The sequence below is a fragment of the Gambusia affinis genome, linkage group LG04 (assembly GCF_019740435.1).
Source record: "Gambusia affinis linkage group LG04, SWU_Gaff_1.0, whole genome shotgun sequence".
Classification (NCBI taxonomy): domain Eukaryota; kingdom Metazoa; phylum Chordata; class Actinopteri; order Cyprinodontiformes; family Poeciliidae; genus Gambusia; species Gambusia affinis.
Genome location: NC_057871.1, coordinates 19167518 through 19434439, shown reverse-complemented (window position 1 = coordinate 19434439; position 266922 = coordinate 19167518). Strand labels below are relative to the sequence as shown.

The window sequence follows — 266922 nt, the reverse complement described above, 5'->3', positions numbered from 1 at the left end:
CTTATAAAGACACTTTTTGTGTTCTTTAATGGCCATTAGCACATTGTGGTAGGACAGAAAGGCCTCTGGCTGAGCCTGGAGGAGAGACTGAAGGCAGGTGAGCCGAGTGAGGCAGGAGCCTGAAGCTGCACCTCAGAGGAAATTAACTGTTTTTATCACTTCTCTGCTGCACGGACGCATCATGAAAAGAATAGAAAGCCTGTAATGTGAGCTCCAAATCAGCGTTGGTGTAATCATGAGTCATACTTTCAATTGTTTTTATTTATTAATTTTTTCTTACCAAGAAATGTCTGAATCATCAAGAGATAACTACAAGCAACTCGTCCGCAGCTTGTTTCTGGTAGAGGATGGGTGAAGAGAAGGTCAAAAATGTTGAATTGTGAAATATTTCCCACTACTACAGCTTGACTTATAAAGAAGTGGTCTTGTGAAAAAGTATTTCCCCCCCTTTTCCCAATATATTTTCTGTCACACTTAAATATTTTAAAAAGCAAACGCATTTTGTTAGAATAGATAAGCTGAGTGTTTTAAAATAGTTATTTCATTTCTTTCAAAGAAATAATCCGTGGACTGGACAGAGAAAAATTGAACATTTTGGAGGCTTACGGTCCCCTTACCTCTTACGGTCAACTCTATTTTGGTTATGCAAGAAAACCTTGCTGGTGAAGCACACCAGCAAGGTGACCGAAAGAAACATAATGGAGGTTTTATAGTGGCCCAGTTAAGGTCTAAAGCTAAAACTGTCCATTCATGCTGAAAACCCTTCTCTGTGGTGAAAAGAAACCAATTCTCAAAGAAAAGTGGGTCAAATTTCTCCTTGGTGACTCAAAAAACTGGTTTCCAGTCAGAGCAGAGGCTTGACAGCAGATGATGCCACCAAAGATGGCACAACCAGTTACCAGATCTTAAATCATTATTTGAAAACTTCCTTTTATATTTAGTTTGGGGAAAAATAAACAGTTGAGACACACACACAAAAAAGAATCAAGGATGCTGAGGATGCTGTGTTCTCCTGTCACCTTCTTTGCAAAACTTTAGCAGAAAAGGACAAAACCAGAGAACGCCTCAGAGCTGCCGATGTTCATTTGGGCCGACGTTAACTCTCTCCTCCCCTTCTTAAACACTTGTCGACTTCATGAAATGAAGCAGAAGTAATGTCTCTCCTGTGTCTTTGGCAAGGTCTTCCATACTGGAAGCTCGATGACCTGGAAGTGGCCTGTAGTTGTGGTGAGTCAGGTAGAGGAGACGCTCGTCGGGGGCAAAGAGATGGCCGTTCCCTTAAGGAGAGGACAGCTCATTGCCTCATGGAAACCCGAACACCGTTAAAGTCCTTTCAGACTGCGTCGATTAAATAAGAAGCAACCTTTGGGACGTGAGGAGAACCTCGTGTTCCCATCAGTCCCTTCTCCTCCTGCTTCCACCCCTTCGTCGTTAGCAGGACGCCCGTGGGAATTGAGCCGCCTTGTGCATCTAATCGTTTTAATGAAGACATCTTTTAATCAGTGCGTTCTCCGTCTGTAGCTTGAAGATAGTGCCAAGCAGCCTCGTAGCGACGAGAGACCTTTAGCACAAGACATGATGACTGCTGAGGCCAAATGAGCGTGGCAGGAAAAGACAGTTGGACCAAGCTGTCCCCTCGGGCTGACGGAACGCATATGGAGCTGTCCTTCCCACTTCCCCTCCATCCACACAGATGCTTTATCTCCATGCCATTCTGTAATAAGAAAAAAAAAATTAAAAAGCAGTGGGAAGTGGGGCAATTAAAGCTTATCTGATTTTACATGCTCATTTAATTTGTTAGTAGGGCCGGCTGTTTTGTCAGCCGCTTTGTTTTGAGTGAAGGACAAAACGATGATGGTGATGGTGCTAATTGAAAGCTTATGTAAGTCAGCACATAGCGTTATCTCAGGAACATGAAACATCTGCCGATTTGTATGATAATCATTTTTGGTTTGATGCAGATGATGCAAAATCCCATTAATGAACATCAGATGGGTTCATCAGAAGAAATCCTTAAACTTCTGCAGCTCAGACGTCCCTGTAGCTGATTTCCTGTTTGACGCTTAGACCAACAACGGTCAGTATTTGCTAACAACGTTCGTCTAATGGAGTAATCAAAACTGTTGGGGCTTCAGATTAAAAGATGTTGATGGTAAACAGTGCGTTGGAGAAGCATTTTCTCCTTTAATTGCTGACTAAAACCTCAATGTATTTGATTATTGTGGAAGATAATTACAAATAATAGATAGCTTCACAGCTACCGTAGTTAAATTCTGGGATAGTAAAAAAAAGGCCTCAGAAAAAAAAAAAATAATTATCCACATCATCCAGAAACCCCATCTGGAAACAGTGGTGGCATCATCATGCTGTGGGAGTTTATTTCAGAGTTGACGGGAAGATAGATGGAGCTAAATACTGATCAATACTGGAAGAAAACCAGTCAGAAACTGTAAAAGACAGAGTAAAAACCATGGAATGGTTTAGATTGATGCCAATTAAAGTCTCAGATTGGCCCAGTCAAAGTCCAGAACTAAATCGTAATGATTATCAAAGCAAAATTTAAAAGTTGATGAGTGAGCTGGATCTTTGTTGCTCTAAATTTGAAACTCAATGCACAAGACCTTCTGCTGAAATTGCAGTGAAAGATGATAAAGTATCGACTCGGGAGAGCAGAAATACAAAGGCCATCTTCACATTTCAGGTTTTTTCATTAGTAAATTTCAAAACCATGAATTATTTTCATTTCAGGTCACTTTGCTGCATGTAACCCATAGATACATTCAAGTCTTGTAATGAGACGAGAGAGGAAAATGTTTATCCTATTTTGACACACCGTTTAGTTTATGCTAACGCATCTTTTCACTTTAAACAATACAAGCAAAGATTCATATAGTAATTCTTTTGAACAATAAGGCCCTTATTGTATTGGGTAACAACCTGAAGCTTGCTTTTTTTATTATCTAGGTGTGTCAGTTCTTGTTCTGGGTACGACGGAGAGTCTGCTGCAGGAACTGTTGTGTTTTTATCTTGCTTTTTTCCTGCTGTGTAATATTTGCTTCTAGGATTTACTATAATCCATTCTTCCCACTGTGAGTGAAATGAACTTAAGCCACATCCTTCAACACAAGCCCAGGGCCTGATCAATCTACCCACAGGGATCATCGGATGCTTCTGACACTCTTTTCATGACTCACTGAAGGTTTTTGCACTTGGCTGCCTGAAAGCATGTCACAATGTCTTTCGTGGACTTTTCCACTTTATTTAACCAACATGGTGTCAGTTTGCAAACATCAGCTGATACGAGACCGTCACTGTCACTGTTAGGGAAATTATTTGAACTCTGCACGTTTACTTTTTCATACAAAACACAAAAAAGTTACAAAAATTTGATCTGCTTACGTAAATCTAACCTTATGCAAAAATGTACTTTCTATTAACATTAAACTCTTTAGACAAAATGGGAAGAATAACTTTTACCTTAATGGTCACTGATGATCTAAAAGCGAAACTAGAATGTAAAAAAAATAAGTAATGTTTCAGATTTTCGGCAAACACTCTTGTGGATATGAGCAAAAGTCATTTTGAGACGCTACGTTAAATAAAATGAATCAAATTTATCCTCTCTTACATCTCTCCTCCGGCCAGAGATTACATCTGGGTTTAGGTTGGTTCCAATTGTCGGAACCAGGGAGCAGAGCAGCTCCGGCCCCTGAGCTGGGGACGTTGAGTCCTGAGTCTGACACTGACCAAGAGTTCCTCTTTGTGTGAAAATAGGAGAAGTGAATGTAAGATGGCAGAAGGCCAGCGTGTGGAGGATGTGGGTACACCACATTTTCATTTCCCTTACTCAGTTGCTCTAATGGGCCAGCTGCGGTGTCAGTGTGGCAACAGCAGGCTTGAGAAGTTTCAGGAATCACACAACAGATGGATCAAAGCGTATACATTCCCCACCGAGTGCACAAGACTACACGAAGGCTAACTAATAATTAGTCCGATTTGATTGTCGTAAATAATATTTCATGCTAGTTTAAAGCCAGATTTACCTCTTTAAACAGCAATGCTATTAAAGCAGTAGTCCCTTTTTAACCAGTTGGCTTTATTTTTATATTAAAAAAAGTTTTGACCACATGCTTGTTGAGGAGCAACAACATAAAGGGATAGTTTTGGGGTGGGATTCTGTGGAGAGGTTATTAACAGTCAGCGGCTTACCCGAAGCAGTTTTCTGAGCAGCTTCCGTTTTAAGAAAAACATTTGCTTTCTTCACAGATTGGACTTAATAATTAGTCAGAGTGAGAAACAGTTTCACATCAGACTTTAATGGTTGGTAAACAGCTTCACTCTCATTAATCTCATTCTGATTCATACCAATTCTTTGTTTTAGAACGTTTGCTTGAGACAGAGCATTTCAAAGTGCTACTGCTTTTGTTTGCAGACTGTTGTCTTGGGCAGGAGAGATAACATGAACGCAATGTTTCTAAAATCAGCTTATACAGAGGTCAGATGTTTCCCAGGAGTTTAATTCTTGTTATAGGAACCAACTATCTATAGTTTTTTATTTGTTTGTTTTTTGTTTTTTTGTAATATGTCTATTATTAATAAATGTAATTTGTTTTATTCTTACTCTGCTCATCAAGCCTGGGAATTGGTAAGAATTGAATTTTGCCGATTCCATTATCAATACCACATTGATTCAGTTCCTTATCAATTCTCAAATTGATTCTCATTAAGTTAGGAAATACACTTTTTAAGCTCTTTAAGATATGTATCATTTCGTGTTTGAAATTAAAGCCATCTTAAAATAATAAGACTTTTTTTTCCCCCGTCCAGCATAATTTAAAAAAAATTTAAATTATTTATATATTTATTAAAACTGAATTAAGTAACTTTCTGACATCTAACATCTTTCTGATGACATGGGACATCGATGGAAACGTTAACAGTTTTATTTTTTGTATTACTGGCCACAAAAACAGCACACTGAACAGACATTTCTTAGCAGAGGGTTTTGGCTCACATTATTCTACATAAGGCAAAAATGCGTTTTGTGACACAAAGGGCATCCACAGAGCGAGAAAGACAAACCACTGCACTCGCGCTTGCAACAAGACGTTCTTGTGCATGTCTGCAATGCTTTTAAAGCTGATCGTTTTCGTTATTATTCATCGGGATTACAGCGAAGCATGTATGGATGCCACGGAGGATTTCATTAAGCACAATTTTTTTCACCATTCATTCTTGCTGCTTGGCATGTCTGCAAAATTCCTCCACACGTCCCGACGTTCCGGAAAAAAGATAAAAACTAACCCCCACAAATCAGACGTTTATGTGCTGGAGCTGTGAGAATGTGAGCCCCATTCACATGAGCTCAAATTGTAACATTAATCACAGAAGCTGGTAAATGACTTGGCTTGTTTACTCCTGAAATGCTAGATGAGAAGCTGTGGTATTGGTTTGAGGTTAAAGCCTCACTTCAGCCTACACAATTTCCCAGCAGGTAATTTGAATGAGAAACGGTAGCTATGTTTATCTTTCAGTGCAAAGAGGCGAGAGTTATTGTTAGATATGTCACTGATATAGAAAATAGAAGTTAAAAAATAAAGAAAACTTGGGTTGCCTTAATAGGGATTTCAAAGCTAAATAACACATCCAGGAATTAAAGAATAGAGATGGTGAAGAAGAAGTCTATTTGTGTTTGCTGTTGGAAACCTGAAATACAGTATTCAAACACTTGTACAATAGATAAGGGAAGCACACACACACTTTCTAAGTAATACAAAAAAAAAAAAAAAAAACATCTGTCCAACAATAATATTTATTACATCATCTGTAAACTTCATTTGGTCTCAGTCTCATTTCACAAGTTCATCTTTTGTATTTTCACCCCTGGTGAGAAGCATGTTATCTGAAAACATTGGAAGAGTTGTGAAAATCTATATATTTGAGCTGATAAACAAAAATTCTGCGTATTTTCATGGCAGCCAGCAATGCTTTCAGAGTACTCTACTTTCAAGGTGGGAGGTTCCTTATCTTAATGCTCTTTGGTTTTGCAGAGGGCATGGAAGGCTGCGTGCAAAACCGAAAACAATTTCCAATTCGCAGCACTGAAGTGAGGAGCCTAACTCTAAACGATAAACAAAAAACCCCCCAAAAAAAACAAGTTAAAATGTGATTAAAGTGCCACACGCTGGAAAACAAGCAGCTTAAAACTAAAAATATGACATTTACTTGTCAAAGCAGGTGTTAAACAGAACAGCAAATATACAAGGAGTAGAATTTTGGCAAAATTTAAGAATGGGTCGTAGGTTTTAGGCAGAGTTGGTAAAGCAAGTGTGGAGTTTTCATACTCAGATACCAAAACCAGGAGTTGTTTGTTTGTGTGCTTTGAAACTGGTCATAACTCCATCGTTTTTACACAATTTATCTGTTGAATGGAGAAAAGAAAAGTATTTTTTTGTCAATGATTACATCCTTACATACTGTTGTGATTTATCCTGAAGGAAACTGGCTCCAGCAACAGGAAGTAGCCTCTTGATGTAATTAGTTTGAACTTTGGGTTCTCCTGCACAGAATGTGTCACTTCCTTTCCTTTGTCCATTTTTGGTCTGTTGAGGTTAGGGAAGAGTACGGAAGAGGATCAGGGCCATTTTCTCAGAATGTTTTGTTTCAGTGGCCTTAATCTCCCTCCATAGTTTAGGTTGTCAATATAGATGTCAAAGACAAAGCTAAAAATAATTGTTTTACCTAAGTTCAAATTTGGACCATAGACATAAGAAACAAATCAGACATGAAAAACTAAACCGAAAAGCTAAAATAATAAATGTAAAACTTTTTTGAAAAAGTTCATTTGTAGTTTTAAAATCAAGTTTTATATTAAGTTACTGTCAGTTCTATTGTGCTATATTTCTTTCCTACACCTAACATTACAATTACATACAGATATGCAATCAATTTTTCGCATTTTTTTTGGGGAAAAAATGGGATTTGTGCAGTTCAGACTGATTGTAAGTTAGAATCAAGCTATTCTTGCCTGCAGTGTGAACATAGCCTTAGATTTTTACATCATTAATTGGTGTTACTAAGCAACAAAAGTTATCCAAAATTACCTTCTGGTTATATTTTAGCCTGGAATTCATAATATTTAGCAGAACTACTTAGCATGGATATCCAACTATCTAACCAGCAGAAACTCAACGTTTAGTAGGTAAACTAAAAGTTGGAAGTTAGTTTAGTTACTATTGGACTAAACAAAAGGCTCCAAACCAGATTCATGAGAAAATTAGAAACAGCTTGGCTATGTGGCAAAGTGGCATAAGTACAATCTGTAAAAACCAACAGCTAAAAGCAGGGAGAAAGTAAACAGAATGATGACTAATCCCAAACAGGTGGGACCAAAGCAATGGGAGAATCAGCTCAACACCAAGTATTACTGGACCAAAGCAGAGACAGGAAACATCAGAAAACAAGAAAACAATCACACACACAGAGACTCTGAAAATAAAAAAAGACACATCAGGAAAACACATCCGTCCATGATCTCACATCCAGTTGAATTTAGTTCCAAGATGTTTTGTGAAAACCATTTGGGGTTTTTTTTTTTCTATGAGAGCCAGATGACTCTCATAATGAATGCAGATCATGACCCTGATCAAATTAAATAATTTGACTTATAGGCGTAACAAAACCGCTAAAAGCCAAGACACCACCTCAGTCTGACTCTTGAGGATCCCTCTCATACCGGAAATCCCTCCAGCAACAACACAGGAGAGTCCAGCAGTGAACTCAAAGCTACAGCTTACCATTTCTTGTTTTACACTTCTGAACTCCAACCACAGGTAAGTGCAGTTTTTTTTTCTTTTGTTTATTTTTGTGAGTAAAAGATGTTGGTTTGTATTTTTCCCCTAAAGTGCATGTGTTTTACCTTTCCACTGTGTCTCACTCAGGAAATTCCCATCAAATTGCTCCAAGATATATTCCAGGTCATCCCACCTGATTTTCTGTCAGATTGGATGCTAATGTGTCGTGGTCTTTATCCTCAGAGGTAGAGTAGCTTGAGTAACTATGCATCCTTTGTCTATACTCAGTAATAGAAAATTCCTCTAACTCATCACTAGTGAGAGTGGGCACAAAACATCTTGCTGGTGGGTGGGGATTTACCTTTGGTCGGTACAAAGAGCATGCAACTGCAGTCAGGCTCATGTAGCACCCGAAGAAACTGGGTCCAAAAGACCTAAAATACGAAATGGCCAGCGGCTAACTTCCCTGCTGCTGCTGAAGATTAGCGTTCCAACAGCATCATCCTGCCACCACCATGCCTCCCCATGGGGATCCTATGTCCAGGATGAGGGGCAGTCACATTTTTTTAGCCAAACATAAAACTTTGAATGTTGGTCAAAGGGTTTAACTTGTGATTATTTGGTTTCATTGGACTAGAACAACTTGCTGTGTTACCTTTAGGTTCCTCTGAGGCCCTGACAAACAAAAAGATTTACACAGGAAGTACACCACCAATGTAATAAATATATAATAACAGTAATACATAATGTACCATAGATATATAAAGCCCTAAACCTATAACACAGGCTCTATAGGTGCCTTTGCTGTGGTTGTGCCAGCCACAACATACTCTACTTTCTTATTTTAGTTTGCTTATCGAGGAGGCAAATCAACACAAACCTTGCGCTGTTTCAGCTGCTGCCACTTTTACCCTCCTAAACACTGAAAAACAAAATCACTTTGACTTGCACTGAGCCACGCATGTCGCCTCTTACTTTGCTGCTGCGGCACAGTGTGTACTTTATGGGAAATGTTTACCAAGACGTGCAGAGCAGTTACAGGGAAAGGACAGTTTTTCTAATTGTGTGGTTACTGGGAGATCAGTGGTGCAAGTGTGGTGAAACTGTGTGTGGGCACACGAGGCGCAACCCGACGCTCTCACTGTCACTGGCGAACACCGAGACTCAGCACTTCTACTCTCCAAAGCTTCCTGGAAATAAAAGGCAGCAGATATGCAGAGAAGTGGATGCTGTGATATGGCCGCCTTCATTGCCTCGAGGGAGACCGGCAGAGTGCAAGTTGGGTGAAACGCGAGCAAATTGTGAGGCGGAGGGTGAGGGGGGGCTGAGGGGGGCATTTCCATGGTTGAGTATCTGACATGGGAGATCTCCAAGAATCCGTTTACCACCCACATGTTGATTTAATGAAGCAATTAGACTGTGTTATTGGTAACAACTGCACAACACAAATTAAAATGTAAATATACTGCAAATAGACTCGTATCTAGAGATCTACTTATCACATAATCTAATTCCTTCCAGTGAAAGGATTACAGTCATAATACATGCTTAGTTTATTGTTTCATTAGTCATTCAGGTCCTTCAAAATTTCATCTGCACTGTCACCAGGCTCGGTATTTACTGTTTCAAAGGCTCAGAGATGAGTGAAGCCCACTTCTATTTTATTTACCAGAAGTGGTTCACCAGACTGGGTTTTCGCACGCACACACACACACACACACACGCACACGCATACCAGCACACGCACTCACACACACACAAACTTTCCTGTCAAAGTTGAGCTCATTCTAAGAAAGTTAAGCGTGTGAGCACAATGGAGGTCAGAGGTTATTGCTTTTTTGTATTTACACAATAAGTCATGTCATTAACTAAAACTCTAAATGAGAAGTAATAAATATATCAGAAAGACATGAAGGTGGATGCCTCGGTCTTTGAATGAGCCGATCAAGCAGCTCCATCATTTACTGTATTTGCTGTTTACGACGTGCGTGTGTGTTTGTGATATTTCGGTCACTCGTTTATTCTTGGATCCTTTTATCTGAAGTCCCTCTGATGTTTCAGTCAGCATGATAGTATAGCTTTCAATAATTTTTTGTCACAGAAACGTTCAAAGGTGTTGTGCAACAGGCTGAAGGAGACGGCTTCTTTAGAAGCCAGTTTTAGCACACGTTTGAACATCATGCCCTATATTAACAAAAAGGATCATGGCTATGTCACGCGTTTGTGCACATAAAGCGCAAGTTCGGGGAATTTAGGTCAAAAGGACTAAGTTATGTGATCTTTTAGTCAGTTCTTATTGTATTAAAAGTGCAGAAAGTGTAATTTCTCATCTGGGTTTTTTTTCCGCCTGCAGAAAGGGTTGTCTGACAGCTTTTATAACTTTCTAAGAATTGCTCAGGGTTGTTATTTCAACTTCAGAGTAAATGTTTACAAGGCTCGGTTTTTCTTCTGATTAGATAAACATCGGATGGGGAGACCAGATTCAACAAATAGGCTCCCAGTTTCAGACCAAAAAAAAAAAAAAAAAACTTTAAGTATTCTTTTATTTGTTGTAACCATTGCAGCAATTCATGCATTGGGTTAGCTTCTGACTCTGAAAACCTGTTTGTTTCTCTGATTTACTTCATTAAATCCTGATTTAATGATGCTCCAATTTACATGTGTTTCTTCCTTCATTCAAGTTATGAGAAAATTTTATGCACATTTATTTCCAAGTCATAGTTTTCCTCTAGATAATGACTCTCTTGCTTTTGTTCTGGGGTTGATGCACAAATAGGCTGTTCCTCTCCTCTTCATGGACAGAGTTGTAGCTGGATTTTCCCATCTTGCATAAACTGGCATATGATTGTTTGAACAGATGAATGTGGCACCTTCAGGTACCTGAAAGTTGCGATGAGCCTGACTTATGAAGGTACACGTTTCTTTTCCTCATGTCTTGGCCGGATTTTTAAAAAAAATTTCCATGATATCACACAAGCAGTGAGCTTGAGGTGTTGCCTTAAAATAAATCAGTTTTAGCATTTTTGTTACACAATACATACCATGTGTGTCTAGACTAGCATAGGTGTCCAACTCAAGGTCTTGGCGGCCAGAATTATTTACGCGGTCCTCTTGACTGGAGATAAATATAACTTTCAATATAAAAGTTGCATTCTTAAATACTTGATCAATCAAGTCAAAACCGTTTTTATACAATGTAAAAATGTAAAATATGTTCAATGTTATTTCATTTGAAGAAGTACTCATCGAATGCAGAGACAACTATTTATTAATATTTTAACAGTTTGTCAGTTTTGTAACTACACTCTGTTGCAACCGGCCCCCTGAGGATATTCTTGATCTTTAAACAGCCCAAAATGTAAATGAGTTTGATCCCCATGATCTTAGAGCATTGTCCTCCAAATCCTCCCTCATGCCTGCAGCGTGTTTGTTTTTTTTATTTTTAGTAGTGATTATCTATTAGATCATCTATTTGTTTCTGTTCCTCAACGCTTAAACCAACAACTGAAAAGCTAAACAGCACAAAGATAAAAATCAAATGTGATGTACATATTAAATAAGTGAAAACCAAGTTTTGCTCCATTTTCTACTTTCTGTTTGAGTGTGTGACACTCCTCTTGATATAAATGACACAGATAAAACGACGTGGGCGAGCATCTTTTTCTTTGTAATATGTGATTTCCTGACGTCTTCCAGTGTGCTCACACTTGACATTCTGCACAAATTTCTGTAGATGCTTATCAGATAAATGTTCCTAATAAGGAACTAAAGTAGAAAACATGGTAGAACCATGAAGTACAGGTAAACACCACGCATGGTTACCTCACATGATGCGAAGCTGAACTCTGAACTGTTACACAAGTTGCATCTTTTATGGCCACAAAAAACGAAGAGCCCCCTTATTAAGAGAAAACATGCGTCATTTTTTTTTTTTTTTTTTTTTGGTCAAATTAAGTGAAATGAAATAAAATAAGTGGTTCTCGGGCATTATCTGTGCCGATGTGACGACCTTTGGAGATGTTTTAACCTTCATTACCCTCTTATTCGATTTGAGTCTTCGTCCAGCTCTGTACGTCACAGCTCCAGTTGTTTTAAGCTTTATTTTTATCCCTCTGCACATGTTTAGGTGAATAACCATTTTCTTTTGAATGCAACCTGCCTGACTTCAGTGGTATGTTCTCTTGTCTTTCCCTATCTTGAAGAGTACCTCATAGAAATAGGCCTCTGTGTCGCATAATATTTTAACCTCAGTGAAACAGAAAGTCGTGGGTTACGAATTTCCTCAAAAATGTAAGTTCCTGAAAATTCAGATCAACTTAAAATCTTAGTTGAACATTTATACGGTTTAAGAAGTGTACCAAAATGACAGGAGGAATAAATACTACACTGTAGCTGAAGTTTTCTACAAATTGTTATTATTGCTTTACAGGACATATGACACAGTGAGTTTATGCTGCAGCCAAAAATGTTGAATTTACTTTAGGGCTTGTATTAACATCTGACTTACATTTTACAACAAGTTTAGAGAGAAATGTTTATGTTTGGCAGATTTGTTTGTGATCTTTTTGCACTGCAGTTTATGCACAGTATAAACATGCAAGATAAAATTTCAGAATGAATTAGCTGATGCAGTCCATTTGTCCCACACAGTCAAATCGTAAATAACCAGTGTTTTTGACAAGAATGTTCCAGTGCTGTTTCTTCTGTTTGGTCTTTGGCTCTTGAGTAAATAACTTGCAAAATGCCACCAAAAAATTGTCTCTAGCAGGGAAACGAGCCCTGAAGAGGAGCTGGAAAGGCCCGGGGTATTTCTGTCTGTCACTGAGGATTTTAGGATGTCAACACTCTCTGAGGTGGTGGATTCTGTTCAGAAATCTGTAATAAAAACATCGTCGGCATGTTTTGTCACATGACTGCTTATGCTGGCATGTGCCACCTGCAGCAGAACTCAGAGTTTTCCATCAGGAAAAGTAAAAATACTGACTTTGCCAAAGCACCAAATCGCTCAATCCAGAGTCCCCCTACAGTCATTTCTCTCCAGCTCAGTTTACAACTCACTGGTAAATTCGTTCTACACTTCTTTGAAACTGACTTATCCTAAATGTTATTTAATTTCAGCTGATCTACTAAATTGGTGTGAAATTAAGGTTTGCATCGATGTGAACTGTTTGCTTGAGCTCTCACAAAGCGTTCACTCTGCACACACAGACTTTTACTGATCATCAGGTTTTGGCATAAAGAAGGTCAATGAGCAGCAGCTCCCACAGCCCCCAGTGGGTTTGGTATGACTGGTGGTTTTATGGTGAAACGTTAAGATGCTGCTGTGTAACCGTCACCAGAGAGTGAGTTCACTGGCTGATCTGAGCGCTCACCTCAGAGCACCTTGCAAAACGATTTGTACCACTTCAGCTTTTCCACATTTTCTTGCATTACAGCTGCACACCTTGATGTAATCGATCAGTATGTCATGTGATGAATCACCACAGAGCAATGCATGAATCTGAATCTGAACAAAGTGATGCGTGATTTTCAAATCTAAAAATTGTGGCTTTTACATTTGCTCTAATAACGCTAAACAATCTTGACCATGAAACGTAGAAATTTATACAACAGATTAACTTTTAACTATGTCTGCTTATTTAACTGTAAACTTTTATACTGTGGGCTGTTTACCACTGTGCCATACTGCTACCAGTAAAACTTGATTGCAATAACTGCAAGTTCTCTATCAGTCAGAAGTTGGCCAGTTTCTTAACAGTGTTCACCTGTGTGTGATTTAATCTCAGTAGTAGTTATCTAGCTTTTAGGGGAGCGATCTCAAGGGGGAAGCCATTGTTAAGATTTGTCCCCCTGTAAAGCAAAGACATGCAGGGAACGCAGAAGAAATGTAGAAGAAGGAGCTCTGCTCAGACGCCAAGATGATATATTTTGAAATGCTGTGAGTGTGAGCTGCTCATCATCCTGATTACATCATCCCCATTGTGAAGCATGGCGTTGCCATGTCATGCTGTGTGGATGCAAATTTTCAGTGGATGCTGGTTATCTTGTCAAGGTTGATTTAAGATGGATAGATTAATCTTTTTTTTTTTTTTGCCACTTTACAATTCTGAACTACTTTGAGGTTGTCTGTCACATAAAATACCATGAAAAACAACAACAACAACAACAAAATAAAAAACACAAGAAAAGTGACTAAATGTGAAAAATATCAAGATGCACGAGTCCTTTCATGAGGCGTTTCTTCATCTTGTGACCACAGTAGATGTCTTTCAGCTAATTTAGGGTTCAAATTTAATCAAAGCATACTTTAAATTAAACTCCAGCTGATTCATTTGAGCTCTGATTCTGGTATTGTGCAACACACACGGTTAATTCTTTTACATTCTAATTGTTTTTCATCTCTCTGTCAAACGTCTACTCAGACTTTCCTCGCGTTTTACATTCAAGTGCAATAACCACTAACGAATTTAATCATCTGCTTTCTATCACAGGGTTTTCTTCAGTTTCAGTCCTCCTTATCTGCCCCCCCCTCCTCCCCACCTTAAATTCTCATGAGAGTCGAGGGGAAACGGAGAGAGATGGTGAAGGGGAAATGCAGAGTCATACATAGTCATAAGAAACAAATACATATCCCCTCTGCTTCACATTTTAGCATTTCTACTCCAGACCAGCTCTGCTCGGTTTGGCACAAGCTTTCGCCGCACCACACCCAGTCATTAATAGAGACCTGTGGTGCTTTGAGATGCCGCTTCGTCTCGCTCAGACGTCTGCAGGTAGTGGAGGAGACAGGCGTGACTGGGAGAGGTCCGCCACAGCACTTTTATCAATGCTAACTGGAGTGAAACTACGAGCACACAGAGACCGAGAGGGAGCAGTTTTAGTCAGGCGACCACAGGACACTCAATTCTCCCCGGCAGTGAAACGGTTAAACTGCACTTTTGCTTTTCTCTCTCTCTCTCTCTCTCTCTCTCTCTCTCTCTCTCTCTCTCTCTCTCTGTCTTTCTCTCTGCCTCCCAGCTGTCTAGTGTCTCCAGTGGAGCTCGACGCCCAGAAATGAGGTGGAGGGTGTTATCGCTCAATCAGATTGACTTGATTGCAGCCATGAGGCAGAGATCTATGGGCTGGACTGCTTCACTGGATGACGACCTTGTCTTGTCCTCCACAGATACCTTCCTGTCCTTATCGCTCTTTCTGTCAGCATATTCCTCCTCCTACATGCGTGCGTTCATTAAGTGTGCTTTGCTGAGCATGGCGAAAGCCCTTCGGATGTTTTTCCTTTCTTGAGCAGAAGCTCTTGGCATAAGCAGTGTATTTAAAATTCAGCCCAGGGCCAAAAGCGGACCGTGTTCTGATTTTGGAAGAAGGGCGTAAAAGCGGTCGTCTTCTTCTTCTTCTCTTTCACCTGTTTCTGGGTCAGACAGCAGAGTCTCTGTGTTCTCATTGGATCATTTTATAGTGAGTCTTGACCCAGGTGACACTGACCTACAGCACATCTTATCTTATCTCCCATTATTTGTTTTATATTTCTGCTCTCACTCATTGGTTGTAAAACTGCACGTTTCTCATCTACTGCTCTGCTTATTTCTGTTTTCTGAGCCTAATAAATGTTATCCATCTAAATCAGCATTTTTTTTCCCTCCCCATTGTGCGATATTTCTTGCAATTTTTTGTTTAATAGAAAGTAACCTGTGATCTTGACACAGTTTACAAGATTTCTAAGAGTAAAATGGAGGAGAGATCCTTCAGTTTTCAAGCTTATCGGTTTCCCAGTGAAACAGACACTCTGTCTCCTTTTAGGCCTGCGATTAAAACTTTCCTTTTTGATAGAGTGAATTAAATTATCCTGAGCTACATTGATGCTTCGAAATGTTTCAGATTATCAAAAAAAGGGATCCCCTGCCTAAATGAAGGTGCTAATCTTTAGCAAAAATTGTATTTATTAAAATAAAAAAGCAACATAAACCGGTGAGCTGAAAAGTCAAAGCGTCCATTTTTAGATAAAGAATTGACTGTGATTACCAGCTGTTATTTTTAAAAGCGGATTTCAATTTTCCAGATTACTGCCTGACTTGTGGGATCAATAAATAGTTTCAACAGAACCTGCCTGACAACATGCAGGTAGCTGAAATGATGATAAGAACTATCACAAAATCCTGAAGTAAAATATCTGTCCATCAGTTTGTGGCCCCACAGTGAAGCACACTCAGGTGGGTCAGGCAGCAGCAGGGATTTTGTTCAAAGCACGCCAGCATCGTAAAGTCCTGGAGCGGCCTAGTCAAACTCTGGACTTGAATCTTGTTGAGATGTTGCAGCGTAACTTTGAATAGACCATTCATGCTTGAATGCAGTTCAGCGTGACTGAATTACAATAGAATATTAAAATCTTAAATAGCAACATAAAAGAATCGTAATCAGTTATCAAAAGCACTTTATGCTCCAGTTATTGATGATAAGGGAACAGACCTGGTTAGTTTGGAAAGTTTTTCTTAGAAAATATAATAAGGTATGTTTATATGTAGTTATTGGTGCTGTTAATATTGAGATGTTTCACTTTCTTCTCAGTAGAAAGTGGATATTCTGTGTTTAACTATGTGTCTTTCCTGGACAGATTAACTAAAATAAACGTTGCTTCCATTAACTCAATGTAACTCGCTGTCCTTTCCCATAAGGAGTAGCTACTATTCTGTGTGTGCGTGTGCTTTATTTTTATCTGACATGTTCTTCCTGTTCTCTAAACCTTGTCAGGTGACTCTTGGCTCATCAGAAGATCTTCAGAAGCCATATCTTAATATATTTGACACCTCACACACTGACACTGCATTAATTTTCCTACACCAATAACTATAGAGTGAACAAACTGTATTTAAAAATCCTCCTTCTGAAGCATAATATCACCAGTCATCATGTTATAAACGTTTGTTATCATAGTGTCTGTCTGTGCATTTATGTTCAAACTCACATAATTTGTAAATAATAATAATTTTTTAAAAAAAAATCAGTTTCGAATTACAAATTAACCACAGCAGATTTGAACTTGGACCTCCATCCATACACTTCCTATAATCAATACCCAGTTATTGTTGCAGGTTTGTGAGGAGTGCTGGGTCCTGCCTCCAGTGGTCACTGGTTGAGACACAAATCCATCCTGGACAGGGTAAACAGCCATGCACACACTAATTTGAAGGGACCAGTTAACCTCAGGGTCATGTATTTGGATTGTGGGAGGAAGCCGGAGTACCCAGAGGGATCGTACGTTGACACAAGGAGAATATTAAAACACTGTCTCAGAGACTCCTTCCTCCTCTTAGACCTTTACCGCTGGACTGAGTCACACTTCGTTTTATAGACCACTTAGCCCAAAGTGGAAAATACGATTGTGGAGAACACAGAAAACACAGCGTCAGTGCTCCATTACCACAGCACTGTCAGTAAGCACAGCAACATAACCTTGTTTCAGTGTTTGTATATACATGTGAATACTTGGAAAAGGAAGCTACAGGTGAGGAAATGTGCTAGTTATTAATATTTCTCGATTATATCTCATTGAGCATGAGCGTGTAGTGAAAATTAGGAGTGAATCATTTCCTGCTGAAAGGTCGGTTTGCTTCGTCTTTTTTCTGTCCTTCAAGTAAATCGAGATAAGACGGTTGATTTGCTTTTATCTTTAAATCAGCCTTAGTTTTCTGCCACTCTAAACAGAGCTAACGCTACCTTAGTTGAATAAATATTGTATTCTTCCTGAGAAAAGATCACATTAGATAAAGTGACATAAGCTGTTGAAATGCAAAAGGTAGCTTTTTTTTTAGAAAACATTTTTTAACACATTTGTAGAGTAATGACCTTTTTTGAAAACCAGCCTGAACTCCATTCATGCCAACGTGTGGGAGTGCAGCATCTCGTATAAATATGATTGCCACTGATTATAGCACTTCAAAAGTGCTCTCATTCATAATATGCTGAATACGCGGCGAGCTGCTAACCTCACATCCTGTGCAGCAGGAAATGCTTGATTTCCTCTAGTGAAGTGTAGGTGGGGGGTTGTTGTGTATTTTTAAGCCTGAACTGTGTTTGTTTTTTTTTGTTTTTTTGTTGTTTTTTTACACACACTGGAAGAGAGTGATTGTATTTGGGCATCTAATATGAAGATAAGCGCCTTTCCTAGAAACAGGCCTGAATAAAACTGAAGTCCATTAAGAGCATCCTGTGTGTTCTCGTCTTGAGGCTCTTTGGATGTGTTAAAATGGTGCGGCTGCATTGTGGACTATTAGTAGGATGCGGTTAGGTGTGAAGTTGTCTTATGAGCAGCGGTACGTAACGTATAGCTCATATACTGAAATTCTTTACGTTTGACGTCAGTCTGTTTTCCATCTATCTGATAGATGAAATAACTTAGAAGTAATTAGCAAAGCTGTGTGACGGTGTTGGAAAACTAATTCAAGACATGTCACACCTCCGTCTCAGACTGATGTTACAGTCACAGAGTATAGCATCACTTACATAACTTTCACTCATGTTATGACTTAATCAGGAGGAATTTTTTTTTTTTTTGGTTTTGGGCTTTGATAACAAACATGTACACACAACTTCCACCTCTGATGCCCCAAATAACCCATACAGTTGTCAGGGAAACAGTCAAAGCTCATCCCGTGTGTGTGCGTGTGTGTGTTTGTACATCTTGGAATAGCTTTGGTGACACATACGTTCGCTCACAAGCTCCAAGCCAGCAGAAACCGCCCTCCTTCACCTCCCCATTCTGTTACAACATCCATCCATCCATCCATCTGTGCACTGATCGTTTGAATCTTCGTCCATCTTTCTTCCCCTTTTAACACATTTTTTTCCTGTCTTCTCTCTCTCTCTCTCTTTCTCTCTCACTGCAAGATCTAGACTTGTTTTGTTTTTTTTCTGTCGTGTCCAATCATCACATTTTATATTGGCTTTAAATCCAACAAAAGCCGTAGCTGAAACTAATCCCTCTAATTTCAGCCGATTTGATTAAAAACACAGGAATTTGTCCTGGAATAGCAAAGTAATCTGCCAAGGCTTGTTAGTTTGTGATATCAGCATTAGCAACAGCGCTTATGAGCCATGTATGGTTTATTTTTACGGGCAGTAAAATCCCACGAGGGCGTGATGACTTCACATTGTCTCTGATTAGTGGTTCTATGTGAGGATGGGGGGGAGGTGGAAAACTCAGCCAAAACTGCTTTTCCTCTGTCCCTGTGAGCCATCTGCAACCTACATTTGTAAATCAGCACTGCTCTGCTGTAAAACTTTAATTTTCACATCTCACTGTCAAGCGAGAGGCTACTCATGTGTCATGTAAAATGCAATGTGGATTTTACAGCTACAGTTATGCCCAAGAAGACATAAATATGTCAGCGATCCAGCGTCTGTCCCCTTGTGTCAAATTAACTTTGACTCAGTGGAAAAGAAATGTCGATCCCTGGTCCTCAATCAAGTTTTATTTCTAATGAGTAACCTCGGTATCAGCGTTGCACGGTCACCTTCATATCTTCTCAACAACAACGTGTGATTTACTCACTTTTAGCCACTTGCAGAAACATCTCGATAAAAGGGAGAGATATTTAACCACATGTGATGACAGCTAACAGAGTCACATGTTGCCAAGCCTTCTTCTTCCCAAACAGGGTTTCTTCTTAAAAAAAAAAAAAAAAAGGAAGAAGTTTTCTAAGCCTAAGCCTTAAGTTTGACCTCTAAGCACCAACAAACACCACAATCTTACTATTACACAAACTCAGAGGATTATAACTAATGAAGTTCGCTAACATTTTGGCAACATTTACATGTATGTGGGAGTTCGTGCTCTGCATGTGTTGTGTGTATGACTCGTTCTGAGTCACCGCTGTCCCTCCTGGGTGCAGAGCCAGGCCAAAGAAGAAGAAGGACTCTTATGTGTGTGTGTGTGTGTGTGTGTGTGTGTGTGTGGGCGTGTGTGTGTGTGTGGCGTGTTGCAGAGAGAGAGTGAACATGTTGTTTTCATTTCTGTAAGTATCTGTGTGATTTATAGATCCCATGCATTGGTGTGTACAGTGTTGGTGCATTCCTCAGATCTGAACACCCTCCTGTAATGAAAAGCAGCTGACCGTTTCCAACAACAAACCTGTCCAAGTCTTCATCGTCTCTAAGATAATTTTCTGCTTCTGGGTCGTTCCGACGACCATCGATGTACAGAGTCTGAAAAAGGTCAGCGCATCAGTCAGTGATTGCTTCTGTTTTTGCTTTCTTGTCATGTTTAAATGTTTCAAAAGAAGAAAAAAAAATCTGACAAAAATGACTTGGGTAAATATGAAAGGAAGTTTTCAGGTATTGACTTCATTTATTCATGAAACATATGCATTCCAAACTCAGTTAGCCTTACGTAAACAAAACAAAAAAAGTGACCTCACTAAACCTGATTACTGGGTGAGCAACTCTTGACTTTCAAAACTCCCATCAACACCTGACAATAACTCACAGTGAGTATTTTCACTGGCTTCTTAAATCCTCTACATGTGGACAATTTTTTCCCTATATAAATCAAGAATCATAGCTTATCAGACTTAAGTACAGACTTTGACTAGGCCACTTCAACACCTTAAAAGGTTGTTCTTTTGGATCATTGTTCTGCTGCTTACCCAAATTGTGCCGTAGCTCAAAATAATTACCTGATATTCTACTTCAGGACTTTCTGCAGGAGACCAGAGTCTATCGTTCCACCAGTTACAGCAAAGCAACCTCCAGCCATGATACAACCACCACCGTGTTGGTGTGTTACACTTTTGCTTCATCAATCCACACAATACCTTCCCAGAAGCCTTGATGATCGTTTGGGTTTGTTTTGGGTTGCAGTGGTTTTCACCTTTGAGATCTCAACACAGATGCCATTTTTGTCTCTCTAATATTGTGATTTATGAACACAAACCCTGAGACAAGTGAGGATGTGTAGGTTTAGATGTTGTTCTGGATTCTCATGTCACCTCTTGCATGAGTCTTTACTCCTGGAGTAAATTTTGAAACCTGCTTCATGTTGACAGTTGGGTTCTTTTCAAATAATTTCTTATTTCTGTTGTTACAATCAAGTCTAATTGGCAAAGCTTGATTGAAATAATTGTTCTTATAATGTGGAATCTGGATTTACTTGCTTCATCACACGATATCCGCTTAAACAAGCATACATGCCCAAAACTATAATAACACCACATCCACCTTGTCTATGAAATTAGTGAATATTGAGTTTAAAATCTTTAAACACTCTTCACTTCATACCAAAACACTTTTTTTGCTTCAGTAATTCAGAATTACCCCTTGTTTGAAATGTGTATTAAACATTACAATGTACAACATATCTTAGAAATGGTTATGTTGTTGATCAAAAGTGTTTTAAATTCTTTCAGAAAACATCATAAAATCGCGTGTGAAGTCATAAAGTACAACCTGACAGGGAAATGTTCTGCTGTATGGGGAAGTATTGTCCTTGAACGTTCTTATGTCTGACAAATCTACAGGGTTCATACCACCAGATACACACTCATATTCATAAAAGTTATGAGTCAGCTGTCGTCCAACTTTTACCCCCTTGATCTACAGTTTCACTCTGCAGTCTAATAGGTTCTAATAATTCGCATGTTTGTCAGCGGTTCATTCAAAAGACAATAAGATGAGCGGTTTCTGGCAAGAATTCGACATATTTTGGGTCATTTTGGTCCCAGAATTAGTGAATCTCTCAAACATGTCGGAGGTTTCTGTATTTCCCATTTCAGATAACCATCAGCTTTCTGTAAAGATCAGCTGTGTTTGCAGAGTGGATATCACAAACATCTTCGCCATTTGAGATTCAGGCACTCTTTTGCACTCACTTAAATATAAATATATTGACAAAAATATGGACAAATTTTCTTTAAAATGCACAGACAACGCCTCATTTGCAATTGGCTGTAAGTCCAATTTTACAAGCTCTGTCTATATCAGAACACTCTTCACTGGATTTGTCCCAGAGTTTATTCATGGCACAAAATACAAGAAGTCCCTTCAATCAGGGCAAAGGATTTTGGGCAGTTCAGGACATTAATCTATTCTGTGGGAAAAAGAGACGCATTCCTTGCAGTGGACTTCTGAATCTGAAACGCTTGAAAACATACAAAAGTAAAGAGGGGAAACTCCCATTTGCTTCTGTGATTAATACAGAAAAATAGCTGTCAACTAGTAAGAGGAATTCTAGCGTATTTCTTGTATCACAAGCTGCTGACACATTGAGGTGAAACACATAAACAAAAGTTTTAATTATTATCTGTATGAAAAAAAAAAAAAAAAGAAAAGTGATGGTGTGGGACTTAAAACAGCATGCAGTTCTCAGCCAGCTGGTCTGAATCATGTGCCCAGGGTTGAATCAGGCTCCCCCACCGGGTGGTAACAGATTCGGCTGAAAGCTGGTCCACCTGAACTTCAGCGTGTGACTCAGTCCCACCAACAGGGGAGTTGATCGCATGGACCGGTCCCCAGCAGAGCCAATTAAGCTGTCAGCATGTGTGTGATTGGAGCGAGCCGAGCTGCGTGTGTGACTCAGGATGCTGCCTGTGAACCAAATGGAAACCCGGCATCGTTTTAGGGGTTGTTTTGTTTTATTTCAGGGGGCCCACGGTCTGCCCTGTGGGAGGAGACGGCAGGATGAAAAGAAGTAGAGAAGGTGGTTTTACTCTCACTCTGACTCTGAGCTGCACTTCTGATGTAGAGTAAAAACTTTTCCTGGCATAAGTGTAGGAAAAACACACACACACACACACACACACACAAGTGGTCTATTACACATACCAGCTGTGAATGCATTTGTGGCTTTTTTGATGAGTGTTTACGTCATCGGTTATTTGAAAAGTAAATTTGTCGTGGAGCATTTGCTTGTGTGTGTGTGTGTGTGTGTGTGGGCGTGTGCGTGTGTGTGTGTGTGTGTGCTTGAACGTTTAAAGCCTTCCCAGAGTAGTCACTTTTAGGATCATTAGCATCATTTCCCAGTGTTAAAAAGATTACCTTCAGCTGAACTGGGTCTGTCAGGTTAGCGGTCAAGCTAAATAAACACTAGCTGGAGGTCGGACCCAGGAAGACTCTACACTCATCCGTCCAAGACATGAAGGTAAAAAGCATCTAGTTGGAGACGCTCACAGAGAGAGAGCGTGTCTCAATCTATAAAGGGCTTGTTTCAAGCTGCTGCCGTGACTCACCTCTCCTTCTCCTGGTTTTACGGGAAGTGGAATGTGTTTTTAATTCTTCTCGTTTATTTTCCTCACCCCCACTCCTTCTTGCTTTGGCGAAGTCGAGGAGGGTCAGACAGTCGGCTATTGTTTGTCTTTCTGTGTGAATGTTGTGGTGTGTCTGTTTTGTTTCGTGTGCGTGTCTCAGGTTTATACCTGAGGGCTGGTAGCCTAAATTGCCCCACAAGGTGTCTGGGATGGTGGAAACAGTGAGTGTGTAATTCAGATATTATTTTTTTTTAACATTTTCTTTTTTTTTTCAAACCCATTTCTACTTACAAAACTGGCATAACTGGGCCAGCTTTAACTTTTTATGTTGTTTTTAGAGTAACTCATTGCCTGCAAGTGGAAAATCATCATAATAAATAGAAATGATCTGTCTTAATCCATAAAATGTGTTTCGCTTTGTGATAAAGTTGCTGAAGTAAATTGACTTTTTAATAATATTCTCATTTATTGAATGGGTCTGCATGGCACCTTTGGGTGTCTGGAAATGATTCCTGAAGGTGATCCAGGCTTGTGAAAATCCATTATCCTCCTTGTGACATCTTGACTGATTTCTTTTGAGTGATGACACACACAGAGAAGCAGCGTGTTCCAGGTGTTGCCTTTAAATACTTCAAGTGTGTCTCAGATTAATTTAAATGTTGTGAAATAACTTGTCGTTGTCTTAGAAGCCATAACTTTAACATAATTGGGGTTTTTTAATTAATTTTTTTTTTTACTTTTAAGAAAGATAATTAATATCTCTTAAAAAAAAACACATTTGGCAAACTGAAATGTTTCCGTTTATCGCAACTGGCCTTGTGGGACTATTTTCCCTTTAGTCACTGTATAGCACTTTAAAAGCACTTTTTGCACTTTATTAGCAAGCACTTTATTTAACACTGCATTTTAAGCATAGGTTTGCACATCAATGACAATTTGCACACAAGAAGTTTTAATTGTATTTATTAAGTACTTTTAGTGATTAGCATGTAGCTTTTTCTTCTGCTCCTCATTGACAAGTGAGGTGGTTGCCTGTGAAGGAGGACAATTGTTACTCAGCGCAATGAGCTGCTGAAAAACTGAGCAAATGTTTGTGCATGATCTGTTAAGTGTGGAGTGCTAATATGAAGTGACCCACCTGTCTTTTCTGTGTCCTCCCCAGGGTGTTTGGACAAATACTGCCCCGGGGGTCCAGACACCGTTTCCTGGAGAGGCCATTGAAAAGTGTGGAGGGGGGATTGTTTATGGGTTTTGTGGTGTTTCATTAAGGTGTAATGATAAAACATAAAATATTTATAAAAAAGTAAATGGAAATGTTTGTATTAAGAACAAGGTATTATATTTAAGTAGGTGGAGATTCTGCCTCAAATCTTCATCCTCACTGTAAGATCCATCTCAGTAGTAGGCCCAAAAACTGTGCTTTTATTTTCCACCATTCATTGTTGTTCATTGTTATGGTTTCAGTGTTGTTCCTCTTGCAACTTTGCTTCATTAAGGTTTTTCACAGATTGCTGCCCATTTCCACAAGAGAAACATGTGATTTCGTGGCAACGGCCTGTTTTACGGGAAGCGTGATCGCACATTTTATAACAGCTAAGCTAACTAAACCGCAAGTGAAAGAAAAAGTGAGCAGTGACTCAAAATAAAAGTGAAGGCAAAAACTTGGGATGTGTTGAAGTAAAAATGCCCAAAAGGCTCATTTGAACTTTGGCCTATTGGATAATGAGTAACTAGTTAGTTGTGAAGTAAAACAAATGTTTAATGAATTGACCTACTTTGACTTTTGGAACTAAAAATCACAAGTTTCCATCATAAAAAACAAATGAACAGATCTGATTGGCATTACGGGCAGCTTTAAGCAACATTCCCTTCAAGCAGACTATGAACAGCACCCTCAGCAGTAGCTGAAGAATAATAACAGTTATCATTAACCTGTGTGCCTCTAACCCTTACTTTATTGCTGCAAATGTACAGTCTTGTTCTGCCGTTGCCCTGTGGTTGCTGTCAGTCACAAACATCACCTCCAGCCAGGACCTGCTTGCTTCCTTGGAAACTTTCGGCCTATTTCTGTTTGTCTAGGGTTTTTCCAGCCAGGGGTGGCTATTTTGGTCAGATAAATACGGTGTTGTTTTGGAAGCAGAGGGAGGGTGGGGAGAGCGAGTTGCAGATGAGATCACCTCTCAAGGTTCCCTAAGCAGCAAAACAACAGGCAGCAAGACAAGACAGGAGCTGAACAAACCTGGGAACAGTTTAGTGTGCATTGAAGGTTTCAGACAGAATCTGGAGAAAACCTGCCCCGGAGTTTCTTGGAAACTGACAGAAATGTGAGAAAAATCCCTTGATGTAGTTAATCCCCTCAAGAATGAAGAATTATTATCAGTACGGAGATGCGAAAATGAAGCAAAAGCAAAGAGTCGCTGAAGCCTCTCCATCTCAGAGCATACCAGACGTGTCGGCATTTCGTTGTATTTTAACCACTTGTGTTGGGGCAAGGCCGAGGCAAAATGAGACTCACAACTTGTGGGAGTTCTTCCCAGCCGGGAAGGAGGCCACATACTACGTTTGATTTCATATTTGCATGGCAAGAATGCTCCTCGCTGCCTCACGGCCTGTCTGGTTGTCTGGTTGTGTCTGTTTTTTCAGAAGTGGGTATGACTTGTGCTGCTGATATCTCCCCATCAGAGACAATGACTAAGTGTGTGTGCGTGAGAGAGAGAGAAGGAGAGAGAGAGTGTGTTGATATGCGGTCGTCTGCAGCTCCGGCCAGGTGTGGAGGTAGACAGCCGCTTGTTCTCTTCTGCCAGGTGAAACACCTGCATGAGCTTTGAAACATAAACAGATGAAGTCAGAACCTGCTGCACATTTACTGATGCTCTCTGTTCAGCTTGGAGCTATTTGAAAACAGAACATTTCCCCTCGAGACGCTAAATTATCTCAGAGTGGCTGGGTCTTGAAGTCGCCTCTTTCCTATCTTCGCAGACTTCCTTCTTGCATTTTGGATTAATATAGTTTGTAGAAAGAGAGACACTGCAGCATTCACTGCTTAGGATTTTTTGTGTTTCACATTTTGCCACATTATAACCACAAACGTCAAATCTATTTAGTGAGATTTTATGTGGTAGACCGAAACATAAAGCAGTGCACAGTTGTAAAGTGGAAGGAAGATGACACACATTTTAAATATTTTCTGACATAAAAATCTGAATGGTGTGGCATTTGTAGCCAGCTCCTTTTGCTCTGATACCCCTACAATGAAATGTAATCCAAGCAATTTTTTTCAGGTGCTTTGGAGTTATTAGAGTTTTGCTGTGTGATTTAATCTTATTAAAAGTCCAGCTGTTTTGTGATGGCTTCAGAGAACCCTGGCAAACATCAGAAAGCAGCAGAAAGTCTCACAATATGCCAGACTTCTTCCACCTACCAACAGGCTGGGAAAGAAAAGCATTGATCAGATATAAGAGGCCAGTGGGATCTCTGGAGGAGCTTCAGAGACATACATCAAAGTCATCAGGAAAATAGTTGTGCATCGCAGCTAAGCTCATTTTCTCAGCTGAGAAAGAATTCAATACTTCCAAGAGTCAGGATGTTTAAATGCATCAGAGCTGGTGTTTCCTCGCTGGCACTTCGATATTCCAATGCTGCTAAAGCAACCCATGCGAAAAGGGGAAAAAAATAAAGAAAATATCAAAAGATCAAACATGCATTTATTTTTAATGCAAAGAACAGAAGGGCTTTTAAGGATACAGAGTGTTCCCCCCTTTTTTTTCTGCTTTTTGATTCAAATCCACAGTTAGAGTTTGTGCTTAATCCAGAAACCCAGCTGAGCTCTAAACAAGATCTGAAACCTTGGACTGAACCCCACATTAGGTTGCCAAGTCATTAATGACTCACCAGCTTGCAGAAAATGGAAGTTAGTACCTTAAGTTTAGTGTTTGAGTATAATATATCTTGCTTAATACTACACCATTGTGTTAGGGCCAAAGATGACAAAAAAAAGTCTAAAAATTTAATTTTGCTCTTTTAAAAAAAAGCACTATATGTTTACAGCTGGGTGATTTCTACTGAGAAGAAATTATTTAAGTATTTGAACAACTAAGAGCCAAAATATTAATCCAAACCACAACAGGCGGAAACACACAGAGGTAGTGACAACATGAGGAACTGACTATGAGCAGAGGAAATTCAGGACGGCTGTCTGAACGCGAAAAGGTGTGATGAGTAAACATTTATAGCCAGCTGAGGAAAAGAAAAAGGAAGCAAGTTTATCCAAAATTCACACGAGAAAATATTCACACAATGGAACAGGACACGTGGAAACCACAGAATGTAATGAACAAAACTCATGACTCGTAAAGTAGAAACCCAGAAATACCTGAACAGAGCCAAAAGAAATGCACGTGGTGAAGTGTGGGAAGCTACATCAGCTCATTAAAAGCTACCAATGGGAGTAAATCTGGGTTTTTGCTCCCAGTTTTTCATAACTTTCTGGTTTTTTTTAGGAAGCTGTCCACCACAGGAAGTGATAAACCCCTGACTTTTTGATTAGCTACAAAAGATCTCTGATGTGTTTAAGATTTTTCTTTTAGCTGTACTTGGCATGTTGTCCAACAGACTTCCTGTATTCATTTCAATAGCTGTTCCCGAATACGATTTAGCAAGAGTATTTCCACAGAATCAGATGTAGGTCATATTCGGTGGAAAACACATTTCAGACAGTGGCACCACACATCACAGAAACAAACTAACTGTGTGTTTTAAAATGAAAATGCGGCGCCAAATGCACAATCCATCCTCGTTAGAGGTAAAAATGAACTTTGGGCCAATTCACCCCTTCACTACTTATAACACTATTTCATAATTGGTTATCAGTGTATTTCTCCTGTTTTAAAAACAATGTTTGATTAATTTTCTTTATAAAAAATGTTCAAATATTAAATATGACTGACATTAATTTGATTATTATTTGATTACGCTTGATTTAAATCCTTACTCCAGTGATTGTGATTTTTGTTCAGACAGTTCACTCCTATGAAAAATTAGATTATGTCAAGCTGTCAAAGCAAGGAAATTTCAGAGACCAGCAGTTTTTAGATAATGTTTATATTATACTGAAAGAAGCTAAAACAATTGGTTCTCCAGATGTTAGCAAACCATCTCAAAGGGCAGCATAAATTGATGCCTGGGCAGAAAGAAATTTCTGTTTCAGCTGTCACTTTGGCAAATTCTCCTCCAAAGTTACAATAGGTTTCTTTGCTGCTTCTGTAGTTAATCTCAGTTTATGTGGATTGAGCAGATAGAGTTGTATTCTTTCCAATCTCAGATGATAGTTCTGATCTATATGATCTATATTCAAAGCTACATACACAGCTGTACTTCAATTATTAATTTTATGTCTGTGAAAATGCTTTGTAAATAGACTTTACTCACTCACTCACTCACTCACTCACTCACTCACTCACTCACTCACTCACTCACTCACTCACTCACTCACTCACTCACTCACTCACTCACTCACTCACTTACTTACTTACTTACTTACTTACTAACTAACTAACTAACTAACTAACTAACTAACTAACTAACTAACTAACTAACTAATTAGGTAGCTTGTTGCACCAGTTTTTTTATGGGTACCAGAGTTAAGAAGACTTTAAACAGCAGCATGAAATACTAAAGTTTTAATTGAAAGACAATTTTAAAACTGTCATTTCCCTTCCACTTCATAATTATGCTATACTTTGTGTTGGTCTATAACATTAAACCTCAATAATATACACAGAGGTCATCATGACAACATATCTTTGCTCTAAGAGCATTTCTACTTCATTATATGTTTTGTTTAAGATTTTAGAAAGGCTCAAATTGAATTCAAGAGTTACAAAAAGTGAAAACAGTTCACTTTTGAACATTTTGTTTTTGTCTGTACTCTGTGCTCTAATTGGATGCAAAGTAGCCCTCAGAAGTGCTCACGTTTCTGAGGTGTTTGTGTGCATGCTCTTTATGCATCTGCAGCTTGTTTGAGGGCAGTGGGTGGAGGGAGATGTGCCGTAAAATGAGGTCATCATCGCTGTTGATTTATGTGACAGAAACTATTATTTACACCATTGTGACTTCAGCAACATCTCCACTGACAACATGAATAATACATTTCTTCTCCACCAAAAATAAAAAATACGTAAAACAAAACGACCCAACCCCCCGCCCCCACCCCCACTTTCTCCTCATCTGCTGCTTGGGGAAGTTTACTTCATCATTACAGACGCATGTCAGCCTGGAATGAGGTGTGCTTGTGGAAGTTTGTCCCAGTTTTACTTCCGTACGTGGCAGACCCCTGCGCTGATTAGCTGCCATCTTTCATCCAGTCCAGCGAGTTTAGCCTTTTCTGGGTAATTTGTGAAATTACACAACAGGAAGCGGGAAGGAGTGTGTGTGTGTGTGAGTACGTGAGTGACTGCGCTGCACACACAGCGCCACACCCAGCGTACAATAACAGTGATTGCCACGTGCGACCGTTTCTCAACACAGGTGTCGAATTGACTCATTTCTTATATGTCGCATTCGTGAGTCGAGGCGAGCGTCAATGCATTCAGTACGGAGACATTATGCTTTGCGCTCCCAGGAACATGCTGAGATATGCCTGATTGAGAAACGCAAATAAGTGCCACGAAATAATAGTCACGGGAGTAAGTAGAGGGGGGTTCTGGATGCGCTCTTTGACGGCCAAACTCCGACAGCTTTGCTTCCCCAAGAAGCTGCGAGCCAGGCCGCAAGATCACCGCTTCCAAAGCGAGGTCAGCGTGGTCAGAGACGACGGGAAAGATGAAGAAGTGAAGGGAAAAGAGGGGGGGATGGAGACGGCAGGGTGTGGATGGGCCGGGGTGATGGGTTAGGGGACGGGGGACAGCCGTTATTGTCAGCCTCCATCAGGGAGCCCAGGGGTGACATGGAGGCAGGCAAGAGAGGAGGAGGAATAAAGAGAGAGGTCGGGGTGGGAAGTCGGCCTGAGACGAGTCACCCCTCAGCCCTGGAGTGCACATGTTTGCCGTCTCATACCATCTCTCCCCTCCCTGCCCCATCTGTTCACAATGCAGATGTGTTGGCCTGCAGCAGTGAATCCAACAACGTGTTCTTCTTGACCCCGGCTTTGGAAGATGTTTCACATGCTAACTGGGTGGGGGGGAAAGTTAGCGGAGTCTGTGCAGCATGTAGGAATGAAGATTAGGTTAAAGCTGCAGTATGTAGCTCAGTTTTTATTTACCTTTTTTTTATACTGTCTCCATTTGCTGTAAGTGCTACCAACTGTGCCATTGTGCAGCCCTCCTACCACATCACCTGTGCTAATATTGCCTTCTACAGAAATACACTGTTCCGCATCAAAAACAGCCAATCAGAGTCAGATGGAAGGTCTTAGGACTGTCAATCAGTCTTGTGTACGCTCTGCTAAATGTGGCAATGGTGGAGAAACAACTTACGATTCCAGGAAAGTTGCTTATCCACCGTCATTGGTGGGCCATGCTAACTAGCCTGGCAGGCTCTGTTGTGGTGAACCAGCTTCAGCGTAACAGAGAGCTACAGGGAGGGTATGAGCAGCATGAATATGAGAACAATTGACAGCGTTACGACCCTCTTCTTTGCTCTGATACTTTGTTCCTGACATCTGCTGTGCGTTTCTGCAGATGGACCTGGGAGCAGGTAGAAGAGCTCGATTTTAACACAGATTATCTCTATCGTACCCTTCTGTCACGAGTCACAACATAATGATAGTTTTATGTAACATTTGTATTCTTTTATAAAAGTTACATACTGCAGCTTTAATGTACCCATTTCTTCTAGACATAGTATGTAGGATTTTAATAACTACTCTAATTATAACTACTTTTTGTTTGTTTCCATGAAGTTTTCTGTCTTTACTGGCTCAAGTTTCATTCATGTCTGTTTCTTTCACAGATCTCATCACTTGTCACAGTTCCTGTGTTTTTGTTGCAGTAAGATTGGATGGGCAGATATTTGAATAGTATAATACTCAACAAAAATACTAATTGAAGACATTTTGTCCAATAAATGTTGAATCATTCAGTAAATGTGTTGATCTGCTCGGTGGAAGCACCTAGCTATTACCAGTGTGAACCCTACTTTGTCTTAAAACCTGATTTTTGTGCTGACACGATTCTTTATTAATGGTTCTGTTACTGCAAAAAAAAAAAAAAAATCCATACAAAATGTTTAGGTCATGCGCAAATGTCTGTTCTGTTTCAGTCCTGGTAATAATATCACCCGGGTTGACTTTAATAATAACCTGCAGTCACGCTGTGGAGACGCTGTCTGTCTTTGTTTTCAGATGGTTGAGAGAAAAACATGTTTTGCTGCCTCTGCCACTGCTGAAGGACTGGGGCCCAGACATAAACACTGGTGGCTGGGCAGGGAGCCTGCTGTCAGGCTGATGCTTCAGGTGGCAACCGGCAGTCAGACAGTGACCCTGGTATTTGCTATTTGAGCTCTAATGTAGAAATTAGTATCAAAATCATTTCACAGTTTGCCATCTTACAGGTACCAATTCACAGGATATTATGTTTATAAAAGTGTGACGTGAGAAAAAAATACCTGTTCTCTCTCTTTTTATTTTAAAGAAACATTTTAAAAGGATATTTGTATTGACTCTGATGCCACTAAATAAACCCTGTATGACCATCTGCCTTTAGAAATCACCTGGGGTCCGCCTGTGTGTAATTACACATTATTAACCCAGCTGCACTATTTCTGGCCTCAGAGGTTTTATTAAATAACCGTAGTTATGAAAACCAAGAAACACAGCAGAAAGATCAGGGAGAAAGCTGTGGAGAAGCTTTTCACACTTTTACCTGTAAATTACTTTAAAAATCATGCCTAATTTTTCTTCCACTTCACAATTTTGTGCTGTGTGTTGTCTTGTTCCATCGTATACCATCCGATTTAAAATGCCGTAAAGTCTGTTTTAATATCAAGTCGTGTGAATACCTTTGCAAGGCACCGTATAAAAAAAGAACCTTTTTGAAGATCCAGCAATTTTTCAGACCATGAAGTATAAAAAGAAGCTAGATCCGGCACCTTGGCTGAGCACGCCTTAAACCACTTTGTTCTTCCACCCACCGCTCATCCACTGCCAACTACAGCGATTTGCATTAGAGCGTGCATGGACCCTGGTTAATTAGATTTTTAAAGATGATCCCTTGGAAGCACATCTGAGGTGATTGTTGTCATTAAATATAACTTGGTGCAGGATTATATAACTTTCATTTGATGCCAGCAGAGGGAATAAGTCTGATAAGCAGAATATTCCTCATATTGAGCTAAAAAGTTGAAGCAAAAATCACATGTGATTCATATTTACATTTAATCTGCGATGAAGTATTCACCCTATTTGACCTAAAGAATCAAGTATGAGGAAGTTTTGGTATTAGTGTTTATTAAAATCTGACGCCTTTGGCACTACTTTAGAAATATATTAGAAAATGGAAATAATGGAATTGCAAGAAAAAAGTTGTGAAATTGAGAGAGAAAAATTAAGGGAATTACTTGGATTTATATAATTATTTGGATTTAACTTCAGATGACAGCAAATTGGATTGATTCTCCAATCACGCTTCATGGATGATTATTTGTTAATTTGGTTTAAACTTCTGGATGTGTTCGTACATTTTGAACACACTGAGACTCTAAGAATTTAAAAGGAAATAGCTTAACAACCAAAAATAAAATTTATCTACAGCATACCAAATTAAACATTTTAATTTTTTTTTTTAATCCAGGAACATAATCACAGAAAATATACCCCCTAGGAATTTCCTTTTCTCCTCTCGTTTAATAAAAAATTTTGACAAAAGAAAAGAAATCAGAAATATTTGAAAGCTAAACAACATAAGCAACAATTTGTCTAACAAATAGTTTTTATTATTACATTAGTAATTTCAAGATGAACGTTCCAGAAGTAAAAAAGGGTCTAATGAGTGATGCCAGCTGAAAAAGGAAGGCACTGCCATGTATGGATGATGACTTTGTGTTGACACAGACATGGTTTTGTTTTGGTAGCACGTAAAAATAACCAAGCATTTTTCTTACAATGATCTATGCATGAAACTGTAGTGAGATTTACAAAAGGGAAAAAAATGAGCAAGACAGATTTGTCCTCCTCCATCAAAAACAGTGAAAATTCAGACATGCACTATTTGTATTTTATCTTTCCTACCTTCTACAGCATGGTTAGCGTTAGCTTGGAGCAGCGTTTTTAGGGGTAGATGGCAACTTGTGAGAAAACCTTTAGAGACAGATGAGCATGATTGGCACATCTTGATATCCGTATGACTCTCTTATGGGAAATGTATTCAGGTGGCAAAGTTGAAGGAAGAAATATGAGGGCTGCCACTTTTATGACAATGCTTGTCAGAGCAGGAGCAGGAATGGCAACACATATTTGAATGCTGCTACAATTTAACTGTTTCACTTTGCAGTTTCTCACAAGTTCTCACTTCCTGCTGTCAAAAATCACAAGCAGATGTGGCTGACTCAGAGAGCTTTTAATCCCGGTTGTGGAGCCAGTTTGATAAGTCTCCAATCTACTGATTTCACCTGATTTCCTCCATGTCACCGGATAAATCACTAAATAATGTTTTACCTCATGAACTCCAGTTCAAGTTTGGAGATTTGTCATTAATTTCTACTATGATACCAGAGTTCAGCACTCCAGACATTACATCAACTTGTTCTGATGACTTTTTTTGAGTACACATTCTACATACCTTTATAGTTCTAGTTGCCACTGTTGGGAGCTACTAGCCTGAACCCAGTTTAAGAAGAAATATGGCTGTAAAAAAAAGTACAGGATTTCTCCGTAAAAGGAGAAGTGATCTTATTGCATTACTGACATTCTTTGGAAAAGGAAATGACTACTTTAAAAAATGTCTATATATACATTAGATTCTTGGACTGTTGCTAAATTTACAAGGCTGACCTATTCTTACAAAACAAAATAAAATAAAATAAGGAGGTGCCTTATCTTAAAGATAACCTATCATAAACATCCAACCGCTATGGACAAACGTAACATACCAAAGACATTCATTGTACTGTTCTACCGTTCATCTCGACAAAATTACGATCAGACGGATCATCAACAAACAGCTGATTCATCCTGGATCAGGCTGAAGGGATAACATTTTACTGCCTAAACAAGCCGTACAGTTTGATGGCCAGAAAGACACAACTCCTGTATCTGTTGCTGGCGAGGAGAAGAAGTCCCAGTCAACCGTCAGGGCTGACCGGCAGACACACGAAAAACAAGACAGACAAGTTCTAACACTCTGAAAGTACTTCTTCAGGAAGGAGGGTGAGCGAGACTGGGAGTGCCTGAAACAAACACACACGCAGCAGACAAAAACAAATGTGAAAAGTACTGGGTCAGGAAGGGAACACCAAATAACGGCTGGAGTCACGTGTGTGTCTGTCTGTTTGGTGGAAAGAGGACATTAGACCTTGTGACATAATGTTCAGAGACACAAACAAGACGTGGTTGTAAACTGTGTGTCTAAAAGCATTTTGTGGAAAAATCTCGTGTTAATTCACTGCAGATGTTTTATTCTTCATTTACTTGCAGCTGTATAATATTTGTCTTAAATAGGCAGATGGATGGTGCCTGTGTCTCTTCTTCAGCAAACTGGAACACCTCCCACTCATTAATTCCTGCTCAGAGAACTGCTTTTCTTACTTTTCTCATTCTGCTGGTCAATTAGTGCATATGGCGCAGCCAACGATTAATGAAAAGCAAATGAAATACAAGAAATATTTACTTGGTTCCTTATCTACACTTCCAGTCGATGGATAAGCTGCTTTAAGCAATCAAGTTTCTTCCAGGATCTTTTGAACAAAACCATGCAGAAGCAAATTCATCCAAAATTTCTCAACTGCTTCAAATATATATATATATATAGAGAGACTTTCTTTTAAAAACATGGTGCTGGGAAAACGCTGTCTTATACATTTCATGTTTTTTTTGCCTTTGTGTCACACATAAATGTCTCAGATCCTCTAAAGTATTTTTGATGTCAACACAAGAACAAACATCCGCTCGACATAGCAAGACTATGGTCCAAATCGCACCAGCATGTCCACTTCTGAATAGCTCAAAATATAGGTTTTGCAGTGGTCTAGTCAAAGTCCAGACTCGAACCCAATTGAGGTGCTGTGGCATGATCTTAATCAGACCCTTCAACATGGTTCAGTTTAAGACGACTGCAAGACGAGTGAGTCGAAATTCTTCCTCAGCGATCAAAAAGACTAATTACAGACGGATACTATTTATTATTTAGTTTATGTTGTATGATAATAAAACTAGTTTGATGAGCTGAAACCTTTAGGAGTGAAGAAGCAGGAATCTTTAAAGATGCAAAAATGTTTTAAGTGGACAGATCGGTAGCTGCTGAGGGTTCAGATGACGTTTCTACAAAATCAGGCGGTATCAGAGGCTGAATGTATTTGCATAACTGGGACAGAAGCTGCATTGACCTGTTTGTTGGAATGTGCTAAACTCCAGTTATGACACAAACGCAAGATTATTACTGACATTTTGGGTGTGTTCATTTCCAGTTTTACTTCATATTAAAGTGAATCAGACCCCACTCCCACTCGTACTTCTTGCTGGACTCGATACCCAACAAGAAATATAATTTCACCAGCCACGCTCCTTGAGTGACGAGGTTTTCAGAAAGGTGACCAAAATGAGTAGAAGAAAAAATAATTTCTGCAAACTTTCTGCAGGTTGTGGGATATTTAGCAGACAGTCCTACCTAGAGTCACAGTCATCTGTTTTGATCTGTGGGATGAGCTGCTGCGAGGAAGCTGACGGTGATGAGACAGAAATGTTCAGAAATTACAGTCTGTCAGACGGCACCTCAGAAACTGCAGCAGTAGGAGGGAAGCTTTCACACCAGATGTTCAAGCTGCTAACAGGAATCTGCCGCACTCTGTGTGTTTTTGTAGCATCTGCGATGCGCATCTCTCATCACTAAGTAAACATTCGCAGGTTTCAGATTCCAAGAAACTTATCTGACACGGTTTCCTCTCTTTCCTCGTTTCTGTTTTTGCTTCATTCACATTTTCTCTTTCCATTTCAGGAGCAACATTTTATTTTTGTTTTTTGTTTTTTTTCCACAAGTACTTCGGTAACTGTCAGCCGACAGTGCCAAACGCATACAGGCAGCCTGGCTGGATGAAACGTTACTAACATGCGAGCGCGCACAATACTTGTGGTTGAAAATGGTCTGATGGTTTATGAGGAGCAGCAGGGTAGAGCTGAGTTTCAGTAAGCCTTCCTGCTGACCTCACTACTCCTGGTTCCACAGAAAGACGCAGTTCTGTGAAATCCTCCCCCACACTTGTGTTTTCACACTTAATAACAAAAGCACAAACCTAATTTCCCCTGAAGCCTGCACTAAAACTGGAATAGATTGACCTTTGTTTGAAAATTGACGCTGAAAGAGGAAAAAAAATATAATGTTCTCGTAGAAAAAAAACAAAAACACAACATAGCTGGACAGTCTGGCTGATGGTTAATCTTTCCTGGTATGCAGAGGCTGCAGGTCTTTGAAGGCGGTCAAACGAGAACCGGGGGAACCACAGAGGTTCTGGGTCACTGAAACTGCTAATGACTAAGAAATGCAGATTAACTCATGGATTATTGTGGAAACATCACAACAACAAAGCGAGACACATCTGATGTCAAATAAACTAAATTTCATACAGCTTTCAATTTTTTTGGTGTCATTATTTTTGGTGCGAGAATGATTTCAAACGTAACTGATATATTGTTCTGTACTATTACAGAGTTTCTCTTCTAATTAAACAAATTAAACAACAACCATGAGTTTAAACTTGTACAGCAAAGAAAACAAAACACGTATGGTGTATCCCACAATACTTTGTTAACATTGGCGCATATAATTTCTGTAAACTGTTTCTCTTGTTTGTCATTGAGATTATTCAACTATCTATTTTATTAAGCTGGTTCTGTTGGCTTTAAATGCTGTGTTAAAAGCAGCACAGCATATGATTAAAATGTACTTAAAATACGACATCAAGGTCAAGAGTTGCTTGGGAATTTTATCTAACTGAGTTTCTGTGGTGTAGTTATGAGCTGTCAGTATCTTATCTATACCAAACAGAAGCTAGGAGGATTCCTACTGATTGAAGATACCGGCCCTTGAGAACAGGCTTAGAGTAAAACTGAGATCCTGGACTGAGTTCAGCCTTCTAGGTTAACTAAAATCTCAAAAAATGTCCAAGCGGTTTTAACGAATGTTGCATTTTTAGGTTTGACACTGTACCACATTTTCAAACCTATCTTATCCAAAAGAAGTGTGTATAAGAATCCACAGAATACTGTTGCCTTGAACTGGTGTGACATTTCGGAGCTTCAAGTTGTCTGAAATGGCCAACATTTACACAAAGAAGGGGGAAATTGTTGACTTCTCATTGGCAGTCGTCTCTAAAATTAATCTGAAAACTGAAGTAATCTACACACTTCAGTGCAACTCTTCCAACGTGTGTGAATGTAATGAACTCACAAACATTAGTTTTTCATATAATATATATCATTGGAGAAAAACCTGGCTCTCCTCTCAGCCTTCAAACTCTGATGTTTTCTGTTTAAAGCAGGTAGATAGATACTGACCACTATTAAATACTCTGAAAAACCTCCCTCCAGTAAGTGGATCAGTCTAACTAAAAAAAATCACTTCAAACAGAATCAGAAATAAAGAGAAAGTAAGAAAACTGTTTTTTATATTTATGCCGTTTTACATAGATATATGTTTATATGCAAGCTACACATATTAGACTTTTTTGTTTTGTCCAGTAAATATGATTTGGTCGAATATTAAAATAAATGTGTTGTTTGTACACTTGGAGTAGATAAGGTAGATCATGTATATGTTAAAACTCTTTAATTGTTTCTTAATAAATGACTAGTCTCTAAAAAAAAACAAAATCCCACATTTATTAAAAACTCCCCGGCTCAAAAGGAAAGCTTTTGAGAGATTTCTATACGCATATACATCGTTTTATATAACACGGCTCGTTTATTTATAAGAAAATCCCAGAATTTGCTGCACGCTCGCTGCCCTGCCCTGCATTTAAACAAGAATATAATTAGCAGTATCTGCTGTCAAGATAATTGCATTGTATCATGGAACTGAACCACTAATCTCCTGCCTGGTGACTGGCTGCCCAACAGTGAATGTGCCAGAGTCAGCAGGATGGTGTGTTTGACTGCGACCAGGAGGCGTTCAGGCCTGCAGCACCTCTCCATATTGTTCTCTATCAGCGGCACAACAAAAAGGGGGCTCTGCTGCAAAACGCAGCCAGGAGCAGCACTGATCGGCAGACAGTCGGGGCAGGTCAGAGGGGTGCTGCTGTGCAAGCTGGTCAGTCACGCAAATGTTTCTTTTTGATGTCGTTGGGCCCCGTTCTGCTCAGATTTGAGTGGAAAGATGAACAGCGACAGTGAAGCCTGTCGGTCTGATGGCCTACAGGCCGCAGCCTCGCAGGTGAGTTGGTGCGACATCACTTACAATGGGAGCCTGTGTTAGGTTTAGATGATTTTTCCAAACTGTTGCAGCCACGTGACTCTCTGAGTGAGACAACCAGATCCAGACAGGAGCAAGAGGAAAAACTGATCCTAGCTGCGTGGCGAACCATGGTGAGAGAAAAATCAGATAATAACAAACACACAAAGCTTCCAAGCAGTTATTTGATAATGTTTTAGAGAGACCGTAAAAGTTGAAAAAGGTCTGTGGGAGTGTAACACCATGCTCTACTGTGTTTCTATGAATCAAACATGTGGGTGTGTGAATTTAATATGTTTTAGTCATATTAATCCCTCTCTTTGCGATTGTTTTACAGCTCTGTTGTGATTGAGTCAAGCAAAGGTTCTCATTTTGCTGTTCGTAATCGAACAATCCCACTTCTCCCTTTATGGCCTCTAAATGTTCTAACTTTTCTTACATCCTGTTTTTTTTTTTTCTTCTCTTGGTTTGGTCTTGTCGTACATTTTTGCTACATGTGCACCACTTTGTGTGCTCCTTCTTGTGCTTTCTCAGGTTTATCATACAACCAGTTTAGTCATAGGGCTGGCATGGCTCTAAGACAGGGATGAGATATGGGCATAAAGATGACATATGATGTAATAAATTAGCAGCAAGACTCTTGACATTTGTGTTTGCTCTACTGGTTAAAAAAGAACTGGACCAGACAAGTTTTAGTATTTGTATTTTGCATCTGCAGCAGCAGAGCCTGTCTGAGAAGGACCTTGCAGCTCCAGGTCTTCCTCAGTCTTTCCTGGCCAAGCAGAGGCGCTCCACCCAGGCTAGGAGGGCCCGCTCCGCCCTTATGGAGCCCCGGTAAGAGCCTCTTGAACAGAGACGCCTCTGTGCTAAAGAAGAAGGAGTTTTTGGTGGGCTGTTATCCCCCCCTGCTGGTGATGTCAATCAGAAACAAACTGCCTGTACCCTCAGGTGCCTGGGTCTTTAAAAGTATACAAAACAGCATCGCGTGTAAAAATTAAAAATAAAAAAATGTTGTTTTTTTTCAGATTGTTGCTTGAAGCGCTGAAAAATATGAAAAAAAAGACAATAAAATCAAGTGGAGCATCGTTTGTCGTTGCTAAAAAAAATGTGTATAATTTTTTATTCTATAATTGCTTGGATCACGTCAGTAAAGTATATGGCACCGAAAATCTTCTATGAATCATAAGCAATAAAACAAAATGAAAACTTTTCACTCAAAACTTGTGAAACAAAACTCAAAACATTTTGGACCAACTGAAACATAAAGTGACTTGCAAAAACATTCATATTTCATTAATGGGATTTTATGTGACCAATCAACACGCCACTTGGTGTTAGTCGTCTTCCAAAGGCTTTCTTTCGCCTCGCCTCCTTTCCATTGAGGTAAAAGCTCACCTGTTGACATTTACTCCCACCTGAGCCATGGTTCTCTGCAGGTCCTCCAAAGTTACCATAAGCACGCTGGCTGCTTGGTGCAGCTATATTGTCAGCCATGTTTTGGGAGGTTTGCAGTTGGGTGACATTATGTGCGTGAAACGTTCAAATGCCGGGATGTTGTTTTATAAACTAACTCTGCTTTAAAATCTCTTTACATCTTTATCTCTGACAAGAAAACTCTGAAACCTTCATGGAACATCTGGATTTATATACACTATATTAAATACATATGACCTCTACTAATTAGATGACTTATGAGGACAGTTTCCAATCTGGTGGTTTTAGATAATGCTGAATACAAATGCCCGTTTTAATTTGTCAAATTTTCAAATCCATATGTTTTCATTTTTGCTTCCTTTAGCAGTAAGCAGGCACAGATTAAAATTAAATTTGTCTGTTGCGTGCAAACAACAGTCAAGCGGACTTTACAAAAGTTACTAGTTAATATATCTCCACTTCATGTGCAAAAATCCAACATGAACTCCTCCCTTCTCTTTGTTTTTAAAGTTTACAGGAGATTAACTGTTTATTGTATAAATAAGAGATAATAGAAGGGTGAAATCCTGGATTCTGTTATGTTGTGCATAATTTAATTTCTTTAAACTACACTGTGATCCTAAAGGAGCAATCAGGAATCAGGAATAACTAAGTCCCACTTCAGCTTTACTTATAGAATTAAACCTCTTAGCGTTCACAAAACCAGATGTTTACACCTTGTTGCTGACTTCAGGACCCTGTGAACTCTGACCCCATGCTCACACTGCGGAAACGCTGAGGCTCGATGGAAGACGGCACGGTGAGGAGGGACATTTTGTTCCCAGCGGACGGTGGTTTGGGAATGGGAGGCATTGCCCTGGGATGGCTGATCACTGGCTGGGAGCTGCAGTGCTCCAGACTGGACTGGGAGGTCGGGGGAAACAGGAAGGCAGAACGGTGGCGGGACGTGATAGGAGTGGCAGAGGCAGGGCGAGTAGATGTCTCTCTGGATGATGGAGGAGGAGGAGGAGGAGGAGGAAGCAATGACACAGGAGCTATGGAAGTCTCCTCTGACTCTGCTTCAAATCCATCTTCATCCCTCTGAACTCCTCCAACTCTTTTTACATCCCTGCTCTCGCCGGCTGAGAAGTTTCCTCCTCGTCTTCCCAGCTCCTCCCCAAACTGAACATCCGCCAGCGGCGTCCTGGGACTCTTGTCCTCCCTGAAGCTGCACACGGTGCTCTGGATGTCCTGGCCCAGTCCTGAAGGCAGTGACCCACCTTTGCCAATTTTACAACTTTTCTCCTCCTCGTCCTCCTCGTCGTCGTCGTCGCTGGTGCATCCGTCGTCGCTGGTGCATCCGTCGTTGCTGGGAGAGTGGTACAGCCTCTGGAGCTGAGCCGAGGTGCGGCGCAGAGCTCCTCCCATGAAGCCAGTTGGGGATGGAGTTGCGTGGAGGAGGCGGTTAAACAGAGCCATGTTGGGGTGGCGAGTGCCGGATTCCTCCAGATTCTCGGCAATGTCCTCCAGAGGTTGGAAGTGCATCTCCTCCTTCGGGATCCTGCAAATGGAAGTCAGAATTATTAATATTATAGGCTACTGAAAAAAACATTTGTTATATTTGTTGAAAGTGGTGTTTCTTGAGGAAAGATTTGAATTCTTTCTCAAGCCTAAAAGGAGAAAACCTTCTATGTTTCAAACACTAGGCAAGGGGGATTCTCGCTCGGGCCCTCAATGTCCCAAGAGGACACACACAGAGAAACTCACGCCATGTCGAAGGTGGACCCTTGAAAGGACGGTTTACGGAGGACGAAGAGTGTGGCTGCCGTGTAGGGTGGTCGGGGATTGGAGTCGTTCCAGTAACGGTCTCGCTCCATCATCGGGAGATCGCCGTACATCTCATCCACGGCCATCATGGACACCTGCACACAAAATGTAAAACAGAGAAGCCAGAGCCAAAGAAAAAAAAATAGAACATAAGTCAAAGTCTAAAAGGTTTTAAATGAAGCTTTAAAAAAAACAAAAACCTGAAAGTTTCTGTCAATTAGCCAGTTGGTCTCAAAATCATCATCATCTTCTCCAAAGGGGTTAATCAGCTGCTCTGCAACCTTCAAGAGTAACAACAAAAGATTCAATGTCTCCACTTTCTTCTGACATCAAGCTGGAGCAAAACATCAAGGGAGCCCCAGTCTGACCTTGAGCCACCCTGCATAAAAGAAGAACTGCAGCAGTGTGAAGATGGGCACGTAGAGGTCCAGGTCATGATCCGGGTAACCCTGACCGGGGTCCAGAAACTGACGGCCAATCAGACACACGAGGAAAAAACTGTAGACTGCCAGAGTCACCACCTGAGAGACAAACGTTTTATTTATGATTACTGACTTTTTCACTGTATTTCTTTATTTGAATATTTAAACTAATTTTGTAAAATTGTATTGTCGTAAAATTTTGTTACTTTCACTTATTATTCCACCACTTTGTAAAAGAAATTGTGGATCACTAAGATAAATGCATTTAATGCCTTGGTTTTGTTCCCGTTGTTTTTATTTCTGGAAAGCTCCTTTTGTAATATTTTCTTGTGGCGCCCTCTCCTGGCCACTGGTGGTAACTCTAGTGAACTGACAATCTCAGCTCAAATGAAGAAGTTACACAATTAACTAAAGTAAAAAATATCTTGTGTTTGTATTACCTTAATAACGTTACAAAAGTTTCTGTTCTGAAACATAAAAATATTTTAAAGATCATTTTCCAGAAATTGGGTATTTTGTTAAAAGTCTCAAAAATAAAGAAAGTTTTTTGTGTTTTCATAAGTAACAACCTTAGCATTTCATTGCTTGATCCTCCCAGTAATCATGTGCACAGCCTGGTGAGCTAAACGATTAAAACTTGTAGAGAAACAGAGAAAACAGCTCCTTCTTTGTCAGACACAGCAACCTCTCCATAAGTGAGTATTTTGATTGACCATCTCCAAAAACTAAACACAACGAGAGCTGCCAGTGTGTGCTGTCTTTGGCAGGCTGTTGTAATATAAAATTGGCTTCACCACACTTACATTCCAGATATCTCAAATTGGTTTTTGACCAGACATATTAGTTAATTTATATATCTCCAATTACCTTAGGTTATCATTCAGGATATCCCAAATGTAGATGTGTCTAGTCAAAGCTCATTTTTAGATATTTGAAATATGATTAAAATCCGGCAAATGCAAATCCTGATTAAAATACATAAGGCACAGGTGTCAAACTCCAGTCTTCAAGGTTCGCTGTCCTGCAGTTTTTAGATGTGCCACGGGTACAAAACACTGGCATGAAATGGCTTAATTACCTCCTCCTTGTGTAGACCAGTTCTCCAGAGCCTTCATGACCTAATTATTCTATTCAGGTGGTGCAGCAGAGGCACATCTAAAAGTTGCAGGACAGCGGCCCTTCAGGACTGGAGTTTGACACTCCTGACCTAACGTGTACTAAATAAAAACCCAAGATTTACCAAGTCTGTGAATGATCTTACCTGAGTGTACACTAGTGGCACGCTGATCATGTCATAATGAAACAGCATGCTGCACTTCCCTCTGAAACCATTCAGTTCCTGCCCACACACACACATGCACAGACAGCAGCTGTCAATCCACAATCTAAATCTCCATTCAAAAGAGTAAAGAAACTCTGCAGCTCAACACTTTTAGCCAGTGTGTATGAAGGCTTTCTGCATGCTCTGGCTGTGCTGCACCTGCAGGAGTAGTTTGAGTGTGTGATCATCTTTGATTCTGCCCTCACAGCGAGCCACAGCTGCCAGGTTGGTGAACCAAACGCACGGGATCCAGTATTTGTTGTAAGGAGAGTGGAGACCCTCAAACTTCTTTCTCTCCTCTCTTGTCATAAATCCTGCACAGAAAACAACAGGAGTCATTGCTTCGTATATCTTCTATAAAGATCTATTAAAACATTAAGGCTTTTTATGAATCGCCATGTTGGTGGTAAAATAATACTTTAATATACTCTTATACAGTCTCTCAAACTATGTTAGCTTTTTTTCCATTTTGCAAATGAAAAGAACTAAATTTATATATCAATGCTGTGCAGAATATCTGTGTTAAAACCCAAAGCATTAATGGAAGTAGAGCAGTTTTTAAACACCGATGGGCCAGTACAATTTGGTTACTATGAAGACTGAACACTGGTTGGTGGACCAAGAGGAAGCTGGTTTCCTAGGCAACTCCCCCTGCTGCTTGTGTGTCACAAGTCGTGATAAGGGGTAGTTAACGTGAATGTTTTTTAATATATAAAATGACCCACAAATAGTAATTTATTGCTTGTTTTTTAATCAGTAAATCTCCTTATGTGTCCTGTCGTGAGTTTAGTGAATGCAGAAGCAAACGCTTCACAATCATTGTGTGTATTACCATCTGAAACACCTCTGACTACTTTCTGGTAGTCTGATTAAAAAAAATTTAAAAAAAAAAAAAAAGGTGTTTATCACAAACCATGAGAGAAATAAGTCTAATTTTGTAAATACACGCTGTGCAGGGCGACCATTACCAGCCTCCACCACGTGGTCCATGGTAGGGAACCGTTTGAAGACGGCCGTGCTGACAGAGCGGAGGATGAGCAGGGCTGAGAGGCTGGCATAACGCATCATGGTGCGTCTCAGCAGGCGGCCTCGCTCGTCGTTCCCCTGGAGGCCCCCGGACAGCACGCACATGAGCCTGTCGGGCAACGGGATGCTGGTGTACTGATTCCACCAGCGGTTCACCACCAGGGTCACGTAGAAACCTGCAAACAGCAGCACAGACATTTAAAACTGTGATTATTTATTTATTTATTTATTATTAACAGGTCACTTTGTTGCATACACTGTAGAGTTTCCAATAAATTAAATTCTTAATTTAGAGTTAAAGTTTTAGCCCCAGAGAACCATTCAACAGAATGAAGAACTATCACGATGTAGCAGAACAGACTGGTGAATTATTTCTGTATTCAGTTTGAGCTGAATTAATTATCAACTAAGGATTATTCATGGGTGCGTTATATACTTTAACACTGGTTAAATAAGAAGATGAGTCCATCAGATTCATTTCTTGCAGCTTTTTCCATACGTATTTATTAGGAAAATGTTAAATGGCTTTTAATTACTGGTTAATAAAAACCAGTAATTAATTAGCTTCCTTCGTTGTAACCTCATACACTGATCACTGAAAACGTCACACCATTGAACATCCTGAATAACTCATAAGTTGTATGTTTAATATGTTTTACTTAATCATAAAAAAGGTCTCGTGTCATGTTGCTAGAGCCACACTAATCATTACTAGCCCCAAGTCTGAAAATGCCAAAAGACTCAAAGCTTACCCAGTACAAAGGACATGGGGATCAGACTGGCATAGTGGTTGCAGTAAATTGCCAGCTTTTCAAAATACCTCTTCTGATCATCGTCCAGGAAAAATCTGAAACGGTAGAATAATCCCGAATGTGTTACATAAGGTATCATGGAAATGATGATTATCTACAGTTGCAATTAGATTCACCCATCGTGAGCAAGAACTTTGGGGAGATGTCAGACTTTTAAGGATTCCTTTGACTGTTCTGGCTTCATTTAAGGAACATTTCTCAGTACATTGAAAAAATATTTACAGGTTAAAAACGTTACATTCCAACCCGCAGTAATATTTGATATAAATATCCCTTCAAAAGGTAAAACTAAATCACACACTTTCTACTGCTGGAGTAATTTGACCTCTTATTTTGAGCAAATAGTTTGTTTTTTCTCTGCAGAGACTTGGATTCAAAGCATATTAGCCTGTTTTATCCAGAACAGAACCAGGTTATGTAAGATGTTCCTGTTGGAACTCTATGACGTGTTAGAATTTCAATTATCTAGTTGTTGATTGGTACTGAAGTTGAACTCTGGAGTGGTTATCCAGCTTCATAATTATATCGACTTTGTGAACTAAACAAATACATTATCAGAAAAACAGACCAACAGCATGATGCTACCTCCACTGTGCTGAATAACTGGTACAGTGTTCGTTGGTTTGAACATCTTGGTCTTTGTCTCATGAAGCTGAAACTTTTCTCAAAAGTAATTAAGCTTCTTCCTATGGACAACTGAATGTCTTAGTCAAGATTAAAATTATCACTTTTGGAGAAAATGCTTCTTTCTCACTTGCTACCATCTTAATCCATGATGAAGTAAAACTTGTGTGACTGGACCGTGACACTGGGTTTCTAGCATATGATAGGAGTGGGTCACGATGGTTCCTCTCTTGTTTCTAAAAATCCTAACCAGTCTCCTTTGATCTCATCATCACATCTAAAATAAAATTGCATTCACATATTGTTGTTTGAACTGATAATTTTGGGATTTGCCAACTGCAGTCAGTCATGGCAACCAGCATGAAATTAGTCAGCCTTGTCCATTTAAAAGATCTTCCAAAGGCCGCCTCAGGAATACTTTCTACCTTTTGTCCAGCATCTAATTACAAAAAATCTAATAAATGGAAATTTGGACACTTAAGTAATGGCTTAAATAAGTCACTAGAAGCCCCAAATTAAGCATGACATTGACACTCTTGATGAATGTGTGTAAACATGTCATAACAGCAGTTCCTTCCTCACCTGTAAGTGACGCTGGTGGCTGTGTACATGGCGAAGAAAGCCAGAAACTCTTTGTAAAGAACCTTGTAGATGCTGCCTTTCCAGGCCAAGAGCAGTTTGGAAAAGCCGCAGAATTTGGCATTTGCAACTCTGGCGGTGTAGGTGACCGTCATCAGGAGCCGAGGATTTCCAGGTTTCCAGAACAAAAGCGCTGTTTGGGAAAAGATACAGTTTCTAGTTTAATCAGTTTCATATGTCCTCATCAGAGTTCATATACCTTCAGGGAAGTTTGAAATTTGATTTCAGTATTTTCCAGGTTTGGAATACACCAAACCGGAACGTTTGCATCCCATTACTCCCATATTCCATTGTTTAAATGTAGAATACCTTGTGCCTCCTTTGTATGCTTTCTGCTTTTCTTTATTTATTTATTTAATTATGTACTCTTTTTCTTGCCCTACCTCCCTTCCTGGCATACTGTTTAGTACCTCCTCTCCTTCCTTTTAACTTTTACCATCTTCGTTCCTCGCGTCCTAGTTGCCTCCGTGCTGTCCCCTCCCTCATTCCTTCATTGTCCACTTCTCCTCTCGTTACCTCCTTTTCTTCCTCTACTGCATCCTTTCCTTCGTTGTAGCGTCCTACCTTCCTACAAACAAACTTTTTCGTAGCTCGGCTCCTTCTTTGCTTCCCCTTTTGTAATTGGTGGTTTCCTGCGCGTTAGTTCCCTCCTTTTTGTCCTACCATCATTATTTGTTTCCTCTATCTCCTCACTTTACATGCCTTCCTATTTTGTGACGTCCTTCCTCCCCTCTTTCCTTGTGTTTTTAATTTCTTTCAATTTTTCTTTTAAGCCAACAAAAATTTATGTGACAAATATGAACGTCGGGATTTAACATTTTAATGAAAATGCATGGACGGTCTTAAATTTTTACGTAGACGTGGGAACCCCTGTCATAAAATAATTGTGCCAGTTCAATTTAATCTTGACAGCGTTTATAAGTTTTAATATAATTACGGATGAAAACAAATTAAATCTTAATTAAAGGAAGAATATATGTAAAAGCGAAGTTACAGTTTTGAAAGAAGACTAAGACAGAGAACTCTTCAAATTTATTCGCGAATAAGGACTCATGATTCCTTATTTAACTAAATGCATCATCCTACCTTTCAGAGGTGCTTCGTTCAGCTGATCTCCTCAGCGCATCTCCATGCGTAATTGGCACGCGTTCCGCTCTGCGTTCAGCAGTGCCGCTCTCTCCGAAGGAGCTCACTGATATCCTCTGGCGTCAGCTTCGCTCGTCGGCTGCGTGGTTATAATCCTCGGCGGTGTCCAGTGATCAGCGCGCCCCGGGGCAAATCCCCTCCAAGAAAACAAAGAGGGGGAGGCTCGTTAGCACGGCCCCCAACCGGGCTAGCGATGCTCAGTGATGAACCACAAGCGACAGGCCGCAGCGCCGCGGCCGGAGGAGCGCTCAGTGCCGAGCAGTAAAAGCAGGGAGTTATTAAACAGCAGCCATCGGACCGTGCAAACTTTCCTGCTCAGTAAAATGACAAACAAGAACCTTGCTGGTTGGTTATGAAGCCGCAGACTGTTGTACATTTAAACAATTACCTGAAATGATGTTTAAACAAATCCACATATCCTCTTGAGATTTTTTATTTAAAGGTCATCTGAGGCCTCATGTTACCTTCAATCTTTTACTTGAAGTTTTATTTGATTGATCAACACTGGATAAAACTGAAAGGTGTTGCAAGCATGTATGTCCACCCTCTTTAACTCCGACCCTAAATATGTGATTAAAGAGCTATTTTAAACCACTCTGAAAAGATAATTAACCTTATGGAAGCGTAGGACAAAAAAAAGAACAAAAAAAACACAAGACCAGGAAAAATTTTTAGCTGAGGAAAGTTTGTTTTAATTCACAATTGAAATATAATTTAAATAAAATCTATAGAAAACAGATTCTTGAAGCAATCAGTGACAGAAAACGAGAGATGTTGACAGGTGGAAGTATTGACCTTATACTTATTTTCCAGTTGGGAAAGCTTCAATTGAACCAGAACCCTTGTTTCATTCACAGCAGTAAGAATGCATACAATCATTAGCTCAAAACTTCAGTGATAGGCTTATATTCTAAACGACTACAATCAGAATAGTTATCCTCATTCTTCCCGTAATGGTAATCAATGTTAGAGAGAAGTAGGTTGATGCGTTTTAAGGGGTTCTGAGGGGAAGATGTAGTGACCTTCCAGCTACAACGTACTGAAATGTCACACTTTGGTCTTATGGAACATGTGGATTCATATCTTAAAACAAACCAATGATGCCAAACGGTAAACAAACCAAACCATTTTATTGGAATACAAACAACCCTCAAGAACTGACACTAAAAGAATGATAACGTTTCTCTTTTTATTCCTTTTTGCCAACAACCTGCCATTTAACTCTGAAGTTGCAGTAACTTAAATGAAACTGAAAAATATACAAGACGTGAATTTGGTTGCAAGTTCAGTCGGAAAACTCGACTGAAAAAAAAAAAAAAGACACAAGCACCAAAATCACAGAAAAACCGAGGTGTTGACATCAACCATCTGAAATCTGTTAAACGAACAGAACTGTCAAAGGGAACGTTTAGAACTGAACTCTGACCCGAGATAGGACGGTTCTGTTGAGACCAAGTTGAATGCAGCAAGACTAGAACAACTGCCACAAAGGATAGGAACACGAGAATAAACCGAGAGTTAGACTGCATATACGCACCGCCTCATCTCACAGTGAGGTTGTGTGTGTGTGTGTGTGTGTGTTCTCATCAGCTCCCCTTCAGTTTGGGAATGTGAGTGTGTTGTTGATGTAGGAGTGTTCTGCTTCAGAGGACAGAGTGGATCATTATGAGACTGTTGCTGCAAGGTTTAAGACGGGGTGGGGTGGGAAAACTCGGAGCAGGCGCGTTCAGACTGTTGAAGTGTTTTGTCTACAGACTGAGAGGGAAGAGAGGGAGATTCAGGGGCGGTTGAGAAGAGGTCCAACGAGTGAGAGATCACTTGTTTGGGGGTTTGTATGGTTCCAGAAGCTGCTTCGAGAATGTGTTGACCTTGTCGGCACCTCGAACTTCGTGAGGCAGCAGCGGTAACTTAACTATGTGGAAATCTTCATAAAGATCCTCCATCTGCAGGGACAAGGCAGACCAACAATGAATACATGGGAAAATAGCAATCACTGTTTTAAATATTGGATAATTACTCATCGGTGAAATAAGTCCTGATACGTTTGCTACTATTGTTTCTGTAATCCAATTTACATCCATATTTATTCCAATATGGATGTTAATGTTATGATTTATATTTTCTATTTAGTCTTTACAGATGTTCAGGTTGCATTCTTGTAAACTGCAGGCTCCTTTAACAGTGGATGTCTGTGTGCATCTATTTGACTATGACTTTTGAATTTTTTTTTTTTTTCCAAATAAAGGCTCTTGAGGGTGAAACATATTACTTTATGTGATTAAGACAATATTGGGGTCACATTCATTTTACACTTTTATTTATCTCTTTTGCATAATTTGAGAGGGAATTGGCTGTTGGCGATAAAGATCCAAAAGAGTCAACAAATGATCGGTAGTTCTGGCATTAGTGACTTAAACAGTTAAAACTCTTCAAAGACAGAAAACACTTGCAGGCCGTACCTGGTCTAAATATTTGGACTGAATTTTGTGACGGGCTTCACACATTTTACAAGGCTTCTCAGCTTCGGGGAAAACCAGCTGGTTGACAATGATGTTGTGTGTGTCGATGCGACACTTGGCTAGTTCCTGGATCAGCCGCTCCGTCTCGTAGAGCGACAGGAACTCAGCGATACAAACACAGATGAAGGTCGTCTGTTCCTGGAACACATTCGCAGAGACAACAGAGGAGTTAGAAAAAGCACGTGCTTTTTAAAGCACATTCAGCATGACAACAGTTGTCATAAGATACAAAGTATTTTACCATTTTCTAATATTAGAAAGTGTACTCAAAGCAACCAAGTTATTCCAGGATTCATGAACAAAAGGAACGACTAATGGACAGACTGAAGAACAGAAAGATAATTAGACAGAGAGTGGGCAGACAGGTGAAGAGTACGAAAATGCTAAAACATTTGATTCCAGCAACTGAAAGGTAAATTCATGAGGCAACACAAACTCAAGGTGACTCCTTGAGTCACTCACCTTGACTGACTCCAGTCAGAAGGTGACTTGTAAAGAGTGACACTATGAAATGAATGATACTTACAGGATCTTTGAACTGCTCACTAACAGAGCGAATGACTGGTAGAGTTTCCTCCAGTTTGGACGCCAGCTGGTCTGCATTCATGTCACCCAGACCAAGCATGTTACACATCTGGGAATAATAAAATAATAATAATAATTACCATTACTGCTGTTAAAGCCTCGCTGACAATTATTTCCTCACACAGCTATTTAGACTCCGGTAGAAAAATCCAGTGCACCTGAGAAATGAAGGGGCTGATCTGGTTCTTAATTTTCATGAGGCGACCCAGCCCTCGCTCCACGATGGTGGGGAAGTTGAGCAGACGCAGCGTGTGGCCAGTCGGCGCAGTGTCAAACACCACAACTGAGAAGTTCATTCCTTTCACTAACCTGTTTCAACAGGTAATTAAGCACACCACGTTAAATAAAACATCACCAACCACATCATTTGACATTTCTAGTTTTCATTTATGCATTTATTTTTCACCTCATGACCTCTGCGTAGCTCATAGCCTCGTCAATGCCAGGGAAAGCACTCATGGCTTCCTGCATCATTTTCTTGCCCATGCTGAGCATGTTGTCCTCCTCAAAGAATTCATCAGGCAGTTCGGCGACACCCAAGCTCGGGTCAATCTCCTGTTTAAAACGAATATGAAAGATGAAGAAAACTATACAAGTGGCCTGTTGTTTCCTGTCCTTGTGACGCTGACAAGTGGTGAACTAATGCAAAAAGCTTTCCAAAAACAGGACAAATAAACCTCTTTGTGGTTTTCTTAATGGCTGACTCCAATTTCCAAATGCTGAATCAGCTGAGACATTATGAGAACAGTGTCATAGATCCAAAAAATATAAAAAAATAAATGAATAAATGAAGGACTAAGCTCAGGCATCTTAAAATATCATTACATTACTTGGAAAAAGCACTGAATGTGACTAAATTGATAAAATAAAAAATTGAATAATTATAGTTGTGATTAAAGTTGTTTATATAATTTTGTCAGTATATCTTCAAATCTCAGTGCTTTTTTAATTTTGTCACACAAGAACTATTAAGAAACAAAATGCAAGAAGCCAACTGGATGGCACAAAATATAAAGGACCAATAGTTTCTATTAACCCAACTACTAACTCAAACTCTTGAACCTTGCTACATACCTTACTGATCAAAATTCTGACTCTAAAGAAAATATATATATTTTTATTATTCATTATGACTTACCATTGCAAAGAGGTTGTCGTAGCCCTTAACTTTAGTAGGCACCTTTGAGAATTTCTGGTCAAAAGCATCAGAGATGTTATGGGCAGGATCTGTGGATATGATGAGGACGCTCTCTCTGACGGCAGCCAGCTGGACCGCCAAACTACAGCTAAAAGCACACAAAAAAACAAAAAAATCTGGTAGGTTTTACATCTTAATTTCTAGAATTTTGCAGAATTAATCTTTATGATTAATAAATTAATGATGATTAGTTATAGCCACGTAACTCAGTACAGATAATAAATGCGTAGCAGGAGCTTTGTTTTGCAGATTTCCTCATGTATGTGTGACTTCTGAGATATCCTTAATTAAAGCAACCCCACTAAGCCGTGTTTAATATTGGGACCAAACATTCTTGTAAGAATGCACAAAATTGTAAGCGTGTTATTTCGCCTGTTTCTTTTTTATATAAGCAAACAGTAGTTTTCTTTTCATTTAACCAAATCAAAGTGAAATCTAGTGCCTACCGTGAAAAATGTTAAGTAAACGCAAAAATAAATTTAGCAAAGTCCAAAATAGAAAACAAAATAGGTTGGGGGGAAAAAAATCCGATTTAAAATAATATAACTTTAAGAAAGAAAACTGACCAATTTGTAGAACTCTCTCGTTCAGACGGACCTGTATTTGATCCATTTTTCTGAAATTTTTTGACAGGTTTAGTCCGTCCTTCAAGCCTGGTGGCTAACGCTAACCTTTCTGATTGTCGTTTTACGTAGTTGTCCAATTGATTTTATACCATTTAAAAAAATCAATAAATGTACAGCAAGAGAATGCGTAGATAAAGGAGAGCGCCATGGAGACGAGAAAGTCATGATTTAATTTAAAGAACAGAAATTAATGAATTGTGGGACTGGCAGCAGGCTAACTTTAGCTGCTGACTGTGCTAGACAGTGTTTAGCTACCCGATAAACGACAGGTGACACTAATTTACTCACAAAAAATACAATTAAACTTCTTCTGATTAAGTTTAATTATTCCTATCAGTAAAACTAACCCAACGTGTTCGTTGTCTAATAAAAAACCCTTCAGCGTGTATTAAAAGCTAGCTTGAGGTAATTATTTCAGCTACCCCGAAGAGTATTTCCTTCGACTTACCTGCAGGTGGTTTTACCGACACCACCTTTCCCACCAACGAAGATCCATTTCAGGGATTTCTGTTCGATTATGTTCTTCAAAGTCGGTTCTAAAGGCTCCACATCAGGTGCGTCTTCAAATTCGTCGTCCATCGCAGCGGCCATCTTGAATGTGTACAGTCACCGTTCAGCTGAGGCAGACTGCTGCGTTCAAGAACTCCAGGAATTCTAAACTATAAGAGCAAATTTTTCCTGCGGATGTTTGCACGGAGCACTTGAAGTCAGTCTGCAAATACGTTGGGATACGTAAAGTCCACTAATTATGTCAATGTTGCTGATTAAAGCCTATTCTTAAATGTATGGAAACAAACTAACTTACACAGGGAATAGTTGTGTTTTCGGTAAACGTACCCTTAGATGTTTAATCTACATTAATCTCACTGACCATAAACCTGATTAAACAAGCCAAGTCTGATGGCGTCAGTAACACTCAAAAACAATAATAACTAAAAAATAAAAACAAGCAAAGAAAAACAAAAAACGTACATTTGGTCAATCTAACTTGCGAGTCCAGAAATAGGTCTGACGTAGTTCCGGTAAACAAACGCAAGCCGCCAGATTTGAATGGTGAAACAATTGTATAAGTCAGGGGTCACCAACCTTTTTCAGACTGGGAGCTACTTCACGGGTCCAGAGCAACACGAAGGGCTACTTGTTTGACACAGACATAAATTTTCTTGACTCAGCCTTTATAACAATAATGCATATATGTATATATGATTACATGCTGCCTGATCATATTAATGTTAGGGACTACTGACAATAGTTATCAGTAATAATTTACCATGGCAGATATGGTTAATTGCTATATTGTGATCAGAAGTTCTTAGTACAGAGTTTTAAGTTTGATTCTCTTTTGGAGATTTTCTGTGTGATTCTAAATTGCCCACAAGTGACTGAGAGTCTGGATTGTTGCAATAAAACCTGCAGCTGCACAGCTGGACCAAATGAGTACCACGAGATTTTCCTTTGAATTAAACAAGAAAAGAATAGTTCTTGTTTTATTATCTAACCCTCTTTACTATTAGCAAAATTGTGGAGTAAAAAATATATTTTGTGTCCAAAGATATTGTAAACACAGCTGTGTATAGTCTGTGAGGGGTGAGGTGGGGCACAAAGCCTAAATCTGATTGGTCAGGAATAAAAAGAGAAATGTTATCATTCTTTGAGTTTCAGTTCTTGGGGGTTGTTTGTATTCCAATAAAATTGTTTGGTTTGTTTACTGTTTGGCATCATTGGTTTGTTTTAAGATATGTATCCACATGTTTCATAAGACCAAAGTGTGACATTTCAGTACGATGAAGCTGAAACGTCAAACGGTACACATTTTGCAGGGCACCAAGTAAATGAATACTCGTCTGTCTAGTCTCTCTTTAAGAGAGCGTAGGTTTTAGTACCTCTGGGAGTTTGAGTACCCAAAGCCAGACATCCTTGAGCTTTTAAACAAGAACATGCCAAATTTACATTAGCATGTTATTGAGTGTGTTCAAAGTACAAGTTCACACACCTCATTTAAGCCTCCAATATTCCAAACAGCCAAATTCTTGGGCAAAATCTTGTCTCTCACTTTTGCACGATTTTTGTCCTCATGCTTAAATCAACTCTTTTTATCCATCTCTAATTCCACAGTAAAGTATTTTGTGAGTTGCAATGTTGAGTACATGTATGAGCGGAGCTGGAGAAATTGAGAAAGATAAAACTAAACAATCTTAACTTCTGACCAAAAGGATGTAATTGTATTATGATTGTATGTAATTGCTAAAAATGAAAGTTGCTATTTCTAAATAATTTTTTGTTTTTTTGAGAATACAGATGCCTTCACCCATTTTCTTACCCAGAATGTTATGCATTTATCTTGTGGTTTTTAATATAAACATTGTTGGACTTTATTTATAAATCAATCTGGATGGAGCAAAAAAAAAAAAAAAAAAAAAAAAGACAAATAAGGTTATCACAGTAATTAAAAAGCTCAACTTATAGCAAGTTTATTTTCATTTGTTCTGTTAATATAGCTAATAGAGAATGAATAAACCAATCTCAGAAAATAAGAACACAATTTAAGTTATGCGTCTTTAATCACCGAAATATTGGTCTACCAGAGTATGCCAATATACTTCTTTTGTATTAATCACTAAATCAGGTCAGTTTAATGAAATATTCCAATTAAACAAACCAAAAAAACCTAATTAAAGATAAACTAGTCCGACAACCCACTGTCTTTTCTATTTTACTTAAATCTGTCTGTTCTTAAGTTTAATTTTTGATTTAAAAAAAATTATGTGCTAATCTACAACAAGGATGAAAGGCAAGGGGGCATGTGTTAGGTATTTATTTATTTTTCTCAAACAAGAAAAATACTTTCAAATAAAAAGCTCTACATGTTTGGGGAACAGCGCCCCATTTATTTTTGATCCCACTAAATCAAGTCTCCGGTTTGAAGGCACATCATCAAATAGATTTTATACATCAATATTTGCAATTACTTAACTATACAGGCTAGGGTTTTTTGTTCACATTGACATTATAGTAAACTTTAAATAGAGTTGCATAAAGTTGTGTGTATGTACATGAAAACATCAGATTTATAAGGAAATAAAGACTTTACTGTATAAAATTATTTGATTATGCGGTTTGTGTACATTCATGTATCACTTTGTTGATCGGAACCCATTGATGAGGTTTTCTTTAAAGAGAGAAGAGCTGGTCATGCTTGGCGTCCTGTTGCTTTGCGGGTTGCGCCTGAGGTCTTGGTGTGGAGGGCGGCACGTTGCGAATCGAAAGGTTACTGTGGTCTGCCGCCTTCGCCCGATTGTCCAGAAACTTGTCAAACTCTAAAGACACGTGGGTTTTATGAACTCCTCTTTAGAACAGCACGTTAAATGTCGGGAAATATTTTATTAGAACTGCTAAGGAGACGAAAACGTACCTTCACTGGAGACTCCTTCACAAACCGACGACTCACCCTCCTGCTATTTTAAAACGCAAACAGTAAATACTGCGCTCTACGTTCATCACCCGCTTATGTTAAAGACGCAGCAAGAGCTTCGGCCTACCAGATCTGAAGATAACCATTTGTCAATGTCATTCTGCAAAGCCTTTTTCTCTGGCACCATCTAAAATGAAACGCAAAAAAACCGGAAAGACTCAGACATTGTTTTTAATTCAAGATGATGACGTTCCTCTAAACTCGATGAATGTCGTCGTGGAGTACACACCCCTCCTGTGACCTGCAGCCTCGAGTCCAGAGCTTCAGCAAGGCCTTCCACCGTCTCAGGATCTTCATACTTGACGCTAGACGCAAATACAGAAACTTCATTATGAAAATACAGCCTTGTTTTAAATTGAGCGACGCTTAAATTGGTTTTCATCACAAGCGTGGAAAAAAATTAATGCATGCAAATATTTCAGTGTATTTTTCCTTTCATTTATTTATTCATTTTAAACAGGCTTTTATAAACAAGGAAACAAGTAATTAGTAGGAGAGAGAAAATATGTGCATACACAATCAGGAACAAAACAATCAGAGTACCACTACTTTTCTGCTTGAAAAGGAGCAAGAAGAAGCAAACACATCCACACAAATAGATCACATAAAAAGATATATTTGTGTGGACATGTCAAAATTATCAATATGGCATATTGTGTCTGGACTGCTGCTTGCTCTATTACAAAGTAGCACTACCAATGAATCAAGTTAACCCCCTATGAGATATTTTCAGTGATGTAAATCATATTGATTTATGAGAACCATTTGAGAGAAAATTATGTAGCGCTGCTCACCTTTTCCTCTGTTCAGCCAAAGAGCTGCCTCTCGTCTGGGCAAACATGTCAAACTCCTCTTCTTCTTCTTCTTCTGCAAAACAGGATTTCAGATGATAAAAAACAGATAATATCCTGCTTCATTTCAAATAGTACAGATACATTTCTGTTCTCAATTTGTTCAGATGCAGAAAGTATTTTCGAAACGTGATTCAGTCACAACCTCCCTTTTCCTCCCAGAAATAAAGTTTTAGAAACTTTATTTTTGGGAACTTTTGTTTTAACATAAGTTATAAAAAGCTTTCTCACTGTGATTGGCTGATGATTGGGGATTGGTCTGGGTGCTGACGGCTGGTTGGCTGGTTGCTGTGATCGTAGCAGGCTGTTGATTGGTTGGACGTTCGGGACCGACGTCGATGAGATTTGGGCTACTTGCAGAGGTCTGGAAGGCAGTTGGGCCATATTTAATAACAGAGTGAGCCCAGGAAGAATGAAGAAAAACATCTGAAACTAGTTTCAATACACCTTTTATTATTTTAAACACATCAGGCAACTTCTGATTATTTTTACCTGTTGCGTATTTGTACTTTGAGCCTTGCTCAGTCGCTCAAACCTGACAAAAGAAATTTAAAAATGCAGTAGAAGGTTAAGTGCTGCAAATGTTTCATCTAATGTCTACCAATCCAGCCTGACCTGAGGCAGCCCACCTCTCGAAGCGAATGAAGGCGTTGTTGAGGTCGTCGTTCACCATGAGAAGCTCCTCCATAAATCCTTCGTCCACCAGCTGTGGGATCAGTTCAACCACACGACTTTGCATCTTCTTACACACCGAGAACAGCTGCTGCTTGAGCAGACCCAGCAGAGAGAGAGATTAGTTGTTGCAGCGAATTCAAACGTTTATGCAACAGAAAATATGATCCAGGAGCTTTAAGGAGCATATGATTTAATTTACATCTGTCTCTTCCAGACAGAGTTTTAACTGTATAATTTTTACTTTGAAATAAATGTATTTCCAACATGTTTCGTAAAATGTCTGAAGAGATTTAACAACTAAACTAAGAAAAAAATTTTCAGTAGGTCGACACCCTCCGTTGTTTTATGCTTTTCCTGGTAGTTTTTACTATAAGGTTGACAGAGAAGATGCCTGCAAACAAGGATGAGCCTGTGATGACTAATGACAATTACATGCTTTTATTTTCAGTAGCACAGAACTACGCTATTAGTTTGATAAGATCTATAATAATAAGTAGCTCCATAAGTGAGAAGGAACTGTTTCCAAATCAAACATTAGACTGTGACGTTTCAGCTGCATTAATAAAGTTAAAATAAAATTAGTTGTTGATGGATAAATGTACACCCGGACTTTTTTTTTTAAAAAAGAAATGCTATTGTATACTAGAACTGCAAAGAATAGACATCTGTATTTAGTTAGAATCTGAGTGACAGGCAGATGAGAAAAAAAGAAACCCACCTGCAGCAGCTCTGCATCGTCTGCTGTGCTCTGTCCAGGCTTTAGTTCGTTCAACATTTGAGACATTACTGCCAGGTTTCCTTTAACCAGGGCCAGCTCGCTCCGCAGCTTCTGCTCCTGAAATTTAACAAGATAATAAGAAGCAAGAATTTAAAACAAGTCACAAAATTAGGCACATTTTTTACTTTACCTTTATCAATACCTGGTACACATAAAGGGCACATCTTACTATCTGAGCCAAGATTGAAACCTTTTATTTTCAAAATAGGAGCCTGCAGAATGGCAAAGAGCTCAACATCAAACTTGGCTTCCCTGAGTGAGTCATAAAACTATTGCAAAACTATTTCTATTGCTTTGACTTGGATTTCAGCTGTGAATTTGCCATCATAAATTAATGTCTTCCAACAGTGTAGCAACTCTAACTTTTGAGTAATTATAAAGTGGGTGGGTACACCTTAGGTGTGGGTAGATGTGAGGATATTTGATCCTGAAGGATTAAGAGTTGCTGACTGCTTTCCATTAGAGAGTCTGTCTTGGCTGATCTGTTGATACGGTGTCTACAACGATTTTCTGCTGCTACACATTCTTGTAGTAGCTACATGTCGCCACATGGGGGCAGAGCATAGTGGCGCTCCAACAAAACACGGGTTTTTTCCAGGTTTTGAGACTTTAATATTCATAATTTTCAAACTTTTCACAGCTTTAATGTGACATACATTTTTTTCTGCAACTGAAAAGAAAATTTTGATGCTATCTAAACTAACTTCAAAGTATGAATATAGCTAAATCATGAAAACAAGGAAATGTAATAAAAATAAATACAACCATGAAAGCTGAACTTTATATGTGACTCATCATATTTAGTATAATTGATGGCAGGTGTGAACTCGAGAAGACTTGATGTTAATTTTAACTCAAAAAGTGCTTCAACAAATAGTTCTGTAGAAGTACTTTTATTTTTTTACATTTCCTCCTCAAACATGTATATATTTTTAGTTTAACTGTACATTTACCATATTGAAAGTGGACAACATTTTTAAATGATTTATCATGAACTTTATTTTCACATCTCAAAACCTGGAATTTTAACAAAGTTTTGACTACCTTTGAGAGTCATAGTGGCCTCTGATTTAGACTAGAAAATTTCTTCAACTGAAGAAAAACTGGGAGGGGAAAAAAAAAATCTTAGTATCGTAGTAATTTAGACTCAGTATTATAGTTATTTGAGGAGTTTATTGGAGAGGTGGGTGAATGTCTCCCAGTATGATCTTTGTGATAGTTAAAACTCAGTAATTCTGACCATAAAAGCCAGTATTTAAAATGTAATTTCAAGACAGTCTCAGAGCGACAACCTACCTGTTCTGGAGTGAGTGGGACTGGTCCATTACTGACTTGGACTGGAGATGAGGTATTTTGACTGGGGGTGGCGGCGGCAGGAACTTGCTCTGGTGACGGACGTGTGGGAGCAGAGACAGAGGTCTCCTCAGGTGTCCCGTTCTCGGGGATACTCTGCAGGACACGACAAAGAGGTAAAATATATGCAGACGTTCATGAAAGCACTCATGTGTGATAACCTTCCAGTTAACAGCCAGGCTCACCCTGTTTGGAGTATGAATGGGTGAGAGCGCGTCCAGGTCTGTCATAGGAAACTCCAGACCTCGCCGCCTTAGGTCATCATACACATGCACCACCCCCACCAGGGAGGGAGAGCTGCGAAAGGCATCAGCCCATGACTAAAGATAAAGATATGGGAGTAGTTATGAAGAGATGACTGACTCCCAGAGCTGCAAGCAGTTAGAGCCTCCAGACAACAAGGGAACAAGAAGTAAGTGAGGCAACTTTGAGCAAGAGCAGAAATGAATTGTTTTGCAACTCATTTTTTATGTGATTATATCTTCCCATCAGCACAAATGTCACAATTACTATATAGCAAGGAATAAAGAGCTATAGAGATCTCAAATACAATGAGAGATAAACCACACTTAGCCATTATCAAGTGACTGTTGAGTAAACTTTATGAACCAGGTAGCCTTAAAATGTTTCAGGCTGAAAACACTTTTATAATTAAAACCATTCATAATTATGCCGCCACTAAAAAGAGTTCAGAGATTATGTTAGTTTGGAGAATCAGGAGGGAATGGTGGTAAAGTAGTGAATCTACCATCTGCTCAAGATAAAAGACAGAATTTCCATAAACTAAACCAATCGAAAACATAAAGAACGTTTTTGTAAATATTCAATTGAATACTTACAAAATCTTGTATAACTTAAATTCTTGGAACAAAGCTGATCACTTGGAGAAAAAAAAAACTGCTTCTGAAGAAAATAAAAATCCAGATATTTTTATAGTAAATAGATTTGTAATGACTATAAAAGTTCCTGTTTGGCGCATTTCAACTGACTGATTCAACAAAGAAAGTAAAGACGCTTGATGACAAGATGAGTTAATTGGACACAGTTTCTGCCTGAAACAAACCTGTATGAGGCTGAGAACACGGTCATGCAGGGCTGTGGGGGGGTTGTATTTGGGCAAAATGGAACGGACCAGAACCCCTTCAACAAACTCCTGTGAAGCCACCAAGACATGGAAGCGATGGCCACAGTTCTTTACACAGGTCTCAAGAACCTGCGAGAGCAAAACATAAAACTAAAATGATGACATGTACCACTCATTCAGCTACTATTGATATGTTCACTAAGCGGTTAAATGTTTATTTAACCACTGGGAGAAATAGTGAAGCAAACATTCAATCTCTGATGATGATTCTGGTGTTTGAAAGATTCCCTGTCATCCCCACATTCCTCAGTCTGTGACCGCACACTTGATGCAGAAGCATGTAATTATTACTCACAGTGAGAGCCAGCATAATCTCTCTGAAGTTCTTGTTTCCTACAATTCTTTTCTTAATGGCCTTGACGGCATCTCTGGGCCTGAGGGAAGAAACATTTGCATCAGCTCGATCTTTGTTTATTGGTTTATTATCTTGAAATTTAAAAACAAAGAATATATTGCTGCACAAGCAGATATCAGCTGGTCAGAGATCAGAATCCAGGCAGTTTTTTTTTTTTTTTTTTTTTTTTAAATCAATTAAGGGCATTGAGTTGAGATGATTGTGGTCTTTAAAAAAAAAAAAAAACAAACAATACTTACCCCTCATCGGTCTCATTGATGATGTCGCATATCTCCATGTTGAGTCCCCAGTCCTCCGACTCCAGAGAGCCGCTGGTTGCTCGATCTGTAAACAAATTGGGAACAAGGTGAAATTAAATATTAACCGATTTAGAGATACTATGTTATGATTACAGCTGGGTTTCCAATACAAAAGTAGCCAAGTTTACAAAACTGCTAAAATATTCCACCATATCATTCCTTGGACTTGAAAGTGCAGAATGCACTTTCTCCTGCATTTGAGGAGAATGCAGGAGACCCATATATTGCTGCATGCTGTCTGTCAGCAGGCTGAAAGAGGGCAGCTACACATTTTTCTTTCTTAAAAGAAAGACTGATGATACCATTTTTATAAATTTATGGCAGTGAAAAACAAAGGCAGATACGGTATGAAAACTAAAATAGGACCAACACTCATTTCATATAGATACAGTAAGCCGGCTGAGAGTAGCTCGTGTTTTCCACAGTCAACAACAAGCTGACTGGCCAAGCAGAAAATCCGACTAACTAACTAATATCAGTTTAGCTTGTGGTATGCCATAATAGAGAATAAGATGATAAAACTATATTCTGCAAAATAAGTACCTGATGTTAGTCTATATTTTTGCTTAAGAATATGTATCAAAGTCAAACAGAGAAATGTTAGAAATAAATGTGATATTTTAGCATCAGTGGGGATAGTTGTTAACTTTCTGTTTTAAACACAAACAATTAGATCATGTTGTATATTCTTACATGTGGTGGTGCATACATAAGAGTTTGTTGCTTATAGTTATGATAGTGAAAATCTCATTTCACCCCATGCTAAACTATAATACCAACCATTAGTTTCTCTTAAAGGAAATTATGTCATGCATTGCTTCTACACATCAACGCAATTTCATGAGGTACAAAGAAAAACTGTCACATGCAACAAGCTTTTATGAACCTTGTTGCATGCATTTTTTTAAAATTTACTTTATCCTGAGTCTGAATTCAGCTAATGATTCCTCTTGATTCCTCCAATCCTCAAGCTTGCAATTTTTTCTAAAAAGTTGTCCACATGGAAATGCCAAATACAGCCTGCAGACACACAGAGGTCACACCTGCATTAATCCAGATTTGAGGTTAACTACAGCGACCTATAGTTTGATAGCAGGAAAGAAAAAGGCACATAATTGTAGGAATTGTTCTTTAAAGGAGGTTTTAATTAAAATGATTGCATTTTCTCCATGTATTCAGGACAAAGAGAAAACTGAAACTTGTATCGTCGTGTAGGGAAACCATAAAAGAAAGAGAAAGAGCCATTTCTGCAATAGCGCCACCTAGATGGAATTTGTTAAGAACCTTGATAAAACCAAGATCAGGCTTTACATTTATCCATATTTTCTACAATTGTATAATCCTTGAATGAGTAGAATATGCTTTTACAATGAAGGTTAAAATATTCTTTCTTGATTAGAACTGAAGCCTTTCCAATTGTACGGAAAATCAAGAACAGAAAAAAATATTCTTCCGTCCTTAGCGTCATTTTGTTGTTGCTATTGTATCCTGAAACATCAGGAAAGCAGCTAAAGATCTGTTAAACACAGCTCTTTCCATTGCCTTTGAATGCAAGGTTATTGCTCATTCTTATTCACTTATCAAGAGCCACTGCAAAGCGTCTGAGGGCCACATGCGACTCCGGAGCTCCAGGCTGCACAACACTGAACAACAGGAATGCTTGTTGCTTTTTTTTTATTATTTACCCTCAGCGGCCTTATTACAAGATGGGTTTATGAGATCATAAAAAGAGACACTATTATGTATTTCCCAGACACACAGTGTCATTTCATAGCACAATTAAGTAACCATGCTACCTTCAGTAGTTAGAAAAATGCTGCGTAACTCAAACAATAACCTTTACTTTCTCCATTAAGCCTTAAACAATTGTTTTGAGGAGAGTTGGAATGAGAATGAGTGTATGACAATCTCAGCAAATGTGCAATTCCATCTGGTGTTTGTTTGCTAATTGCTGCTGCCACTAGTCTGGTGGAGCTGATGGGGGCACGGGTGTGCCATGAGGCGGAAGCTCAGCTTGGAAACTGAAGCAGATGCATGGAAAAGATGACGCTCTGTGAGACCAAGCGTTTAGGCGCCCCAAATAGCTGCCATTTCTGAATCATGCATGAAAGAATCAAAGCAACACTCCAGGTATGTTTTTGTTGAGGGAATGACATTATATCATAATGTAAAGTTCAAAAGAGTCGACTTTACATAATACTGCCCCTTTAAGTACCTGGAGATCTGCTCTTTCAGAAACCTTGTGTGTGAAGGACAGTTTCTGTGGTATCGTAATTTCTACAGTGGAGTGGATCCAGTATCCAAGTAAAATCAATTTCTGAACCATGAAATATTGACAGGAGCTTGCACAATCATCAGCAAACAAGGTAAACTTTGTTTAGCTCAGGATTATGCAAGTGGCCTGTTAGAAGCTTTAACAGTTTATCTCTTATCTGAGGAAGATAAAACTGTAGGAGTCCTGATTTACAATAAATCCAGATTACTTGGGAAAAGATAGCAGCTTGTCCAAGAAGGGTCAAGACCAAAGTGGCTAATAAGTCAATTTTCCTCATTTAAATTGGTATATAATGCAAAATGTAAATTCCTGTATTGATTTTTACTCTGCTTTGTTTTTCTAGGTTACATGTTCCGCTCTGAATACATGTTTGATGCAGACAGACCTTTAGTGGTGCGCCACCTTCCACCTCTATTTCCTGTATAAAAATTGCCGAGCTGTAAATGACTGTCTAATGCAAAGCTGAAGATAATTCAAGCATTTGTAATATAATGTTTCCACAAACTATAGTGTTTTATGGCTGTTTTATGAAAGTTGGACCTGCTGTTTGTGCCAACCTCTGGCACAAACTGATCTGGATTTAGTTCTAGATATCTATTGAACCTGTGCTGCAGTAAAGTGTTAACTGCTTGTAAGCGTTTGACTGGATTTCCACTTGTAGTTTCACCTGAACTGCTCATTCACCAACCCCGTCTACATTACGAATAGGCCAGTTCAATTAAAGTTTCAAAAACGCTGAAGTTTTTCATCATGTTTAAAGTCTTTTTAAACTGAACTGCCGGCCAGCTGGCTGAACAAGGCCCAAGACATTTTAATTGTCTCTCGCTGATTTTAATAATGAAAATACAATATTTTACAGTAATGGATAGGACATTTTGGCTGGATGGAAGCACAGTTGCAAATCAACAAACTCACTTTCACTATAACCAGTTTTTAAAAAGGGTTCAGTGGTTGTCAACATAATCTGAAGGACATATCACCCCAGAAATTCAGTTTTTAAACTACTGTAACTTCCCTAATTGTTTTACCTACTAAGGTAATTTTGGCATCATTTGAAAATGTGTGTTTTGGAAGGTGAATCTTCACTTCATTGAAGACATATTTTATAAGAATTGCCTCTAGAGACTCAAATCTTTCAGCCTTTAACTTCTTTCCTTTGTAGTACAATCAAGGCCAGCTTTCTTGCACTCCACCCTTCTCATAAGTCTCTAAATCCCATTCTTTTCCACCAAAAACACCTCACCAAACCCTCAACCTTGATTTGCTCAATCCACATGTAGGCAACTCCTTCAGATTCCCTCCCTCTCCCTTGCTCTGGCCTCCTCCGGCTGCCTCCGCTTCATGTGACTGTCAGCTGCTTGTGTTCACATTTGCCTCAGAAGTAGCTCACATCTATGTGCGGGAAAGTGAGAGGATTAAAAAGGAGGAAGGAAGGGTTCAGATGGGTGTGCGGGTGCTACTCATGACAGATCTGATACTGCGCCATTCTCCAAGCATCAGCTGCTGAATGAATGAACGTGAAAGTGGCTCGCAGAGATTAAGAGTAAATATGTGGCTTAAATCGGCACAAAATATGTTGAAACAAATCCGTTACTTTCGCTGTGAACGATGTGAAGATGCAGTTTTACGGACACGCTTCAGAGACTGCGGAAGTGTGCGGAAACAATAAGATGAATGCTGATTGGTTAAGCTACCCGTCACTCAATGCGCACAGACCAATCGTACACGAGAATTAAAAAACGATCCCACCTCCGTCTGAGTCACTGCCTCTTAAACTTATTTGTTATTTTTGTACAAATTTGGACAATTTCGGTGTAAGTCATGAACATAAAAACCGCCTTTTACACCAACACAACCCAGGAGACGTTTGTGTTAACCACCGAAATCTCGAAACATGTCGAAACAAATCTCGAATGACACAAATGACTACAAAAAAAAACAGCTGTTAATATGTAAAAAAAAGAAAAAAGAAAGAAAAAAAAAATGTTCACCGATTCTCTGTCCGACGGGCGTTGAAAATGGATTTCCGATGAGAAACTCCATGGTCTCCCCGAGAGAAAACATCCTGGGAACCTACAGCCGGTTGTTCACCGTTAAAATAAATGTAAACAGGTTTCAAGACTCGCTGGCCGCCGTGTTTCCTTTTGCTTTAAGAAACAGCCACTGCTTACAGAGGTGCACTAGCACTGTGGGAGGTCACGTGGAAACTCACACGGAAGCGCACACACACACACACACACACACACACACACGCACACACACCCCCACACACACACACACACACACACACACACACACACACACAAGCACAAACACTAATACGCTTCTGGTCACATCATCAGTTTACAGTCCAACAAAGTTTCTCTGAACAATCCTCTGTTATTTTGTAGAAGTGTAGAAACATTCATCAACAATTAATTACAAACTTGAGGAAGAAGTATTCTGTTTTTATATATGTTTAATTAAACATAAGCTATTTTTTCCAAAATATAAATCTATTTTTTTTTATAAATACCTTACTATATATGTTTTTGTTCTTAAGTAAAATATTGGTTTTAATTACAGCAAGTGCTGCAACACACTTGCTGTAATTTACAGCATATTTCTCACAATTCCATTTTTTCTTGTGTTCTTAATTTTGTTATGGTTGTTTGTGTAATTTCTTATAAATATATCAGGGGTGTTAAATTATACTGACAGATACTTGTCACACTCCTTTCCTATTAATGGTTGCTTGGATATGCTACACTCCGGACCCTGCTAGGGAGAAGGGTGTTAGAAAATGGAGGGAGGGATATACTACACAAAGCTTTTTATATTTTGTGACTTTACAACCAAAACATTCAATGTACGGGATTTTATGTCAGCACAAAGTTGTGCATGTTTGTGAAGTAAAAGAAAAAAGTATACAAAGGTTTATATTTTTTAAAAGAACATTTGAAATGTGTGATATGAATTAGTTTTCAGCCTTAGTTTGTACTTTGTGGAACCACCTTTGAAGCTGCAAGTCTGTTTGGGTATGTCTTTCATTTGCACATCAGATTGAATTGTTTCCCCCATTTCTTTTTTGCAAATTAGCCAACATTCAGTCAGAATTGATTAAAAAAGTTTGTGAATACTATTTTCAAAGTTCTGCCATGGATTCTTAATCATATTTATGTGTGGACTTTAATTGGACCTTATGAAGAAACTTTAATCTAAAGCATATGTGCTTAGAGTTCCTGTTCTGCTGGAAGATGATTTTCCATCCCAGCCTGAAGTGTTTTGGAGCTCCTAACGGGTTTTCCTTATATTACCATTTATTTACCTTCATCCATCTTCCTCTCAGCTCTGACACACTTCTCTGTCCCTCCTGAATAAATGCCCACAGCATGATGCTTCTCCTACTGTCAGTCACTGTAGTAAGTCACTATGTACATGGCAATGCATTGGTCAGATAACTTGCCAGTGAACGAGCGATTGCTGCTGTCTAAGGGGCAATGAGGGCTTTTTCAGATTTGTATTTGTAAAGTATATTTTTTTTAAAAATTATACCATTTCACAGCTCTGTACTGCTTTTCATTGGTATGTCATGTAACTTGCTGGTAAAATCCAATACATTTGCAATTGTAACACGATAATGAGAACCTCTTGCAATTACGTGTATGTGTGTAAAAAAAAGGCAGACTGTCTGACAAGAATAATGAAATCTGCAAGTCATTATGTTTTCTATTAAGATGCATGTAGTTTCATGTCTCTCTCAAGACAGAAATGAAGCAAGCTGGACCAGTTTGACAATGCTTGGTATGAAACACTTCAGATTTCCAAAGATTATATTTCGCTTGAACATTAAGTCAAGCTACAACTAGCCGGTGGGCTTCTACAGATTATGTTACTTTGACTAAAGTGACCTCTAATGCTTTGTCAGAGATGTTATATGCAACCATTGTTTACAGAGTGCTCAAGAGTGCAGCAAAAATGCGTTTATTCAAAGATTTCTTCTGTTTTTGCATGTTGTCATTATTACTTGTTTAGGATAATACCAATTTAGATATCAGACAAGAACATCCTAAGTAAAAATTTTTAAAAAGCAGATAGTTTTTAAATAAATTCCTCTTTTGAAGAAAAAATGTTATCCAATGTTTTATCATGCACTTTCCAGTGATTTTATTGCTAGATCAATGTTGCCTTCAGTTGTTATAGAAATGCTGCGTAAACATAGCACTACACCTTTAATTTAACCAAATTACCAGGTTTCCAACGAGCATGTCATATAAAATCATAAAGTAAAACTAATTATCAAATTTTGAAGGCCAAAGACTGAGCATTTTGTTGACTAAACCTGCAGAAAACACAGTACCATACTGTTCCCTGGAGACGGTGGGAGAAACAAAGTCTGACATTTACTTTGTCACTGAAACACTGTCTTCATATTTATATACCATATATGCACATAAACGCTTTAGGAGCCATTTTTTCATAAAGTTCAGTAAAACTGTAGCGATGTTGGAGGACTACAACATGGTTACTTTTTGTGTTTTTGCATTATCACCACAAGGTGGAGGCATTCAACAGGGGATGGATGGGAAATTTTAAGTCCAAAGGATGCAGAAATGTGAACTTGTAAAGAAACTCTGTGTATCTCTTTTCCACAAGAAGCACAAAAACCACAAGTCACAGCTCAGCCAGTGTTGTTCAACGTGTATCTTGTGCATGATGTCAATTGTGTGTCTTGCCTATATAACATGATGTAACAACTGTGAATTATGTACAGACACATGGGTGATCATTTAACCTTTCTGGATGATTTCATTATGGCATAAAGCACAAGTTTATTTTTAGAATGTTCATGCTAGAAAAATAAACTGGGTTATTCAAATATTTTCACATAAAATGGACAATAAAAACTGACATGAAAAGTAAAGGAAAAAATTACATTTTGAAGAAATGCTTAAAAATCTTGCCATTGACATTAAATGCAGGGATCCGCTGTCCTGATATTTATACAAATGATGGAATATTTTGGATAATCAATCATATCTGTGGTATTTTTTTAAATAATACAATTCATGATATTCAAAATTTTCTTAATGATGTGCTTATTTTCACTAAATACTTTCTTGTAATATAATTTTTTACATATTCTTAAAATACTGATTCAGTAATTTTTGCATTTCTTTATTTATATTCTGCTCCTCTAGTTCTTAATGTTAAGAAATTTCTAGAAAGCATATTTTCTTCTTGCAGGCATTTTGTAATCTTTTTGTAGGAGAACAATTTAAAAAAAAAAATTATATAAAGTTTTTGGATAGTTTGCATAATAAAGCTCCATTGACACTTCCAGAAATTTTCCAGAAGCTTCATTAAGACCTTTGTTAAGTACCTCGGTCTTGTGTTAGCAAATCATTTTTAAATTATTGCATCTTAAGTTATTATTTTCCCATATGGGATCAATGAGTTTTGCTCTTGATCCCTGTAAATAGATATTCTTTAATATAACCAAAAGTTGCATACAAATGAAGATTAAACATAAAGTATATTATTGACAGATTTTCCTTGGATATAAATTCCTGCTTAATCTTTTCATTAGCATAGTGTCAGAAATTTATGTCTTGAGGAAAAATATATATATCAGTGTGAAAATAATTTCCAAAATCTTTGTGGTATGGTTGCTTGTCCCAGGTGGGTCTGAGTATTTCAGGAACTGTACATATACAAGGTTTCCAGTCACAGCAGATTCAAACAGTAGAAAAAAAAGTACAGTATTTGTCCATAGAGAGGCAGATATATGGATAAAACATTTTGATTTCAGAAATCAAAGAAGAATGACCAGACAAATTTAAATTCTAAAAACATAACATAATCTCAAATTACCCCCTTTCTGCAAGTAAAGTAAGACTATTACAACATGTAAAACACACAGTTGAGCTACAGCAAGAGAAGACCACAAGGTGTGTCAATAGCACAAGTCACAAACACCAAAATGACTCCAGAAAATTGGACAATAACCAACTGGAGAAACATCATCTACTCTCATGAGCATCATTTTCAGCTGCAGAGAAACAGGCCGTAAGGTCAGAACAAGCCATAGACAACGTAAAAGAACAGATCCATTAACATTGTCTCAACAGCCCAGATTGGTGCTGTTGGTGTAATGGTGTGGCAGATAATTTGCTGGTTTGGACTCCTCAGAACCAGTCAACCATTGTTTAAATGCTACAGCCTACCTGAGCATTGTTGTTTTTATAACCATAGTGTAGCCATCTTCTTATGGCTACTTTCATCGGGACTATATGTGACAGTCATCTCAGAATGGTTTTTTGAGCGATGGAAACAGCAGATTCTCATGATCAGTTGATTAATTTGTATGATGTTCATAATATTTATGAAACTCTTTTAAATGTACCACAAAAAGTTCTGGTTCTGAAAGTTGAAGGGGTTCAACCTGGTACTTCCTAAATGTCTAGTGAGTGTACTTTACCTCCAACAGGTTCTGTGTTCGCCCTGAGGTCTTCTTACACTGGAACAATAGAGTACAATAATCTACTGAAAATAAAAACATCCTGTACTTTTTCTGTCATCAATTGAATCCTTTAATTCTCGAATAGTTTTTAAGGCAGTAGCAGGCTGAATGAGCAGTGAACTTTATGTTACTGTTAAAAATGTTGATCCAAGTTCAAACCTACTCACAATACCATAGTGAAAAGAAACTACACTCTATATTAATATAAATGGCTTAGCATGTAAATGATGTGGCCTTTTCCAGGATATAAAATAATTTAAATCCTGCCTCTGGTGAATTTGTAACTATACATCACATTTTCATCCCTTCCTATTAATCTTGTACTTGCAAACAGACCACTTTGCATCAGTGCACCCTAGCCATTACTAATCAGTGTGGTTTTGGTTGTAACTTTGTAATGTTATTAATTAGGGAGATAAAAGTTCATATAAATAATAATAATCATGCATATTATAATTCAGTTGTACCAATTTTTTTTTTTTTACAAACTTTGATTCTCGTTATGGACAGTCGATTCTTAACAAATACGGCAAATTGGAGGTTTCTCCTAGTAGATGTTTTCTATCTGTTATTTTTTATTGGCATCACAGCTCTTTCTTCTTACAGTAGACTGTCATTAAATACTTCATTGTTCTTTCCCAGTGGGTGCGAAACATTTTGTTTGTGGGTGAACTGACGCATTGGTTGGACTCCCATAGAGGATGGCATCATATTGTGCCAAAAGTGTGACATGACCAAACTAGAAACAACCACCACCACCAGAAGGGACTGTGGACAATTAGTAAAGGAAAACAAATGTTGTGTGTCATTAGCACAGGTTTTGTCAAAGATGTAATCAAGCCAGGGGCAGCATTAAGGTGTTGAATAAAAGTGCTCCGACAGCTTAACCTTGAGGAATCCCATGCAAAAATTTTAGCTCAAATGTGTAACTTCTAAAATGACAGAAGACAGAGCTAATCCAACCAACTCTGTTTAAAACGAGAGGGCCCTGGACCGAATATAATGCAGCCTATGAAAGTGTGGAATATGAGTTTTATGATCAGATTTAGACATGACTGTCCATTAACACTCATTTTAGAAATAGAGCTTAGGAAATGCATGCATTTATGTATGAATGCACTTGTGATTGAATGTGTGGTGGCTGCGGTGGTTGTAAATTGATCCCTCCTACTCTCTCCTGGTTCGCTGCGCAGAGGAGGGGTGAGGAGGAGGAGGGAACCGGAGCAGGAAGGAAGACGGGCAGGCAGGCGGTGAATGCTAACAAGCTCCGCTGTAACCATAACGCTCCGTAGGCTCGGGTTTGACCAAACATATGGGATAGAAAAGGATCGACGAGCGCTAATTGAGTCCTAATATGCGCCAGTACCGCGTTCGCCCTGTGCGCGTGCAACAGCCTCGCGGCCGTCGGCACCTTTGATCTGGAAAAACCGTCTTTTCTTTTTTCTCCTGCTGAGTGAAATGTATCGAGGTTGCACGGGATTCACGTTCTGACAATGGAGATTGAAAATATCGTGGCCAACACGGTTCTCCTGAAGGCGAGGGAAGGTAAGTGCCCGAAACGGAACTCCCCCTCAAATAAACCTGAATCTATTTTTTTCCCCATCCGAACATGTACGACATGGGGAGAGCCAGAGCCTTCCACAAGGCTGTCCTCCTTGTAGGATTTATGCTTTCTCTGTCCCCCCATCACTGCGCAGTGCTCTGTCTCCAGGCAAACCTCTTCAGATGAAATCATCTGCTTGTGCACTGGGGGAAGCACTTTGTGTTTGTCAGCCAGGTTATTGAACATAAGGCCCAGAAAGGCTGGAGATGAACAGCGCAGGGAGTGTTTTGCAGCATCGCGTTGCATTAGAGGGTGTCGAGCAAATTTTTTCACTCAAGGACCTGTGCTTATTTACGATGACATAACCCTATGTAATGGTGCTCAAATGAAATGTTGCAGGGTGTGGAGACATTTGGCTGCACTGCGAGCTGCCTGTTTTACCTTTCTTTATTGTTTAAACCTTAATTAGGAAGCCAGGGTGAACGAAAGGGTGGTTTTACCGCAGACATGTATTTCGCTGCAATGCTGCTGATTAGAAAATAGGAATACAGCGAGAACTTTCCACGCAGAGGAAAGAGGACTTCGGTGGTGCAGCAGCTTATCTGTAAGCAAAAATCCGACTGTTTTTACAGGGGACCGTTTCACTGGACTGTAAGGTGTCCCAGTGGCCTTCGTGTGCATATTCAGAGGCCTTCAGTGCTTCATTTACCTTGTCATGATTTCACGACCAAACGCAAACAGCGCTGTTAAAATGGATTACCCACAGCAGCAGTGGATAGGTTTTAACTAGGCCCTGTTTTCTTCACATGGCAGCAGTCTCCCCCCCCCCCCATGTCGTTAAACGCTGCTTGGACCTGACATCAGTGGCTCAATACTTGCCAGAGAACACAGTCTTCTATCAGTAGTCGCTCTCAAAAGGCCTTTCAGGGATAAAAGTGACTGTATTCAGAGATTGGACCATAATGTAATGCAGGTAAAGCTGGAAGATGTAAATGTTTGGCTGATGGTATTTAATAACATGAATGTTACAGAACCTGCTATGTTCTGTTTTGACATTACCAATCATTATTTTAATCAGTTAAGGTTTGACACTATTAAGGTTGCTCAAGATCATAATCAGGTTTTTTAAAAGCCTTGTTTTTTTGTTTTTGTTTTCTTTAGCTGCACCTAGAAATTGGCTGATGACCAAAACTGGACGATTTTTCAGCTTGACTGCCCAGTGAGAAACTGAATAATCACACTCTTTTTTCTGATCACTGAACCCACCATAATTGTCTAGTTAATATATCTCAGTCTTCTCTACCACATGTGGTATATAATGTCAATTAGGTCATCTGTAGATGCTCTGGACCACCACAACTCTGCTATAGCTGCACAGTTTTAGGTAAATGGCACAAATGGCCATTAAAAAGCAATTGTAAATAATAATTATATTATTTATTATTATTCCTGCCATCAGTGGCAGCAATACTCTCAGTACAAGGGTGGTGCCAGACTCACAGCAGATCTTAAAAAAAAGAGAAGTTACATTCAAGTGTTTTTATGTTGTTTCTTATGATATTCATTATTGAGAAATCTGCTGTTTTTCAAATATGGGTCATTTATCTCTCATTAGTAACAAGGATTCCTAAACTTCATTGACGCTCTCCCGGCATATCACTTTATTCTTTCTTTAAGTCCCTTTTTTTCGTTTTCTCTTCCGAGAAAGCAGTGCTTAAACCAGCATCTGAATATTTTTGAAGAGGCTGTAGTGAAAACAATATCTATCTGAGTGGAGCACAGGTGTTTAGCATAGCTGCAAAATAGTATTAATAGGCGAATGTGTTAGTTCAAGCGGCTCGTGCTGATGGACAGACAGGTATATCAATACCTTAAGAGGTAGCACAACCCTCTTCGGTGTGGACGTTTTCACAGTGTCGGAAGAAGACTCGTAGTTAGTTTTTTTCCCCCAGTAATGTCAATGTGTTTGAAACAGATTCAAGTCGATTGTTCTTTCAAGTTGCTACTATTTGTATAGGGGGAATAGGTCATTCTGCTCCTTCATCAATTTGTAGTTTTGTGATTTTGGTCATTCCTGACCTTTTGGATTGAAAAGAGAGCCACCTGTCACCGGAAGTCAGTTTGTACCCGTCTTGGGTGTGTTTCCTTTAATTATGAAGAGAGTCATCTTAAGCAGCCAACAGGAAGGCTGAATGTACGACTCTGAACGAATTGGCTGCGGTTTGTTCCTTTGAGCTTTAGACCTCTGGTTGTGGAACATGCTAGATTCAGGAGTGTTGGCAGTCTTTACAAAAGAATCTTTGAGGTTTAAGTTTCACTCCTGCCCAAAGTTTCACCCTTGGACTGAATTTTACAACCAGAACAGCAAGTTAATTGAGACTTTTTTGTTTATTATATGACACAATCAAAGTCATCTTAGAATGAAACATGCTTGGTGCAGCACATATGATTTGTTTTTTAACAACCATTCTTTTGTCACTTTCTTTAATTTGATGTAAATATAACGACATCTATCTAGAGATATTTACTCAAAAGCAGACTTCAGACATTTTTTGCTCAAGTTCACAAAAATCTTCCTTTTTCATAACAAGAAAATATGAAAACTCTTAAGTTAAAGATCTAATTTAAAACATCTCTTTCTTGTAAAAAAAACCAACTACTTTGATTAATTAAAATATTGTATGCTTAGTTTATTGCATACATTTATAGTTGAGCAAGTTGAAAAGATGTATAAGGATTTTAACAAAATTCTGTTTTTTCTTTAAAAAAAATTTTTATCCTATATGACACAAAGTTTGAACATCACTGGTTTAGTGGTTCCCTAGTTGGAATTGTGGGGAGGAGTCGTTCGCTTCAGAAATCAAAGTAAACAAGTAATAGTAAAATATGTTCATTCTACAAACAAACGGTTGAAAAAATATATATATATATATATATTTAATACTATTTTGGTTGTATTGGAATCTCGGTTTAATGGGATCACTAGAACTACTTATTTACTTAATGGATAGTCTGGGTCTCTGCCATTATTATTCTGGTCAAAGTAGCAGAAACTAAAAATCAGAAATCAGCCAATGACCTCTGTTGCATCTTTACTTGTTGAATCAGAAGAGTTCAATTGGTCACCGGCATCAGGGCCGTCTCCGCTCCTTAAATATGACTTCATGCAGGATAGACTGTCTCTCTGGTTCATTCAAGGATTAAAAGGCTTCTGTTTCTTCACTTTCGTAATTTACAGCAATTCTAAGCAGATTTATTTTATTTTTTTATTGCTGCGAGCAGTGGGTCCAAGAATACGCTGCAGTTTAACATGCAGATGTGTCCTTGGGCAAGTCAACTCTCAGACGTCATTAAAAGCATAAAAAGTTTGTGTGTTTGTTCTAAAATATCCTCACACCCCAGTTGGTTTCAATGAGCATCTCAGTCTCAGAATGTAATCTCACCTCCTCTTGGTTTTTAAATGCTATTTATTACACATCCTTTATAGTTTGGTGTTTGGCATTAGAACTTGAAATACTGACAGAAAGTGTGACTGGAGCTACGTCATTTAAACGCAGACGTACTATGACTGCAAGCTTGACGTCCCCTGATGTGGCAGATTTTTGTTTTGTTTTCCAGGACATTTCTGTTATGGGCCAAAAGTTAAAACAATGTTCACATTTCTGTAAACACAGAAGAGCTGCCCGCTTCAGTATTGCCTGGCAAATGTCCTCCTACCCTTTGAACAGATTCTTGTATGTTTCAACCACAGTATTGAAGTAGAGAGACATTAATTCATGTTTTTTTGTTTGTTTGTTCATCCTCCTTTACTCTGATGCATATTAATAAAATTAAGCATAACCAGCTGCTTTTGAGGTTTTCTAACTGGTAAATACATTTCACATCTGGCTAATATAATCTCAGTATAAAAAAAACTGTTCACTGAAGGCCTTAGATCTGGAGAGCTTTAAATAATAAACCAAGGAGCAGCTGCCCAATGAAACCCAGAGTTCAGGTGGGACAATCTGTTGACAAGATGAACTCTGCAAACTTGACCTCTATGAAGAGTAATAAGAATAATTCCATTGTTGAAAGGAAGCCACAAGAATATAAGGCAATCCTAGGTGCAAAATATGTGATTCTGTGGCATAAGTTCATTTTTCAGCCAGGCAACACGCTTCAATATGCATCCAGAGTTACAATGAAAGGATTTGGAGCAACGCATATCGATATGCTGGAGTGGTCCAGTCAAAGTCCAGATCTTAGTCCAGCTGTTATTCTGTGGAAAACTTGAAAATAGATGATGTATAATCAAAGTTTTTCTCTTTCCAAAATCTATTTGGAAAGAGAGAAACTTTCTTGGGTGAAACTTTCCATCAGTGATCAAAGCTGGTTGAGATGAAGCTTTCAGCTGTAACTGCATTGAGTGTGGTATGAATATAAATGTCAGTTTTTTAAAATTATTTTTAACCAGGGGAATATAAATGTACGTATACGTGCGTGTGTGTGTATATATACATGTATATATGTGTGTGTGTGTGTGTGTGTGTGTGTATGGGCCACCCAAGACCTCAAAGTGCATTGAACTTTGTAGATGTAGCGTGACAAAAAGTCCTAGATTGTATGAATACGGTTTCCCTGCAAATACTCAGAACTCATCAGGTATTGTCTGAGTCAGCAAAATAACAGCAATATCTCATTATAAACTATGTTGTGTTTGGTGCTTATTTAATAGTTAAAAACATGTTTGTGACTTTATAGCGTACTGGCAGTACTAATGCATTCGTTAGCAGCTCTTCACAGTAAATGCTATTTAAAAAGCACTTAATCATTTGGAGACAACGTTATCAGAGCCTGTCCTGCAAGCTCCACTGTTTACAACACTTCATAGCATATTAGTTGGCAGAGTACCCTGTTAAAGAGTCGTTCTGGAGCAGATGGTCATGTTAAGTGTGCTGAAATATTGTGTTTACTCATGGGCTGTAAAACACTGGGCCTACATTACATTAATTGCTTTTGTTCAGACCTTTTCCCTTTGCCTTGTCTGAGACTGTTTCTAAAATCCCATTTATTGCTTATGTAAGGTAGGAAACTTACAAACCAGCCAATTATATTGTTTTAACTAAAAACGCTGTTGTGTGCCTGCGAGGAAATTAAGCAGAACTTTCATATGCAGGGAACTTTGAGACATGCCGTCCTCCAACATGGCCTGGAAAAGTAAACATATGCTAACCCTTTTGTCAACAATGAAGGAAAACTTTTAAAAACTAATGACCAATTCAACCCGATATTGCCCGTCGAATGAATATTCATGATTAGTTTAAAATATCATATAATACATAAAACTATTTTTAATTTAACACCAGGCTTCCTGATGATATGTTTGCATATTTCAATCTGTCCATTAACTTCAGAATAGCTTGTACTGGCTCCGGTTTTCTACACGGTTTTCTGCTGGCTTTTTCATCATGGAATCAAACAAAGCAACGCCGAGGATCATGTGTGTTTGCTTTTCAGGAAACTTGATCTCAGACCTCTTAATAAAGCTTAGAATAACATCTTTTGTGAATTTGAAGACTTTTGAGTGGTATCTTACATGTCCTGTTTTGTGTGTGTGTGAAATCGTCTGTTTTTGTTCAAGTTCAGAAAAAAAGCCAGTCCTTTCAGAGCTGGTGTTCACAAGTTGAATTTGGATGAGTGTTTTAAATATAGAGGCTGTGACCACTTATGGCAGTGACATGGTTTTTGAGAAAGTACGAGCTGTTCGGGCGAGGAAAAAACAAAATTGGGTTGGAATCTGAACACGTGTTGTTGCCGGATGGAGCGTGTTGATGTAGTTGACATTTTATTGGTGATCTCAAGGAAAAAGTAATTGTAACGATCCCAACCAAACTATGAGAAAAGAACACAAGCATTTTTTTTATTGTTTGTAAACTTAGGATTCATAGTAGTTTAGAAAGTTTTACATCATCATGAATTACAGTTTGTCAATTATCATTATAAATCACAGTTTTAGTCACTAATTGTTCCCTTGTATTGATCAACAATATGGTAATTTAAGATTTTCTGTTCCTTTTAACTGTTGTAGGTTTTGAATTATCAGTGTCTGCTCTGAAAAGAGTAACTTCTTCATTCAAAGTTATATTTTAGGATTTTATTTACATTCGGATGGCTGTGGATTTATGGATTTCTTTTTCTTTGTTTTGAGAGATGATGTGCTACTGCAGCTGCTATTGATGGGGGTTTTATTCCTTCAGGATTTGTCTTTATTTGTTGAATTTTTCTGTAGGTTATAGTCATTATCATAATGCCGTTTCCTTGTTTAAGTGAAATGATCACAACCTAGGAGAATCTTGACATGGTGTGGGTTTTGTGATTGTTTGAAGTTGGACACAACAGGGACAAAGTTGAATAGCTGGCCAACTCGGCAGTGTTTGGCCTAGAAATCAGTCTGCAGCAGGTGGAGAGTAGCAAAAGAAACAGGAAAGACATGATGCAGAATCTGACAGATCCATTATTCTTCAGTTGTATTTCATACCCCTTCTGTCCAAAGTGCAGCCTGGGGGCATTTGCAGGCCTTTAAATGACCTTGTGTAACCCCCAACCACAATTCAACAAATGGTACAAATTTGGACACTTATAAGGTGCCATACTTTCTGACTAATGAAAATCTGTATTAAATGGAAAATATACACAACAACACGAGCTACTTGTCTTTCAGCATTTCTTTGGTTGATCAGACACCAGGTGACGTTCAGTGATTTATAAACTATCAATAGTATTTTAGGGTCTATTTTCTGAGCTACTGGGAGTCATCATTGTAGGGACTTTAGACCTGGGTGATGTGCTCTGTCTTCCTGGTTTTAGTCAGAACATGTGCTGCACCATTCTGGATCAACTGCAGCTGTCTGATAACTGACTTCTTAGACAGACCAGTGAGGACACTGATGCAACAATGACTAAAGATAAATGCACAGATGAGTTTAATGCTGGACTCGTAACACGTGACTTTGTAACCGACTTTATGTATCGCTGAAGGTTCAGGTCGGAGTCCATTTCTACTTTTATCTATAATAACTGAAGCTCTCTGGTGACTTTGATTTTCCCTCTTGAGGTCCAAAGATAAAAACTTCAGCTTTGTTTATGTTCAGCTGGAGAAAGTTCTGGCACAACCAGAACTTTCTTAGAACATTGATTTGCTCTAAACATCTTAGTGCTTGGATGAGTTTGGAGTCACCTGGTGACATCGTAATGTAGAGCTGTTTATCATCTGTTTTGCTATGCTAACTTAGCTTATTGATTGTTAGCTGAGCTAGTGATTGCCTATATGTATTGAATAAGAAGGGCCCCAGGGCCAAACCTTGGGGTTTCCCTCGCAGAATCTTTGTCTGGTACAATGCAAGAAATGTCCCAGTTTTTAGGGAAGACTAGACCCAGTGGATTACTGTGCTTGAGTCCAACCCATCTCTCCCGTTGCTTCAGTAATATTTCTCAGTCAAAAGTGTCAAATGCTGCCCTGAGGTCCAACAGAACCAACACTGTGGCTCTTCTACAGTCTGTATTTATGTGGATGTTATTGAATTTTGACGAGGGCAGTCTCAGTACCGCGGTGAGCACAGAAATTGGACTAAAAGACGTCAAAGCGGTTAGTCGTTGTTAAGAAACCATTTAACTGTTGAAAAGTGGCTTTTCAGTCACTTTGCCAAATAATTCAAAGTTGGAGATTGTTGAGATTTTTATATATATATTTTTTTTTATCAGTGGCATAAAAACTGTTGTTTTTAAAACCTCAGGGGAAACATCTGATAAGAGGGATGAGCTTATCTGCAATTTCTTTTAGCATTATACTCATATTAAACACTGTTGCAGCATATGCCAAGAATATAGCAGCTCATCTGGTAAACATAAGTAAATATAAAGCAGTGTTTTAGCAACAAGTGAGGCTGTATTAAAAAGCAAACAAAAATAATAGTTAAGCTCTGCCCTTTTTTATTATGTACAAATAAGCTGCACTGCAGCAAAAAAGTGAAAACGTGAAAACTTTAAACCTTGTTTGCATCTGACTTTGTTGTTAGCACGACTTCAAAAGTTGGTTCATTTAGAGTTTTTCTAAAGGACATGAACCAAAGGTCAAACAGCAGTGGACTGTACTTCCATAGTTGTTTTAAGGGTATTAACAAGTCTTCATGCACATATTCATACGGTTAAGTCACTATAATTTGTTTTACACATTGTATTAAATTAAATCTTTGTCAGCTGTAGTTGTCTTCATGAAAACCGGAATGTGGTTAATCCATCAATTACACTAACTCAGCAAAGTTGAGTCCGATAATCCTTGTTCAACAAATTTCTTTATGTAATTGAAGCTGGATGTTTACAGAAGAACAGTGCAGGTGTTAAAGGGACACACCTCTGTTGTTGATGCTATAAATCCTTTGTGCCTCCTGCCTCTTGGCCACTGGCCTTCAAATTGCAGGCTAGCAGGTCTTTCAAAACCCTGGTGAGCGTTCATGTGTGACGTTAGCCGGCGTAGCTTTATTAGCTTTGTGGTTGTCGCTGGGCAAACACTTGTTGTCATCACTCTGGGGTGTTTCCTCCAGCTGAAGCTCGTAAAACACATCGCTTTGTGACTGTCCCTTGATGTGGGACTCTTTTTACATTTATAACACCCACAAATGGGCCATGTGGGGAGAGAGAGAGACGCGCTGTGTTGCATGCTCAGCTCTGCTGCATGCCACTTGCTGTGTACGTGTTTAGCTGGATCGTTAAAACGTGACGAGGCACTTTTTGAAGCACCACAAGAATATAGGGATAGTTAAACCAGCTGTCTTGTTAAATGCAGAATAACGCCTAACAAGACGGCCATGAAGTTGTTTTTATCAATGTACAGATCCTTGCAAAAAGTCACATGCACACTTTTCTTCAAATACAAACTTTACTTCTTTTTTTTAAATTCTGCTTTCATCAGATTTTTTCTACAGTCTGGAAAAGACTGGAGCCTGCCCTCAGCATTCTTGATCTACTTTAATGAATTCCTGCATTCATTTCTTTTAATAAGACGAAAAGCATCAGAAGTTACCGTATTAGTAGACAGAACCCCAACTGTGTGTAATTTAATCTTGGTATTAGGGCTGTTGTAAACAAATATTTTAGTAATCGAGTAATCTATTGAATATTCTTACGATTAATTGAGTAATTGAATAAAAAAATGTATAAAATAAAATATTGGTAAATCTGGCATAAAACCGGTGTTACTATCAGATATCAACATCAGTCCAATTTTAAATTTTTGAGCGTCCCTAACAATTACTTTTTTGTATTTTAGAAAACTAACCTGTAACAATAATAGCTCACTTTCTAAGTTAACCTGAAGAAAAGCTATACAAAGATCTGAAATTATATTAAGCTCACAAATATGCTCATAAAAAAATCAATCCATAAAATCCCCACGGGCCGAACTTGAAAATTGGACGTTATGTTGCTAACACTTAGCTTTCGTCAATAACTGAAGTCAGAGCTCCGCGCAATGCAAATAATGTTCCGGCCGGAACACGGTGCGCTAAATAATAAAACATAAATTAACTGAGCTTTGAGGCAGGTACATTTTCCTCGAGGAATTTTGATAATCCAGGTACTCGAATCATTCGAGGAATCGTTTCAGCCCTACTTGGTATAAATGCAGATGTTTTCTACGAAGGCCTCAGCAGTTTGTAGAACTTCAGTGAACAAACGGCATCAAGATGACAAAATGTGACAAAGTTCAAGGGAAGTGGAAAACTCTGCAAGTGCTTTACAACCACAAGTTTACACCCAAGCTAAAGTTGTTTTTCTTTAATGGAAATCTTGTCATAAATGTGTTAAATATCAGAGGTTCCTCCTGCCTTTTTGACTTTTTCTCTAGTAAACATTCCCAGAATTGCCATTTTTGCATCTGCCCTTGGTGTTTCATGTCAGTCCACCCTTCAGGGTGACCTGGCGTCCTGTCTTATCAGAGATAATTGCGTGTGCGTAATAAGTGCTGCGTGTTCCAGCCTCAAGGCCTCGGTGATCGTCTTCCTGCTCCTTCAGCCCGGCCATGAAATCGACCGGAGGGCCCTTCATCAGAGGGACAGCTGGAGATAACTTGCATCCAATCCTTCTTTCATTTTTGCCCTTTTAGACCCACAGAGTCGGTCTGTTTCTCAAGTTTAGTCTCACAGTGTTCCCTCGTCCAGCCGTCCCTCCCCCGCCTCCCTCAGGACTCTGGGAAAGCAGGGGTCGGTTTTCAAGCAAGATCTCGCCTCTGTTTGATGGAATATGTTGAGTTCAGAGAGAGATGGAGCGGAGGAAGGAAGGCCTTGCAAAACCCACACAGCAGCGCACTGCTGGAAATGAGCAAAAGCACGTTTGTGTCGAGGCCCTGTGCGTTTCTCTTTCTGCTCATGTGAAAAACGTCGAGTCCCGCCTCATGTGAGACCCACCGCCATGTCCTGTCCTGCTATTCTCCTCAATGCCGCAATGCTGTTCACAGTTTGGTGCGTGACCCACACCTTGTCCCGTGACCATATGGAGCTGGAGGAAAATCTGTCTGTAAAGATTTAGTGAAGGCATGATGAGAGGAGAGCAGTTTATAATGGAGAAGGGCAGCAAGAGGGAGGTGAAGATTACAGTTGCACATTTCTCCTGATGTGCGTCTTTGAGCGCGCATTTACAGATGGATTACGTTATGCAAACACTGGGCCTTGGCTTGGAAAAGGCGACAAAGTCCGACGCAGCTAATGTTTTTCCTATTAGGGGGCTACACCAGTGAATCATGCACTGTAAGGTGGAGTGGCTGGAAAAGCAGCCAGCAGTTCATTTGTTAGTACCACGCTCCATTGTGTGTGTGTGTGTGTGTGTGTGTGTGTGAGCTCATTTTACAATGGAGCCAACAGTGGCTGACCATCTCTTTGCTTCCTACCACTTTATCGTTGTGTTTCTGTGAGAGTGCTGCAGCTGTTGGATCTCCACCTACAGACTCAGAACTATTCATACTCCGGACAGATAAAGGTTTTAAAATAACAGGTTTCCTTTAGCGGGAATTGATAATGAAGCTCCGGAGCGGCCCAGACGGAGTCTTGACTTGAATCTCGTAGTGAGTGCTGAAGATTAGGGTGATGACCTTGAGGCTTTCCAACCTAAAAGACTTTGAGCTTATTGCAATTATGTGTTTATTACATGCAAAGAAGAGGTCAGCTATTACAAAAAATTATTTGATTGTTATATTACCAAGACAGTCTTTTAAAATAATTTTATGGGAGTGGTATATGTAACCTTTTCAACATATTTCACATTCTAGTCATTTTATTCCAATATTTATACTCCTTGTACTTTGCTCTGTTAACATTAGGGGAATTTCTCTTCTTCCCAATCATAAACAAACTTCTTAGATGAATAAAAATAGCTTTAGCTAATAACTGCCAGGATTATGAATAATTGCGAACCTCCCTCTATATTCAGTTCGCAATGCAACTCTCACCTCACTGGCACAGAGTTGTGACTGTGAATATCTTGGCCAAAAAAACAAAAACCTGCTGGTAAACACTGCTATCAGTGTTTTTGGAAAGTCGGAAAAGTAGTTAAGTCTGTAATTGAAGTTGCGTCTCAACATGTTTGGATTTGTAGAAATGCAGTTTATATTTCTCTTTAACTCCCATGATTGAGGCTTTGTCAGTGTTTTTATATTTACCAAACATTGCTTCTTTTAGAAGAGAATCTCCAGAATGCATGCAAATGTGGCGTTTCTCCTCTAGCTCCAGGAAAATAGCTTAGTTTTTGCTCCATGAAGTTTTTTTTTTTTTTTTTTTTTGACAGAAATAAAGACAAGCTGGGAAAAAAAGAAAGATTGACCATTGTTTTGGGTGTTTAAAAACAGAATATACGTGCTTTTCTTTAAAGTTTTTAGTGACGGGTCTATCTGACATCTTGTATCAGACATCACTCAAATACCAGTATTTTACTTAAAAATAAATAATATATTGTAGTTGGTTTTCCACAATGCCATTTCCTGATAAACTAGAAAAGGAAAAAACTCACCAACCTATCCGTCATTCAGTTGATTTCCTAAGAAACACTTTCTTGAAACTTGAATTTTAGCATAGCTGAAGCCAGAGCAGTCAGAGCCTAATACTGCCATTCATCCGTTTATAAACGAAACTAAAGTTATTCAAACTTCAGTAGTGATTTAAGTGCAAAGTTGTTAACAAATATTCATCAATCTGGATTATATTACAGATTATTTCTGGAGAGTTAAGTGTCTGGAGGCACATTAAAAATCTAAAATAGAAGACAAAATATTAACAAAGAACACTGTTTTTTAAAATAAGTTTCATATAAATGGAAATAATCTCTGTCTTTCTTTCTGTTAGTTTTGTTTTTCTTTTCTCCACACAGGTTGATGAACTTCGACACAAAGCTGTCATCACGGTATTAGCAATAACACACAGTTCATGTTTGCAGTGAATCAGCTCCTAAGGAAAGTTGTTGTGATTTCTGAAAAGACAAGATATTTTCTGTTTGTATTTTTGATCATGAGAACCTAAAAAGATGCAGAAAATACCTATTTAGTCTTTGTTGCATGTCCTTTTGTTAAACTGTTGACGGGCAGAAAAATCGGCGACAATGAACTAAGGCGAATCAAAAAACACGTCGGCCATTTATGGAAACAAAAGTGCATCTTCATACTTGAGCGGCAGGTTGACCTCATCAACCTGTCATCTTTTTTTAGCGCTCCCGTGACTTAAAAGAGATGTGGCGGTTTGTCCCAGGATGTTGGAGGATGATCTCAGCCCTGGTTGTGGCTCGGCTGTGAACGCATAAAACTTCCCTGAAGCCGCTGTTTATGCAGGGCCCCTGCTCTCTCGGAGGAGAGAACCAAAGTTAAATAAATACTCGCTCCATCCTGTCTGCGTTAAGGGGCTGCACACATGGCTTTGACGTCAGAGTAACATTAAACAGGGTGGGGTGGCCCAGCTGGCTGTGACAGACGTATGTGCACATGCTCCCCCACTCCCACACAGCCAGCCTTCTCCGTCTTTTCTTCTCGGGAACGTTTTGTCATTTCCTTCAGCATTTCAGTGCAGTCCAATTTATTTCATCCAAACTTGAATCGACAACTTTTCATGCTAGAATTATACATAAATACTGCCAGTTTTGAGGCATAAGACCAAGAATTAGCTTGGATGGTTTTTTTGGGGCGTGGGGTTTTGCACATCTGGTTTTATCCATCCTTCTTGCTTTACTGCTCTGTCAGAGTAAAGCATTATTTCACTGTTATCACATACTCTACTCAGTGAGAGCTGCCCTCCTTTTGCATGTCCCGTTTTTTTCACAACAGCAGCAGATTTTCTGTTTGTGTGCAAACTAGTCTGAATTTGCTTTTGTATTTGCCCTCCAGTCCCAGAACTGGTCTGTCAGCATACCAACCCTCGGGAGTATCAGTGGGATGAGCTCTTCAGAGCTTCGTCAGAGTAACATGATTAGTTGTTGCTTGTAATCGCTCCATTCTGGTCATTCAGGTTTTGACCTCAACGTGGATTCTTTTGAAGTTTTGTCTGGTTGTCTTCTTTTCAAAAAAAAAAAAACTTACAGCTTTCAGTCAGTTTTATCTAATTATCTAAATCCATATCATTGCATAATTAAATAATTATCAGTTTTTTCATTCTCACTTGTGATGTGCAGACTTCTGACAAAAAGATCAAACCCAAACCATCGGGTTCACTCACACTCACCAGTTCTCCTGGTACAGTACTGCCATCGAGGAGTACCGGGATTTCAGGAAGCTGTGGTAGTAAAAATTCTAATATTTCATACTGTTGTCATTTTGAGATGCCAGAGAAAATGTCAAAGAGTTTCTTCTGTCTTTAGGAACCACAGCGTAAAACTGTGCTGACCCTCCCCCACCTGTTGCTGTGGACTGTCATTCACTGAGCTGAAAGAAGGCTGCTGTACTCAACTGCAGGCGGTTTAAAACTAATCCAAGTGCGATGTGTTTGTCAAGCAGCTGACTGCAGGCCCCACCTGTGCAGATGGACTGAATAATTAGCCGGAATGTATCTCACTATGACTTGTACTCTGACTCACAGGATCACAGTGTACTTTTCTGTCTTTGTATTGGAATTCAAATTAAAAAAAAGTAATTATGTTAAATTGCCATATTTTTAGTACTGTAAGCCGTTACTTTAGTCCCACGCTTTGAAGAATGTGGCTTATAGCCCGTTGTGACTTTTCTGTGTATTTTTCTTCAACCACCAGGGGGCTCTTTAGCAGGAAGTGAATCATTGGAAGTCAAAATTGGAAATCAAAGAAGAAAGTACTGATTTTCATTTAGAACAAGCACATGCTAGCAGCAGGTATGACGGAGAAATGTTTTCAAAATCATATGATGCAGTTTTTAAGTTGAGGGCTATCGATCTGGCAGTACAGGAGGGAAATAGAGCCGCTGCACGTAAACTCTGCGTGAACGAATCCATGGTTCAGTGTTGGAGATGCATTATAAACTGCTCTCCTCTCATCATGCCTTCACAATAAATCCAGCAGATTTAAGGGAAACCGATAGCGGCAGAGATACCAGCGGCTTACAGCATATATATATATATATATATATATATATATATATATATATATATATATATATATACATATATATACATACACGTTTCCAGCTTTTTTTGTTGGTGCGCTCTATAGTCCGGAAAATACGGTAGATAAATTTCCTCCAAGTGTTTTTTTTTTTTTTTTTTTTTTTTTTTTTTTAATGCTTCCACCCAGAAAGTATTTTATATTGGAGAACGTTATATTATATTGGGAATATCAGATAAGAAGGAACACCATCTTCTCTTCCCTGCAACATTAGCTGGAATGTTAGTGAACTGCCAGATGTGGGACAAAAGCAAAGCATTAAGATGTCTTGTAGTTAAAACAATTGGTTTGAAGTCTGTTGGTATTTAGATCATTTAAAGTTCTCCACATGCATGAACTTTCACCACCTCTACACCAAAACAAACTTTTAAAAAAAAGAGTCATGCAGAGTAAATGTCAAAAAGTTGTCCTAGACACCAAATACTGTCTGAATTAGTTAAACCTTCGTGTTTCGGTCCCAAGAATAGCAGCAACACTTTCCGTTTACATTCAAAAACTTAGTTTAGCAGGAATGTACCCGTTTCAATCCTCCCTTGCTAATTAAAATGAAATCAATTTAGTTCTTAAAAAACAGCCAGTTTTAATTTAACACCAAATTTTAATGAGGCAAAAATAAAATTGCCTCATTATTTTTGCTTACAGGACCGCACGACGTGTCCTTGAGTAAAACTTCTAAAAGCTGTATTTTGTAAACATGAGGCATTATTTAAGTGTTGGCCTAATAGAGCAAAAAGATGAACTGAATCAAGCTGTTTTCCTGAACTTTTGGAACTATAATTTTGACACATGAAAAAAAACAAAACTTCACAACAATGCATACACAACAGCAATATTAGTGCCTTTGACAGAGACACTTGTTTATTCTGCATCCAGAATGTCAAGAGTCAAAACCAAACAATAACTTTTTCCCCCAGATGAATTGATCTCTATGGTCAGTGGAGTTTGATACTGCAGTCAGTATCAAACTGATCAATAAATGGCATGTTCTCCGTTTTTATGCCATTAAACCACAGGATCAGATGATACTAAAAAGCAGAAGTGATTTTTTTTTTTACATTGTGGAAATAATTTCTTTATTATCTTACAAAAATAGAGAGGAAAAGTGTATTGCAGGAGCATGCGTACTGCATAAACATGTCAGTAATTTTGTGGTTTTGCTGATCCTGCTCAGCTCATGTTCTTGTTGAGACTGTCAGATGTCGTTGGTGGGACAGCTGGTGTCTCATGAACTTCGGGGCAGAGGATTTTCCTCTGACGCTGTTGAGCTACACGCTCTCCATCAGCAAGAGCTTGTGTCCACTATCTACTGAAAAACAATGTGGTTCACCATAGATCCTGTTGGGTTTCAGCCAGCTGAGTCTGTGTTTTAGAGAATGTGTTCAGTGACACTTTGACTTCCTGTCACCAATTTTAGCTGGTTGAAGTTTTTATTTAGCAACTAATAATACAAAAATGCATAAAAACACACTTTTCTATTTCTAGTCTTGATTTTTCATTAATTATTCACACTGGGAGTGCAGGCGATACTTGTGAAAGCAGTCACTTTACAAAGATTTCTAAGCAGAGACCAATTGATTACGTGTGTTAGCATCTTCTGTGGATGACAGCGAGTTAAGCACAGTTAACATCAACTGTGTTAACTGTGCTGGGTCGCACGGTCCCTGTGAAGCAGAGAAATTACACATGAACTACATCCCTTGAATTGCTGTTTCAAGAGAGTGACTGTAACCTCTGTACTTTATGTTTCGTTACTGCGCTTTAGCTTTGCTGATCAGCTTCTGTTGGTTGAACCTCAGGTGATTTGACCTTTTTCAGCTGTGGCCTCACACTTATGGAACAAGATACCATTAAATATTAAACAATCTTCTTGCTGTTTTTTTTTAAACTCACTTCTAATGAAAAAGGAACCTTGGTATGTAACTCTTTCAGTCATCTTCTGCAAGTCAAGCTCTCTCTAATGCAAAAGTCTTATTTTGGTCATCTTCTTGCATCTCTTTTCCCTGACTTCATTCACACATTGGCATCGCTCGCAACAGAGATCGTTGATGTCAGCATAACGGGCGTGTTCACTGATCCTAAAAAAGATGGTTTTCAGCTTCCAACCAGCTGGCCACTAGTGCTGATCAAGCTGAAAATCATCCACATCCGTTTAACGGTTCATTTATTGGTGCTTCTCTAAAGCTAACCATTGATTTTAGTTAATGAAAAATTTTATTTCTTAAAACAGGATCCACCGTCTCCCCAATTGAATTTTTATATTTAAATAAAGGCTTAGATTTCTCTAAAATTTTTTGTGAGACTTATCTTTTCTACATTTTCACCAGGGATGCCAGTGAAACCTGAAGGCCGCCGTTTTTGGAAAATACAAAGCTGTATTTTGAAAATGCTGTGCAGTCAACATTGTCCTTGTCAGCTTTTGCTTCGGCAAATTATTACTGCAAACAAATGGGTGTGGTTTTTCTCGTAGTATTTGGTCTTCCATTCTGAATACACAGGAGTGTTTGGTGGCTGTTCCAGTACCTGTTCTTAAGTCAGCCGATCCCCAATGAAGAAGCTGATAAAGAAACATGTTGAGCGAAGGCCGTCCTCTCGACAGATTGACGTCTGTCCAGCTCTCAGGACTTTCCTTGTCATCCCAGGAAAGCTTCAACTTTGACCTCATTCCCCACTCCACCACTGTACCTTACAAACAGGATAACAATAGGCCAGGAAGTCCTGATAGCACATGCAGTGTGGAAAAAGGGTTGTGGTTTTTGTCAGAAGTTCAACAAGCAACTTAACTGAATCCAGGAGTAGTTAAGTGAGAATGGCTCTTCTTACGCTAAACAGCAGAACGTTTAATGACTTTTGAAGTAAAATCATATCTGCTAAACACACTATTAATCCATTTCCTCTGACAGTAGTTGCATATTTTCCTTCTGTCCCCTGAGGACAAAAGGCACAAAGAACTAAAGTAATTATTCAAGTTTAATAAACTTTGACTCCTCCCACTCATCTGAAGTCTTCTGTTTCTGGCAGACATGATGCTGTTGGTTTTAGTGTATCCATGTGAGATGTAAGTGTGGTTAAACGTGTTCTTCTGAGGGGAAAAATGGTTCTCTGCCCACCTTTGACTGCTTATCCGAGGCAAAGATGATAAATACCTGTGAATACCGCAGTGACGGTTGATGCAGGAGTGAATGACAATAAATCCCTCTTATTTTGCCTTTATGAAGAGGTGGCTGACATTTTTCAACTCTTTGTAAAACAGACTTCCATGACTATTAGCCAGTGGAGTGAAATAATACAAGGTTTATTTCTTGAACTTTCTGAAAGCAAGAAGACCCTTCACAAGTTTTCTGTTGGCTGCTTGGCATAAAAAAAGACATGGAAGGATTTACTGTTTTCTGCACTTAGTGCGGCATTATAATTTTAAGCTGCTTTAGCTCTGTTTAAGCATATCTTCTCTAGAGCAGTCAGGAGGACATGGGATTCAAAGTCTGTTTCCTCTTCACTTGGGTAATTTGAGGTCTACTGTTTTTTGTGAGCTCTTCTTGTGATTTGATACATTGTTTTTTAAAAATTACACATATCAGCACTAACATTGGTATGGGATGATATTAGTCATATTTTTTTACCATATAGGTCCAATAAATAAAATTGGGTCTATATTATTTACTGATATTTATTTCGATTTTGTTGCCGTTTGTTTCTGGAGGATCTTGGGAGGAAGTTGGTCATGTGGTATTTGTTTGGACATGTGACGGTGATAGTGAGGCAGCACAAGATTGTGGGGAGTTTACCTGAAGCAGAAAGCAGTAGTGAAGCCAATTTTTTTATTTTTCAAGATGTCAAGAGTAGTAAAATATGATGGATTGGTAAATGTCAACTATCAGACACAACAGCCATATTGGTATCCACCCAAATTTTCTCACTGGTGTATGCTTTAATTCCGGTATTTCCTGCAATTGCTCCTTCCTCATTGTCTTAGTAAAAGCTAGGACTTCCGTTTGACGTCATAAAATAAACAGTTAAGTTACAAGTAGCCTATATGTACAATTTGGAGGAGTATGTGCCTTTCCCCGAGCTGGTAGTCCAGCATATATTGTTTTCTATGCATTATCATGTTGGGACTTGATGTGTATCGCAGTCAGTCCAATGTGGCCATGAAGAGGTTGTATGCTTTGGCTGAGGCCAATGTTGGAAGTCATGCTTTCACATCTCTGATGATCTATTTTGTTGCTCGTGTGCCACATGTCATGGATTAGGAAACGCTCCTCATATGCAGCTGTCAGGATAAGTCACAACAAACTATAGCACGTTTGTACATGCTCCAGACTTTCAAACAAGTCTTCACTTGTTAGATGGGAAACACACATCTTTCTTGAAGAACTCCAAGAAAACCTGCCAAGATCATCTGCATTCTGGCAGATTTTTCACATTGTGTTGTAGTTTCAATCAAAAGGCAAAAGGGCCCCAACAGATGGTGCCAGAATTGCCCACAATAGATGAGAGCCGAGCGATTGAGGGGCGTTCTAGGACTGATGTGAGGCAACATGCATGTAGGTTGAACTTATCAAACTGCATGCAGGATTATGATAGAATCAGATGATTATTTCCTTTTATCCTAATCTGCATGAAAAATAATACTCAAATAATCAAAATAAAACCCAAGCTTAAAATGATAGATTAAAGAGTTCATTTGGTTGGATCTGGTGCCAGATTTTTAAAAGCTGGCACATTAGTGAACACACACAGACACGTTAGTCTGTGTGTGTTCACTAGAGAGTGTAGTCTCTTACCCTAATTTTAAGATTTTCAATAGACTTCCCTCAGACTTTAGATTTTATCAAGATATGTAGTGTTACTGTTGTGGTAGAATAAAAGTGATAAAAACTTTTTATTACCTCTTTGCAGTCTTTTTTTTAGGTGACAGTATGGCTGGGAAATAGGACAGTATCATAGCCCCACAAAGAGAAACAGTGCTTTTATAAACATACCCATTTTTGATAGGCGGAGATCGCTTGTATAGTTAAGTGTGATTTTTATCTCTAAATTGCACATAGTAGCTGCATTAGTTATATTTTGAGAAATCAGAAACATTAGACTCTTAAGACTCTGTTTATGCAAACCTGAGAATAATTACTCAGCATTTTTTACATGTTACTCTTTACATCAAAGTTTATTTTGTGTTAATAAACATGGTTATTTATTTGAAGGCTTACAAAAGCATCTGTTTATCTAAATATATTAAATTGAAAGCCTTTGCCCCGCCAAAATAAGCAATGGCTAAATTCCTCCAGAGTCGGGTACGAATTGATGTCCTGTATTCTCAAAAAACATGAAACTCCCTGTTGTTACAACAAGTGTCTATCTTACCTTTTATGGATAAATAGCAGAAAGTTTCAGGAACAATTTCAACACTGACTGTTATTGTTGTGCTTGGGTGTGGTGCATTCACTGATCATCTGATAGAATCCGAGCGGTGGGAGGTAAAAGTTTGACCTAAACTGGGTTGCTGGTTCAAACACCCACTCTGTCCATCTCCGTCGCTGTCCTTGGCCAAAACACTTCACCCGCCTTCCCCGCTGGTCAGGGGCCCAGTGGCGCCGATTGTATCAAGTCTCTCTTCTGTCAGTCTGACCCAGGGCAGCTGTGGCTACAATGAGGCTCACCACCATCAACGTGTGAATGTGTGTATGAATGACTGAATGTAGTGCGAAGCGCTTTGGGATTCTCTGGACATCCAACTAAAGAATAAATAAAAGAAAGAAAGTAATTCTCACATAAATATGACAAAATGGGGTTGATTTTGTTTCTATTGGAGCTGGATTGTTAACTTAATTGTTCTCAGTTTAATTTTTTTATCGACATTTGGGTGCTCAGTTTTCATGCTATAATATCACCCAATATATCGAGTTTTGTTTTTTTTTTAAACTTGTGGAATCAGTATATAATATATAATAGGTTCAAAAACATCAAATTTGCCTTTTCGTTTATAATGAATGTATATTCGTGCATCCAAAAATGCACAGAAAGTCATTTTTCCTGGACTTAACAGATGTATTTATATTGACTAGATATCAGAAAATTTAGAGAGATTTTTTTGTTACTTAGTTACTAATAATACTATTAGTGCATGTAAACTATCTGGTAAGCCCAGATAATGATATTGCTTTGTTCTCCTCTGAAGTCACATTATTTGAGTTAAATGGAGGCAGACTTCTTCTGAATGAGTTGTAAGGTAACGCCTCAAAAAACAAAAACAAACAAAAAAAAAAAACACTTTGAGGCATTACCTCAAAAAATAGTCCTTGTATTACAAGGACCATTTTCCATGATGTCCTTGCATGACATCATGGAAAATGGATACAAATTCCAGATGCCTTAAGTTGCCACATTCATCTATTCAAACAATGATATGAAAGTGAAAACACAGTGAAGCTCCTCAGCCACCATATTGTTAGGGCTGAAACAAGTAATCTAATTACTCCTGATTGATAATTGAAACAATCATCAACCAATTTGGAAATCGATGAATCGTTAAATGGAGAATACAGATTCAAAAAAGGCTATTTGCTGAAAGGACAAAACAATCAGAGCAGTAATTAATTCAAAACTGTACAAAAATATATAAAATTTGCATTTTAGATGGAAAACCTTCTTTGTAAATATGATCTAGATATTACTCCTCAAATGCAATAGTTTTAGTTTCACCTGGTTTGAAATCTGAAATAAAATACCCTTTTGAGTACCTTTTGCAAACCATTTATTAATCCAAAGAATAATCAACGGGTTAATAGTCCGTATTTTTATATCTGCAGATGAATCTTTTGCTACACATGATCACGCGAACACTAAAGGAATGCTGTATTGTTGCATTTTAGCCAACCCCATTTTTATTTTCTTACTCAAAAAAAGTAATTGAAATATTTACTTATCTGCATTTTTTAAAATGAATTTTTAGTATTGGCTTGAGTGGTTCCATGAATGATCTGAAGAATGTGACAATTTATTTATATAATTAATCATCAGACTAAACGATACAATAATCGATTCTAAAGTAACCGTTAGTTACAGCCCTTTATACTGTTGGTGAAGTGAGGTGCATTCGGTGATTTGATTGAGATGTTTTGGTTCGAACTGTGTAATTTAGCAAGAGAACAAAAGGCTGGTGGCAGCATCAGCATCTGTGGGTATTCTGCTTAAGGGAGAAAAGCCGCGCTTCTCAAAATGATTGAAATTATGTGGAAAGAACATTAAATGGAAACATTGAAGCTACATATCAGATACAAATTGGTGTTTAAAATACACAATGACCCGAATCACACCACCAGATTAATGATAAAGTAAATGGCTTCAAACCCCCAGCAAAGTATTGAGAAGCCTGCAGACGGTAATGACAAAAAGGGTGTGTGTCTGTTTTAGTGAAGGTAAATAATTGGCTGCAACTGTAGAGACACACACACACCTACACACACACACACACACACACACACACTGCATCTGCTGTTGCTGTTGCTGTTGCTGTTGTGGGCAATCAGGCCTGACTTAAAGACTTTCTGAGAACAATACTCACCACCTCTGTGTGTGTGTGTGATGGAGGTAATCTGTGAATGACGATTTAGTTTGGCTAATGTTTGACTGGGATCCACTTGGTGTGTGTGTGTGTGTGTGTGTGTGTGTGTGTGTGTGTGTGTGAGAGAGACTCGTGATGTTTGAAGCTGTCAACGTTCTTCATCACATGCTCCGTCATATTGCACAGAGGTGACTGGTGAGATGAAGCAGCTGTCCCTGTTTCTGGTCGCACCAAGGTCAGCATGCTTGAAGACATGCTTTCAAGAGCAAACATAAACATTCACAACACACACAGAGACGCACTTGGAGGAATGCTTTCGTTGCTCCTGTGCTGAAAATGCTACTTGTTGGGGGCTCCGACTATCTGACATTAATCTCTCCTCCCTTTTTTTTTTTTCTGTCTTCCAGGTGGAGGAGGCAAGAGGAATGGCCGCAGTAAGAAATGGAAGGAGATGCTTAAACTCCCACACATCAGCCAATGCGAGGAGCTTCGACGAATTATCGGTATGAGTGGCGAGCGCCCGCAGTGTCGTTGGGTTGTCGGGGTGTGTCTGACTTCGGAGAGAAGTTCATGTTGGACTTCCTTCCTGTTTCTCTTCATCTCCACCCATGGTTACAGGCGAGGAGGGGTGACGGAGGGCAGGAAACTGGGCGTGTGCGAGTGTGAACGTCTGGGGTGGGAGACTATCAATGTGGAGATGACTGCTTCCACGTTAAATCAGAACATGCACCCCGCTTCCTACTTTTAACACCACAGGTGAATTTGTGGTCAGGCCGGCCCCGTTGGATTAGATTACAGTGCAACCATCGTGGTGGTTCTGTGGATCCCACGCCGCCCCAGAGAGTGTGTGTGTAGTTGTGCGTCACAGCTCTCGCTGCCAAAGATTGCAGGGCTGCCCTCCCCCACATGCTCTCATGTCCTCCCTCTTCTCTATTTCCATGCGTACCTCCACCACTATCTGCATCTCTCTCTTTTTCCTCTCTCCTTCAGTCTTTTAGCCACTTCAGAGAGGGGCTTAAGAGGAGAGTCGTGGATGGAGAGACCATTTACAGCAGCATGAGAGATTTTTTTAAGGACAGGATGGATAAGAGCGGGCCCGAGTGAAAAAGGATGTAGGTGTATATACACTCCCTTTGGTGGTATCTTACTCAGCACTGATTGTGCTTCTTGTCAGCTTGTTCACACAACCCTCACAAAATAACTCGCACAACTCCCTGAATCTGTCGGCTCTCAGACACCTTAAAGGCAGAATATGTTCTTGTTTCCATTAGAACTAGCACTTTGCAATCCAGATTTGGATTGGAGGTGTGGGCGTGCGCTCCCCAGCTGTAGGAGTTTACGTATGTCAGCATTTCATACATGCTGTTGTGTAATTTCCCAATTGCGCGGAGCACGAGATCAAAATATTCCCCCTTGTGTAATCTAGCTGGCAGACGTGTAGCTATGTGCAAGGATACAGTAAAGCGACTGATAGCAGTGTCTTTGTTGTGTCTCAATAATGTCAGGCATTTGACCTTAACCTTGACAAGCGACTGGTAGTTTTGGTAAATCCTGATTCCACTATACGTGCTGCTGCTTCTTTGTCTGCCAGCCTCAGACCTCTGTGCTTCGTTATCTCCATCCATCCAGTTTTTATTTTTCTGCCGTTCAGTTTTATACAGTAGATATATTTGTGCCCCCAACCAATTAAAATGCCAGCAATTGGTCTTCCTGTGGGAAACGGGCAACGTAGTCCCCCAGTACTCACTGACGCTGGGGGAAACTTGCTCCACTGAACATGCATACAGGTAGTAGTGAAGGTGTTCACCTGACAGATGAAATAAATGTTATTCTCTAGTTCCTGGTGTGCCCCTCTCTTTGTGCAGTTGTGCACAAATAAAATAATTCATTTTATTTGTGCACAACTGAGCACACATAGGCCTGTCACAATAAACAATAAATCAGTTAATTGTGTGATAAATTAAAACTGAAAGCTCAATAATTTCCTTTTGCAAGATTTATCGTTTTTCTCTTTTCTCGCTCTCTTTCTACCAAAACTTCAGTCTGGTATATTGGCCTGAACTAGCGCCTTTTTTTTAAAAGAATCATTTGTTCACAGAAATTTTATAGTTCATTTTTATTTGTTGCCTCTGTTGTTTTGTTTACTTATTTATTTTGGATATTTAAAATATCTTCCAGTTCCACTGTTAAATATTCAATAAAATTGAGAGTTTATTGATCTTTGAGATGACTTACTTGCATTATTGTGCCATTACCATTATAGTATTTGAAAATGGTCTCAAAAAGAACAATATTATTGTTTATCGCAATAACTTCTGGGACAATTGTCCAGCAATATTTTTTTTTATTGTGACAAGCCCACATCCTTCTTCTAATTTACATTCCAGATGGCTTATGTAATGTTGAGAAACCAGTTTTAGAAGTTTCTTTTTTTGCATTGCAGTTCAGAGACGTGGTCGTTGCTTAGCTCAATATGGCGCCTTGAACAAAGTGTTCACAGGCTTTGATCTTTTTCCGCGTTCTGTCACGTTGGAACCGCCACCTTAATTTGACTGTGATCTTTATTTGATGCACCAACACAAAAAGTAGTGTTTTTTTTATGACAAAGTGCACCATGCTTTTGGTGTATGTCTGTCAGCTTTGCACACCTAGATTGCACACTTGGATTTCTGACATTCTCCAAGTCTTGCCACACATTGTCAATTGATCTCAACTTTTACTAGTCAGATTTAGCATGGTAATTTTCACTGATCAGAAGTATTTCACTGTAACTCTGGCTTTCGGTTTAGGCTCGTCCTGGCTGGGTTTAGGGTTGTTAATGGCCACTTTCCATTCTTTAACAACGGCCAGATTTCTGGACTTGATAACTAGTAGCTGTGGTGTTGACAGGTTTTCCTGCCTGAGCTGACGGTTTCTGCTGCTCCTCCAGAGTCACTATGGGCCTCTTGGGTTCTTCTCTGATAATACTGACCTTGTCTCATGCAGCTTATGTGGACGGCCATATCTTGGCTTTGCAGCTGTCCCATACTCTCCTTTTCCAGGTGATGGATAGAGCAGTGCTCAGTGAGACATTCAAGGCTTTGGATATATAGCTTTAAAACCTAGTCCTGCTTTAACTGTAAATCCCTGACCTGTCTGATGTTCTCCTTGGCCACCATGATGCCGTTTGTTTACTAATGTTATCTAAGAAACCTCGAAGGCCGTCAGAGAACAGCTGGAGCTTTACAGAGAAAAAATACACAGTAGTGTTATCTAAATTGATGACATTGGGATCTTATCAGAGTATCGAAGTACAGGGAGCTACAATGCACACTTGCCAAAAAAAAAGATGCATAATTTTCCATCTACTTCTCAAAGTACATGGAAAATTTGCTGCTTTGTATTAGTTTATAACAGACTCAATAAAACACCCTGATTGTAATTGTAAAACGTTGTGGTGTGAACACTTTAGCATGTTACTATAGATGCTCAAAGAACTGTGTACGCTTGACTGCCATTCATCATCTGACTAACCCACTTCATTTTGAACTAAACTGGAGTTTTAATTAAGTTGAAATTGCCGCTTAATTCAGTGGTAAAGACAATTACTCAGCCTTGCCTGTGATTGCCCAACCATATAATGCTTCCTTCTCATTTTCCTGTGTGGCTGTTGCAGCTTAGTGAGGACTTGGGAGAAGTCTCTATTACACATAGAGATTTTTTTTTTTTTTTGAGAAATATTGAGCTTAGAGTTAAAATACAACTGGCTAATTGAAAACGAGAGAGAAGCCGAGATTTTTCTTAAGTTCTTGAATCACAAAAAAATAATATTCATATATAACACAGTGCCTTGCAAAAATGATTCATTTTGATTGAATGTTTGCACAGTTTGTCACATTACAACCAAAAATATAAATAAATTTGATTGTAATTTATATGTGGCAGATAAACAGAATGTACACGTCCATCCCAGTCTAAAATCTGTTGCAGTTTCCCGGTATTTAAGTGATTACATGCAAGTATTAAGTCAAGAATTTATCCAGCAATATTTTCAGCTGATGTTTCTCATTCAACATCAACATTCTCTGTGTCAATCCCAAAATGTGTTAGTGGGTGGCTTTTAGAGAAATTACTTGTTTGTAGAAGGAGTTATGAAAACATGCATACTAAAATCATTTGTGTGTCCTCCAGTGTAATTGTTGCCAGGTTCCAGTTCTCCGTCTACCGGCTACAAGGAAAAAAACATTAGAAAATTGTAATGGCTGTACAATAAGCATCATAGGTAAGACGATGGTGGAAGAAAGCGCACATGATGTAGAAGCTGGGAAGTAAATATTTTCTGATTATAAATAAATGCTGCTTTAACATTTTTAGTCAGTCAACTTTCACTGTTTAGATCTGAATGCATTACCAAAGTTAGCTATGTTTGCTAAATGTTTGAATAAGGTAAAAGCATTTTGAAGATAAAATCTTTAAAAACGTATTTCAATTCAGATGTGGCATACTTTTAATTAGTATTCAGCAGAGTAGCTACTGAATACTAACACTAAATACTTCTTATTCCTCAGACTCAGATTGGATTTAATTTTTCTGTGTTCAATCCACTTTGTAACTAATTTGCGTGATTTTGGGCTATTGTCCATTTAACGACCCACTTTGTGTCCAAGCTTTAATTTTCTGACTGATGTTTAATGTTGCTTCAATATTTCCAAATAATGCTTTTCCTCATGGAAATCTATTTAATAAAATTCTTCAGTCGCCCCGTTGAAATTGTAAAAGAACTGCATCAACATGATGCTGCCACCTCTGTACGGGAGATGGAATGGTGAAAATTTCCTAATTTATCCTCCTCATGTTACAGTGGCCATTTTGGTCACAAATACTCCAATTTTAGTTTCTTTACACCTTAATCTGTATCTGAAGATTTAAGTTCTTTAAATCTGAGTTTATATACAAACTAAAATGTGGATTTTTACTTGATCCTGTTTCTGGATTAACTTTTTTTTTTTTTTTCTCCATTTCAGAGTGGCATTTCAGTTCTTGTCAGTGTAGCTCTTGTTTTGTTGTGGACAATGACACCATCCTACCCTCTTCAGCCAGCATCTTACAATCTTTTGCTTTTGCTCTGGAGTTGATGCCCACCAAAACATGTTCCTCTCCTGAACACCGAATTCATCCACTTCCCCAAAAATATAGTGGCTGAACATCCTCAAGATGTTTACAGTTGTGTACGACTATTTCAGCTTGTAATTATATCTAGAGTACTCGGAAAGAACCCACGCATGCACATGGAGAACATGGAAACTCCTTGCAGAAATCCTCGGGCCAGGATTCAAAACCAGGACCTTCTTGCTGCAAAAAGCAGTGGTTCTGCCTTCTGCCTTGCTGTTCAGGCCTGTACTTAAATTTCACAAATATTAGGAAGCAACAAAATCTGATCTAAAACATAAATAGTGTAGGCTCATTTAATGTTGAATAGCTGTGTATCATACAGTTCCATCCCCATAAGTACAATAAACTCACTACTGAAACTTTTCTTGCGAGTACTTTGACCAAAGCGCTGCAGTTTGGTCTTCAAAAGACCCAACAAATGAATATCTGAATGGTAAATATTTGGTTTACAGCTGTCACCGCTTCCAGGCCCAGTAGGGTCACCAAGTATAAACCTTTGTGATTAAAGCAGTTTTTGTTTTGGGTAAATAGTTACCTCTCTATGTTTTCCCCCCTTTTTGTTCTTTTTAAGCATTTAACTGCAGTGGTGAGTGATTTTCTTTTTCAACAGTAATTTGCTCCAGTCTGCAGCATGTTTGTGCAACCAGTAAGGTCTGCTGCACATCTGAGAATCGGTGCACATTAGGTTGGATGCTGAGTGAAGCCAGGATGAGAAGAAAATATTTCTGAACACAAAAACCCCACACATACACTGACGCCATCTTTTCACAACCACAAATCTTGCCTCATTTTGTACATAGTTTCCCAGCAAACAGTCTGACCATAAACAGGTTTCTCATGCCGCTTATCTATTAGACGATCATTTATAAATGTCATACATAATTAGTTTTTTTTCACATGCACACCTAGAGGAAGTGCTGTATAAACAAATGGCCCCATTTTTTTTATTATTGTTCAGATTCCCTCTAATAATCTGAGAGGGAATGCTCATTTTATGCAGAAGGGCACATGCCTCCAAAGAATTGTGGTAAAGGATCAAAAGTAAGCATAAAGTGTTGTTCGTGGATTTAAAGATGTGTTGGCGAGAACTTTTACGATCAGATTTAAAATGTCGTGGCCGTACAGCTTAAGAAGAAGTAATAAAAATCTCAAATGATCTCTTTTTTTTATTCAGTCGTTTGAAAATATTGAAATTCCCACAGTGATGAGGTCTAAAGTGGTGCTGTGAGCTACAAAGAAGAGGACATGATGCTTTTAAAATTAAAGAACTACTGTAAAGATTTGCTGTTTTTTTTCCCCCGTTTTTTTTTTTTTGTTGCAACTGTCTTTCTTCCTCCCCTTGTTTCTACAAATACACGCATGTTTGTGTTTCTGTGTTTGCTTTGTGTGTGTCTCTGTGTGAGTGTGGATCTGTCCTGACCGTCAGCCAATGCTAGAGAGCGACTGGGGTCTTCTTCCTCATTTGGTAAAAGAGGAAATATGAGTCAAATGGACACAATTAGTTCCAATAAGATGTGACCAGCCTTACAGGAAAAAAAAAACAGACTGACATGCCACCAGAAAACATCAATACAATTGGTTTGATTTGCTCCTAAGGCATGTTGAAAAAACTACTTTGCATATCTGTCTTTTTCTGTAGGCCTCTTCCAGGGCCACAGGTGCATAAAGGGCATGCAGACAGCTTCTGCAAATATCAGTGAGAGAATGGGTCACTGATGTGCCATCTGTGCAATAGGATGAGTCTGAGTAGTATGATGTCTGCCAAGATGGCAGCTTCCATTGTGTCAAATGTAAAGTTTGTTTGAGCGGAGATTATGTGTAATAAGATGTTTTGGACAATTTCATAATCCCAGTTGGAGACTGTCTCTTTATGTGGCCGAGCACGAAATTATTCCTTAAAGTCATGAACGTGTGAGATTGGTGAGGAAGAAGTTGACTAGCCTTCACAAAGGTCAAACTTTATCTGGAGTGGAAACTGGAAGCAAAACCTTTTTCATCCAACAGTAGTGCTTGAGCTCACAAATGGGCTTACAGAAGAATGGTCAAATGAGATGTCATGAAGTTCATAAACAAATAAATTCAGATCAGACCAGATTAAACACTAAACTATAGTAATAATATATACACTGCATAACTCTACGGTGGATGATTCTAACTTCCTAGTACGTCTCTGTGATATTTGAGTTGTATTCTCCCATCAAGACGATACAAGTTTATACTGTCCTCAAACAAACTTCTGTAAATAAGTTTCCACATATATTTGATCATTTTTTTTTAGATAAAAATGTACAAATTGAAACGGGTAATATATTTTGAGACATGGTAAAAAGTTATGCATGCATCATGTGGTTTGATAATTCATTCAAAATGCTCCATGCTTGTCCTGCTGTCTTAGTCCCAAAGGATTTTAGGTTGGAGCAGGAGATTGATGACAGATTGGAGCTTTGATTGCAGCAAAGTGGGAGGTGCACCAGCTTTTAGTGGTGGTGGGGAATAAAAAAACAAAAACAAAGTTAAAACGGAAAGGCTCTCGTTTTGTTTTTGTTTTTTTATCTTTCATCTATGATCATGAGTGAAAGAACAAGGCTGCAAGCGGCTGGAATGAGCTCAGCCTTAGAGACAGCATGAGGAGTACCAGAGTGAAGCTGCTGTTCCTCAAATTAAAACGGAGCCCGTCCAGATGGTTTGGTCATCTGATCGGGATGCTTTCCGGCCGTCTTCCTTGGAGGTTTTTCCGAGCCGTCCTGCTGTACAGGAGGCCACAGCGAACACTCATCACCTGCTGGAGAGACCATCACTTCCCACTATATACTGGGAATGTCTTGAGATCAGAACACGTTCTGCCTTCTGCCTTCCTCAAAGAGATAAATGAAGAAGAATGTGATAGAGTTTTGCTGTTGGTAAATCGTCCCGGTTGTCAAAAATATACATTTATATGTTAAAGGTTGAAATTTTAAAACTTTAGTCTACGTTAGATTATTGGTTGCTGGAAGGTCTGAGGCTGAAAATAAATAATTTGGAAGGTAATTTTCTTTTAGTAAGCTGGGTAAATTGCTGCTCACGCCCACTTTAAGTGATTACATGAAGGTCTGCCTCCTCAGAAGACAGATGTGAAGTAAGAACGACAAGATGGCAATCTGCCAGCAATATTGAGGGGAGCTAAAGCGTGATGATGGCTACGCAGCAGAAACGTAGTGATTGTCATTTTCCTCAGAGGTAACCTGAACCATGCTAGAGGACAGCCACTACATTTCATTTCCTTGTGTTTCTCCCTGCAGAGAGGGACTTCACCAGTCTATGTGAGAAGCAGCCCATCGGTCGGCTGCTGTTCCGTCAGTACTGTGACACCCGACCAGAGCTGAAGCGCTGCATCGACTTCATGGATGCTGTGGTGAGAGCAAAGTTTGGTAGCATGTAGTAATGTTTACTCAGTTGAATTTACTTTAGTAACATCTTGGGGGGGGGGGGAATAAATACCTTTATAAATATTTTTACGACATTATACTTTTTACTTTTTAATATGGAATTTGGCTACTCTTTAATGAAATTTCTGGATACTCTACTCACTTTGAGCAGCTTCACTGAATGAAGAACAAGCTAGTTTTGAGCAAAATTTCACCAGACAGACAATCACCTTCACTTTCATAAGTTTTATATTGAAACAAACAAATGTGGAAAAATGTTTCTCTTGCTTGATTTTATTATTTTGTAATTATGCTGTCTATATAAATTATTTTCATTTTGGTCTTCAAAATTCCCACATAACGTTGTTTTTGGTCTGTCTGATATAATTTTTACGAAATACTTTTTTAACAATTACCCTTCGCAGTCTTTGATGACCCCACAGATGTCTTGTCGTGTTTTTCCTCATATCGTCCATCTGTCAGCTGGGTCTCGGCCTACATCAGGCTGTGCAGAACGAAAAATGGGAGTGGTAAACCGGCGCTTTGCCTGCATGGGTGGGTGGCTGATTAGTGACTTTGGTTGTTAAAGAGCAGACCCCTCCTCTTCCTCTCTGCACTCCTCCATGAGGTCAGTCCCACGTCAGAGGCAGTTCCCCTGGGTGAGCAAGCAAACACAGGCCTGAGCTTGTGTCTAGGCCCCTGGTGGTATGCAAGAAAGGAAACGCAGGAGGTGAGGGGGGTCGTGCCTGTTTAATGAGGACCTATGTTAGGGGTTTTCACGGTCTGCACACTGCAAAAACACAAAAATGTCACCAAGTGTATTTGGTCTAGTTTTGAGTGCAAATATCATAAAATCAGACAAAACTAACTAGTAACTTTTCAGCAAGAAATGATATGATATGAAATGAAAAAGTACTAGTGCCAGATTTTTTCCACTTATAGGAAAAATGTCTTGTTGCATTGGCAGACTAGTACTTTTCATCAATGTTAAGGAATTACTGACTTTAACCAAGCTCTTGTGTTTCTGAACAATTTGTTTTGTCTTATTTCAAGTGTAGTAGTATAGTTACACTAGAAACTAGACCAAAAAATACTTGGTAAGTCTTTTCATTGCAGGTACTAAAAATGCACCTATTAACATTACTGGATTTAAATTTAAAACGATTAACTAAATCTCTAGGGTTAAAAGTGTTCTGCTGTTTCCCCTCCGGAGTGTCACGTTGTTGCTGTGATGCATATTTGCAGCGCTTGCTCCTCTTCCTCTCTGCAGAGCTTGTTTTCTAACAAAACAGGCGGCCGAAGGTGGTCAAACGCCAGACCATTTCCCCACGTACAGCCATATTTGACCAGAGGCACAGTCCGTGATCTTGTTGGGCAGCAATTGTAACGAATGAAGCGTGAAGATGAATAAAGTTGTCGTTTCACAGAGCTCCTTTCATTACTTTCTCCTTTTGTCTCTTCTTAACCCTTTATTTTTTTTTCTGGATTTAAGGCCTTCCATTCTGCTCGTCTCTCTCTCTCCCCTTATTTGGAGAAGTATTAAAGATGGCTGAACGAGCGTGGCTTAGCCTGGCGTCGCTGCTCACGTGTCTGTTTTTCCTCTGACAGGCCATGTACCAACTAGCTCCCGACGAGAAGAGGAGGGACTATGGACTGAATGTATTAGACACATACTTTAATAACGGGGTAAGACGCATGAACATGTTACCAGCTGATACATTTTGATTTCTTAAACTTCCAGTGAGGCATTGTAAGAATCAGTGTTAAGTCATAACACTGAAAATATGTCTGAAAATGCAGGTTTACACTTATGGCTTCACATAGTATAGATGCAAGATGCATTTTTTTTTTTCCATTTGTAAGGATCATCAGATAATGAAATTACTGTGCTGTGAGAAACACAACTTTGTGTTCTTGCAATTGTCATTGCAGTGATGTCCATCAAAACTAAGATTTTCAGTAATGTGTTTGATCACTCTGATGGATTTCACTGTCCATTAAGACTACAGCTAATTTCAGATCGTTCAGGAAACAGTGCCAGGGATGATGGGGGTTAACTGTCATCCATCTCCAAAGTGAACTTTGGTGGGACTAAATTGTCTTTGTCTTTCTCTATTGATCAAATTGTGCCCAGGATTCAATGATTTTTGATTTCAGTATTTCCCTGATCTGGTTTATGGAGTGAAAGAGAAAAACAGATGATGAAAAATGTTTTATTTATATTTATATAGTCCTTCATTCATTCCTTCTGACCTTCCTTCCTTCTTTACTTCCTCTCTTCCTTCCTTGTGTTTCTTATTTTGTTCTTTTTGTTTTTTATTCTTTCTTTTTCTTTTTTTCCTCTCTCTCCCTTCCTTGTGCATCTCTGTTCTGTCCTTCCCTGAGTTTTTTCACTTTAAGTGATTAAAGCCTGTCCACAGAGGTTCACAGGCAACTTGTATTTGGTTTTTTTAAAAAAACATGTCTGAAAACTTTAATAATTTGAGAGTGGATTTTTTTTTTTATAACGACATTTGTAAAAATCCCACTAATACATTACTGGTACAAAGTACTTTAAAACTTCATTTTATTTTTGAGTGAATCCTTTTTCCCCCCCTCTCATCTTGTGCTTATCTCCTTCTAGTCAGCGGCCCATCTACCCGACATTCCCCAGGACGTTATCGCTCGGTGCCGGGAGAGCCTGGAGCAGAGTCCATGCAAGGAGCTCTTCAACGACTGCACCAAGTAAGTCTTGAAACTCAACCCTCCTCCTCCAGCTGCGATCGGACTCGCGCGCAGCAAGAAAACCTGTAGAGATTGCTTGCGACTTACCTCTGCCATTGTTTGTTGCCGTCGGCGTACGAAGCCAGCAGCTCCATTGGGAACGGTTTGTGTTCTCGCGGCACCGTCTCGCCTTTGGTAATGGCGGGACAGCTGACACCTGGGGTTATGTAACACTCGTAAACACGCACGCACAAACGCAGCGCTGGGCAGAGAAAGCATCCGGACGGCTGGCATGGAAACAACAGCCACCTCAGTCTTCCTCGTACGCGCAGGTTGACAAACACGCACGCCGGTGCAGGTGTTTGTGCTTCCTCCACTGAGAGCCAGAGGAAGCAAACAGACTGGCTCTTTTTTTTTTACTGCACAGACATACACACACACACACACCCACACACACATACACTGTTTTTCGGATACTGCTGTCTAACTTTGTTTTACCTCAATAAGTGATGCCGGAAAAACCATGACCTTCCTGGTACGTTGTTGTATCATGTACGTGGTAGTGGTAAATGACATCAAGGTCATCAGTAATTCATATATCGTTTGCTATGTTTGTTCTCTGATAAATGCAGTTAAAGCTGAAAACTGAGAACAATTAAGTTGCAGGTGATGTATATTCCAGGTGTATCACTGGTTTGCTTGAATAAATTAGCAGAAATTTGGCATGGAAACTGGTGGGCTTGGTGTAATCATATAATATATTAACAAATATTTTGTTGACAAAATATATGAATCACCATCTCTTTATCTGATTATCTATGGGTTGTAGCAACCAGATTCACACCAGCGACTGTAGTTAGGGCTGCAGGTTCTGGTTCAGGTAAGAATGTGTAGTTCTGATTCCTTGATAGAATTTGTGCCAAGCAAAGGACAACATTTCCACCAGCTTCCATGTCTGGTAGATCTGGTGGTTGCACAACTCGCCCTGTGTAGGTTTTCAAGTTGTACAGAACACTATTTGCACCAGCCGTACGAATGACCCATATTTTGGGTTTTGGCAGGTATTGCTTCAGTCTTTGCCTGCCTTGGAATCTTAAAGGGGCCATTTGTTCATTGATGACCAGCTTATCGCCCTTTTGGACTGAAGTTAGTTTTGAGGATAAACAAACAATGAAATAATGGTGGTACAGTGGATCCTCATGTTTTCATCGGGAATGACCCCAACTTATGAACCATGCACCTTTTGTCCACCAAATGATCTTGCATCCATCTCCTGTTGCTGTTAGTCAATAAAGTAAAAAAAAATTGGCTATATAATATTTTGTAATCAACTGCATATCAACGCACTAGAATAATATTGTCTGAACAAAAGGGCTCCAACTGCGCAATGTTGCCCTGAGGCAACAAACAAACAAACAAAAAAAACAACAACACAGTTTCAGCATATAAATTATAAAGAAATGATCTACAATGCTTCTTTACATACTCACAGACATTAAAATATTTTTAGTTAGAGTTACCCAAAATTTAAACATGAAGGTTAAACAAGGTGTAGCATGCAACTCTGGTTCATAAAAACGACTGCCCCTCTTCCAAGTAAATGGTCACATCAACCTCAATACCTCTTTTATTTGGACAAAAATATTTCTGGTGGTACTTTAAATTATGCGACCTCCCCCCTCTCCCCCCCAAAATAAAATAAAATAAAATAAAGGAGCAACGTGAGGTGCAGATATGTGGTTTGTTGCCTGAGGGCAACGCCATGACATAGAGGGTTAATGTTTCTGCAACAAACCCCTGAGGACCTCTGGATTCACACTGGGGTTGAACTACACTCAATTTACTAATATGTGAATTCTGAAGGATTTTGGTTTACAAAGGAAAAAGAAGCATAAATTCATTTTCTTCTACATCAGTAATCCTGTTTTTCTCATATAGGTTACTATTTCTTAAGCTTTCAGTAGATTGATTTCAGCTTGGCATTTTTTCATTGCACAGCAGATCCGTTTCCTCAGATTATCATAAATGTGTAAGTCTGAAATGACCGGAGAACATGGATTTGAACAAAAGATTTCCTCAAGTTTAGTCTTAGATCCATTTCTCCATGATCATTCTGCTTTTAGATTCCCTCCATGTTTTTAAATTAAGTATCGTGCCTCAGCTGTAGGAAACGTGACTTCTGGCAGAACATTTGTTCACTCCTGGATATTCCTTCCCGTGTTGCGGTCCAACATAGTGTTATGTCATAGCCTGAGCATACTGTAGTGTCACCCTTCAGTGCAGTTTTTCCTCATCCTCTTGTTTCTTTTCTCACTCAGTTTGTGCCACATAGACCATGATCCAGCTCAACTTGGACGCAGCGTGGCTCTTTAAACTTTAAACCAGGAAGATTTGAAGAGGACAGATATTAATCGGTGTGATTGTGTTTCTGAAATCCTGTTGACAGCTTGTATGTATATTATTCTCATATACAGACAATCTGTGCTGCACAGAGACATAGCATATGTTTCTTTCTGTCTCGGCAGGGGGGCTTTCCTTGTGGAAACTTTTAAGGGTTTTGGCAAAAGCAGAGAGCGGTGACCACAGGCAGCTTTACTTGCCTTGCTTAGTGTTAAAGTATTTTCAAATTATGGTTTGGGAAAAAATTCTGAACCCAACATCAGCATCACGTCATCATTTTGGTTATAGAGGTCGGATATTTGCTCTGACTTTAGTTTCTCTCTGTGAGTAGTTAGCTAAAAGAGCGTTTTTCTTTAACTCGCAGGTTTTGTGAACAGAGCAGTGTTGCGGCTTTCTGTACCTGCGGAAATTTGCTTGTTGTTGATGAGATGGCAGCAGTTGATCAAACCACAGTTGTGGAAGATCTGAAGCCATTTCAAGATTTTAGAAATATCATTATCTCAGGCAAAAACTTTAAAGAAATGTAAACATGTAGTTTGCGTGTAAATTATCTGGATGATTTATCTTATTAAATAATACATAATTTTGCAGAATAAACTGTATTTTTGCTGTAATTAAGGTTTTGATTTTGATGCCTCCGAGTGGGGAGTAGTGCGTTGGTGGTTAAAGCTGCACAGCGGGAAGGTTCTAGACTCAATTCAAATCCCGCACAGCATATCTTTGCGGAGACTTCATGTTCCCCAAAGCATACATGGGTTCTCGCCAGGTGCTCCGGCTTCCTCCTGCAGTGCCAAAACAAACATGTGAGGTTAATTTTCTTCCTTACTTAGACATGTATGCTGGTCCGTCCTCTCTCTCTCTCTGGTGTTGTAGTGGACTGCCCACTTATTTGTTACAAATCATCTGTATTTTACAGCTAATCTTTGGATTGTATTGAGTAATATGTCATAAAAACCATTGGATAGTTTGACAGTACTGAAATATCTCCCATCTCGTGACACTTTTATTTTACTTTATTTCTATTTTAGATTTTTTTCTAGTTTTATTTAACTTATTTAGTTCAATTTTTTTTTATTTAGTTCAAATGATTGTGATGTAAGCCTGTTACAATAAGCAACAAGTCAATTAATCACATAATAAATTAAAATGAGATTAATAATTTCTATTTGCATGATTTAGGTTTTTTTTTCATGTCTCTCTTGCTACCAAAGACTGGATGACAAATGGCTTCAGCCTGGAGCACTGCTCTCAACCATCCCCATTTTGAAGGATGATTGGGTTTACAGAGACTTCAGCAAATTTGTGTGTTTTGTTTTAGTTTGGATGGTTAAAATGTTTTCCAGTTACAGCGTTAGGTGATCGTTAGAAATTAAAGGTTTATTGGTCTGAGAGAGGCTGTACTTCCAATGTTATTCCATTACCATTATATTAATCGGAAAATAATCTCAAAATGACAATATCATCTTTTATCACAATAACGTCTGAGACAATTAATCGTCCAGAAAATTTATCGTGACAAGCCTATTCATATGGCAGTAGAAGAGGAGTTACATTTTTAAAATGTGCTTTGTCATTCGAAACCCAGACTTCTCTAACTTGGCGCTGCCTTTATTCTGAAGCATTATAATGTGTTATCTCAAACTCTGAGGTCACTGTACAGCCTTGTCTGGAAAGCAAAACTTATTGCCTATTTATAAAGGGAGTATTACAGAAGTCAAAGAAAGGAGCCGACAGTCATGCTCATCTTCTCAGATTTTCAGTTTTCTGACATTTTCCCAAGAGGCGGTGCTACTTTAAGTTTCAAGTGTGAAATCCACAAAGCCGTTTAAATTTTTTTTTCTTTTTGTTTAATGTTATTAAATAACACAACCCACTTCCCCATTGACTTCATAGTTACATTAGATTTACTGTTCTGTGTGAAATCATATCTTGACCCAATTCAAAGGCAATTCGTATTTTTCACAGTGTTAAAACCTGGTTGTTGTTGTCTTTTTATCTTTCCACTGAAAGTTGCTGTGAACAGTAACTCAGCCAGCAATGCACAAAATTACAGGGCTGCGCAAATGTAAACACATGTTGGGGAGTAGATCGTGATTTAATGTTGCTCTGCCTGAATGCAGCCTGGTGAGAAGTTCGTCTTATCAGAATAATCACAACCCCTCTTTCTGTTCTCCCTCCCTCCTCCAGAATAGTTCGCGATTATCTGAGTGGAGCTCCATTTTCCTCCTACCAGGAGTCCATGTACTTTTCTCGCTTCCTGCAGTGGAAATGGTTGGAAAGGTGGGTAGAGCCAGCAAATGCAAAGCATCTACTGTGATCTTGTTTATGGAGAACATTTAGACTGTACTGCTTTCTCTTGGTCTTAGAAAATGGCTGATACCAGAGGCTATTAGTCATTTAAGCAGCAGCAGCAATGTTTGCTCTAATACATAAAGGTGGGGCTGCCAATCAGTCTGTCTCTGCGAGTGGTTAATAATTTATACTTTGCATAATGGTTGGAGGAAAAGAGCAGGATGGAAACAGCAGTCATCAGAGTGGATTAATAATAAATTAGACCATTAATCTGTCTGTAACATCACATGGTGTGTCAGAGTGAAATCAGCTGGTATATTAAGCCCTATTTTTCTCCTTTAACACAATTCTCTCCTGTTTTTTTACATCTCCTTCTTGTTTGTTTGTTGTTTTTTTATCCCTGCAGGCAACCTGTAACCAAAAATACCTTCAGACATTACAGAGTACTAGGAAAAGGTGGATTTGGCGAGGTAAGATCAGGTTGTCTGTTGTGTAATTGTTTTATATTTAATATTAAATAGGTAGACCAAGTTGTTTAGATTTACATGAGCCCATTCCGCTGGTTTTCTCAGGTTTGTGCCTGCCAAGTACGTGCCACCGGTAAGATGTATGCCTGTAAAAAGCTGGAAAAGAAACGGGTGAAGAAGAGAAAAGGTGAAGCAATGGCACTAAACGAAAAACGCATATTAGAAAAAGTTAACAGTAGTTTTGTAGTAAGTACGACTTTTTTTCTTATTCAACCTTTCCCTGAATTGCATCTGTGTTGTATGCATGCTTGCCTGGTGCTTGCGGCTGCAGGATCCTGCAAATTAAAGCCAATGACATGTTTGCAAATCCTTTAATCGTCACCTGCTAAAAGTTAGATGCAGGAAACCGGAGTTCTGCTTGTTTGGTTTTGAGGAGATTTATTACAATGAAACAACAACAAAAAAAATTGTCTTGAATGATTTCAAGAAAATGTCAACATTCTGACCACTTATGTTGCATGAATGCATTGAATCAAAGCCATATTCAGTATTTTATTTAGAGGATGCAAACATCTGAAATTTGGGTTTATTTGCAGCACGCCGTCAGCCTCAAATGTTCCAGTATTTCCTTGAAACTGATTGGACATTTATTCTTGCCTACAAATTGTCATAGCTTTATCTTATTGTCTGCGAGTCAGACTGTGTTGCAGGTAAACACACACTTAAAACCAAATATATTCTCACTGCCTGAAATTAAGTGAGTCGGTTAGGATTAATAAAATAATTTCTATTTGCTAAATGCCAGAATGATGACTGCTTTCTTTGGAATTATATTTTATTTCCATTTGTTCATCCGTTCAAACAATTCGATACAAGCATAAATAGCATGTCCTGCCATCATTCTGCCCAGGAAAGGCCCAGAGATAAAGCTGTCTTGGTTTGTATAAACCCCATAAAAACATCCAGACAGCTTGGACTAGATTTAGCCAGAATCTTCCTCGACAGCGTCGTCATCCATCTTGAAATGAGTCCTGTACTGGTTTGGGCTGAAAGACCACTCGGCGAGGAAGAAGCCATTGCTCCAAAAACAACAAAGAAAGCCAGATTACAGTTTACAAATGCACACAGGGGCGAAGACCTTCAGTTTTGGAGATATGTCCGATGGTCTGATGAAACTAAAGTAGAACCGTGGGACATTGTTCTTCTTGATTGGAAGAATAATGGAGAGGCTTACAAACCAGAGAACATCATTCTAACTGTAAAGTACAGTGTTGGCAGCATCATGATATGTGGACCGAACATTTCACAAAATAGATGGCCTAATGATGAAGGAACATTTTCTCAGCGAGGAAGTTGAAGCTTAGGCATAAAATAAACCGATATCATAAGCATACTACCAAATTATTAACAAAGTAGCCTTAAGGACAACAGAACTAATGTTTAAGTGGGGCCATCACAAAGCCCTGACCTCAGGCGTTTAGAAAAATCTGGTCAGAGCTTAAGAAGCTACGTTTGCAAAACTTCCTGCAAACCTTAGTTCATAGATCTATCAAATAATTAAGGGATGTGTTTGAAATAATAATACTTTTCTTTCTTTTATTCTAGATTTTAGTAGATGCAGACAATTTCAATAATCTTAACTGACCTATAAACAGAAAACTTGTATTTTGATTAAATGCCAGACAAACGGAGAAGTGATGGTCCTCTTCTCGTACAATGTACGCAAATATTTGGTCTCAGCTGCATAGTTTTTGTGGGGAGAAAAATCAAATGAAGTCCACTTTCTGAACGCTCTCTTTTCTCTTGCTGTTTATAAGCTCTGGCTATCGCAGAAGTTTTGTTTTTACCAGTATCAGCCTTTTACTTGTTCTTTCCCAATGAAACAATCAAAAAAGAAATGGAAATACCTAGATTTATATAGTTACCCTGCTGTATGCTGTTATCAGCTCTCAAGCTCAGCTGCACAACCAGGAATGTGTGTTTCTCTTTCCATTTGCTCCAAGTGTTTACACAAACATACTTCACTGCAGAAGAAGGAAGTGTACTTTTGCCACGATTTACTTCTGTTAGATAAATCAATGAATGTTGGAAGTTTGACTTTTTTATAATTCTTTTAAATCTCAGATGAGCTGGATGGACAGACCATTTTGAGATAATAATAGAGCAAAAATGAAGTCCAATATTGATCATTATTGTCCTCCAACTAATAAATTAGCTTGTTCAACCAACATTGGACATAAAAATCGGTGGACAAACAAAAACAAACTTGATTTGGATTAGAAGACATGCAGGACATGCAGCATTGCTCTTTGATAAGCGATGCTGCATGTCCTGCAGAAGTCATGTTCACAGTAGCCTAAGCAATAGCTGGCTGTGTGTGTGGGTGTGCATGTGTGTGTGTGTGGTTATTGACATCATTGCTGTGGATTACATAATGTTGTGTTGAATTTCCCATGTGGTCTTATGACTCGGACTGCTAGATGGCCTTTTTCAGCTTTATTCTCGATAATGATCACATATTATTTTGGTGTAAAGATTTGCACTTCAGTAGGACTGTAGTGGAACAAAGATGAGAGCTTTGAGATCTGCAACAGCTTCACTCCTAGACACAAAATCTAACCAAATACTTTTGGTGTAGTTTCTTGTGCAAATATCTTAGTATTGTCTTACAAGTAGCTTTTCACCAAGATATAGTTCCACTGGCAGATTACACCAACAAGTAGATTTTCTTCAATATTGAATTATTGACTTAAAACAAACTCCTATTTATTGCTGAAATGTTGCTTGTAAATTAGTTTTGTCTTATTTTGAGTGTACTAAATTATTTGCACTGCAAACTAGACCAAAAATGCTGTGTAAGATTTTGTGCTTTTACAATGTTTTTGTGCTTTTCCGACAAGAATTGCGATTGAAAAAGGATTCCGATACGGATTTAGATTGCCGTGGGAATCATTTTGACCGTCCCCTGTGGGAACACGTACAGACTGTCGCAGAACGATGGTATTGGATGTTTCGCTCCGTAGCGCTGTGCCTCGGAACCTCTCCGTTCTCTCCACTTGTAGCCAACGGCTGTGTCGAGGTTGTGCAGAGTGTTGGATTAGTCGATTTCTGATGCAGCGTGAGTTATGTTGTGCGCCCTTGATTTGAGTGAGTCATGATAGAGGCATGTTCATTCACGCACACACACACACACACACACGCACACACAGAGGCTGGATTGGGTATGTTGCCGAACCTCAGACTTGCAGCTCCAGTCACCTGGGATTGGCACATGTTTTTTTTATTTTTTTTATTATTATTACACATGTGTGTGTTGGTTCTGGGTGCTGCAGGCAGAACTGATGACTCTTGATGTGCCTCTCTACCTACAAGAGCAGTACAGTTGCCTGGAAACGCTGACCAAACAGCAGCAGTGAGGAGAAGAGTCAAGTGCTCTCTCCAAGTCCTCGTTCCTCTCTCACAGTATTGTTCTTTACCTTTTTGTGATTGGTGCACACTATTAGTCAATGCATACCATTAGCCTGCTGCATGTTTTACACAATGAGCCACCCGTGTGCTTTCAGTGTGGGAGGATACATGGGAATTTGAGCCACAGGGGTGATTCTGCTCTGATGTCTGTAGCAGGGGAAGTGAGATAGCGCTACCGCACTGTGGTGCAGTTTGTTTCCCATCTTTTTGACTTGTGCTTTACTCTAATATCTATCAGTGTTGATGCAAGCACAAAATAGACAGCAGTATAAAGGAAAGAAGCTGTAGTAAGAGTTTTGCTTAGATTTAATTGGTAAAAACATTTTTTTATTCTTGTGGATTTCAAAGGTGGTTCAATAAATACTGCAGATATAGATTTTTTTTTTTTTAAATATGTAATTTGATCCATTTTTATTATTTGAAAAAATTTTACTTTCAGGCTGCAAGGTAGAGTAGTTGATAGCATTGTTGCCTTGTATTTGAACCCCTGCAAGGACAAATAGGTGTAGATGATGAATGGATGAATTTTGTTCATTTTGTCTAGCTTTAATTCTTCCTTTTTTTTTTTGCTCAAATCCTTATCAGAATCCTTTAGTCTAAATTGGAAAATGCGAATGAAATGAAAACGACAATTGGCAGTGAGAAATCAAAATCAGATTAGAATGTCTCAGTTTTTTGGGCCGTTTAATGTTTTTATAGTGAAATTACACTACATCCTTGTGGTGGGCATTTATTGTATCGCTTATTATTTATCATGAAAAATTTCTTATCACAGTAAGTATTTGTGATTCATTATTGCTTTGACAAGTTTCTATTAATCATGTCAAATACAATACAAAACTGACAGTGTTGTCAGAAATTATGTTTTTACTATTTGCTCCACAAGAGCATCAGTAAATGTGAGTAAATTAAAAAAATTCATTAATTCACAGTGTCCAGTTTTAGTAAATCAGTTTGTTTTTTTTAAGTTTCCTTTTTCAAATGGGTATGTTTCTCAAAAGTAGTATTTGTGTTTGTGAATGCTGAGCCATGCAGTCACAGCCGTACAGTTGCCTAAAAGAGAAGGGATAATTTTTTTTTAAATCTTTTTTTATTATTATTATTGTCACAATTGTACCATAAAATATCACAATAAAATTCTATATGCTGGTTGTTTGTTGCTCACTTGGCCCATAGGAACATTTTCCTTCCCTCCTTGTACTTTCTCTCTCTACATGCTCCATAGCAGTTGGGATCCCTCCTGATGGCAGCAGCATTTTACACAACTGCACATGCACACACTGTACCCTGTGTGTCACTGACCCACAGCAGGGAAGTGAGGAGAAGGGGGGAGGCTTGTGGGAAAGAAGGAAAAAGGAGAGTGATTGATGATGGAATGAGAGCAGCAAGATGGATTTTCCATCTCTGGGATACATCTTCTTTGGGTTTCACGTTGTGTATATTCCTGACAATCCATTTGGGATAATTGATGAATATTTGGGGAGCATTATACAATTCGGATATGAGAGTTGTGCCCCATCCTCTCATTTCTCTCTCTTTATCCAACTCCTCCCACCCAGTCTCTGATCCATGTTCACTACCTCTCCCGTAAATTTCTTTCTTCTTCTTTTTTTTTTTCCCCCTCCCTCCTCCAGGTTAGTTTAGCTTATGCCTATGAGACCAAGGACGCGCTGTGCCTGGTCTTGACCTTAATGAATGGTGGTGACTTAAAATTCCACATCTACAACATGGGAAACTCTGGCTTTGACGAGCAAAGAGCCCTTTTCTACGCTGCTGAGATCTGCTGTGGCCTTGAGGATCTGCACCGCGAGAGGATAGTCTACAGGTGACGCTTTACCTACTGGAGGTTTTTGGGGATATTCTGAGGATGCAATCTGTTGTTTCAGAGAAAATGTTTCTGAAGGACAATTTGAATTACGTACAGATTCTTAGAAGGCATAATGCATCTGTCAAAGTCATTGCGAAATGGGAACATAAACACAGGTGTTCATAGAAGTAAACGACGCTGCTAAATCTCCAGGCCACAAGCAGCTATAACCGCACAAACATGTTCATTGATCTCTGCGTGTGTCAGAGGAAACAGCTGGCTGTGCTGTGGTTTCAGTTCGCACTGTTTTAGTTCGGGCTTGAGTCACTGATTTGAGGTCATTTTCAGATCTCTGGTTTGACCAGGTTTTGAAATTGAATTATTTTCTGCTTATATGTTGGATTGTAAGCAAAGTCTTATTTCTTTTTTAAATATGTACACACATATATAATGTTGGCATATTGGATTGAAAGAAGGTTTAAGGAAAATTGTGAGGATATTTCTATTTAACCTGTAAAATAAACGTAATTTCAGAAAAAAAAGTTGAGACATCACCTTGCATAGCTCTGCATTAAACATCAAATTTCCCAACATCTTAATTTGCTCCTCTGGTAAAGATCAAAACTGCATTTGAGAGCATTTATTCTTCATTTATGATGTTGTACTCTTACTCTTCTAAAATATTGTTTTTTTTGAGACCACCTCTAATTTCAGAAGCAGCTCATAACTTGTTGTTTGTTGCAGAGATTTGAAGCCTGAAAACATCCTTCTGGATGACCGTGGTATGTCGCCTTTTTTAGTTCTACATCAATTTTTGGCTCAAAATGTGCTTCTTGTCCTTCATTTTTCATTTCAGAATTTTGGTCTACAATGTCCAAATCAAACAAGCTGTACTGTATCTGCCTGTTTTCACTGGCTGCAGAGGCACTGTTTTAAGTTTGCCTAACTCTCTCCTTACACTCCTTCTTGCATTAACATTAATTTGCTCACATCCATCTTGAAGTAAAAGAATACCCCACCTCTCTTTCGGCCGGTTTTTCCCTGAACTTATTTCTTGCTTCAGTGTAACTCAAGCACATCCCCAGCCGTGTGTATTTCTGCAGATGTTACTTACAGGCCCTGTTTTTGTTAAATTACTGGTATTCAGAAAATTTCTGGTAAACAACCCGTCGTTTGCTTTTGCTCAGGGCACATTCGGATCTCTGACTTGGGTCTCGCTGTTCAGATCCCTGAAGGGGAGACGATACGAGGGAGAGTGGGCACAGTTGGATACATGGGTAAGAACTTCAACATGTTGGTCCATCAGCTCCTTTCGTCCCATTTCGACTCTTTCTGTATACACTTTATTTGACCTTTACTTACCCAGAAAATAACTCATAAAGATTAAGAAGTTGTAGTCTCAGCTCTCTTTCCTGCTGCTGTCGAACCGCTTTACGTCACAGTCCACCCGCTGCTTCTCGTCCACTCCGCAGCTCCTGAGGTGATCCAGAACGAAAGCTACACCTTCTGCCCGGACTGGTGGGGTCTGGGCTGTCTGATCTTCGAGATGATCCAGGGCCAGTCGCCCTTCCGGAAACGCAAGGAGCGAGTCAAGCGGGAGGAGGTGGACAGACGGGTGCGCGAGGACCAGGAGGAGTACTCTGATAAGTTCTCAGAGGATGCGAAGGACATCTGCAGGCAGGTGAGGAGGAAGAGACTGAAGGGACAAATATCTCACTGTGAGATTAGGACAACGGTAAAGAACCTCTATAACCCATAGAAACTTTGCAGCCTTAGCTAATTATAAATAGATTTTTCTTGAGCTGTAAAATGTGCATCTTCTTCATAAGAAAGTGTCTTCAGTCAGAGGCTTCTTCAAACGCACTGTAATACAGACTGCTACAGGAGGTCTTTCCTGCCCACATCCATCGGCATCCATAGTAACTCTGAAGAATCTTGAATTAATGAGTTATAGCAACATTTAATTTCCCTTTGGAATCAATAAAGTATTTTTCAATTGAATGAAGATAAGAAGGAAGGTGGCTTATGTTCTCTAAATCTTTTTATGAAAAAAATAAAATAAAATTGTGTTTTCTGTTTAGGATTTAGAGCAAAGAAAAGCAAATTTTATCAGGAAAGATGAAAGACATTCCTTGAAGTAATTTCCATCGAAGAGGAAAATAAGTAAAGCAAATCATTCTGAACAAAAATTGATTCCTTGTGCCGTTACTGTCACTTTGTTGTGGAGGTTTTATGCAGATATTTAATTGGTACGTAGAAAAGTAAATTTTCTAAACTAAAATATTTAATTGTATTTTATATAAAAATATTGTTCATTTATATATCATCTGGACAAATTATACATTCTCATTTATAACAGTACTGACCATTTGTAATTATTTAAAATAATTATTTTGTCTAACAAACTGTTACCTACTGTCACTATTTCCACTACAGTTTCATGTGGCTGTATTATTTCCCTTCACAAATTTGAAGAGCGAACCTCTAAGTGTGTGTGTTTCTGAGACCAGGAGCACTGGGACATTTTTATGTTGTTTTTTTTTGTTGTTTTTTTTTTTAACTTAGTGGAATATTTTGACCCAGAGTTCAGCATTTTTAAAGTCTCCCCAGTGAGAAGAGGAGTCAGGGAGACTCAGGGAAGAAGGGCCTCTGGGTAGAAGGTAAATATGGAAGAGGAGAGAGCGCAGCAGGAGAGGGAGGGGCGTCGGTCTCTGGGACGCCAGAGGGACGGCGACTTCTACCGCCAGAAATAGATGAGTGAGCCGAGTGGATGACAAGATTTTAAATCTGCTTGGAATTTTGTGTTATTTATGCAAAAGATATAAAAAGAAAGGCAAGCTAGGTTTTATTAGTATTAACTACACTCTTTCTTGCTGCATTAGCACTTTGCAGGAAGGGTTTGTGTTTTTAATATTTACCTCTCAGAAAGGTCTTTGAGAAAAGCGAAAAATTTTATTTCTCGAACCGTTCCTTTGTTGCCCTCCTCCCTAACAGGAAACCTACTAGCAGGCGTCATTTGCCTGCCTCTCTTCAGTCGGACCTTTTGAAGGTTCAGATGTTTGAATCTGTTTTTCCTTCCTCCTGCTGGGTTTCAGCTCCTGGCCAAGGACCCCAAGGAGAGGCTCGGCTGTCGGGGTTGCGGGGCCACCGAGGTCAAGCAGCACCCCATCTTCAGAAACATCAACTTCAAACGGCTGGAGGCCAACATGCTGGACCCTCCCTTCATACCAGATGTAAGAGAGACGGACACACACACACAGGCGCACGCCCACACACACACACGGCACGTTAAGGCGCAGTCCGTCCGTATGCAGGAAATGCCATTGTCAGAAGGAAATGGGTTTATCATGGCAGCCAGTGGCTGTGGTGGAACCAATGTGTGATTGTAGTTTAATTTCAGCTCAACAGCTCAGTTTATATGGAATAAACTGGACCAGTAGATTTCTTTAGTTATGAATGTTGAATTTGAGAGACTTTGTTGGTAGTCAAATCATAGTCATTGCATGACTACGATTGGACGTGTCTTTGTATGTAGCCTCTCTGAAGTGATGCTTTGTAGAACCATTTTTAGGTATCGAGTCTTGCCACAGATGCTGAACTATGTTTAGGTCTGAACTTTGATTGGGCCGTTCTAACATGATTATGATCTAAACCAATCTATCGTAGTTCTGGCTGTGTGCAGGATTTAGAGCGGCAAGGAATGATTATTCTGATAATTAGCCGCAGAACTGAATACAAAAAATAGCACATTCTGCTGATTTTTTTAATTTAACCACTTAAGCCTATTTCATACAATATCTAATGAACACTCGGATCATTTGCAGCTAAAATCATACAAAAGAAATACTTTAATAAACTCTTTGTGCTTCACTTAACATCGATGTTGTACAGCTGATCTGTTGATTATTTTTTCAATTTAAAATTGGATATGAAAAGGTGTTTAATAACAAAATTTTACACAATTTGAAACTAAAACTATGGCAGTGTAAGGGTTCTGGATAGAAAATATTTACAAAGGTTTTTCATCTAAAATGCTTAATGTATATATTCTTTGCAGGGTTTGGCTTAATCACATCGTGGAGAGTGTTTATCAGCATATGGACCTTTTTGATTATTCAGTGACTAAATCAGTTGACATTTATGTGGATAATTGTTTGATCATGATTAATCTGATTAATTGTTGAACCTCCAGCCAGTTCGAATTTCACATCCTTACACGTGTTAGTCTCCCATGGATTTAAGTAAACTGCAAAGAGCACTTCTTATAGCTTTCCTTCAACAATTTTTCCAATGACTCAAGCTGCTGTAAGATTTGAAAGACGTTTTACAGATTTTGCATCGCTTGTTCATTCTTCTTCCAGCTGTTTTTTTTTCCCACCCCAAGCGTCTTACGTCCTTTGTTTTCCTCCTTTCTGTCCCTCTCTCAGCCTCGAGCCGTGTACTGTAAAGACGTCCTGGACATCGAGCAGTTCTCCACTGTCAAAGGCGTGAACCTTGACCCCACGGACGACGACTTCTACTCAAAGTTTGTCACAGGCAGTGTCTCCATCCCGTGGCAGAACGAGGTACTGCAGCCTGAAATGACGTCATCCTTGAAATCCCACAGCAATGACCTCACACAGGAATGTCTGATAGCTACCAAATAGAAAAAAAGTCTGTTTCCTGAGTGCTTGGTTGCCTTGCAGTAGAAGTAAGGTGTTTAAAAATATAATGTGGGATTTGTTGATTTTGCTCGTAGATGATTGAGATGGAGTGCTTCAAAGAAATCAACATCTATGAGACCGACGGGATGCTGTGCCCAGACCTGGACATTAACCGGCCCAACCCTCCACCGAAGCGGGGCTTCTTCTACCGCCTGTTCAGAAGAGAGGCAAGTGCTAGCGCTCCGGCGACTGTCCGAGGGGGTGGGGGCTAAGGTACTTCCTGCTTTCCTGGCTTTCCTTTTCTGTTGTCCATCCCACAGGCCTTGTCCAAACTCAGAAAGGACATTACTTCACATGGACTCTGAAGGTTTTATTAATGCACCTTTGTGGGTTTGTTAGAATAAGGCCTGTCTCTTGCCTTTGTCCTTTTTCTGGGGTTGACTGATTCACTCCTTTTTATGTCCTCTCTGCTATTCACTGTAAAACTGACATTTTCATCTAGGAAGGCAGAACAGGAAACATTGCTTTAGAAAAAATTAATTTCAGTGTTCATCAGTTCTATGTGGTCATACTCCAGGAGCAGCTTCACTTTTTGTCACGTTTAAGCTACAAACTTCATGTTACTTTGTGATTCTTCTCCTTTTTTTTTTTTTATAAAGTGAAAGGTTTTTGTCTTTATGTATTTATTTGTTTTCATATAAAAGCCAACATTTAACCACCTTTTATGAATCACAAATATTGTATTATATTTTACCTTCACTACTTTTTGTTGGTGCCTAAACTCTAAATGAAAACAGTGAAGTTTTTGGTTGTGACATAAAAGATGAAAAAGTTGATGGGATACAAAGAATTTTGCACAACAAGCTTTAGTTTCTCCTGCTTTTCCAAACCAGTGGATCATCTACTACCTTCATTCTTCTTTTACTTTGAAATATGTGAAATATTTTTGTCTTTTACATGAATTTTCTTTAAAATATTATTAGCTCAAGTTAGATTTTTTTTTTACATTTAAATCTTTTTAGACTGTATTTATTTCCCCTTAATGATGCCGTAAAATCCCAGCTAAACTTTATCATTCCATGTTTTTTGGAGCCTGTGAAAACATTTTTTTAACTATAAAAATGTCACATTTTCTTAAATACCTGTTCAAATTTAGTGATGAAACTTGTTAGTCAATTTGCATGGTTCTCTCTTTTTTTTTTTTTTTTTTTTACTGTTCCCAGGTCTGTCTGAAGAGCGGTTACAGTGACGACGAGACAGAAGAGCCCTCACGACTTTAAACCACTCCGTCCCTCCGCCCGCATCCCTCCGCCCCAGAGCTTCACCACAATCTCCAACCGAGCGCGAGAATCTTAGGAACTCAGTGAATGTCGACCTGTATTTATGAGCTGTATTAAAAGTGTATTATAGCTAAAGAAAAAAGTATGACTTTAAAGATTTTGTACATTTGTACTTGAATTTATGTCTAGATGTATATTTTCACTAAAGGTTGTATTGTACAAAAAGCCATAAAAGTACCACTTGAATGCATACATTACCTTATTTTCTTTTGATTTTGTTTCTTTATTATTATTATTTGGAATGAGTATGAATAATGTTCATTAGGCGGTTTCTTTCAAGAAGCGCATTTTAGTTTCATTAGTCTTTTTATTTTTCACAATGTAGCATCAGGCCTTTTTTTTTTTTTTTTTTTTTACATGTGCCGTATGTTTGTCCTTATCTTGATCTTTGTTAGCACATTAACTCCACTTTATACCAAACTAACTTTTAGTCGCTAAACGGCTGAAGTCGCAGGCGGATCTCAAATTAGACCCAAGGGATACAGCTGGAACTTAATCCAGGTTTTCATCACTATTAAAGTTGTGATGCTTGAACTTTTCCTGGGAGTGGAATAGCTGCAGCAGTGCGTACAATCCGTATGACCGGATAGGATGAACTAGATGTGTGTGTCCGGGGACTAGCTTGCGCTGCGTTCTCCAAGTCATTTTAAGATCACATGTATTTATTTTTGGGAATCTGTGCAGCAGCTCAGTATTAATAAAACACAGAGCAAAACATTGAAATCCGCAATTAATTCTGGAATTTCAAATAAATCTTCCCTAAGCTCCAGCAGGTTCAAATCGTAAAATTTGTGATGCCTAACAGCGTTTCCAACAAGAACACACCTACTAGTTGCATATCTGTTATAATTTTTACTCAAGCTGATTATTTTATGGTGATTTATGCTTCCCCCCTTCTTAATTCAGTACTGCACTTTCACGTGCTGCTCTGTTGTTAGGCTGAAGCAAAGTAGAAACATTTTTCCTTGAAAGCTAAATAATTCGCTACCCTTGTTTTTGGAATACAAGAAAAAAACCCTATTTATTCTGCTGATAAGAGTTGCATTTAGAGCACAAAAACGATTTTGAATAAAAGTAACTTTGGTAAGTCATCGCTTTTTGTGTTAGAGCGCAATACTTTAAAAAAAAAATTCACCACCTTCAGACTCAGTAAATCTCTGCACACCTTATTCCTTCAATCGCATGAAGTCTGCTAGTAAAGTATTGTGAAAAACTTTTCCATATTATGATTTTTCCACTTTTAAACTTTTGGTGAAAAGTTTTTGAGATGTTATGCAGAGCCATTTTTCCTTCAGTTAAATTTGGGTCTTATGTCTTCAGACTATTCTCCCACTATTTCACTGGCTTGTCCAAATGTTCAACAGAAAACTTTAGGCTAGCTTAAATGTGCTTTTTCTTCTGTGGCGTAGTTTGTGCTATCAAATTACATTAATTATTGTTTTAATAGAAAACAGTACCTGCCCATTCAAGGTCTTTGACCTGATGACCTTCTTGTGCCAACATGTGTCGCTAGTTATCTCGGACCACTTTCTGGGTTTTCCTTTGACTCGGCTGTCTGAAATCTTGTGGAATGCGCCTGGTCGTGACTAGTTTATAGTAAAAATGTGTTGTTTCCACTACCGGGAAAAGTTGATGTATTGAGTACTTATTTACTACAATTGCGATTAGCAGATTTAAAGATGGTTTTTCTACATTTCTCTTTTACTATTGAAGGAGTGATTTTCCTCATAAACCAACAATTTCTTCCCTGTACTTTTCCTTTTATGTTCATTTCTAGATTTTGCTGTAGAAGTAGATGCTGTTTAGCCCCGCCCCGTCGCCTTCAACACCCGTTTTTAATGCTGTGAATACCCCGACTTCAGCATGATGGCTGCACATTTGTGTATATTTCACCGTTCGATGGCGCAGCTTTGCTCCACTTTGTGAATTAGACTTCATTAGCTCTACTTTTGTACAGTTCAGCAACTTTAAAGAGAAATTCAATTCAGATGAAAGCAGTCTGTAATTATTCATTGCAGTTTTTAAAAATGTTTGAACTTGAACATCTGCCAGATACATTCAGACTTTGAGGCTGCAAACGTTTGATGAGGTGTGCATTGAGTTCCCAGTCTGTTAAACCAATGTGTTCTGAAATTTTTCTTTAGTCCAGAAATCAGATGTGAACATCTAGTAGTTTCTCACTTATTTGATTCCTGAATTTGTCTTTGTTGTCCTTTTAAAAAGAAATCTATAATTTGCTTTGCTCTCAGGCAGACTTTGAAGCTGGTTTCGTTCATGTAGATTTTAGCCTCAAAGCAAACTTGTAAATTCTGCATTTCTAACATGTAACTAAAAATCCGAGGTGAAAACTTAACTGCGTCCATCACCCATGCCTGTATCTTTGTTTGTAAGGTATTTCATATCAATCTACATAGGAGTGAAGATGTTCTATCAGATCCATTGCACTGTATATGTTTTGACAAGGACTTTGAGAAGTGTCTTTTAACTGTTCTGACAATGATACCAAAAGCAACCTTCTCCAGATTAAAACATTTTCCTTTTCTAGAAGAATCTACTCAAGAAAAAATACCAACAGCCTTTATTAAATGTGCCAATTACCAATTTAGTTTCTTACATCCTGCCTTCATATTTATTATTTTTTTTACCTCATTTACTTCCCATCTACTGAAATTTCTTCATATACATATAGAAAAGAAAAAACGTAAAAACTTAAATCAGCTCAACTGTTTTGAATGTCCGCACTAAGTGCATTGTAATGCCTGTTTAAAAAAAACAAACAAAAAGACATGTTTTATTACTCAAGCATGCATCAATTTGTAATACTTCAGGATCCTTGTGTATGTAAGTGATGACCTTCCTGTGCCAACATGTGTCGCTGGTTATCAGAGAACGACTTTGTGAATGGCTGGGAGTGACCAGTGGAGCTGGCCTGTTGGATAACAAATGTTCCTGGTTTGTTCCTGCCTTTCTGTCGGAGCGTTGATGGCGAGTCAAAACTGGGATGAGGCTCGCCAGCAAGCACCTACAAAGTGGAATATCACTTGAATTAGTTTATAGGTAATGCACCTGTACAAATTCAGATCTTCTGCAGTTTTGTCTGTAGTGGGGGGTGGTGGGGGGGGAGAAATGTGGAATATTTACAGCAAAAGGAGGATGAACAAATGAATTTTTGGTATTCAAACAGGGAGTTGATTATTTTATTTTTTTTCCATGTTCAGTCTGTACAGTCATGTTATTCAACCACTGCAGTCATTGTTAATTCTTGTACAAGTTATATCACTGGTTGTTGTACCATATCTGACATTTGTAATTATGAAATAATACACTGCCATTTGTATTAAAAGAGGTGTCTTAACTTGTTTTTCTTCTGTTGATTTGTTTGTGAATGAAAGGCGGAGGCGAAGTGAAACTTTCTTTACAGTTTCTGCTTACTGTAAATTAAAGTTAATTTGTTCCTCTCAGATGATTGTCTTTACAGTTTTCTTCATTTTCTCCCAGAGATGAACTTTTTACCTGTGGCGCTGTGTTAATTAATCAGCAGATGTTGGAAAGATTAGTCCTTCATCTGACTGTGGAGGTGTTGCAGAGAAACAAGACCAACGGATTCACCCTATGTCTTTTTAACCAGTTAATCGAATAAGTTATGCAGCATGTTAATGTAATTAAACTCATTATTCTATATTTGTTCAGCTGAGAAGATAACACTGCCACCTGCAGGAACATAAGGCTAACGAAGCATTAATTACAGTAGTTGGTGTGAAAATATTACTCTAACGGCAGAGGCTGTTGAATAGTGGTAAAGTTAGGCATTTGGTATGAAAGTTCGCTGCATTAGGCATGATTCTGACATCTGGATGGCAACAAAATGCTTCCAAAACGATTCTTGGCATGTGTGGTTTATGAACCAGCACACACTGGTGAACTGCACCCGCTCTGTTGTCTGGTGGCTGCAGTTTAATTTTTGACAATAGTCTATAAGGGGTTCACTACACCATCCAGGACAACACTTAAGAATGCCAATCCAAAATGAAATAGCTGGGATTTTTAGTTTTGAAATAAATTATTGAAACCTAATATTCTGCAACCACAAGCAATCCAAATGTACCTTACATTATAGGGGGTCAAATATATTGTTATAATTATGCCAGAGTAGTTGATGTCCATAGACACACACACACAAATCTGATTTATGATCGGACATCTGCCTGTATAATTTTGACTCCGGGTGGTTTCAGGAAAACAAATCACAATATACTTAACCTTGTGCACTTATTTCTTGTTAAAGTCCTTCAAAGTTGTTTTTAGAATTACACTGGTAAAAGTGATAAGTGATAAACTTCTGATCATTGTATGCATGAAGTAAAACTACAGTCACTGTAAGCCTTTAAAACTTTAATAAGTTGACAGTTAAACTCAAGTTTATAGGCCAAGGGGTACGATTTAAACATAGAGAGGAAATAGATAAGAGGGCTGTACAAAAAGCCATTTTTGATCCGCGTGACAGGCGAAAGGAGTGTCAGTCATATCTGAAACAGACCTTATGCGCTAAACAATGATCTCGAGTATTTGTTAAGCACTGCCTTCAAAAAAGCGAGAAAAGAAACTGCATGTGACTATCAGAAAAATCACTGTTGACAGTTTAATATCCTATCTAGGGTTTTGCGAAACAGCCTCCTGATTTCAACGGTCCCATGACAGCAACAATAACATGAGGCAGAAAAACGCAGCAGTTCATTGGCTCTCTGACAAATCAGCCAAAAGAAAGCCGTACACTGATTGGCCACTGAGTTTTACGACCCTCCCCAACGCTGCAACTTGTCACCACTTCCTGGTGTGACTGCTGGGGAGAACGCATTTGCAAGATGGCATATTCTCAGCACATATTTGGTTCTGTCAGGGTTAACATTGTGGAAAAATAAGCGGCAAGTTGACAGAAGTGAAAGCGGAGAGCGGGTGGTGGCTGCCGCGGGCAGCGTTAACCCTCGTCGCGCTACGCTCCTGCTCTCTTAGCGCTAACTTGTCCCCTCTACCTTATTCTACAGTGCTAGCTGGTTAGCGCAAATAGTAAATATTAGCTTCTCGGGCGAGCTTTCTCGTTGTGGATTGCTAAAATGGCCACCATGGAGAAGCTAATGAAGGCCTTTGAGTCTTTGAAGTCATTTCAACAACAGCAGGGACCACCGACAGCAGAGGAGCTCGTTCAGAGACAGTAAGTGTGGTTTTTAGATGCCACAAAACGGACACCGCTGCGTTACAGTTAGCCTAGCTCGCTAGCGATGCCAGTGTCCCCCCTCTATACCTCTTCCTCAGATAGTTGGCATATTACTGTATATTACCACATAATCTGATCTTCTGTTTAATCTCATAAGAAATTTCATGAATTTTTTTTATTATATTAGCGGGGCTATTTCTCATCATGGTTACAGCAAGCTTATATGTGTTGTGACCAACGCTTAAGCCGATTCACTGACACTCACGCACCTGTGCGGGGTCAGAAAGACCGATTTAAAGCATCTTTGGTTGTGTTGTGAACTAGATTTGTCAGAAAGCTTTAGAACGATCTGTTCAAAGTGTATAACACTCTTCTAACTACGACTGCAGACCAACGTAGCTTCATAAAAGGGGGCAGGTTCACTCATTGGAGTGATGTAATGGTAGCATTCTGATGGATAGCTGGGAGGATTGTGTTCTGGCTCTTTGTGATGAATGATATAAGTTAATTGAACTTATAGTAGCATACTCACAACTATGGCTGCAAAGTCATTAATTTTAGATTTTAATATTAAAGTTTGTAGCCCTGCAGAATAAAATTAGTGAGAAATTTAAGATTTGTATTTCTAATCCCATTTTTTTTATTTGAATTACACTGTGGTTCCTTTTCTTGCTTCTGTTTGTTTCTTATTGTATGTATTAACATTTATTTTTTTTATTGCATGTTTTTTTTATAATCTGTTGGGTTGCAAGTAAAGGCATGTTCAAAGAAATTCATAACTGTGCTTTTCTTCCATTTTTTTCTCTGCTTCACTTTGACATTGTGAATTTGTGATGCTTTTACAGAAAAAAGGAGCAAGCTACAACAAAAAAGGACAGAGTGACCCATTGCCTGACGATATGTGAAAATATTGTGGCTCAATCACTGAGGTAGGCCCTGATAAAAGGACTAAAATGCCTTCTCATTAGTGGCCTTTCTCATCCACTCTCCAGTGGAGAAATCCTACTGCAATGTTTTTGTAGTTTATGTTTTCAGATTAAATATAGAAAGTAAATTCTCAACCAGATTCTTTAGTTTGGCAGTATTGATTTAAAATGTTTGTATATGTCTACACACATGCAAAAATATGGCCTAAATCAAGAGATTTTTTTTAAAGACAGCGTGTCAAAGGAACAGTACTCTTTCAGATTTTGAAGAGCTGCCTTCGAGTTAGATTTGTTTGAGAACCAAAGGCAGAGAAAATAACCACTGCTAGGAAATGTGTTTTTGACCACAACAAACCAGTTCTCTTAGAAGGAGAAAGCTTTGCTAATATTACACAATTTTTTTTGCATTTTTATTATCATTGACAATAATCAGTCATGTGTTTTAAGAGTAGCGTGGCAAAAACTGGTACAGGAACAAAAATCAGTGGTAAGGGGTTGTGATAAAAAAAATTAAAAAACTTGAAATTTAAGATAAGATTTAAGATATTCGTACAGATTTCTGTAAAAACGTTGGTCCTGTCCTGATCAAATTAAAGAATTTAGTTACCGCTGCACTGAGTGGTTTATTTTATAAGCACACCATGATAACACTTAAGTGTCTAGCCCCAGTTTTGTAAAAAGACAAATTGTGTTGTGTTTTGTTTTTATAGACAGCTTTTGCTTACTCCTGCATTTACAATATTTGACATGCAAAGGAATCTTTAGTGTAGCGTTGACCAAATCTTCCTAATTATGTTACTAGTGGGTCAATAGAAGGAATGGAGGCAGCTTCTAGTAATTTATATCAGTCAGTCAGTCATTTATAAAAGTCTTCATGCTTAATAATTGCCTGACTGTTTGTGTTGTTTTGGGGCCTGGAAACAGAACATCTCCAGAGTTTCAGAAACTGCTCGGGATCGCCATGGAGATGTTTCTTCTGTGCAGCGATGACAGTGAATCAGATGTCCGTATGGTGGCTGATGAGTGCCTGAACAAAATCATCAAAGTGAGTAATATTTTGTACATTTTGTCATTGTCCAAGTTTTGAAGCTGGATTTTGTTGTTGTGTACATGTTCACTTTTAACTAGTTTCCACTTGGAGGAAATCCGACACCTAGCAAATATTTCTTTTGGACCAACTCTTCTTATTTAACATGAAAAGAGAGAAACTCTTATTGAAGTTGTGTAAGATAATATGGAAAAAGTATGCAGTCGCACAAACATATGAAAAAAAAATCGGATAACCTGACCTATTGGCTTTTATTATTCAAAACAGAATAAAAGCCAATAGGTAATGGTCCCACTGCTGCTAAAATATTACGGTGTTGTTTTTCCAGGTGTGAACATTGTATCTAAACTTGGATAATTTACATGCAACATTTCGTATTAAAGGAGGCATGTTCTCTGGAGCGATAAATCATGTGCTTCTCTTTGGCAATAGAATAGAATCGTAATAGAGTAGTCCAGTTGCCTGGAGAAAGACGTTTCCCTGATTGCAAGTGTGCAGTTTGTTGTATAAAGGGCTGGAAGAACTTGATGTGACAGATAATTGTTCCTGTTTTGAACTTTTAGCTTTCCACATACATTTGTGAATAGCCATGCCTGTAACAAAGTAGAACATCCAAAGATTTGTGGTCTTCTTGTTGAACTTTAGCCTTAAATCTTAAAATTGCTTGTAACTATAAACTAAAATAGCCATGGTAAATTCCATTTGTCCTAAAAAATATAATTGTAATTGTGCAGAATATCTTAATAACCGTTATTATTGAATCATTTCTGCTACTTACTAGATTCTTTTTACTCCCCAGGCTCTGATGGATTCGAACTTGCCTAGACTGCAGCTGGAGTTGTACAAAGAAATTAAAAAGGTAATAATTAAGGCTCAGACCTGGTTATGTTTTGTTGTTCAGTTCATTTTAGTCACATAAGAGAAATGTAAAAGTTCAGTGCTTTGTTTAATGTGGTTCTCATGCCTCAACAGAACGGTGCCTCACGGAGTCTGAGGGCAGCTTTGTGGAGGTTTGCTGAGCTCGCCCACCTCATCCGACCCCAGAAATGCAGGTAGGCAATGTACTGCTTCCTTATGTTAATATTTATTTTGACACCAAAGTCTCGGTGAATGTATCTAAAATTAAGGCCTTAAATTAATTGAACAGCAATATGTTGGCCTTAAATACGTTATTCACAGCTCTTAAATTTAGTTGTGAAAGAACTCTTTTTGTCTCATTCTCTGTAGTTTTGGTTTTTCTTGCAGTACTTTACTGTTGCGCATAACTTAGTCGTGTACTGTGTTCTGTGACTCAAGGCAGTTGTGGCTACTGGTAACTAGCTGCTAATATACCGTTGCTAACAAGAGTTAAGCCAGCTCGCTGTTTTTGAAAAGTGCAAATTTATTGTCGGTTGGCTGGATGGTGTTCGTCTTTGCCATTGACTCGGTTCTATTATGAACCCATATGATTTATTTATGTGCAATTTTCTTTTGCATCATTTTTGCTGTGACAGAAATCTTAAATTCCAATTCTTTGTTAAAAAAGATCTTAAATTTCAGTTTAAGAAACTTGCACAAAGCTAGCATTAGGAAAACAAATAATTAGGATATATAGTTGTTAATTACAGTGTCAATTATCAACAACTATAGAGTTTTATTGACCTACATTTTTCCTTCTCATTTTTGTTTTCCATTGTTATTTTGCTCTTTTGAGTTGAAATATGTTGTTGCATGAAATTTGACCAGGTTGACCTTACCTGGTCAAAATGCTTTCCGAAAGATTACCCATGTAGTCAAATATATTATTTGCATTCAAAGCTTTTCTGTCTCTTGATATACGGTAACTTACCCAATATTGCATCTAAGCTCTGGCTGTGTTGGACTCATTGATATTGGGATAATGATTATGATTTGAAGTCTTTTGCATCTCTAATATTAACTGTGCTCTATTAAAGCAAAAGTGAATAAATAATCATATATGCACTTTATTTATTGAGAATGATCATATGTTGGTCCTATTATCAACATTAAACCTTTGGCTCTGTTCTGTCTATTTCTTTTTATTTTATGTTTTAAATTTTTATCAACATTCATTGGAAAACCACTTTGAAGTAATATTCACTCATAAATACCAGTTTGGATGATGCAGCAGGATCATTATTAGTCCATCAAAACTGGCACACAACAACATACTCAGAGGTTCAAACCTTTTTTGCTTGCAATAAAATGGAATAATTAATTTTTCCCAGTGTGCTAGGTTTCACAAGTAAGGATGAAAAACATCGTGTGAATGTTTTTGATTTTGTCATTTCTGTGGTCCAGACCTTACCTGGTCAACCTGCTGCCATGCCTCAGTCGGATCACCAAGCGTCAGGAGGAAACCGTGCAGGAGACGCTGGCTGCAGCAATACCCAAAATCATGTCAGCGTTGGGAAACTTCGCCAACGATGGCGAGATTAAGGTGTCCGACTCAGATGAGCTTATTTTTCATTGGCTGTCGGTTGCTAGCGATCCTCACACTTTTGAAACGTGTCATTGTAATAGTGTAACTTTGTGTTTTTTTTTTTTTGGTGTTTTTTTTTCCAGGTGCTGCTGAAGTCGTTTGTTGCCAACCTGAAGTCCGGCTCTTCCACCATCAGACGGACAGCGGCCAGCTGCGCCGTCAGCGTGTGCCAACACTCCAGACGCACAAGTTATTTCTACACATGGCTCCTTAATGTGCTGCTGGGTAGGTCACACACAGAATGAAACACTCAGAGTTGATGTGTGTGTTTTTTTTCCCTCCTATCACAAGTATCAATTTTGTTGATTTACAGCGCAACTGAAACGATAGATCGTGACGAATCATTCATTCAAATAATTGTAATCAAAATTACTGATTGATTCATTGTTAACTGGAGTGTTGCTGAAAGAACAATACAGTCAGAGCAGTATTGATTTTAAGATAGCATTTTGCTTTTAAGATAACAAAAACCAAAACAACTTTTGTCTGTAAATAAGATAAGATCTACACGTTATTGATATAACAACATGTTAGTATTTTTTTTTAATCTGCAGATGCATTCTTTGCTACAAATAATCAAGTGTTCACTTGTTATGATGTTGCATTTAGGTAATGAAATGTTTACTCTCTTATTTAAAAATGGGAATTTAATTGCTTATTTGCATCTTTTAATAAATTTCTAATGTATAAAAAATTACTTAAATGAAAAATCTGCTGAATGTTGCAATTATTTTTATCTGAATAATTGATAGATAAATCAATAACTAAAACAATCGTTAGTTGCAGCCCTACTTTACTAACTCACACATAATCTGCCACGTCTTCTCCTCCTCTAGGCCTGTTGCTTCCGGTCGATGATGAACACCCTAGCCATCTTATTTTGGGGGTGCTGCTAACTTTTCGCTACCTGATGCCCCTGCTGCAGCACCAAGTCAACACCAGCAGCCTCAAAGGGAGCTTTGGAGTGATGAGGAAGGAGGCCGATGTCCAGCCAACACCTGAGCAACTCCTACAGGTCAGATCAGTTGTGTTGGTTTGTATGTATTTGTGCTTTCATTTTCTTCAGCTGAATGATTCCTGTGTGTCTGAAGGTGTACGAGCTGACGCTGCACTACACGCAGCATTGGGATCACAACGTGGTCACAGCCGCCCTGGAGCTCCTGCAGCAGATGTTCAGGACTCCCCCGCCGGAGCTTCTGCACGTGCTCATCACGGCCGGCAGCATTCCTCACGCCACCGTGTTTCGTCAGGACACGGAGAGCCGCGCACGCTCGGGCAGCATCCTGGAGCTCATCGGTAATCCCATCAATCTACTGGGACAGATGGTTCATCCCTCTAATGCTTAGCGATATGGGCCTTCAAATATTTACTCAGTCAACTAGCACTTAGCGCACCAGTTGACTGGCTGTCTCAGGTGGCCTTTAGTTCATTCATGCACACTGATCTACTCAATCTGTTCTCCATTCCAACTTCTGCTTTGTTATAACTGTTACTGTCTTTGCTACCCTAACTCGCCTCCTTTGGTCCATGTATAAATATCTTTGTTTCCTGCGACACTCCATCGGCTTTTGCTGCTTTTTTCTCTTACGTCTTGTTTCTGTTTGCTGTTTTCCTGACTTATGCAGCGGGGGGAGGGTCTTCCTGCAGTCCACTTCTTCTCAGGAAACAGAGAGGTGACTTGTTTGTCTATGTTGTGCTCACCTCGACTAACTCTCTAGTTTAATGGAGGTCCTGGGCAACCATACCTTCAATTTAGTTTCTTGAGGTCGTAGATTTCCATACGTGTTTCGATTCTTCCAAAAAAAGAGTATGCAACCATATCTTCCTACTGCACGCACCATAAACTCTTTAGCTGAGAATAAATCTGAACTTTCCAGGTAAAATTCTTTCTGGAGAAGAGGATGGGTTGGAGGACGACCCTGAGAGAGCAGAAGTCAACGCGGGAGCCTTCACAGGTGAGACATCTCCATTGTCTGCAATAAAAAAAAAAGAATGAATAATATGAAATTCTGCAAACACAGCAGGCTGTGCTCTAGGAACATAAATACATTGCAGAAATTCACACAAACCTAGATGTAAGTAATTGAAAGTTTACATTAAACTCTTTTTGGCCTCTTAACAGTGTTTCTTACAGGATTTTAGGTCCATCCATCTTCCCTGTCTTAAAAAGCATCTCCGTAGCATGATACTGCCACCACCACCACTACAGAGGAAGTGTAGTGTTAGTTTGGATGGGATTCAGAATGCACATCACAATTTTTCACTTTTAAAATTGAAAAGCATCCAAAATACATACAGCGCGCAATTATGTGCTGCTCTGTTAAAAACAAAAAATTATGTTTTTTTTCCACAAGTATAACAAGAACTTTTGTAAATTCTAAAGCCTGAAGAGTAGATCTGCATCATTATTATTTAAAATTTTATTACACATTTCATCCTCAGTTTCCTCTGAATACATTTCCTTATTTTAACTGTTCTCATTTACACCAGGGTTTCCCCCAGTGTGTTGTAAGCCTGGGGCCCGCCATGCTTTACTATGCATTGCTCGATTTTATTTTTTGGAAAATAATAAGGGGGAAGAGGTTGGGAAGGGTTGGGGTTAGGGGGAAGGGGTTGCTTAATTAAAAAATAAAATAAAATAATTAAAGCCGGATTGCAAGCGTCTTCGGTGTTCTGAGAGTTTCACTTGCAGAGCACATTTGTTTCTAAAAGATTTCTAGGTTTATAGTTTATGCATTTAAAGCTAGAAGAGGACCAACCACGCAGCTTGCGCCTCTGCGCGTTGCCTCTCGCGCTGCTGCTGCTTTATCTCTGAAGTCATCTCAGTGTGCATCCCGCTTGCCTCCTGTCACTCAAACAGGACACACGCTGACTTGTATGGATATTTACATCAACCCCCAGTGAGAAATTATTATGTTATGGAGAACATCCAGGTAAGAGTTTAAAACGAACCGCGTTAGCTCTGGTTGCGCAGCTCTATGTGAGCCACAGGAATAACTTGTAGTCACGCTTTCAGAGGTGCACGGTGAGAGAGTGGTGAGAATGATTTATATTTGTGGACAAAACATTATGCCTTTACATCTCAACACGCTGCCCAGCGTGTAGCTCTGTCTGCCCTGTAAAGTTTATGTATGGTCCCGGTTGGCCGGTGCGTTAGTGAGACCACCGGGCTTAGCAAGTTTTCTGGGGGTAACCCTGTACACTCAAACTAAAGCAAAGCAACACGTGGAACATTTTTAAATAAAATATGTTAAAATATGATGTAATGATTTTGTGTTGTGGGTCCTCATGTAAACTTGTTTAGAAACTTGAGAATGTGCGAAGAACATATCGTCACGTGCTCCAGTGTTTATTTCTGTTAATTCTCCTTTCTGATTTGGCGAGATAATTTTTTTACCACCGTTGTTTTTAAAGTTTCTTCCCGTGTTCTTTTGGCAGACGGCTCGTCTGCTGCTCAGGTCGACATCATCACAGAGCAGCCGCGCTCTTCGCAGCACACGCTGCAGCCCGGTGACTCTGTGGACCTCAGCGCCTCCTCTGAACAGGGCGGCGGAGGGGGCACGTCCGCATCAGGCACTCCCGAGTCACCCAATGACAACGAGGAGGAAATGCTGAGTCGAAGTTCCAGCGGCGCCAACGTCACCCCGGAGACAGCCGACTACACAACACCAGAAAACGCCACCCCTGAAGGTGGGGGGCCACTCGGCGAAGGCGGGATGGCGCTGGGCACTAATGATCGATCGCTCCCACCAAGCGACTCCTCTCAGACGACCACAGAGGGACCGGATTCGGCCGTGACTCCTTCGGACGTAGCAGAACTGGTCAGTAGGACTTTGTTGCTGTAAAATGCTTTTCTCCTAGATCTGCCGTGTGTTTGTGTTTACAGGAAGCTCCGGTTACACTGATTAACTCTGACATGTGGGGGACGCTGCTTTTGTTTTTAGCTCAGTAAAATCACAATCTTACTATTTCCCTGTGAAACCAGTTTTGATGAAGGAAAAAAAAAAAGAATTTGGGTAAAATTACTTCTGAACAGATTCCATCAGAATGCACCAATGACATTTAAAATATGCAAGGAGACTAGGAGAGGCATCACCAGGACACCTTTGACTACACTGATGGAGCCACAAGCTTCAGCGGCTGACAGACAACAAATGTTGCCCGGGTTCTTTACCAGTCACAGCTTTATGGGAACGAGGCAGTGAGTGTTGATGAAAAGTCAGATCAACTTGACAACAGTTTGCCAAATGGCATGTGGGACTCTCCATGGTCAAGTGGAAGAAAACTTTGGGATGATCAGTCTGGAAAAGTCTAGAGGTTTAGGAATCCTAATGGCTAGATGGTCTAGAACGGCGGTTTTCAAAGTGTGAGGCGCGCCTCCCCTGGGGGGCGCCAGAGCACTTTAGGGGAGGCGCGGTGCGAGGGAAAAAATAAACCGGAAAAGATATCTGCTTGCTGTCTACTGATGTGAGAGAAACATCTTTTACGCACACGATCAACTCTGTGGATTTAGGAAAAAGTTGGTACTGTGGGGTGCGCGTGTGGAGCGGGGATCAGTGGAAATGTTTCCCCCCTTAGAGGATGTTTTGGCCAGTGATGTCAATGCGTTATTGACGTCGGACCACTTTTTCAGTAACAAGTAATCTAACGTTGCTATTTCAAATCCAGTAGTCAGACTACAGTTACTTATCAAAATCATTTTTGCGTTACTGCGTTACTATCTTCTATTGTTATTTAATCGTATTTCCTCTACTCGTCTTGTCGAGTGACCGACGTCTCTATGCAACAGAAATGTAAACAATGGAGGGAGATGCGCATTTTGTCGGTGGAAAAACTGGAACTATTTTGAGTTTCTGTCGCCAAGTCCGATTATTACAAGCGGCTTTGGGCTTCATTTTTAAATCGTTTGAAAAATTTAACGAGTTGCTGGTTGCGCCTTTTGGGCTCGTTTTGAGCACGCATGAAGTTACTCATTTGGGCTTGGAAATAAGCAGAGACTCATAATAAATCCCAGAATTTGTCCGTCATTAAGGGAGTCTTACTCAGTCTCTCCTTGTTCATCATTTCCAGGATGATCCGTCCCGCTGTGTCTTTGTTAATGTCAAGTTAATATATTACCTCTGAATGACGTCGAACTCCAGAAAACTGCAAACATCGAGACCAATATGAACAGCGCAATAAACGTGAAAACAGCCACGAATGAACGTGTCCGTAGTTGCCAATAATTATAATGGCAAGTTAGCACCGTTATAATAATTAATATTACGGTAAGTGTCACAAATCTGTGCAACCATCTGAGCTGTGGAGCTTCAGGAGGAGCTCTGTGCGCTGTGACACCAAACGCAGGGCCGTAACAGAATCTGGAGGCTGGGGGGAGGGGGGCTTTAAAATCCTACTTAGAGTTTTCCGACAACAGTGGATCACACAAATTACTCACTTTTTTTGTTTTTTTGTACAATCTCCTCTTCAGTTCAACCTTATAAGTGGAGACACATTGTTGATGTTACCATTATAAAATAGCTGATAATTAAGTATTGGCAGGAGGCGGAGCGTTGTTGTTAGCAGCTGCTGAAAGTAACTAAAAGGTTACTTTTAATGTAACTTAGTTACTTGCAAGTCAAGTAGTCAGTAATCTAACTAAGTTACTTTTTCAAGGAGTAATCAGTAGTCCGAGGGGGGGCGCGGCAGGAATTGTGCTCCTTGGAGGGGGGCTCACCCTTTCATACTTTGAAAACCCCTGGTCTAGAAAATGTAAATTTTTAGCTACATAACTGTAAATGACTGGAATCAGCAATTCAGTAAATGGTTCAAACTGCAACTACCAATGTAAGATTTAGTCCAAGAAAAAAGTCATGAAGTTCATCTTTAACCCTCCCGTGGTCTTACGAGACCACAAAAGTTTTTTACTCTGTGCGAGGTCACACTAGTTCAGAAAATTGACAGTCTGGCCGGGACAACCCCCACGTTTCCCAGCTGCCCAGGACATTTTCTGTGCTCCTCCTGAGACCGCATGAGGGTTAAGAAACAATACAGTTTAATAGAACCGGAACAAGTTGTCAGAAATGTTTTTCTCCTTTTCAGGCCTGTTTTCTCATAAAACACCTCTGATACAGTCATCACTGAGGTCTTTGGTTAGCAACATTTTCTTCCCACAAAACATCAAGACCCCATACCAACTCTTGTCCTCTCTAATGGTTTTGCCTTCCCCCTCTTTATCCTTGTCCACACCTTGTCGCAGTCGCGGCCCTCCCTGCAGCAGGTAGTGGAGCCACCTCCGCTCTCGCCGACTCCCACCGAGGGTCCTGACGCGCCAGGCAGCAGCTCCTCTGTCTACACTGCTTCTTTCTCCTCCTCGTCTTCTCTGTCTGTCTCGTCCTCTTCCTCCTTCTATGCCACCTCCTCTTCTAGCACTAGTGACAAGGTCAGGTGATTTGAAAAGAAAGAGAGGCGCCTGCTTGTTTCTGAAATCTTTGGCTTCCCTCATTCGTTCTTCTTTCGTTGGCTTGTTCGTTTCTACCCTTGCACTCAATTTCCTGGGTTGTGATGGCATCTTTTCCTCTTGTTGTCGTGGATGGTAGCTTATGCCTCCTTTACTGTTCCCTAATTTTGAGCGATTCTCTCTCAAAAAGCAGAGGCTTTTGAAAGACAACGGTTATGACCAAGGATGTGACTGGCTTGCAGTGAGTTGTAAAAGATGAAGCATGAAGAGTTGTTTTTCCTTTTTTTTGTTCACCCTTAGATCAGATTCTCTGTTCTTTGAAGATGCTGCAGAAGACTTTTGCTCCAGTGAGAACAGCAAAATAAAAGCAACATGACCCTTCTTCTAGTCAAACTTTTTTTTTTTTTTTAATAAAGCTTAGCTTACAATATTCTAATGAGAACTTGTTCCTGTTAGAATAAAAGCAAAAGCTTGATTTTTCCCTGTATTATAGAAGCTACATTTGTGTGAAATCACCGACCCCCTGCTTCCTTCTGTTTGTACTTGATTTGCTGTAAATTGTTTTCAAGCATGATTGAGTAGACCTTTCCAAAATGCGTGTTTCATGTAACGTTTGGATTCTCTCTTACGTACCCGTCCTATTTTCAGCAAATCGGATTCAGTAGTTTGAAATTTGACTCGTTTCTTTTGCATGCTGGTGTTTTTCCTACTGGGAGAAATTTTGGCTTTTGTTGGAGTTTTGCTTGTGAACTGAACTTTAAATTCTCTCATGAAGACGCTTTGTGTGTCAAACGAAGGTCCTGGACGGCAGCGAGAGCCAGTACTCCGGCATGCAGATAGGAACACTGCAGGATGAAGAAGATGAAGGAGCAGCATCTTCCTCCCAAGAGGAACCCCCGTTCTTGCAGTCGGCCCTCGGTAGGCAGGCAGGCAGGCGGCTGAATATGAAAACCCTTGTAGAGCTCTATCATCCTAACCAAGACGCTTTTGTGTCCAGCTCTGAGTAAGCCTCATCTGTTTGACGGCCGAGGTCACAATCGGCAGGGTTCAGACAGCAGCGTGGACCGCTTCATTCCCAAGGATGAGCCTGCTGAACCCGAACCTGATAATAAAGTACGTCTACGACTGTGGTCAGTGATCGAAGAAGTGAAATCACGATTTGTTTCTGATCATGTTATTAAATGTCTGGCAGCCGTCGCGGATAAAGGGTCCAATTGGACACTACACAGACCAGGGGGCGGAGCCACTGGTTCACTGTGTGCGACTTCTTGCTGCTTCCTTTCTTCTCACAGGACACAAAAATGGTGAGCAGCTGCTTCAAGCCACGGCTTGAAATTGAACATGTATGTATTTGCAAAATTAGGCCGGATACTAGACTACAATTTTATCTTTTCTAATATTTTAAGAGTAACATAAACCTAGGATTTAAAAAAATAAATCTAAGTATAGTCAAAATTATTATGATGCCGGTCTAACAAAGTAAAATACATTGGGGATGCAACAAGTGATTATAGTAATCAATTATTCTATCAATTATTTGGAAAATCAGGATTTAAAGAAATGGGCCCATTTGAAAGATTTTTCATTCAACCACTAAAGCCTTTTTTTTGTAAAATATTGCAAATACATTAGAAGATAGAAAAAGGTGCTTAATAGGACATTTTGTTCTTTACACAATTTGAATCAGATGAAGCTAAAACAATGCCATTTGAGGTGTTCTGGGGAAAATATTTACATTCTTTTTTTCCATATATTCTTTTTTTCATATATTGCTGAAACTCCATGGGCTTTTTTTTTAGTGTGTGTACTCAAAAAAAAAAAAAAAAAAAGTATGCAGCTAACAATTAACCCAGTTAATAATTAATGGGTTTTTGAAAATTAGTTGGGCGTTATTTCAATAATCTAGTAATCATTTCAGTCTGAAAATACTCTTATTCCTAAGCCTTTTCACACATCGTCATGTTACAGGTTCAGCCTCCTGGGTTTCATTGCGTTGTGATGATACACAAAACTGAGTTGACTAGAAAGAAGAGATTTTATATTTTTGGAAGATAAATCCTAACGTTACACAATTTATTTTACATAGGACTGCAAGATATTATTAATGAATATTTTGGTAACAATATGGCTTATAAATGATTTACTAAACAATATGAACGTGTCACAGAAAATGTAGATGGTAGATGGTGTGTAGTTTATGTATTGCATAAAATTGCAAAGAAGCCAATTTTGCGCTTTTAACTTGCAAAAGGTGTAATAAATGAGTTTTAACATTCGTCTATTTATGTCTAGCCGTTTTTTTGTTGTTTCTTCAGGATTGATTCCTGATAAAGACGTTCGAGTGAGTGTGAAGGCGTTGGCGGTCAGCTGCGTCGGAGCTGCAGCAGCGCTGCATCCTGAAGCATTTTTTAATTCTCTCTACCTGGAGCCACTGGATGGCGTCCCAGTTGCAGGTATGGCGGCAAATTCAGTTATCAAAACTCTTTTGATTGTGTTTGGGTTAAAAAGTTACTCTCTGTTGAAGAAAGTTGGCTGTCGTCCCAACTCCATAACAGGTGAATACATGTGAGGTTGGTTTAATGCAGGTGGGAAGGTTTATGTAAGGCTAGAGGAGTTTCAGATTTTGCCAGCAAAAGTTTAAGTATTGATAGAAACTGTAAAAAAATAAAATAAAATAAAAAATCTAGCAAAAGGCAGAAGAAATGATTGCTTTAGATATTGATTAAGCTATCAATTATTCTAGAGATTTAATTGCTAAAAACATTTGGCACATTCTGCAGATTTTTCATTTTAGCCTCTTTTGTAAAATATTAGATACACATGAGAAGATGCAAATAAATGATTTAATTCCTTTTTAAATACAGAAAAAAAACATCTAAAATGCAACAAAGTAGCATTCATTTAGTAAATGGTAGATCATAAAAAAAATGCTTCTATGATCAACCTGTGAAAAGCTCAGACCTTTTTGCTCAACTTGACATCAATACAGTTTGATGCTGTTCTGTTAATTTTTAGATTAACTTATTAATAATTGGGTAGCAAAAGGTGATAGATTTATTTATTTTTTTGCAGAATTTGAACTTAGTGAATCTAAAACTATCCCACTTGAGGAGTTCTGGGTAAAATATATTTGCTAACAGAGAAGATTTTTTTAATCTTAATTACTATATATATATATATATATATATATATATATATATATATATATATATATATATATATATATATATATTTAAAGAACAGTTTTGGCTTAATTACTGCTACGATGGTGTTCTTCTTTCAGAAATTTTTTTTTTCTTGAGCCTATATAATAACGATGAAAGAATTACTAAATGAGTTAATGATTATTTCAATCGCCGCTTGATCACATTTTATTGTATTAATCAATTCAGCCCCAGTGATAATTATCAAAATTGTTGAGTAGGAAAAACAGTTTTGATCATATTTCTGCCAGCTGTAGTCTGACAGCTGTTTGGTCTGTGCCATTGCAGAGCAGCAATACATTAGTGACGTTCTGGGCCTCATTGAACACGGAGACCCACAGATCAGAGGGGCCATAGCCATCCTCTGTGGAGCCATCGTCCAAGCTGCGCTTACCAAAACACGTTACAATATTCACACCTGGCTGGCCGGTGTGCAGAGTACAACAGGTTTGTGTCTCTTTTTTTTTTTTTTCTTTTTTTTCTCGTGTTGAACTTACTGCTGAGCTGAGGCGAGGCTGAATGTTATTCCTGGACTCTGCTCTTCAGGTAACCCTCTGTCCCTGGTGGATTTGGTGCCTTTGCTCCAGAAAACTTTAAAAGACGAATCCTCGGTCACCTGCAAGATGGCGTGTGCTGCAGTCAGGGTAGGATGGGCCTGCAGGAGTGTCAGTGGTTTGTGTCCGTTGGTGTTACTGAGTCTGTGTTTGTGGTGCGTTCCAGCACTGCATCATGACGCTGTGCAGCAGTACGCTGAGTGAGCTCGGGTTGCAGCTGGTGATAGACCTCTTTGCTCTGCGGGATTCTTCCTACTGGCTCGTTCGCACTGAGCTCCTGGAAACTCTGTCCGAATTAGACTTCAGGTGAGATTTGTTCCTTTTGACTGCTACTGACATGTGTCTTTGCTTCCATTGTACATTTATTTTTTTTTTCTTGTTTTAGATTAATTAATTTCTTGGAGAGAAAAACTGAAACTTTGCACAAAGGAGATCATCACTTCACTGGGGTATGCTGCCACCTGCACTTTTCTTTGTTTGAAAGTAAAGGTGGATCATTGAGAGGTTTTATTCCGAGAAACATGTCGCGGTCCTAAATTTGTTGGAATTTCTTTAGCGATTACGGATTCAGGGCAGGGTCTTGAATGACGTGGTCATCTATCTGTTGGGAGACGACGATCCAAGAGTGCGACACGTGGCGGCCTCGGCTGTTAGCAGGTATGCTAGCTCTTTTGTATTTGAACAACAAGGCCACACCACTGTATAATCCAAGATCTTAACCCAAATCTCTATTCTTTTCTCCTGCACTTCTTCCTTCTAGACTCGTTCCAAGATTGTTCTTTGACTGTGACCAAGGCCAGGTAGACCCAGTGGTGGCGATCGCCCGGGACCAGAGTTCAGTCTACCTGCAGCTACTTATGCATGAGACACAACCCCCGTCGCAGTTCACAGTCAGCACAATCACAAGGTATTGTTCATGAAACTGAAAGATTGTGTCAAGTATGTTGAAGTTAGCTTCAAGGTAAATGGGAGAAAACTGTTCTCTTTCCTTAAGGACGTATCGAGGTTACAACTTTTCTAACTCTGTGTCCGATGTCTCATTGGAAAATAACCTGTCCAGAGTTGTTACTGCAGTCTCCCACGCTTTCACATCTTCCACCTCCAGAGCGCTAACTGTAAGTTTTGAGAAAAATGCTCAGTCATTTATTGTTATCTCTGTTGCTAGTTTCTGATGGTGTTTTCTTAAAGGGTGGGGAGATTATTTGAAATCTTTTTTTTTTTCTTTTTTTAGCTTTATATCAATTTCTAATGTAACATCTAATATCTAGTATTGCTTTGATTCTTTTATGCATGTTGAGAAATATTCCATTATGCCCTTTGCAAACATAAATGGCATAATATAGGAGCAGTGCTGTGATGACTTGCTGAAGGCAGGAGCTTCTTAAAGAGACAGAGGCTAATTTCAAGGCGTCAAATTTCTTTGAAGTCATATATGAGATATATGTATAGCGTTTTTATTACAATTGAAGGTAACAGTTACCTGATTGTGCTGTAAAATGGCACTATGTTCCTGGAAAATACATACTGCTTCCCCTTTAAGGTATTTAAACATTCTCCTTCTTCCTCTGCAGTTTGGCTGCTGTGAGGCCTTGTGTCTTCTAGCATCAAATTTTCCTGTTGGTACCTGGAGTACAGGCTGGCACTGTGGCTACGTTAGCTCTAGCAGCAACTTTTCTTCACGTTCTAGTCTCAACCGCAGCAGAGGCAGGACACTCAGGTTTGAGAACCTTCGTTAAAAAAAAAAAAAAAATCTCCCTTAACGGTTTTTGTTTTCCATTCATCAATAAACTGTTAAGCAAAATTTTTGACAATCCCGTTGTTATAGTTTGTCTCAGAGCAGCAACGCTCCAGCCTCTTCGGCCTCCTCCTCGTCTGCGCTGGATTCTGAGCGTAAGACGCTGACCGTGGGACCGGCCAACATGGTGCTCTCCTTGCTGTCTTCTGCGTGGTTTCCTCTGGATCTTGCTGCACACCAAGATGCACTTTTGCTCTGTGGGAACCTGCTTGCAGGTGAAAAATTTGTGTGAAATTTTCCATTTGTTTTGCAGAATTGGTCCCTTTTATTATTAAAGCACATGCCACTTTTTGCTTAATCTTTTGAAATAAAGAGAAAAGTATTGGTACTTAATAGATATCACTGTTCTCAGCTGTGGCTCCTAAATGCTTACGCAACCCCTGGGCTGGAGAGGAGGAAGGAAGCACTGGGAACACTGGTGCAGGCCCAAATAAAACAGAGGAACCCTGGACAGCCCTGTCAGAGCGCTCCCTGGTGGCCATGGTGGAACAGCTGTTTTCTCATTTGCTAAAGGTTCTCAACATCTGTGCACATGTTCTGGACGACACACCGCCAGGACCAGCAGCTAAGGCAAGCCTGATGAAAAACAGCTGATATTAAGTTTGAGTTTTGTCAAAACTGTATTATGGCCCCATTTTGCTAGCAGTATTCTATAAGACTCCTAAGCAAAGTTTTGAAAAGTCTGGTTTTGAGTTTTATTCTAAATTTAACTTGGATAAAGGGTTAGCACAAAATATGAAGAAATAAAAGAACACTAAAGACAATGATTAGAGTCATAACTTAACAACTACGTGATCGTTTGAGTACTAAGAGAAAAACCCACTGCATTAAAACAGAGAAGAATTGATATCTCACTGCATTTTTCATCTTAAATACTTCTTGGGTCATGGCGTTAACCTGGACAAGTGGTTTTTGAAATAAGTTGTTTTTATTTTTAGATGCCAATCAAATATTGGGATTTTTAAACTGATTTTGAAATGAACTAAATATATCACAGACCAAACAACAAATCAGGTCAAGAGGTTCAGACAAATTCTCCATTTCAAAATTACAAAATCTAAATTTTTGATTTTCTTACAAGAGTTTAGAAATTTGATTTTAAAATATTTCATATATTTTTATATTATAGCTGCATATTTGACAAATCACAAAACAACAACATGCTTATGTTTGAAGTAAAGGGCTTATTCAGTTTTTTTTTGTTTGTTTTTTTTTTTTATCTTGACCAACTTAGATCGTCTTTATTTCCAAATTATTATGGTACATAGAACACATGGATTCTCTTAGTTTGTTGAGAAATGTAAAAAAACTGAATGAATATAGGAACAAGAAAGACGTAACTTTTTTTTTGTTTGTTTTGTATCTTTTTTTTTCTAGGCTGCTCTCCCCTCTCTGAGCAACACGCCGTCCCTCAGTCCCATCCGCAGGAAAGGGAAGGAGAAGGAGACGACCGAGGCCACCGCTGTTCCCATGAGCCCAAAGAAGAGCAATGAGATCAACACAGGTCCATCCACATATCATTGTCCTCCAACATGCATCATTTTCATAGTTTATAAATGAATGTTAGGAAAAAAAAAAGTTTTCAAGGTTTAGAAAAGGTAAAAAGGATTTTAAAATCTCTGGATTTCTGCATGAAGTTCTTTAAAAGTACTTTATATTCAACTTGCACAGTTTTGTATTTGCGCTCAGTCTAACGTTTGATTACAGTCTTAACTTTTACAGTTTAAACCAGATATTTAAGGATAATAAAAAGTCACTTATACATTTTTTTGTCTCACTTTCTGACGCAAAATCAGAGCAAACTTCAATTGTTTTAGGTTAGTTAGAATTATCAAAATTATTTCTATTTGCTAATTTCCAGAAAACTTGGTGAGAAATTTTTTAGAGATCTTTCCTGAAGAACATTCTTGGACCAGGTCAGGCGCTATAGAGATATTCCAATTTTTTTTTAGTTTAGTTTCTCCCAGTTGTAGAATGTAGAATACTATCTCAATATATTATTAATGTATTAATAATATAAATTATTAATAAATAATGTTAGTAATAAATAAAGTCATAAAACAGGGAATTGAAACAGTCTTTTTCAGGTCTTTTGTATTATTTTTATATTCAAAGTGTGGTGCTTTAAAAGTTTGGAGTCCTACCTTGAAGATGCTTGAAGAGTCCTTGAATTTTACTGTGGGAAAGGTGTGCGAACCATGAATTGTGCATTGTCATTTTCAAGCAGGCAGGCAGGCAGACAGCACCACTTCAGCAGCTGTGAACAAATCCATCACCCTGGGCAGCTTCTACCACCTGCCTCCCTACCTCAAGCTCTACGATGTCCTCAAAGCTACACACGCCAACTATAAGGTCAGGCCTCCTGTCCTGCTTTAGCCGAGCTCTGCACGTTTGTTGTTAGGTTGCAAAAGTTGTTAAAATTGTTTGCGTTTTTAATTTCCCCCACTAGGTGACGTTGGATCTCTACAGTAGCCAGGAGAAGTTTGGAGGTTTTCTGCACGCTGCCTTGGATGTTTTGTCCCAGCTGCTGGAGCTGGCCACTCTGCATGACATCGGAAAGGTCAAGTCTGTCTTTTAGTCTAATAGTTGTATAAATGATTGAAAAAGTTAATGTTATGCTTCTTTTAACTAGAAATAGGCAGAGAATGAGATGATCACTTTGTTAAAGAAGGTAATAATCTGTCTTTTTTTTTTTTTTTTTTTTTCCATAGTGCGTAGAGGAAATTCTGGGCTACTTGAAGTCCTGTTTCTCCAGAGAACCGACCATGGCCACTGTTTGTGTGCAGCAGGTTTGTAATCTTAAGTTTAGATGTGGTTCTCTCACACTAACTGTGTGTGGAAGTCCTCATGGTTGTGGCACTGAGCGGTGCGCTACATCCGGTACTCCTCCACACAGAGCGAGGCTGGTTCCTGCCGACAGGGCCTGTAAAGGCGTTGGTCTCCCTGTGCGATGGTTCCATACACTGCTTTATAAGAACTAACTCATATAGTCCTTATTTGGCTGCTTTGTCAGGTAGGTAAAAGCAAAAAAAAAAGAAAGAAAAATCACAATTTAAGTCAAGGTGATGGTTAAAGTGAAACATCATGTTCATATTTTGGTTATATTGCAGTTTTTCAGTTTATTTGTGCTCTGAAAGGTTTTGGATTTACTCTGCAGCTGTTGAAGACGCTGTTTGGGACCAACCTGGCTTCCCAGTATGATAGTGTGCTGAGTGGACCCAGCCGCTCCCAGGGCAAAGCTCTGCGCCTCGGCTCGTCCAGCCTGCGCCCGGGCCTCTACCACTACTGCTTCATGGCTCCCTACACACACTTCACCCAGGCTCTGGCTGATGCCAGCCTCCGTAACATGGTGCAGGCTGAGCAGGAGCAAGATACCTCGGGGTAACGTTGCCTCGCTCGTTTCGATCGTATGACACGTATTACTTGTTTTTGTTTGCATAGAGAAGAATAGACTTTAAATGCCAGAGCTACATTTTCACATTTTGTCACATTATGCTACAAGTTATGTTGTGGTTATTTTTATTACCTGTATTTTTCTATTTGCACTGGGGATAAAAAACCTCCACAGTAAATTGCAGCTGCTAAAAGACTTGCAGCTCCAATTGCATGGAAAAAGTTATTCTACAAAGGCTTAAAATAAATGCCTGTCATGTTTTTAGCATTGTATTCTCCTTTGTGTTGCTGAACCACATGAAATGTAGAAACAAAATGTGAACAAGTTCAAGTTGTATGAATGTTTCTGCTACAAAATCTGCCAAGTTCACAAATTTTTGCTCTCTTCTATGTTTAGATGGTTTGATGTTATGCAGAAAGCATCCAATCAGCTGAGATCCAACATCGCCAATGCTACACGTCACAGAGGAGACAAGGTGCACCTAAATTATTCTTTTTGACGGCTGATAGTATGCTTTAGATTTTTCATATATAGATGCACGCTATTTTTGCCCTGAAATTAATTAAATACCTTGTTTTCTCTCAGAATACTATTCACAACCACATCCGTCTGTTTGAGCCGCTTGTGATCAAAGCTTTGAAGCAGTACACCACCAGTACCTCTGTGGCTCTGCAGAGACAAGTTCTGGACCTGCTGGCCCAGCTTGTGCAGCTCAGAGTCAATTACTGCCTGCTGGACTCAGATCAGGTTAGAAACAGTTTTATTTTTTTATTATTATTTTTTTTTTTATACTCGTATCTTCAACTTCCATCATCGTTTTCCGTAATGCAACAATTCCTTATCTATGTTTCAGGTTTTCATAGGCTTTGTCCTGAAGCAGTTTGAATATATTGAAGTGGGCCAGTTCAGGTATTTCTCTTTTCTTCTTTCTTCTCATCTGAAACTCAGAATCTGTCAACCGATCTAACCGTTGCTCCTCCTGCTCAGGGATTCTGAAGCCATCATCCCAAACATCTTTTTCTTCCTGGTGCTGCTGTCTTATGAACGTTACCACTCCAAGCAGATTATCAGCATCCCCAAGATCATCCAGCTGTGCGACGGCATCATGGCGAGCGGCAGGAAAGCGGTCACCCACGGTGAGAGGACACGCCATGTACCACAATTATTGACATCTCTTCCGCACCGTTTAAATTTTTGTTCTTTCAGTGTGTATTTTTGAAAATAATCTTCCAGAAATCAAATGAGTAATCAGGTTGTGTGTTTTTTTTTGTTTGTTTTTTTTTTTTACAGCCATTCCCGCCTTGCAGCCTATAGTTTATGATCTTTTTGTGCTGAGAGGCTCAAACAAAGCAGATGCAGGCAAAGAGCTGGACACTCAGAAGGAAGTGGTGGTGTCCATGCTTCTCAGACTTGTGCAGTACCATCAGGTATGCAGTGAGGCAACAACAGCAGGCTAATGTTATCCTAGATTCTTTAGTCTTTATACCTAAATGTGCCTTCATGCCTTTTGTTCCAGGTGTTGGAGATGTTCATTCTCGTTCTGCAGCAGTGTCACAAAGAGAACGAGGACAAATGGAAGCGACTGTCCAGGCAGATTGCAGATGTTATTCTTCCTATGATTGCGAAGCAGCAGGTAATTGTTGAGCAGAATATTCATCTCTTGCTTCTCAGACTTGTGCAGTACCATCAGGTATGCAGATACCTGATGGTACTGCACCATCTTGCCTTAATCTTAAATAAGGCAAGATTAATCATCCTGGTGTTCTGTGTCACAGATGCTGCTGGACTCTCCAGAGGCGTTAGGAGTGTTGAACACCTTGTTTGAGACGGTGGCCCCCTCGTCTCTCAGACCAGTTGACATGCTGCTGAAGAGCATGTTCACCATCCCCATCACCATGGTGAGAATACATTGCCAAAAGTAATCTAGTTGTCCAGAAAGAAGCTACAAACATTTCTGAAAAAAATGGGTCGCTCTCTGGCCTGGCCGTTGCCTTCCGATGCTCATCTTGTGCTCCAATAACAGACCTGCAGTTTGTCTGTTGTTTAGAGGTTGATAAAAATGTCCACACCTCTGTAGGCATCTGTCGCTACAGTACAGCTGTGGGTGTCTGGAATCCTGGCAGTGCTCAGAGTACTCGTGTCCCAGTCCACCGAGGACATCGTCTTGTCTCGGGTCCACGAGCTGTCTCTCTCCCCACACCTCCTGTCCTGCCACACGATTCGCCGTCTGCATCATCAGAACCCGTCCCCCAGCGACCCGTCCGCCAGCTGTGACCAGGAAGCCAGCGACGATGCACAGAGGGTTCCACCTGAAGAAACCTTTGCCAGGTGGGTAAAATCTTTAGCTTCTAAAAAGCAACATGACAAACTGTTTATAATGAGTAAACCATATTATTTTCTTTCATTTTTTTTAAATTCAACTGTCTACCTTTTTGTTCTTGGTTTGATTTTTAATTTTAAAAGAAAAAATTCCTTGTCCCTCTAGGTTCCTGCTACAGCTGGTCGGAGTGTTACTTGACGATATTTCTAGCAGACGGGTCAAAGTGGACATTACGGAGCAGCAGCACACCTTCTACTGCCAGCAGCTGGGAACGTTGCTCATGTGTTTCATTCATATTTTTAAAAGCGGTGAGTAAGCTTTTCGCAATGAATTGCATAAAAAATTCAAATGAGTTTGACCATTTCCATTTTGATAAATAATATTTTTTGAAAGGCTATCCATCATAATCTACTTTATTTATGGTTGTTTCTCCCTCCCCCCCTATTTTATTTATTGTTTCTGGGGTTGTGTTTTTATTTTGGATATTTAAAAGATCTTTCAGTACCAATGTTAAGAGTTCAAAGTGTGTCTCATGTTTTTACAATGAAATTCACAAAGTACGTTTCAACTTTTGTTTTTCCAGGAATGTTTCGCAGGATCACGGCAGCAGCCAGTCGGCTCCTGAAGGGCGAGGGCGGCGGACAGCCGGGTCCGGAGGCCGGTCTCTACTACCCTTTAGAGGGGCTGAACAGCATGGTGCAGAGCCTCGTCACCACCCACCCGCCTTTGGTGCTGCTGTGGTGCCAGGTGCTTCTCATCATTAACTACACTAACTATTCGTGGTGGGCCGAGGTTCATCAGACTCCCAGGTGAGGAGAAACTTGATGGGATCCTTTACTTTAGAGAATCACTCTCATGAATGTTCTGCAAATGAACTGATAAAGAGCTATGAAGCTGTGGTTCATTGTATGAATTTATTAAAAGACACACTTTCTTGCTGTGCCTTTCCCCCCCTCCTTGTCAGAGGTCACAGCCTCTCATGCACGAAGCTGCTAAGTCCTCACTCCTCTGGTGAAGGACAAGAGGAAGAAAAACCAGAGTCCCGGTTAGCAATGGTCAACAGGGAGATTGTACGCAGGGGAGCTCTGATTCTCTTCTGTGACTACGTGGTGAGAATACGACTACTATTAAAATCTCATTATCTAAGAATGCTTTTGTGCAAAAAAAATCCTAATCTGTTCAAGGAAGCATAATATGCCACCTTTAGACTCTTGGAGTCTGTGGCAGGAGGTGGATGCGATGTTTTGCTAAATTGCGTTACTTTTTAGTGTCAGAATCTCCATGACTCGGAGCATTTGACCTGGCTGATCGTCAACCATGTGCGTGACCTCATCAGCCTTTCCCATGAGCCTCCAGTACAAGATTTCATCAGCGCTGTCCACCGCAACTCTGCCGCCAGCGGCCTCTTCATTCAGGCGATCCAGTCTCGATGCGACAATCTCCCCACTGTAAGATTAAAAACGGCCTTTTTCCTCCTTCTTCTCCTCTGCTGAAAATCCACATTATTTTATTTACTACTTCCCCGTTTCCCCTATTTACTTTGCCTTTCTTCAATCCATAGCCCACCATGTTAAAGAAGACTTTACAGTGTTTGGAAGGCATCCACTTGAGTCAGTCTGGCTCTCTGCTCATGCTTTATGTGGACAAGCTGCTCAACACGCCGTTCAGGGTTTTGGCTCGCATGGTGGACACGCTGGCGTGCCGAAGAGTGGAAATGTTGCTGGCTGAGACGCTGCAGGTAAGATCCAGAGCAGCAGGAAATGTGTTGTGGCAGTGTAATGAAAATAAATACTAAGATGTTGACAAGTTTTTTTTTTTTTGTTTTTTTTTATTTACAACAAAGTTATAATGGAGCAATGGCCTGATTGTTTCCATATTTACACTGCTACAGAACAGCATAGCCCAGCTGCCTGTGGAGGAACTGGAGAGAATTCAGGAATACCTCCAGACCAGCGGACTAGCTCAAAGGTATTCTTTCACACATGGTTCAGTTTTATTGTTTTTAAATAAGGAAAGAAACAAATCCTAAAATAATGTTGTCTTCTCTGCTTACCCGTGGCAGGCATCAGAGGTTCTACTCCCTGCTGGACAGGTTCAGAGCTACTGTTGCCGACACCAGCAGCCCAGCACCTCCAGTCACGCCCCACCCTCTGGATGGGGAGCCACCCATAGACCCTGAAAAGGTTGTTGCTGACAAGGTAATGATTGTTATCAAAAGTAAATGACATCAGAAGTGTCCTTAAGAATGGGGAAAATTAAAACACAATCTTGTTGGAAACTGTTTCTTTGTTTTCTAGGAGTGGTATGTTGCTCTGGTGAAGTCGCAGTGCTGTCTCCATGGAGATGTTTCTCTGCTCGAAGCAACAGAGCTCCTCACTAAATTACCTGCTGCTGATCTACTCTCAGTCATGAGCTGCAAGGTAAATAAAACAATTATGTTAACCCAAAGCACCGGCTTAAAACACCCAATGGATCATAGTGGCAATTATTCATATTTATATTAATCTACAGAAGTGAATTTAATTTCATCTCAACTTTTTGTTTTTCCAGGATTTCAATCTCAGCCTGTTGTGCCCCTGCCTGGGTTTGGGGGTGCAGAGGTTAACCAGGGGTCAGGGATCTCTGTTGTTGGAAACGGCCCTGCAGGTGACCCTCAATCAGCTAGAAGAGGTTACGGGGTCACTTCCTGCCCCACACCAGTCCTTCCTGCCGCCACCTCACCCCCAGCCATACTGGACCCAGCTGGGTGACGTTTACGGTGAGACGTGAGAGAGGAGCCAGAATATGAAGCAGGGCTTCAAAAATTAGAATGTTAATAATAACAATAGTGATCATTATATTGAAAGTAATAGTGATAGTAATGATAATGCTGGTTGTAACATTATCTACACCGCTACAGAACAACAAAGCTCAGCTGCCTGTGGAGGAATTGGCAGTGATGTTAACAAAAATACTAGTGATGATATAAATACCATCACTAATATCACATCATCAAATATCATCACAACCATTATGAGTAATGGTAATAATAATAATAATGATGTTGTAATATAGCAACTATGATTAATATTAGTGGTAATTATCATAAAAGGAAAATATTAATAACATTGATACTACTACGAATAATAATAATGATAGAAAAATTTTAATCATTAAATATGATATGAAAATAATTTTAGCAATTTTTGATATGGAAATGTATAATTTTTTTTTTTATCTGGAAGATGACGATAATTACGGTTACAATAAAATTAAATGAGAAAAATGTAGTGCTGTGTTATATTAGTAATGATAAGGAAAATAATAAAGATAGATCTTAGCTGATTGTCAAAAAAGCAATAAAACATTCACTGTCCTCTCACGTTTCTTCTTTGTATGTTCCTTTATTCCTCAGATGAGCTGGGTTTCTACCCCAGGGTTCTGGCCCTCTGCAGAGCTTTGTCCCAGTATCTGTTGAGTGTGAATCAGCTGCCTTCATCACTACATATTCCCTCTGACAAGGAGCACCTCATCACTTCTTTCACCTGCATGGCGGCCGAGGTAACATAACAACAAACATAATAGATGTTTGAAAGCCTTTTGAAAACTTCAGAGTAATTTAACTAGAAGTTAGATTTGAGAAAGACTGCCAGACATTGCTGATACTATATTTTTAAAAAATCAAATATTTTATATCAGTCAGGGTGTCTGTGCATCCTTGATAAGTCTTAAATTCAATTGTCTAAAGCTAAGATCTTAAAAAACCTATAATCAAAAATAAAAAAATAAGTTGGTCTTAAATACATTAATCACAGGTCTTACATTTTGTCGTGGCGGGACTATTTAATCTTGTACATTCTGTATAGTTTTCTATTTAGTTTTTAGCCAGGGTAAAGCGAGCTAGCTGGTTTTTTTGTTGTTTTTTTTTTACCTCTATCGCGGTTACATGCAAATTTATTCTTAGTTGGCTGGACGATGTTCATCTCATCCACTGGATCGCGGTTAACATTGCCAACTCATATGATTTATGATATTTTTTTTGTGCATTGCTGCCGTGATGCAGGTCTTAAATCCCATTCAGAATGCTCTCAAAAAGGTCTTAAAAAGTCTTAAATTTGGTTTGGTGAAACCTTAATTAGCTTATAAATATTGAGTAAATCCTGTCTTTTATTTGCGCGTGTGAATGTGTTTGTGCAGGTGGTTGTGTGGCGGCTGCTTCAGGACCAGCTGCCCCTCAGCGTGGACCTGCAGTGGGCTCTGTCCTGCCTGTGCCTGGCCCTGCAGCAGCCCTGTGTGTGGAACAAGCTCTCTACCTTGGAGTACAAGACGTACACCTGCTCCCTCATCTACTGTCTGCACCTTATCATTGCTTCTGGTGAGGAGCATTCTTGTACAACTCTGTTTTTTCTATACTCTCTGTCTATATATATATATATATTTTTTTTTTTTGGGGTTTTCAGTGGCTGTTCATCCTGGTGACCGGCTGCTGCATCCAGAGAAGAAAAAGTCTCGAGGAGAAAAAGGCGGTGAAGATCAGCTGGACTCGGCTCTTCTCAACAGTACGAAGTGGTTCAGAAATAATGTGGTTTTGTTTTAGTGCATCTTGTCTTTTGGTCCTGCTGAGTGATAGTTGTTTTTACAGATCAATGCGAGTGGCAAGCATGCGAGATCATGGCAGAACTGGTCGAAGGACTGCAGAGCATCCTCTCCCTGGGTCACCCGAGGAACCGTGCGTTTCCAGTTTTCCTCACGCCGACGTTGCGAAACATCGTCATCAGTATTTCACGCCTGCCTCTGGTCAACAGCTACACCAGAGTACCTCCACTGGTTGGTGTTTGAAAGAAAGAAAATGAGTCTTACAGTTTAGATGCCTAACTGGATATTGTGTTTTGTTTGAGACCGGACATGTGCTGTCACTGCCCGTAGTCTTGAACACTTCAAATAACTCCTTAAAACTCATTTTTATTCTTTGGCATTCACATAAGTTGTAATTTACTTGTCCTTTTTGTTTAGTTTATTGTTTTGTATTCTTAAATACAAAACAATAAACTGCACAGTATTTTTAAAATACTGTGCAGCACTTTGGTTTTAAATAAATTGATTTTGTTCTATCGATGTGCACTCATGTTCAGGTTTGGAAACTGGGCTGGTCCCCTCAACCAGGTGGAGAATTTGGCACAACGCTGCCTGAGATCCCTGTTGACTTCCTGCAGGAAAAGGACGTCTTCAGGGAATTCCTTTACCGCATCAACACATTGGGTACAGATATTTATAGTTACAATTAACTGGATATATTGGACTTTCCAAAACAATAATGACAACATTTTTACTTTGATGTTTTAAAAAAAATAAATGTTAATGTACATTTTGTAATTAACCTGGGATTTTTCTTTAGGCTGGAGCAATAGGACTCAGTTTGAGGAAACCTGGGCCACTCTGCTGGGGGTGCTGGTCACTCAACCAATCACAATGGACCAGGAGGAAGAGACTCAACAAGAGGTAAATGCAGCTGGAAGCCAAAGCTTTTCTTTTTTAGCAGTAATGTATAGAAAGGAAATGGACAGGCTAATTTTATGGGAATGACGACCACAGAGTTGTGCTTCATATTGATGTGGTTTGATTTGCCTAACTTTACATAGCCAAATTTTATTGCGACTCTCATGGGGTGTGTTTATTACGGAGGCATTAAACTGCCGAAACCTAAAAATAAATTCAGGAGCAGTATTTTGTACAATTTTCTCATTATAGAAAGGTGCAAAACTTGTTGAAATGAGAGAAGTTTCTCATCTTCACAAGGTTAAAAAAACCTATAGCAACATTTATTTCTCAAGAGCAAAATATCTTTTCTTTTAATAGGAAAGATAGTAGAACAGCAACTCATCATGGACATTTTAGAGGTCATCTGGACAAAACGGTGAGAAGAATTTGAGTCACAGCGAGCTTCTTTATGCCTTTTTAACAAGTCATAATCTGTCAGAGGACTGTATTTTTATATTTTTGTTAAAACAAGACATTTGACATAATAACGAGATATAAAGCTCGTCTCGTTACAAGGAGAAACTCGAGAAGTATTCTAATCTCACAGCTGAGATTAAAACACAGTCACATCTGAAGGCATTTGTATTCGCTGGATTGTATCTATGGGTGTGAAATACAAATGCATGCCACTGTTTTCAGACTTCTATTAGTCAGAGGATTTGAAACCATCTATCGCATCCTTCTAACAGTTGGCTGTAATTTGTTTTGGTCTTGTCATATAAAATCTTAATAAAGAATTTGTAACGTGTATGATTTTAATATGACAAGAACAAGAGGTGTAAAGAATTTGTCTTTTATTCCCTCTTCATCCGTTTTTCCAGGAGGACCTGGAGCGTACCCAGTTAAACGTGTTAGCAGTGCAGGCTATCACCAGCCTGGTGCTGAGTGCCATGACCCTGCCCACTGCTGGCAACCCCGCAGTTAGCTGTCTGGAACAGCAGCCCCGAAACAAAAGTCTTAAAGCTCTGGAAACACGGTAGCTCCGTACTCATGTCTATCTTGTCTGATCACAGGGAGTCTAAACTTTATCAGACAGAGTCATTCATGGATGCCGTTTTCTCCCTGTCCAGGTTTGGAAGGAAACTCGCTGTGATTCGGGGTGAAGTGGAGCGAGAAATTCAGGCTCTAGTGTCAAAGAGGGACAACGTCAGTACACACCACCCGTACCACGCCTGGGACCCTGTGCCCTCACTTTCAGCTGCTTCTGCAGGTAGCCCTCCTTCCAGACTGACCCTGTTCTGCTCTGGAAAATGTCAAAATACTTTTTTTCACCCGATTGTTTTCGGCAGGTACGCTGATCAGCCATGACAAGCTGCTCCTTCAGATCAACACAGAGAGGGAGTTGGGCAACATGGATTACAAACTGGGGCAGGTATGATGAGGAAATAGTAATGCCTGAGGAATACGATGTCAGTTGCTAATGTGCGTTTATTTGGCATGTGTCCTTTCCAGGTCTCCATCCATTCAGTCTGGTTAGGTAATAACATCACTCCTCTTAGGGAGGAAGAATGGGGCGAGGATGAAGAAGACGAAGCAGACACTCCTGTGCCAACCTCCCCACCTGTATCGCCTATAAATTCAAGGTCTGTTTGAGTTTTTATTGTCTCCGTTATTGATTTTTCTGTTTTGAGGGCTTGTTGTGTAGATAAAACGTCCTTCTCCAGAGAACCATCCACACTCTAAACCCGTGTTTTGTGCTTTCAGGAAGCACCGTGCAGGTGTAGACATTCATTCATGTTCCCAGTTTCTTCTGGAGCTCTACAGCCAGTGGTTGATCCCAGGCTCCCCCAGCAACAGGAGGACGCCCACCATCCTCATCAGTGAAGTGGTCCGATCGGTAAGCTGGAAACCACCAGTAGATATCTTCTCATTAGCTCAGCTAAAGATCTGTTCGTCTAAATTAAATAAGAAGAGTCTGTTGTTTCTGATTTAAAGGTGAAAGTTGAACAGCCATTTTTGCTCTATGATGAGAACAAAAGTTTGTGTTTATCTGGATATCAAAAAATCTGAAGTATATTTCTAACCTGCTTATGGATTCAGTACACAAAGACTAATGTGTTTGGTTTTGTAAATGTTGTTGATTGAGGTTCACAGGTAATAAAAACTCAATATGTAGTTTCTCAGAGAAATATAATATTACATAGCAGTAAAAGGCTGATTTCTGATTTAGAAAAACGAACAATAAACAAAAAGATCATTGCTAAATAATGGGACTGTTCGGTATTGTGCATAATTCCTAATTGTAGTAGGGAATATAAGACTTCATGCTATTCCTGTAGAACAACTTGCATTGTTTCTTTTTCTACGTCAATATTACATTTTAATTTTGATTGTTCAAATAGACGATGAAATGAAATAATAAAGATGTATGCTACAAGTTAAATTCCTTTTTTCTATCTGTGCATTTAAATGTACTAAGATGCACCTGCATCTCCTGGGAGAAATGCTTCTCCAGGCTTTAATCAGTGTTGTGTTTCTCTGCAGCTGCTGGCGGTGTCGGACTTGTTCACGGAGAGGAACCAGTTTGACACGATGTTCTCCACCCTGCTGGAGCTCCAGAAGCTTCACCCGCCCGAAGACGAGATCCTGAATCAGTACCTGGTGCCCGCCATCTGTAAGGCCGCTGCCGTGCTGGGCATGGTGAGTGGGTCGGGATGCCGCCGGAGGCCGTTCAAGCTGCTGCTGACCGCTTCCTGACTCTGATAACTGCTCGGACATTTCCAGGACAAAGCAATAGCCGAGCCGGTGTGTCGCCTGCTGGAGACGACGCTGCGCAGCACCCACCTGCCCAGCCGCCTGGGGGCTCTACACGGGGTGCTCTATGTGTTGGAGTGTGACCTGCTGGATGACACGGCTAAACAGCTCATCCCCACAGTCTCTGAGTACCTTCTGTCAAACCTCAAGGCCATTGCTCAGTGAGTGTTGCCCTCCTACTAAAACACACACACACACAGATGCTGACCTCAGTTCATCTCTGATGACTTTAAGCCTTGATGAAAGACTCTCGGGAGCCAAAGTGTTTAATGTCACTGTGTTAATCCTCCTCCCCCTGCAATGTAAGAGGATCTATTATTCAATTAGTTTATTTTCAATCCAGCTTAATAACGTAATAGAAGCAAGAAATCGGTGCTACTTTGTGTCTCAAGATGCTGCTGTTGACATTTCACTCAGATCTCTGTAATTTCTGCCTGCTTTCTTTGTGTCTCTGTCCTGCAGCTGTGTGAACCTGCATAACCAGCAGCATGTGTTGGTGATGTGTGCAGTGGCCTTCTACATGATGGAGAACTACCCTCTGGATGTTGGAGCTGAGTTTATGGCTGGAGTTATACAAGTAAGATAGAAGATGAATAAAGTTAAATTGAATAAGCGTAATATTTTCACAAAGATACACATTTCATGCTTTTTTTTTTAAATGTTTTTGTTTTTTAGACAGAGTGTCCGCTTATCCTTAAAGTCTTTAAAAGTCTTATATCAATGTATCTAAAAGTAAGGTCTTAAATTTAATTTTAAAAGTAAGTTGAACTTTATGTTCATCACAGGTCTTAAAGTTTGTCTTGACAGAATTATTTTATCTTGTATATTGTATGTATTTTCTTTCCCTTTTTCACTTTTCTGTCATTCAAAAGTTTGCGTCGCATTCAGTCATCTTCATCTCGCTCTTGAGGCTAGCTGCTAATACCCTAGCTGGCTAACTAAGTAGTTAGCCAAGTAGCTTACTAGTTTGGTAAGCTAGATAGACCCGTGATATACCTATTCATCTTTCATGGGTTAGTGGAAATTTATTGCTAGGTGGCTGGATGACGTTTGTACATTTCTCTTGTGGTACAGGTCTTAAAGTCTATATTGATCTTGAAAATGTCTTAAAATGTTTAAAGTGTGAGTTTGTAAAACCTGCAGAAACCCTGTTAGTGCAGTCCTAAAATCTTGTACAGAAGTCGCTTAATTCACAAATAAAGCCCACCTTTTTCAAATCACATTGAAATTTAATTTGTGCAGCACAACATATCACATCACTTATCATTTCAATGTTAGTCTTTCTGCTTAGATATGACATCTATCACAAAGCATAGATCCTTTGTGATATTAAACCTTTTCACAATCGATATCCATACAATTCCCAACGGTAACATGGCAATTATATTTTTCTTGTATCATGCAGCCCTATATGTGGTCCCATTTCCAGTTTGCCATGAGTCTTGTACAGAAACACAACAGACATGAGGTAGTGTGTGTGTGTTCTGGTCAGACAGATGAGAATAAACTTTACCTATTTGGCCTGAAGTGTAAAGTGCATGGTGCTGCTGTAAAGCATCAATAGCGCTAATACACTTTTCAGACCTTTATTTTTTTTGGGGGGGGAAAAAAAACAAACAACTTTGTGCTTCTTTGTGTTTGTACTTTGTTGCTCAAAGTCCCAATAAAATACATTGAAGTTTGAGTTTGTAATGTGTTTCCAGGGCTGCTGGATGTCCTCACTGTATTTCCTGTTATTCTCAAAAGGACATCTGCTCAGTGTTTATGCAGCTTATGCAGGAATCATCACCGCCGCTGAAAAACGTCAAAGCATTAGATCCCCTTTGCATCATCTGTTGCTCCTGTCCTCTGTAGCTCTGTGGTGTGATGGTGTCAGCCAGCGAGGACTCCACTCCCTCCATCATCTATCACTGCGTTCTGCGCGGACTGGAGCGCCTCCTGCTGTCGGAGCAGCTGTCCCGCGTCGATGCAGAAGCTTTGGTCAAGCTCAGCGTGGATCGAGTCAACATGCCGTCACCTCACCGAGCCATGGCCGCCCTGGGCCTCATGCTCACCTGCATGTACACCGGTAAGCCGTGCTTTTGACATGACCGCCAACTTGAACACTTCATTTGATGCCTCCAATTTCATCCTCTGCATTCATTCTTATTTCAACTCCAACTAATAGCATGCATGTCCCTCCACTGCTTCTAACGCACATGCTTTTCCAGTACAGTCTAATTATGAGTTTATTATGAGAACATATGAATAGAGAGAGCAGAAATCCAGCATAGGAATAAAACGCTTCACTGAGGTCGCCCTCTTTGTAGCTCCAGATGTTCTTACAGATAAAAGAGCTCATGATGAAGCAGCTGCTGGAGAATTTCTTTTTATTAGGTGATTAAAAACACAGAGATTATTTTCAATCTATTGTTGAACTATAAAATATATTCATAATACTGTATTTTCAGCCAAGCTTTGCAAATTCTATCAGTTGACAGATGTTGACGTTTATGAGCCAGGGAATAAATCCAGCATTAGCTGTTTTAGGGTCGCAAATATTGAGGAAACACCTGTGGTTTATTTATTTATTGTACTTAGCTAGTTCACAAATCTGCTCCAGTCCATCTGCCACCACGTCTACCGTCCACCTCTGCATGTTTGTCTTTGTATGTTTATCTCTTTATAAAAGAGCTTTAATAATCTTTAAAACCAGTAGTAATCATCAGTAATCATCACATACTCTTACCTGCTTGCTTCCTGCATGTATTAGCAATTGTAAATCTAAAGTATGTCTGACCTCTAACCCCTGCAGTCGCCCCTACTAACCATAGATAATTTTTTTCTTATGTGCTAATGGCACAAATATTTCTCCTTTGATCAACGCAAACTCGCAGGTTCTGAGATTACGTTCTCACTTTTGCGTATCCAGACTTAATTTTTGCATATATCCTTTGTGATTTACGGTATCTTGTAAAAGTATTCATATTCATACCCACTAACTTTTTTTTTTTTTTTTTTTACATTTTGTAATTTGAAAACCACTAATTGTTTATATTTTATTGGTATTTTATGTGATAGTTCAACACAGGAAATAATTAATGTTTCTCTGTTAAATCTGACATTTCGTAATCAGACTTCTTTAATACCCCCAATAAAAACCCAGTGGAAGCTATCGACTTCCAAATTCACATAATAACTAAAAACTTGTGAGTAAATTACTCTGAGAGATGCCAGGTGTGCTGAACATGCCAGGTAAGGAGAACATTATTAACAGAAATGGCATGTAGAGGACAGCAAATTGTGTCGGACTAAGTGGAACTATTTGGCTTGCATTCAAAAAGTTTTATGTGGTAATGAAAATAACACTGAATCACCCTGAAAATACCATCCCCACTTTGAAGGACAACAATCCTAAACAAGCAGAGTGGTGGAGGAAGGGTTTGAGTTTAGTCCTTAGATAGAAAGTTCCTGTTAAAGTCCAGATATAGAACCAGTAGACTTTCTATAGATCCAAGACTAGAAAACTGATATTCAGATACTGATACTCTCCAATCCAAAAAAATTGCCATTTTGTGGAGGAGAATAAACAAAACGTGTCTTAAACTGTATCTGGTAAAACTCACCTTAAACACCTGCCACTGTTATTCTACAGGTGGTGTAAAGTTTTGATTCGGCGGAACTGAAACACTTTAAGATTTGTATTTGTGGAAGAATTAATAAAACGATGCATCCTTTATGATCCACTTCTCAATGATGCACTCTTAAACGGCTATCACGTAACGTCTGAATAAAATACAGACATTTGTGGTTATAACGTCACCAAATGTTAAAGTCCAAGTGGTAGTAATACTTTTGCAAGTACGTTTTGAGTCGTATCTTATGAGCAAAGCAGTTTCTGACCAGTCTATTACTGAAACTCTCCAATATTAACTCTTCCAGAAACTCAGTTTTTTTTTCTTTTGGTTTTTGCTGTTCAACATTCTGAGTCGTGTGATGACGGTTGCAAGCCCCACTCTAACTTTTCCCCCCCTCCCGGTTTCAACCGGCGCCACCCATCCCTCTCGCCCTCTCAGCGGTGCTCGCGTCCTGTTCAGATGCGACAGGGGTTAGAGGTCAGGTTGACTCTGTTGCGGAGGCGGTTGGCGTCACGGCGGGTCATGTTGGTTTCTCCTCAGGCAAGGAGAAAGCCAGCCCTGCCAGCCGCCCCGCCCACTCTGACCCGCAGGCCCCGGACAGCGAGTCGGTCATTGTCGCCATGGAGAGGGTCTCCGTGCTCTTCGACAGGTACAGCTTTTTCATTCTCCGATTACTGTATAGTACATACACAGCATTTGTTAAAATAAAAGAAAGTAGAAACTAAATACCCAATATTTGGACATTGTGTCCAAATATTGGACACAATGTCCAGAGGGACACCTGTTGGTTTTTAATATTCTGTCCATCTGCCTCCCGTTCCTGCAGGATCAGGAAGGGTTTCCCCAGCGAGGCTCGGGTCGTGTCGAGGATTCTGCCCCAGTTTCTGGACGACTTCTTCCCTCCACAGGACGTCATGAACAAAGTCATCGGAGAGTTCCTGTCCAATCAGCAGCCGTACCCACAATTCATGGCCACTGTTGTCTACAAGGTCAGCAACGAGGCATAGGAATAAAATCAAACCCATTATGTCCTTTTCTAGAGCTGGATTAATCAAAGGGTCTTTTCACGATTAATATTTCTTTATCTCTTCCTCCTCCTCCCATTGGTACATTTTCTTGTTTGACTCTCATCTGTTTCTTCCTGTCTCCACTGTGACGCTGCCCAGGTTTTCCAGACGCTGCACGCCACGGGCCAGTCTTCCATGGTACGCGACTGGGTGCTGCTGTCTTTGTCCAACTTCACTCAGAGGACACCAGTAGCCATGGCCATGTGGAGCCTGTCCTGCTTCTTTGTCTCTGCTTCCACCTCCCAGTGGATCTCTGCCCTGTATCCTTACATGATGTGGGATAGAGCTAATGAATAAGACACTGATTACTTTTCCATTTTGTCCTGGGGAATTATTACAGCCCACTGCTGGAATATTCAGACTATTTTCCACAATCAGTTTTTACATCATCAGCCATCTTGTATTTAAACAGATGGAGAGGAAGCCTGGCTGACCACTAGAGAGCAAAGCTCCTTAAAGCATGAATGGAGAAGAGTACATGTTGGGTCCAGTCAATGAATTCCAACTCATCCTTTTAGGTTTTTTCTGGAACTTCGTGTCGTAACTGGTCTCTGGTCTCTGATTACTGTTTGTTTTCTTTGGTGTTGATCAAATAATCTACAAGGTTCAGTGAATGTTGCCTGTAGACTTGATGGACGTTACACATGCTAACCAGGTGGGAGATTCTCACAGTATGAGCACCGTCAGTAGAAATAACAATTTCCCAGTAGCATGTTATTTACAAAAAAAGAATAATGCAACTTTTTTTTCAACATTGACTTCTATAATCATATAAAAGCTTTTATTATTTGTTGGTTATTTGATATACCTGAGTAAAAATCCAGGGTAAGACACTTAGCCCCAAGTTGCGTACAGATCTGTGTGTATGTGTGTGTGTGTGTGTGTGTGTGTGCAAACAGACTCGTATAAAATGTCTTAGGCGGTCAGAATGACCGGAAAAGCACTATGTAAGTTCAGTCCATTTAGCTCTCTTAAAGAATAATTCAATTTAAAAAAAATATATAATCACTTTTAAAGTATTTGAAAGTATTTTTCATCTGAGTTGTTGTATTTCTTTTGCTTAAGAAATTCTCTGGCAGAAATAGTTTTACTAGAAATTGTTTTATGACTCTGGCAAAATTACAATTTCCATAATACAGAGCAGCAAAGAATCCTGGCAAAAAGGATTTGTTGCTTGATATTGAGCCTGTCAAGCAAAACAGCAAAGTAAATTCGCTGTCTTGTTATGTTGCTTAAGGAAATCAAAACTTTATCTTTTACCTCATCCACATTCAGCATCTTTAGGAGATTCTGTGAAATTCACAGTTGGCTGGAAAACATTGTTGCATGATTTTCTCTACCTTGTCACATGAGATGATAAACCGTTGAGTCAGAAGAGGAGCAGCAAAGAGCAATGGGGAGTGTTCCCTTGGTTTTAAATCGTAACAAGCACAATTTCTTTCTTATTTCAGCATGCTGGCCAACAGTGTGCAGCAGGAGTGATGAAGGGTTATTTAACACTTCTCTGCTTCATACAGCCGTGAAAAAAACCCCAGTTTCTCTCTTCATCGAGAAGGACTAGACAGCGACTTTTAGTCTCAGTAATTGGCCAGTACAGTCGTTGTGATGATGCTCATCTTATATCAAGATGAACAGTTTTCTCAAACCACACGAGTTCTTCATTCAGTCAGTAATTTTTTGATTTTATTACTATGGAAAAAGTTAGTTTAGCAGCGTAATGTCCTACTGGGATACTCGCCACCTCCTAACAACCACCCTCTCCCAGATGTCTGTTTTAAGCAGCTCGGTCTGAACTCTCTGCTGTTCAAATGTTGACTTGTCGTCCTTAACTCCCTGCTCCGTTAACCAGTCTTCCACATGTGATCAGCCGGATGGGGTCCAGTGAGACGGTGGACGTCAGTCTGTTCTGCCTGGTCGCCATGGATTTCTATCGGCACCAGATCGACGAGGAGCTGGACCGCAGGGCCTTTCAGTCGGTGTTTGAGACGGTGGCGTCGCCTGGGAGCCCCTACCACCAGCTGCTGGACTGTCTGCAGTCCATCCACCAGGAAGCATCGCTCTGAGGGGCAGCACGCCCAGGCAGACATGCAGACAGTCAGGCGCAGAGAGAAGGCCGAGGAGGCAAAGTGAATTAGAGAGATGAGTAATTGAATCTGCGTGTTCGGCTCCCTGATAAATTGCGGTGGTGGGAAAGAACAGGATGTTTATCCAACCCGAGCTACTAAAGCCTCATTTCTCTCTCTCCGCTTTCAGCTTTGAAAAATGTAAACCGCTGAACCCACAAGTGCAAGCTCAGTGGCGTTCGGGTGCGTAAAAATGAAGAATGAGACTTTAGGTCTGTTAAATGTACACAAGGCTGAATTCTGGAAGAGTTCTAGTCGCATCTTGACTAGATGTGAAGGACGCGAGTTGAAGCTCTGGCAGATTCCTCCCCACACAGCAGCACCTTTTTCTTTCAAAACAAACGATAATGTAAATCAAATACAAAACGGCTTTGTTTCTTTGCTCTTAGGACTTGTTTAAGTATTGTGATGTCAGTAAAGTTAAATAGAGTCAAAGTATTTGCTATATTTAAAGTTTCAAGGCATCTATTTTTCAGTGAATTTTGTTAAAAAGTGATTAGTTGGGACTTTAAAAGTGAGGCTGACACACAAGGGTCAGAGACGTCTGCTTAATGTTGTTAAAAATTCTATATTTAAGTTGTGTGTTTGTGTTTATTCAGACATGCAGAAGGAAAAATGATAACTAGTTTCTATGTAAGAATGCTAATCATTATGTCCTGTTCTCCCTCGCCCTCTCTTTATATCAAAGCGGGGAACTTGAGACGTACTTCTTACTGCAGAAAGTGTAACTTATTTCGGCAAGATGCCATGCCTACTCTGGATGGTTCATATAGAGTCAAAAAGTTAAACGGGTAAAGGTCGGGTTTTGTGAAAGTTGTATCATTTTAATAGCTTAAATCCCCCCAATTTACGTCGTCAAACTGTTCAGTAAGAAAAATACCAAAATCCTTTCTTGCCTTTATTTTATTTTTTTTTATCCAGTTGCAGTTGGCTGTAAAGAATTTCTTCTTATGATTTTATGAATTCACTAAAACCTATCAACTTTTTTTTTTTCTTTTTTTTTTTTATTAACTGCAGATCTGAATGATTTCACCTGTCCAATTGCTTCTACTTTTTTAAGTCTCAGGATGTTGGATGTGACTTTATTATTGTCAGTTTAACTCTAAACTGGAAGTGGTTTCCAGTCTTACATGGACATACTTTATTATTATGTAAAAAAAAGAAAAAAAAGATATATGTAAAAAAAAAAAAAAGACATCAACTGTACAGCAATCTGAAAGCCATGTTGCATGATAAAAAAAAAGAACTATGTAAAGATCCACACTGTCTCAACACAGCACACAAAATATAATGTAAAAGTCGGTGAATGCAGAAAACATACAAGCTTATTAAAGACGTCAGGCTGCCTGTGACTGTGCTCTGTAGATACACTTGCCTTAGACGAGACTCGACGTGTCGTGTACACTGACTGCATGCTAACGTTACTGCTGTGTTTAATGTTGTATTTTTGCGGATGCCGTTGAGTGGAAGAGATGCAACACAATCCAAAGGGGACCTTAGAGCAGCTTCGACAAATCAAAAGAAAAGTGTAGCAATGCCACATAAACAGTTTTCTTTCTTTTTCAAGCTTTAAATATGTTGTCTCTGATATAAATATTACATCGAAATCAACCACACTCGACACTTACGGTAAAAACTTGAAGTTGTGTACATGTTCAGTGCTTTTTTTTTTCTTTTTTTTTTTCTCCCCCTCTTATGCACTTAATAAAAGATCCTAGCGATTTCCAACCTTGACAGCTATGACTGGTTTCCTCTGGTCAAGTTAAAATAATGTATTCAGACAGTGAAGGAGTCTGCTGCAGCTGTTGGGTAAATTCCAATGCGAGGCCTCTCTAAAGGAGATTAAAGCTGTCTACATCCTGTTTTCAGTGTCGTTTTCACCGTCTGGGGTTAGAAGAATGCAAATGATGCATTTTTATTCAAAACTACTCATTTCTAATGAAAGTATTGGGATAAACGTCAGTATGTTCTTTTTATTCAGCTTGTATTTTGTTATCTGACTTTTGTGTAAGAGGTGTAAAGAACCCCTGCAGGGGGGGTAATGAGATTACCCAGAAATCTTTTTTTGAGTTTAGTTTTTGGTCTGTGGATGAACTACCCCATTGAACTGATTGAAAACTGTATCTTTTTTTTTTTTCTGAAGTGAAACAAAGCCAAGTCATACTTTTTATGTCCATTCCATTTGATTATAATGACTAAAAAAAATAATTACTTGCTCCTTTTAAAATATAGATTTGAAACCAGATACTTCACTACACTTTATTAAAGTATGTCTTTTTTTAAATCACTGCCTGAAATAAAATGAGACCAAACTTTTCCTGCTTTAGGCCAGTTAAGATGATCAAAATTCTTATTTGATTAACACCAAAATGTAGATTTATTCTTTTGTTTTATTTTGTAGCTTTCTTCAAATTCAGAAGCTGTAATCCATTTCCTTAGTCTTTGGAAGAATTGTTTTAAAGGGGGAGTGTTGTGTAAAATTGCTTTTCTTAAGCCTTGCATCATGTTATAATGTTCTAATCAAAAACGTGCCTGGAGTGTTCCCTTGATTGATTATTTCATGCATGTTTGAGAAATCCTTTAATCTCCAGTGGCAACCATTCAGCTGTGCAAAACGCCTGAGTGGACCTAGCCCCGCCTTTGAAGTACAGCTCCTTTTTTGAGCTGCAGTTTCCTACTTCCAAGCGTCCGCAACTCCTCCACTCAGCTCCTTCAGACGAGCCAGCAGCAATTTGCAAACACCAAGCGGAGGTCATTGTACGAGTGACTTCTAGTGAAACGGTGGTTAAAAACATTGTTAGTTAATAGAGGAGCCATGTTGTGATGACTTCTTGAAGGCAAAGTTTCAGAAAGAGGAGTTCCTAAAGAGACAGAGGCCCAATTTCAGGTGTTAAATTACAAAGCCAACTTTCTTTTAAGTCTATTTTATATAGAGAGCATTTAACATAGTTGATTGTGCTATATAATGGCGGCATGTGCTTGGAAAGTACATAATACTGCTTCTTTAATTTGTAAGACTTGGGTCAAACATTTTGTTTGTCCTTCCACAAACTTATCCATAGATTGCAGAAATTTTGGCCTTACACACGCACACTCATACCTTGTAGTTTTTTTGGGTTTTTTTTGGATTGAAATCAGTGCTTAGCATAGCATTTGTGGAGTTTGTAGAAACCATGACTCAATGTCTCCCAATTGAGCTTTCTCTTGGTCATTAAATACATAATCCACATATTATATTTATAAATTTCTTTCAGTTCCCAGGGAAACTATTAAAAACAGTATTTATTTCTACACTACATGTAGAAATAAATAACCTGTAGTATTTACTACTACATGTAGAAATAAATAAAACATATAATGTGTGATTGGTCATAAATTTGGATCACTGTTACAGCAGCGAGACTTAAACTGTTTAAAAATATATAGCCTTGTTTTTCAAGCGTACTGGAGAGAACAAACTCACTCATGTTAGAGAGGGAATAAAAGTCTAAGCTGAGCTCGCTAGAAAAATGATATGTGCCCACTTTAATACCCAAATGTCCAATCAAGTGATGCTTACTTACTTTCTTTATATTTGGCACACTTTCCTGCTACTCATTCGAATAAAAAGTATGGAAACGTACTCCTGTTTTACAGCAACCTTTAAAATGGGTGGTTTGATTAAAAGGTATTAGCAGGATTACCAGGAAGTTGCCATATGGTCCATGAGTCTCTGACATGGTGGAAGCAAGAGATGCTCTCATGGATGAATGTTGTCAGTGGGTCATGTCTTAGTGAACTTAGCAGAAAAAGCGTTTGTGTCAAAAATCTAACACCAGAGTGCCGCTTGTTGAGGTTAATACGGCAACCTTTTACGGCTCAATCTTATATCAAGAACTGAGCCAGGCTATAAATGGACATTGACAAAAAATTAAAATCTATAATTGTCAAGTAATTAAATTAAAAAAGGAATGGGTTTTTTTGTGTTTTTTGTTTTTTGTTTTTAAATCCATTAGATATAGAGGGGGATATTTCATTATTATTTCTGTTAAAGATTTTTGCAACAAAAGTCCTAGTCTACTGAATCGTCAATGAACTACAAAGTATATGAACCGAGTAGTTGGTTGGGTCCTGGTAGGTACCATTAGAAGTGTCCAATACGCACCATTTAACATGCTTGAACTAATCAAAATAAAGCACTAAAATAATTGGGAAATGGTTCCGTTTGATTCAGAAAATCTGTTGTGCAATGTTTCTTACGGTGAGAAAATGTTACTAAAGTCCAACTCTAGCCTGCATAAAACTAGTAAACTGAAAGTCATTCTGCTAATGTCTTTGCTTTAGTCTGAGTCGGGGGATCCCACCACGTCTGCACGCCCTTTTCCTCGCTACCCTCTCTAAACACACCTCCTCCCAGACCTCCTCCTCCTCCTCCTCTTGTGAGGCTACTTCGCCAGATGGTGTAGTCTTTTTCTTTTGTTTACCCATCGCCTCAGAGTTTACCTAACAAACCTTAGCGACAGAACTATGGGATGTCTCTGAGCAGCATGACCGCTGGACACAGACACGTAAGTCTTGTTTTAAATCTACGCATGAGTGAACCCGCTGGTGCAAATATATTTGTCAGCACATTAAGTGAGAAAGGAAAAAAAACTGCGTCCACCTCTTTAACTTGGCCATCCCAACTCAGACGTTTTTTATTTTTTTTTTATAACCCCAGCTGTTTTCGTTATTGTAAAGTAAATTTACCCCCACTCTGCTTTCTAAATAAAGACGTGATACAGTGACATAAAGACGCAGCTCCTGGAGAGTGCGGCTAGCAGGGTTTTGACACCTGTGGAATCCGTTACCGTTAGAAGTTTTACTTGTGATTTCTCAGGCTAACTTCTTGGACAGTTTATCAGCGCAGCCCGTTGAAAGACAGCCAGGACAGCCAATGACAGAGCAGGACGGATCTGTGTACATATCCGTTGCCACGGTAACACACCGACATTCCAAAGATGTGGAACAAAAAGAGGCGGGATCTCAAGCTCCAGCACGGGTGGCTGTACGCCACGGTTTGACTGCAGGAAACTAAACGGAAAGGAGGAAAGTTTTTGAAGCTAATGAGAAAGAATTTAAAACATACAGCAGTGAGAGTGAAGTCACGATAACAATTCATCTCGCCATTTACAACTATGGTTTATTCTACTTGAGTTCTTGGCTAATGAAGTCAACGGCAATCTCTGTACAAATATAATTTACGTACTCGAGCTGTCTAACACAAACTAAACAACCAGAATTCAAAAACTAAACGTGAAGTTAAAAAAAGTAGCCTGAAGGCGTTACAGAACTCGCAGGTTTCACCTGGAGCACCGTACTGGTGCGTCAGTCTCCTATCACCTCTATCTCCAAATATATGTAAACAGTTATTATACTGATCCTCTGTAGATTAATGGAATAATTACAGTTCGTCTATATAAATCTGAATATATAAATACATGGCCTAAAATTTATTTATTTAATTATGGCTTACATTTGATAAAAACAGTTTCCCAGTGTGTGTGTATATATATATATGTAGTTTGTATACTAACATAGGCATAATATTTAAAAATAGCAAAAGATTATATCAAGAAATATGTACAATTTTAATGAAATGCATATTTTTTGAGATGCACATGGAAAGCCTTATATTATGAAATACTGAATTCTTTCTTCTCCTTCTCTGCCTCTGGTGTCTTTTGCCAGGAGGAAGGACTGACACCATGATGGGACCACTCACAAAGCTGTGTTAGAGCTTGAGCCCTGCTTCTCACCCATGTGCTGCATTCTGAGCTGCTGCTCATTTTTTCAAAGCAGCCCAGCTGTAAAGACATCGAACATGTCTCCAACAAAGGATGTGAAATGATCAATTGAAACTCATCCGATCAATGGAAAAGAGAAGGTTTCCTGGCACAATGTCCAGGCAGGTGGATTCGTCGTCCAAGAGACGCCCCTGTGTTGGAAGCGGGCTGACATTCCCTCAGCCTCCCCAGCTTGCCTCCACCGTCCAGTATGGCCGCATTCAGGCTGTGGAGGTTGCGAGAGGAAGAACAGGGTATGGCTTCACACTGACAGGCCAAAGTCCTTGTGTCCTCAGCTGCATCCTTAAAGGAAGTCCCGCAGACTACGTGGGGCTGCGCTCAGGAGACTGCATCCTCTCTGTCAATGACATAAATGTCTCCAAGGCGTCGCACGAAGATGTCGTCAAACTGATTGGACGTTGCTCTGGCATTTTAAAGCTGGTCATTGCTGAGGGCGAGCGCCATCGGCGCCACCCTCATCGGGCCGCCGGCAGTCGCCATCACAGCAGTAACGCGATGACGGTGGCCTACCTGGATTCCTGCTCCAGTGATGACGAGCTGGATGTTTTTTACAATAACGGTGTGGGCAACAATAATGGCCGGCCAGGCTGTGGAACGAAAGGAGGCTGGTACCAACCCAAACTGGATTCCAAGCAGCTTGGCATCAACAGAGCAGAGAAGGTGGTGGCCGAGTTGCAATCTGGAGGAATCTTCAACATGATCTTTGAAAATTCCAGCCACTCCTCCAGCAGCTCGGACAAGGACAGGCCCGGGGTGAGCTCGTCCTCAAAGCCGCGTCAGATGTCCGATCCGGAGTTCAACCCATACCGCAATGCCTCCTGTACCCAGAGCAACCCCAACCTGCTCTCTGAGGAGGAGATGGCCCAGGTGCTGAATGATGACTCTGTCTTCCTGGAGTCCGACTTCCGTCACCTCCACATTCACCACCACGAAGAGCAAGATATGGATGTTGGAGAAGGGGCTGACTTTGGTCTTGAGCCCAGCGAGGGAATACTTAACGTGGGGATGATTGTTGGGTACCTCGGCTCCATCGAGCTCGCCTCAACAGGAACCAGCCTGGAGAATGACAGTCTGCAAGCCATCAGAGGGAGCATGAGGCGCCTCAGGGCCGAGCAGAAGATTCATTCATTGGTCCTCATGAAGGTGGCCTCGACTCTTCTAGTTGTCTGCCTTAGATAAATTTAGAATTGTTTTTTTTTTTTTCCACTTGTTGCATAAAATCTCAAGTACGTAAAAAAAGAAAAAAGAGTTGTATTTATATATTTGACTTTGCTGTAGACTTTGTCTATTCAAAACCATCTTGAAATTGTACATACAGACTCCAATACAGACATATATTCTCATTAGCAATTAGATTAATGTCCCTTAGCAGGTTGCAGAGAAACCAAACTATTTTTGTCGCTGCCATCAAGATTTTGGCGTAATTCTGAATGGATATTTCACCACTTAGTGGTCAAATATGACGGTTCACACATTTCCAGTTAGGTGCAGGTTTGTTTGAAAAGACCATTTATGTTGTATCTATTCCAAAATCAGTTCTGATCAAGGTTTGGGAATGAACGGTCAGCTGTGTCCACGTTTCAACCATCTGATTTAAAGCCATCACCCACAGACGGAAAAAGATTGACGGTAACTAGCAAAAAAAACAAAAAAAGACTCGAGGCTCCAACCTGTCATACATTAAAACAGGGGTGGGCAACTGCAGGCCTCGAGGGTCCGTCTCCTGCAACTTTTAGATGCATCTCTACTTCAACACACCCAAGTAAAATAATGAGGTCATTAGCAGAACTCTGGAGAACTTGACTGCGCTTAGGAAGGGTCATTCAGTTATTGGATTCAAGTGTGTTGGACAAGGGAGACATCTAAGAGTTGCAGGACACTGGCCCTCGAGGACCAGGATTGCCCACCCCTGCATTAGAATATGCTGGTTAACCAGCAATACCGTCCACAGTTAAGCAAGTCATTTAGCCAGCTGCATTGGCCTGCAGGTGCCTGCATGGACCTGCACACAGCATTACTCTCCTGCAGGATGATGAATGGAATAACAGTTGGTGTTGACAAGAAAGAAATGCACAAAAAATTCAAATCCATTTCAAATTTTTAAATGCTTTTCCTGCCTGGAAAAGGAATGACTCATTAAAGCCTAAATTAATTTACATGAGTGAAATTATTTTAGGTCTATAAAAATTCATTTACCCATTACCTTTAAAGGGGTGAGGTGAATCACGCAATTATTTCTGTTTGTATATAAAAACCAAATAGTTAACTGAAACATGGTGTTTTTTTGAACTACACTTTGTAAATGTGTGAACTTCATTTGTTTACACGGCTGTAAAATGAACACATTACACCCTAACAGGTCATGCACGACAGCGTACTCCTGTGCAGCGACAGAGGTCAGGTCTTGGCCACCTACCCTGCAGAAAAACTCGCCTTCAGCGCCTGTTGTCCTGATGATCGCCGATTCTTCGGATTGGTAACCATGCAAGCCACGGATGACGACGATGATCGCCACTTCAGCAACGGGCGAGACGACGAAGGAAATTTAAGGACTTCATGTCACGTGTTCATCGTGGATCCAGAACTATGTCATCACCAGGTAATTCAGAGATGCTGAAGCATTTTTGACCATGTACAATATTTTTACATTTTAAGCTAAAGAAGTGCTGCGAAATTTCATATTTTTAAGTCATATCAGTGTAAAAATGTCTTTAAAGACCATCCATTTTCTTGCGCTTATCTGGTGTCACGTCATTGTCGCAGCAGCCCAAGTAGGGAGATCCAGACTTCCCTCTACTGCGGAGGAATCCTAAGGTTCTTAAAGATCTACAAGAAGATCTACAATATTCAAACAGTACTTTGGAAAAGTACTCACTCACCTCTTGAACATTTTCACATTTTGTTGCGATACATCCCTTTGATGTGAAAAAGGAACACAAAGTAGTACATGACTGTGCAGCAAAGGGAAATGAGAGAGTGTTTACAAAGAGTTTAACAAAGAAATATCTGAAAAAGAAGGTGAGTTTGTAACCGCCTATAGCTGTAAGTCTTCTGGTCCAGCTTTGCACGTTTAGAGAATGAAACTTTTAACATTCTTGTGTAAAATTTACATCAAGCTCAGTTAGGAAGCGTGCCTGTGTACGTCAATTTTCAGCTCCGCACTCTTGTTTGGGTTTTAGACTGGAGCTGGGTAAAAATAGAGTTGTTTTTTTAATGTCTTAGTGTTGTCCGTTCCACATAATGTTCCGCTTGCCAAGAAGTTCAATTTTGGACTCATCTGAACCGAGTCTGAGCATCTTTTTCCTCATTTGTTGGGCTCCTTAAATGGCTTGTGGCAAACTGCAAACCAAGCGTCATGTGACTTTTAACGAATGCTTCCTCCCTGCTACAAAGTCATGACTCCAATACTTTATTTTTATTTGTACATTTTATTATTTTTTTAAAATCATCCTTCCATTACATTCATTTCATCTGTCAGATGATAGTGTGTGGTTTTAATGTGAAAGAGATATTTGTACTTATGCAGCTCTATAAAATATTTATGCAACCTATAAAATAAAGATTACATAAAATCCCAGTGCCCAAAAATCCATGAAACTTGAGATGTTTTCTGGGATGTTAATGACCAGTGGCTGTAAGTACAAGTACTGAGCATTGTGTCTGTTGTGTGGACAGGTCCATTTAGGGGTGGCCAGGAGGTTTGGCTTTGAGTGCACCCCCGACCCAGACACAGGAGGCTGCCTGGAGTTCCCACCCAGTTCTCAGCCTCTACTCCACTTTGTTTCTGTCCTCTACCGAGACATGGGGGATAACATCGAGGGGGTCCGGGCCCGCGCCTTCCACGATCCGGACAACGACGCCCAACAGAACCACAGCACCAGCAGTAACAGCGATAGTGGAATCGGCAACTTTTTACCCGAGGAGAAGAGCAACCGAGTCCTTTTGGTGGATCTCGGGGGCCCTCCCAGTCACAACCACATGTCCGGGGCCCGCCAATGGGACAGCCCGCCCTCCTCTCAGCAGGCCTGGAGCCCCATCCTCGGAGCTGCCGCCTCCCACCCCCCTCCGCCCCCCCCTCCTCCTCCGATGCTTAGAAACGGTCACTACCTCCACGACCCGCACCTCGCCGACCTCCCGCACCCTCTCCCCCTGGCTCACCCTGACCTGCCAAGCAGACTCTCACAAGGACTCAATGTGCATCACTACCCGGCGAGGAAGCTGGGTGGAGCTATAGGGGGAGGAGACAGGAGAGGAGGAGGAGGAGTAGGAGTAGAGCCTCAGAGGTGGCTGCCAGTCCATGTGCTGAGAGACTGGCGTCAGCAGCACCAGCACCACCACAGCCACTTCCAGGGCCTGAGCAGCGATCAGGAGTCGTACGCCGAGTCCACCGACGGATGGTCATCAGCCAACTGCAGCACCCTGCCCCCGCCCATGAATAAGATCCCTGCCGACCGCTACCGGGCCCCGCTGGCCCCAGGGGACCACATGCATCCACCTGGTGTCAGTCATCCTCCCTCTCCTCCGCCTCCCCCTCCCCCTCCTGCACAAATCCACAGCCACCGGCTGGCTGCTCAGAAAGACGAGTGGGCCAAGAAACTGTTCGGCGCTGGAGACCGGGAGCGCAACGGAGCACGGCGAGCCGAAAGAGAGAAGAAACGAGAGGTGAACTCAAAGGAGGGAGAGAAAAAGGTACGTCTTTAATCAAGCTAGTAAAATATTAAATATCAGGACAAGTCAGACTTTTATCACTTTTCCTGCTCACATTTCATTCACTTTTATTACACAAGTATCAACCAAAGACAAATTTTCTTCGAACAGAGTCAGTTTTTGGACTGTGAGATAGTTGTGTTAAAAGTGACTGTGAGGTGAGAAAGCCCGGTCCCAGGTCGCTCCCCCACATCACACATTCCTGTCGTGGAAATTTACCATGACTAGAGAGCGTTCAAGGCTACATATTATTGAGACTATAAATTCATGCCGCTCACTCTGCGTTTTCCGTCCTCTTCCCACACTAAATCTCACATCTTTTTCTCAGACATTAACCGTCTCGATTTAAAAATGCTACATTTACCTCAGAAAATAGGCTTATAGCAGCACATAATGCTGGCTTAGTTCCCAGACTTGGTAAAAGTGGATGGATAAGTTATTTATCCTCTCTGCTCCTGTATCAGGTCATGTATTATGCACCAAGCAGACATCTGTTGTCACCTGAAAACCACCTGTCTTGGAGCAGATTCGTCAACGTGATAGAATTTCAAATTATTATGCACTGTATTAGAAATCATTTTCACTAAGCTAAATTTGCTGACTTTTTATGTGTTTTTGTACTGTATTTGTACAAAGGACCAAGAAGCAGAAAAAGACACAACTATCCAGTTGGACTGTAACCCACAATCTCACCCCCTGCCGGTAAAGATACTTAGGCAGAATGTTTACATGTACTTTCATGTTAAAAAAATACATAAACTTTCTCTTACTTTTTTGGATTTTAACAGAACACAATGTGTGGTAAAAATATTCATACTTTTGAACTTGTACAACTCCGTTATCTTTTACTGACAAATGCCAGTTTATCTGAAAGACAAATACAAAGTAACGCACACATCGAGAAACAGAAGGTAACTGATGCAAATATATTTTTAAACAAAATCTAAAAAGTGAGTCGATATTTTGTGAAGTCTTTTGTTTCATGGCTTTACCAGATTTGCGCATCCAAACATAATGTATGTAATCCTCTTTTTTCAAATCTCATTAGAGATTATTATATTTGCACTTTGACTACGCCATTTGAACACTGATGGTTTAATCAAAGCCCAGATATGATTTAATCTCAGCTAGTTCATTGTAGCTCTAGCTGTTTAACGGTCCTTGTCTAATACACATGACTCTATAACAGTCTCCAACAGATTTTCTTCCTTTATTAACCTGTCTGTTGCTCCATTCATCTTTTCATCAACTCTGATCAGTTTCAGTGTCCTTGCTTAAGAGGAATATCCCCTCAGCATTATGCTGCCCCAACCATGTTTGACCATGGTGATGAAAGGTAGTTCCATATTTGGTGTGAAGGTGAGTCACAGAAAAACCTCCTGATTCAGCAGTGGTATTAATAACCCAAGTGTGTCCTCAGATGAATAAACAAATAATCACATTATGGAGTAAAAAAACAAAAAAAAACAAATAAAAATAAAACAACTACACCCAGAGATTCATTTGCTTCTAGACTCACTTTTAGTTACAAAATCATTGTTTGATTTCTGTGACAGTGTCATTTCTTTTTCAGGCTTGCTTTTGTTCAAGAATGTTTGTTTGCTTTCTTAGTATCCTGTGAAACACTTTGAGGTGTTGATTTTAGGTGATTAAAACACTTTGATAGTTTTGTTTTTGTCATCGAGTTGTAAAATTACCGCTGCTGTGCTTGGAATTGTTGTTTTCTTGCATGGCAGCATTTAGTCTGACCTTCAACTGTGGCACAGTTTGACATGCACTCGAGTTCATGGACTTATCCCAGTCCTAAGCAACCATTTTGGCTCAGGCTTTCGCAGATTATATTGATGTGAAATTTTAACTTTTAGCATGACCTCAGGCGGTCTCTGGACTTTCTAAAAACACACCATGGCAGCTTGAGGAAAACTTGCAGGGGTGCTTTGAGTATTGAGTATTGCAGTCATTTAGAGTTAAACACATTATTCATGTGTGATTCCTGCAGTTCTGATGTTCTCTGTTTATTTATGGTTTTGCTTTACTCACAGACTGCAAAAATTTGGAATAAATGATATAATAATGCTACACTTAGTACCTCTTTTTCTGTCTTTCTCTTTAATGGAGAGCAACAGGTGGAGGGAGTGGCAGGCTGTCTTTGTCTTTGAAAGCTTATATCATTGTTCCACTTTTTCTGGCTTCTTATTAAAAGCATGTTTAATGATAAGAATTGAACCTGGACAATATTTCTGCTTGTGAAATTTCCATTTTTTAAAAATCTCATCAGGCTTGCCTATAAGCTGTTATTACTACTGTGATTGCAAAATGTGCACTTTTTTTTTTCTTTTTTGCAATTCCTGTAAGCAGGAAACACTCATTGCACCTTAAAGTTACATGTAGGACAGATCCTGAGGAGAGTTTCCATTAAAACCGAGAGAAATTGATAATTCTGGTCGTTAAGCTGATTGGTTGAGACGGTTCCTGGGAGCTGAGTGGGGACAATCAGAGGAAGCTTTAACAATACCAAGGCAAAGCATAGAAACTGATAGGAGCAGGAACATAGACGTTAACCTTTCTGAACAATGCCCTCAGACTGAAGTAGTAAAGAAGCCGTCATGTTTTCAGAACAAAATCCTCATCCCTCTGTGGCTCAATCCCTCTACTCTCTGGTATTAGTTAGACCAGATTTATTGTACTGAGTTATTAATTAATTGAGAGCGTTTACTTGTAGCTGTCTGTCTCTTAATGTTTGCTCTTTGTTTAACACATGGTGGCACTGTCTCTCTTTTTCTGTTGGCTTCCTGCACACCCAACAACTTTCCTGTTTTTCCTTCAAGGTCCATTAACACTAAAACGTGGTCATGTTTGAAGACCAGGCACGACTGAAGTCTAAACAGCCTCAATTTGTGTTTGTTTCACTTGCAACAAAATTTTGCAAGTGAAAAGCCACATGCCATGCTAGTGGCATGACTTAAATTTGACTGCTGATACTTCCTGGTAAGACTGGTCACGATTCTGAGAGATGGTCAAAGAACTGATCTGGACGTTTCTGAAACGATAAATAATAATTGAACGAATTGGTTTTGCAATTTGGTTATTCATTTCTAAATTGTCAGATACATCCTTAGCCATGAAGAAGTGTTATACATGCTCATAATGATTGTGTTTTAATGTGGTAGCTCTTAACCCAACATGCTGTAATTATGTTTAGATTTTTTTTATGTAGAGTATTTTGCTCTAAAAAGGAAAGATGTTTTTTAACTGATATGGTGTGTTTATATGTTTTTATGTTGATAACAAATTACACAGATGAGAGCCTCAAATTTTCCTCAGAAACTGTTTTCACTCTCTTTTTTTATTTTAAAAGCTGTCTCCTGTGCCAACTAAAACAACCCCTTCTCTTTATCACTTTTCTTCTTAACCCCAGTTTGTGCTTTTCCATTAAATGTCTTTGGATTTTTTTTCTTGTATTCATGTAAGACTAATTGGGTTAAAAACAAACAAACAAAAAAAAAAAAAGGTCACGTCAGAGTGTTTGCGCCTACGCATTTAATCAAGCGTTTGAATCTTCATTATCTGGATGTGCGTGGAAACGCACACATGCACAGATGTAGGGTTGACTCGGTATCCAAGCAACACCACTGCCGATGCCTGATGAAATGCAGCGACCGCCTCCTAAACAGGCGGTCTGATTCAGCTCGTGTCTGTCCTCTCAGACCTGTCAGCGTCTTTTAATTACGTATCTCCTGCTATCACCCGGAGCCCCCTCCGCTATGCTGTCTCCTGCAGTGCAAGGCGATAAGGCAGATGTTACTTATGGAAGTTCAGAGACATGACAGGTCACTTTTGTGCTTTCCAAATGCAACAGTTGTCAGTGCGACACTTGATTAGTCCCTGTCTCCTCTGATTTACAGCAGTCCTCAGTGACATGACGTCACTGTTAAATGGCTTCAAATAGTAAATGTTCTTTCCCCTGTGACTGATGCTCCTAGGTGAGGCAGTTTATGGCAGCAACTTTCTGCACGGGTGTTGGCCTCTAATTCCAATTAGCTGTTCTCCAGGCCAGAACTTCTGCAAACATCATAATGTTCTAATGTTTTCAGCATGCTGCACTTCATTATGGAACGTTTTCTAACAAAGTACACATATGCATCAAGGATGTTAGAAGACTGACCTCTTTTCATGCATTTGCAACATAATTTATTAGGATTAGCAACATTTCTCTATTTCAAATGTTTTTATCCAGTCAAATTAACATGTCTAGTTGGCCTGCATACTTATTACCAGGTCAACTAAGAGCCAGCTGAAAAATAGCTTGTGATTCATTACCAATTGATAGTTGAAACATAGCTCTCCAGTATTTCAGATAAATTGAGGCTTCCTGAAGGTTCGCGTTAGAAAAATAGCTTGACGCTAAAGACAAAAGTTTTTTTTTACATGGTACTTGAACTAACTTAAATTGTCCTTTTTTGAAGAATATGAAATCATTAATGAGTTCTTTCTTTGTTTAAAATATTAAAAAAGGCCTCTGTGTCTCAAAATGTCACCCTATATAAATTCTAGTATACAACAGTATGCAAAAGAACCATTCAGAACATGATCCTGTTCAATTATATATTTTATTTCTATTTAGTTACTTGAATAGAAGACAATCTGTGAGTACAGATTCTATTTGTAGAAAAATAAGTGTTTTTCTAAGATACGGTGAACAGCAGGTTCTCGTTACTCGCCGTCCTATGATCTCTTTTGGTTTCTCGTTATTTGACAAACAGCTGTTTATTGTGACCTCTGTTACAGTATAGCACATAAACTGAACTTGATTTTATTGCCTTGGCCTCAGGGTGGTCGGTTTCGGGGCTTGACGATGGGGTTCCCTCCTCTGCCGCAGCGCTCCTCAGCCAGACGCTCCTTTGGGCGCTCCAAACGTCTCAGCATGGCCCGCTCCCTGGACAACTTGGAGGTGAGCAACATTCACCCTCACGCAAACTGTGTATTTTTCTTTTTTTTATTTTTGCTAGACAGTGAATGCTATACATAGTAAAATCTAACAAAATCTGTCAGTGAAAGAAAAGCATTCAGCATAGCTTTCTTGTGACAGAATGGCACTAAGTTTGGTACCTGAAGTTGTTGTATCAATGTTTAGAAACAAATCCTCCAAGAAGATAGTCTTTCTCTTTTGCGGTGATTCGACCTTCCAATTTGTGTTCTTGGATTAAAAAGGCCTCTCCCTCTTGAACTCTTGGTGCTTAGCAATGTCTTCTCAGGACTTCATTATTACTATCGAAAAACTGATGATTTCAATTAAACACTTAGATTCCCTGGCTGCTTTATTAAGTACAGAAAATGAGTTTCACTCTGTATTGTCCCTCAAACTGTTGGATAATGGCCAGAAAATTGAGAAAACATCCAGTGAGCTCTTACTATGTTGGCGAGAAGGAATTGCTGATGTCAAAGGTCGGAGAGGAATGAGCAGACTGGTTTAAAATGTTAGGAAACAATCGTTTGAATCAATCGTTTTCTTCATATTCTAGTCACTGATCTTATTGGTATTTAGATCCTTAAAATTTGAAATCTCATCTGAAGCTCCATTCAGTTTCAGCTGACTTCAAGGAACACCCTACATTTATTTCCAGCTTTGGTTAGGGGTCTGAAATAAATTATGTTGGCAAACTGAATTACCGGACTTGAACGTAGGCGCTGGATCACGTGTGCAGCTCAACTCAGTGTTATATGGCTCCACTGTCACAGAAATGATTATTTTCCTCCTTTTTTTATCTTCAAGAAATGACCTGGAGTACAGTCATTTGAGAAGCATGAGATATCCCTAACAATGTGCCTATTTAGACCTTGTTTCATAAAGTCAAGATTTGACCTGCGTATTTTAGTACTCAGATGGTGAGATAGACATTGCTATTAGATGAATCAGTTTTCAATACTTTTTTTTTCCCCCATTGTATTATTTTTTTTCTAAAATATGATTATAAGACTAAGACTGAACTAAGAGCATAAATTGCAGTGTTGTTGCCATAAAGTCTTGTCTGTGTGTGTTTATGTCTGAAGGAGAGTCTTGCCATCTGAGTGTCTTTTTATAACAGTAGCTTTGGCCCCCGAGATAGAAATCAGAGCACAGTTAAATGTTTCCTGTGTTTAGTGGTGACTGGGGCATCCTGGGAGCAGACAAGTCAAACTCACCACGGCTGCTTCTGTTTCAGTTGTGATGTTTTGCTTTTTTTTCCCATACATTTTTGTCATTCTTCCTTTGGTTGACTGCAACAGGAAGCAGAGTGAGAGATGGAGGGCCAAAACCTGTGCTCAGGCAAACTTGGAGGTGTGTCTCATATTCAAAACTCGACAGGGTTTGGAAATATTTTTTCATAGGTTCTATTCTGGATTTTACCAGGGATTGTTTACACTTTTGAGAAAACGACTGGGTCTTCTTCAGAGAAGCTTTTATTTATTTCTGCTCAACTTTCACGTACACTGTACTATTTCTTTTTGTAAAGGATTCATTGAAAGTAAGCTGTTTTAGAGTTTACTGTGAAGAGATTTCACAAATTACTTGCAGAGGCTATCTGTCGGACGGTGACGTGTAAGGAAGCGCAGCAGGTCTACGGTTACAAAGGTTATTGCGAATATTTGACCTCAACCTTAAGCCTATTTGTTTTGTATCCTGTTGCCAAATTTTAGGTTATTTTATTCCCTTTGTTTCATTGTCATCAGCTCTGCTGGAAACATTCAATTCTGCAAGGTTAAACTGCACATTGTTTCCACGAGTTTTAGATGTCCCATCGTCATCACACATCAAAGTTGTTGTTTTTTTCTTCTTAGCTCTTCCTGCCGCCTCTATTCTACTTATTTTCTTCCGGCTGTTAGGCCTTTTTCTCTTGCCGCACATGCTGTAATATTCACAAACAGAGAGAGCTTTGTGCTGTGTATTGTGGGGGGGTTGAAGAGAGGGGCTGGTTTTTGTGTGTGTGTATTTGTGTGGTGATTGTGGTGGGGGGTAAATGGGTTCTAAGTGTTGGCTCGCTCTTCTAACGAGCTCCGATGAGCAACAAGCTGGCATTCAACGCATTAGTGAGGAACTGACACAGAAAGCACAAAGGGTATGTAGAGCCACGTACATGTATGCACACATTTAGGAGCTTTCAGATGTCATGGGGAAAATTCAAATATGTTTTACTGCTGAATGTGTAGGACTGTCTGTACATTCAGGCCACCATCCATCCATCCATCCATTTTCTTACACCCTTCGTCCCAAATGGGGTCGGGAGGGTTGCTGGTGCCTATCTCCAGCTGCGTCCCGGGCGAGAGGCGGGGTTCACCCTGGACAGGTCGCCAGTCTGTCGCAGGGCAACACAGAGACATACAAGACAAACAACCATTCACACACACCTAGGGAGAATTTAGAGAGACCAATTAACCTGACAGTCATGTTTTTGGACTGTGGGAGGAAGCCGGAGAACCCGGAGAGAACCCACCATGCACAGGGAGAACATGCAAACTCCATGCAGAAAGACCCCAGGCCGGGAATCGAACCCAGGACCTTCTTGCTGCAAGGAAACAGCTCTGCCAACTGTTTTAGAGTTGCCAAGCCAAAGTCGAGACTTTATTAAAACAAAATGCTGTGACAAGATTTTAAACAGGTTGTTAATTTCTCCCGAAGCATTTAATTTGACTGACTTAACTTGCAAAGAAGAGGGTGGCCACCAAGTTTGGCACAACCAGTTAGTAGGTTTAGCAATAATTTTTTTTACATACTGCAATGTCGGTTTGGGTGGCTTTTACTTTCCCCAAGTTTATAAAATCATCATTTGAAAACTGCATTCTGTATTAATTTTGTCTGATGTTTTAAGATACGCTGAATTGTTCAATTGGGATAAAAAAGTAAGTAAAGAATAAATCCGTAAGAGTGCAAATGCTGCGTCTCATCAATACAAGATATCCATCCCCCTTGCAGGCGGCTAATTAAATTAACTTTTTCAAAGGGCAACATGGCACATGAAAAAACAACAAAAAAATGTTCATGTGCTTGATATAAAACTTGTGCTGAATTGGTTTCACGTGTGTTAAGTTTTCACACAAGGAAGACTGACAAATGACATTAAGCAATACTAATCATTTAGAGGTCAACTGCACAAATATGACTTGTAAGAAAGCCATGCAAGTTATATGTATGAATAAAAAGCCACACAATTGGGTTATTGTGAGGCTGGTTGCTGTTCAAACAGACTCAAATTGAATGATTGATTCATGTAGCATTTCTGGGGACTGAAACATTGTTCTGTCTTATGCAGAAACTTCCTTTATCTTTTAGAATATCCTGCACTCATAAGTGGCTGTTTGTGTAGAAGTAGGACAATTTGTTTTTTCATCATGTGCTTTCTAAAAAAAAGTTACACAGGCAGCATTACATTTCAAAAAAGAAACTTAAAGGAAAGAAAGTGCTTCATCCAGTCACCAAAGCGGTTCATACTACATTCACTCATTCACATGCTGATGGTGGTGAGCTACATTGTAGCTTCAGTTGCTCTGCAACATCAGTTGTAGCTTCACTGTTTTGGTAAATGTAACATATTTGACTCAAACCTTGTTATGGACATCCCAGCTACACAGATATTTCCTAACATGCTGTAAGTTTGAATCTAAACACACAAATGTGGCTTCAGTGAGATTGATGTTTGTAAAATCTAATAAACTTAACAGTTGGCCTTTTAAGGTAAAAAAAAAAAGGAAACAAAAGCAAAACAGCTTTCTGTTTCAAGGAATTGGTGGGAGAGCACGACCAATAGGATCTTCCATCTCTGCTCTAATTAAGTGCTGTTGTGTTTTCACTTTTGGTGCTAGAAGTATTTTTTTAGCCACAGATTCATAACTTGCTACAGATAATGAGGCATACTCTAAAGAAATGCTGTTATTGTATCTCAAGCAATAAGATGTTTATTATCTTGCTTAAAAAAAAAGGAATGGAATTATTATATGTCCATATAATATTATGTTAATTAGCTCTTTTGGGGGGTGCGGGGGGATTTATAATGTTGTATAAAAAGGCAAGGCTAAAGTGATTAAATGAAAAATCTGGATAATTTGGCATTTTTTATTTCTGACTAATTGTCAGAATAATTAATGAATAACCACCATCTCAACTGTGAAGTGGAAGGGTGGTAGTATCATTTTATGTTGTAGTTAGTTATGTTACGTTATACTGTTGGATAACGTGGTGCTCTTCTCAAAGACAGAACAACATTCTGCCAAATTTGTTATAAAGTGTCTCAAAGAAATCATTGCTTTTTAAATCATTTTGGGGCAGAGTTGAAAAGCCGCCCTATTAGCCTGTCTCAGATACACCAGTTCTGTCTGGTGAAATTGAGTTATTCTGGCAATTATTAAATAGAAATATATTTGATAATACTAATCGACCTAAAACAGGTAACATTTAGCTTTAAAGTGAGAAAGTGAGAAAAAAAAAAGCTGTCCTTTTCAGTCAAAATACGTGAACATCTGTTTTCACCTGTATGTTGTTTACGTTTATAATACTGTGAAAACACATTCTGTCCCTGTTGATTGCCAGTAAACGCCTCTTGACTGCTGGTTATTTATCAGCAGTCGGTGTCATTGAGTGGTCCTACATTCGCTGTCATCACCCCTGAGGGCAGACAGCAGGGGTGTGTGTGCGGTAGAAAGTGTTGGGGTGAGTACCTCCACTGTGTGTCAAGGCATGTTGAGGAATGCAGCCACTTTTTAACTCGTAGCGCTTCCTCCAGGTAGCTGTCTTAGCTGTCAGTCTCTGTCTTTCAGAACCAATCATTGTGTCGTTCACTCCGCCCCCCCCCCCTCCCCCCCTCCCCCCCGCCGCTCTGTCTGTTTGCTTTTTTGACCCACCCCCGCCTCCTAAACATCAAAACTGTCAGTTTATTCTCCAGACATGTGTGGGGCATACGGAGCCGACAACTGAAGAGCGCTGAGGGTAACACATTCAACTTTGCGCTAATTTTGTGTGGGCGTGTGTTGCCTAATGACGAGGGGTTTTGCAGTAATGCCTACACATTTGTCTCGAGTGTATGCGTGGGTGCGGGTGCGGGTGTGTGTGAGTGTGTGTGTGTGTGTCAGCCGGCAGCAGTGTGGGAGGAATAGAAATTATGTGAGGGTTGGTGTAGCGGCAAAGACGAAGGAGGGAGGGCGTAAGGGGAGCGTGGGGGTGGGTTGAGGTAGGGAAGGGGAGACGATAGAGAGGGAAGAGGAGAAGGAGAGGGAGGGATGAGAGAGAGAGAGCGCACGGGAGGAAAGGGGAAATCTGGTGACAGTGACATTCGGTAGCCGTTTGGACATTTGAAAACCAGCACTTAGTCTCCCCTCTCTCATACACACACACACATATTAGGCAGCTAACGACAATGTTCACTTAAAAGATCTCTCACATGCGGTGCAGAGGATTACGCGTCTTCATGGAGCAGCAAACTTTTACTGAAATGCCTGCAGATCCAGTGAGTAAATGAGTTCAATGTTTGTGTTGAATTTCTTTGGCCATGTCTGTATCACTCTCTCTAAATATTTGTGTACATATATATGTAAGATTCAAGCTGTTTGACACAATCTTTACCATGTCCAACCATAGCAAATGATCCAAGTTTATCTCAAGATATCAATGTGTTTCAAATAATTTGAGTTTGTAACCTTTTATGTTACATGTATTAAAATATATATATATATATATATATATATATATATATATATATATATATATATATATATATATATATATATATATATATATATATATTTTAATATTTGTTGACCTGCATTTATTTTAGTTTAAAATGAACTGGATACACTAAAACTGTAGTTGAGAGGCCTGTCTCAGGAATGACAGGTCACATGACCCGTTTGAGCCAATCATTAGGCTCTTTCTGGCTCCTTTGACTTAAAGGGACACCTGTTGATTCCTCCATTTGATCTCTCCATCATTAAAGCTAATTGATTTGGCTGTGTGAATCTATTTGTGTCTCTTGTGTGTATGCATAAGGCTTTCATACACATTGTGCTAGTAAACTGGATAAAACGCAGCAATTGTTATTGATTCTAAATCCTTGGATTGACTGATTAATATAGAATGTGAAAGAATTGACTAGTGATTTGTTCTTAGTAGTTGTGGGTGAATGTGTAGTTGTTTGTGGAGGGTTGTTTTGACACTGTGGTGGTGAGCTGCTCAGGACATTATTTAACTGAACACATCAGTGAGAAAAGAGCATTCTCCCAGCCCCTTGACCCAACACACACACACACACATACACACACACAACCACAAGGGCACAGAAAACTCATTCATACCCTAAAATTATAAATAAAAAACACATTCAGGCACCTAAAGATAAGAACTGCACACAAGTTTATTCCTGTGTGTGTGATTGTTTATTCTCACTAAAGAGATTCGTGCGTGTTGTTCCTCGTGATATCCCCCCGGAGCAGAGCGCGTTAGGGAGGGAAAATCAGATGATGGATCAGGATCAGTGTCGCTCCTGTACGTAAAACTCCCCATGAGGCCAGGAGTCACATTTTGCATACTTCTGATTCAAAATAAATACAAATATTTTTGTTTAAACTTCTTACTAAACCTATATTAAAGATTTTACCACATCAGAATTGAGAAAACTTATTAGTCAGTATGTTTTATCTTTCTGGAGAAAATTTTTTATCGGTCTCATTCTGTTGATTTTAGATCTCATGTCTTAGTGTGGTGTTTGTGCTTGGCCTGAGTCATCATTATTTTAAAGAATCATCCTTTTTAATTTATTTGGCTAAGTTGTGACTCAATTGATGTCCAGCAGTTGCAAGGTCAGCGGTTTTGTCACCATTCTTCCAAACAGTGTTAATTCTGATTCACATAATGTCACAAATGAGTAAACTTGTTAAAACTGAACTTTTATCTACTATCACTTTTAGAACCATTCAAACCTAAATGAGTCATTTTGCTCAGTTTAAAAACAACTCCATAAAAAGTAACAAAACAATTTAACTAAATCATCGGTACCTCGCATATCGCTGCCCAATCACTATAGAGTAAATGTAACTAAAGCATTTTTTGTCCGTTCTAAGGAAGTTTAAAGGAAGTTTAAATTTCTTCAGGTATTAAAATTGTCTTCTCTTATCCACTCTTCAAAAATGATTAAGGCAAAAGAACATACCATTGAAGTAAGTCAGATATGTTGATCTCTAGAAGCTGGAAAATGCCTACAAGAATAAAAAAGGCTCCTGTCCAAACATGCCCACATGTGGAGTCAGAGCAGTAATTAAAAACGTTTGCATACAACCGCAACTGTGACAAATTTATCTTGGCACCACTGTGGCAATGTTGGCAGGGAAGATTAAAGAAATTCCCAGAGTAAGATTGTGCTACTATTCGAAAATGTTTCATTCCATAATCTCGTACATAAGATTTTGTCTAGAGATGCCATTAATGTGGATTGCTGTCTTTGTCAAAGTGTGGCTTTACAATGTAAAGCATTATGAAAAAAAAAAAAAAATCAAATTTTTAAAGTGTATATTCTTTACAAAGCTAAAAATGTTCCAGTTGCAGAAAAGAGATTTTAAGACCCTGTTAGACAAAAAGGATCCCATACAGAGGTAATTGGGCATCAAAAAGTACTACTACCCAGCTGTGCACAGCTTCTCTTTTCTTTTTGCCAAGCAAATCATGCAGTCATTATGCATAATAGTTGTTACATGTACTGTAGTTTTGTTTTTCCTTTGGCAGAATCTCTAATAAACCACTCCTGGTGAAACGCCCCACATATTTTTCTTTTTATTGGTTTTTGTAGTCATGTATATTATAATTAGATTTTATAGCTAGTGGTCTGTGCTTAGCAGCAGACACTCGTAAAATCATTAGTCTGGGAAATTGGCCTCTGAATACTTTTCTGCAAGCAGTTTAGAAGCGTAGTAAACTGAAAAAAATATACCTATAAATAAAAAGTTAAGGAATTTACTGAATTTATTGTTTATATTTATAACATGGATACGGCTAAGACGTTTTTCATTCTATATTTTGTATATTATTACATAGTCTCTGGCACTAGCATTAGGTTGATTTTAATATATAAATAGCCAACAAAAGGATTATGGATTTGAGTAGAGAAAATGTAACCGAATCTACAAAACTATGTGCTATAACATCAAATTCTGAAATTTGATTATTAGTTGTTTTTTTTAACTTTCAAACGGACACCGTTCTCAAGCTCAAGCTCTACGTTTAGTCACACATAATCAGTGTTTTAGAAGTGGTCTGTTTGATTCTGAAACTGCAAATAATCAAATGGCCAAATATTGTCTGGTGAGTTGTGTTTGAGACAAACTCCGTAAGATCAGAGAAGTGTGTTCACTCTCTGAACTCGTTTCTTCCTGTGAAGTATAAAATGTCCTGCGGAGAACTGGACGTTTTATACTGGTTCTTGCCACCTCAAGCAAAACAATAAATCTCTGCTCTTGTGGAGTGTGTGTTGCATGTGTGTTGCCCTTACTGACCCATTTCTCCTTTGGCACAACCTGTTGGCTCTGGTCCCCCATTTTGAGTTGACACAAACTGGTCTGCTAATCTTCCCAGAATTTGAAGACTATTTATCATTTCCAAATTTTACATATGCTTTTTCGAATAATTACTCTGCTAAATGGGGTTGACGGAACATATTATTGACTGCACGTTGCTCATTCAAAAAAAAAAAATGTTTTCTTAAAGGTTGTCCCAATGTGACTCAATGTTATGGGTCAATCAGATTCTAGGGCTTAGGGGAATATTTGGAAAACGGTGTGATTTTAAGGAAGTCAAGTGCTTAATTATGAAAATGTATACCTTCCTTGACATTTATGGTTTGAGTGTTTTGGCCAAATGTGGAATGTGTTGTACTCTGCCTGGTGTACTCTGTTTTATAATCAAGATGCCTGAAAACATAAAAAAAAAAAAATGACATAAAAAGAAACACCCAGTCATTCTTGCAAACAGTATGGGAACAGTAGCTGAATGCATTAGCCAAAACAATGAGAAAAAACTATGCTTTGGTGATAATTTTCCATTTCACAGCCTAACATTGTGAGGGCTGATGGAAGCTAACATTGTGAAGGAATAGCACAAGTATTACTGCTTTGCGTCTGACATCCATGTTACTTCTGTTCATGCACGCACAGACCTGATCTTATTACTTTCAAATAACAATGTGGAAGCTGTACTCAAACCAGATTCAGCCAACAAATTCAGTTAATCCACAGTCTAAAATAAACTAAGATTCACTGAAAAACAAGAACTGCAACTACAATATTGTTTACAGATTTATATATTATTAAAAAATATAAACCAGTTATACCTCAGTCTTATAAATACAGTTTTCAGCTGTGTTTGTCTTATTTTACCATGGTTTATTTTACATTGAAGATACAGTACATTATAATTCATGTTAGTATGTAAACTTGACACAGTCTATGGTGGATGGTCTTAATAAATACCTGAAAACATTGAAAGACGTTCTGTACTTAAGTTTATTTTATTTTGTATTGCACTTTGAAGCCTTTGTGGGCAGAAATAGCCCAAATATATCTCACACTAATTCTTTCAGTCTATTTGCATTATTATCTCAATAAACTTGAAAACTTCATTCACCAGATCTTTTATCTATCTGTTAAAATATTCTGCATGTGATTGAAAAAAACAACAACTATCCTTTAGCAGCTCTGATTCAAATTTTTTTTTTATTGCAATTAAAAAATTAATTAGCTGAAAACCTTCTAAATATCAATTTTAGCTTTTCTTCTTCTTCTTTTTCTATTACAGGGTTTTAAACTCTGATCCACAAGCACCAACGTCCAACAACATTTTTGATGTCATTGCCTCCACCTACCTGAATGAAATGCTTGAATTACCTCCTCAGCATGTCTTGAGGTTCTGTGGAAGCACTTTAATGACCCAATCATTTGATTCAGATCTGTTAAAGCAGGTAATCATTGGCCCTAGAGGACAGTGGTTTCACCACCATGCTCTTTTCAAGCCGATGTTCCACTTTAGTAGCAACAGCAGGGGGCAGTGTTCGGTTTTACTGTGTCTTATACAGACATAAGAAATAGGAGGTTGACTATCCACCTCTGCGGTGAAAAATGTTTCTTCAATTATATTTGAAGAAACCAAAAGAAAATGTCTCAGTTTCAGATTTTTTTTCTTATAAATGCTGATTTCTCCACTATTGTCACAAAGTCTCTGTGGTATTTAGAGCACTACAGTTTAGGTTTTGCTGCTGCGTTATTTTAAAGTGTGGTATTTTCTACATGGTTCCTCTTTTATAGGCAGTAAGTTTAAATTATTTTGAATTTTTTTCATGAATACCTGTGTTCCTTGTTGTAAAATTGATAATTAGAAACAATAAAAGTATTAGCTTGGTATACAAAGATGCTCTAAACCCTGACAGGTTAAAGAATACTGATATCTGACTTAACATTTGTTTAATAAAATGTTTTTGAGAAATTTACAAAACTGGAAATTTAGGTCAGGTGTACGACAGTATAAGGTAACAACTTGTACTATGCATTCAAAGTGTGTTTCTCTGTTTTCAGGGGATGGTAGCAAATCCAGACCAAACACAGATGTTTTATTTTTTATAAATGTTTCCTTTTTTGTGTTGTACTGGTTTGCTTGAAGTCCATGATATATTAGACATTCACACAACATTAAGACCTCTTTGGTTTAATGACACTAGATGAACTGAACTCTTTGTTTGTCTCTCATCCCCTTTACGTACCATCATTTCAGCTAATCCTGTTTACACTTCTCATAAGTTGTGTGACATTGTACCCTTTCTTATGATTTTCTACACTGACAAATGTGTGTTGGTGTTAGTTTGAGCTCGTGTAATTACAGTATTCATCACGATTCTCCTAAGTCTATTGCTCACACACCAAAAGGTGTGAGCAATCAGTTTTCTGAAAATTTTTTAGCTGTGTGGCTTTCTCATCTTCTGTGGTGATTTCGGGTGTGCAGGCTGAGCTGAACCAGCTCTGACATACTGAGTATCAAGGCTCCACTGGACTTTCCCTTTAAGAACAGCAGCTCCTGCTAATTAGTGCTTTGGCAGCTGCTTTCGCCTTAGTTTTTGTGTGTGTGTGTGCATATTGGTTGTCGGAGGGGAGCCGAGTGCTGGAACCATCCCTGATGTTGCTATGATACGGGGAACGTGAAAGGCTAGCATTAACTTTAGCAACAATATGGCTCAGCATTTGAAATACCTCAAGCTCTGATGGGGTTTTTGGTGGTAAAAAGAAGGCAAAAAATATCAGTTAATTTCTGCAATTTGTCCTTAAAATTACTGAAATTATTAGAATAAATTGTTAATGAGATCATATTTAAGGTTTTTTTTTTCATTCATTTCCTAATTATTTATTGAGACCAGATCTGAACTTTGTAACATCCGCCATTTAAAGGCCTGTCTGTTTGGCTCAGAGGCTCAGAGAGTGACCCTGAGTGGAGGCTCTAGTACTTGGCATGTGGGTACACTTCCCAGAAAAATAAGATTTCACCAGACACTTCAAAGGAATCTTTTGCATCAATACACGCTAGAACCGAAAATTTTGACTTGTCTACTTGCAACTTCAGGATAGTTGACCTGGCACTACAAAATCACGGCAAGGGGAAAACATGACGGATTCACAAAACCGAAAATAAAAAAATGGCTGCTGAAAGGTGATTTTATTTTTCTGTCCTTCATGGGCTTTTCTTTAATTGGCTCCCTGCCTCTGCTGAAGAAAAGCATCACCATAGCAGGATGCTGTCATCCTCATGTTTCACAGCAGGAAGTTTCCCAGAGTTTTGTGCTATGTTCACCTACAAAACCAAATAGCACTAAAATGATGGACAGATTTTCTCACCTGATCTATGGGGTCTCTGCAGAGAAGCCTCTTGGCTGCTTCTCTGATTAATGATCTCCCTGCCTGACGCTTGACTTAATTAATTTGAATTTTAATGTATCAGAGTAATGGAGGGTGAATCCAAATCCAAGCCACACTTTCTAGGTTTTATTGGTAACACATTTTAAAGTTTTCTAGTAAGCCTGTTGCAATAAATCAATTAAAAAAAGTTTGATAATTTCCATGTGCATGATTGTTTGATTTTTCTCGTCTCTCTCTTTCTACCAAAGACTGGATGACAAAAGGCTTCAGTCTGGTCCTTCAGTCTCAATTAGCCCCTTTTTTGAGAGTAATTTTGTTTACAGGAACTTCAGTATCCATTTTATTTGTCGATCCATGTATATTTATTTATTCATTTATTCATTTATTTTGGATTTTTTTAAATGTCTTCAAGTTCCAGTGTTAAATGTTGATTAGAAATTGGAAATTAAAGTTTATTGGTCTTTGAGGAGGTGCACTTGTATTATTATGCCATTACCATTAAATTACTTGAAAATATTCTCAAAACAACATTTGTGCTTTTTATATGTAAAAACAAAAACTCTTTTTTTTTTTTTTTTTCCCCAAATTTTTCTAAATTCTTCTTCCTTTTTACCTAGAAATTTGTGGGGGCTAGACATGAGCTTGAGGCTGTACGCACCACTTCAGTCTTTGTGTGTATGTTCTGAAGTGTGGTGCCGTGTCCTGTGAAGTGCCTTTGTTTGCTTTGGTTGACCTTTAGCAAAACCTCCTGAATTAATTTCCATTAAGCTGTCCTCTCGTCTCTTGATGATTTTCTCAGAAACGAGTCATATTTCTATATTTTTTATTTCACAATAATAGTAAAATTCTACACGTAGTTGAAAATGATCTTACCTGAACACATTTTCATGTGATTTAAAGTGGGAGGTAGAGGAGATGGGTGGAGAAGGAAAAACCGTGCTGCCGTGTGATTGGCAGGCTGACCTTTGTTCCCTCCCCTTCTTGTGCCCGATGGGGGCGTTTCACTATGGAAACTGAGCCCTTCGTGTGTGTGTGTGTGTGTGTGTGCCTCCACCGGAGAATGGAACTTGTCAGCTCAGTGTGTGAAGGAGTATGTGTGTGAGTGAAACAGACGGAAACAACCGATCTAATTAGACAAATTAAACATCGGTGATTTACAGCCCGTTTATTTTAAACAGCTTCTGCTGATTAGTTAAGCAGTTCTGAGGGCACAGTGGCACTGAGGCATGTCTCCATCCATGCTGGTCGTCTGCCCGGGCTTCCTGTTGTAGATTCCTCCTGAAGACGCTCCGTCTGTGCAAGTGTGGCTCACATATGTAAACTGAACAGTCGGTGGGTTTCCTCCTCTTTGAGAGGAGAACAGGATGAGCCTGAGGAAGAGGCTCTCCTTCAAGCGCGTCTGGAACTTTAATACAGTGAGTACTTCACGTACAAACCCAGAGCGTGAGAAAGTGCTTAACTTGTTATCCTTTTTTGTCAGTGTTGCTTCAAGTAGACAAGTAAATCTAAACTAAAACGTTGCTTCTTTGCTATAGTAAAGTTTAGTCTGTTTCGTGGGAAGTTAATAGGAAACTACAAAAATGTCTCGCTCTGCATGTCAGTGTTACTCTGTTGACTGTGCGTGAGAAAGAAGGGGACAAATGCACAAAACTGGGAACTATTTACTACTGCAAAGTGTAGGAGATGCAAAGAAAGGGAATTCCACTGACTTCATCCTGAGGAGAGGGAAAAAAAGAAAAAAACCAGTAATGGATTCTTTGGGTGGAAATGAACTGAGGTTCTTCTATTGTTTTTTGAGAAAATTGATGCGGTGGTGTGAGGTGGGTCAAGAGATTCATTTCAAAGGTAAAATGAGGCTAAAAGAGAGGCAAACACAACTTTGCTCCAGGCACTTTTTGTCTTTCTCTTCAAGCCAGATGTTTTCTGCAACAGAGAAACTGAGAAGAGAAACCAAGGCAAAGAAAGTGGGAGCTACTTTTTTCCTTCCTGCGAAGGCTTCTCTTTTATATGTGTGTTTAACCCTGCGGAGCAAACAACTTTAAGACAATGGAAAGACGGTTTGAGTGACTCATTTTTAGTACATTTCCTCTCATCCAGAATGTTGTCTGTCAGCTATAAGCCGTTCAGGCAGATGTGCTCGATCAGATTTACTTTGTGTTTACATCTCGTTTGCTGCTCTGTCTGTTTTAGGCACCAGCCCAAGTATAACAGACATTTCTCACTGGCTCAGACTCTGAGTCACATCTCCTGTGTGTCTCTGTTGTAGGGAAAAACCATTATCTGAATTCCTCCCTGTCAATGAGGGTAGGTATCGATTTGGGAGCTGCGGGGATTTCTGGGCTCACCCCAGTCTTTCATAGAGAATGTCACCGTTTAGGAACTATTGATGTTTCTACTGCTCTTCCTGTCTGGCACGTTTCATGTATTAACACCTGAGCCATCTCATTCGTCTCAATTTTGATTATCAGAACCAAATCCTCTTTTCCATGCCACCGTTTCCGTGTCGAGGCGTTCTGAAGCCGAGCAGCTTTACCGTTGCCAGTCTTGGCAGGATGACTCCAGCCTTCTCAATGGCAGCCACTATTCCACCTCATATTCAAAAGTAAACACACAGGCACACACTCGCTCAGACCGTTGGTCCTCCAGCTTCCTCCTCTGCTGGAAGTGTGTGTGGGAATCAGTGTGTTACCTTTTAGGGACTGTGTGTGCAAGCTATTTATTGGGTTATAGGCGTGGCCTCCTTGCAGTGATGCCGCTGTTTACAGACTTTTAAGATATGTTGATGCTCTTTCACATTTCAATCATCTTTCACTGGAGCAGTTCAATCTGGGAAAAGCTCATGCCTTACCAAAGGTGGCAGCTCAGAGAGGTGTTGGAGCCAGGAATAAGCTCCTGTGGTGCAAACAGTGTTGTCTTTGTGTGCGTGGGTGCGTGTGTGTGTGTGTGTGTGTGTGTGTATATAAGTTGTTTTATCTATCACAGTCTCCAACACCGATAGACATTTCTGTTTTCTCTGTGGAGTGTTCAAGCTCCCTCATTGTCTCATCCCCTAAAACAGACTGTCCTTTTCCATCATCCACCAAAACGAGGCATGTTCTGGAAACTCAAGATTGTTTAACAATGGCTTTAAACTATTAATATTATGGTAGCTGTCAGAGTAACGGATGTGAGATGTACTCATGTTTTCTAAACCTGGTGTTTAAGCTGCATGACTATATATAACTTCCTATAATGAAGGAGATGTGCACACAAGGACCAACCACTCGCTGCAAATTTCAGCACCAAACCTGAGTTGAACAGGCCACGCTTATGGCTTAATGGGATAATTTTATGACTAGACAATTGGAAACAACAGGAACATGTAATCAAATAGGATTTAACTCGTAGAAAGAAAAACAGTTCCTTTCCTTTTTAGGACACACAAACTATAGTGTGTAACAGATAAACAGTATGACCAGGCACATAGATTTAGCGTTGATATTGATTTTTTGTTTATGTGAACTTAACATTATAATTCAGGGTCTAGAGGTAAGGTTTTGTTCAAGTTTAAATGTAGTCATTATCTTTTCTGCAGTATCTAGCGCTCTTGGTTTCTTCTCTTAGTATTTATTCAGATTAGTTGGAAGCTAAAACTACCAGCCAATACACATCATGACTAAAGATGAACTTCTGTATTACAACTATAAACTATAAAGCATATTGGTTTTTGCTTATTTGTGGATCATTAACCTTTTCTTGATCTTTTGTTATTACTTTTTATTACATTTTCTAGCATAATTTTGGTCTGATAAAAAAATAATTTTAATTTTTTAAAATAAATTGTAGATATCCTAATTTGATCTCACCAGAATCAACTTGAACATCAACATGTGAAGAATATGTGTAAATAAACAAGTGTATTGTTGACACAGCATCACCACAGGTGAGGCGCAGTACTGGGTTATAGGCGTGGCCTATAACTGCCTCAACCCAGATTTCTTTCATGCATTTCAACAGGCATTGTGTTAATTCAGAGACTTTGACCGTAAAACTGTTGATATCACCAATAAAAAAGCTAATTTATGAAAAATTAAGTGGAGGTCTCATCATTTTAGCATCTATTTAACTTCTGATGCACCTATTTTACGTTTCATATTTAAACTTCCCCTGAACATGTCACTGCAGCCAGTCAATCAGTTATAAAGATTAGAGGGCAATTACTTTCTTTCCCCCTCCTAAATTAGAGATTTATCTGTCAGTTGCATTTTATAGTTACTCCAGTTAACTTTATTTGACAACAGCCATTTGAACCTCCTCACTGAGGAACAAATGAAGCGTTATCATATTCTATGAAGGCATCCGACACTGCAGCCAAGTTTGAATCCACAAAATTGGTTTCCAGACACATTCTGATTTTGTACCAAGAAAACCTTCATCTCATTAGCAAAGAGTTCTTTGTAGATTTTCAACTTCAATCAGACTCTACTGACAACGCCTTTAGCATATGAACAAGCAAGTGGCATCTGGTATCTGTGGAAACACAACAACTTGACTTTAAGACTATAACTGCTCTTCATTTTAAGTAGTATTCTAGACTTACTGAAATGCTCATATCAGCTGATATGTAGGTTTTTTTTTTCTGTTTTATCACCGATGTGCTAGAAAGAGATGCATTTCTATTGGTGTTATTTTACATCTATATACCTCACTTTAAATGTAGGTCTTGAGGAGAGGCATTTGAAGAGGGAATGTCTGGAAAACCCCAGTTATTCTCTTTGGGTTGTCAGGAATGACCAGGACCTGCCAAAAGAGGAGTGACTGAGAAAACACAGTCACTCCAGCCTGTGTTTCACAGGAATGGTTAGAAGGAAGCCATGGTAATGTGAGATGGAGAAAGGAAGAAAAAGCGAGATTATTGGAGACGGAGGGGAGGCAGGGGAGGGGTAAATACAAAAAATGGGGATGAGGGAAAATACCATGCAAGGGAATTGGATGATGAAAGTCGAGAAGAGCAGACTTAAGGTCTCAACCTGGGGCCAAACTTTCCCAACATACGGTCCGTCTGGAAGTGATCACTGTTAAAAAATGAATACGCACACATAGAAACAGACCCCACATACAAAAAATTCACAACTTTACCAGATGTCAGGCATATGATTCAGTAGTTTAGCCCACAGAGAACTCCTCACTCACTCTAATGATGCACAGAGGCTGATTTTTGGTGAGATGTGAGAAATGTGAGGTTAGATCAGTGAAAAGAGCAGTTTACACACTTCTGCCCCTGTTATTAAGCTGTTCCTCTCTGTTCATTCAACCACACTGACGTCCTGTTCAGACACATCGGATCTTTTTCACCTGCAGGGACACACGAATGTCTAATCCCTCTGATCAAACCGTGCCATCTGGGACAGTCAGAGTAGCTCAAGACAAGATCTGGACAGTATGTATATGAGCCAAAGCAGCACATATGCTGCACCAAGAGGTCAAATATAATGAGACTTGCTTTAGTCAGTTATTCCAGGGAGAGATCTGATAAATAGCAAAAATATAACTTAATTTACAGTGATATTACAAAGAATTCCCAGATTACAACTCATTGGCAACTAAAGACTAGTTTTGCAGTTATTTTCAAATCTGAGCTTTTTTGACCCACATTTTGGCCTAATGCAGTCATGAGGAACTCTGCCGACTCGTTTGAAACCCTCCATGAGGAAAATAAGTCAGGTTTTGTTTTCTGAAAAGTCTGGTTGTTCACAAAGGGCTGTCTCCATGTACATTAATGGAAAGTTGAGTAGAAGGAAAAACACACAGAGCAATAGCTGTTCATTGTGTTTTATGAATCTATGTAATATACGTTTCACATTTTTAAACGGAATTACCGGCACTGGCTTAAAATAATTTTTTAGTAATAATCTAAATCAAATTCCCACAGGACATGGCTGGCTCCATTGCCAATTAAAGAAAAGCCAGACACAGCATAAGAGAAAGGCTCACCCTTGACAGAGCTGCTTATTTTAAAAAGTTTTGTCTTGTGTAGACAAAACTTTTGTCTACACAAAACTCGTTGTTTGAGTTCAGGAGGCTCTTTGTTCGTTGGTGAGTCATGGGTATTCATTAACTAAGGGAGTCCTAATGCTGAATGTAAACTCAGATTTCCACCTGATTGTATCAGTGAACAGACAGTGATGCAAGCAGTTTGAGTTTTGGTTTGTTTCTTGTATGCTGTGAAATTTACGGAGTTTTGAGTTCAGTCTATTTATTATCGAATATAAGAAATAAAGAGGAAAAACACGATTCCCTAGAAATGAAGTTGCAGCATTTCTCATGACTAGCTGTGAAAAATACTCTAGAAATATCTTTTTATTCACAAGACTCCCACATGTCTGTGCAGGGTAATAAACTCATTGGAAGTCAATATCTTGATAGCTGGAATGCTTTCATCTCCCCTGCTGATATTAGTTTAGCATTTTCTACTATTTACATCTGTTTTTCCTCCATCGCCCCACATATTCTCAATGGCAGACAGTCCTGTCTCGGACAGCTCCCCACCTCTCCTGTCCTGTCTTGCTCATGTCTGTCGTTTTATATATTTATCCATTACTTTGTCTGAGTCACAGGGGTTTTCATTGTTCCACAGTTAGCTTCGTTACTGATGTCTGTGCTGAATTACCTCATCCCAGCTGAGCATGTCTGAGATACAAATCTGTGCTGCATGTATGGTTTGTGTTTCTGTGTTCTGGTTTTAGTTGAGGAAACTCTGGATTTTGTCTAGCAGAAGTTTTGCTTTCTTGTGTTGTTTTTGTTATTATGTGGTGTGTCAATAAAGTAGCAAAAATGTCATTCCAGAAATTTCCCAGACTTTCTCAAAATTAAAGGGCTGTGAGGGAGCCTATAACCGTGGCGCAAGAGGTGGGTTGCACCCTGCACAGCTCTCCAGTCCGTCACTGAGATAGACTGGTTTGTGACTAGCAAAAAAAAAATCAGATCACAGTTTTTTTTGTTGTTTTTTTTTTTTACATTAGTTTACTCAGTTTTCCTATTTCACAATATAACTTTTAAATTAGGAACATGTGGAATAACACCCTGAAGCGAAAACCAAGTTGAATGGTCTTTAGATTCAGTTAGGAGTCCACCAGCTGTACATCCTCACTTGTCAAAGTTTATTCACTATATCGTCCAAATACTCTCCAAATCTGTCAAATCGTGAAGAAATCTTTTTTCAATGAAACCCATATGAAACGCCACAAATTTTCATCACAAGCATTCGTCCAAAACTTTGGTTTTGACCTTCTCAAAAACATTGATTCATTCTTGAGTCATTAAGTCGTTTTTTTGTTCATTTTAACAGATGCTTTGATTCACTATTCCGAAAATAAAATCCTGTGTAGGTTTTCTAGCAGACACCTGAAGTTTTGGGTCAATGGTAACTTTCATTTGGAACAAATAATTATATCCTCTTGGAAAATAAACAGAGTTCAGTCTAGGTAAAAGAGCCCCCAAATCCTTTTCACCATAACATTTCACAAAGGTCACAGTGTGCTTTTGATAATTTGTATTGTTGCTCATGTGCCAAACATACCATCTGGAATTGTGGCCCAAATATTTACCTCCCACAGAGTTTTGGGAAATTTTAGCCAGGCATAGATGTTTACTTTGGACAAAAATATGTCAGCCTATTCCTTTGTCCAGACATTCAGAGAAGACAGCCGATTGTTGTCACATGGAGAACACAAACGCTTGCCAGAATTGTCTCCAGCCCCACAGTGTTGCACGTCTCTTGTTTAGAGTCATCTTTTGGTAATGTTGTCCCACCTGGACATCTGATCTTTATTATAGGTTTATAAGAGTCATGTAATTGATGGCTGATATGAAGTCAGGAGGACTGAATGCTAAATTTGCATACAAAATTGCTTCAACAAGGTAATAACTTATGAGTACCTATTTGTATCTAGGTTATTGCAACTTTTGGACTTTTTTTCACAGAAAGATTATTTATTTTTTGTTCAACTGAATTCTGCAGGCTATGCGTCACTTGTAAAGTTGAAAAATATATATAATGATCTTTTACATGACAAGAACCTTTAATCCGGTTGTGCGTACTTCCACTACATATTATAGTTTTTAGTCCAGAGAACATCTTGTAATGTTTTAACAATTTTGACAGCTTGTGTCAAGCATAATTAACATTTAATAAACATACAATATGTCTCAAATTGTTTGACGGGACTCAATATCCATATATTCTCAGATACAATAGGACACTATTGTTTTTGTTGAAGGGATAGAGAATGTTTTCCTCACACCATTGCAAGCAGAGAAGATGCTGTAAACTGTTTTAATTAGCTTAGAAAAAAGAATGTTTTTTGAAGTTCCAAGAAAAGCTCTGGAAAAAATTAAGAAACCACTGAACATTTTTTTTCTGTTATCAGCAGATGTAAGTGTGTGACAGTCATTGCATTCCAGGGTGAATCCATCACCCATCACTAAATGCTTAAAGAAGACTGGTTAGTTGAATCCAAAAGCAATGTGCAAGACTGGTGGAGAGCAAGTCGAGATGCATGAAAGCTGTGAAAGAAGAGCAGGATTATTCCAACAAATACTCATTTCTGAAATCTTTCTAAGCTTAAACACTTGTTTCATGTTCTGTAAAGTTATTTATGTGTTTGCTTTATTGGAAGTTTAATAACAATTGTTTGACTGAAGAGCGCAAACATATGGTTGAATGTTAACTTACCTTTATCATTGGTAACTAGGTATCTAGTAGCTGCTGCAGGCTTTTTGTTTCCTTCTCTCTGCAGTGAAGACAAAACCATGTTCAAAAACTCTTTGTTGTGCCTTTACTAAGTTCAAACTCTTTTGGTTCTGCATACAAGGATTTCTATGAAGTCAATTAAATAGGGGGTTGACAACACAGATAGCAACAAAAAAATATTTGTAATATTAACATGTTTTACCAATATATTTTTGTTTAGTTCGATTGGTGAGGAGGCTTGTTGTAGATGATGCCATTATCGCTCAACTGTCTGTTTGCTGTCCTATGATTTGCATACTAATTGTCTTTCATAGGTTATTGCTTAAGTGCAACCAGCTCCACTTTATACAAAGAATCTAAATGTTGCTTTGGTGTATATTACTCTCTATTTAAGCTCCTTTGAGTTGAAATGAGATGTCAGATATGTAGACAAACATTTCACCTTTCCGTAAAATTGAGGGCATGCCTCCGTTTTTACCTTTTTCAAAGCAAAGCACACAGTAAGCCCCTCCCACTCAGCAAGGAAGTTTCCCTGCAGAGCAAGCGCAGCCTGTTTAGGCGACTCCACCCACCTTGAATACAATAAGAGTGGGCACTAACTTGTTATGGAGTGAAAATGTGTACGATGACGGGACCTGGCCTGTAACAGCCTCCATGTGGCTGAAAGTGCATGTCCAGGCAGCTGCCTCATGGCCCTCACAGACTGTGGGAGCCTGGATAAATGTGTGTTAGCTCTGGGCCAAGGAACAATCCTAACCCATGTCTCTGTGTTTCTCTTTTCAGTCCGCTGCAGTCTCTGATGGAGGTGAGTACATGAGTCTTTTAAACATTTAACACCAGCCTGAATGCTTTCTTATTATATTTTGAATCTCAGCAGTGAATTTACAACTGGGTTATGACAAATGACCAACTTTAGAGTATTATGTTTAGCCACTTAAACACTTCTGTACTAAGAGGAATAAATCTTACCTTTAGATGTCTTTCTGTGTACTTTTGCTGCTAAACTTCTTATTGTTTCTAAAGTCATTTGAGTCCTTTTAGTGTGCTGGGAACTTCCTTATTCTTCCTGTTGCCATTTTTCCCTCTCAGTACTGTAGTTCTTAAAGAATAGTGGATGTTCCAATCTGACTAAAGACGTGAGTTACCGCTGTTGTTCCTAGTGGTTTCAAATCACACCTACAAGTGACTTTGTGTGATTTGGTTTCATATCCAAACGGATCAAATTTAGTAGTACTCTACATCTTAAATAGTAAAACATATTTGGGTAAAACAGATTCGGGTAGAATCTGGTTCAACCTGCTCAGCTCCTTCCCCACCTCTGTCTGTGCTTCAACAGCTGCAATCAATGCACAGTCTCATATGTGTCAGCACATTAACTGTGTGGAGATATGCAGCAAAACGTTGTGAGCTTAAATCAGTTGCTCCTTCCCAGCAAAAGATGAAATTCACTTCTATGCTGGTTTTGTGAGATTAATTCAGAAACAAGCTAATTTGTTGTGTTTAGTTGAACTCTGAGAGGATGTTGGTGCTTTCGCGTTCCTCGTAATATAACAATTTCACCCTTTAGCTATTTCAAAAACCTTTGCACTTTTAGTAGTTTTGCATCGGACATTTCCAAGTACAAATTGGAGCCATCTTCCACAGGACGTTTTACACCATTTTGGATTAATTTGGATTTGCCAGGGGAATGTTTTATACTCACTTTGAACTATCCAACGTACTTTACTACATTCTGCTCATAGAGAAACCGAAGGAAATTTGGTTAGAGGAGTTCTATAAATAATGTCCACCAACAAGAGGTCACTCTAGGTTATCTTGCTTTCAATTGGTCATATTTAATTAGCCTAAATAGAGATCAGAAGCTCAACTAATGGAAAAAGTTAAAAATAAAGTTTTTGGAAAATTTTACAGAATGCAATTCGATTATACATGAAAAATGACATGTTGACCTTTTCATGATTTTTCATCCCTGGAACATATCATAATGAGACTAACACAAATGTAATATGTGTTCCTAATGCTTTCTGCATTGACACATAAAACTACCAAGAAAATTGAGGTGATATAGATTTGTTCTGTTTATTCAGGTGTAAAATTATAGAAGGATGGAAACCAAACGGTGTTTGGGTATGAATTTACCACTTTACAAATGGATTTACTTGATCCAGAACCAAGTAAATCCATTTTACTTGGCTCTGGAAATAAAATGGATGTGCTGTGTCACAACATGTTTTTCTTGCCAAGTTGTTGCATGTTGCAATGATACATTCTGATGGGATTTTAGCACCCCAGAAATGTACAAATAAGCCTTAACTGAGGGCAGAAGTGTGAGAAGTGGTAGAGAAAAGGTTTTGAAGCAGTTTGTAGCTGACGCTCAGTTTTAATGTAGAAAAGTTTAGGATCTTGTTTCCTCTGTAACTAAGACCAGTGAATCACTGTTTTGTGATTTATGAGCAAAGTTAAACCCATTCTGTGCTAGTGTGTGAGAGATACACAGCATAAAGATTGTAATGTTCATGGAAAAAACTATTTTCCTTAACATCAATTGGTCTGTTCCTTAAATTTATTTTGAGAAAAACAGAGTTTTTAGCTTGCATTATCATCATCAAGCTAAAGAAAGCTGTAAGAAAATCCAAAAAGGGGTTACAACATGAGGAACATAATTAGCAATATTTTTTTCTTTCTTGAAATTCATTCTAACAGACATTGTCAATGCATTAACAGCAGAAACTAGTTATTAAACTTATTATTATTTGTAAAATTTTTAAATAAATATTATTTTTGCTGTGTTCAGTTTTACCTACTTCACAGGTATGATGTACTTGGTGTTAATATATTTAGAAATGCTGTGGTGGTGCAGGGGGTTAACACGCCCCACGTTTTAGTCCCCGACGTGGACGTCGCGGGTTCGACTCCCAGTCCCGGCGGCCTTTGCCGCATGTCTCCTCGCCCTCTTTCCTGTCTGCCCACTGTCGCGAAAAATACGGGCCACTAGTGCCGCAAAAACTCTTTGGAGAAAAAAAATGGAAAAAAATAAATAAAAATACGATCCATAGACTTTCACCACCATTCAGTCCTTGCTAGTATTTCTTCCTTACAAAACGTGACCCCCTATCGTCCTGTGAGCTTTTCATGCTCTCACACCTTGGGTGTCTGCTCTGTGTTGATAAGATCTAAATTGAATTTGTTGTTTTTTTACACCACTTGGTACTCTAGTTGTCATTAATGCTCTTCAACAGTAGCACACTAAGTATGTGCAGAATCAACACAGTAGAGCGCAGAATGGATCTGTTCTGTAAAGTGTGACATCGTTAGAGAGAAGAGAGAGGATGGTTCCCCTGTGGGACGCCCGAGTTCTTCACTATAAGATACGAATGGTGGTAAATGTGGTCTGTATGCCAGATAGTCAGTAATCCATACATGTGTGAATAACCCATCCTGAATATACCTTCAGCAGTCTAGCCTGAAATGTGTTGACACCACATTTTAGTATTTTATTGTCTTTATTGTATTTTTTTTCCTGTTATATCTGCAGTTTTCTGCTATGAATCCTCTAAACAGTTGCATTTGAAAAGGTTAATCATAGAATCATCACAAAGTATAAATGGCAGCATTTTATTCTGTGTGCGTGCGTGTGTGTGTGCGTGTGTGTGTGCGTGTGTGTGTGCGTGTGTGTGTAGTAGTGTTGGGGTTCAGGCTTCATTAGTCTCAGTAGTGGCCTTCCTTTAACGAGCCCTTCATCAATGCTGTGCTTCAAGTGTGTGTGTTTCTGTGACGTGAGTTTGTGTTTGTGCTTTAGTGTCCCCTCCCTCGGCTCTGAATTATTTACCATCTCGAGGCCTGCGTGCACTTGGATCACTTACCTAGCTGGAAGCTAGTGCCTGTGTGTTGGTGTGCATGCAGGTGTGTGTGCATTCTGCGACCCAACTCTCTCTGTGGTTCCTCAGGTTGTCATCCAGGTTGCTAACCAACGGCCGCGTCTGCTTCTGCACCTTTTTCTCTTTCCCCCTCTTTCCAGTCTCTTCCTCCCTGTGATGTCAGCTGTTTGTGCCCTTAATTGGACTATTTGTTCAGGCTGGAGTGTTTGAGGTTTTGAGGGGGGTGAGAGAGAGGGACCCTGGTAGGGTGATTATGGATGGAGGGGTTTGGTTACCCCAAAGGATTCGATACTTGCCCCGCTGGCACCACACAGGCTCCTACCAGCTCTACCCAGGTGAGGAGACCGCAGGAGTTTTCATAGATTGTATTCCGGCTGGAGAAAAATGTAGAGCGCAAGAAAGAGCAATAAAACTTACTGAATGGTGGAGACTGTGGTATTGAATAGCTTAGTTTCTATACTGATTGAGGTTTTAGAGGAATGCTAATTCTGCGGCTGATGATAAAATATTGCGCTTTTTCTTTATTTCTCTTAGTGTGTACTGCACAGTTAGCATTTTGGCTAATCACTCCATTTATTACAACAGAAAACCATTTAAGGTTGCACTATTAAAAGTGTAGACTGTAATTTAAGACAGGAAAATATTTGTTTACCTTTTGTGTGCTGACTTTACCTACTTCCCTGTCTGTTAAACAGAGCTGGCTTAAATTCTGGATTTAAGAAATATGCTAAACAATTTCTTCTGTGAGTCTCATGGCAAAAAAACAAACAAAAAAAACATCTGTTGCTAAGGTTTTCAGACCTCTTGAAATATTTTACAACTTTTCAAATTACATTCACAAAAGGTAATGTAATATTTCTTTTGGGATTTTATGTGATAGACTAACACAAAGCAGTGTGGATTTAAAAGAAACAGGTAGAAGAAGACTGTGCTCTGCTAAGACGATTGTGAAATTGAACATTTTTGCCAATATGAAAAATGAGTGGTGAAAAAAATAACACACTGTGGAAATATCAGCCTAACAAGATGTTATAACCTGCTTTATAAAGCCGCTGCTTAGTGTATTTTTAGTTAGATTTTTTTGAGAGAACTTTGTTTTATCAGTCTGTCTCTGATATGTGCATTGGGGTCTGTGACGCTGAACAGAGCGCTTGGTTTAGACAGCACAGACAGGTTTACACAGATTAATGTTTTCTCCTTATATACAGCGATAAATATTCATTAATATTTAGCAGAAGCCTCAGGAGCTTATTTTAATCTGCCCTTGAACAGAACTTTGCTGTGAAATGTGTGGATAAAAACAGAAAAATTGCAAACAATTTTAAAGATCCGGTGTGAAAACTGTCACTGATAAATAGTAATAAATTTAAAAAAGTAAGAAATGAAGTGCAACAGCAGAAGTCACATTGAAAGTGTCCACCGATCGCCCGGATTGGAGGGTTTTAGCCAGAGAGGACTTTAGCTGTGGGTACAATCCTCCTCTTTCACATATTTTAAAAAAATATTTATTTACGGCATCTGCGTTGGTCAGAGCACCTGACTGCCGCTGTCCTCCCTGTGGCTGTTCTCCCTTTGGTTTTATCTCAATATAGCAGGCCACTTTCTGTTAGTCTGGCCTGCAGCTCATTGCTGGTTATTCTCAGCTCCTCTCCTTGCCTCCTGATTGTGACGATTGGATGAATTATGCTTATGTCCACTAGGTGGCAATCATGAGTTTATTTGAATGAATAAATGCAAAGAATAGGACGGCAGAAGGGGAGAGTTTTTGTGGCATACCTGTGAGAAACCTGTGTGAAGATGAAAAGATACTTTAATAAAAGTGTCTGCGCTAAACAAGACGCCTGGTTAGTATCAAACAGGAATATAACACTGATCAGAGCTAAATGGTAGGAACACAGGCACAACGCAGCAGAGTAGTGGGAAAAACAAGCAATTCTTGGATTGACCAAGACTTTTCCAAGAATTATAAAGCATGGATTGATTCAGAAAGCCTATTAGATTGTATGTTACAAGGGTTTTTAGAATTACAGCTTGTTTTTAGAAACAGAGTCAGCTTCATTGGCCAGGATTGTGGGCACTGATAAGGTTCAAGTGCCCACAGCATATAGACATTAGGTATAATTATATAAACCGGTTGAAGGATATAAAGAGTTATTAAAGTTATTGTGAATAAGTAGCTTGGTTTTAACCAATTGGACTTCTGAAAGTGCTGTATCTAGGTGTTTTGTTGCAAAAGGAAAACCCAGGAGCAGAAGATGGTCTCCCAGGGCAGGTTTCTACTAAACTGACAGGGGAAACATTGGTGCTTAATGAGTTCCGGTGTGACTGTGCTGCTTTCAGTACAACCACAGCGGACTCCGCTGAAATTCCCTCTTGAGTCCATCACTACACCCTGATTTTGGGCCTCATCTCTAGTTTCCATCTGTAAAAGCTGGAGCTGTGTGCTGTTCCTTTTCAGGTCCACAGATAATAACTTCTATATTGTTTCTGTTGACCTGGAGAACGTTGCGGCACATCCACGCATTGATTTGTTCTAAGCATCTGTTCGATTCTCGGATGGATTGCTGACATTGTAATGTAGAACTGTGTATCATCACCATAGTTCTGTTAATAACTAATCTTATTACGTGTTATAATCTGAGATAGCAGGAGCTTGCAGATATTAAATAAGAGGGCCTCCAAGATGGAACCTTGGGGGACCTCATATGTCTTGCCTTGTAATACAAGATGGTGTTACAATACTGATGTAACTTAATACGTATAAAATTAATTCAGATCTCATCTTGTTTTGCAGTTGATGCAAAAAGAGTAAAAAAAAAAGTATGCAAACAATTGAAAACAAAATAATCTTGTAATGAAAAAGTTGCAGTTTTAGCCACAGGGTGTGATTAAAAGTACTATTCAGGTTCAACTTTTATAATGATCACTTATTGATTCTGATAAATGATATCAGGATAATTTTTTCAGAATCACAAACGTCTGACTTGCCGATTCAAATTTCAATAAAATCAAATTTTTTTTCCCCTAAGGGTTTGTTTGGCAAAGCAGATTTGAACCGTAACTGAAAATTTAAGGAACTACAGCAACTTAATAGAGAAAGTCGCTTTGCAATTTGAAACGTGTGGCTTTGATTCCAGCTTCCACATGTTGATGTGCCCCTAGGTAACCCCAAGTAGATTTGTGTATCTGTGTGTGAATGTGTAGCTGACTGAATGTGGCTCTACTGAAAAGTACTGCATATAAATTTACGTAATAAATTATACTATTATCCCTGTTCATGCAAGAAAGAAAAATATTTGGCTCTTCTTTTCAACTCACAGTAGTCTATGCATTTAAGTAATGCAAAGGAAAAATGTGATTCTCTAATAATAGACTTGCCAATGACTGATCAAAACTGATCAAGTTAAAACTGTCCGGACACAATCTTTGGTAGATTGATTTGCACATCACTAAAGTCGAGCGGTTTCAGCCTTTAATAAAACAAGGATTTAATGTTACGAGTGGATTTGTTTTTGTAAACAGAGCTGAACAGCGTGGAGCTGCAGGGCTGCAGCAGCGACAACAGTCTGAACAGTAATGCCAGCCTGCCCAGCGTCCAGAGTCACCGGCGCCACACCGAGAGGAGGGTGGCCAGTTGGGCCGTCTGCTTCGAGCGGCTGCTGCAGGACCCTGTAGGAGTCCGCTACTTTTCGGTAAAATAACATCGCCTGAACGTTGCTCACCCACCTTCCTTCCTCTGCTTGGTGACAAGATAAACATGAATCCTCGTCCAACTTAGTGACCAGTGACTAAAGTGGGTTTCTGGACTTCTCTGTTTACTTCTGTTTATTTTAAACGGTTTGTTAGAGGTACCAAAGTTTGGTAACTATTACATTTTTCTTTATAGATATATTTATTAATTTTTGGTTTGAGAACAACAATACAACACAAAACAAAAGCTCAGCAGTGCAGTTCAAAGGAAAGAAAAAGGAAAAGAAACTATATTTTCATCATTTTATAGTCAAAGTCTAAGAATTTATAAATGCTCGAGGCAGGATGGTGCACATGTGGTCACAATATATGTGGTCAATATATTGATTAATATACTGCTTGTTATTTATTTATTTATTTGTTTATATCTCGTCATTTTGAACTATTCACTCTTTATTATTCACTCTTAGGTATTTATATATATTTTACAAACTTTGTACTTATTACCTAAGATGGAGTAGCTTTCAACAAATAAGCTATTTCCCCTCGGGGATCAATAAAGTATATGTTCTATTCTATTCTATTCTATTCTAGTCTATTCTCAAGATAGTCCAAAAGGGCTTCTGTATGCGTGCAAAGATGTCAGTCTTAGAGTGGACGAAGCATGTCCGAAAGTCAAGAGGAAAGTATTCCAAAATAAGCTTCTTCCACCCAGAAATAGTAGGAGACTTTTTTGAAAATCCATTACAACAAAATATTCTTTCAAGCACAGAAGATTAGGATATTATACAACTTGATTTTGAATATGTTTACTTGGTAGACCAAGGAGAAGAGACACTATTACATAAAAAAACCCCAATAAAAACATTTATTTCCTACAATGGCATTCATTTCCCCATTTAATAAATATAGGAAAGTGCTTTATGTGATTAAAAAAACAACAACAAACAAGCAAGAAACAATAAATTGATGTTCAAATTAAATTTAGGATTCCCAACATCTTTTTGTGATATTCTGCTACAGGAACAATAGTTGATTTGTTTTAGGTGTTTTTAAACATTTTTGTTAGCTTGCTTTGTGAATTTGGCTGGCACTGTAAATATAGCAGCATTAAATTATTACAACACAGTTTTGCTCAGTATTATACACAGCTGTGTGACAGTATTGGGTGAATCATGTCAAACAGATCCTGCTTTTACTTTTTACACCAGAACAAATGTGTCTTTCAACTTTTTCTAAAACGAAAAAAACAAAACAAATGTTCTTGCCACTCATACTTTTGCAAACGTTGCTACATGTTTCTGATTAAGACCAATACATGAATTTGTCTGGTTTTTTACGTCTTCCGTTTTTAATCCATGTTTCATTTATTTTCTCCAGGAGTTTCTAAAGAAGGAGTTCAGTGAGGAGAACATTCTGTTCTGGCAGGCCTGTGAATTCTTCAGCCATGTTCCTGAGAATGACAACAAGCAGGTAGCAAACCTTATTTGATTAATACTTGTTGCACAGACTTGCATCCATTTGAACTCCTCCTGTACTATGTAGTTTTTATTGAGCATTTGACTGTAGTAAATCATTATTTTTTTATTTTTTTTAGCTCTCGCAGCGTGCCAGAGAGATCTACAACAGCTTCCTTTCCAGTAAAGCAACGACACCGGTCAACATCGACAGTCAAGCCCAGCTTGCTGACGATATCCTCAACGCGCCAAAACCGGACATGTTCAAGGAGCAGCAGCTGCAGGTACGGAGACACATTTTTATAAAGGCTTCTGCTACAGTTGAACCTTTCACATGCAAAAAAAAAAAAAAAAAAAAAAAAAGAGCCACTTCCTGCAAGACTAATTTATTATTCTTCTTGAAAGTGAATCAAAACACAACTCTTTTGAAAATGCTCTCTGAACACAGTGTCAAGTGCTAACACAACACAAGGCCAGTCATTCATCTTTGCCTGCTGTCGAGCAACACCGGCCTGAATGGCTCCTTACACACGCATGTTGTCGACGGGGCACAGTGTCTGAAAAGCCCTATTGATTTCAGCTGCGGAGCTCAGATGTTCAAACTCTGATAAGGAAGTCACAAGGCCTGAAGGATATCCTCCCTATCATCCTTTTTTTTTTTTACTTATCAGACACCCACGCATTTTCTGTTCAATAACCACACACACACGCAGACACACACGCAGACACACGCACATCGAAAAAGCCTTATGGCAACCTTGCCAGAATATCTTTTGATTGTTGTTATACCCATGAATACATCACAGTCTTTTGTTTTTTTGACTTTCATTTCAAAAGCTAAATAGTTCATCTTACATTTTCAATCACAAATAGAATGTAGATAAGTTGATTATTTTTATGCCTCTTGAAGTTTTTCCACGTTTTGTCATGTTAAACCACAAGCTCTAGTGTATTTTATGGGGATTTTAGGTGACAGACCAACACAAATTAGTGAAAATGGATACATGGCTTTTAAAATTATTATACAAATGCATATCTAAAAAGTGAGGTATGCATGTGTCTTTTTTTTTATCCTCTGAGTTACTGTTTTCCAGAACCAGATATTGTTACATTTTCACACAGCTGATCTTATGGAGTTTGTCTTTTCCGGTCTCTAGCAATTGAAGAGTGTCTGAACCTCAGTTTTCAAGCATTAACAAATATTCTTTAATGGATTGATGTTTGGACTTTCGACAATTTTAACACACTGTAATGCTTTTTTGATACATTGTTGCTCTGGTTATATATTTAGGGTATTTGTCTTGCTGGACATATTCCATGGCCTTCATGATGCTGTCTCTTCTGTAACAAGCTTCTGAGGGCTTCACAGAACAGCTGGATTCATATTAGATTAATTTACACACCGATTACAGTTCACAGGTTGAACTAGATTTTTTTTTTTTTAAATCAGATCATGAGGTACTGGAAACAAAAGCATGTCACACTTTTCATATTTTCCTTTTTTGTTAAAAAAAGGTTATTTCCACAAGGTTTAAAAATACGTTTTCTAAGATACCAATTATGTTATGTAAAGTTGTCTATGCTGTGTTCCCAGGTATTTGCAGCTTGGCCAGCTCCTCTTAAATAAAGTTAGTCTGAAGCAGCAAATCTTAAAAAGCTTTTCTATAAAGATAGGGATTAGACATAAGTCAAGCTTGCTTTGTTTTTTCCAAGAGAACGCGTTCCAAGAGCAGCTTAAAGGTTTCATCATTTGGTTTAACTTCACTTTTATTTTTTCATTTTCTGCTTCAAAATGCCATACAGATTGTTTGAGTAGTTTTTTGGATTTTTGCACAGATTTCTTTCCTGTTCTAATGTTCATGGATTGCTCATTTTTTCATCATCGTCTTTGTTACCATTCTTTCATACATTTTTTTATTTTTATGTTTTTAACCTCCCTAAATCTTTTCCCTCCCGATTCCATTAGATCTTTAACCTGATGAAGTTTGACAGCTACACGCGATTCCTCAAGTCTCGGCTGTATCAGGAGTGCATGCTGGCTGAGGTGGAGGGCAGACCGCTTCCTGACCCCTATCACATCCCCAGCAGCCCAACGTCAAAGCACAGCACCACCGGCTCCGACCGCTCCAACCTCTCCACTCCCAAGAAGGTAAGCCAATAGAAATCCCTGTGCCTTAATTTAAATGGAAAAAGAACAGGCATTTTTGGATTAATGCCCTGGATGTTCATGTTTATGAGTGAAAACAGCTTAAGTTTGCAGCTTTTAATAACATAAAATTGTGTCCACATTTGTTTATGTCCCAATCTGCTCCTCCACACATTGCTGTGTTTCTTACAGGAGGACAAGAAGACCAAATCAGGGCGATCTTTGAACGAAGACAGTCGGGATGACTCAGGAGACCGGAGGAAGGGCATGTTTTTTTCGTGGTCCCGAAACAGGAGCTTTGGCAAAGGCCCCAAAAAGCGGGAGCTGGCTGATTTTAATTACAGTCAGTCCATTTTCCATTCTTCATTTCATAACTTCTGTCAAGAGATGATAAAGTGATCATGCATTGAAAATGAGAAAATTTAGTAACATCTGTTATGATGCTGGATTGATGACAGATAAATGGTCTGTTATGTTCTTGTATTTTTTCCTGTTCCTAAGATGTTATCTGCTGAAGCATTTAATTAGAATCTAGTCAAGAGTCGCTCTTACACTCAGCATGTGTTTGCTCATGACGCTTCTCATCAATTTTATTTGCTTGTTTGTTTATTTTCAGGCACCAACGGTCGTCGGGAGTCCCAGGGTTCACTGTCCTCCGGAGCGAGTCTGGAACTGGGGACGTCAGGTTCGGGGAAGAATGAGGTCAGTCTGATGAGAGTCATCTTGATCCAATCAGTTTGCTAATAATTGGTTCATGGAAGCTTCTTTTTGCACGGAGCAGCTTTAATGTCAGTGTTCCCTTTAAAAGGAACACTTGACGGTAGATTTTCGGGAAGCTTTGACCTATTGATACAGATTTTAACAGATTCTAATTTCTAGTTAAGAACTAGGAAGTATACTTTTTGAGTTTTTCTGCATGAGCTGCATACATTTTTATACCTGTAGAATAGGTGACACCACACAGTCACTGTAAAACATGGAAAACAGAGTTTTATCATGTTTTCCAAAGGCAAAATGATTGTAGCGTTTAACTCATTTAGCATTATTAGCATTACTAAAACGGCTGTATTCCTGATGGTCTATAGATCCTTAACTCAGAAATTTCCAGAAGGCTGCCAGCAATCCTAAATCTAGCATGTTCCGTGACTGAGGAAAATGCATAAGATTGAGGGATTTTACTGTGGTTATATCAGCCTTCTTGTTATCTTCTCAAAATTAGAGAGTTGCACTCTCTAACTCATTTGCACTTCTAGTAAACTGCAGACATGTCTGCACATAAAAGTACTTTTTAAGATAGCGTCTCGTGTCTCTCTGTTTCACCTGACTTCATATGAACGCTCTGCTGACGCTAAGAAATACATAATTTTGAGTTCTATTTGCTCAATAAGAACTTCCCATATGTAAATGGCTTCTAGTGTCGATTACAGTGCAATCTCTGAATAATAAGAGTTTCTGCAGGTCAAACTATAAATCAGGCAGTTGTGGTCATCTACCGGTGCACCTCTGCTTTTGACACTTTTAGAAATTTTCTCAAGTTTCTGTAACATTTTGATTCAAAAGTTCCTTCTTTGACCATCTGTGCAGCAGATGAAAAACAGTCATAGAGAAGTGGCAGAATGCATGTAAGGCGAACAGAACACACCTCACCCAACAAAGAGTGTGATGTTATGGCTGTTCCACAACGCCTTTTATGAGGCTTCCATCAGCGAGCATAAACTTACTAACGTTTTCCAAATTTTGTTACTGTTTTCCCATTCTCCGTTCTTTGCCTTCATCAAATCAGTTCACATTTGTGTACTGAACAGCATCAAATAATACGAGACAATATTTCTCTGCAACATACGGTCAGAAATGATTAATTTAAAAGTATTAGTAATAAATAACAAAAACAGGAGCTCGTCGTTTTGACTGCTTGAGGCAGAAAGTTGTGTAACAGTGTGGTTCTGCTCCTGGTACTGTCTGGCTAACAGCGGAGGTTCAGAAGGTTAATGTGATCCAGAGCCCAGCTCCTGCAGCAGTTGTGAGATTCTGCACAACTTCTCGGTTCCTCTCACTGTCCATTTTGTACATCCTTAGTTTCTTTCTTCACCTTTTGTGTTTGTGTCTTTGAACAAAGACAGAAGGTGAGAATAAAGATGTCAGAAGATGATTATATTGATGATGATCAGCTGTTTATATTTAGTTTGATTTAAACATATTCATTGTAAATGTTTTCATCTCCTGTTGGTGGAGATGAAAACATTCATCTTGGTGGAGGATTTTGGTGGATGTGCTTTCTATAGGTTTATCTGGTTATTTCTGTTTGTGATGTTAGATGTTAATTTATTTCTACTCCAATCTCCACCTTAGGAGAGATTGGACCTATTCATAACCTATTCAGAGGTTATCATTAGTAGAAAACACTCATGAACAGCACACATTGGTATAATCTTGTTACAGTTTTTCTCTTCATCAGAACCACTTTTGATGTCCTTAAAAATATTTTTGTCAAATTTAATTTCAGAGTCACAAGGAGGAGGTTAGGAAGATGATGAAGCACAAATTACTCAAATGAGCTGAACCTTCTTTACTTTTCTAGCATGATATTTCCCGTGGCGCCGCATCAGAACGAGGAGGAAGCAGCGCCCCCTTGAGGCAATGTAACATTAGCTTGCCAGATGGCTCGTGTTGCCCGGTGCCTCTTCGGCCCGGCATGTCAATCAGAGACCTGCTGCAGGCCCTTTGTGACAAACTCTGCATCAACCTGGCAGCTATCGACCTTTTCCTTGTCGGAGGAGAGAAGGTAAACCTCAGTGTGTGTCTGACTGAGCTTTTTTTAATATCATGAATAGATTTGAGTTGGTATCCTACAGCTATATTTCTCAGTATTTTATTCATATAAATAACTAATTAATTAGTGATTTACTTTGCTTTTTTTACTTTATTTTTATTACTCTGACTCAGATTTATTTCATAGGAACAAGCACCTACCTCAGTATATGTATATTTCCTGTCATTTTTTTTTTCTCAGCCTCTTGTTTTGGACCAAGACTGTATGACCCTCAGCTCTCGAGACTTGAGATTAGAAAAGCGCACTCTGTTCAGGTATAAAACATGTCAACAGCAGAGATGAACGTGGGACTGCAGACCTTGGCTCACACAAAAATATGATTTGTTGTCTTTGTATCCCTCCTCCAGGCTTGACTTGGTGCCCATCAACCGCTCTGTGGGTCTGAAGGCTAAACCAACTAAACCAGTGACTGAGGTCTTGAGGCCTGTTGTGGCCAAATATGGCCTGCACCTCTCTGACTTAGTGGCACGTATAGTAAGTACAGTATTTTCCTGGGCTGAAGGCAGATCTTTCAAATGTATTCAAACCTGTTCAATTTATGCACATTTTATAAAATAATAAATACAAACCTCAGTCTGTTTTATGGAGATTTTTAGCATTTATTTCTGTTTATTTCTGCGGGCATCATCCTAAATACGCCATCCAGAGGTTTACATTCACACATGATAACATCAAACAGACAGTCAGAGCTGCAATGTACCAATACTACACCCAATAATCAATGTTTACGATACGTTTTTAAGAAATTTGACCTAAACTTTGTTATTTTGCATAAAAAATGGGCAAATGTTCTAATATTTAGTTGTGAAAAGCTTGTAAACTCATACAATTTGTGCTGGAATTGCAGCAAAATTTGGTTCTACCAACTCACAAGGGATAATGACACATGCAAGCCTCAGTTTTAAGTTTTTTAAATAGCCAACATGAGCCTCTTCTAAAATGTCTTTCTGTGATGCAGAGTGGCGAGTCGGAACCTTTAGATCTCGGGCTTCCTATTTCCAACCTGGATGGCTTGCGAGTTGTGTTAGACATTGAAGAAAACGCCATAGGGAAAGGTGAAAAGACACAGACACCCATCATTCCCATTCTTCTTCTGTTTGGTTAACAGAAGAAGAATGTTAACCAAACATTCTTCAAGTTTGGTTAACCAATTAACCAAACTTGAATTTAACCAAGTTTGGTTAATTGGTTAAATTCAATTAACCAAACTTAATTGAATTTAAGTTTGGTTTCCTCACACAGATAAAATCAAAGCAGCTCAGAGTCACCTTCCGGCTTCTGCGAGCAGGAACCAGTCAGCAACAGTAAGCTCTCCTCCATCCTCTCGTTTCAGGTTTTCTTCCCATTCTTGAATGCTGTGTAACCCTCTGAATGTCTCCACTGCCTGGTTGATAATGTCACGCTCTACTAAGTGTCCCTCCTGCTGTCTTCAATCACCCATGTCTGTTTGCTGTGTGTTAAACATGCTCACAGGTGTGTTTTGCTGTGGTGCAAAAAGACCTGCATCACTCTGTTAAGGTTCCCTCATGTTCTGTTAATGTGGTCTGCCTGTGGCTGGATGCATCATCAACTTTCCTCTCTGATTTTTTTCCTTTTTTTTTTTCTGTAACAACGGCAACTTTTGCTGGGTGCCAGAATCTTCAGCGATTTATCGTAGCGGTGGTGGAGAAGCTGTAGTTTGCTGTAGAGACTTTCTTTTTGCTGTCCTCATTATCCTCAGTAAATCCCTGGATCTGTTTTGAGAAACAGATCGCTTCCCTTCACTGTTAGTTGCAGTAGTGCAGCTTTAAGTAGTGGATAGTTTGACCCCCTGGTGTTTTGCTCTGTGAGCTTTCACGTTGATGATGCCGAGCACACAAAGCGGCCGTTGTAACTGTCTCAGTGGAACATCCAAGGACAAGTTTGTGCTGAATTTATTTTCCATACACTATCTGGCCAAAATGAAAGGTAACACCTTCGTTTAACTGAACCAATAGGTGAAATCCTTCATCTGGCAAAGGACTGCAGAGGCTAGTATGTTCAGTTAGCAGCAAGTGTTAAATGTTGTTGCGAGCAAATTCCACATCCTAAAGAATATGTTTTTCACAATCAAAAACTCAAATTACTAGTGTGCATTAAGCAAACAACAAACTTACAAGACCGCCGCAAACAGATTTGGAAAAGGAACAAGAAACATTATTTAGAAACATGGGTATATAGTGTTTAAATGGGCGACTTAAAGGAGGAGATGTTGATCGAAAGAGGCCTGCCCCGTTTAATATATATTTTATTTCCTATTTTTATCAAATTAGTTTCCTTTCTGTAGCTTCTTGTATCTGTGCTTCGTCTGATATAAGAATTAGATGAAGCATATCTTAAGGATACTGAACATAGCTCATTTTTAGTTTTTGGGAAACACTAGCAGGAAGATTTGGTAGCAGTTTTAATAAGCCAAAGAAAGCTGGACTTTTGAGGTTCCAGCTGATTGTCGACAGTCTGGCCAAGCAAGCTGAAAAATGGCTGATTTCTGGTCAGCAGTCGATTTCTTGATTCATGTCTGTTTTGGAGTCAGACCGGTAACTTGAAGTTAAAACAATGCCACAGCAGATTCTCAAAATCTAAACAACGCAAAAATAGCAAATTTTTGGCCAGGTGGTGTATATTCCACTGTCTCTGAGACACAGCAAGTCAAATGTTTATTTCTTCTAAACATTTTCGTGACATTCTCAAAAATCATCCCCAGCCAGTTAAACTTGTGTCTCCCGCTCACCGTCAAATTGTCAAAATTTATGACCCTCTTCACCATCAGCACCACTGGTTTCCACCGCTTGTCATTGCTTCCTCCGATACGTGCACCGCTGTGACTCATCAGGGCTCTAATGCCCCACTCCGCTCTTCGTGTGGCCCCCAGGGGGACGACAGGCCAACAAGGAAAGGCGGTTCAGCCCACCCCCATGGGGAAAATGGCAAGGGTGGGCCTGGCCCCGGCACAAGCAGCCAGCCCCTACCCAACCACTCTGTCTCTCTGCATAAGGCTCCGGGGAAAAGAAAGCAGAAAAAGATTAATATAGACGAAGCTGAAGGTAAAAACTGAACAACCTCCCTTTTCTGTTGTTTCTGTGGCTGTGTTCACACTAACCCTCCGGCCTGTCTGCAGAACTGTACAAACACCCAATGCTTTAAAGCTAGCTACACGTAGCACACTCCAGTCTTTGCTTGTACCAAATATAGCTCTGACTTGTCTAAAAGATTAATACTTATGCTGCATGTTTCTGCATTACAAAACCAAGTTTTTGAGATGTACTGGATGTGTACGATCAAGCGTGGGAACCTGTTCATGTGTTTCTGTGTTTTTGTGTGCGCCGCTCTGTGCGTGTGGCAGAGTTCTTCGACCTCATATCCAAAGCTCAGAGCAACCGGGCCGACGACCAGCGAGGCCTGCTGAACAAGAGCGACCTTCAGCTGCCGGACTTTCTGCGCCTCACACCAACCAGCCCGACGACGGCTCCTCCCCGCAACCCCGAGCCCATCTGCTCCACCCCGAATTCCCGCAATAGCAACAATGGCGGCTTCCCCAGCAGCAGCCACCGGGGAAACAAGGGAAATGGTAATCACAGGGGCGGCGTGGTCAGTGGCTCGTACCTGCTCAGTGCGAGCCATCAGTCGCAGAGCTTGGACTCAGCGCTGGGCGCAGAGTGCGGAGGTGGCAGAAAAACCAGACCGCCCCCTCCATTTCCAGCCACCGTCTCCCCCATCCAGTCAACCCGACCCGGCGCGCAGGGTCTCTTCCAGGACTCAGCCAGAGGGGAATCGATCCAGATGCTGGAGGAGGACACCCTGTCAGATCTAACTCTTGTGGGAGAAGGAGATATTAACAGCCCCAGCCTCAACTACATCACTCCCTCCTCCCTGTCGAGTAAGCCCCTCCCCCGGCCTCAACACCAAGCACAGGACGGTCAGCCTTGCTCAGGTACCTCGCCGGTGTGAACTCTTAAGACCGCTGAACCTGCACCGCTCTCTTCACCTGACTGTTAGTGGGACTGGTGACCCACTAGAGTCAGTCTGGAGTTACTTCACTCGCCACTACTCACACGTGGCAGAAAATGCATCTGAATCTCCTCCTTCCCTGCCACTAAAATAATTTTCAGTTTTTTAAATGCTAATTAGAAGTTTTATTCCAGGACTGTCTAAAAATACACACAACTAATGTAAAAGATCAGAGTGAAGAGCTTAATTGCAAAGAGTAGAGATTAGATTTTATTTAGACAGCAGTGAATCTGATAATGTGAGGTGTTCATAGGCCTATCACAATAACAAATTTTGTTTGGACGATAAATTGTCCAAGAGATTATTGTGATAAACGATAATATTAGTTGTCTAGACGCAACTAATTTAATGATAAGGGCATAATAATTCAAGTTTGTCTTCTTAAAGAGTAATAAACATTTTTTTTTTTTTTATGGAACACTTCACACTGGAACTAGAAGATATTTTTAATACTCAAAATAAACAACAACTAAAACAATAAAAAATTTTTTATAAAAATCTCAAACAACTGAAACCATAAATTAAATGGATTATGAAATCTCTGTAAACAAAACTGTCCTTCAAGAAACGCAAGTCATCCGAATGGAAATAATTGAGCTCATTTAAATTTATCATTACTATTGCTTATTGCGATAGGCTTAAGTGTGCACTACTTCGTGCCCAGCAGTCCACTTTTAGAATAATAAAATGTGTCAAAAATACAAAGAGAGGAAACTAGATGCATTGAGCATGGACAAATTGTTCCCCTGTGATTTTCTTGTGTGGTGTGTATCTGTGTGGACTTTTTGACAGACTTGCTGTGGATTACGTTTGCTTTGAGACATAAGACTGAGGGTGAGGTTGGTAGAAACCTGTGCCAAATTCACTCCTCCAGTCCCTAAATGTACAAAATCCTAACAATGCACTTTAGCCAATTGTAAACAAGACTTTATTTGTAATATTTTTTCCTGTTACTCTTCTTTACTTTTCATGTCTGTTTCATTCTACATGTGACTAAGCAGCCATAGTTTTAGAAAATCATTATTCTGGTTATAGAGATGCATCGATACAAATGTTGGGGCTCGTTTCCAATCCTCCGGTTTTTGTAAAACTTTGACCTGGCGATGTGATTGCACCCAATTCCAAATTCTCTTTAAGAGTAGCTACTTAAAACTCAAATTTATAATGTTTCACTGTACTCTTCCTGCACAGAACAGTCATTACCTATTTTATTATGCATTGGAGACCACTAGTACATTTCTTTTAATGTATATCGCTAATATAGCTAGTGTATATTACTGTTAGTATATGTCGTTAATAGGGACCACCATCTCTATGAGAGATTGGTGACTGTAAAATTGGATTTTGCTATCTTTAAAACAAAAAAAACTATTTTAGAGTCTTAAATTAGCATTAGCATGGCTAGCATTGTTAAAATCCCAGTCTTCAAGTTCATTCCCCAGAGTAGCTCCATATCTTAATTTTACTATTTTCCAAGATAACCTGTATTATAAGTTCTAAATAACACAACAGAGTAACTTTGGTTTAGCCTTCCTGTTATCTGCTGAAGGTGTTTCTCTCTTTTGCATCTGGAACCACAAAGATTTCTCGACATGTCGTAGAAAATTTTTTCCTCTCAAATCGCTTCTTAGAGTGTTGTGTGGTGCAGTGGTTAGAGCGGGCGCCCCGCGTACAGAGGCTACAGATCTCGATGCGGAAGCCCTGAGTTCGAGTCCCATCCTCTGCACCTTTGCCACATGTCTTTTCACGCTTTTCTCAGCCCTTATTTGTTGGCTTACTTTCAAATAAAGGCCACTAGAGCCCCAAAAAAAAAGTTTTTAATGTAGAAATGCCTACTTAAATGTGTTTTCCTTGAGTTTTGATAAACATCTCACTGAAACTCAAAATGGCTAACTTTGAGTCTTCTACACTCAGTAGCAACATCCACGTTACGGAGAGTTAATATCACTGAAACATGGTAGCACTCATATATCATTAAGATGAATGATTGGAACAAGATTTTATTTTTGATTTCCCAGCTGATCAAACCGAAACTTGATTCTGGTCACCAACCACTGGCTCGGTGCATCTCTACTAAATAGCCACTAGAAACTAAACGCCAGGAAGGTTCTGAAAAGCTCTAAGAAAATAGTTCAGTTTTAAAGAGATCATATAGTTTTTGACTTAATGTAACAGCTGGCTGGTCTGACTCAATAACACAGAGGCTTAACTACCTTTTTATACAGTACATGCGTTTTTTTAAACCCATTTCCATCATTGTTCTCTTACCTCAGGCATTTTGACTGTATCGCAAGAACTTATGTGTGCAATCTTGCTCATTGATTATGTGATTTTTAATAATGTGCACTGGCTGTAAACAAGCAGCTTTTTTTTCTTATTGATCGACCATCTCTTTTTCAGATTAGAAAGCTTGGAGCTGTGTTTTCTGCAAGCTTCTATCTGGACTCATTTCGTATGAATTTTTAACTTTACTGTATAAATCCATTAATTTATGCATCATGTTGTTTTCATTGTTACCACCGGTTAAAAGTATTAATTTGTATATAGTTCCCTGAAAACCACCATGTTGCATTCTTAAATGGCATCACAGCCATGCTGTCTCGTTAGGAATCGGTTCATCTGAGTTGACATTGTGCTCTGTAAATAGTTCAAATAAATGTTTCACACGTTTTACTCTCTGTATCCTCATGTGACCAACTTTCTGTCCTTTTCTAGTTTTCAGGAATATCAGCTTTGTTCCAGTTTTTCCTTTTCGGCACTGTGCCTCCTCTGCCCTGCTCTGTTTGAAATTTTATTCCGTAGCTATTTACAAAACAAACTAGCAAAAATAGATAGTAAGCAGGGGGTGATTTATAGTCTTGGTCTATTATTAATTTGTTTAATTTGTTTATAAAAAACAATATTTTAATTTTTTTATTGATTTGCTACAAAAGCTCAAGTCACTCAAAGCAAAAAGCAAGCTTTTCCGTATTATATTTATTTCTTAGTGAAAGGGTACGATCACACACAGGTCTTTTTCATCTGGTGCACATAATTACATTTATTTAGCATTTTGAAGGAAGTTTGCTGTGTTTAAATCTTGGCATTTAGTTTGGTGCTCCTGACTGTTGGAGTGAGAGTCAAACCCAAAGAAAGATTTGATAAGCTGCCTGAGTATCTTGAAGGAAGATGGTTGCAGCTTTTGAGTGTGCTAAAGGATTCAAAGAGGTCTTGTATAATTCAAAACCCCTCACAACCCCATATGGAAAAAAGTCTACATGAAAAACATGTCTAGGTCTGGCTGTCTAAGCAAGCTGATCCTAAAAGCAGACCGCAAGATGCCAAAAGAAGTCACCATAAGCCCTAAAATGTCATCACAGTTTGCACAGCAGGCCCTTGCTAACGTTGATATGAAAGTGTGTTCCTCTGCAGAGACTGTATAATTTCACTTTCACAATAGTCTAAGACTGAACAGAGGAAATGTTTGGTGTAAACCATTACAGTATCCCAAGACAAGAACAACATCCGAACTGTAAAGCATAGAGAGAAACCGGTATTAATTTTAGTGCATAATTAAATGTCCAAGTTTAAACTGGAAAGCTTTGACTTTCCATTCATCAGATGGGGACAGAGTAACGAAGCTCCACCATTAATGGTCGGCATAATAACACAGGGGCTTTCAGAGGTAGCATTGTTATCGCTTGATAACAATGCATTTTATGATGTATCGTTATGAAACGATACATCATAAAATGCATCGTTTGATAACGTAAAACAAAATCTACTTTTGTTTTAAGTTTGTCATATTTATAACTCAGAAACATGAAGCCAAATCATCTGTAACCCTGCATTCTGCACTCATTACAAAAAGATGTAAGGAATAAGTTATTTTTACAGGCTACCTGCCGTAGAAATAAACAGTATATGTTTATTATGGATTAAATTGCTTTATTGCTTTTATTTCTAGTATTAAAACCTTTTGGTTATATAAAGGAGCCTCATTAAAAAGAGGTGAAAGCTAACCTAGCGTTCTTTGTGTTGTGTTTAGCACTAAAATGTTGAGTTAATCTCTAACAAATAAAGATTACAATGGTTAATTATTGTTTCTGTTAAGAGGGACACCAAAACAAAGCACACAGTATATCTTAAATACATACTTTTTCACACAGATTTTTATATTTCCATCTCCTTTGGTCATTTGCCAAGAGGCGTGGTACACCCTTCACAGGTTGTCTGTCCATGACAACACCGAGACGTGAAACACAGGAACACACTCATACCAAAGGGCAAATTAGTGAGACCAATTAACACAACAGTCTTGTTTTTAGATTGTGGTAGGAAGCTGGAGTACCTGGAGAGAGCCCACACCTCCACATGGAAAACGTGCTAAGTCCATGCAGAAAGATCCCAGGCTGGGACCTTCTTGCTACGAGGCAGCAGTACTACCACTGTTTAGCTGTGCATGGCCATAAACATCATTACATCAATATAAAAACTGATTACAGGTTCTTGAGTTTGAATTCTTTACCAGTTTTTGACCACTAACTGTTTTCTCCATCTCTTTACCATTGACTCTCTTTAATATTCCTCTCCTGTCTTTCTAGCCTCTTGTGTGTTTGTCTACAGAACTGGAGTTTTGTTTTTCAGTTACAAAAGCTTTCCAGGACCGGGTCATTAGCTATGCAGGGCTTCCTCTCTGCTCAGTGTCTGGTTTAGCGACCGTTGTCATGCTCGAGTCTTTGGTCGTCAGCTAACAAACACAAAGTTTGCTCCCACTTCCCACCACTTACACGCTCGCGGCCATGGAAGGAGACCGTCCACGTCTGCTTGCATCACTATCATCACATGAGGTCCTGATTCTGCTGCTTTTTTCTGTTTGTATAATTCCTCATTGTTGATCATCTCTTTTTGTTTCCTGAAGGACTAACGTGTGACAACGACAGCAACTGACTTTATTTGACCAGTTCTGAAAATTGAGCAGAACAGGCATATCGAAATTGGTTTCCTCCTTTATGAAATAAATCAGGTTAGGATTTAAAGGTGAAAGTACTGGAAGCTCCTAGCAGAACATTTTGTACAAATACCACTGGCCTTATTGGCTTCCAGCTAATTAATTTACAAATCAAAACACTTTGTATTTTATGTCCTGGGAGTATGATTCTAACACTCATTGGACAGTTTGTGCACTGGTTTTACTATAAATAAATTAGATATCAATAACAGTGAGACAGAGTCATATGAAAAAATTTAAACCCTATTAAATATTTTATTCTTCAAGTGTTCAGATGCCAATCTCTAATTTTGGTTTGTGTCTGGGAAATACAGACTGTAACCACAAAAAACATAAATTAGGATTGTTTTATTCATTAAACAAAAGATATCAACAAAAATGAATTTTATAGTCAGTAAAGTTAAAAGTTAGGACACCCAATCCCCTTCAAAAAACATAAATTAGTATTTAGAGCCAGTTCACCCCATTTGGCTGTAGCACTTCAGTGGGATGTTGTGAAATACCAGTTGCAGATATCACTCTGCTGAATCTACATAACATTACAGAAATATCCCTATAAAACACCTCAAATTAAGTTATTAAAAAAAAGGGCTCTACATCATACATTTAGGTGACTTTTTTTTACACCTTAATCAAAAAGTTTTCACTGTACATTACGTTGTAAACTTTAAAAGGAATGTGTTTTTGTTGTCTTCAGTTCACTGTTTAAGTTACAGTGGAGATGATGATGATGATGATGATGATGATGATGATGATGATGATGATGATGATGATGATGATGATGATGATGATGATGATGATGATGATGATGATGATGATGATGATGATGATGATGATGATGATGATGATGATGATGATGATGATGATGATGATGGCAGCTGAAGGCAGACCAGAGTCTCTTCCTGTCAGCCATTGATGCGGCCTGAAGGAGACTGCTGCCATGTTCTGCGTCAATTAATCCCAATGGGAGATGTGAATGCAAACGAACTGTAATCAAAGTTTCACTCCACAGACTCTTAAAGTATTTTACTGGACCTGTCTAAGGTGTTTTTGCAATGTCAAAGCTTCACGGCTATTAATACTGAGATAAAATGTCAGCCATTTTTGCATGTGTTGATATAAACATAATTTATTTCCCTTCTTTAGATCTCGTTCACATGTTCCCAACACTAAAGCTGAACCAACAAGACCACATATTGGAAGAATATTACATCATAAAATGCATCGTTTGATAACGTAGAGTCTTTTCATCAGGAATAATGGGAACTTTAGCTCATGATCAAACAATCTACAAATTGTATACCAGAAGAATTTGATATAAAATATAGAATTTTACAGCAAATTTATATAATATTCTTGACCTCATCATCACCTACTGGCCCAACAGCTATACTACCAAATCCCTTCTGACCTTTTTTTTTGTTGTTGTTTAGAAATCCCTAAAATCAAAGTTAGAGCTTGTTTTCATACATCTTCATTGTAGGGATTTTAAATGATTACTTTAACTATAATATAATGATTCTCTTGGAAGAAAAGAGAAAGTTGTAAAACTTAAAGGAAATTTTGCAACACACTAACGACAAAAATTGAGAAAACAATGAGTTTTTAAGCCTCCCTCTATCAGCCAGTAGATGGCAGCAGTCAGTACAAAGACAAACACTAACCAGCACTATCTCGCTGTCTGTTCGTTGATAGTGGAGCCAAGAACCAGCATGGGAATATCTGTCATGTCCAATTAGTTTCTTACTGCCTTCCAGCTCTCTGTTTGTGATCTGGTTGTGTGTGTATGTGTGTGTACTTGAGTTTTACTGTATCCCTAGTGTGTTAACACTTTGCTACAGGCTTGATATTTATGGATATATTTGACTTTAATATCTCACCTAAAATTCCGGTGAACTGTGTGTTTTTCTCTGTGATGTTTGCTCGTGTTTGCAGTGCCCCTTCGCTTCCCTTTTTGTGTGTATTTAAAGCATCCTCTTCATCCTCAGGTAAAGACAGAGCAGGGTGGAGAGGGAGGGAGAAGGTCGGTGGAGGTGGGTTGAAAACCACAAGCAGACGGACAGCGTCTTTGAACCCCATCCCTTCCTCTCCGCCTTCGCCTCCTCCACGCCCCCCTCTTCGCTCTCGTCGCAAATCCAAGTCGCCGTCATCCCGCAACAATCACACGGCCCCGAAACAAGCCTTGGACGTGGACAAAATTGGAGGCGGCTCAAAGTCGGAGGACCTCAGGAAAACCCGTAACGGGTCCCGAGACTTGCGGGGGCTGCACTTTTCAGAGCTGGACAGGAAGTGGGAGGGTGTTGCCCTGGAGCTGCAGTGTCGTGGCAGCAGGATGAGGTCAGCGGTGTACCAGACCTCAAATCTTCCCTCCATGGTGAAAGCCAAGAAGCAGCTGGACCAGGGTCATAGCAGAGGGCAGATAGACCGCAGCAAACTGAAAGCAACTTTTGTCTAAAGACCCTGGTGTTGGTCTGACACACAGACTGTGACTCTGACGACGCTGATGGGCTGATTCACTGACAGCTGATGAATTGCCTTGATTTAAAGCTGGAGCAGAGAGCTCAGCAGTAACAACTGTGCAGCTGATTACAGACTCCCCACTGAAAGCTGCTATAAGCGGACGACAGGAAGAGATTAATCAAAACCTTTGCTCCACTTCCGTATATGGTCAAACTTATTGCTCGAAGGTGGAAATTAATGTTAACTAAAACACGATTTTTTTTGTAACACTTTCCTCTGCAGAACTGTAAAGACACATGCTTAATCAGACAACTACAGAATTAGCATGCAGTCACCTTTTTAGAAGATGCTTGCCTTCAACTTGATATTATGAAGAGTTTACTTGGCAACTGGATCTGAAAAATGAAGCAAATTCTTTCTGAAAAAACCCCCCCAAAACCCCTTTGACTTAAATGTGATTTAAGCAACGAAGCATCAGATCATTATTTTTAATCAAGTACCATTATATAAGACCTGGTTTTCCTCACGATGTCTCATAGTTGATCGATAGCTTATAGTATGTTGTATAAGCTATGTCTACTATGTTGCTTACAGTATCCGTGTAGTTTGTGGTATCTACACAGAGAAAACATCTTGTTTTTTATTAGTTAGTCCACCATTAAAAGAGTTGGCCTTCTAAAGTAACTCTTTAAGAAATGATGCGATAGTCTGGTAATTGGTTAAAATCTTTTTGGTAATATTGTACCAAAAATATGGTATGTCTTCCTATTTTTTAGAGCCAGATTGCAAAAAGAAAATAAATGAGAAATTAAACCAGCCACCAAGAACCAGTTGTAAGCTAGCTGAAGTTTCTTTAGCTGTTATGCTAAGTGAAGTTAACTTTTGCTGCATACCAAGGTAATGTCTTTTTAAATAATAGAAAAAAAACAACATGGTTTAATATTATGGTGATATTAATTGAGCCATTAAAGTGAATTTTAGAATCAACTATCTCATTTCTTTATATTAGTGATAAGGTAAGATATTTATTGGTCTTTAAAATAAATTTCAAAATATGCATAATTTTTTAACAAAATTATTGAGGTAAAGAGTAAAAATGATCACGGGGTTTTTAATCAAGTCACCAAGAGCTCGCATAAGTAAACGACAGGGGCACTGCACTTTCCGGTTGTGTCACTTCCTAAATTACTTGGAAATCTTCTCACTTAAAATCACTTACAACAGAAAATCACATAACTTGTTTAGAAACATCAAAATTTCAACATATTTTTCTGGGTTGAATTAAAACCAACTGGTGGGTAACCTTAAACGGCGCTGAAAAGAGATGTCTGTGCAAGTCTAGGGACACTTTGTCTAAAACATTACTTTCTAAAATATCTTTAACTCTACATTGATTTTTTTTCACACCTAAGACAATCAACAAACATTTACGTGTAGAATTCTGTCTTAATGAAAAATATTTTTTTGGAAATATTTTGCTGAGGGACCCAAAAACATATGAGATGGGACATATTCAGTGCTCTTATTCACTACCTGTATTCTTGTTTATTTTCTCATTTAAGGCTTGGCCAAGAGCTGTGAAAGGAACAATGATTTGCAGCGAGGCCATGCATGTTGTTTTTATTTTTATCACTTGATGAATAAATACGAAATGCAGAAGCGGATGGTCAAATGAATGGTTATTTTAATAAAACATTTGACTAAATGTTCTGGTGATTTCCCTGGTTATCTCTGTATCTTCTTCCAGCTTTTCACAAATTAACCTTCATTCACACAGACAGAGCCGAGGCTAAGAAGATCAGCTCTGAGCCGACACGAATCCCCGTCTAACACCCGGCTGAGAAAATGTTGCAGGAGTTAAGTGAATGGTGCGCAAGTTATGCGCTTTTAATCAAATTAGCTACATTGCAGACAATAAGCACTTGAAGCGGGTTGACAACTGTACTAAGTTGGCGGTGGGCTGGTGGCTCCCCCCGCCCCAGGGTGTTATTGAGGGGGAGGGAAAGTGTCTGCTGCCTGGACCCTGGGCTGTAAAGGCTATTTTGAAAAGTTGCCCCTTCTCTTTCTCACTCTCTCTTGCACACACACTCACGCACACGCACGCACGCACAGCTGCTAGAAACCATGACAGAAGATGACGGATACAGTCGTCGCAGAGGGACAAGTCAAGTTTAGAGATGGAAAAAAGGTTAATTCTACAGCTTTTCTTATCCTCATTGTTTTGAAATATGTTCTCCTTCCTCCCTGCCCACCAGAGGACAATGTTGTGTGATTTATTGTGTCTTCACAAACTTCTCCACAGTGGAAGACTCGCTGGGTTGTTCTCCAGAAGCCCTCGCCGGTCGCAGGTAGGAGTTAACACTTTCTATTTATGCATCACAAACACAGATCTTCTCATTTGCTTCAGCCAGCGCCGATCTCAAAACTTTTCTGCTGTTAAATGAAGCACAACTTGCCAGTTGTCTGTTGGCTGCATGCCGCAGGGTTTAACACATGAGGATGTTGTTTAAGCTGAGCCTGAACAAGGAAATGAACAGAATTAATTTTTGGTTGTGGTCCTTCTAGTTTCATATAAAATGTGTTCCTCAGTGATGGATTCAGATATGAAATGACAGCTGGCTTTGAAGTGTTGCTAAAAGACTTGTGCTGAAAGCTGGGTAGTACTTTGCTGCAAATTGCATTCTTTTGAGTTGAGAATAATTTGAGATGCTATGACAGGCTACAAATGTTTCAGCACAGACACAGGCTGCCCTGCCTGCGTCCTTGAAGAAACTGGCAAGAGTAGTGGGAATAATCTGAGCTCCTCTGCTATGCTCTAAGTGTGCATTGCACCATGTGAGCATACTTGTAGCTCAACTTTTATTTTCGGCAGCGCAAGTGGATCAATTCGTTATTTTTTGTGGGGGGTTTCTTATGACAGATGTGCTATGGGTAGACATGGGGACATTGGGTAGCTCTCAACAAACCCAATTATCACACAGTAAATGCAAAAAAAAAATAAAATAAAAATCTGTGTTTCCCTTAGATTGCTTGACTTTGCTTGTGTGCAAAGAGAAGAAGAAAGGGAAAAGCAGTGGACACAAGGAGAGGCTGAATGTAACACTGGAGGTATGTTCAGCAGCGGATCAAAACCTCGCTCCGTCTGATCCCTGGTCCAACATTTCCTTCAGCTCTTTTTTAGTATTTCATACACAGCATGTTTGCTGCCTCAAAAAACACAAGTTCAGTATTCAGACTGAAGAAATATGAAGCTATACCTCACAGATGGTTTATAGCACGGTGCGAGGAAGCCGGGTTAGGGATAGGCTTACATCAACCCTAAACCCTAACTGAGCAGAAACATATGAGGGAGGATTAAAGTGAACCCACATGAATATTTCAAATATAGTTCTACCGAATGAAAGCAAAAAGTATATAATGAAACACCACACGATTTGTGGAACAGATCATAAATTACAATTTATGATCTTACAGACTAAAATTTATTGTAAATTTATTGAACCTGTGTGTCACAGATGAGCTCTGTTTCCTTCACACTGGGTTCTTGCTTGTCTACACACCCTTGGAAAAGTATTCACACCCTCAAATCTAAAAAAAAAAACACAAAAAAAACCTCATGTCCCGTAGACCAACCAACACAATGCAGTATTTTATTTTTTTCCTTTTGCAAACAAAGTTTTAGAAGGACGATTTGAGTTAGGATTGGGAACCCTCACAGGTCAGTGTAGCTCAATTTCTCCGTGACCAGAGGAACTCTGAGCATATTGCGAGCAAACACTTGATCGATCTCACGAAATCTGTAAAAGATATGAAAAAGTTGAAATGAACAGAAGTAGTTTAAAGACATGAATACATTTTAATGTTTGAATTGTGCTGCTAGCTGAAAGTAAGTTACACTCTTTCACAGTTACTGTAAATTCTTCTTAACAGAATTTTTCTGAACTGATTGGGTGTTCCATTCATTTCAATGGGGCCCAAGGTGATCAAAAAACACTGAATATTTCATAATATGTAGAATAAGTCAATACCAAAAGCTATAGCTGGAATGTCCTAAATGAGCAGAATGTGGGAAAAGTTGAATGGTTCAAAGAGCAGAAAATATGCAGGCGTAGTTAAGTGGGAAAAATGTGGAGAAACTGCAGAACTCACACTAATTTATTGTTTCTTCAAAACATTCATCGGCCAACCAAAACAACTACAGATCAGGGGACGTTGTGTGTTGTCTGGTCTGAAGTTTTAGTATCATTTTCTCCTTCTTTCAGGGGATTTGTGGTGTGGAGCCAGGAACTGGGTATGACGGCGTGCCCTACACTCTGTCCATCCTCTGCCTGGCAAGAACCCTGATCCTGGGTTTTAAGAACAGAGACGCCCTACTGACCTGGGATGCTCGGATCCGCTACAGCCTGGGTGAAGGTCAGTGGCTTGGCCTCATGCCAAAAACACAGTCTTGCCTTGTTACTCTAGGAAACTAAGAATTTGTTGTTTTTAGCTTGAGAATTTGCAAAATTTTCAATTGAAGGAATGGATAAAGAAAACCACATTATATCATATTTTGTTTCTTGTGACACACAGGGAAAAATTCACTCTCAGATGCTATGTTTAAAACTACAGATAGTTTATTAATATTATTTTTTCAAGCTAATAAAAGGGTATTGAATAGTCATTATTTACTGATGTAAGCATACAAAAATGGAAGAACACCGAGTCAATAATTTATTGAGGGTAAAGCAGATACATTTCAGGGAGAAAATGTGCTGGATCCATGTGCAGTTTTTTTTCACTGCTGTTTACTGTCAGGAAAGCCTCTCATATCTTTTCCAGCAACCCAGCAGTTTCATTTTTGAAGCAAAAATAAACCCCTAGTGGACCAAGAGAAGCACATTTGCTGACCATCGCTTTTGTTTGCAGATGCTGCTTGTGTGTCAATGCAGAGATTCCAGATGGAACTCTTCAGTGTACCAAACGTGGGGCGCGCTAACCTCTACGCCACCAGAGCACGCCCCGAGTTAACATTTTTTAAGGTGTTGAAATGTCTGCAATTAATTAATCAAAATGAACACGTTAAAGTCCTGACCCTTGTCAAATAATCTCAAAGTGGCTTCTTGAACATTACATCAAGTTCTATACTCTAATGACCTCCACAATCACCAGATCGCCAGATAAATGGACCAAGATCTCCAGACACCTTGTTCAATCTACGTCTAGGGTGGAACCTAATCCTGGCAAGGTGCACCTAATAAAGGGCCATTGAGAGTATGGATGCATTTGAGTGTGTGTGTTAAATTCAGTGTAACGTCTGCTCTTAAAAAATCTGAAAACATTTCATAAAACAGATGCGTGCCATCTGCATAAACAGAACTGTGACAAATTGAGGCCAGTGGAGCCCAGAGACCTGCTGAGTCATCACCGTCACTTCTTTACATTCAAACTTTGGGATCTGTTTGTAGCTCCACCACAAGTTATTGTGTGGCTCCTGCTCTTTGTGATTAATGACTTCAGTTACCCAGCAGCCATTATGACTTAATGAGAATAAAAACAACTTAGGGTTGGGCTTTTCAAAAATATAAATGTTCTCCTGTCTCTTCAGCTCACAGGTTCTTTGTCAGCGTGGAACCAGGCACCAAACTGGAAAGTGGGCCTGCCTCCCTTCATCTGTGCAACAATCTGTTGGTCCTCAGCAGAGGCCTGCCTCCGGTGGTGATTGGTCACTGGAAGCTGTCGGCGCTGCGTCGATACGGTGCCGTGCCGCATGGCTTTGTGTTTGAGGGAGGGACTCGCTGTGGATTCTGTAAGTAAATGCTAACCGGGAGGCGTTTTATTGCTAATCAATAGAGACTGTAAGGATGAGAGAGGCAAGTCAAATCAACGAGCAAAGTAGGTTTAAAACCTGGTTACTGAGAGGAATTTGTTTGATTTAAACATGCAAACCACTGAGTGTTTCTCAAAACGACATAAGTTCTTTTTATGCTTGGATGAACTAAAACTAATTTAAAAACTTTGGTCAAATTTGTTAAAGAAGATAGAGAAAAGAAAGCACGGTGAGCAAAAGTAGGAATTGAAATCGCTTCCCTTAAGGTCCACTGATTAAGACTTAGTAGTTAGAGCTCTGTTGATGGGACCAGTAAGGATGCAGGGAGGTCAAACACTTGGCAACATCCACAGATCTCAAAGCCCTCGTTGTCCAGTAGCTGTCTATCTGTTACCATGTTTCTGCATTCTTCTTGGAAAAGGCCATAGATCTTACATTTTGGGCCATTTAGGACTCAAAACTTTTTGAAAGAATTATCATATTTTTTTTTTTAAATCAACATTAACATTGTAACTATTTTGTTGTCTCTTGTAAAAGAGATCATTGAATGAAAACTTGCTGAATACTCCTGGAACTTGAACTAAATCTTACTCATGTTGTCTGTTGATGGGCAACTCTGGTCGTTGATGAGATGTTTTAGGTGTGTAAGTGATGCACTCATGTAAATAAGGTGTGTTCTAGCAGGGAGACGTCCCTGGTGGGAAACTGGGCCTATCGGGGTGAAGTTGAACAAAAATGATACTGTTTTTGTGGACTTCAAGCCTCAGCTGAAGCAGTGAAGTGACCTCTGTCGCCTTTATTTGATGAGGTTGAAAATCACTCTGTTGCTTTTCTGGTGACCCAATCCATCTTCGTTGGCATTTATTGTTTCACTTTTCAAAGTTGTGCAGCATCTCCTGATAAACATGCTGCAGCTGCTGAGTTTTAGCTGTATTTTAATTGAATAGTTTCTCCATTGTACTGAGCAAAGAGGACACATGTTTGTGTCTTTATTATTAGTGGATTGTCTAACCCACTGCTGGGATTTTATCTTTGTGAAGCTACGGCTGCACTATGTCAGCGATCTACAGACTTTTCTCATAGCTTCATTCCTTCTTAAAAATTGTTTTGTACTTAATTTAAATCATCTCCTTCTGTATACAAAGCTTACCTAGTTGGGATTAAAGTGCAATGGTTCACATTTAATTTCAATTTGAAATGGTTGATTGGAAGCCTTTGCCTTTTTAGCAGCTGATGAGTCTTTTGCTTTTATTAATATGGAAAAGAAAATGTGTAAAGCAGCTGATCACGTTGTTTTCTAGAAATTATGAGTGCTACACATTTTCTGACTTCACTTCAAAATGACAAACAATTGTATTCACAATCCTGAGAAAGAAATATGGCAACCAGTTAATGTTCTGTTCTGTTTGTGTCTTTTTTCATGCATCTCAACATAAGAAAGTGATTTATTAAGATATAAACACCAAAAAAGTTGTTTACTCGTTAAAGAAAAGAGATCAACATAAATATGTATTGTAAAGGAAAATCTCCCCTAAAACTGGTGTTTAGTTGAATAAGACACGTCTTGTAGCATCATCCAGTCTCTGACATCATCTGAGGAAAGTTTGCCCAACTCCTCACTTTCAGCTGTGAAATGTTTGATGGGTTCCTTCGCATATACAGTCTGCTTTAAATAATTAGTCCACAGCATCACCAAAATCCAGGCTTTGGCTCAGCCCAGGACTTTCCATTCCTTAATTTTCAGCCACTCACTGGTGGATTTACTGCTATGTTTTGGGTCACTACGCAGAGTCCACGAGTATTTTCCTCAAACACCCTCTGGTACTTTGTAGAACTGTGGGTGGTTTCCATGATGGTGAGCCAAACATCCCCAAACCACTCGTTTGTTTTTAACGTCAACCTTGTTTAGAAGTAAAACTCTAATATCAGAGTTTCTAGAGTTTAGAGTCTTTTTGCTTTTATGATGTAGAAATGACTGAAGCATCATTTTCAGAATAAAAGCTCTATCTCGGCTAAATAGATTGACATTCGGATATCTGAATAGCTCTCAGACCTGTGACACCAGTGCCAATAGATTGTAAAGACCAGTAATTTACTGCAGCCATATTCATAGCTACACGTTGCATGTCAGAAATGTATTTCCGAGCCCACCAAAGCCTGCTGCGGATGTTGTTTCTGTCAGGGTTCGAGAATCTTCTGAATGTCAAACTGATGGTGGTCATGAATGTGAAGAATGTCAACCGGCTTTACGTATTTTAAATGACTGTACTATGGCTGAGGTTTCAAATTGTTGAGTTTTACTTTTCGTGGTTTCTCGATAAAATAGGAGTGTTTCTCCTCGCTGTCGGGTTTTTCTAGGGATTTAGAAAGCGTTTGCATTTTCGCAATGCCCGACTTTTCCAGGGAGGGAGTTTAAGCGTGAGTGAATACGAGAATAACCATGAGGTTTTCAGGCTCTGGTTACAATGTTCTCATGAGAGACAGCTATAAATACCAGTGCTGGACTCTCAGCCAATCACAAACAGCTTTGTGGTAGCACTTGAAGTCCTTCTTCTTTTCATCAGAATATTACCCAGCAGACACGGGGGCTGAAGTCCTCTTGCCATGGCGGCAGAAGTGGAGAGGGACAGAAGAAGAAATGTGTCAGTCGAGTCTCAAAGTGACATTCCTTGCATGATACCTTGAAAGGAAGGTGGGGTGTTAGCTGACATTTTGCTTTTGTCCTTTGTCATATCTTCAATAACGGCGTCACGTTCCGAAAGTAATAAGCTTCTATGGTGCAAAATGACTTTCTGTAAAAGCCAAATAGCAAATCTGCATAGCAAGACGTAAGTCCTTGTTTTGCGCTTTGCAAGTCATAAAAAATTAACAGAGTATACTCGGTGCTTCTGTACAACCAATTCATCATATTTAGCCTGGGAGTGTGAGCAGAAAATCATTTTTCTCAACTTTGCCTTAATGTTCATGTAAATTATTTGATAAGTCAGTGTATCCTGGTGCACCTTTGCCTTGTTTATTTACACTCCAATTGACCCAAAAAGTGAGAACTAAACTGACTTAAAGTTCTTTATTATTGAGCATTTTATTTCACAGCTGTTTAATTTCCCTTGAGGCCTCATTTGCTCCAACAAAGTAAGCAAGTCTCTGTGTCATTGCTGTACTTTGTGTTGCAGTTGGTCTTTAAAAAAAAAAAAATAATAATAATATATATATATATATATATATATATATATATATATATATATATATATATATATATAGATATATATATATATATATATATATATATATATATATATATATATATATTGCTACCCCTCTGTTTCTTCATCAGAGATGAAGATGATGCCAATGTGACATCACTATCACTTTTGTTGCTTGCATGCATGCAAACACATACAAAAACCTCCTGACAGCAATTCAGCTGCCCCTGTGGGACAGAAGGCTGCTATGTTGTAAAATAAACAAACACAGGAGTTCAGGGTCATAATGTAAGTTTGCCCTTCATATCCAAACACTCTTCAGCAGTAGACTGCAGTCAGAAGTATCCACACACCCTGAGGTGGACTGGCCAGCCGATGTACTGGGCAATGCCAGCCAGGTCAGCCAGGGACTGTCATAATTTAACCAAGAAAAGTAAAACAAATTTTTGGCGGACATTTGGTTAATCCGGTGAAATCTCTGATTTCATTTGGAATTAACAATGAAGGTGTTTTTGGGACGTGCGTCATAATAATCCGTGAAAGTTTCATTTGAGTTTATGTAGCCACAGTTTACAACATCTGTCATCTCAAGGTACTTTACAGTTTGTCTTTCGGTAGAACTAGGTTTTTTTTTTACTTTGAGAATGGGTCGACACAATAAAACGATGGACGGCTCCAAATGACACTTTCCTCCATCCAAAACCAGCAAAACCATTACCTCATCAGAAGAAATACGGCCTTTTGACAAATTAGCTAGAGACCAGGACTAAATTTTGAATAAAATTTAACAAATATTGCCACATTGCAAAAACAAATTATAATCACATTATATTACACATATTTTATTAATTGAATTCCATGCGTTATATTGTAAATGAGATGAATGGTAGGGCTTTCATATTAAAGTTTGTATTCTCAGCGTCACCTAAACCCCAGTAGGTGCAAATTGTGATCAACTCCTCTTGGAAGTTTTCAGGTTCTTCTGTAACGACCCGATGAAGGTTTTCTGGGTTACGGGGTCCACATGTGCTCGTTTCAACCCTCTAACGCATAAACGCTTTTTAGAGCACACATGCTGACCCAGTAATGAAACAATCATCCGCAGAATCTGGACAGCCATCCAGCTCTTTGCCCCAGATAAAAGCCATCCAAAGCTTCCATGCAAAGTTGGCAGCCTTTGTGTCCCTCAGCGGGTGTAAACACACATGCCTCCTCTGGTCGTACGTTGTTGCACGTGTGAGATTGTTTCTCCTGTGTGTTGTATATTTAGCGTCATATAGTTGGTATCTGCAAGTTAAGTCCAACTAAGCCCAGCTCTTGCCAGGTTATATTAAAGTGTGAGTGACCCACAAACATTGTAACGTCTGATTGTCCACCTGGTGCTAGCTTGAGTGGGGAAGCATGCTGAACACAAACCCAACTTTTAATAGATCCTAAATGCTAATTAATTCATACTAAATTGCAGGAGATGGATGTTATAGCATCTGGGGGCGAAAAGAAATGAAGCTTGAATGCATTTAGGAAAAAAGAAAACATTGAAGTAACCTTTTTTTAGGTGATTGACAAGGATTTTAGTTCTAGGCATTATATGCTTGCATTCCAACACTTTTCAGAGAGAAATGTTTTATTTTTACTCCACTGTGCTGCTGTGAAGTTGTGCTGACTGCAAAAATCAGAAGATGCAAAAACATGTAAAGCTTCTGATGATTCTTGAAAAGTATTTTATGCCGTCTTTAAAATGTCTGAGTTCTCAGTGGCTCCACAAGCTTTGGCTTTCTTGTGTCGTCCATTTCTAATAAAGGTTTAAATTATTCAGGATCACAGCAAATATTAAATATTCTTGGTTTAAAACCGCATTTAAATCCTTCTTTTACCTTCGAGGTGCACAAGTGTTTTGTAGTTCCTGATAAATCCAGATGTTTAGCAAAGCAACACATTATTTCTAAACTAAAGACACCATGCTGCCGTTCTGGTGATTGTTTCTATCTCCCTCTGCAGCTGAAGCGACCTCCTGCCATCTGCACGCAGTAATTTACTGTTTCCATGGTTTTTTTGATAGTTGTATCAGGACCACGATGTTGTTTTTATTGTTTCCTCACATTTTAAAGCGACAAGGAGAGACAAACAAAGCAACAACTGGCTCCAATAAAGTTTGCTCAAAATGTGAAGCATAACACACATAGAAGGAAATCACAAGAGCATCCTAAATATTTTATGTTTGCAGCAGCCGACCACTGTTGGAGATGATGTTTGGTCTCATGTAAAATATTTTTATAAAACGGCTCAAGAAACTTTTCTGCACGACTAATGCATGGTTCTCTGAAAGTTGGCCTGGTGCTTGAGACACAAGTGGCCTGTGCTTGAACTGTGTGGTATCCGTGTCTCTCAGTTTCATGTTGTTCTTTCCCTTCAAGCCGAGGCTGCAACTTGTTACATGGTCTCCCAGCAGGAAGTATTTGGAACCAATAAAGCTATTTGTGGGGGGTGAGGAGACGTCTGTTCTTCAAAGTTTCATGAATCACACTAAACTGCACAACTGGGACAGATGGTAAAGGGTGAATCCTCACTCCACCCATTAATATGGCAACGCAAAATGCACCTTTACATCAACTAGGCTTATTAAAAAATAGAAGAAACTGTTTATTTGATTTGGAAAACAGCCTGTGTCTGAACAGCGTTGATGATGCCTCCAGATGAAATGTCCATATTTGGTGCTCACTGATTTTTAAAAGAGAAAATTTGCTATTACAATTATCTTTATTGCCAAAAACAGTTGTTAAAATTACTCTTTCAAAAAAAAAACAAAAAAAACAATACAAAGGCTAATTATGATTTGCTAGAGCTTCTATATTTAACGACTCCAAAAATATATTTTCTTCACTTCCCACGTCAAGGAGTCAGATAAATATATTAGTTCTGTTAAGACTTACTGTTATGTCTTGAATGTTGTATTAATTAACTGTTTTAAAAATATTCTAACAAGTTCAAGCTGCTTGGCTTTAAAAAAGGAAATCTGCTGAAAATAAGAAATGGTCAGAAGGATAAAAAAGATGCGGTGATTTCAGACCTCAAATCATGCAAAGAAAACAAGTTTATACTCATTTAGAAACAAGAATACTAATGTTTTAACTCAGGAAGAGTCCATGTTGATATTGTTGGCATTAATTCTGTTTTCCTTTGTGAATTTTCTTTCCGTTTTATGACCATCTTATGTCTTCCTCACTTGGTGTATTCATGAAAATAAATCTGTAACCTTGTTGGACGGAAAAGCAGAAAACAGAATTTTCCATTGGGTATACTTATTTTTCTCTTTTAGACATCTTATGATGCTTTTGCTTAAAATGTCTCAATTACATCACCTACAAATTATTCAGAGTTGGAGCATTGTGTATTAACAAAAGCTATGGTAACCAGATGACAGCTGCTGCTCAGAGAGTGATTACTGGATTGTCTGTTTTGCATTTGCTACATTTAATTTCCTTCAGGATTCATGTGACTGTCACAGGGTCTCGCATCACAGATACGTCTCTTTCATCACAGCTAAAACTGGATGTTCCTCTAAATCACTGAGCCTTTTGCTCACGCTGAGCCGTTTCAACGTCTCAATAAACTGAACAACTAATGAATCAGATGCACTTTCACCACATTAAAGCTGAGCGACGATTCAAGTGAGAAGCTCAATTATTGAACTCTGAACTTTGAAAACATATTTCGGTCGGCTTCGATGCAGTTTCAATCTAAAGTTTACAGCGTGAGTTGCTGGCTGTAACAGCACCACTGAAGCGTATCTGAGATGTTATTTAAAAAAACGATTCCCATCTGAGATTCTTTTTTCCATTATAAGCAGCTTTCCAAAAACAATGTTTTATGGATATATATTTATCTTTAACTAATCTACTGAGTAAGAGCCGACTCTGTGACTCAGTCTCTGGTTTCTTTGATGCACTACTTCCACGCGTCATGATTTGTATTTGACTTTTGCTCTGTTTATTGTTCGTTCTTGTTGCAGTTTTCCTAGACAGTTTGTGCTGTGTGGGCTTCAGCTTGCAGCCTCTGAGCTCAACCTTTCTGAGGAAAAAAACACAACCTAACCTTCACAAAAACTCCTTTTTATTCATCATGTGTGTACCTCTACCTCTGTGTCCCAGGGGCCGGTGTTTTCTTCCTGTCTTGCTCAGAAGGAGAGCAGATCAGTTTCTTATTTGACTGCATCGTCAGAGGAATCGCCCCCAGCCGAGCCTTGCATGGCGTGTCGACTAACCAGCCAGGTGAGCATTAAATTATCTCCTACAGAGATAAAACACAAATTACTAAGAATGAAAATAAAGTGGTCCAAAATTTACGAGTAAATCCTTGTAGGTGCCGTGATAAGAAATTTCTAGAAAGAACTGTTAGCAACCGATCTCAAAAGTTGTTCTTCCACATTTAATTCATTGTGCAATTACATAGAGAATTAAACATATCTATAATGGCGAAGTTGTAAACATTCACACACAAGCCCCAAAACTTTCCAGAAGCATACACAATCAATGCTGGCCCAACTGTGTATGAGGCCCTTAGAAGTCCTTCCTTTGGGAGCTCACTTCCAGGAACATTCATCATCATAATTATACATTTAGAAGAGTCAAGCAAAAATAAAACAAACAAACAAACAAACAAACAAAAGCTGTTCAAAGGCAAACAACAGGAACAGTGGTGCTAAGGTGTAAACCATAGGTCAGGCACAAGCAATGGAAGTGATTCAGTTTGTAAAACATTTGGATTCTGGTGATATAACTTCAAATTACATTACTAGCACATTTGTTGTTGTTCTGTGTATATTCTAGCAGCCTCAGGCCAGCAGAGGCCCTAAGTAGTTGCAAAGTTTACTTACACATTGGGCCGGCTCTGTGCATGTCTTCTTCTGTGGTAATCTTTCAGCATCTTCTGCCACCTTCGTCACTATTTTCTTCCTCTTGGAAGGGTCCATGATAACGCGCCGTCTCCTTTTCTTTTAGGAAATAATAAAAAAATACCCAGTTTTGTAATGTCACAGTGGGTCCTATATATGAATAAATATCAAGGTGCCATGATGTAAAATTGACTCAAAATGTGCTTCACAAACATAGTCTAAGACTGCACATTGGGAGACAAGACTACTGCAGCGTTATTTTAAAATGTTTCTCAGTTCAGTTATCAGCGTCTCATTAAATCAATCAGTCAAATTTTTTTTGTATAAACACCAAGGCATTTAAAAGTGCTTACATCACAAAAACGCAAAATACAAAGACATAGAACACACAGTCAACATTACATTTTGCCTTCATTACACATGAGGTTATTGATTAATGTTTCATGATTGTGTTTCAAACGCAAGATAATCATGAAAATATGTTGCTAAATGCTGAAGGAAATAATTTTCTTCCAAAACAAACAAACAAACAAACAAACAAACAAACAAACAAACAAACAAACAAACAAACAAAAACCAGGCTTTTAACAGGGAAACATACACTTTCTAGCTAAAGACCTTCAGTTACTTCGGCATGTGACCTCATGTGTCCTGTGATGAAGGTTTACCGCCTGCTCAGTTGCACGCATGTAGCATTTGTGTCCAGGCGCCATGCAAACGGAAACACAACATGCCTCTACTCCCGGCGTGTCGGCAGGGAGATTAAGGGATTGTGTTTCTGTGCGTGACTGATGTGCAATTGAAACACATTGTTGATTTCACAGGAGGGAGGTTCAGGAGCTGATTGACACCCTAAGGAGCTCCATGGTGACACTAGCACAGATTTAGCACTATGTGTTGCAATCCACCTTCCTGAGTTTAAGCGTTTACAGTGTTTTTGGTGCTAAACCTGCTCTGAGCGTCTGTAACGGAGGAGAAATAAACACACAGATGGTTCAATTTGCTCACAAGGTCTCAGGAGGTATTAAGAGTTGTTTTGTTGTTACCCACAAAAACTAAATAGCAACAGAGGAGATGTTTTTGCTTCTTCTGATAACTATTATTTTTTCCTTTATTAAAAAAAGACCATAAGTACTGTTTTTATCTTTCCATCCAATATGAGTGTTGACTCATTTTAACATGTATTTTATCCTGCTTGTAATAGATCAACACAGAACATTTAACATTGTGAGAGCGAGACCTTTTTTTTTTCTTCTTCAGCCAAACAACATGTAGACTTTGCAGGGTGATTTAGAAATATTCAGGTGCATCTCAAGCTATTGGAAATGTCACTAATAAATTCCATATTTTTGGTACTAATTTCTGAAAGTGAAACTATATTTACAGATTCACTACACAATGAGTGAAAAATTTTAAGTTGCCAGCATTTGCATGGCACTTTAACTAGTCTCAAGTATTTATTTATTCCTTATATTTCTTTTTGATAAGTATAACTGACAGAAAATGAAACCATAAAATTAATTATTCTAGCAATTTTGAATATTGTAAAAAAAAAAAAAAAGAAAAAAGAAGAAGAAGAAGCTGAGCAAACTTCCAAAGAGAGTAAATATTATTGCTCTAATTCTACATTTATTTTAGTGTTAACCCACCTTGAATCAGTGTTCTCTGAATCCTACATCACCCGGTGCTGAGAATAACCTATAATTAGCGTTAAGCAGCGAAGTTAGCAGATGTTACCCGACCCCGCGCATAGCGTAGTGAAGAAACCTGGCATCTGATCTGCAGCAGTAGCTGCTGTCCAGAGGCACAGATCCAGGAGGCTGATGATACGTACGCTCTGTGACCTGCAGCAGCATGAGCTCACAGGCACACCTCAGCATGTGTGTGTGTCAGGGATTAGTTGTGCAATTAGTTGGGTTTTACTTCAAGTTTTAGTCTAAATTAGATGTAAAATTTACACTCAGTGGACCAATATTTTAGAAGAATGGCATCATCAACACCATAAATAACTCAATTTCAGGCTTAACTTTATTGAAACACTGAAGATGTTGGGGAAAAAAATCATTGATTTTCTCAAAGAAGGTGAAGCTACACGGTCTTGTGGAATCATAGTGATAAAGAGGTGAAGGTAACTGTGATGTGAAAGAAAAAGACTCCTTGATTTTCAAAAAATGTAATCCAGTCGTTTTCTGCTCCCCTGAGTCAACACTTATCTAGCAGCTTTGCATATCTAGAGACTGAATTTTCTCCCATCCTGGCATCCCGCCTTGTTCCAGCTCTTGAGGGGACTTGAAGTTTCCCATTTCACCACAGACAGTGGAACTGTGCTTTGATTTCAGTCATTCCTTTGTGTTTGGTGAAGTTAATTTTCCAGAAGGTGAACTTTGAACCCAGTCCCAGACGTTTTTGCAGCTTCTAACCCAGCAGCTACCAACTGTGGTCTTCCTGCCTCTATTTGATGAATCCCTGCCCCAACACATGAATCAAATGGCTTAATTACCTCCTCTGCATGTCGTCCTGTTGTGCAGAGGTCTGGTGATGAGCTGTTCATTTGCTTCGAAAAAACAAAATAGCAGCCAAAGACCAGAGTGAGTTGTCCTGTATTAGTTGGACCTTTCTTCTCATCAGTGTCATTTCTTTTTTCTGTTTTGTTCTTTTACTGTATAAACAGCAGGTCGGGAGGCAGACCCCGCCTCCGCAGAGAAACGGATCAGCCAGGAGACCTGCGAGCTGGAGAAGAGACTCAGCATGTTGTCTCAGTGCAGTCTGGCCAGTAGCTCATGTGAGTCCTGCTGTAAACCTTCCCTTTGGGTTTTCAACCAACAGCACATCGCTCATGAGATATTTGGAGTTTAGGGTGTAACTCTGATGTTCGCACTGTTCTACGTAGCGCTAATCCATTTATCAACCGTCCATCCACAGTCTGTGGAGACATTTTTGTCTGGTTTATGTGTGCTAGTCAGAAATCTGAAGAGGTCCAACAATTAACTTGCCCTGCTTGTCTCTGGAGACGCAGTGAGAGTTTAGGGGTTAAATTATAAGTCACTGCAGCAAATGACGGCAGTTCGAGTTTTTTTCTTTCTTTTTTTCTAACCTATCCTGTCTGGCATTGTGGTTCTTTGTTTTTGTGTCAGGTTGAGGCCCAACAGATTGACTTTCACGAGCGGAGAGTTACGGCATTTGCTATGATGGTCTGCTTGATAAAATTTAAAATAGAATTTTTTTTATCTGAAATGTGATGGACAAAGAAAAGAAGAAAAAATAATTAAAAGGAAAAAAGGTAACAGGAGAGGAGAGAGAGAACACCAGTCAAAACCTTGAAGTGTGCCTCTAAACCTGCAGAAAGAGAACAAAACGAGAAACCACAACTACAAACATATGTATATATCAAGATAACGGTACATGGTAATGCAAAATGTATTTAGCTGCAACTGCAGCCCAGCTCAGATTGTATCTGACAAACACCTGAATCTAAACACTGGTGTGTGTGTGTGTGTGTGTGTGTGTGCGTGTGTGTGTGTGTGTAAATGACAGCAGTTAAACTTCATCCTGCAGGAACAGTCATTTGAACAGCATAGATGTTCTGCTGACTTTTCTCCCAGTCGGTATGGTTACTCACCTCTTCATCTAAACTTGTTGGCTTTCTTCTCCTCTTCAGCCTCCACTTACAGCTGCAGCACATCTGTTGCCGGGGACGACCACAGCTTCTCCAGCTCCTCATCCAGTCAGTCGGATGCAAGTTACGGAAACAGGTTTCCGTATTGGGTGGAGCCCTCGGTCAGATCGCACCTTTCCAATGAGATGTCGTCTAGCTCCTCCACGCTGAAGGCTTTGACCCGGTCAGACGACAGACTGTATGACGCTGCCAGGGACGGCTCAGGCAGCCATCAGTCTTCTGCGCAGCGCCAACCTCGAGGGCTTAATGACTGCGACCGCCAGAGCTCCTTAGACAGTGGGATTGGAATAGCGACAGGCAGTCAGTCATCGTATTCTGGGAGCTATTCTTCATGCAACGGGAGTCTGGACATGGCCGGCCAGCAAGCAGGAGGAGGAGAGGACGATGAGTCAGTGGTCAGCCCTCCTGCTCCTTTCAATCCCCCTTCTTCACCTCCTCCAATGCCTCCTTCATCACCTTTTCAGGCCACGGTCGTTCCGGAGCACAAATGCCCATCCAGGTGTGCCTCCCAAGCATCTCACAGACACAGCGTGGAGTACCAGATCCCCAGCCTGCTCAGACGGTGGTATGACACCCCCAGGAGTCTTCTTCAGGCCCTGACGCTGAGGGAATCATCCGCCCAGAAAGCCCCACCAGACCTGAGAGGCAAGGCCTGCACCGGCGGAGGCGGTGGTCAGGAACAGATGTTGGACGTGAGAGGTCCCAGAAAACTGAGGGCCCAGTGTCAGTGGATGATGCAGCGCTCACACTCCTGGGGCAGTGAGAGGGCGCCTCCTGTGGACAGTGAAGGAGAGTCCACACCCACGGCTCAGGCGGCCTCAAGCAGCTCGGTTCCAGCAGAGTTGCAGGTACCAGGAGGCTCAAACTTTCTCATTTTCTCTTTCTGAGATCCGCTTTACTCTCGCTTTGCCACTAAACGATAAAACGGAGCCAGCCGTTTATTTCTTAGGATGTTAATAAAAAAGGAGAACTGGGTAGATGCGCTGGAGATTGCTTCTCAAGAGACGCTGCAAAATTAATATGAGTAAGCCAGGATAGAAAAAGAAAATCATAAAAAGCCATTTACACTACTTCTATATATTCATTTGCATTCACCATTGTTCTTACACGTCACAGTAATAAAGGGCCTCTGACAACTATTGAACTTTTTCACATTTTAATCATAAACTTTACTGCATTTAATTGGAATATTTATATGATGGTTGAATTAAATGCACTCATTTGAAAGAAAAATATGTTAGACATTTTTTTCCCACCAGGGGGTCTTTTTGTGGGCTCTATTGTCCCTTATATGACAGTAGGCTGACAGGAAAGGGGGGAAGACATGCAGCAAATGTCGCAAGGTCTGGGAATCGAACCCACGATGGCCACGTCGAGGACTGAAGGCCTCCATAGGTGGGTCGCGCTATCCCCTACGCCACTGCAGCACGCCCATGTTAGACATTTTTAAAAGTGTTTGACTAACCACAGTCTGAAGCGTGTAGTGCATTTGTATTCAGCCCCTCTAACTCAGTACGTTGCTCTGGTCTCTACCAATTTTACACATTTAGAGGCTGAAGTTTTTCTTCTTTCCTCTCTGGGTCACACATCGAGCTCAGTGAGTCAGACTGGATGGAATCAGTGAACATCTACATTCAAGTGTTGCAGCAGATTTACTTTTGGACTTTGACCATGCCATTGTTTAGGGCCTATTTTCTGCTGGAGGGTGGACCTCTTCCCCAGTCTCAAGTCTTCTGCAGCCTCTAACCAGTTTTCTTCCAGGATTGTGCTGCATTTAGCTCCATTGATCTCTGATCAGCTTCCCTATTATTGCAAAAAAATCCCCCTCACTCCCGTTGCACTAAATGGGTGCTTGAAGTCTCACGAGTCAAAGACATGTGAGACTCGGGTCTTATAATCAGAATTGAAGAAGCCTAACAAGAAATAACAGGCAGCTGGTTTCTGTTCTAACATTCAAGATGACAAAAAGTCGGTCATTTGTTTACATTCAACTGGCTAAATCCTTGAATTGAACAATAGTAACCTTTCTTGCTATTTTAACTGAATCGTTTGATACAGGTAGGAATGAAAGCTAAAATGCAATAATCACTAAAGATGACCATCACCTATATTCCCTGCAGCCAGTTCAATATCAGATTCAATAAGTTCAAACATCAGATCAGCTGTAAGAAATCCAGAGGAGTAAAAATGAGCTGAAACATCTTGTAGAACAAAAAAAAAAAATCAAAACAAAACACAGATTACATGTTATTTGCTGTGAGGAAACAGGGACGACTCTTTAGTCTCACTCTGCTGTCTGATTTCAGGTCGGGATAAGAAATACATGAGAATAGAGACGGGAACTGGCAAATATTTGTGTTCTCTGACTTGATAGCCCGTCTCTTTGTCTACATGTTCTGTCTGTCCTTTCACCCATCCTTTGGTTCCCTTTTCCGTCTCTCAGTCTCTGTCCATTCCTCTGTCATCCTATCATTTCACCACTTTATTCATCCACCTGTCAGTCAGTCTTTCTGAAATTATGACATGATCCCTGCGTAGGGATCCTGTTTAGAGATAATACACAACAGGTTACTGTTCATATAGTACAATGTTTATGCTAATACTCTTTAAGCTGCTTCTACAGATTTTGATTCTCACACTAAAAGGTTGGACATGCAGTTATCTGGTCTGAGTGACTTTGGATGTCTTTGGTCAGAGAACCTCGCGGGTAGAGAGACGTGCTGAGTAGATCCAAGCTCCGCACAGAGGTGACAGTAAAACAAAGCCAAGTATTTTTAAAGCTCTGAGGTAACTGAGCTGGAGCACAGAAGTAAGAGGCCTATTATTATTATTATAGGTGTCCATCACCAGCCCGCCTGCTGGTCCGTGTTGTTTTCTCTTTGATATGTTTGTCTGAAACCTGAAAAGCCCCTAGACGCCAAAGCCCGCGCTGCGGCTAATTAACTCTCTGCTGGATTTGTGAACAGAGGCTTCTTCTTGTTGCTGGAAAAACTCATCAGAGCGGCAAGTTTAAAAAAAAACGTATTTTTTTTTTGCTAATCATTTGTATGAGCGTGCGTTTGTGCTTGTTAAACTGAACATGTGTGAGGAGAAGCAAAAGGTGACTGATGGAGTAAATGAGAGGTGATGAAACTGCCAGAAAGTGCTGCTGAATGAAACACAGATGACTTCTCTTTGTTTCTCATTCCTCATGTGTCAGAACTTTGTCAGAATGAAACAAACCTTCGCATCCTGACTCCACAAGCAACGTAACGTCTCTAAAGACAAACTGTGTCACATGATGTAACTGAAGATCTGGCAGGTTGCCTTATTACAGGCTGTGGGGAGGAGAAAATTATGAAATTGGCTCGCTGTCAGACACTTCTCCAGGAGGAGGCCGCCACCCTTTTGTGTCCTGTCTGCCACCTCTGAAGATGTCAGCGCTGCCTCTCAGCTCTGCAGCATCCTCTTTTCTTCACCTCCTGCCCTCCTCTTCCTCACTGTTGCTCCTCTATTAATTCATTTTGAAGCCTCTATGTCTACAGCAGTTGTCTCCCTCCTACTGTCCGTCTAGCCTACTGAGTATGAGGAAAAAACAATTTACTGCCTTGACTAAAGTGCTCACCTGTTTGTTTGGTTTATACTACATTACACCACAGCTTCAAAGAGTGTAAAAAATGCTCTCATAAGTAATCACCCTAAATGATGATGGAAGATGCTCTTGCACATTGTGCAGCCTGAACTTCAGGCCTCTGACTCGTCATCGTTATTTACTTTGTTTCAGACAGAATATGAGCCATATAAAAACAAAAAAATCAAGAACACAAAGTCAAAAAGCTTTGAGTTCTTGGACACCATTGAGTCCATAAAGTAGAAAAGTATAGCAGAGCTTAGTCCAGTTTTTTTGTTTTTTTTTTTTTTATGTTTCCTGAGACAAAACCAATATAGATCTACATTCTGACTCTCTTCTTCTGGAAACTGAAAGTTTTACCTTCTCTTGTTTGGAAAGTAGCTCAACCTTGGCGCGATTGAATGGAGAGCATTCAATCTTCCAAGTCTTCTCACCAATTCTCAATTGGATTTTGTTCTGGACTTTGACTAGACCATTCAAAGGAATAAATATGGTTTCTGTGTATTTTAATTCGGGGCATCAGAGTAAAGGGGTTGAATTACATATCTGTAATAATATTTTGAAAGAGATATGTTGTTGAATTTCCCTTAGGGTAATCAGGGGGAAAAGGGTGTAATAAAAGTGTATGCCACACTTTTGAGACTTTTATTTGTAAAACAGTGGAACCTGCTGTTGAGGGCATAAAGCATTTCTCCTAATTTCTTCTAACATGTTTTTCTTTTCATCTCAATCCATTTCTTCTAGGAACACGGCTCTTCATTAACAGATCTTTCTTCTGTCTTTTCTACCAAGAGACAAGGTGCGTAGTATTTAGTGTAAGACTCATTTTTTCCTGTTTATATACTCTAACATATTTAGTAGTTTTTGATTATATCAAGAGACAATAGTTTTTAAAAGCTGCACTTCATTTTAATAAAAACCTCTTATTATTTCATGGTTGTGTTCAATGACCTCAATGCAAATGGATGTCTTAAACTGTTGCCAAACTCGTGTGCAGGAGAGAAACCTGGAGACAGTGAGGGTGTTGAGGTCAAAGGTCTGAATAGGAAGTTGTCTGGTTCACCACCTTCAGTTCCTCCTCCACCTCCTCCTCTAACACTTAGTACGCTCAGAACGATATCACCATTTGGTAAGTAAAAAGTCATTTTTTGGTTAAAGGAAAATTTATTTTTTGTGTCAATTTTCTGAAATAAAATGCTCACCGGCCTCGATGGGAGGCCAAAAATCTCCAGGGACGAACATCGGGGTCTGGTGCAATATGACCTGGGCAGTGGACTGGGACAGAGCCCCAATGCTGAGTCCTGCTGCTTTGGTCGGAGTTTTAGGAAGTGGAGCATTTCCTAAAGGACGCCTTTGCGGTTTGGTTTTCCTTTCCTCACAAAACAGCAGAAAAATACTACATGACTGGAAGGACTGAGGCTACTGTGGTTGCAGAAGCAAAAGCTAGAGTATGGGAGGAAGTCAGAGATTCTATGGAATGTTTGTTAGCCCAAAAGAAATAGTAGAAAACTGTTTTAATGAACCAGAAAGAGGAAGGAGGGACCCTCCCTGTGTGTTTGGATTGGTTGATGATCCAGACGGAGGATATTATTTGTAACCCTTGGTGAGGGAGTCATAGGAGTCAGGTCAATGTGCGTTTTGTAGGTCTTGAGAAAGCTTATGACCATCTTCCCTGATTAATTTTATGGGGTGCTGTAGGACTACGGAGGGGCTGGATTACCTTTAAGCACTTTTCCGGTGTACACAAAGAAATATATATGGATTATTGGCACCAAGATGACTGTTTCCAATGTTGGTTAATTCCTTCAGCAACTGTCTCCTGTCCTTCATCCATTTCGTGGCGTTGGTGGTAAATATTGAGTTTTCTCAGTTTTTAGTACGTACATGTGGTTCTCTTCATGTGTGTCTTCAAGCCATAACTTAGGATGTATTGGATCTGTTCAGTGCAGCATGTTGCGTGGTTTAAATGACATCAGCTGGACTAGTACACTGGAAAAGGGGGAATTGCTCTGTCTGGTTGGGGGTGAGACTTTGCGTCAAGCAGAGGGGTTGAGATACCGTTGTGTTTTGGTCATGAGTGATGGTAGGATGGAGAGGGACAGACGTTATGGTCTTCTCTGCAGTAACCCAGTCTGCGTTCAGCATCAGAGATGGCTTGAGGAGGTGAAACGGAGCTGCTGCTTCCCTGCATTGCAAGGAGTCAGTTAATGCGATTCGGACATCTGATCAGGATTGATCAGATGTTACTGTCTGGGTTTCCCTCCTGACTTACTACATTTAATAATTATTAACGACGCAAACTTTGTTGTGTTTTTCTTCAGCTATGTTCCCGTTCATCCGAGAAGCTCGTCCGTCTCCATCCACCGGCCTTCACAGAGACTACGGTTGCAACTACGTTAATATCCCCACTACTGCCCTTCAGACCACGACCACAGAGCTGCTGTACTCACAGCTGAACCTGCACAGCTCAACTCATGAGTCCAGTCCATACAGAGCTGTGAGACATGATCTCCTGCAGCTCTACAGACACAGTAAGTACAAATCAGTTTTTATTTTCCCCTTTTCCTGGATGCACATTTTCGCTCCTGCTGTTTCCTGCAAAGCATTACCGCATGTGGATGTAAATTGAGTATTGATTTGTTAGGAAATGTCAGCTATAGTAAAACAGAGCAACAACTGCACTGTGCCCCCACTATTTTCTACACTTATTGCTTATAAAAGGACCCTAACCTCCATTTAGATCAATATCATCTCACTGACTAAAAGTCAATACATGTTAAATTAATTTACTGTGAAAATCATGTTGAAAAGATGATTAAGTCAAATTAGCAAGGAACACATGAAGAAATCCAATACTGTTTTAATAGCAAAAGTGAGAAGTATTTAAAGTGAATTTTTTTTTTTACAACAGGTGAAACTAGATGCAATAATTCAGAAGTAATTTCAAAAATCAACACAGAAATGGAAACATTTATTTCCTAAGTACCAGAACAGAAGTCCAGCCGAATGAATCATGAATCAAGTGTCAAGAAACAAATGCATGTTTCTCTAAATTTGTCTGTCAATAAGTTAAAGGATGTTGTGAAATGACACCCAAACATTCCCCCCCCTTCCCCCAGAAGATGACTCCATTAGGTACGCCCACCTCAACATCGCTGCCATGGAAACAGCGCAGAGAGTGGGGGCGGAGCATGTTCAGGGCAGAGAGGACAGGCTGACTCAGCTGGAGAGCAGGTGGCGAGGGCCACCGAACTGACGCTGCGACGCCCAACTCCAGAAGCACTTCAGAGTGGTTTTCCACCGCAGCCCCCTCTGTATATCTCAGTAAGCTGCTCCCCGTCGGTCGTACCGATCGCTGCTGCACACACTCACAGGTTCACCAGCGCAGTCATTTCCACAAGCAATTCATTCCACTACGAGTAAGAAAATGTGTGGGAGGTCTTTCTGCTGCTGTCATCTTGTAAAGTGCTACTTGTTTTTAAATTAGTGTTTGACAGAAATTTCGCTGCATGGCACTTAACTTAAGGAGTTGAGTTTTGTTTTTTGTTTTTTTACACAAGGTTGGCACACTAGTAAAAACTGACTTAAGTAGAAAGGAATGGCACCAAAGTCGTGGTTGATTTAGACAAAGAAAAGCGGGGTGCCATGATGTGTTGAGCTGAAATGACATTTATAAACAGCCGCCGTTTGAGTTTGCAGCAGGATGTGATCTCACAATGAGATCAAGCCCTCCTCGATGCACTGAAACCAACAATCGACTGTAAAGAGTCCCAACTCGCCGAGCTATCATTCCGCATCAAAGTGGCGAAGCGTTCGATTGAAATAAGCGGCTTAGAGTTGGATCCCCGGTGCAAATGACATTAATCCGAGCCCATGTGGCCCGAGCAGGACACGGCTGAGTAATCAGCTGGTCGCTGACATTATTCATCACAGCAATCAATGATTCTGCTGCAGTGGCTCTCGGAGGAGAGCCGCTGCTAAAGGGGAAAAGCACAATTTGGGTTTCAGCTGCTCTGCTTTCTAACATAAGAAGCGATTTGATATTTAGCAGATTCTTTTTACAGCTACAGTTTTCTACCTAATGTCTCTGTGGAAGAAAAAACAAGATGATGTATCATGAACATATAATAATGTTACTTCTGTAGGACTTGTAAATATTAGCTGCTTCTTTGTTTACCAAGAAAAAAAGAAAAAAAAAACCCTTTACTAGAGATTATATATTTTTAAAACCTCAGTTGTGTATATTGGCATGTTTTTGTGAAAATTAAAGATTAACTGTTTGTTCCCTACATTTTTGATTGATCATTTTAACACTTTTGCATCATTTCAATAAACCAACTTACAACTGCCAACAGTGGCAGCAGCACAAATACCATTCTAAATATTTAATTTTCACAATTAATTACAGACATTGTTGCCCTTATTTCACCAACCAGAATTAGCAGAAGTAAAGGAATAGTGCCACATTTTCAGCTTTAGGTAATAAAACTGGTTTTCCACATTTTCTTGATTTATCATACATCACAACAGAGAAGATTTTAAGCAATTAAATTATTTAATTAACTCATTTCATTTGATCAGTTTACTAAAAAAGTGAAAGTTTGTCCATCTGATCAGCATACTTTGTACAACTCATTCAGCCAGTCACACGGTAAAAAGAAAAACCTTCCATGTTTTTCAGTAGCTGACAGGAATGATTCCCACAGTTCACGCAGGGTGCAGTTTCATGATCCTCCAGTGGTGGCGATCAGGAGCTGAACCTCACAGCTCGTTGTGCTGCAGACCCTGACGAGAGATCTTATTGGACAAGTCCTGCATGTGTTTCTTCATCTGAAATCAGAGGCACACATTTTGCAACATGCTTCACGTCCGCAGCACTCACGTTTACAAGTCGATAAAAATCGAACTTCTCTTTTTATTGTGTTATTACCGCATAGTGACTATATCCAAATCAGACAAGATTAAGACAGATTAAGAGATAACTTTTTCTTTTTTTTAAAGAATTTAGAAGAATGTGATTAAAATAAAAAATGTAAAAAATCAAAATCCAGAGAATAAAAACTGTTTTTTCGAACAATTATTTTCAGGACATGACAAATTATGAAAATAAGATGTAGAATGTTCAGAACTTGGAGCAAAGAAAACCAGTTTAAACACCACAATACCAATGCTTTAACTTAGAGCCCAGACTTTCAATTACAGCTTTCATGGGTCTCTGCATGTTATCCGCCAGCACTGCTGTTGGATCTAATTAGTAGCTCATTAGGCAGAATGATGTACGCTTGTAATGGAGTACACACACTGGAATACAATGAGGTCATTCGTGTAGCGATGGTTATTACACGACAATGCTACATTCATCTCTTTTTCTGGAGCTAACGATAAAGACGACAGAGAGTAGTCTTAAATCTGTGTAGTTATTTCAGATCTCTTGTTTGAGAGGAAAGATTTTAAATTAAACTTCTCTGTTATTTCTTTCTAGTAGTTTGGTTTTACAGAAGCCCACGTAATTTTGTTTTATTTGTGTTTTTACTTTAACTTCTAAGAAGATAAAACAACAAATAAAAATTTCATTTGGAGGGAACAAAAGGTTTTATGAAGCCATCAGTTTTGTTATTGATAGAGGAAAAGTACAGATGAATAATTTTAGGGACCATTTTTCTGCTATAAAACTGGGTCTTTTGCAAGCCGAATTGAAGGTATTAAATTCAGGAATCCTGAGTGAATAACTTATCATAATAAGTTTGTTTGAAACATAAGTAAACATCAGATGAAACAAAAAAGAAAACTCCTTTTCTGACTGATGGTTCTGACTGCAGGGCTTGAAGAGCATCTCTATATTTTATAGAAGATCCTGTCTTACCTTGTAACCCATCTCCCTGGTCTTCTCAGAGAGTGTGTTGTACTTCTCCTGGTTCCTCTTGATGTGCTCTTTGTCTCCCAGAGACTCAACATGTCGCAGCTTCTGGTGAGACAGCTCCAGCTGCTCCTGGTAGTGGTGGTGCTTCTCCACCTTGGTCTCAAAGTGATGCAGCTCCTCCTGAAGGAGCGGGGAGAAGGTGGATGTGAACTGAGCAGAGCGAGTTCGCCTTCAGTTACATGGATAGTAGAGCCGATAAACACTTGAGGCAGCAGATAAAGCAGAAATGTCACTGCAAACTCAAGCTGAACGCAGCCCTGTGATCCATCTGATCTTGGCTTCGCTACAAAGCGAAGGGCAAAGGAACGCATTTAATCCTGCTTTTACCAAAGCAGCACTTGAGTTAAAAGTTGAACCTCTCGAGTTAAAATGAACGGGGGAAAAAAAAAAAAAGAAAGAAAAGGTTTCTAAGAGGCAGACTGACAAAGTCCTCACAAAGCAACCTGGGTAAGTGCTGTGAGCCTCACCTTGAGAGACTCCAGCTCATCTTTGCTGAGGTTTGCCCTCTTTGCAGCCTCCCACAGTTCAATCACACGCGGCTCCCGAAACACTGCAGAGCAACGACACACACAGAAAGGTGAAGAGACAAACTGGGGAGACGGTTTGGAGCTACAATGGCTCTGAAACAGAGACGGATGACGTTTTAATATGACAAACAACATAGCCCACTTCTCACTTACCCTTCACATAAACAATGAATGAACAAGGTTTCCAAATACTTTCCAATTCACAAATTTAGACATTACCTGAATAAAATAAAAAAGAAGTAAAATTCCTATCCATTTTTCATTGCAAACAACATTTACTGTTAATTTACAATGCTGGGATAAAACAATCATCCCGAATGATCAAAATTAACATATTGTTCGTGGGGAAATAAAAATTAATGGGAAAAGATGTTGCCATTTTACTAGTAGTATATGGAGATTAATTGATCAGGTAAACTCAACTCTTATTGATCAGAGATCATAATTTAGGTTGCCAAAAATATGTTATTAGGGGTTCTGACGGTGTTTAAACCTGCACAGAAGGCCTTTCTGGCCCTGGCAGCCCACCACTGCATTTAGGTAGAAATTATTTTTAGAATACATCATATAAAAAAAGCCATTTACCAGCTTTATAAAACATAGCAGCAGTGAACAGAAGCAGCTGAAAGTCTCACATTTGTACACATTACCAGTCACTATTGCAGTAAATTATGAGTAAACCAAGGGACAAGAAGTAATCGAGTTACAATATTTAATAACAAGACCCATGGGCAGAAGGCGTATAAAAAGTTAAATCAACTCTTTCAACACGAGAAAGTTTATGCTCAGAAACCTCAGCCCATGGTTGCCTCACTAATCTCCCTGCTGAGTGGCTGTGAGAGCTCTCTCTTGTAGCTGAGGCATGAACCATGTTGTCCCCATTCAACCACTTCCTATTATTTATGAAAAGATTCATCATAAGAGTGATGTTCTTACTCCAATATTTTTGTGATGACCAGAAAACGATCCACCGTCTGTTTGCTGGAGGTCGTCATTCTCTGCAGTTCTGGACAATGTGTCGTCACGTCGTGTGCGGACGTAACTTTACGTTTTGATTATTTATGTCTCCTACTTTTAAGGTTTGTTTTAAAGAATTCTGGTGATTAAATACTTCTTTATAATAAGAACTCGTAGCTTTAAGGGTAGCCAGGCTTCAAGTAATGCATCAGGCTTCCTGCTAATGAAGGATTAAGATTTCACCTCCAGATACTCCAGGACAATGAAGCTCAAGTTACTGCTGGTGGCTGTACAAAGTGTAAAGTGCTTTGTTATCCTAAATGTATTTTTAATGTTCTATATAACTTCAACTATTGAGAATATATTGCAAGCAGCCATTTATTCTTCTCAGCCCTAAAGCATGAACAGATTTTAATATTTTACTAGAGATAAAACTGATCAATCAACATCAGAATCTGATGAGTTTTCCCTTTATCAGTTTTGATCAATGACTGGTAGGTCAAACTTAATGAATTAGAACAAAGAACTTGTGCCAGTTTTAGTGAATAAATATATCAGAATGCACTCCAGTGCACTCTGTTTTCAGTTTAATAAAAAAAAAAAAAAAAAGGCTGATAAAGGTTAGTGATGAATGCCTCTGTTTATAAATGGAGATCATTTCTTCATTCCTTCAATTTATGTGAGATTCAAACTGCCGCCAAGCTACCTGCAGGACATATTTACTACAACAGTAACAGAAAATAGTAAATAAACTTAGCTGTTGAATTAAAACTGTATTGGAAACGTCTCCACTGTGGTGCTAAGGGAAAAAAACCGCTCATAATTAATTATAAACTAACTAATAAACAGCGCTGCGTAAATTATGTAGCGCCCTCTCACTTGCTCCCCACCTTCCTCCGTCTCTCTACACACTCCTCATAAACATGCTGTTGCAGGAAAATGGAGATTATAGTAAAAAAAATGTCAGAAGGAAGTAAGAGTCCTGTCTGTGTTTATTTGGATACAGAGTAGGATCCATGTGGTCACTCAGGACGCATTTAAAAACCAGATCTGAATGAGGCATTTGGAGCAGGACGCTTCAAATCCAACAACTCAATACTGATGTTGATGCCTGGCCTGAACAAACGTTTGTAATACCAGACATTGTTATATTGTGTTTGTTGTTTACCATAGCATTGGTGGCTGGTGTACTTGTACAGTTTGACAGTAATTCTTTAATCACAACCTTTCTCACATGCTGCTGTATGCCAGTGTTTTTATATCCTTAGGTTCATTATGGCCCCTAGCTTCTGCTTTCAAACAACATTTTTCCTGATTTCCTTTTCCTAACAAAGTGCCATATAAATCTTTACCTCATTAGAGACACTTTGCTATTTGTAACCTTTTAAAAAGGCACATTGTTTTCCGTATTGATGTCAGAGAACGGGAACCTTGGGCTACATTCTTGACTGCTTACTGACTGTTACTTTGATGTTTTTTTTTTTTAACATATTTTCCCCATCTTTGGGCTGAAACTCCAAACGACTGAAAAGGAAAACTTTCAAGCTTTTATATATGATGTTAATAAAACAACAAAAAATAAATAAAACAGCATTTTGATGGTTTGAAGCAATAAACTTGCAAAGAAAAAAAAAAAAACTACAATGGATTCTGTGAGAAGAGGATGGATGAAAAAGCTGCAAATCTTAAGGAAGAAAAGAAAAGAAAACACTAACTGGAACAAGGACAAACTGGTTTACGTCAACGCTAGAACCTAGCTCTGAAAGCAGTTTTAAAAAACCTCAATCGTTTCCTATTGATAACCAAATGGAATTTCGGCTAAAAGCCAAAAGAAACATTTGTGTGACGCCTGTAGCTTATTGCCTTTACAGAAGAGCATTACAATAATTACAAGTCTTTGTGAATAAAGAGTCGGGGTAAATGAGAGGCGAGATGTGTTTTCCTTCCTCCTCACCGCTGTCTTGAGAGAAACCCTCGTGGCTGATTTTGCGGAGGCGCTCGAAGCCGTGGTTGAGGTCTCTCATTTTCTCCTTCAGCTCGGTGTGCTTCTGCTGCAGCAGGTGCTCTTTGGTGTCGCCCTCCATGGGGGAGATCACGTTCTTGTGAATTTCTAAAGAGAGGGCAGGAGACAAGTGGGGGAGAGAAGGTGTTTGGGAGTGAGGACAAGAAGAGACGAGTCAAAAAGAGGAAGAAATGACAAAGGGATGCAAAACTCTCATCAAACAAGTGTTTGATGAGAGTTTTGCAGAAGCTCTGAAATGGCTTTGAAAGGCAATTGGTCTGATCTTGTGATATTAAAATCACTTCTTCTGTAAGAGCCGTGAGTCACCTGTAAGTCTGGACTTACTGACTAACGCCATCAGATTATGAGATTCCCGTCTCTCTCATCTTCAAGGAGGAAAACCTCAAACAAAGGCCATGATAATAATACCGGCTGACATTTGGATCAAAAAGAGAAAAAAAAGGGCAAACAAAATGAAAATCAAGGAACAGACAGACGGTGAGCAGACAAAGTGGTGAGATAGAGCCTCAGGCCCTGCAGGCAACATGTGATTGGCTCAATATTTAAATGCATCAGACAAGCAGAAAAAAAACCCCTCCGGCTTGTCTCGAAGCGACATAGATGCTGTGGAGATTTTATTTTATTTATTTTTTTAAAAAAGGAAACGGCAGCAAAGTGTCAGTCCAGCCCAAAAGAGACGTGCCCATCCACTCTCCACGCCTGGATGAAACACTCTGGGGGACTGCCAGCTCTGCTTAAATCTCCCAGTTTGACATGATGAGCAGTGACAGAGTAGAGAGCGGCGGACGGGAACCTGTCCTGCCTGATACCTGCCACCAGACCGCAGAACTCAACGAGAAGCTTAGAACTCCAACGGTCCATAAAGTCAGTGCTATGCAGCCACACCAGGGTCCAAATAAATATGAGTTTATAGCAACTACCATTCACTATCAAACGGGTTCGATGGGTTAACGTGGTTCTGATCAGCTGGCTGAACAAAGGCTACTGCACTAATCATTTACTTACACAACAAACAAATCTGTTAATTGGAAATAACACTGATGGCAAAAAAAAAGACACACAAAGAGCTGGTTTGGAAAGTGTTAGCTTGACATTTTACAATGACCAGTGATAAGCTATTAGAAACATGTCTGCCACGTAGCCTATTGCGGCTGAAAAGAAAGCAAACAGCCCGACTTATTATCCAGATAATATCAATAAGGCACCACGTTCTATGCAACGCATACATAAAAGCTAGTTTTTGCTCAAGTCTGCAAAATCAAAATAAATACATTTTATAATTCTGCTATCATTGTATAAATATATTTTCTCAATTTTAAATTTGTGTGTAAATATTGTAATACTTACACACAAGTATAAGTGTGTAAGTATTACACACTTATACTTACACACTTCAAGGTTGTCATGTTACACACTTAACATGTGTGTAACATGTTAAGTGTAACATGTTACACACATGTTAAGTGTGTAACATGACAACCTTGATTTTTAATCAAGGTTGTCATGTTATGACAATCTCAAACCGGCCCAATAAATGGTGAGCACAGATGAGTACAGAATGGACTGCAGTTTGTTTCAGTAGAAACAGTTAGCTCACCCTCGGTCCTGCTGACTGTATCCATCAGGATGTTGTACTCATGGATCTTGTCTTTGTGATGCTGGAATTCCCTCTTTAAGCTCTGCAGCTCTTCGTTAGAGAACTTCCCAGAGCTCTTGGCCTGTTGGTAAAAGAGAACCGAGAGGAATGTGCTTCACAAGTGACCAAGAACGGTTTTCTGTGTCGCCTTTCCTCTCTCCTTTGCACCTGAGCACAAACCTTGTTCCAGAGTTTGTCCAGTTTGGGATCATCGAACATATCTCCGTCTCTGGCCTCGTGGTCTTTCAGGGAGTTGGTCTCCATCGGCCTCATGTCCCGTTTCCCATCCATGCCATACTTGGCCAGGATCACTGCATAACAAAACCAGGGTGGTAGAACTACAATCTGTGGTCCACAGCCACGCCATTTGCTTCGTAAAAATGGCGGCAGCAGAGTTTGTTGTTGGTGAATGACAGCATAAAGTGAATCTGATTTGCATGTCCATTACCGGTAATTACATTTTTGACCCTTCCCAACCCCACTAGGAACAAGGGTGAAAGAAAATGGATGGATGGATTAATTAACCTTTAGAGATAAAGTCATTTAATCCAAACAAAGACAGTGAACATTTTAAAATAACAGCAAAGAAGAATCAGTAGAAATGAAGGCAGATGAAGCATAATAAACTTTTTTCATTATATTGACAACGCCTTGAGGTGGGCATTTAAAAAATATGCTTGTGTTTCATGGAACATTAAAAAGAACTTAAAATTCAACATTATGGAGAGAAAAAAAAACATTTACTTGAATATTCACAATCAAAACCTTACAAACTAATAGTCCACAAAAAATCTAATCATGGAACATTATGTTTTCTTACGCTCTGAATGTAACAAATAGTGTTGCACCTATTTTATACTCCTGCAGTGTATAAAGTTGGACTTTAGTCCCTCAGAAAGTCTGTGCTCACTTTTCTATTCCAGTAAAATGGGTTTCAGCAGCTTATTCAGCAACATCTCAGCACTCTTAGCCATCATTGTGACATATTAACCCATAATGCATCAAGCTGGGACACAGGGTTGTTTTATCTTTTCAATAAACAGAATAGAAGTAGGACTATAATATTTTATGGCGCTGATGGACTTCTGTACTTCTTTGAGAGGCTGTATTTGACTCAATCGACAAGTCCAAACAGTAAAACAAGATTTTATTTTTGCAGTGAGTTTTATAAGAGGTGTTGCATAATGAGACAAAGAAATATTTTTAAATTTAAAAGAGAGCCAACAAGGACAGAGAGTTAGTGGCTGCAGCTCTGCTGGTGCAAAAATGCTACTCCATCGCTGAGAGTAATGAGGAGCTTAGAAAACAATCTTTAGACATTTCGATCTACAATAGTTGTATAAAATGTGGAGAAATTAAAGTGCCTACACAATAAAAATAATAATGTATTGCACAAGCTGACAAAACCTGTAATATTTGCATTTTGTGTATAAGCAAAAGACTCTTCAAGTTGAAAGTAGTTGGGGAAAAAAGTGTGGATGAGGGAGGATTTCAAAGGACTTGAGACTAATTGGAGTAACTAAAAAAATAAAAAATAAATGATTTCCTGATCCGAGATCTGTTCATTGGATAATTGTGTTTTGTGTTTCAATAATAAATTGAAAGAAAAAAACAAAAAACAGGGTGTTGACAGATAAAATATTTGGATAAATTATTTTAATTTGTTGTAATCGTGAAACCTGCATCTCCTCATACTGATGATCGAGAACCATGCTGCACTAAAACTGATCTCTAAATTTTCTATGTTTTTTGGCCTCTAATGCTCTGAAGATCAACATTTATAGCACGAGTGCTTCAGTGATTCGTTGCGTGTGAAAATCGAGTTAAATGGGGATCACTGGAGAGGGTACGGCGTCGTGTTTCTGAGCTGCTGCCAGAGGTGCTACAGGGAAGAGGGCGTCCACCTGCTGCTTGTGGCAGAAAGCATCAGATACTTGTGTGGGCGGCTGCTTCATCACCTGCAGTTTAGCAGGAGAACATCCTTTCATGCGCTTGTACATCAGCTCCTGTTTCCATCCTAACTTGATTAAGCATTTCTTGGTAAATTTAAATCTGCCCTACGCTCAACTCCCCTGCACAGGATTATATCAGCTTGAACTGGCCATATTTTGTTTATTGGTGTTAAATACTGTCAATGGTGTTGAGCTATAAATGCACATTTAAATTTCTTAAAAACAAAATAAAAAAAAGAACAGAGTTATTTTCTCACTTTAGGTTGTTCTCACCGTTAAAGTTGCGCCTGAGCTGGGCTTCTTTCTCCCCGTTCTCATCCAAGCCTTCCACCTTCATTTTTTTCCACTGAAGCTCATCTTTCTCCTGAATCTTTAGGTCGCTGTGCAGCTCGGCCTGTCGCACTGGTGTCAGCTGCATCTGTCAACACAAAAGGAGCAGAAAATGAAGGATTACTCCGATAGGAAGAGGAGAAGTGTGTCTGCTTGGTTACTAATTTTAATGTTCCATCAGTCCAGAAAGAAACTGTGAAAGTAGCAATAATAATAAAAAAAAAAAAAAACAGACAAAGTGTATGACAGACACAGTTTGGTTCTATTGTCCTTCTTGCTAAATACACATTGCCTTTAGAACCAATTAGTCAACAAACTACGCCATCATCCCACTTCTGCATCTGTTTCACTGCAGCTTTGAGAATATGAACAACAGGCTGGAAAGCTGGGCAATCTCCCCTCCCTAACAGGATGCCATACTTTCCCTCTGCAAGACGTCAGCCCAGACTGCGTCTCCACAATGAGAACTGGAGCGCCTCATGGTTGTGTACTCAGTCTACTGTTGATCATGACCATACACTGCTTAAACCTGATGATGCTTAAACCGCATGATGATGCCGTAGTGTGATGAGATCCACACTACGGCGGATCTCATCCGTAAGATTGACAGATCATCATATACAGAGGAAGTGCAGGTGATAAGTCTGATGCAAAGTCAACAGTCTGTCTGTGAACGATGTAAAACAGATGACAGTCAACTTTAATAACACCACCAGGACACCACTGAACAGTACAACTCCTCTGTGAATACTCCTCAACCATTTAAGACCATGTCAATGTCAAACTAAGACGTTTATGAAGATTAAAAGGCCTGGAATTAAAGACTGTGCTAATTTGGCTGAGAATGTCATTTTGTCACAACGCTAAAATTAGCGTTAAAGCCTTTTCACTATTCATTATTATTAAAGAGTTTGTGATTCTTGAGACCGTTATACTCTCAGCTATGAGATCTACGGGCAAAATAATACATCAGGTTTAAGCCCTTTCTATATTTATTGATTTCCACCAGAACGCAGAAATGTGTTGCTTCATCAGGACTGCAGATAGCAACTTATTCTGTCTTGAGGTACGTACCCGTTTAGCTTTCTCCCACACCTGGTTGAGTTTAGCTATCCTGAACTCCGCTGTCTGCCCATCACTATCACTCTGCGTGGGCTCATTCACCTCCCGAGAGTATTTCCCAGCCATGACACCCACACCGACACAAAGCGCCGTCACCAAACACTGCAGCCTCATTTTTAAGAGCAGCTACACACCAAAAAGGACAAAAACTGCAACCACAGAGCACGACAGTGTTATTATAGCTCACTCCAGCACACGGTCATGTGTTCAAATAGGGGTGGGATTTGTCTTGAACAGTAGAACTCTGGGATATGTAGTTTTATCTTTCCCGCTTCCTGGGACTGGTAAAACGGACCAAACCCTGTATTGACTACAACTTCCAAGATGCCGCGGGGTCCAGTTGCCAAGCAACGAAGCAACTTAAATTCTGTGAGCGAATGGAAAGTCTCCACGCGTTTACACCGTTGGATGCTGTTCACATCATCCAAGGAACTATAAAATGACAGTTTTTCATTATTTTTAAAGGAGAAGTAAACTACGAAGTCTAACTGAGTGCACAAAGCAATGTTACAAAGCAATACAACTTTTATGTTGTATTGCTTTGTAACATTGATGATCGTGGTGGCGTTATGCACAGCTAACGTCATTTCCACATATAACTAGTGAAAGAGTAATGATGATGATTAATTAATATAATTTATTTAGCATTTTTATTACGTAAATTAAATACTATTAGTTTATTGTATTTTTTTTTTATGTACTTGTTTTTAAATTTCCACACCTTCCTCTTAAATATAAACACCACTACCAACAACAACAAACAGGGTTTAGTGGTCATTCCTGGTGAACTATCATATACTTTTTTTAATCTAATATTTGTTTAAGTGCATATTTTTCCTCCATATTGTAGCATATATGATTTTAAATGGAACAAAATGGTTTTCCATTTGCATTATGAGCACTATTCATCTCTCATCTTTAAATATTTGATCTTTATAAAGCAAAACTTTGGAGCGTTGAAAGAAAGATGAGCTAGGATGAAGAAATGCTAAGTCATCATAAATCTGGAAAGGCTACATTGAGTAGAAAATGCAATACTCTGACTTATGACTGATATTCGTTTCTCCTCTGAGACAACTAGGGTGATTACATTTTCTTAGACACAAAATAGGAGAAATATTTATATATATTTATAATATTTAATCCGACGGAGTTGTTTGTGCGGCATCCATGCCAATAAACCACAAGACTCAACCTAAACCCAGTTAAACCTAACATTAAATTTGAAAAAATGAGAGTAAGGATAAGAGACAGGAAAGATGTTGTATTGTTATTCTCTGCCTCAATGAAATTGTTTTGGATTGTAATACCAATAAATTTGATTTAGCTCAAGCTGAATCAAACTGAAGTGTGTGCAAGGAAGAGCAAAGTAAAAGGCGATCAATGGATCTGTGGGATTCTATGTTGCACAAATTCACATAAATCACCTATAGGACCAAAACAAATCACATCATCTTCCTTAGTAATTTTAAATCAGCAGTCCATCATTTATCATAAAGCTTTTTCTCAAGATCTACTTGATGTTAAAGATCTAATGGCTTTGTTGAAAAGAATGTGACCTTAACATGGGCTGTTTACTGTCAATACAGAAAGAGGACATCAAATTTGCGACTTTATAAAAAGAGGGAGCAAAGACAAACAGAATCCAGGGCTATGAAACAGTATAAGATTTTTATTTTAGAAATAAAGTTTCCTCGTGTTCAGCCCTATCCCTGTTGGTTTTTATCACCCAGTTTTAATAGCGATGTTCAATTCAATGTGCAAACAGCTCCAGATGCTATCTCAGCTTTCTTAATCTTCCCAACCCCACATCCTTCCTACCAGCCTCTGTCTTTGTTCCGTCTCTGTTTATGGCTCCTTTGTGAAAGCAGCTTTCTGCTTTAATGAGCAGCAGCGTCGGCCAGAGATCTGCGGCTGATGGAGCTGTGCCTAATGAATGTGTCTGTCTGCCAACGAGGACAGCAGGCGAGCATGAAAGGTCAACGTAACCTCGTCAAAAACACTGGGATTTGGTCAGAAAAAACAGGGAAGTGTCTCTGGTTCTGGCACACATGTAATTTACATGTACATATACACTGGCCCTTAGTTTTTATTTCTGTTTTTTGTTAATCACCTGCTCAGCTGTCTTAATGGCAAAAGACATTACAAACAGCCAGCAGTCAGGGGAAGAAATTTTCAGGTTAGTTTTGACACTATTATATAAATAATTTCATTAACAATTAGTACAACTGATAACAACACATCAGTTTGTTTAAAATAAACACATGGACAATCATGTAAAACTATCGTATTAATTTTTTTAATCTAATGTCTAAGCACATTTATTGATTGAAGAAGAAATTCCCACATTACTCACTCTTTGTGTGTCTGAAGACTATCCAGAGTCTTGTTTTTTTTCTTGCATCCCTTTGTATTGAGCTCAACCTAAAAGTTTCTGTAGTGTGAGGGTTTGTGATGTCCATTAAAGAGTTGATGTTGGGTCTTGTGGACCATTTCCTTATTAATTTAGCCTTATATTTTGAATCATTGTCTTGCTAAATGACCTGATATTGACTGCTGATGTTTATAGTTAGGTTTGTGTCAGAGGTTTGCTGTCATTCATCAGGTCTTAACTTAAAATGCTCTGGTATTTAAAGACCACAGCATGCAATTGATCCTTCCACTTGAGGTGTGGATCTCTGCAGCTCACCCAGAGCTACCAATGCCTGCTTTTCTGATGAAGACTCACCCACCCTGTCAGTTTAGATGGACAGCCACGTCTCTGTAGGTTTGAAATTGTCCCACACTTTTTCTACTTTTGGATGACAGTGCTCCATGGTTGCTCCCTGAGATGTTCAAATTTTGGGTTATATTTTTGTACCCTAACTGCGCTTTAAAACTCTACAAAAACTTTATCTTAGACCTGTCTCCTGTGCTGTTTGGTATTCATGATGCAGTTTGTTTTAAAAAATTCTCTGACAAACGTCTGAGTTTTGTTTTGAGAATATGAAAAACAGTTTTGCATTTTGTTTAAATTATGATTAGATTACATTCAAATGGAGATTATTTAAGTAGATAAATATGCTTCTTCTGAAGGGAATTGGTTGTTGGATATTATTTACAAATGTATACCTACCTTTTGAAATTTTATTATAATTAAATAACAACTTTTCCTTTTCCACCCACTTCATATTAACACACTACCTTGGGTTGGACTATTACATAAAATTCCAATAAAATGCATCCAAGTCTGTGTTTGTAATTTGATAATATTGGAAAAGTACTTTGGGTTGCCTGGTCTAATATGCTGGTAAATCTAAGGGCTTATTATATTTCCACTGCAGTTATACTTCAAATAGTTGTTTTTCATAAAAGGCTTTCAGGACAGTGTGCGGCCACAGTAATTATGATAGAAACAAAGAAGAAAGCGAAATAATGTCCTTACAGAGCATGGTTATATAAAGGATAATGACATTGTATGGACATTTTTTTCCCAATACTCAACTGTAGCGGGACAAAACCAACCAAACAGAGTCATTAAGGTTTCCCCTAAAGAAAGGGGAAATGATTCCCTCTTATCTGACTCTTGTAGCTCTGCCTAGACAAGGACTGTGCAGAAGGTGTTGCAGGGAGTGGAAACAATGGTTGCAGGGTGAAAATTAACCCAGCTTGGACACAGACTGGTTAAGGAGACCAGTCAGTATAAGCTTTTAATATTATGGAGTATATCTCTCATATCCAGGGAGTGGAGTTTTTTTTTTTCTGTGTTTGTATCTTTAATTGATGCTCAGTCTTGATCTCATTAGTTCAGCCTGTTATTTTCTGCTTGTTTTTTGTTTGTTTGTTTATTAGTTGTACTTTGCTTAGCTATTCTTGTGCTTCTTGTTAGATTAGTGCTTTTTTAGTGTTTATGCCTTATCTGGTCCTTTTGTGTCACTACTCTCTCTCCCTCAGTCTGCCTGCCTGGTCTCCATTCTCAGCTGTTCATCAGCCACCTGTAATCAAGTACATGAGTCACTTGCATTAGCTTCCTTCTGGATTCTCTTGTTTCCATCTGTTTTTGTACCTGTCTGTATATTTTTATTAAAATGCCATCATTCTTTAATTCTGCCTCCAATGTCCTGCATTTTAGTTCCAGCTGCAGAGACTGCAATCATATTACTATCATCAATATTGAAATAGTAATTTTTTTTCAAATTGTTAATGTTTCAATGACAATCTCTAATCACATAATTTCAATGTGTAGCAAAAATCATCAATTTCTTTCTTTCTTTCTTTCTTTCTTTCTTTCTTTCTTTCTTTCTTTCTTTCTTTCTTTCTTTCTTTCTTTCTTTCTTTCTTTCTTTCTTTCTTTCTTTCTTTCTTTCTTTCTTTCTTTCTTTCTTTCTTTCTTTCTTTCTTTCTTTCTTTCCTATGAATCTAAAACTGAACAAGGAAAGTAGCTTATTTTCTTTTCTTTCTTTTTTTATTATCAGAGAGAGCTTGTGTAATTTAATCCTCCTTATTCAGTCCTGGTAAACAGTAAAGCCTGCTGGATGTGGACTTACAGGGAACATATGTTAAGCAATTTAAACTTGCTTTGTGGCTCAAATCCTTAAGCGAAGCTAGCCTAACATCTTAAAAGTCGACCTTCATGATTGGCGACTCAGAGGTGTCAAATTGGCAAGTGTCAATTCAAGTGTTTCTGGAAATGTACACTTCCAGAAACACCTAATTTCAATAACAAAGAATTAGGTTGTTAACAATAACAACCTAATTTCATGAGATTAGGTAGTTATTAGGTTGTTTTGTGTCTTTTTGCTGATTAAAAAGACACAAATGAAGACAAATGTCTAAACTTTTACACAGTGATTCTATCACAGTTGTGTCTTTGTTTCTTTTCGGTTTCTATTCTCTTCAATTTTTTCCCTCATAGACCTGTTGGGAGGATGGAAAGGAACAAAAGTTAGGACAGCCACAAGTTTACAAAAGTTTATAGTAAAATCTAAAATGTGTGAAGTGAATTGCAATTGATTAATTCCTGGACGATGGATCTATTTGTGTCCAATGTTCTGCCAGTTAAATGTCACACTGCAGGCTGCTGTGAGTTCTATTTCATCCCTACTGACCGCCAGAGGCGGTGCTTCAAGCACTGAATGATCATTCTTGCGCATGCGCAGGTCGAGTACTAATGACAACAAAGTCACCTGTGACCTGCCGGGGACCCACGTGACTCTATATAGTCACGTGGCACCCGGCAATCAATCCCTTTTGTTCTTCTCGCGCGCAGGTGTGTTGAGTACAGGTGTGTGGTCGTG

At 39.3% G+C, this 266922-nt stretch overlaps 9 protein-coding genes and 1 non-coding gene across 25 annotated transcripts; 6 read left to right on the top strand and 4 right to left on the bottom strand.

The window, feature by feature from the left end:
* Window positions 1-38444: 38444 nt before the first annotated feature.
* LOC122829224 (protein Hook homolog 2-like) lies at window positions 38445-39617 on the top strand. Its single transcript, XM_044113614.1, has 3 exons — window positions 38445-38598; window positions 38670-38750; window positions 39335-39617. Exons 1-3 carry the CDS (start codon window positions 38542-38544, stop codon window positions 39452-39454), a joined length of 258 nt encoding a protein of 85 aa, XP_043969549.1. The 5' UTR covers window positions 38445-38541; the 3' UTR covers window positions 39455-39617.
* An 89-nt stretch (window positions 39618-39706) lies between these two features.
* Window positions 39707-46819, bottom strand: best2 (bestrophin 2). The gene is made up of 9 exons (XM_044113612.1): window positions 46644-46819; window positions 45378-45472; window positions 44568-44801; window positions 43759-43913; window positions 43540-43617; window positions 42225-42377; window positions 42057-42137; window positions 41797-41951; window positions 39707-41590 (listed from the first exon to the last, which is right to left on the bottom strand). The coding sequence occupies exons 1-9, from the start codon at window positions 46793-46795 to the stop codon at window positions 40780-40782; spliced, it is 1914 nt and encodes a 637-aa protein (XP_043969547.1). The 5' UTR covers window positions 46796-46819; the 3' UTR covers window positions 39707-40779.
* Window positions 46820-48514: 1695 nt separating this feature from the next.
* On the bottom strand, window positions 48515-53522 carry get3 (guided entry of tail-anchored proteins factor 3, ATPase). The gene is made up of 7 exons (XM_044113611.1): window positions 53223-53522; window positions 52089-52236; window positions 51357-51505; window positions 51109-51259; window positions 50892-50999; window positions 50306-50503; window positions 48515-49789 (listed from the first exon to the last, which is right to left on the bottom strand). The coding sequence occupies exons 1-7, from the start codon at window positions 53363-53365 to the stop codon at window positions 49661-49663; spliced, it is 1026 nt and encodes a 341-aa protein (XP_043969546.1). The 5' UTR covers window positions 53366-53522; the 3' UTR covers window positions 48515-49660.
* Window positions 53523-55576: 2054 nt separating this feature from the next.
* On the bottom strand, window positions 55577-66159 carry LOC122829221 (target of Myb protein 1-like). 2 transcript variants are annotated; one of them, XM_044113609.1, is made up of 15 exons: window positions 65968-66159; window positions 61642-61726; window positions 61343-61421; window positions 60967-61116; window positions 60089-60223; window positions 59847-59999; window positions 58491-58607; window positions 57727-57860; window positions 57590-57632; window positions 57329-57461; window positions 57041-57113; window positions 56476-56551; window positions 56314-56373; window positions 56187-56229; window positions 55577-56091 (listed from the first exon to the last, which is right to left on the bottom strand). In XM_044113609.1, exons 1-15 carry the CDS (start codon window positions 66038-66040, stop codon window positions 55946-55948), a joined length of 1500 nt encoding a protein of 499 aa, XP_043969544.1. In that variant the 5' UTR covers window positions 66041-66159; the 3' UTR covers window positions 55577-55945. The 2 variants fall into 2 exon arrangements, with proteins under 2 accessions (XP_043969544.1, XP_043969545.1); XM_044113610.1 differs by having other exon boundaries at window positions 57041-57107.
* Window positions 66160-71660: 5501 nt separating this feature from the next.
* On the top strand, window positions 71661-125352 carry grk4 (G protein-coupled receptor kinase 4). 2 transcript variants are annotated; one of them, XM_044113607.1, is made up of 16 exons: window positions 71661-72023; window positions 94624-94719; window positions 102646-102758; window positions 104380-104457; window positions 105395-105495; window positions 110062-110154; window positions 110573-110636; window positions 110739-110879; window positions 115736-115926; window positions 116653-116690; window positions 117096-117185; window positions 117381-117589; window positions 119004-119141; window positions 120336-120473; window positions 120647-120778; window positions 121775-125352. In XM_044113607.1, exons 1-16 carry the CDS (start codon window positions 71972-71974, stop codon window positions 121829-121831), a joined length of 1731 nt encoding a protein of 576 aa, XP_043969542.1. In that variant the 5' UTR covers window positions 71661-71971; the 3' UTR covers window positions 121832-125352. The 2 variants fall into 2 exon arrangements, with proteins under 2 accessions (XP_043969542.1, XP_043969543.1); XM_044113608.1 differs by having other exon boundaries at window positions 71677-72023; window positions 120647-120824; window positions 121775-121905.
* A 1361-nt stretch (window positions 125353-126713) lies between these two features.
* Window positions 126714-166076, top strand: htt (huntingtin). Of its 6 annotated transcripts, none has more exons than XM_044113605.1 (67): window positions 126714-127100; window positions 127949-128032; window positions 128954-129074; window positions 129877-129936; window positions 130050-130129; window positions 131379-131517; window positions 131643-131784; window positions 132396-132574; window positions 132651-132855; window positions 133185-133232; window positions 133437-133514; window positions 134998-135380; window positions 138796-138916; window positions 138996-139111; window positions 139191-139302; window positions 140314-140451; window positions 141490-141648; window positions 141748-141845; window positions 141922-142061; window positions 142141-142204; window positions 142312-142412; window positions 142516-142662; window positions 142750-142870; window positions 143327-143472; window positions 143581-143765; window positions 143903-144120; window positions 144928-145054; window positions 145778-145902; window positions 146000-146110; window positions 146262-146339; window positions 146708-146931; window positions 147341-147419; window positions 147530-147691; window positions 147798-147853; window positions 147932-148080; window positions 148235-148371; window positions 148461-148577; window positions 148720-148842; window positions 149022-149272; window positions 149430-149572; window positions 149848-150073; window positions 150229-150373; window positions 150533-150712; window positions 150826-151002; window positions 151156-151232; window positions 151327-151462; window positions 151562-151684; window positions 151815-152022; window positions 152659-152804; window positions 153441-153618; window positions 153704-153802; window positions 153886-154070; window positions 154376-154502; window positions 154639-154742; window positions 155603-155757; window positions 155852-155991; window positions 156071-156153; window positions 156234-156364; window positions 156486-156618; window positions 157266-157421; window positions 157506-157696; window positions 157998-158112; window positions 159390-159603; window positions 161693-161801; window positions 161979-162141; window positions 162319-162479; window positions 164069-166076. In XM_044113605.1, the coding sequence occupies exons 1-67, from the start codon at window positions 127003-127005 to the stop codon at window positions 164280-164282; spliced, it is 9441 nt and encodes a 3146-aa protein (XP_043969540.1). In that variant the 5' UTR covers window positions 126714-127002; the 3' UTR covers window positions 164283-166076. The 6 variants fall into 6 exon arrangements, with proteins under 6 accessions (XP_043969540.1, XP_043969537.1, XP_043969539.1 ...); XM_044113602.1 differs by having other exon boundaries at window positions 161591-161801; XM_044113604.1 differs by having other exon boundaries at window positions 145775-145902.
* Window positions 146386-146515, top strand: LOC122830454. The gene has a single exon (XR_006370537.1).
* A 2650-nt stretch (window positions 166077-168726) lies between the features above and the next one.
* Window positions 168727-222412, top strand: rgs12b (regulator of G protein signaling 12b). 7 transcript variants are annotated; one of them, XM_044114167.1, is made up of 19 exons: window positions 168727-168889; window positions 170052-171310; window positions 172527-172766; window positions 173843-174856; window positions 179706-179825; window positions 201297-201318; window positions 207914-208083; window positions 209462-209554; window positions 209679-209822; window positions 211505-211687; window positions 211877-212027; window positions 212301-212386; window positions 214263-214466; window positions 214695-214768; window positions 214862-214988; window positions 215473-215569; window positions 215739-215818; window positions 217303-217576; window positions 217876-222412. In XM_044114167.1, exons 2-19 carry the CDS (start codon window positions 170234-170236, stop codon window positions 218478-218480), a joined length of 4761 nt encoding a protein of 1586 aa, XP_043970102.1. In that variant the 5' UTR covers window positions 168727-168889; window positions 170052-170233; the 3' UTR covers window positions 218481-222412. The 7 variants fall into 7 exon arrangements, with proteins under 7 accessions (XP_043970102.1, XP_043970107.1, XP_043970106.1 ...); XM_044114168.1 differs by having other exon boundaries at window positions 168728-168889; window positions 215757-215818; window positions 217876-222411; XM_044114169.1 differs by having other exon boundaries at window positions 168728-168889; window positions 217405-217576; window positions 217876-222411.
* A 5589-nt stretch (window positions 222413-228001) lies between these two features.
* On the top strand, window positions 228002-250435 carry dok7b (docking protein 7b). Of its 3 annotated transcripts, none has more exons than XM_044113983.1 (12): window positions 228002-228178; window positions 228293-228338; window positions 229016-229098; window positions 230253-230403; window positions 231578-231778; window positions 239151-239270; window positions 242568-242675; window positions 243552-244417; window positions 247924-247978; window positions 248177-248308; window positions 249501-249710; window positions 250299-250435. In XM_044113983.1, the coding sequence occupies exons 1-12, from the start codon at window positions 228125-228127 to the stop codon at window positions 250433-250435; spliced, it is 2163 nt and encodes a 720-aa protein (XP_043969918.1). In that variant the 5' UTR covers window positions 228002-228124. The 3 variants fall into 3 exon arrangements, with proteins under 3 accessions (XP_043969918.1, XP_043969917.1, XP_043969919.1); XM_044113982.1 differs by having other exon boundaries at window positions 242565-242675; XM_044113984.1 differs by lacking the exon at window positions 248177-248308 and having other exon boundaries at window positions 242565-242675.
* Window positions 250022-261878, bottom strand: lrpap1 (low density lipoprotein receptor-related protein associated protein 1). Its single transcript, XM_044113985.1, has 8 exons — window positions 261599-261878; window positions 260468-260612; window positions 258423-258553; window positions 258204-258324; window positions 256538-256693; window positions 253567-253649; window positions 253043-253219; window positions 250022-252009 (listed from the first exon to the last, which is right to left on the bottom strand). Exons 1-8 carry the CDS (start codon window positions 261758-261760, stop codon window positions 251941-251943), a joined length of 1044 nt encoding a protein of 347 aa, XP_043969920.1. The 5' UTR covers window positions 261761-261878; the 3' UTR covers window positions 250022-251940.
* Window positions 261879-266922: the final 5044 nt, after the last annotated feature.

Coding starts and splice junctions, on each gene's coding strand:
- get3 (XM_044113611.1), bottom strand. CDS start 53,365: ATGGCCGCTGCGATGGACGACGAATTTGAAGACGCACCTGATGTGGAG. Junction 51,506..52,088: donor ACGACAACCTCTTTGCAATG/GTAAGTCATAAT, acceptor CGTTTTAAACAG/GAGATTGACCCGAGCTTGGG. Junction 51,000..51,108: donor TCAGCCCCTTCATTTCTCAG/GTGCACTGGATT, acceptor TATTATTCCCAG/ATGTGTAACATGCTTGGTCT.
- LOC122829221 (XM_044113609.1), bottom strand. CDS start 66,040: ATGTTTTCTCTCGGGGAGACCATGGAGTTTCTCATCGGAAATCCATTT. Junction 58,608..59,846: donor TCCCACTCACTCCAGAACAG/GTAGGTTGTCGC, acceptor GTTAAATTTCAG/GAGCAGAAGCTGCGGAGCGA. Junction 57,633..57,726: donor GCCTTCATTCGCTTCGAGAG/GTGGGCTGCCTC, acceptor TTCTTTTGTCAG/GTTTGAGCGACTGAGCAAGG.
- rgs12b (XM_044114167.1), top strand. CDS start 170,234: ATGGAAAAGAGAAGGTTTCCTGGCACAATGTCCAGGCAGGTGGATTCG. Junction 208,084..209,461: donor TAGGAGTCCGCTACTTTTCG/GTAAAATAACAT, acceptor TATTTTCTCCAG/GAGTTTCTAAAGAAGGAGTT. Junction 215,819..217,302: donor GCAGGAACCAGTCAGCAACA/GTAAGCTCTCCT, acceptor CTTCACCATCAG/CACCACTGGTTTCCACCGCT.
- dok7b (XM_044113982.1), top strand. CDS start 228,125: ATGACGGATACAGTCGTCGCAGAGGGACAAGTCAAGTTTAGAGATGGA. Junction 228,179..228,292: donor AGTTTAGAGATGGAAAAAAG/GTTAATTCTACA, acceptor ACTTCTCCACAG/TGGAAGACTCGCTGGGTTGT. Junction 228,339..229,015: donor GAAGCCCTCGCCGGTCGCAG/GTAGGAGTTAAC, acceptor TGTTTCCCTTAG/ATTGCTTGACTTTGCTTGTG.
- htt (XM_044113601.1), top strand. CDS start 127,003: ATGGCCACCATGGAGAAGCTAATGAAGGCCTTTGAGTCTTTGAAGTCA. Junction 139,303..140,313: donor TCTCACAGGACACAAAAATG/GTGAGCAGCTGC, acceptor TTGTTTCTTCAG/GATTGATTCCTGATAAAGAC. Junction 142,062..142,140: donor CTGTCCGAATTAGACTTCAG/GTGAGATTTGTT, acceptor TTCTTGTTTTAG/ATTAATTAATTTCTTGGAGA.
- LOC122829224 (XM_044113614.1), top strand. CDS start 38,542: ATGAACAGCGACAGTGAAGCCTGTCGGTCTGATGGCCTACAGGCCGCA. Junction 38,599..38,669: donor TACAGGCCGCAGCCTCGCAG/GTGAGTTGGTGC, acceptor AAACTGTTGCAG/CCACGTGACTCTCTGAGTGA. Junction 38,751..39,334: donor TAGCTGCGTGGCGAACCATG/GTGAGAGAAAAA, acceptor TTGCATCTGCAG/CAGCAGAGCCTGTCTGAGAA.
- best2 (XM_044113612.1), bottom strand. CDS start 46,795: ATGACGGTCACCTACACCGCCAGAGTTGCAAATGCCAAATTCTGCGGC. Junction 45,473..46,643: donor GCCACCAGCGTCACTTACAG/GTGAGGAAGGAA, acceptor CTACCGTTTCAG/ATTTTTCCTGGACGATGATC. Junction 44,802..45,377: donor CCCCATGTCCTTTGTACTGG/GTAAGCTTTGAG, acceptor TGCTGTTTGCAG/GTTTCTACGTGACCCTGGTG.
- grk4 (XM_044113607.1), top strand. CDS start 71,972: ATGGAGATTGAAAATATCGTGGCCAACACGGTTCTCCTGAAGGCGAGG. Junction 105,496..110,061: donor CTCTTCAACGACTGCACCAA/GTAAGTCTTGAA, acceptor TCCCTCCTCCAG/AATAGTTCGCGATTATCTGA. Junction 115,927..116,652: donor CGCGAGAGGATAGTCTACAG/GTGACGCTTTAC, acceptor TGTTTGTTGCAG/AGATTTGAAGCCTGAAAACA.
- lrpap1 (XM_044113985.1), bottom strand. CDS start 261,760: ATGAGGCTGCAGTGTTTGGTGACGGCGCTTTGTGTCGGTGTGGGTGTC. Junction 258,554..260,467: donor GCTCAGGCGCAACTTTAACG/GTGAGAACAACC, acceptor TTTGTTATGCAG/TGATCCTGGCCAAGTATGGC. Junction 256,694..258,203: donor TACAGTCAGCAGGACCGAGG/GTGAGCTAACTG, acceptor CCCTCTCTTTAG/AAATTCACAAGAACGTGATC.